We start from the raw sequence: 288,358 nt of genomic DNA, 5'->3' as shown, positions 1-288,358 counted from the left end.
ACGAGCAGGGGAGATCCTTCCATTTTCTGGTATCCTCTTCAATTTCTTTCTTCAAAGACTTAAAGTTCTTGTCAAATAAATCCTTCACTTCCTTGGTTAGAGATACTCCCAGATATCTTATGCTATTTGTGGCTATTGTGAAAGGTGATACTTCTCTGATTTCCCTCTCTGCTTCCTTATCCTTTGTGTATAGGAGGGCGACTGATTTTTTTGGAGTTGATCTTGTAACCTGCCACGTTACTGAAGGAGTTTATCAGCTGTAGGAGTTCTTTGGTGGAGTTTTTGGGGTCGCTTATGTATACTATCATATCATCTGCAAATAATGAAAGTTTAACTTCTTCCTTTCCAAATTGAATCCCCTTGATTCCCTTATGTTGTCTTATTGCTATTGCTAGAACTTCAAGCACTATATTGAAGAGATAAGGAGAGAGTGGACAGCCTTGTCGTGTTCCTGAATTTAGTGGGATAGCCTTGAGTTTCTCTCCGTTTAATTTGATGTTAGCTGTCGGCTTGCTGTAAATAGCTTTTATTATATTTAGGAATGACCCTTGTATCCCTAATCTCTCCAAAACTTTTATCATAAAAGGGTGCTAAATTTTGTCAAATGCTTTTTCAGCATCTAATGAGATGACCATATGGTTTTTTTCCTTCAGTTTATTTATATGATGGATTACATTGATAGATTTTCATATGTTGAACCAGCTTGCAGGCAAATGGATGGAAATAGAAAACACTATTCTGAGTGAGGTAACCCAGACCCAAAAAGATGAATATGGGATGTACTCACTCATAATCGGTTTCTAGCCATAATTAAAGGACATCGAGCCTATAAATTTGGGATCCTTGAGAAGATAATAAGAAGGTGAACTCCCAAAAAAAGATATAGTAATCCTCCTGGATATTGGAAGTAGACACGATCGCCAGGCAAAATTGGGAACTTGAGGGTTGGGCAAGACTGGGCCAAGGGAAGATGGGGAGAGAAAAGTGTGAAGGGGAGAACGGGGGGAGCTCGGAGGAATGCGGTGCTTGGGATATAGGAAGGGTGGATATGGGAGCAGGGAAGCATATATCTTAATTTAAGGAGCTACCTGAGGGTTGTCAAGAGACTTGACCCTAGAGGGGTTCCCAGGTTTCCAGGGAGACGCCCCCAGTTAGTTCCTTGGGCAGCTGAGGAGAGGGAGCCTGAAAAGGCCAGTTCCTATAGACATACTGATGAATTTCTTGCATATCACCATAGAACCTACACCTGACGATGGATGGGGAAAGTGACGGAGCCCCACGTTGGAGCGCCGGACTGGGCTCCCAGGGTCCTGATGAGGAGCAGGGGGAGAGAGAACATGAGAAGGAAGGTCAGGACCATGAGGGAACCTCCAGCTGGCGACAGATGGGGAAGATGACTGGGCCCCACGTTGGAGCGCTGGACTGAGCTCCCAAGGTCCTGATGAGGAGCAGAGGGAGCGAGAGCATGGGGGAGAGGGTCGGAACGAGAGGGGTGCGTTCACTCGTGGAGACGGTGGGACAGAGCTGGTGGGAGATCACCAACTCCAGTTGGAATGGGACTGATGGATCATGCGACTGAGCCCGTCTCTCTGAGTGTGGCCAGCGGTGGGGGCTGACTGAGAGGCAAGGGATGGTGGCGCTGGGCTCTGATTCTTCTGCATGGACGGGCTCTGTGGGAGCCTTCTCAGCTTGGTCGATCACCTTCCTGGACCTGGGGGGAGTTGGGAGGACCTTGGTCTTGGCATAGAGTGGGGAACCCTGATGGCTCCTTGGCCTTGGGAGGGAGGGAGGGGAGGTGTGGGTGGAGGGGAGGGGAGGGAGGGGGGAGAGGGAGGGGAGGGAGGGGGGAGGAGGAGGGAAGGAAGGGGGGAGGAGGAGGGAAGGAGATGGAAATTTTTAAATATAAAAAAAATAAACCATGGGAAAAAAATCATAAATTTTGCAAGGTAAAAAAAAAAAAATTTCCATCTTCTCCCCTCCTCCTCCCCCTTCCCTCCCCTCCCCTCCACCCATACCCCCCTCCCTCCCTCTCCAGGCCAAGGAGCCATCAAGGTTCCCTATTCTATGTTAAGACCAAGGTCCTCCCAACTCCCCCCAGGTCCAGGAAGGTGATCAACCAAGTTGACAAGGCTCCCACAGAGCCCGTCCATGCAGAAGAATCGAAGCCCAACGCCATTGTCCTTGGCTTCTCAGTCAGCCTCCACCGTCGGCCACATTCAGAGAGTCCAGTTTGGTCACATGTTCCATCAGTCCCATTCCAACTGGACTTGGTGATCTCCCATTAGTTCTGTCCCACCGTCTCCATGGGTGAACGCACCCCTCACGGTCCTGACTTTCTTTCTCATGTTCTCCCTCCTTCTACTCCTCATTAGGACCTTGGGAGCTCAGTCCGGTGCTCCAATGTGGGGCTCAGTCATTTTCTTCATCCATCGTCAGGTGGAGGTTCTATGGTGATATGCAAGAAATTCATCAGTATGTCTATAGGAACTGGCCTTTTCAGGCTCCCTCTCCTCAGCTGCCCAAGGAACTAACTGGGGGCGTCTCCCTGGAAACCTGGGAACCCCTCTAGGGTCAAGTCTCTTGACAACCCTCAGATGGCTCCCTTAATTAGCATATATGCTTCCCTGCTCCCATATCCACCCTTCCTGTATCCCAAGCATCCCATTCCTCCGAGTTCTCCCCATTCTCCCCTTCACACTTTTCTCTCCCCATCTTCCCTTGGCCCCGTCTTGCCCCACCCTCAAGTTGAAGCTTTCCTGGAAATGTTTATAGAAACACACACATAGACAGAGAAAGAGAGAGAGGGGGAAGAGAGAGAGAGAAAGAGAGAGAGAGAGATACATAAAGAACATATGTTTATATAAATATTCACCAGCCTTTCTCTGAGAGAGAAAAGATAATGAAATCAAATGTGACAAATGTGATATTAACATTTTTGAAGGATGAAGTTAGGTAAAGTGCAATCAGAAGTTTTCTATATGATTCATGCCACTCTCCTGCAAGTTTGAAATCAATTCAAGATAAAAAAAAAAGTAGAAGAAAATGTTTTAGTGTTGATAGTCATCCTAATTTTGAGTGACATGCAGATCCCCTTTTAGAGCACTTTGGTCATAAAAAGAATTTATTAGAAAATGCCTTTTACTCAAGAACATTTTTTTTACCTTGCTGTAAAGGAATGATGACATGTGGGAAGCAACCAACTTCAAAGCATTTCATTAACATGCTAAAAGGAGGCCAGTTATTGTAGTGCTAACCTAAAATCCTAGCATTCAGAAGGCTGAGGCAAGAGGATTGCCACACGTTTGAGACTGACTTCGTCTGTAGAGTAAGACTTTATCTCAAAAACAACCCAATAGGGGGTACAAGATAGTGTAGGGCTAAAAGCTCTCGTTGCTCCTCCAGAGAGTCTGGAATTTGTTCCCAGCACTCACAGAGCAATATACAACCACCCACAAACCTAGTTCCTAGGAATCTGACACTGATGTCTGACCTCTGTGGGCACCAGGTAGATATCTGGTGCTCAGACACACATGCAGGAAAGACACTCATAGGCATAAAATAAAATAAATAAATCTGAAAGAATAATAACAAAAGCCTAAAAAGGGGGACAAGCACAGCACAGAGAAAATGCACAATTTCATGTCTGTCCATGTGCACATGCACACGCGCACGCACTTGCACACACACACACACACACACACTTTATTTTTATATTAGACTGCTAATATTTTTTTTCTGAAAGTCTCTGGGTTGCCATTGGCTGAGCTATCAGTACTTTACTCTTAGCAAAACAACTAAGTGGTGATTCATATCCATAATCCCAGCACTAGAGAGGAGGATGAGGCACCAGAAAAGCATACACAAGAGTAAACTGGAAGCCTAGAAGACTGGTATTGAAGTCCCAACTCTTACTTATAAAAGAATTTAGCCACCACTTTCCTTTGTACACATGGGGCATAAGGATAGATGAGGAAAACAAACTGTCTGCGTTTGTCATGTATAACTTTCTACATGTCAGTAAGCAGTCATCTTGCTTATGCATGTAAGCCTTGGAGCATACAGTCCTAAAAGGAATTGAACATTAATTTTTCCTTAAAGATGAACATACATTGTATAGCAACTTCCTCAAAGATTAAAAACAAAACAAAACTGTAGACATATTCTAAGCTGAGGTGGAAATCTTCCATTTTGCAGGATATTAAAAGATATGTACAATATTCCTGTTAAGTTAGGAGCGTAGACCCCAGCCCCTTGTATCTATCCCAGCCTCCAGGCCTGAGAGTTTGTATAGGTCTGGACTCCAAATCCCAGGATGCCAGGTCCTGATCCCTCCCTGTGGGGGGGTGTCAAGACCACTCCCACAGAGTATTTAAATGAACTCCCAAAAAAGGAATGCATGGTCTCTTTTCCTTCCTCCCAGTGGTTGCATTCGCGGCCCCTAGGAGCCACCTGAGAGTACAGAACTCCCATTAAACCTGGATATCTCTTAATCTGGCTTGTTTTGATTTGGCTTGATTGGGCATTTTGTGTGGACAGAGAGCTCGTGTTAGGAAATATTCCTAACAGTTCCCTCCTACAAAAAAACCCTGCAAAAAAGAAAAACCCTTAAGGTAGAGGATGATCTAAGGATGTGGTTCACAACCTGTAGATTGTGACACCTTCGTGGATCAGACAACCCTTCCACAGGGATTGCCTAGGACCATTGGAAAAAAAAATATGTTTTCATTATGATCCATGACAGTAGCAAATTACAGTTATGAAAGAAAAAAAGAAATAACTTTATAGTTGGGAGTTACCACAACATGAACTTCATTAAAGGGTCAGAGTATTAAGAAGGTTGCAAACCACTGTTCTAAGGGAGAGAAAACATTAACCAGGACAAGGAAGCCCATTGAGTGAAGGGCATAAACAACTCAAAGGCTTCAGTAAGCCCCTGAAACTGATTAGATTCTCTTGGTACCTTTCTCTCTGAGCTTAAGCAGTAAGGACTGCTGAAAGATACTCTTAGATCAGATAATACCTAGAGTATTATCTAGTAGAGTATATCTAGTAGAGTATTATCTGCAAAAGGCTCAGACCAACTTAGCTACCTGGCAAGACCACACTCTAACATGTTGATCTCCCTGCATATTATGCAGTGTACTCCAGGCTTCCCTCTTTTGTTTTCACCATGCTGTGGTAAGCTTTTGGTAGTACAGCTGTTCTTGGGTTATTTCTGCTCCTTTAAGTAACCCCTCACCCATATTCCTGTAAGTACTCCCAGTAAAACTCATTGGCTCATTAAATTGAATTTTGGTAGATCCATTCTTTGGTCTATTATTGGTTCCCTGTCTGGAGTGAGCAGGCATTTGCTCATGTGTGCCAAAGAACTGAGTCACATAACAGTATGGTGGCCCATGAATGTAATACTAGTACCTGGGAGACTGAGGCAAGATGAAAATGAGTTCAGGGCCCCACAGCTATATGGTGGGTTCCTGGCCAATCTGGGATAGAGAACAAAACAAGATTCTGCCAAAAAAGAATAGAAGAGGCAGAAGAAACAGTAAAAGGATGAGAAGGGAAGGAGGAGGAAAAGAAGAAGAAAGAGATGTTAAGTCAGGGCAAAAACTCAAGGCATGAGCTTAGAGGCAGGAACCAATGAAGAGACCTTGGAGAAACATTGCTTACTGTTTTGTTACTCAGTAGTTGTTCAGCCACCTTTCTTATGAAGCCCAGGACCAATCTCAGGACCTATGTCAATCATTAGCCAAGAAAAAAAATGCCCTACTGACTTGCCTACAGGCAATCTGATGGAGGCAATTTTTCTCAATTGAAGTTTTTTTTTCTCACTGACAAATAAACATAAACATAAACAAAACAAAACAAACAACAAATAAAACAACCAGGACACCCAGTAGATGTTGCATTAGGACCATTTTGCATCATGTGTCTGAACTTTTCTAAGTATTGATTATGTTGGTCCAGAAAGTGACAACACAGGAAACATGTCTCATGTCCCCAGATAAATCTTTCAGGTGTTACTTTCAGACCTTTTTTTTCCATTTACTGACAATTTTTTTCTTCCTGGTAGCCCCATGGAATCACCCTTACTGTGAGAGAGTGAGAACCAAATTGTATTCTACCATCTGCAGCAATGATTTCATCACTTACACTCTGACTGCTGACTCTAATTCCTGGGGAGGTGGTGAGATAAAGCAACAACTTACAGATTGATAATCAGCTATTTTCAGACTTAAAAATTTGTGGCACAACTGATTTGTCAAGAAATGCTTTCCACTTAATACAAAGAAACTGATGCCCTGATACCCAAACAGTTTTTAAAAGTCATTTTGCCTACTGAGTCTTGTGTACATCTTTGTCTACAATAGTTTTGTTTTGCTGTGTTTACAGTCTCAGGGAAGGAAGAAATACGACTCAGAATAATAAATAAGTTAGGAAATGAGGGTTGCTTTTTAATTTCTGACTTCAGTGCTTTCGGCCCCTATGCCTCAGAATGGCCATCTGCAACATGAGACTAAGGTACATGACATACAATTTAAGGTCCAAGAAAATGTTCCATGTGATATAAATTCAAAATAGCAATGTGATTTACATGATTATTTTAATTAAATTCATTTAAACTGATACATAAAATGATACTTGTTAATGTGATACTATGTAAACAATGTTTTGATACATATAGCCATTGTATACTGTTTAAATTAAGATAAACATCTGTCTATTCAAGCATTTGCCGTTTCTTTATGGTGAGAAAATGTTTAAATTGTTCCTTTTAGTTTTTTGAAACATTCAGCATGTCCTAGTTGCTTTTTGTCAACTTGACACAGGCTAGAGTTATTGGGAAGAAGAGCCTCAATTGAAGAATAATGCATCCATCAGACTGCCTTTAAGCAAAAATGTAGGGCATCTTCTTGATTAATGACTAATGTAGGAAGTCCCAGCCTATGTCATGGTGTCACCCCTGAACAGATAGTCCTGAGGAAACCATGGAGGGAAAATCCAGTAAACAATGGTCCTCCATGGTGTTTGCTTCAGCTCCTACCTACAGGTTCCTGGCTTGGCTTTTCTGATGATGGAATGTAACTATGTCTTCTCCAAGTTGCTTTTGGCTATGGCGTTAATCCGAGCAGTACAAACCTAATTAAGACAGAAATTGGAATCAGAAGACAATATGTTGTTATCCATACTGTAGATCTACTATGCAGTAGCACACCATAGATTTGATTCTTCTACCTACCTCGCTCTATCTTAGTACTCATTAATCCACCTTTCCCCATCACTCGCCATCCCTATTGTCTCTGGTCACTGATAAGCATGATTTGTACTTTTTTCTTTCATATATTGCATCCCAAGTACAGTTTTTCCTCCCTCTATTCCTCCCAGTCTCTCCCCCAACATCCTCTCTTCCCCAGATCCACTTCTCCTCCATTTCTCTTTAAAAAAAAAAAGAGCAGGTCTTCCAAGCACATCCACCAAACATGGCATAACAAGATAAAAAGACTAGGCAAAGACCCTCATATCAAGGCTGGACAAAGCATTTTAATTTACATAAAATCAACTTTTAAAAAATATGCATTAATTTTATGTTGATATGTGTGCCTGAGTATGTGTTCTGAGCCCAAAGTAAATAGAAGAAACATTGGATCCCCTAGAATGAAGTTGCAGAAGGTTGTGAGCTGCCATTTAGGTATTGGGAATTGAACCTAGGTCCTCTGTAAGAGTATCAAGTGCTCTTAAACCACGGACCCATCTCTCCAGCCCCAAGATGAACTTTTACAGATGCCATATATGGGAGAAATTACAAGGTAATGATACTTGACTTCTCTATTTGCCTTATTTCACTTAAGAATGATCTCCATGTACATTTATGATGACATAAATAATAGAATCCCATTCTATTTAATTATTTGATAGTATCCATTGCGTGTATGTGTCCCATTTTATCTATTCATCAGCTGAAGGATGATTATGATGTTCCCATTTCTTTGTTTTCAATTACATTGAATGAACATGGTCATGCAGGTATGTCTTTGGTAAACTAATTTGATTAACTAATCTTATTTCCTTTGCATGTATCTCCAGTAAAGGAATTGCTGGGTCTTATTGTTGTTCTGATTTTAGTTTATAATGGAACCTCCTTACTGTTTTTTTCTAAAGTTTATACTCATTTTATATTTCAACAGTTTGCAAGGGTTCTCTTTTCTTTGCCAGCATCTCTTATCTTTAGCTGTTTTGATGATAGTCTTTTCACAGAGGTGAAGTGATGTCTTATTGTGGCTTTTTCAGTTCTCTCATGATGAGTGATGTTGAACATGTTTTCATGTACGTATTGGGCATTTTTCTGTATCCTTTTGAGAAATGTCTGTTTTATCTACTGCCTTTTTACAAACTGGTTTATTTGGCAAGTCCCTAATGAATTGCTGGAGTCCCTTGTGTAATTTAGTTATTAACCTTTTGTTGAATATATACTTTGCAAATATTTTCTCCCATTCTGTAATGGGCAAGCATTTTAATTGTCAATTTGACACAATCTAGAATCACCTTGGAAGAGACTGTCAATGAGCCTGGGTCAAATTATCTATGTGTGTGTATTCAGGGAGTTATCATGATTGGCTTAACTGATGTCTGGAGACACAACCTGAATGTGGTTATCAGCATTCTTCAGTTTGGGGCCTTGAACTGTATATAAAGGCAATACCTCCTTCCTCTGATGACTCTAGCTTGTATCAAATTGTCACATAAAACCAGACAGTATAAACAATCCTTTGTCAACTTGACGCACAAACACATCATTATTAAGCTACAACCCTTCCTTTCTTATTCATCCCCAAGATCTCACATTAAAATCATAAGTAATTTTAAAAGTCTCACTGTCTTTACCAATGCAAACACATTCAAATTTCAGTCTCTTTAAACTATCCAATCTCTTTTAAAAGTTCAAGTCTTTCAGCTGTGGACTCCTTTAAAAATCAAAATTAAATGCCTTCTTGAAGAGGAAAGAACCAGGCACAATCAACCCCAAATAAGCAAAACCAAACTCCAACAGTATAAAGAACTCAATGTCTACTATCTTGGATTCACTAATGATCTTCTGGGCTCCTCCAAAGGGCTTACCTCACTTCTCCAGCTCTGCCCTCTGCAGGGCACACAGCTTGTCTTCTAGGCTCCAGCTGGCTCCACTCCACTGCTGCTACTGTTCTTGGTGATCTTCCCATGCTACTGGCATCTCCAATATGTTGGGGTCCCTTGTTGCAAGTGGGCCACACTTTGGCCAATGACCTCTCTTAGGCTCTCTTCATGGTGTCAAGTTCCAACTTCAGTCCTGGGCCTTCAACTGCCACTGAGGCTGCACCTTCACCAATGGCCTCCCCTGGCCTCTCAGTGTCAAGCTTCAGCTGTTCTCCACAAGCCCTTCATGCCTTCAAACTAGTATCACCCAAGTGACACACATTACCAAGTCCAGCTGCTAGCACGAGGTACATACAACCTTGGCTGCCCCTGAAATATATCTTCTCTTTGCTCTCACAAAACACTTCCCAGAAGATTTCACCTTAGTAATGCTGGTCTCTTCTTAATCACTGCTAATTTCTTAGCTCCAGCCGACTAGCAACAAGCACTCCAGCAAAGCAAAATTTTGCTTTAGTAGTTAATGTTATCTTGTTAATCACAACTTGATGGTGGAAGTTACAAAATAATCCCACACTAGTTCAGAATTACATATAATAAAGGGTTATTGTTTAAGGGAGACTTACAGATCACTGTTCTAGATCATCGTCCTCTGCACGAACAGAGAGCAGGAATAGAGTCTAGCAGCAGGAAGCAAAAGAGCATGTCCAGGCTTTATAACTGCATTTATAGTATAAGACACCATGCCCAAGTGGTCTGGTATCTTAAAAGCTATTGGCTGAAGAAGCAGAAGGAACTCCCACAGCAACGGCTGACTTTTCAATCCCATCTAACCAGAACCTCAGGATTGCTTTCGTAGTTCTGATATCTTGTTAATCACGGCTGGTTCTTCAGCACAGCTAACCAGAACCACAGGATCTTAATTCAAAATAACAAATGGCTCTGATAGAGTCTCTAAACTTCCCTCTATAACATCCATCCTCCACACTTCTCTCAATATTTTTATCTTCCAAGCTCACACATTGAGCTTTCAGAAGTCAATGGTTCTTCTACACCAAAGTTTCAAAGTCCATTCATAGTCTTCCCCAAAACAAATCAGGTCTGTCACAGCAATACCCTACTACACTCATACCAATTTGTCTTAGTTAGGATTTCTATTGCTGCAATGAAACACTGTGACCAAAAGGCAAGTTGGGGAGGACAGGGTTTACTAGGCTTACACTTTAGCATTGGTGTTCATCACAGAGGGAAGTGAAGACAGGAACTCAAACAAGGCAGGACCCAGGAAGCAGGAGCTGATGCAAAGACAATGGAGGGGAGTTGTTTACTAGTTTGCTTTCCATGGCTTGCTCAGCCTTCTTTCCTATAGAACGCAGGACCTCCAGCCCAAGCATAGCACCACTCACCATGGGCTGAGCCCTCCCCCATTGATCATTAAATGCATTAAATGAGAAAAATGCCTTAGAGCTAGATCTCATCCTCCACTGAGGTGCCTTCCTCTCTGATGACTCCAGCTTGTGCCAAATTGACACACAAAACCAGCCAGTACAAGTAAAGAAAAACTAGCTGAATATTAAGCATGCATTCATTCATTTATCTCTGCTATGGACTGTGATGTAAGTGGGTACTTCATATTCTTACCTTGACTTCCCCACAAGGAAGGACTGTAACCTAGAATTGCAAGTCCTTTCTCCCTAAATTCCTTTTTGTCCAGCTATCTTATCACAGCAACACAAGTTAAACTAGGAATTCAGGATGTCTTTTCACTCTGTTCATTGTTTCCTTTGTCATGCTGAAACGTCTTAGTTTGTATAATCTTGTTTTTGTTTCCTATACTTTGAGGTTCTTATAAAAAAAATACTTTAAATTTCTTCCCCAAATCCTTACCATTCCAAATGTCTCAAAGCCTTTTCAATATATTTTCTTATAATAATCTCAATAGTTTCAGATCTTACCTTTAAATCATTAGTACATTTTTAATTGAGGTTTATCTGGTGAGACGTAAAGATCTTGTTTTATTCTTCTTTATAGGGCCAGAGAGTTTATCCAACACTCCTGAAAAGACTACCCTTTCTCCAACATATAGCTCAGCACTTCTACTAAAACCAAGTTGGCTACAAAAGCATTGACATCTAGACTCTACTCTGTCTCACTGGTCTATTTGTCTAAATTTACATCAGCCCCATGATGATTTGAATACTGCAAGACTAGGAACAAAATTGCAGGACTCAAAAAACCCACACCAACCCTGAGCTAATTTGTAGATATGAAGGTGATATGCCTTGAACACACCAAAGGTGTTTAAGCCCAAGGAAAATGTGTAATATGAAACTTGAACACCCTGATGTGAGAAGTAGCTGTATTAGCTTTCTACAAATACTACTGAAAATGCAGCAGCAGCTTAAAACAGGTAACAGAGGCATGGTGAGAAAAGACAGCAGAAGCAGAGGCTGAAGTAATGTCTTTAAAACCTTAGGAAGGGCATCAGGAGGCAAGGAATACAAGTGGTCACTAGAAGTTTCAAAAAGCAATATGTATATACAGTTTTCCCTCAAGGCCTCCAGAAAAGACATAGCTGCAATTCCACCATGTGTTCAGCCTTTAAGATCTGTGCAAGATTTCTGCTACAAATGATAAATCTGTGTTGTTCAAAGCCACTGAATTTGTGGCAATTTATTTAAGTTGGGTAGGGAATGAATTCAAGCAGAATTTATTTCCTTGCTATTTTGTCTTTTGAAATCCAACTATGTTCCCTGGAATCCAGTACCTTCCTCCATTTTCCATTTTCAAAGTCAGCAATACTGAGTCTCTCTCCAGTCCCCTGTCCATCATGCCATCTTTTCATAGGTTCAACTAGAAGAGTTTTTTCTGAACCTAAGAACTAATATTACATTGGTCCCACCCAGATAACCAGTATAAAATCTGATATTAAGCTCTTTGACTATTTCCACATATGCAATATCTCTTTTGACATGAAAAGTAATTTATTCACAGGCTTCTAAAACTAAGACATGAGCTTCTTCCAGGAGCCATTATTCTATTATTCTCCATACGAGAGAAGTTTCAGACTTTATGTATTCCATTAATGTAACAGGAAGGAGATGCTTGTTCATTCCCAGCTGCCCAGTCTCAAAATAATCACACAGAAACCATATTCATTAAAACACTGCTTGGCCCATTAGCTCTAACTTCTTATTGGCTATCTATTACATCTTAATTTAACCCATTTATATTAATCTGAGTATTGCCATGTGGCAGTGGCCTACCTGATATAATTCCCAGTATCTGTCTCTGGTGGCTCCATGGTGTCTCTCTGACTCTACCCTTCTTTCTCCCAGCATTCTGCCTAGCTAAGTTCTGTCCTATCAACAGGCCAAGACAGTATCTTTATTAACCAATGAAAGCAACACACAGACAGAAGGATCTCCTATACCACATTAACTCTCTAGAAATGTTACTTTAGGTGGAAAATGCTTTCATATGGCCTAGACAGATGACTCAGTGGTTAAGAATGCACAATGACCTGAATGACTTGAACATGATAGTGCAGGCCTCTAATCCCAACCCTTAGGAGGTAGAAATCAGGGAATCTATGAGTTGGAGACCAACCTACACAGAAATTTCCAGACCAATCAAGTCTACATAGTCAAACACTTTCTCCACTCCTCCCAAAAAAATGAATGTGTAAAACTCTCATAGAAGATCCAAGTTCAATTCTTTGCACCCATGTCTTATGGCTCACAACTGCTTGTAACCATAATTGTATTGAAACTGATGCCCTCTTCTGGTCTCTAAGGGCACTGCACTCACCCACACAAACACATCACAAACACATATACACATCGTTCTTAAATTTTAAAAATAATTTTAAAAATGCATTCAACTCAATTAGTCCCATCCTGACCATCAGACCCTACAAGATACAAATCCCACCCCATCCCAAAATTTACCTATCCCCCCAACCTCAGTGGAACTCTGAAACACAGCTTGCTGCAACACAGAGAGGACCAAGAGGTGAGTGACCAGCCACCTGGCAGAATACCTCACTCTCTAGGCACCCCATACTGGGTCAAAATCCTGGGCATCTGCCTTGGCTACCCTAGCCAGCCAAAAGAAGAGTTTTCTACAGGTAGGCTGCTCTATTACCCACATCTTGACCACTGGACCCTGCAAGCTACAAGTCCCCTCCCACCCTCAAACTTGCATATCCCCCTGACAAACACCATGGAACTCTGAAACACAGACTGCTATTACAAAGAAAGGACCAAGAGGTGAATGACAAGCCACCAAAAAGGACACCCTACTCTCTAGGTCCTCGTACTGGGGCAAAACACCGGGCCCTTCTCCCACTTGCCTCAGCTTCTATACCCATGCAGCAGGTAAGTTTCCTGCAGGTATACTGCTCTAAACCCCTGAGACACAGACAGTGACAGTACAGAGCTGACCAAGAATAGTTTCCAAGACACAGACAGCCACTGCAAGAATTGGACCAAGAAATGAAGACAAGGCTGGTATCATTTGAAGGAAGAGATGGGTAAGCGCTGATGCAAAAATTCATCCAACAACCTAAAAAGAAAATATATGTCAGAACCCAGTAGTCATACAACAGGAAGACTTGATCATTCTAACTCAGAAGAAGTAGAAGAAAATGATTTTAAACATAACTTTATGAAGATGATGGAGACCTTTGAAGAAGAAATGTAAAGCTCCCTTAAAGAAACAGAGGGAAAAAAACAAATAAAAAATGGGAAGAAATTAATAAATCTATCAAAGAAAACCAAGAGAAAAACAACCAAAGAGGGAAGAAAAGAATTCAAGACTTAAATTCTAAAACAGAAGCAATATGAAACAGAAGCAATAAAGAAAACACAAACTGAGGGAATTCTAGATATGGAAAATCTGGGTAAACAAACAGAAATTATAGAGGCAAAAATAATCGGGTTGAAGATACTATAGAGGAAATATATTCATTGGTCAAAGAAAACATTAAATCCAACAAATTCTTAAGACAAAATATCCAGGAAATCTGGGACACCATGAAAAGACCAAATCTAAGGATAACAGGGATAGAAGAAGGAGAACTCCAGTTCAAAGGCACAGAAAATATATTCAACAAAATTATAGAAGAAAACTTTTCCAACCTAAAGAAGGACATCCCCAGGAAGGCAAAAGAAGCTAGTAGAACACCAAATAAATTGGATCAATAAAAGCCCCCTCGCCATATAATAATCAAAATGCAAAACATACAGAACAAAGAAAGAATATTAAGAGCTGCAAAGGAAAAAGGTCAAATAACATATAAAGGCAGACCTATCAGAATTACACCTGACTTCTCAATGGAAACCATGAAAGCCAGAAGATCCTGGGTAGATGTGCTTCAGATATTAAGAGACCAGGGATGCAAGCCCAGACTACTATACCCAGCAAAGCTTGCATTCATCATCAATGGAGAAAACAAGATATTCCATGACAAAAACAGATTTAAACAATACCTACCTACAATCCAGCCCTACAGAAAGTACTAGAAGGAAAACTCCAACCCAAGGAAGCTAACTGTACCCATAACAACATAGGCAACAGATAACCTCTCAGCAACAAAATGCAAACAAGGTAAATACACACACTAATACTGAAAAATAACAGGAATTAGCAATCACTGGTCATTAATATCTCTTAATATCAATGAACTCAATTCACATATAAAAAGATACAGGCTAAGAGAATGGATACAAAAAGCAGGATACAGCCTTTTTCTGTATACAAGAAACACACCTCAACCTCAAAGACAGACATTACCTCAGAGTAAATGGTTTGGAAAAGATTTTCCAATCAAATGGACCTAAGAAACAAGCAGGTGTAGCTATCCTAATATCTAACAAAATAGACTTCAAATTAGAATTAATCAAAAGAGATGGAGAAGGACCCTTTATACTCATAACAGCAACACTCAATCAAAATGAAGTCTCAATACTGAACATCTATGCTCTAAATACAAAAACACCCACATATGTAAAAGAAACATTACTAAAGCTTAAATCATATATCAAACCCCACACACTAATAGTAGGAGACTTTAATACCCGACTCTCCCCAAAGGACAGGTCAACCAGACAGAAACCTAACAGAGAAATGAGAGAACTAACAGATATCATTACTCAAATAGAATTGACAGACATCTACAGAACACTCAACCCAAACACAAAAGAATATCCCTTCTTCTCAGCATTTCATGGAACCTTCTCTAAAATTGACCACATATTCAGTAACAAAGCAAACCTCAACAGAAAGAAAAAATTGGAGTAAGCCCCTGTATCTTACTAGATTACCAAGGTTTAAAATTAGAATTCAACAACAGTAATTTCAGAAATCCCACAAACACATGTAAATTAAACAGTGCCCTGTTGACCCCCGAGTCAAGGAAGAAATAAAGAAAGAAATTAAATACTTCCAAGAAGGCACATCGTATCCAAACCTATGCGACACTATGAAAGGAGTGCTAAGTGGAAAGTTCATAGCACTAAGTGCCCACATTAAATAAATGGAGAAAGCTCACACTAGTAGCTTAACAGCACACAAGAAAGCTTTAGAACAAAAAAGAAGAAGACTCACCCAGGAGGAGTAGAAGACAGAAAATAATCAAATTGAGGGCTGAAATCAATAAAATGGAAACAAAGAATCAATGAAACAAAGAGCTGGTTCTTTGAGAAAATCAACAAGATAGACAAACCCTTATCCAAACTAATCAAAAAACAGAGAGATAACACCCAAATTAGCAAAATCAGAAAAGTGGGCCATAACAACATGTTGTAGGAAGCTGTTTGTTTGTTCCTGCCTGCACAGTCCTGAAATAACCACACAGAAACTGCTTGGCCCATTACCTCTAGCTTCTTATTGGCTAACTCTTACATCTTAATTTAACCCATTTTTATTCATCTGTGTATCCCCATGAGGATGTGGCTTATTGGGGAATGTTTCAGCATCTGTTTACGGCAGGGTTACATGGCATCTCCTGACTCTGCCTTCTTTCTTCCAGCATTCTGTTTAGTTTTCCCTGCCTAGCTCTACGCTGCCATATAAGGCCAAATCTGTTTCTTTATTAACCAATTGTAGTGAGGAGCTGCGGGCAGGTCTGCTTTTCATCCTGTCCGGCTCCGGGCCGCCTGGCTAGTGTATGCCCCGAAATAACAACACACAAACTGTATTCATTTAAACACTGTCTGGCCCATTAGTTTCAGCCTCTTATTAACTAATTCTCACATCTTGCTTTAACCCATATTTAGTAATGTGTGTAGCACCACAAGGTGGTGTCTTACCGGGAAAGATTCAGCATATCTGACCTGGTGGCTGGCTTCATGGCAACTGTCTCAGAGAGGAGAAGCATGGCGATTGCCTGAGGCATCTGCCTCACTCCCTGTTCTGTCTACTCCACCCACCTAAGGGCTGGCCTATCAAATGGGCCAAGGCAGTTTCTTTATTAACCAATGAAATCAACTAAAAACAGAAGACCCTCCCACATCAACCAATGGTATTCACAGCATACAGAGGGGAATCCCAGATCATCAACAGACACCGAGGAAATCCAGAGAATGATTAGGTCATAGCACAAAAATCTCTACTCCACAAAATTGGAAAATGTAAAAGGAATGGACAATTTTCTGGATAAGTACCACATACCAAAGTTAAATCAAGACCAGGTGGATAATAAAATCAACACACAGCAAGCTGAGAGCCAACATCAAATTAAATGGAGAGAAACTCAGAGACCCCACTAAAGTCAGGTAAAACAAAGGCTGTCCGCTCTCTCCATATCTAGTCATCATCATTCTTGAAGTTCTGGCTAGAGCAATAAGACAACAAAAGGATATCAAGGGGATTCAAATTGGAAAGGAAGAAGTCAAACTTTTGTTATTTGCAGATGATATGATAATATACATAAGTGACCCCAAAATCTTTATTAGGAAATTTCTACAGCTGATAAATACCTTCAGTAATGTGGCAGGATACAAGATCAACTCAAAAAAATCAGTAGCCCTCCTATATACAAATCATAAAGAAGAAGCAGAGAAAGAAATCAGAGAAACATCACCCTTCACAATAGCCAGAAATAACAGAAAATATATTGGGGTAACACTAACCAAAGAAGTGAAAGACCTGTTCAACAAGAACTTTAAGTCCTTGAAGAAAGAAATTGATGAAGACAGTAGAAAATGAAAAGATCTCACATGCTCTTGGATAGGTAGGATCAACATAATAAAAATTGAAATCCTACAAAAAACAATTTATAGATTCAATACAATCCCCTTCAAAATTACAACACACTTCTTCACAGGCCTTGAAAGAACAATACTCAACTTTATATGGAAAAACAAAATACCCAGGATAGCCAAAACAAACCTGTACAATAAAAGAACTTCCAGAGGCATCACCATCCCTGACATCAAGCTATATTACAAAGCTACAGTAATGAGAACAGCTTGGTATGGGTACAAAAACAGAGAGGTTGGCCAATGGAATCAAAGCAAAGACCTGGATATTAATCCACACATCTATGAACACTTGCTTTTTGACAAAGAAATTAAAAATATACAATGGAAATAGACAAGATCGCCTGACAAATTTGGAAACATAGGAGTGGAGGAGAGAAGGGAACGTGGAAGGAAAAGAGGAGGGGAGAAGAGGAAGGGCAAGAAGAACTTGAGGGAATGGGATAGTCAAGATAGAAGGACAGAGATGAGAGCAAGGAAAGAGATATCTTGATTGAGGGTACCATTATGGGGCTAGCAAAAAAAACTGGCTCTAGAGAAATTCCCAGGAATCCACAAGGATGACCCCAGCTAAGACCCTAAGCAATAGAGGAGAAGGTGCCCAAACTGGCCTTGCCCTGTAGTCAGACTGATGAATATCTTAAATATCACAAGAGAACCTTCATCCAGCAACTGATGGAAACAGAGGCAGAGACCTGTAGTGGAGCACTGGCCTGAGATCCCAAAGTCCAGTTGTAGAATGGGAGGAGTGAGAGTATGAGCAAAAGGGTCAAGACCATGATGGGCACACCCACTGAAACAGTTTACCTGAACTAATGGGAGCTCACCAACCCTGGCAAAACAGGAAAAGAAACAGCATAGGTCCAAGCTAGACCCTCTGGATATGGGTGACAGTTATATGGCTGGGGCAGACTGCAGGGCCACTGGCAGTGGCACCAGGATTTATCTCTGCCGTTGTACTGGATTTTTTGGAACCTATTCTCTTGTTCAGCCTAAATATAGTAGGGAGTGCCTTGGACCTTTCCCAAAACAATGCGCCTGGGAGGAATGGATGGGGGTTTGGGGTGGAAGGGGTAGGCTTGAGGGAATGGGAGGAACAGAGGGAGTGAAAACTGGGATTAGTACGTAAAATGAAAAGAGATAGTTTATTTTCTTTAAAAATTTTTAAAAATAAAATAAAAATGCTTTTGACTCTTTGGCCAATGTTGTTATATTTATAATTATGAAAACATTGCTAAAATTGAAGCTCAGCAATACCACCCCATACTATTATTGTAGTTTATAAAAGACTTTATAATGACATAAAACTACCCTATACTCCCTTAAAATACACCTTGGAGGAGTGGTGATTTTTAGGTTATTATTTTGAGAAAGTGCAGCCTGGAACAGAGTTCTTTGAAAATCTTCTCTATTGTAATATGAATTTACATCTACAAAGAATTTTTTGTTAGTAATGATGTCTGTACCAGAAAAAGAGCTGTTCAGAGACAACTTACACCCTTTAACAAAGCAACCTTTATTCATCCAATTTCCCCGATCCATCTTGTCATACTGTGTCTTTTGCACCACCACACTCAGAATGCTGCAAAAGTTTCAATCAACTGGCCATTCATTGAGTTTCATACTTTGTGACATTCCTATGCACAAGCACATAATTAAAATTGTTTTTACATATCTCTTATAGCCAATCCATACATTAAACAAAGAACCTCTGCAAGTACCACAGGTAGAAGGGCGCAATCATACTTTCTCTTGTATCTCAGATTGCTCTCTGCTAAATGAATGGGTGAATCTGAAAGAATGTTGTAAACCATAAAGGCTACATAAAAATAAGGATTGTAGAGGAGTCACAGTAAGTTTCCTATACAGCCCTCAAGCTGAACCAAGTGTTGCTGGAAGCCTCCACGAGTCCTGATGAGCTTGCTAACTGACCTCTTGTTATACTTTTGTGGGCCACTTCCTTGACCTTGTTAAATAAATGCTGGTTAGCAAATTCCTATGACCCAGCTGTTTTATAGTATGATGCCATCCATATCTGTGCCACATTCTAAAGCTGAGCACATTGGTTCCACCAAAGAGATTCTATAACCCCTTCAGCTCCTATTGAGGTGAGGCCATGGTGGACTCGTTTACTTGGACTGATTTCTCTATTTTCTGTCATGTTTGGCCACCTGACCACAATAGCTAAAGCATGAAAGACTGGGGGAAAAATGATGATTTGAACTTTGTTCCAGATTCCGATCCCTTCAGACTATTACCAAATCAACAGTCAAGACTGGAACAGATATACCAATGTAATTAGAAATACACAGCTTGCACTTGCTGCCCAGATTTCTAGTGAAAAATGTCAGAAAGTCAGTGATGAATGTGTCCTATGCAAAGTGAAAGGTCTGTCAACTTAGAACGGTCAGGCACCATGACTTTGCTACCCGTTATACCATTTCAGCGAGGAAGAGGACCTGTTCCAGAAGCATTCTAAAAGCTATGCATCACTGTTTGTGAGATTCTCAGTATACCATAGCTACATACTTCAGTATTCTATTGATTGCTGAATCATTAAGGCAGTTTGAAGTCTGACCATAGCATATGATCTCTTGTGTCTCACAGGTCCTTTATAAGCACAGGTCTTTCTGCTGCTGCCTACAAGGCTTCTATATAAAAAGTAATGGCAGAAGTCCTGACCAGTGGACAGAACTGAACTATCTTCTCTCTGTCTTATTTTTCTGAAATAATTATCCATGCCCCAAATCCTTTCTGACATTTTCCCTCCTTCTCCTCTTCTCCCTCACTCCCCTTATCTTTTCCTTCTGCCAGGCCCCTTCCCAAGTTACTAGACCTTTGTAAATAGATCCTGTGGATCATTACTATCAGCTAACCAGATGCACTCTGATTTGTTTGAATGTCAGTTAGAATCAAGTGAGACACCAGCTAAAATTACGTTTACATGCAATTGCAGGTAATTACAGTCATATAGTAGACACAGTTCATGACTTAAAAATAAAATCCTTACATCCTGAAAACTTAGAATCTAGTAAGAAATGCAAAGAAAGTACCTGGTGAGTATTTATATATATAATATATATAAGGTCAAAGTCAGTGTGGAGAAGCATCCGTTGGAGCTTTGGGCAGAACTGATTAACTGAGATCCTGCTCTACAGCAGCAAAGATGTGGAAAGAAAATCTGTTCCTATCACTAAACAGAACAACAGCTGACCGGTTTGACTAAAACTTTCAGTATGAATGGCTTAGAATGGATGCTTCAGCCACACAGAGAAAACGCTCTGTCAAAGAAACATCCGAAATCTCAATTTCATGGTCTGTGGAAAGAACTACGTGTACATACAAATGTATGAATGCCTTCCAGATCAAATATGAATCTTAAAATTGGCATACTCTTCTGCCCTGGTAAACCCTGCGTATTTTCAGGCTGGAAAACTGTTACAAATGAATACAGAAGGAAAGGCAAACACAAATATCGTTTCTGAATTCTCCTCTAGCTGCCCGGTTTCCATATTTCTTGTTGGGGTATTACCTCAACTACTCTTCCTAGAGGCCCAAGGAAGAGTCATTGAATCACCAGGGTCATGATGAGATGTGGAATGTGACTACTTAACCACTGCAATCTAGTCCTTGGGATGGGGAGTGTCCTGTCGGAGCTGAAGCTAGGAATGTGCTCTGGCTGGGTTCTTACCCACACTGACTCTTTAATCCTGAGGTCATTTCTTTTGAGAAGAAGACAGAAATCCCAAACATTTTGTTTTATTTAATATCATAGCCCAGAAGGGCCCAGTTGTGTTGATTCCATTCAGCCGTATTGAAGGTTCTGGCTGCACTGCAGTGATTAATGAATGCTGTGTGCTGCTTATAACAGAAATTGGAAAAACCAGGAGCAGAGCACATGGTGGCAAGTCTTCTGTTATTGGAAATAAAGTAGAAAGGCATTTGTCCTACTTTGATTGGAGAACCAGGTGTCAATTTACCTGTAGTGGTGGCAATAATTAACTGCTTCCTTCCAGCAGTTGGTCTATGCCTTAGTAAAGTCCCTCAAAAACTCATATGGGTAAAAGTTTGATTCTTTTTGCTCTTCAAAGCTGGCAATGGGCTTTGCACATGAAAGTGTTCTACTACTGAACTAAACTCCAGCTCCAGTTGTGGTTCTTCCTAACAAACTAGTGTAACTATCCCTCTTTAAAGGACGGTCTTCCTTTATAAAATATATTTGCCCCTATTTTTCTAAAATATTGTATATACAATGTACTCTCTATGATCTTGATAATTATCATTAATACTTCATCAAATCTTCTCAACACACCTCAGTTTTGCTTAGACTCCTAAATTACAGAAACTGAATTAGTAATCTATTGTGTTGTTTCCCCACATCTTTCAATTTCAGTTCTGCAGTTGTCTAGGACATAGAGTACCCTGGATATGGCTAAGTAATTGTGAAGTCATAGATGACTCTCTTGCTCTTTGAAAACACATTACATTTTCAATAACTGGAAGAATAATGTGAATCAAAATTATCAGAAATGTAAGATATATTGAACTCATTTATGTACTAAATGTCCTTGTCCCCTACTTAATTAGCAGGTTGAAATCTCTTAGTAACAACTGACTACATATATATTCATATATATATATGTGGAAAAATATATGTATGATGAATAAACCAAAATACTTTTTATCAAAAAGTCCCATTTTAAAAACTGAAGGAAAACTGTGGTCAGAGCAGCAGTCAGTGAGACATTATTTATTAGCTGTTTTCTGTTTTAAAAATAACAGCAAAGAAACATTTAAAGAAACTATTCAAGGCAAGATATCAGTCCTTAAATAAAGTCAGAACTACATTTCCATTGGTAGAGTTCTTTCTACAGCTATTTACAAAGATTTATGTTGTGCAATATTTGTTAAACTATATAAAGATGTATGCTGTACATAATCCTATTGTACATTGTAAAGATTTGTTAGTCATGTAGGCAGAGACTGCTTGTTCTTTTCCCAGACACTCAGACCCAAATAGTTACACAGAAACTATATTAATTACAACACTGTTTAGCCTATTAACTCCAGATTCTTATTAACTAACTCTTACATCTTAAATGAACCCATTTCTATTAATCTGTGTATTGGCACAAGGCTGTGACTTACTGGTAAGGATCCATCATCTGTCTCCTTCAGCACCATGTGGTGATATGGTATCTCTTTGACTCTGCCTACTCTATTTGTTTATCTCTGTTCTGATTTCCTGCCTGGTTTTACTCTGCTAAACCATTGGCCAAAGAAGCTTCTTTATTAACCAATGGTAATAAAACATATTCACAGCATACAGAGGGAATCCCACATCACACTTGAATTGGTTCAATAAAATGCTGATTGGCCAGTAGCCAGGGAAGACACATAGGTGGGGTTATCAAACTAAGGATGGTTGAAATGAAAATGACAGAGTAAGGAGATGCTGGCCAGATGTAGAGAGCAAGATAAGCATGCCATACTGAGAAAAGGTACCACCACATTGCAGAGAGTAAATAATGATTATGAGTTAACTTAAAATGTAAAAGCTAAGCTCCAGGACAGGCTCTAAAGCTGCAGAGAAACCCTGTCTCGAAAAACCAAAAAAAAAAAAAATGTAAAAGCTAGTAACTAATAAGCCTGAGCTATTTGGTTGAGCATTTAAAAGTAATATTAAGCTTCTGTATGATAATTTGGAAAGTTACTGCAGGGTATTTAAGACTGAGTGGTTCTGAAACAAGAAATTTCTGACTCCAGATATGTTGTTTTACCTTGCCTGCCTAAGGCACCTGATTGTTCTAATAAAAACCTGAATAGCTAATAGCAAGGGAGGAGGTATATGCAGGGAGAGTAAGTAGGAGGCAGAATTTAGGCCCAACGGAGAAAAAGAGATGATAGAAAGACATCAGGGTCCAGAGAGATAGACATAGAGGAAGCAGGAAAGTAGGACATACAGAATTATAGAAAGATAAAAATCCCCAAAGCAAAATGTAGATGTATAGAAACAGATTTTATTAAATTAAATTAAAAGAGCCAGTGGGACAACCCTAAGACAAGGTCAAACATTCATGATTAATAAAAAGTCTCCATGTCTTTATTTGGGAGCTGGTTGGCAACACAAAGAAAATGCCAACTACCGAGTAATTTTTGTATGAAAACATGGCTAGCATTCACTATAGACACTGGCTCCTGAAACTATGTCATAAAATAATTGAATGTGCACTGTTATGAGAGATTTTAGAGAGTATAAACATTACATCAATGATTGATTCCAGAAAAAAAGACAATGCATGTAAAGTAGATAGAGAAATGCTTCACACCAGGAAGATGAACCTGAACACCAAAACTTTAAAAAGATTGAAAGTGTTTATTCTGTATGTGAATGCATTATTGATGATCCACCTTATTATTTTGACTTTTCTCAAGACTCCACAAGTAAAACGTCAGCATGGTCATGTGCCATGAAAAGAATGCACGTATATAACTGACTCTCCACAATCTCTCCTGCACTTCTGTGCTAAACACTAGATGAAAATTTTTGGAGATTGAGAAATGAGGGTTAGCAAAAATATGGATAAAATACTTTCAGGGAAAATCTGCACCATGTGATTAACAGAGTTGAAGGCAAAATTGACTGTATTTCTCAATGGAAATATGAAGTAGGTCACATGGAATTATCTAGAAGTTGCTGTTTATTTTCATTGTTGCCATGATAAATATCATAACTGAAAGTAATTTAGGAGCAAAGGTTTTATTTTATCTTATGTTTTACAGTACATTACTGAGAAAAGCCAAAGCAAAAATATGAGTCAGTAGCTTGAAACAGAAACCTCAGTGGATCACTGCTCACTGGCTTGTTCCCCCACTTATTTTCAGTTACCTTTCTTACACGACTTGGGTCCAAGTACTTATGGATGATGCCACCCACAGTTGGAAGCACCATCCTACACCAATTAGCAGTGGAGAAAATGCCCCACAGACATACCTATAGGCCAATCTGATGGAAGCAATTCCATTATTAAGACTTTAAGCAGATGAGTCAAGATGATAACCAGTATTATTAACCATCATAGTTGCCTTGAAACTATTATTGAAGACATATGTTTTATAAAATCAATTAATATTTCTGAATTAGTAACTGTCTAACAAAATGAATAGACTGCTTCTGGGTCTTGCTGTAGTAGTATTTTTTAATTGTTGTAAATAAGATGATTATCTTATTATTAGCCTTTTAGTAAAGACAATACAATGATCATGAACTTCCAAAGGGAAAACAGCAATCTTGCCAAGAGCACACCTACAGAGGTAACATGCCAAGTAGCTCTGAAATTTTTTTGTTTTGTTTTCAGAGAGTTGTAAATTTTGGCAGACATGTGTTTTCAGAGCCCTGATAATAAGCAAATGAACATGTTTAACCTCTAGGCCAGATGAGCTGTATGGAAGAGTCATGTCAGATTTTGTCACATCGAAAGGAAGCTACACAAAATGTCAGTACCAACTAGGATGGTATCCATCAACTATTAGATTTACTAGCTTCTAGAAAATGCACTGCCATCCAATTAAATGTCTTTCTGAAAGGAAAGGGGATATGATAATTCTGTTTCAGTGAATTATGACTTTTGGAAAGAACATTTCATGAAATGCAAAATTATCAAGTTAGGAAAGACTTACTGAGCTAATATATATCAAGCTGTTCAATTTTTATGTGAGTAACAGTTTCAGACAAAAAAGAAGTGGAGGAATTTTCTCAAGGAGCATCCACAGGGAAGCAAAAACATCTCTAGCCACTGCTAAATCTGAATACTGTTCCAACCACGCTTCCTGCATACATTTCCAAGTTTATGTCCAATTACCTCAGGGTTCTTATAATACAAAGTACTCACTCGCATTTCCACTCAAGACATTTCATGAGAAAAGTAGACTTCTAGAGATAAATCCAAGAGTTAGGTCAATGCACTAGCTACTGACAAAGAAAGAAAGAAGAATTTATTATGATTTCAAGTCTGAGAGGATACAGTCCATCATGGACTTGTGACCACAAAATAAATGCTGGTATTCAGCCTGCTTTCTTCTTTTCCTTTTTTTATTCAGTCTGAGATCCTACATGTGCTACTATGTTTAGGGCAGGTCTTACCTTCTTAGTTATACCTATCTGGAAACACCCTTACAGACAGACCAAGTGGTATGTTCCCATAATGCTCAAATCCACACAAGCTGACAAAGAAGTTTGACTATTGCAGTCAATCAAGGGTGATTTGTATTTGCTCATAATCGAAATCCAAACTAACCTCCAATGACCAAGAAGTGTTCTTCCACTTTCAGCATCTGGCTATTTATCATCCCCCTTTTGACTTGCATAAAACATAATTTTCTCAGTAGACCCAAATAGGGACTGGAGAGATGGCTTAGCACTTAAGAGTACAAACTTGCAAAGGACCTAAATTCAGTTCTTAGTACCCACACCAAGTGACTCTCAATCCCCTGTAACTCTAGAGGATCTGATACCTCTGGCCTCCAAGAACACCTGCACTTTAAGTACATATATCCATACACAAACATACACATATACATAATTTAAAATTAAATAAAACATTAAAAACATAAATAAAAGTCCAACAAACAAGTTGTGTGCTAAATCAAAGGAATTTCATTTTCTAATTTTGTTATGAAAGAATGCTACCCCTCCTAATATTTTAAATCCACATGTTCCATTCTACTTTTTAAAATGTTTTCCATTTGTATGATATGTGTGTATGTGTGTGTGTGTGTGTGTGTGTGTGTGTGTGTGTGTGTGTGTGTGCATGCATTGCCACATCATGATCAGTGGAGATCAGACAACAACTTGAAGGAATTGATTTTCTCCTTCCATAGTGTGGATCCCAGAAGTCCAATTCAGGCCATCAGTTTGGCAGCAAGCTCCTTTACCTACTAAGCCAACTTTCTGCCCTTCTATTCTCTTTTTATTTTGCATTCACTATTTCTACACTCGTGGTTGAAGGGAGAGAGTCTTTTAATAGGAAGAACTACTATTACATTCTGCTACTCATTATCTGTACAACTCTGAGGAAGACAATTTTGCTGTTTTAACTTTTTCAGATGTAAAAGCCTGCCCCCCCAAAAACTAATGTAAGATCAGGAGGCAAAAGTACTTGACAAGAAGCAGGTGTTGAATATATGTGAGTTGAATATAAATGTATGGGAAAATGCTTTCTTTTCTGGTACCAATGTGGAATAGATTCATGGAAAACAAAACAAACAAAACAAAAACAGAAAGTGCTTTTTCAGACTTAAGCGTGATTTTAAAGTAATTCAAAAGCATTGGGGTGGCTTTTTGGCTTTTTGTGATGCAGCTTTCTTTGAGTCATTTCTGCTCCTGTAACAAGTAACCCTACCACACTCCTGGGAATAACCCCAGTGAAATTCAGTGGTTCACCAAGTTGTATTTTCGTGGTATCTTTACTTTGGTCTGTCCTTGGTTCCCTATCTGGGGTGATTTGGAGTTTGTTCACATTTTCCCAGGAGTAGCATCACACAACATAAACACTCACATATAAGAGAGTACATACACATACACACCTATGGAAAGACTTATATGGGTAATATTAGTTAAAGACCTCCCAAGGAATCTTGAATAAGAAGGAGTTTAATATAAGGTTAAAAAAGTGATTTCATAATAACCCCTGGAGAATCAGAAAATTTCAGTCAGAACTCAAAGAACTAGATGTTTGTATTAAAAAGCATCTCTGACATTTCAGCCTTGCTTCTTTTATCAGCTTACTTTCTCTTGCATATTTCCCAATTCGACAAAACTGCCATGCAAGTCCATCACTAAATCTCTGTATTGTATTTAATATTCTTGAGGAAGAAAAACTTAGTTTTTTTTTGTCCAAAAGATCAGCATCTTGAGGTAACCATCTTTAATTCAACTGGGTATATTGAAAAGTGGTATAGTTTCCATTGCAACATTGTGAGCAGCATTTGTTAGGCTAATAGACATGGACTAGAGATCAAAGAAACTCAATTTAACATGGAGTCTTTACTGATTTCTAAGCCAGGATATTGTAAATGAAACTAATCTCAAGGCTATTGAGTTTTTCTTATCCTAAGTGAAATACACTTCAAATGGTTATTGGTCTATGGCAACATTGTATGTAAGTAAATAATCTCCCAAATACTGATTATATTCCACCATTATCGATAACATTGTTATGCTAAGCACACTTTAATCTACAAGAAAGACTTGTAGTACACTGCCTAGGCAAACAAAGCAATTGAAAAGAAAGACCATTATAATATTAAATAGGATACTTTCACAAATGTTTCCCAGCAACAGAATACTCAGTAGTTCACTTCTCTCCTTTAACGTTCAAACAGATGTATCATAGAAAACAATTTTTCCAAAATTTTTTTCTACCTTTCAGCATCGTCCTTAAGAATGTGTTTACTTTTTGAATTTTTCAATATCTTTCTTGCATAAGATAGCTTCATATTAATTTCCAACTTGGGTTTTCTTGAAGTAGAAAAAGACCAAAGATATGATGATGGTGGTGATGATGCATTAAAGAAGTAATATGGTGACTGAGACTGGTTTTTAAAAATTATGGCAGAAGCTACAGTAAGGCCTGAATGAAACAACATTGTACACATAGTGAATGTTGAAATTGCGTATTGAGACTATGATGTTTATGCTAGTAGACTTTCTAATTTTAGTTATGCTTCAATTTTCCCAATAAAATAAAAATGTAAACTTAATATAAAAATCTACATTTTTACACTTTGATCCATCTTTTCTTATTCATTCACTAATATCAAGTTTGACATATTTTCAGCATTTTGCTTTTATGGAATCTTCATTCAAGCAACATCTCTCTTTGCATTGACATTTCAATGGTTTACAAAATACTCAATTCAATCTTACAATCAAATTTTATATAAATGTGTAAATAGATTTGGCACAAACTAATTTTTGGTAAGCATCTAACTTAAACAGCTAAAGTAGAAGTATTGGTGAAATGAGAAACTTCTTATCACATCCCTTTTAACCATATTATTAATGATAAGAAATAAGTAGGTCATGTCCATTGGTCATTGGGTCTTTTTGTCAACTCAGTAAGCCAAGTGGGAGTTTACCAAGATTCTATTGTGCACTCTGGTGGGACTTTTATACATTTTCCCCTAATTTTCAGTCTTGAATGGACTCCAATTGTGAAGCCTCTTTTACAGTTTCCAACTTGGATATATTAAACACAATTATGCCGCCTCAAATAATCTTCTGGAGTGTACTGGAAATGATGAAACCACCTGTTTTTCAGTTACTTCTACTTGGCAGTATGGGGCAGAATAGTATTTTCCATATTCTTCTTATGGTGATTTTCTCATTCAGTATGTTCTTCATAAAAAAAAAAAATCAAAGTAGAGTAGCAGTCTGTTTTAGAGACATTGGCTTTGGCAAGAAGCCCGATTACACTCACTAAGCTTCCTCGTAACAGTATCAAGGAAGTCATTACAATGTTGAGAGAAGAACCTACCCAGAGTGACAAAGAAGTGAGCTTGTAGTCATTGACTGAGGGTGATATAAGATGATGTTGCTTAGTACTGATTTTCATGACAAAACTGTAAAGACTAAAACCACCTCTTTTTCTTCCTCCCTCCATAACATGTACCACCGCTTCTACTAAAAAGAACTGGCCATGGTATCCATTGAGTTTCTTTGCTCAAACTCACATCTGTGGTTATTGGAAAGACCTCTTTCCCTTGGGCTAAGCACTTTAGTATGACTAACTCATGAACACACAGGAACAAGGCAATTTGCTCCTCCATTTTTGTTCTTTAGTCCATGGTAGCAGCATGCATTCTGAGTCATGCAGAGTCCACTCTTCAGAATGCATGCTGGAAGCTCAGAGCGGCTAATAATCAAATTAGGCTTCTAACAAATGGCAATTTATAATGCCGAAACTAATGAGAGGTCAAAGAACTAAGCTCTGCACGGAGTTTTAATTATCCTGTCCTTTGTGATTCCGGAAGAACATTTTTAAAGAAATACTGTCACACAGTATTCAACTGGTACTTTTTGTTTCATTAAGAAGATTTACGTAACCTATTACATAAATTGCAAATACGCACTTTATTTCCAAGAAGAGCAGGAACATAAAAGCTCTTCAGGGTTGGAAACCAGGAACTGACTTGGTTTGATGTTCAATTAGAAGACCACTCATCAAATACTTTTCCTCCCACAGCACTGCTGAAGTGGGTGAGTCAGACAGGCAATGCCCATCTCTGAGTAAGGCTGTAGATTGGATGTTGTACTTAAAAAATAAATGAACTAAAATGTTCAACAACAATCAAAGGCTTCTATCTTTGTTTCCCATGCCAGTACTTAGTTTTTCTTATTTCCGCTTCTCAAGGTGATTTGTATGCCCACCAGCTGCCACTACCACCACTACCACCATGTATTCATCATTCCTGTAGGTCAAAATGCTCTTGCCTTTCATTGACTTCTTTGGGGTTTCTCTTAACAAAAAATGGTTTGCTAGATATGGGGTGGGGTAATTTATGTGGGGAAAAGAGACTAACTGAATGGTGGCCAAGGACTGATGCAACTACAGAGCTGGATTACAGTAGGACATCATGTGACTGCATAGCTGGCAGGAAAACACAAGCACTCAGGATCAGCTGCAACCCATATGGCCAACTGCTAATTCTCCTTTGCTTTATTGTAGTGGTATTTCTGCATCATTATCTCTATAAAATTCACTACTCTTATTATGCATCTGACATAACAACACATATGAAAACCTTTTTTAAGGAAAGAAATGGCGAGTAATTCTTTTCCAAGTAAACTCCCACTCATTCTTGTAATCCCTGCCCTTTACTTATAAACAGCCTCCCCTCCATTAAAAGTTTTCCCATAATGCAGTGTGGCGGTTTGAATAGGTATGGCCCCCATATACTAATGTGTTTGAATGCTTGGCCCATAAGGAATGGCACTATTAGGAGGTGTGAGCTTGCTGAAGTAGGGTGCCAGTGTGGAGGTGTGCTTGGATGTTTCCTATATGTTTAACCTACGCCCATTGTCACAGTTGCTTCTACTGTCTGTCAATCAAGAACTCTCAGATCCTTTTCCAGCACCATGTCTGCCTTCACAATACCATGACCTGCCATGATGATAATGGGCTAAACCTCTGAAATTGCAAGCAAACTCAAACTAAATGTTTCCCTTTGTAAGAGCTGCATAGTCATGGTGTCTCTTAATGGTGATAGAAACTCAACTAAGATAGACAGCTATCTGTTGGAAGACATTGTTGGCAGGTTAGAGGTTGCAGCCTCCCCATGGCCTAGCAGTGTATCTCATTAGCTTGGCAGCATAAACTCCCTTCTCCAGCAAAGCTTCCTGCTCTCTACCAAGTTTTATCTAGAAAGTGTCCCTGGGCCAGGAGGACTGACTTTATTTAAAATCTGTGTCTAAACCAGATGCCTGATTCGTCTTTAGCTTGACCCTTGGCACAGATCACTGCTGAGAAGACTTGTGCTAGGGGCTATGCTACAGGACTCTACTACATACTTAGCCTTGTGATAGGAGCAGCCACTGAATGTAAATTAGGCCTTGTCTCCAGGTGCTCTGATCCTATATATTCCTTATAGGCTGGAATAAATTTAAGATGATTCACTGAAATCTGTCTCCCAGAGAACTGTCTCCCTTCATGCTCATGGGCCACCAAAGCTTTCTGTCACCCCTTCTGCTTCTTTCCCCTCTTGACCTGATGACCAATAGGCCCAGAGGCCCACACTATCCAAAGTCACAATCACATGACTGGAACTCTTGAGAAGCATACATTCTCTCTTGAATATGTCCTTTCACCATGCAATAAACTGCTTCACAATACAGTATCTTCCAAAGACAACAACCCTCAGCCTTTACCAGAGGAGACACAGAAAGTAGCGGTAAAATTAGTGAAAATAGCTATGATATTAACAGTTCTTTCAAGCAAAAATAAAATCCAAAAGATACAACTTAAAAGCTAGAGAAATGATTAATTTGGAGGTATTGGAGATTGTAACATCAATAGACTTTAAACATTGTTCTAGAAAGGTTTGCAACTGAAGGAGTTAACTGTCCAAAGGTAATGTCCACTGGTCAAGCCAATTTAAAGCCAAAGAATACATCTGGGCAAAGGGCTTTCTTTTATCAATAACTCTGTCAATAAAACAGCAAATGGAACACAAGAAAATCGAGTATATCCATAACATCAGGGCAGCAAGACAACTTGCCCAGAGCACTGAGGAGACTGGGTGTTGAACTATTTGCCCTTGTTTTTTTCTTTTTTAAAAAAAATAGGAAAGGAGAGAAAAGTCATTAAAGTATAAAGCCAAATACTGAGAATTTGGAAGCAATGCAAGTTTCAGAATTTTCCTTCTAAGACAAAAAGACAAAGGCTGGAAACTCTTCTACTAAACCTGCTATTGCCATGACATTCCAAGTGACATAACTTTATTGTTCTTTTAAATTATTAGCCCATTGTTTTATGAGACAGTATAGCTTAAGGGCTAAAAGCATGTGCCTTAGAGTCAAACTAAATCCTATTTCTGTCACTGATGAGTCATGTAGTCTGAACCAGGTTACTTTTTCCTGTCTAAGACACAGGCTTGTCATTTACAAAACTGTAATGACAGTAAGATGGCTACAGGACAGGATTTAGAGCCCAATATTCTGGATTCAAATCCTCTGTTCTATCACATAGCAGTAGTGTGACCTTGAGCAAATGAAACCGTTCTGGCAGGAACGAAAATATTTTAAAGGCAGACATGTGTGTTTCCTTTTTTGGCCATCAGACTATTGAACAATCATCTTCAAGAATTTAGAATTTCCTCAGTAATCTCATGATAGGAGAGGAAAAAGGCTGAAGCTTGGCACTAGTCAAAGGTGAACTTTATCTTCCAGGAAGAGATTTCACACCATTCTGGCAACTTTCTTCAACACTTTGCTGGACAGACTAAAGTAGAGACAGTGATGTGTCAGTAATGAGTAGAACTACACTTCAACAAGGACTGCTTTGTTATACATACTTCTTGGCTTCCATGTAAAACTTACCTTATATTATGACCCATAAGAGGTAACCGAGGGAGATAACTAAGCATTATGTAGTCATTAATTTCTCTTCCCAGTGGTACCACATTGAAGAAATCTCCTTTCCAGTATTATTTGTCTGTTTAATTAGCCTGTTCAGAATGGGTAACCAAGCTTAGCTTATTAGAACTGTCAAGACACAGGTTCTGATCCTAGCAACTCTAGTAACACAAATTTCCTAACTTGCCTGCAGTTCAATTAAATAGAGGTAATAGTTGTTGTGACTTCATGAAATCAGAATGAAATCATAGAACACACGTGCTGCATGTGGTTAAGGTCCAATGATCTCATCATCAACAAGTACCTCAGAGGTTGTTATAAAGATGAAATGTGATCATGAGTGGTAATCTGTGAGCTCCATACATTAATTGCTGGCTAATAAGAGCTTAAAAATGCTGGTAGGGAGAAAAAATATTTCCTGTTTTGCTTTCTATATATGGGGACATATGAATTAAACTAGCAACAGATACATTAACAAGTAAAAATAGCACATTTTAATCAATATTTATTTGTGTGCTATTTCATAGAAATAGAAATGTTCAAAGAAATGGAACTGGAAGAAATGTTTATTTGAGGGCACTTATATATCATTTTAACAATAACAATAAAAAAGGAGGCTTGGGTTTGGGTTTTAAGGGATAATAAATTCTGAAGAAGTGGCTAGGAAATAAATGGGAGCCTAATGGATGATAAGAGTAATTTTCGTAATGCTTGTAAGGTTTGTTTATACAAACTCATCTCAACAATTTTCCATCTCCAGCAATGAGTGGCTTTTTGCTTCTTGGAATAAGAGAGAAACATATTCACAAAGAGGTTATGTCCTGCTTTTAGGTAGGTAAGGAGTAGTCAGACAATACTTACTATATTCATTGGGACTCAATTACTTTATTTCCGAATGAATGTTTCTTCTTGCTTTTTATCTTCTCAAAGGAAAGAATTCAGATGAAAGATGGTTTGAGCAAAGAATGATTTAGCAAAGTGAAGCAAGGAAATAGTCCACCCCAGAAAGCCTGTGGCAGGCTAATCAAAGGGGAGGAAGCAGTAGGAGATCTGGGGCGTGCTGTTTGTAACAAAGTGAGTGTATTTATGAGGTGAGTGTCCTAATTATGGGGGTAAAGTGGTCCTTTTCTCATCCCAAATCAAGGCTGTTAATCTCAGCAACTGCTTGAGTTAAGATGATGGGAAAGTCAGCCTCGTGGCTGTGGTGGCAGGCAACAACATGGCAGACCAAGTGTTAGAAAAAATGCTTAGGGCACAGAGAAAAAGAAGAGAAGGAAAGTTACACTTTGTAGACTCATGACGCATGGCTGAGACTCCATAAGAGACTGGACTGGGAGTGGGGAATCTGAGGACAAAAAGTCCATATCTCATCCAAGGATAATGATTCTGTCTACCTCTACCTTCCTAGGAGCTGTCTCTTAAACTGGACACTAAACTGCCAAACTCTTAAGGGAAGAGACAATGGCATGTCTTCTCCTAGAGGCAGGCTCCATTTTACTCTGTTAACTATAATACAAATAAACAGTATTACTGATAAAGAGACAACAATTCCATGATAGATTGATGAGAAAAGTTCGGAGATAACAATAGATATTTCCAAAGACAGTTAAAAATAGTAAATTTAAGTGTTATAGGCACAACTTAAAGCAACTTCTGCTCACCAATGAGATTTGTGTGACGCTCTTTTAAATGTCTACGCCACCCAAAACTTCTGCACAATTTTTCCTTTGTATACATGCAAAATTTGCTATTTTTATATCTTTTATTTTTACGTTTACTTAAATTGTTTTTACTTATTTATTTGAATAAGAGAGTTTATCTCATTACAGTAACTGGAAACCAGTAGCACTTGCCATAAATAGAAGACAAATGTAAAAATGAACAAAAGTGTAAAGAAAGCAAAGCAATGCTCTCAAAATCAAGTTAAACAGCCTGTGGCCTTGAAGCCTGCTTTTTCTCTCTTAAAAAGTTTTCATAGGATGTGTTTAAGAAATGATGATGATAAACTTGCAGCAAAGAACTGCAAGAGAATTCAGAAAACAAAGGGTGTTCAGTATGTGATTCTGTGTAAGTAATGTCTAATCATCTGTCTGGCCTCTGTGTGCAACTGTGTTCAGCAGGCAAGCTTACCAGCAAGCTTCTAGGAATTCTCTACTTCTCATCTTGCCATGGGAACACTGAGGTTACAGACACAAGCTGCCAAATCCAGTGGGTTCATGGGATCTGAACTCAAGTTCTCTGTTATCTTTATAGCCTGTTCCAGGGCTCTAAACATGCCCACCTAATTTTTCATGTCCTATTTTCGAGATCTATTGACCAGCTCCCCCTGGAGAGAATCCTTTGCCTAACAGTGACTAATGTCTGTAACCTTAACATCCAAAAGATTGAATCATGAGGACTGCTTGTGAGATCAAATCCAGCCTGGGCTACACAGCAAGTTCTAGTCTTAAAAAGAAAGTGGGAGAGGTAATTGATAAAAGTCACTACTTAATATAAGGATACAAGCCCAGAAAACTATTTTTCTTCCTTCCTTCCTTCCTTCCTTCCTTCCTTCCTTCCTTCCTTCCTTCCTTCCTTCCTTCCTTTTTTCTTTCTTCTTTCCTTTTGTACTCCATTTTTTGCAAACAACACCAGTTGATTTTGATGTAGAAAACAATTTAAGAACTAGACCTATATTGTAGCAAGTGCTGAAGAAAATGGCGCTCACCTTGTAACAGCTCTTTACATACAGAAAAGTTGAAAGAGTGGGGAAATTCCCACTAAAAGAAGTAATATACTCCAGGCCAAAAACAAGGGATACAGCATTGCATTTAGCTGCATCATTTAAATTCATAATGAAATGAAGAGGAAAGGGCATGGGATGAAAATGAGGAGGAGAGGCTTCCAGCAAAAACTGGAAAGAAAGCTCAAGGAAGAAGGGGATTGATTTACAAGAAAAGATGAAAAGAATTTAAAATGTGACTTTGTTAACTAATCACTAAGCAGGGGTGTGATGACAGTTTACAAATGTTTTAGTCCTATACTAAAAAGAGGAGGAGGCATTTGTTAAGTGGAAACAAGAAGAGATAATTAGACATTAAGCAGATTTAATTGATCAAATTCTCATCCCACAGAACTCAACCTAAGCATTCCTGCTCTGCAGTGTATCTGGTTTATAACTTCTGCCCAAAATGATATGCTCTACTGAGCTTCCCCCTAAAGGAAAGGAACACAGGGCTCTCACATTTCTCCCCTGACTTCACCACACACTTCTTGACCCCTAGATGTGGTTCTTCCTCTTCTACTCCCCTTCCATCCATTGTGGGTCTCTCCACTCCCACAGTGCAGAGGCTGCAGATGAAGGAGCATATTAGAAGGGTCTATACTCGATCTTAAGGGACCTTCTTCAACCAGAGAGCTGAAAAATTAGGTGGCAGCTGGACCAGTCACTAACAAAGCTGATGAATTTTGAAATCTCTTGTTCTCTCCCTCTCTTCCTCTCTCTCATTCATGCTTGCTTCCTCCCTCCCCCTTTCCCTCTCCTCCCTCCTTCCTTTTTCTCTCTCCCTCCCTTCTTTAGTCTCTCTGTATCCTCCCTATGCCTCTCCACCCCACTCTCTTCTCCCTCCCCATCCTCACTCAGTGTATGTGAGCACGTGCATTTGTGTGTGTGTGTGTGTGTGTGTGTGTGTGTGTGTGTGTGTGCATATTTATGGATACTGTTATTCTTTGCAAAGACTAATTTTAATTTTCAACTTCACACAATCTAGAATCACTTGGAAGGGAGTTTCAGTAAAGAATTGTCTGGATTGATTTGACCTGTGGATACGTCTGGGGGTAAGGGTTTGTACTGCATTAATTGCTGTAGACAACTCCAGTCTAAAATTGGGCAGCAGCACAGTCTTCTACATTTGGATCCTCAATTTTACTTAGAGGAGAAAGTGAGCTGAACATAAGCATGCATGAATTCATCTCTATGCTCTTGAGTGTGGGTGACATGGCTAACAGTTTTAAATCTCTTGCCATGAAAGAAACTGGAGCTGTAGGCTAAGGTTGTTTTTTTTTTTTTTTCCACCAAGTTGTTTTTCATCGGGGAATCGTATCACAGCAACAAAACAGAGACTAGGACTTGAGCACTTCTCCATCTGATTTCTTGAGTCACTGTCTCTCACTGAGACTGGAGCTCACCACTTCTTTTTGAACAGCTAGCTGAACAGCATGTCACAGTGATCCTCCTGTCTGGGCCTCCTCTGCAACAGCGTTACAGGCCAGCACCCCATAATGCCTTTCTAATATACAGGGGTTGGGAATCAAACTCAGATCCTCATGTATACATGGCAAACTGTTTATCAGTTGAACCACTCCCTTAAATTTTATCTTTTACAATCTCACCCGCTCTAGATTTCAAGAGATCACTGAATACACAAGTCAAAATGCTTCTGCATTAGGAAATAAGAAATGAATTGACATCTTTCATATACAAAGCAACTTACTGTGTTGCTTCTGGAAGCACTATGAAGAAAGGTGTTTCACTAAGTAAACCAATGATAAAGATAAAATTGTAGCCAGAGGGTACCCCCTACACACTACTAACATCATTAACAGTAAAAGAACTCTATCAATAGCTCTTGATTTGATGCTAAACTGCCACCTCCAAATCTCAAAAGGGACCTTTTGAGAGTGCCTAAGAGATGTTGTAGTGATAGCTGAAACTACCCTCTTCTATTTCCTAACGTAACAGACAACAAGTTTCCAAATGCCTTTCGGAACACACTTTTAAAAGTTTTGTATTACAGCATGCAATCTGTAACTTCAAATCATCACAACTATATAAAGATTTCCAAACAACTCCAAATGGATCATTTGAATATTTTTCTGAACCATCATATGGTTTTCAGTGGCTCACCCGGCCACCATGGACATGTGTGACTGTTGAACACTGTTTAATTAACCAAACCTTTGCCGAGTGAGAGAATTAAGTTATGAAATCTGGTGTAAATGGCCTTTTCTTTCTTTTCTTTTCTTTTTTCTTTTGGAGGCTGCAGCTAGACTCAATGAAGAAGAAATGCAGAGTAGGGGCCTGAAATACACCACTTGATGAATGGCCTGAATCATCAGCTTAAATCATTGCTGGGTTTCTCCCACCACTGTTTTATAAAGTAGCACTGTGCCATACAAGGAATTCCCCATTACCAAAAAAAAAATTCTCTTTATTGTGTTTTAATTGGGCTTAATGTAGACTTATTTGAATGCCTTCTTCGTACAAGAGTGCTTCTGAGGTAGTTAAAGCAAAAGATTAATTAAGTCTGGAAATTACTATGTTGGACCTATACTTTTTCTCTTTGTCAATGATGGCCACCCTCTTCCCTTAGGAATGAAACCCTTCCTTCTGATAAGAAAATCAACTCTGTCCCTGGCTATATGGGTGATCTCCTGACACATAAGGACTTATTGTTCCTTATTTATTTATTTATTTATTTATTTTTATTTTTGGAGAATTTGACACATGTATACAATGTATTTTGATCATATTCTTCGGCCACCAACTCTTTTTGGAACTCCCCAACCATGTCCCTCTCCCAACTTCATGTCATCATTTATTTTAACCTACCAAGTCTGATTAGTGCTACACATGACAGAAATATGAGTGATAGCATTTCTCAGAGATCCACCAAAGCATCCCTGAGTCTGTGGTTTTTGTATTCTTGTCTTGCAAATCGAATGTCAGAAAGTCATGGGTGTCTTAGTCATCTATTTCTATGAAAAGACACAGTTGGTTTTGACAGTACTGTAGATTGTTTGCCTCAAGCATGCTACACAAACACTCTAACACTGACCTACTCAGTCATACCCCCCAGAGGTGATTAAGGCAAGATATAAATACAGGAAAACATATACGGACCTTGGAAAGAAAAATTCAGAAAGGAAGGGAGCCCTGTTTCCTGAGATCTGGTCTAGCTTTCACCTGATTAAGGCAAGAAACTTCAGATACCACTGATAAAAGCCAAATTGTCCACTCAAAAAAATATATGATATCCAAAAGACATCATGTCAGTAGATAAAGTGTGCTTACTTAGGGTCAAAATGATATATAATCTTGCATTTTTAGCACTGTTCTGTCAAGACTATGTTTAGGCAATGTTCTTCATAAATGTAACTAGCAACTTTGTGTATAGAAGTCTACCAGTGTTTAAAAGAAAAAGGGTTAGAAGTCCTTAGAAATGTAGCTTAAGAGCCACCAAAATTCTATACTAGCCCTTTACCAAGACATTTTACTGGGACTTTCCCTTGGAAAGCTCACATCTGTACTTGGATATGGTCTATTATTCCCCTGAGTGCCTCTCTTCCCATTAATCCCTATGCTTAATATCTATATTAAAACTGTCCCTTAATAAATCTCTGTGCTGAGTGGTCCTATGTCAATGTGACACGCATACTAGAATTACTTAAAAGTAGGGAACCTCAATTAAGAAGTTGCCTCCACAAGATCTGTCTGTAATAAATTTTCTTAATTAATGATTGATTGGGGAGGGCCCAAGCCATTGGGTATGATACCATCCCTGGGCTGGTGGTCCTAGATTCTGTAAGAAAGCAGGCTGGGCAAGCCATGAGGAGCAAGCCAGTGAGCACTACTCCCCCATGGCCTCTGTAACAGTTCCTGCCTCCAGGATCCTTCCTTGTTTGAATTCCTGTTCTGACTTCCTCCAGTGATGGACTATAATCTGTATAATCTGGAGGTATAAACCAGATAAACCCTTTCTTTCTAAAGTTGCTTTTGGTCATGTTGTTTCATCACAACCATAGTATGTACATTAACTAAGACGATCTTTAACCTGGCTTCATATTGGCTTTTGTTGGAAATTTATAAAAGGTACAGGTGAGTCTTTTCCTTCCTTCTTTTTCTTGTTCCAAGAAAGGAACAAGTAAGGAGAAGTAAATTATGTGTTGACTCCAAGAAGACAAACTCATGCACAGTCAAGCACTCTAGTAAGCTGTAAAGGGACTTAACCAAGCCAAACACGGGCAACTGAGTAGTTCTTTGCTTATTTATACTAACATACAAACACACACACACACACACACACACACACACACACACACCAGGAATTGGGTGATATATTTGTGTTGGGCCATGCAATCACAGTGATAAATGTCCATTACCTTATAGGATTCAAGTGAGGGACTTATACTCTTTTCTTGTTCTGGAATGCCTGAGAAGTTCTTATACCTGGTTTCTATCATTGATTTCAATAAACTCATGTTTATTCAATAAATTCATGGAGTTGTTCTCTTTATACTCCCAGAAAAAAGTCATTTATCAATCTATGCTGCATGAGAGGATTCTGGGTCCAACCAAGTACTTAGTCATTCCTTCTTCAAAATGGGTTCAAAGGCTTCTTGTAAAATGGAGCCTGCAAAAATACAGTTTTACATGCTTTGAAGTAACTCAGTATAGGGCATAACATGATCTTTCAACATTCATGTAGTTCTACATACAATTTCATATGTATAATATCTCATTGGCATCAAAAATCTTCATCCTGTAGTGTGCATTTTTGTATTATAATGAACCATAAGTCACCTTCACTTCACATAAATCACAATTTAAAGATAGGAGTGTCTCTGTGCCTGCATGTCAGTGGCTCCAGACAGTTCTAGTAGACCTTAGCTAGGGTTTTCAACATTTTTCTTTGCCAACAGGTTTTTTTTTCTCATCATATGATAAATTTTCAGCCATTGTATAAAGCCTCTATGTTGCAGGTTTGTTGCTGCTGCCTGTTATGTGATCCTCATTTCCAGGGGGTTATGGGGTGAGAAGATGCAGAAGCAACAACTCAGACTCTAGGAGATTCCAATACAGAAGCTTTTTATTATGGCAGGGTTGAGGGTTTATATGGGGTTAAGGAAATTAACCTGCCACAGTAACGTTTTGGGTTGGTCCTTTTGGACTGGCTGTCACTATTTGCATGTTGTGATTAGCTAGGAGTGCGCATCCTTAGTTACCATGCTTTTGGTCCACTGACAGGTTGTTTTGGTCATTTTTGCTTACTCATTGTGAGTTTGCATGTGCTTGCTTGTGCTTGTGCTATTGCCCTTCCTCATCTCATCCTTTTTATCTTATTGTTATTGGGTGAACTAATGGGAGTTGTAGATTTTTATAAACCCAACTTGAGGACCCCACCCACCCAGCATTTTTGGCTGTGCCTGTCTTAGGTTGGCTTGCCGGACAGGATCGTACCCATCATTGACTACTAGTCCTTGAAGGGTTGGATCTCTGGAAGGTCCCAAGAAGTCAGAAGCAAGGGAAGACTTTTAGGAGAAGTAGGACTTATAAATGGCCTCCTGTATTTGCATTATCCAAGCATGGACCACATCCTTTGGAGCTTTTGGTCCAGTGTGTTCCCTAACCATTAACAACTGGAGTGTTGCCTTGTTCACCTGTTGTTTTCAGGATCTTAGTTGTAGAAGACACTTAAGCAGAAATATTAGAGCCACCACCACCCCTCCCAAAAGGTACCATACAACAAGTTCAGAGGGGTCTAGCAAGGATTTTATGTGATCCCATACTTGGCCAAAGAATGTAGTAGATAGGTCCAATGGATGGACCTGTGTTAAGTTCCATAGGTTCTGATTACATATTTACAGCTAGGCAAGGGTAACCCAGGTAAAAGCTTGTGTGAATTTTTAGGGGACAAACAAAATAGCTGATGAAGGAGCCTAGCCTGTTCTAGCAAAAGCAAGAACACTGTCATCACCCAAAATTAGTTTTCTTGGCATCTGTAAAGCCTATAGCCACCTGGGGTGTGGCATTTTTTTGATGGTGTGGCATAACTTTTTATCTTTAATTTTAAAAGTGGGAGGGCAGAAAGTCTTCTGTCCTGAGGGAAATGATTATCCAGTGTGCCCATACTGGACCTAGCAATCACTTTAAAACAGACTTCCTCTCTAAGTGGTTTGTTGCTTTTTCTGGCTTTGTTTATGACAATGTCTCTGCACTCTATATCTATAACTTTAACTCCTGGGTCAGGGAGTACACCAAGTACCATGAGTGGGTGCTGACTGGCATGAAGGGCAGCAAATGATTAATTTTCATAAGCTTTTTTGGGAACCTGACCGAGCACATAGAGCATGAGCAACAGAAACTCCTGATGCCACCTTGATTCTGGAAGAGGACTTAAAGGTGTTCCACAGAGTTCTCAAGTTAACTCACAGAGACACCAAAATCTTTATTAAGGTTGGTTCTACTGCTGTTCAAGTAACGTGAACAAAGAGAAAAAAAGTATTTGGGCAATCTGTCTTTTTAAGTGACATCTACTGTTACTGAAATCAAAGAGATCTGCCTAGTGGATGAGAACCAGTTCACCTTAGCCATTACAAACCAAGGCATACCACTTACCTTCGTGTACCAGGAGTGTGAAATCATTGTCCAGTCTATTATTCGTATCAGTACCTTGTGAGAGCTTCTACAGTCTCATGCCCAATGATAGCCCTCTTGGCATTAGGGCATTTGGACTTTGGATGAGCCCCTGGACAATCCCTACATGAGTTGCCAGACTGTCCACATCCCCAGCAAGTATGGTCTGGCAGGGTGGAATTATCATCCTTGTCAAGTTTGCCATTGACCAAGGCATTGACGGAAGCTGCAAGGGTGGAAATGAGCTCATTCTGTGTGTCAATATCACAGACAGCCAAGACCCACTTATGAATATTTTCATTTCTAACAGGTGTAAAGATGACATTACAGGTGATGGTGTTGAGCCCCTCCCAGGTTAGCTGTTTAATAAGGATATCCTTGTTAAGGCCAGATGGGACATGCTTTTCAACAGCATTGGTGATATGGGTCAAAATTTCAAGAAATGATTCCGCAGCTTGCTAGACAAAATTGCAGAAATAGCCTACACTGTCCTGGGGCATACAAAGTTTGAGGGCCTTAAAGGTCCTGTCAGACACTTGTTGGAAATTGGCATATAGGCCAGTCATGGATTTTGAGACAGGATCAGTGTATTGCCCATAGTCAGTAAGCATATGAACGGTAATATTAAGTCCACATTTGAAATGTGCATGGGCTTGGGTTTCTGCTGCATCATCATAAGCAGAGTGCCATTGGGGAAAAACTGAGGGGTTAGGGACTGCCTTCAACATGGAGTACCAATTGTAGTTGGTTTGAAGCTGTATGGCCCATTGTCTGAGTACTTGCTGAAAATAAGGAGAATTGGGGTGGCATCAGTCACCCTCACACACCCCTGCATGGCTCCCAGCCTGATACCAACCCTGCTGCCACTGTGACGGCACATAGCTGACAAAGACAACATCACTGGAGCCTTGAGTCCACAGGGATGGGATGCACCTGGAAGTGCTCAAGCACATCAAAAATGGACTGGAACCACAGATGTTGGACCCAGAACTGACCCTCCTCATTCAGTAACAAACGCAGGTGCCTGGCCTTGCTCTGGAAGTTAAGTGAGGACATATTCACCATGTCTTTTCTCACTATGACATACCAGGAAGACACCATGGGAGCCGGTGCCTCCTTCCAGCACTAACTGGGCAGCCTTGAGTTGAGAGAACATGCCATGGAACCAAGGATATTCTGAGAGGGTCTGATCCCCCTCAGAGTCCTCTGACTTTTCCTGGAACAGGAATGACCCTGTGGCTGCTTCTTGAGTAACCCCTGGAGGGTAGGGGCTTGAGAGAGGATGAACTGTTCCTGTTGGGTGCTCTCCTCAATGGGAATATGAGGGTGCAATTCCAGAGGAATCAGTTCCATTGACTCAAAGTGGAAGGCAATAATGGAGGCAGAACTAGGGGAGAAGACTGCTGACTGCCGGTCAGAAAGGCCCTCCTAAGTCCCTTGTGACAGGCCATCCTTACTCATGCTGGGTCCCAGTAGCAGATCCTGGCTGGGCAGATTCTCTGAATGATTCAAGCAGGGCAACTCCAGGCTGCCTTTGTGACGAAGAAGGTCCAGGGGAAGGGTCATGGGACAGGGACTGATAGCAGGGCAGAGTCCTGGGCTTAGGCTCTCTCGGATATCAGATAACCAGGCCTTCACATGAAGTGCATCAGGGGATGGGGCACCATTCACGATGGGCCCCAGGAGGAGCCTGTGAGGAGGGATAGCAAAGACGAAAGCAAGCAAAAGACACTGGGTGGGTGGCAACAACTGCATCTCGGTCCCCACGCTCAGCTCGGGGGTAAAGCTAGTAAATGTAGTGGCCATCTGAGAAGAATGTTCTGATCTTGGAAGGGAAAAGGATTCAACCACAGTCGAACAGCCAAAAGCTTTCCGTGAATTAAGAGACTGGCCACTGCCCATATAGCTCTTAACTGGTGTTTGTTTAGTTGAGAGGAGAAACTAGGAGAGAAAGTCCCACAGTCCACACTCAGAAGAGCCGAAGAGTTGTCGGGACTCTCTGTAAGGCAAGAGAACCTTCAGAAAATCCTGGAGAGTGGCCCTGGGCAAAAGTCACCAGTTGCTCTCGGACCTTGCGTTCCAAGTGTGCTGTTTATAGTGAGGGACTTTTGCGGTTTGTTAGGCCATGTCTGTATGCTCACACGGTGTCTCTGGGTGAAAAGGACCTGTTAGAGGGTCCTTTGTTGGTTCCACCAACTGGGTGGTCAGCCCTTATGTGGAGGTACCAGGATGAACCGAGTCACAATGGAGAGTTCCTAACCAGGAAGCCAAACAGGGGAAAGAAAAGAAAAGATAGGGATAGGAAAGAAAGCCCCAACTCACCAAGAGCTTAGAAAACCAAAACAAGTGTTAACTCACGGAAACAGCTGAAGGGGACAAACTCCAGATGACAGTGAAGAGTCTGGATGGGGACAGCAGCCAGGGCAACAAACAAGAAAGAAAAATGCTCAAATGAAAACATGGAGGACCCAAAAAGAGAGCAAAAGAAGGTCCATCCATGTCGGGCACCAGTTTTAGTTGTTGCGGGTTTGCTGCTGCTGCCTGTTGTGTGATCCTCATTTTCAGGGGGACAAGGGGTGAGAAGGTGGGAGGCAGACTCCAAGAGATTACAGTATAGAAGCTCTTTATTCTGAGAAGGTCAAGGGTTTGTATGGGGTTAGGGAAGTTAAGCTGCCACAGGAACGTTTTTGGTTGGTCCTTCTAAAACTGGCGGTCACTGTTTGCATGTTGTGATTTACTAGGAGTGCACATCATTAGTTACCATACTTTTGGTCCACTGACAGGCTGTTTTGGCCAGTTTTGCTTAATCATTGTGAGTTTGCATGTGCTTGCTTGTGTTTGTGCTACTGCTCTGTTTCACCTCTAGAACTCACTCTCTAACTCATTCTTCTGCCACATGATTCTTATTTCTGTGATACCAATAATATTCCATATTATCTAACTGCCAATAGCCATAGGACTTCTGAAGTTGTTATACACAAATCTGGGTTTAAAAAACATGCATTTTTAAAGATACTTTTAATTTAAAAAATGATAAAAAAATTAAAATTGACTCACCTTTTTGGCTAACAAGGTAACTTAAAAGATGATGAAATTGTAGAATTTCTATCTTCATTCTGTATGTGCTTTAGCTAAAGGCACAGAGATAAATCAAAGTCATTAACCTTTCTTCTTGGGTCACCTTGAATTCCAGAAAGAGCCAAACATAGCAGGACAAATGCTGTGCTAGTTAGTTTCTGTCAACTTGACACAAACTAGAGTCACCTGTGAAGAGGGATTAAGGAATTGCTTCTAGCAGATTGGTCCTTGGGCAAATTTGTGAGGCATTATCTTGATTGATGACTGATGGAGGCACACTATAGGCAGTGCCACCAGTAGGCTGGTGGTTCTGGGCAGTGTAAGAAAGCTGGCTGAATATGAGCATGGGAAACAAGCCTGTAAGCAGCTTTCTTCCACAGTCCCTGCCTCTGTTCCTTTAATGATGGACTGTGATCTGGACAAGTCAGCCAAATCAACCATTTCCTCCCTGTCTTAATTACTTTTCTATTGCTGTGACAAAATACCATGACCAAGGCAGTGCATTTAAAAAATACTTGGTTGGGATTGTGGTTTCAGAGGGTTAGTGTATGATGGCAGAGTGAAGCCATTGAGGAAGAGGGCTAGAGCAGAAGCTCTTCTGCTCTTTAGGGCACAAGTTATATGTATGTACATTCTGAAATTACATACAAAATTATAAAACTTGATGCAAAAGTTTGGATTACCAAATTCTCTTTAAAAACTAGGGTTTTGGACACCTGGGAACCCCAGCTAGTTCCTTGGGCAGCTGAGGAGAGGGTGTCAGAAATGTCCAGATCCTATTGCCATACTCATTAATATCTTGCATATCACCATAGAACCTTCACCTGGCATTGCATGGAGAAAATGACAGAGCCCCACATAGAAGCACCGGATTGAGCTCCCAAGGTCCTGATGAGGAGCAAAAGGAGGGAGATCATGAGCAAGGAAGTCAGGACCGTGAGGAGTGCGTGTACCCATTGAGACGGTGGGACAGATCTAACAGGAGACCGCCAAGTCCAGTTGGAATGGGACTGATGGAACAGGGGACCAAACCGGACTCTCTGAATGTGGCTGACAGTGGAGGAGGACTGAGAAACCAAGGACAATGGCAATGAACATGAACTCTACAGCATGGACGGGCTCACTGTGAGCCTTGTCAGTTTGGTTGCTCACCTTCCTGGACTTAGGGAGAGCTGGGAGGACCTTGGACTTAACATAGTGAAGGGAACCCTGATGGCTCTTTGTCTTGGAGAGGGGCGGAGTGGGGGTATGGGTGGAAGGGAGGGGAGGGAAGGGGGAGGAGGAGGGGAGGAGATGGAAATTTTTAATAAAAAAAATGAGAAAAAAAAACTAGGGTCTTAGGGTTTCTATTGCTGTAAGGCAACACTATGACCACTACACCTCTTATAAAGGAAAACATTTAATTTGGGCTAGCTTGTAGTTTCAGAGGTTTATTCCATTGTTATCACAGCAGGAAGCATGGTGGCATGCAGGCAGATGTTGATACTGGAGAAGTAGCTACATCTGGATCCACAGGCAGCAGGAAGAAAACTGAAACACAAGGCCTGGCTTGAGCATGTGAGATCTCACAGCCTGCTCCCAGTGTCACACTTCCTCCAGCAAGACCACATATAACCCAACAAGGCCACACCTCCTAATAGTGGCACTATGAACAAGGATTCCAACACATGAGTCTATGGGAGCCATTCTATTCTAATCTCCATATTTAGACTAGAACAACTACTGTAACTGTTAGTTTCAATCTTCAGCTTTATAAGATCTAAAATTACCTGGGAAATGAGCCTGTGGTGGCTTAAATAAGAATGGTCTCCATAGGCTCATATATCAGAATGTTTGTTCCCTTGTTAGTGGACCATTTCAGAAAATTATGATGTACAGACTTCTTGGTGGGAGTGTGTCACTAGGGGTAGTAAGCTTTAATATTTCAGAAACCTAAGCCAGAGCCAGCCTCTCTCTACATGTACCTGTGGATCAGGACATAAACTCTCAGTTACTGAGAACTCTCAGCACTATCCCTGCCTTCCACCATGCTCCCCATCATGATGATCACTGACTAACCTTCTGAAACTGTAAGCAAGCCCCAGATTAATTGTTTCCTTTATAAGAGATGTCTAGGTCATGGTGTCTCTTTGCAGTAATAGAAACCCTAACTGAGACAGAAGTTAGTGCCACAGTCTGGAGTATTGCTGTGACAGGCCTGATCATGCTTTTGGAGGAATATGGACTTTGGGAGTTTGGACTAGAAAAATGTATGAACCTTGTAAATGGAGATTAATGGGCCATCTTAGCTGGAGCATGGGAGACAGTAGTATTAAAAGCAATGTGATCTGCGGAGACCTAGCCCAAAAGGTTTCAGAGGGGAAGACTGTTAGAGGTCATTCTTGTAATATTTTCCAAAGAATGTGGCTGCTTTTTACACTTGTCTAAATAAGAAAAAAAAAAGACTGCCAGAGGCTAAATTGAGGGCCTTTAGAATAATATCATTTGTTGATGAAATTTCAAGCCAATCTAGTATTGATGATGTCATTGTTGTTGGTGCCAACTTTGGGCAGGTAGCTCTGGGTGCTATAAGAAATCAAGATGAGTGCATTATGAGGTACCATCCAGTAAGGACTCCTCCATGGCCTCCACTTCAGTCCCTGCTTCCAGATTTCTGTCTTTAGTTTCTGCCTGACTTCCTTGATGGTGGGGAACAAGCCAGTAAATGACATTCCTCCATAGATTCTGTATCAGCACCTGCCTCCAGGTTCCTACCTTCTTTGAGTCCTTGTCCTGACTTCCTTCAGTGATGTACTGTGATGTAGAACTATAAGCTGAAATAAACCCTTTCATCCCCGAGTTGCCTTTGGCCATGGTATTTATACAGAAATAGAAGCCTTAACTGAAACACCTCCCCTCCATGTGTCTTCTTGTTGGGCACATGTTTGACCTTGATGACAACTTAAAGGGACAGACAGGACTTTTCCTTTCCTCCTCCACTCTCCTCGTTGGAGGAAGTACTGAGGTTTTACAGCTTGCCTGTTCTATAATTTTTCTTTTAAACTCTAATAAATCATCCTTGAGCTTCCATTTGACTCCTTTTTTAAATTCTTTGATTAATGAGGCCAAGAACCTAAAAGGTTCTCCTCCAGCCATTCTTCACACGAGGGTAGTTAAAGCGTAAGCTTCATTATCTCTGTGGTAGATGTCCCGCTGCACAGAACTATCATTTGTGTCTAGGATGCAAGGAATAATAAATATACATTAACTGCCTACAATTTTTTATTTATGTTTGTACATGGTTAAAAACTGAGTGTTTGCAGATTTGTTCCTCCAGACAGCTCTAAGTAAGACTACTATACTATCTCAAAGGGTTTAGAGTTTGACTCTTAAAGAAACAATACATGTTCCCAGTGAGAAACTTCTCAACACACTCAGAGATGAACAAAGGAAAAGCTCTTTAATAGCACTTATCTGGCTCTGGCTAATGTTCCAAGAGGAGCCGGCCTCGGATAAAAGATTTTATTAACTTACATACACCCTTAGCTTTCTGTATTCCACATACAATGTCATCCTTCATTTTCTTTCATGTTCCAGCCCCTGGTTACACTTTGAACAGTTTAAACAGACAGGAGACTACAGCTCTTGCCACTTTGACAGATTATAGATTTACACAGGAAAAATATTGACAGAATTATTTAAGTCACCAGTGTTGTTATTTTTGAATAGTTCTTACGTAAGTTCATTTTATCCACTTAGCAAAATTATACTTCTGATAAGAGCATAGAGGACTTCATGGCAAACCAATACTTAATGGTGTGTATGACCCTATACTTTCCCTTTAAGAGTCCCCTTAGAGACATGTTCTTTGACATGGGATGGGCCTAATAGCTAGTTTATAAGTCAGGGTTGTCTCTTTTTATTATAGGAGAGGAGCCCTATTGGAGATCAATCATGGCAAATAAAGATTAGAAGAAACTTTTTCAGCAATCTTAAATTTTAATTGTGGCTCAGAATTTTCTTTCTCGCAGTTTCTAACAAATCTAGTTAGTCATATTGGGAGCTGTATTCCTTTAGCCAAATTTTATTACTTCAAGTTTCTCCTGAATTGTGACTACATAGAGGGCACATTCCTATGACTATCTCCACTTCTGATACCAACTACAATTTCAAGTGGTTCATCAAACCATCATCACTGTGGATGAGCTACAATAAGGGCACATGGAGCTCAGTAACAGCTATTATAGTCGTACATACAGTTCATCAAAAGAGAATTGTACAGATCTAAAGGGACGTGAAGGCTCTATTATGGAAGTATTCCAAGCAAACATCTCGTATCTCAAGACATAGGACCCCCCAAAAACAGATTATGATAATATGCCCAGGGTATAGTCAACCAATGAAAGTTACCTTTGGTTAAGGATCCAGAGTTTTGATGGGAAGTTCATTTTGTACATATAACCTATTGATTAATTCCCATTGTAGATAAACTCAGTTTCTAGAAATATCCCTCTCTTCCTAGAGATTAGGCTGATCCATATTCTAATATGTCCATGGAGGGGGCTATTTCATTAGTTTTAACTATCAGGTGTTGTCCCAGAGATCCACCATGAAAAGCAGTCACTCCTGTTGTGTAACTATTTCTTAACTGAAACATTTCTTCCTGAAAGGTAGCTAGGAGGTTCAAAAGGTATAGAAATCTCTGGAAATGTTTGTGAATAACGAGTCTCTCACTGAACTTATAAAAGCAATATACAGTTTCTAAGATGTCTTGGTTAGGTTTACTATGGCTGTGATGAAACACCATGACCAAAGTAACCTGGAGAAGAAAGGGCTTGTTTGCAGTTCAAGGCGAGTCATATCTGCCTTGTGAGACTCTCTTTCAAAAGTAACCAAACAAAAATAACCTGTCTAAAGATTGTGTATAAGTGTGTGTGTGCATGTGCACATGCACAAAGAAGCATGTGAGGATGTGGGTGAATATGAATAACTAATATACTCTGTATTTTTTACTATACCTCTGATTTTGCTTTATAGCAAAATTATTCATGTATTTTTTAGGTCACCATGGTTGTCCAACTCTGTTTTTCTTGTACGCTTATAAAGTCTTCATTTTTTTTATCATAGTTGCCAGGTTGGAGGAGTGGAGATTTTTTCAATACATTTAGGCCATCTTTACAAACAGTGACAATTTATAACTGTGACAAATGTCAAAACTGACTGAATTGCTTTTATTTTTATATTAAGTACTACAAATAACAGCAACACATTAAAAATAAATTTACACAAAGAAATGAATTGATTCACTGTGTAACTAGGAGATCTTGCCAACTGTACTTTACTAACATATCAGGATTAAGATGGTCAGAAAATATGATCAGGACTCAGTTTCCCCAAATTACTAGGAAATGCTTCTCTCTGGGGAAGGAAAGAGACATAGATGGTCATCTGAAGCTTTATTAGTTGACAGTCTCACAATTTAGCAGGATATAGAAGAAAATATCCAGTGCTAATAGCCCCAGCAAAACTTCCACGGTGACCACATCCTCAAGTCTCATGCAATGTCTGACCTAACCACCTTGATTTTCATCTACCTTGCCCACTGAGAAGAAGATTCCCCAGTCTAAAAATCTGAAAATGGTGTTAAATGGTAGTTACTCAAAGGAAAATGAGGATTTTTTTTTTAATTAAAAGGATAAAAGAGGCTAGAGAAATGACTCAGCAGTTCAGAGCACTTGCTGCTTTTACAGAAGACAGGGTATGATTCTCAGCACACATATAACAGCTCCCCACCATCCACCTGTAAGTCCAGCTTGAGAGAATCTGACACCCTCTTCTGGACTCTGTGGGTAATACATATGTATGTACATGCACACATAAACATACATTCAGGCCAAACACTAATATACCTTATATTAGCCAGAGTTCCTCTAAAGCAGTGGTTCTCAACCTGTAGGTCGCAATTGACTTGGGGATCAAATGACCCTTTCACCGGGGTTGCCTAAGACCATTAGAAAACACAAATATTTACATTACAGTTTATAACAGCAGCACAATTACAGTTTCGAAGAAGTAACGAAATAATTGTGTCATTGGGCATCACCACAACATGAGGTCAGTGCATGAGGGTGAATATCTCAGCATTCTCAGTCTGGTACTGAACTCTGGGACTATTCCTAGAGAGCTTCTGGTCGTCATTCTGTGCAGGAATCCTGAAGATGGTGGTTGTAATATCAGTAAAGGAATGTCTCAGTAACAGGGTAGATGAATTTTCCAGCAAGAGTGAGGGAAGGCAAGCATAAAGCAAAATTTTCTTCTTCCATGTTCTTTTAGGTGAGCTGCCATCAGAAAGTGTGGGTGACCTTAGATGTAAGATGAATCTTTCTGCTTTGAATAATCTAAGAAAATCAGTCAGAGGAGTGGCCTGCTACTTGGGTTTCCAAATGGGGTCAAGTTGACAACCAAGACTGGCCATTATAAACATTTAATTTAATTTAGTTTTAAAACTAAAAAAATAATGAAGGAATTCTGGGCACAAAAACAAAAATACCCTATTAGCAACCCCATTATCAGATGGTCATCTAAACATAGTGTTTCAGTATAAATTTATTCTCATACTTTAGCCAATTTTCTTGGCTATAATGTACATATAATATAATGAAGTAATTTTAAGTATACAACTTTATGAATATTTATGTCTATGCTTCTGTGAAACCACTAATATAGTCACTATATAAAATATTTTCATTATACCAAAAGTTCCCTCTTATAGGTCATTAGCACTTCCACCCCCAAACCCGACAACATTTGACATGTTTTCTGCAAATATAGATTGGTTTGTATTTTCTAGATTTTCAAATAAGTGAAAGAATAAATATATATTTTTGTTGATTCAAGAATACAGATTTAGGTCAGGCAGTGATAGTGTACACCTTTAATCATAGCACTCAGGAGACAGAGACAGATCTCTGTGAGTTCTAGGCCAGCCTGGTCTACAAAGCAAGTTCCAGGACAACCAGGACTGTTACACAGAGAAACCCTGTCTTGAAAAACAAAACAAGAAAAGGAAAGGAAAGGGAAGGGAAGGGAAGGGAAGGGAAGGGAAGGGAAGGGAAGGGAAGGGAAGGGAAGGGAAGGGAAGGAAAGGAAAGGAAAGGAAAGGAAAGGAAAGGAAAGGAAAGGAAAGGAAAGGAAAGGAAAGGAAAGGAAAGGAAAGGAACAGATCTATCCTTAAAACAGACAAAGACACAACATAATTTATTCTGGAGCCAAATATGAGTGCACATGTCTCAGGAAGATGAATTCAGGTTACCCCAATGTCCATGTTCCAACAAGCAACACTTTCATGAAGTGTCTTTAGTAATGGAACAAAGAAAAAACATTAATCAAGGCATTTGTCTTATTTTTTATCAACACTAAATTATTAGTGCTAGCATGGGAATAAGACAGACAGTGCACCTGCCTGAAAGATGCTTCTAGTCAAGAGGGCAAGAAAGGTAATAAGGAAAATATTTATATATAATCAGAAGTCACAGTAAGATCTATAAAATGAAACAATTTTAGAATGGGTAGTCAAAAAAATTCTGGGAGGGATCTGTCAATGCCAAAACACTACTTTTGCCTCAAGCAGAATAGAAGTTCATTCAGGAGGCAAATATGAGTGAACATGGCCCAGGAACATGGATTCAGAATTCCACCATGTTACTGAATGATAACAGGTTCATTATCTTTTATGGTAACAGAAGAAAGAAAATTATAAGTCATGATCTTTGTGAAAAACACCAGTGGGTACATCAAGTAGTAGAGTTACTAAAAAGTAGGGAAATCTCTGCTGTAGGCCTTATATGATGTCTGGAAATATCCTTAGATATTTGGTTGTTAGAAACTAGAGGTTTGGTAAGTTAATACATTCCAAAAAGTTTCAGCAGATAGTCATGAGGGTGTAAAGGTAAAATACAGGGTTGAGTAAGGAATGGCTAATATGACACATTGAAATTAGGTTCTGGGCCTGCAACATCACAACTTCTCCATAATCAAAGAAGTTAATTGGTTTAACCTTGTAAAAGTTTAATGTAATGTGCGACTTTTTCCTAGGAGCTTTCATTCACATACTTTTAAGAATGGTGTGGTGGTTTGAATGAGAATGGCACCCACAGGTTCATGTGTTAGAATGTTTGGTCCCCAGTTTGTGGAACTGTTTAGGAAGGATTAGGTGGTGTGGTCTTGTTGGAATGGGTGTGTTCTTGTTGGAGGCAGTATATCCCTGGGTATGGGCTGTGAGGTTTCAAAAAGCTCACTCCAGGTGCATTCTCTCTCTCTCTCTCTCTCTCTCTCTCTCTCTCTCTCTCTCTCTCTCTCTCTCTCTCTCTCTCCCTCTGACTGTACTTTTCAGGGAGAGTTCTCAGCTACCACTCCAGCACTACCTGCCTACCTATTGCCTTGCTCCCTGCCACGATGATCATGGACTAACCTCTGAAATTGTAAACAAGCCCCCAATTAAATGCTTTTTTCCATAAATTGCCTTGATCATTGTCTCCTCACAGAAATAGAATAGTAACTAGTCAGGCGGTGGTGGCACACACCTTTAATCCCAGCACTTGGGAGACAGAGGCAGGCTGATCTCTGCGAGTTAGAGACCAGCCTAATCTATAAGAGCTATTTCCAGGACAGGCTCCAAAGCTACAGAGAAACCCTTTCTCGAAACCCCACCCACCAACAAAACAAAAACAAAACAAAACAAAAAAAATCAGAAAACAGTAACTAAGACAGTTTCTTTCATTCAGATTGCTATGGAGATTCACTCATATTATTACAGATGTCAGCAGTCAATTCTATTACGACTAAACAGTATAACATTGTACAGATGTGCTGAAATTTGTTCATCAATTCCCAAGTTGAGATGTATTTAAGTTGTTTTCTGATCGTAGCCACAATTAATAAAGCTACTATGCATATTTATAGAGAAGTCTTAATAGGGCCCTGGGTTTTTTTTGTTTTTAGTTTTTTTTCTCTAGGTAAATTACAGATGGTAGATGATGTTTTTACTATAAAGAGATTGGCAAACTGTCAAATACCCTGTGCAATGTTATATTCTTGCAAGCAGTGAGTAGAAATTCTAGGTACTTCTACATTCTCTACTATATTTAGTACTATAATTTTAATTTTTAGTCTTTTATTGGATATACAATCATTTTAATTATCATTTTAATTTCTGTGTCTCTAGTAACTCTGGATTCTGGCTAAATTTTCATGTATTTTTGGCCACTATCATATATTCTTTTGTAAGTTTCCTTTTCAAATATTTTACTCATTTTATACTAAGATGTCTTTTTATTAACTTAGAATATATATGTGCATATTCTAGCACACATGTGTTACACACATAACACATTCATATGTATTATATACTTGTTTATAATATATAATATATCATATAATTATATATAACATATAATATTGTATACTATATACATATATCTATGCATATATTATTCTGGAAGTAGTCATTTATCTGATATAAGTTTTGTGAGCATTTTTCTTACTTTGTGACTTACCTTTCCATTTCTAAATAATGGCTTTGAAAGAATAAAGCTTTTTAAGTTTTAGCCCAGTACAATTTATCTTTTTTTAATGGTTTCTGTTTCTCTTTGTTGTATGAATGCTTTGCCACCTTCAAGGCATTACCTATATTTTCTTGTAGAATCTGTGCACTTTTAACTCATAGTTACACCTATGTTTTGTTTTTATTTTTCTGTATGAAATTAGGTAAAAGTAAAGTTATATTTTTTGATTCATTAGTTTTACTGGTGAGCAGTTGTTTTAGCACAATATGTTGACAAGACTTCCTTTCACATTTTTTACAAATCAATAGACCATATATAGCTAGCTCTATTTCTGGGTACTTTCTAGTCTACTGAGACTATATTTATTTTTTATTATTTACTATACTTTTTTAAATCCTGAGGTAAGGTAGTATAAGCATCCAACTTTGTTCTTTTTCAAAATTTTCCTTCTTCTAAACCATTTGTATCTTAATATACATTTCAAAATTAACTTTTTTGAGACAGAATGTTAAGACTATGGAGCTCAAGATGACTTTGAACTGTAAGGGCCCATTCCAAGTGTTGGAATTATAAGCATGTGCCTCCTTATGCCCAGTTCTGTGACTCAACTCAGGACCACTTTGTGTTTGTGTATTCATTACTTTTCTCTTGCTGTGACAAAGTACCATGATCAAGGGAACTGATGGAATGAAGAATCTATTTGAAATTTTAATTTCAGAGGAATAAAATTCCATCACCATTGTCTTAGGGCTACTGTTACTGTGATGAAACACCATGATCAAAAGCAAACTGGGGACAAAAGGGTTTATTTGGCTTATACTTACACATCATAACCTGAAGGGGAAGCCTAGCCCAAAACCTTGTTTTGTAAGGCGTGTCCCCCTTGGTCTAAAGGCGTGTCCCCCTTGGTCTAAAGGCGTGTCCCTCTTAGGCGTGTCCCTCTTAGGCGTGTCCCCCTTAGGCTAATATTGACTTATAAAATCTTGCGGGCCTGCGGCCTGCCTGCTCTTTGTTTCCTGCCCTCCTCGCTGGAACCTTGGATTTGTAAGTTCCCTTTCCTTTCCTTTATTAAAACTGACTTATATATATTAAAGCTTGTCTGGTGAATCATAACTGCCGATCAACCACGCACCTTCAATAACCCATTATTGAAGGAAGGCAGGACAAGAACTGAAATGGGGAAGGAACCTGGAGGCAGAAACCATGGAGGAAGGTTATTTACTGGTTTGCTCCCCCATCGTCAAGGAAATTTGGGCAGATACTAAATGCAGGACCTGGAGGCAGGAACTCATGCTGAAGCCATGAAGGAGTCCCTCTTACTGGCTTGTTGTCAATGGCTTCCTAAACCTGCTTTCTTATAGAACCCATAGCCACCAGCCCAGGACTGAATCCTCTCAAAATGGGCTGGGCCCTCCCACATCAATCACTGATTTAGAAAATTCCCCTACAGGTTTGCCTATAGCCCAGTCTCACAGAGGCTTTTTCTCAAGTAAGGCTCTTTCCTCTACAGTGATTCTATTCTGTGTCAAGTTGACATAAAACTGGTCAGGACAACCATCATGATGGGGAAAGTATAGCAGAAGGCAGGCATGGTGACTAGAGCAGCAAGCTTAGAGGTCATATTTTAAACTATAAGCAAGAAGCAGAAAGCTAACTCAAAATAGCATGAAGTTTTATTCTCTCAAAGCTTTCCTCCAGTAGCATATTTCCTACAACAATGCCATGCCTCCTAAACTTTCCCAAACAGTTCCACCAGTTAGGGGTCAAATACTCAATTTCCTGACTATGGGGAACTGTTGTGGAGTAGTGTAAGATGTGTTACATTCATTTACAGGGTGGAATATTTGTTTAATGTTGCAAAGATGTGTTACATTTTTTCGTTACAATTGTTTAACTCTGTAAAGCTGTGTTACTATGCCTGCCTAAAACACCTGATTAGTCTAGTAAAGAGCCCAACAGCCAATAGCTAGGCAGGACAAAGGATAGGCGGGGCTGGCATACAGAGAGAATAAATAGGATGAGAGATCCAGAGATGGGGAGGAGAAAGAAAAGGAGAAGGTGCAGAGGACTCGAGGGGCCAGCCACCCAGCCATGCAGCCAGTCACAGAGTAAGAGGGAAAAAAAGATATATAAAAAGAAAGGTAAAAAAGCCCAGAGGCAAACTGTAGTTAAAGAGAAATGGGATAATTTAAGTTAGAAAAACTGGCTAGAAATAAGCCAAGCTAAGGCCAGGCATTCATAAGTAAGAATAAGTCTCTGTGTGTTTATTTGGAAGCTGCTCTCAAAGACCCCAATATGCCTGTGTCAACATCTTGCTGAAGGCTTGACTAGGGCTGGATTGAATCCATAGATCAGTTAGGGGAAATCCATACATAAGTAATACAGAAATTTCCTACATTGTGTTTTCTTTCAAAATAATTTTTTAGTTGTCAGTGGAGAAGTCATATGACCTCGTTAAATTTGTTCCAGAATTTTGTTATGGGTTTGATATGGGTGTGATGCTCTTGTCTAAGGAATTATGTTTAATTTTACTTTCCAAGCATCTTTTTTGCAGAAATATAAAAATACAGCTGATCTTCATGTGTTGACTTTGTACAGTGCTGTCTCAAGAGCCCAAAGCTCCTGCCCTAACAGGAGTAAAGGGAACCTGGCATGGGTGTTTACAGTGTGCCTTTCACAGGATTGCACTTTAATCTAGAGAGTGGCTTAACACCTGGTTGTTGAACTCATGATTGTATTTCCCTTATACGGGAAACTTGTTTGTACTAGCATATACTCCTTGTGTCTCTGTCTGACCTGTGCTCTTCTGCCTCTGAGCACACCTTTGTGCTCTCTAGGCACACAGGCAAAATCTGGCCTGGAGTAGCCCGCAAATCTTTAGATAAAAGGTACAAGTTTAATATACAAGCACAATCATCAACAAGTTCAAAATCATATCACTTAAAGTTTCTGAGCAAGAAGAGATCTATGAGTCAGCAGGAAAGTCTTCTATTGCTGGACACTAAAAAAGAAATAAACAGTAAAGCTGAGGGTGAGGTGGTGGTGAGAGAATGGCAAACAGAAACACATATAAGGGACTCTATTGTGGCTCACATTAATTTTGAGTGGGGATACATGAATGGTCTGTTCAAAGGAAGCAGTGGGAATGCAGAGCCTAGTCGGCTAGGTAGCAAATAATTAGCTACCATTTGGCCTTTTTGGATTTTGTCTAGTGATTGACTTGTGCTTGTGTTTGTATGTGTGTGTGTGTGTGTGTGTATACATGTATGTGAAGATCAGAGAACAAGTCTTTAAAGTTGATTCTTTCCTTTGACCTTCTGGTATCTGGGAAAAGAAATCAGGTCATGTGGCCAGTACACAATATTATTGCACTATTTGAATAAGTTATTTCCCCCATAAGTCTTAGGAATTTGAATACTTGGTCCCCATTTGGTGACTCTTTGGGGAAAAGGCACCAGAGGTGTGGCCTTACTGAAGGAAGTATGTCATTGTAGGATGTGCTTTGAGATTTCCAAGGACTTGCAATTTCAAATGAGCTCTCTCAATTTGTGGTTCAAGGTGTGAGTTGATACTTGTTGATACTCCAACTGCCTACTTTCTGTTACCTTCACTCTGTCATCATGGACTCATTCCTCTAGAAGGGTAAGTCCCACATAAACCCCTTCTATTAGAAGTTTCCTTGGTCATAGTGTTTTCACAGAAATACAAAAGTAACTAAGACGATCCTCTACTAGTTTGGCCACCCTGCTGTCCAGGAGTGTGATTTTATTGTTTTTTGTTTAGCATACAAAGCAGCAATGTTTGTCTCATTCCTAATACACAAATTTGCTTGATTCATTTGCCAGTTCTAGTGGCCTTTTTAGAGCCTTTTTATTAACTTGTTTATCTTTTTAATTAAAAAATACCAGTGTCTATGAATGTAAACAGGTTTTCCTTTTCTAATCCAATGTTTGTTAATTTTACTTTATTGCAGGCTAGTGCCAGTATAAAAATAAATGGATATAAGAACATATTCTTAAATGTATGTGGCAAACGTCAGTCTTTCATGTGCATTATCAACATGTTTTGTATATAAGTCCTTTATCATATTGAGGAAGTTTCCTTCTGTTCTTTGTCTTAGAATTCTTGAGTTCTGTTTTTTTAGCATGACATTTTTATTTATTCTCTAAGAATACATATTTCTTTTATGTGGTGTGGGAGCAACCACAAATCTGTGGCATAGACATACTACTGATTTAAATGATTTTAAATTTATTATTATTATCTTGTGTGTATGAGTATTTTACCTGCAAAAAATGTCTGTTAATTCTGTGAATGCTTGATACCCACAGAGGCCAGGAGAGAGCATCACATCCCTTAGAACTGGAGTTACAGATAGTTGTGAGCCATTGTGTGGTTGCTAGGAATTGAACCTGGGTTCTCAGAAAGAACAGCCAGTGTTGTTAACTGTTGCGTCCTTTCTCCAGCCCCAAGACACTGATTTAGAGGGCAGTTTGCTATTAAGCCCACTTAGCAAAATAATAGTTTTACTCATGAGCTCTTAAGTTCCTCATCCTTAGGTTCTTGGCCAGATGTACTATATTAGATATACATTTTCTCCATTCAAATAGCCTTAATTCCAATCAGAAAATGGTTGGTTATCCTCATAACATTGAACTGATACTACACTCTTGAATTCATTTTAATATTTCTGCAGTTACCAAATGACTTTGATTTTATTCTTCATTCTAGAAGCATATTTAATCATAGTAATAAATTTTTTAAAGTTGAGATATAATTCATTTGCCACAATATATGCCCTTTTAAATATTGGAATTAATAGTTTATACTGTATCCATGAGAAACATAAAATATAACCACTCTCTTATTCTATAATATTATCATATCATCATCTCAAAATAAATCACAGGCATACTAGTAATTATTCTTCATTTCCCAATACCTAGCAAGTACTAATTTACTTTGTCTCTATGGATTCCCTTATTCTACAAATTTTCTGCAAATAAAGTCATACAATATATGACTTTTTTATCTGACTTTCACATAGTATAATGTGTTCCATTTATATAACAAACAATAAATCTGTCCTTCATTTTTTGTGTGTAATAGATAATTTTTATTGAATTTTGTTCCTCCATTAGAAGTATATGGATATTAAGCACTACTGGTTTTGTTTTTTTTTTTTTTTTTTTTTTACTTTTGGCTACTAGGAATTGTTACTGTAAGCATTCATGTGTCAGTTTCATGGGAAATACATTTTCTTCTCATTTCATTTGAACATCAAGCTAGTAGTGCAGTTTCTGTACCACAGAGTAAATCAATTCACCATTGTTGAGAACTGCTAACCCATTTCCAAAGTAAGTACACTTTTTCGTATTCCTCTAGGTCAGCGGTTCTCAACCTGTGGGTCATGACCCCTTTCAAAGGGGTCACATATCTGATATCCTGCATATAAGATATTTACATTATGATTCATAGAAATAGCAAAATTATAGTTATTAAGTAACAACAGAATCATTTTATAGCTGGGGGTCACCATGACATGAGGAACTGTATTAAAGGGTGGCAAACATTAGGAAGGTTGAGAACCACTGTCACAGGCAATGACTGAAAGTTCAAAGTTTACCATACTTCTCAATGTCTATCTTTTTCATTACAATTCACAACAGTTGGTAGCAAAATGAACTATGTCATCACTTGTATTAAACTTTCCTTAATGATAACTATGCTGAGCATCTACTTAGTGGCTAAATTGGCCATTGGTATTTTTCCTTTGGAGAACAGTCTATTCAGGAGCTTTGCCACTGTTTGAATTCACTTGGGGTTTGTGGTTGTTGGTGACTTGGAAGAATTCTTTCTAAATCCTGGATATTTGCAACTCATACCAAATATGCTGTGTGTGTGTGTGTGTGTGTGTGTGTATTTGATGAGTTGAAAATCTATTTGATATGAGTTGCAAACATGCACCCATTTGTGAATTGTTTTTACTTTCTTGCTGGCTTGCTGGCTTGCTGGTTTGCTTTTGCAGCACAGTTTTTAATGAAGTTCAGTTAGTCTATTTTTAATTTTATTGCATGTGTTTTAATAAACCACAGTCTCAACCAAGGCCATGAAGACTTACATTTAAGATTTCTTCTGAAAAGCTTCATAGCTGTGGCTGTGGCACTTGATTGCCGCTCTATTTTGAGTCAGCTTTTGCACATAATATGAGATCTAAATTCTGTTTCACTTATATCTGGCTATCTGATGACTCAGTGCCATTTCTTCTGAATATTCTAGTTGTTTCAGACTTTTCCTATCATAGACTTTCAAAATCCCTTCCCCACAAGTGTGTCAGTTTACTTCTGAGCTCCTAATTCATTCTTCCTGATTTATATTTTTATCTTCATTTCTGTAGCATACAGGTATTCTTTAGGGTTTGGGTTTTTTGTTGGTGTTGGAAATGTCCCCAGAAGCTCACATATTTGAATACTTGGTCTTCAGTTAGTGGCACTGTTTAGGGAGATTATGGAACCTTTAGGAGGTGGAACTTGGCATGACAGAGAAGTACATCACTTGGGATAGGATCGGATGTACCGGATTGTGCCTTCATACAACCTTCCTGTTTCTCTCTCTCTCTCTTCGCTCTTCTCTCTCTCTCTCTCTCTCTCTCTCTCTTCTCTCTCTCTCTCTCTCTCTCTTTCTTCTCTCTCTCTCTCCTTTCCACAGTAACAATGAAAATGTGATTGGGTCAGGCTTTCTGCTCTTGCTTACCATGGCCTTTGCATTACTTACTATGATGGACTATTCCTCTGGAACTATTAGCCAAATTAATTTTGGTCATTGATACTTTATCAAAACACGCCGAAAAGCAACTCATACACACTGGCCTGACACAATCTATTCATTTTTATTTTTCCCAAGTTTCTTGCCATTTGCAAAATTGTTGTTCTGTGTGTGATATTTTGCTTGTGATATAACAAATAAAACTTTCCTGAAGATCAGAGTGTGGAGCTGAACTTCTACCTGAATCCTCAGACCAAATGGACGACCCTGTCTCTAGAATCCTCAGGACTGAATGCCAAAGCTCCTGTTTCTTCCCTCTTATATCCTCTCCATCCAGCTATATCTCTTCCTGTCTCCACCTCCCTAGTGCTGGGATTAAAGGTGTGAACCACCACTGTAGTGATATATCATTTGCATTTTAATAAATAAATCTTGCCTGAAGACCAGAAGCAAAGCTAAGCCACTAGAGGTCAGGCAATGGTGACACACATCTTTAAACCTAGGATTTGGGAACAGAATCAGCTGGATCTCTGTGAATTCAAGGTTACCCTGGGCTACACAAGATCAATGCAGAAACAAATCCAGGTGGTGGGCGGCATATGTATTTAATCACAGTACTTGGTACTAGGGAGTCACGTCTTTTAATCCCAACATTAGATGGGAATATAAAATGGAAGGAAAGAGAGGCTTAGTCTGCTTAGTTTGCGGTCACCCAGGCTTGTTAGAGGTAAAACATCTCTAGTGGCTTGACTACTTTGCTTTTCTAGTTTTCAGGTTGAACCTCAATTTCTGTCTCTGAGTTTTTATTATTGTGCTAGACATCACTGCTTGGTTTCAGTTTCTCTTTTAGACTGATTCAATCTCGTGTACCCAAAGGTGACCTTGAACTCACAGAGATCTGTCTGCCCCTGTCTCTCAATTGCTGTGATTAAGGTGTGTGCCACCACTGCCTGGCCTCTGTGGCTAACTAGTGATTTAGCTCTGCACTCTGATCTCAGGCAAGCTTATTTGTTAGATCACAAACAAAATATCACCACAATGTCTTCTCAAAATACAAATAGTCTTAACTTTCTTCTTAAACCTGAGTATATTTTATTTCTTTCTTATTTAAAACTGAATTTCCAAGGCTGAAACTTCCAGTATGATTCTCTGTAAAAGCTGGGAGTGGACATCTTTCCTTAGTTCCTCATTTTAAGGGATAAGCACTCAGTCTTTCATTGGTGAGTATGATACAAACTGTGAGCTTTTCTTAGATACCCATTATTATTATTAGGTGAAAAAAAAAACTTCGCTTCTATTTCGACATGTTGAGTGTTTTAATTATGAGATTTTGCTGTATTGAGTCAGATGCCTTTCTACTCTTATGAGTTGTTTATGTGGGTTTTCTTTTTTTCCCTGTAGTCTATTAATATGGTGTGTTACATTGGTAGATTTTCCTACTTTTAACCACTTTGTAAGCTATAATAAATGCCATTTGGTCAAAGTGCATAATCCTTTTTATGTAATGTTCATACTCCTTGCTGGTATTTTTAAAAAGGTTTATGTCAACATACATAACAACTGTTGTTCTAAAGCAATAATTTTACTCTGATGGATTTGTCTGGCTTTGATTCAGGCAATATACAACAACAAGAAAGAATTAGAAAATGTTATTTTCCTTTTCTATTTTAAGTAGATTGTCGGGTACGGGTTTAATTCTTCTTACTGACAGAATTCATGAGTGGAGACAATCTGGTCCCAGGCTTTCTTTGTGAAACTAGATGTTGTGTATTAATTTAATGCCGACTACCATCTCTGAAGTCTTCCAGGATGCAGATGGATAATAATTTGAGTACATTCTAGGTCTATATACCAAAATTTATATGCCAACCCGGGCTACATAGCAAAACCCCAGGATGACCCTTGAATTCATAGAGATCTGCCTGCCTCTGGCTCCCACAATGCTGACCTCACAAACTTATCCTCTGAGTGTTTATACATGCACTATGGCATGAAAGACCCATACTCCATACCATCATACATACTTATAATACGATAAATTTTCTTTAAACAATATGTCAAATTCTAAATATGTTTGTACATTTGTCTTTATTTCTACTATTGTAATTTTCAATATTTAGTGTCAATAATATAAAGTTTTTACATACATAAAATTCATATACTTTCTTGACATATTAACATTTCATCAAAAGATATCTTCATCTTAGAAACTAATGCTACTTACATGTTTTATATTAGTATGTATCTTTATGGACAGTCTATAGTTCTTCTTATATCTAGCATCACATTTTCTAGGTTTAATACAACTATTTAATCCATTTATATTTAAATTTGATTAATAATAATAAGTGTGCCACCTTGATATTTGTTTGCAATAATTGTCTACTACTCTTTGTTCTTCTCTTGCTTTCTTCAGTGCTAATTTTTTTCTGTTTCATTTGAATTCTTCCATTGGTTTAAAAGATAAATTTTCTTTGCTCTGTTTACATTAGTTATCTGAGGATTCTGACTCATAAACCTACTTGGAGTGAAAATTATTTCAGTAAAACATAAGAACTTCATAATAAAGTTACAATAATCACTCTACCCTCTTAGTGTTCAATAAACCAAATAGTACATTTTACAGTTTTTATTTCAAATAGGCCTAAGCTTCATGATATATTAAGAAAAGACATGAAAATTATAGTTTTGCATGTAGATCACAGGTTGGAAACACTCTTTCACGGCATTTCTCTCCAAACAGCCTCATTGCGCCATTCTCTCTCCATTGCAGGTGTGCTTCATTTCTGCTGTTCTCAGAGATATATTCACTTTGCTTTCATTTTGAAAGATATTTTTTTTTTTTTTGGTTTTTCGAGACAGGGTTCTTCTCTGCAGCTTTAGAACCTGTCCTGGAGCTAGCTCTTGTAGGACCAGGCCTGGTCTCGAACTACAGAGATCTGCCTGCCTCTGCCTCCCGAGTGCTGGGATTAAAGGCATGCGCCACCACCCCGCCCGGCCTGGAAAGATATTTTTGCTGAAAGATAATTCCTGGTTGACTTTTTTTCCTTTATTTAGTGTGTGTATTTGATTATAATCTTATTTCTCATACTTTGAATATGTTCTAATGCCTCTTCCTCAATGGTTTGAGGAAAAATAAGACTTTAATCACATTTTTGTTCTTCTCGTGTATATCCAACTTACTAAGATTTTTACCTAATCTTGACTCTTGGAGTAATTTGAGCATTGAAATCCCTCATAATAATAATTTTTGTATGTGTTTTCCTTGCTTTGATTGACAAAAGTTTCTGTCCCACCTAGTCCCGCAGCTCTTAAGTCTCAATGAAATTCACAGAGACTTATATTAATTATATTAATTTCCTTCTTTTGAAAGGCTTCTCTGTCCCTTCTGCAGGTAAACATTGGGACACCCATCCTTTCCTTCCTTTGAAAAGCCTCTTGGTTCGTTTGGCAAGTAAGCATTGGGACCCCCATCTTTCCTTTGTGTTTGTCTGCCCATCCTGCTAGTAAGACTTTTTTTTTTTTCTGTTTTGGTTTGCCCAGCATCTCCAAATATGGGCTGACCCCACAGGAGGCAGAACCAAGGCTTGGCTCCCCAATGCCATGCCTTATCTGGAGACACTGTGTGCGCATACAGCTGTGGCCTAAAGAACCACAGAAGTTCCCCACTAATCACAAGGCGTAAGGGTCCAATACAGTTCCCCAACCCTGTTGACTGTTGATCACCAGTTGTCCCTCTCAGAAAGATGCTGACAGGCAGGGTGAAGTGACCTCTCATCTGTGGGAGTGCCATGTTCACCTCAGCAGAGAGAAGTAAGGCTGAGTGAAGGTATGGGAGATGAGGGCCTGAAGGCTGGTGCTGGCCAGGCCTGAGGTGTGTGCGCTGTGATTGGTGTGAGCTTCCTGCTTGACTAAGGTCTCAGGGTGCTGTACAAACCTCAGGTGCAGGTGACACTCTGAGGCATGGGCTGGGAGATAATAGGCTTCCCTAGCCTGGGGTGTAACTTCTGGTGCCTGGCTCCCCTCATGTGATCAGCATTGGCATCCACTCCAGTGCAGAACATAGCACACAGGCCGCAGTGAAGGCTCTAGGTCCCTCTTGAACCTTTGCTATGCTGTGTACCTGTCATTTGAGCCGCCTGTTTCTTCTGGTGTTTCTGTCCTTCAGGTGGTCCTGATAGGTCTGAGGCCCTGTGCAGCTGACCCTACAGGCTTCACAGTAGTGCACAGAGGGCAGCCTGGGGTTTGCCTCGGGCTTCTGCAACCTGTCCAGGAACCATAGCCTGTCGCTTGTAAAGCTGGGGTCCCAGGTCCCACAGCCTGTCTGTCCCAGGTATCTGAGCCCACCAGAGCCTTACGGGATGCCTGCTGCTTCTGCTACAGGCTTGCTGGTACTTCGGTGGATGGTCTGAGCTGTGGGAGCTTGGGCCTGGTCTGCAGAGAGAAGCTGAAGCTAGCTGCTCCAGTGTACCCTCACAGCTCCTGGTTCTCTTGACTCTCGGCAGCTGGTGGGTGGATGCAGTAGTGGCCACAGCTTCATGCTGCTCTGTCAGTGTACACCCTCAGCTACCTGGAGTTGATCTTCAATTGGGTGCTGCTGGCGCTTAGGCTTCTTGCCTGGTGCCACTGGAGCTGCGGCCTCAAGGCCAGCCGCCTGTGCAGTGTACTGGTGCTGTGGCAGGACAAGGGGGTGCAGGCCTGTAATCTGCCCACCTGGGTTCATTTTTCAGACACTGAAAGAGTAGAATGGCTAAATAAGATGGTAGAGCAAGCATGTGGCCCTTTATTTGTCAATTTTTAGGGAAGCTCTTTCGAGAAACCTTAGAATTAACTGTGTGGGCAGCAAATGCCCACCTCAGCACCTTTAGCTTCACAAAAGTGAATATGGGCCAGCAGTTCCTTAGAGTCAATGGTGTTAAGGTTTATACTGAAAAAGTAAACAGAAGAAAAAATATTCTGAACCTCCAGATTAGATTTGTAGAAAATTGTGAGGATGATTTGGAGATCATACGGTATTTTTGAAGAGTTGGTGTGATTTATGGGACAGTGTGGGTGATCCTAGAGCCCTTGATTGGTGACATGCTTTCAGTTGGAGCACTGTCCATCTTCTTCCTAAGGAAACTACTTTTGGGAATTAACTGGACAGGACTGACTAATATCCTGGACATCCCTGGACTGAATGGTTTATCAGATACTAACATTTTGGATACAATATCGAACTAATTGATGATCATTTGTCAAAAACCAAGATCTTAGCAGGGCTCCCTACACTTCTAATAAAGATACAGTCCCATGCAGTCCCCTTCTCCACTCCCATCCCTCATGGCACCCTGGCCTTTTCAGATTCCAATACAATCTCAGAGGACTGAGCGCTGGTACCTGTCACATATAAGATGTCACTACCTAAGCATCTATATCTCTTTACTTCTCAGAAACATTGTAGTCCTGACTCAATTAAAAACCAAAGCTGGCTTTAGAGTTGGAGTGTGGCTCTCTCTCCTTCTCTAAACCCAAGCGCATTGTTAGAAGAAAGAATCAGTTTCTGTGTCATATCAGAAGAGCCACCTGGTGTAGGACAGAAGAAAACCAAAAATCTAGGGACTACTGTTGTTAAAACTGTTATCTCCCCAAAATTCCATTTCTCCCCTTACTTATTTTTGACTCTTTAGTACCTTTTTTGTGGCTAAGAAACTTAAGTATATATTGAAAGACTGATAGGTAAAATAAATAGATCAATAGAAAAATGGATATATGATAAATAGAAGATAGGTAGATAGATGGTAGAAAAATATGTAGATCAATAAATACATAGATGATAGAAGAAGGACAGACAGACAGATAGATAAATAGATGATAGACCGAAGATAATAGATGTGACATATATACTCAGTAAAATATTTTTACATTTTAACATATTTCTCTTATATTTAATTATTTGTAAGTGTATTATGTCTATGTGTCTTCATGTATGGTTCTACCTATCCCTCTCAACAATTCAATGTCTTTCTGGGTTCTTGGAAGATTTCCCATACCACTGGCATACCCTAAAATCCACAAGGACAAGCCATTGTGGAGAGAACCAACAGAGTTATTAAGGAACTGTTGGCAAAGACTATCTTACTCAGAGGCTAGGAGAGATCCTCATCTGGCCTTACAAGGGGCTCAGCCCAACTTACAAGCACTGGGCATCCCTGTCAAGAAACACCCCTGCCTCTGGTGAGATGAAGAGGTCTTGTCTCCCTCCAATGGCAGCCTCCAACCCCACTGCTACTCTGTGGGGGAAGGTTTGCTTGTGTTTTTCCTCAGACTGCCACAACACCAATATGGGTCTCAGTAAGAATGTTTGTCCAGCCATGGATCAGCCTGCTTCCACCAAGGAGGGAATAACCCAGGAAGGGTAAAGTATATACTCCCCATTCTTGCTTTCATTGCTACCTAACAAATTGATTTATTAAAGTCAGAGGTTGTGGCCTTTGACTACTCATTTAAAAAAAGTTTGGCATAATATAAAAAGGCTGTTGGATCCCTCCTGAATGCTCACAATGCATTAATTATTTGGTGGGGTGGTTTTGTTAACTATTATTCTCCTTAAATGTCTCATGCAGCAGAACTGACACCAGTAGACGACAAATAAGGTGACTTCTTCTAACAGTCCTTCACAGGAGGTTATTCATGCCTGGTTATTTGTATTTCAAAAGACTATCATTACGTAGTACTCCCCATCTTGGCAGGTCTCCAGGAATTAATGTTCTTTGAGGGTTGGTAGTCAAAGATCACAGAAGTTTGTATGGCAGGCCAGCCTAAGACAAACACAGTCCAGTTGCTGAGCCTTCCTGAAGTGGGGTCAACAAGGTCTGAGCAAAGTACTCTGGCTCCCACTGAGTGCCCTATGTAATAAATAAAAACAGGTAGATATGAGGAAGTTAAGTCCTACAAGGCCAAAAGGAGCCAACCTAGAGTCTGCCTGGAGCAGTCAAAGATCCTGTCTGTGCCTAGGTAACAAGGAGCAACCAAGCAGTGTTTCTGGGTGCCTAGCAACAGGTACTATCAGAGGTCCTGATCATGCCTAGCCAATGAGAGATGATCATGGAATGTCAACTGTCAACAGATTAGAATGCCTGGGTGCTAAAAGGGTGTATAAGTTTTTCCTCACTGTTAAATAAATATAAGCCTTCTACTTGACTCATGGTGTCTGTGTCCATTGATGTTGTACATTTTCACCCCTCCCCCAAGGAAGACATTAGGACCCAGCAATAATAAGCTGTTTAGTCTATTTATTAACTCAAGTTTATTATTAACTAGCCCTTACAACTTAAATTAACCCACAATTCTTACCTATGTTTAGCCATGTGACTTGATACCCTTTCTCAGTAAGGCATTATCATCTTGCTTCCTCTGCATCTCGCTGCTGACTGACTCTGCCTTTCCTCTTCCCAGAAATCTCTTAGTCTGGTCACCCTTCCTATACTTTCTGCCTGGCTACTGGCCAATCAGAATTTAATTAAACTAATACAAGTGACAAATCTTTGAAGTGTATAAGAGCGTTATCCCACAACATTCCCCTTTTTTCTTTTCAAAACAAGAACTCTGAATTTCCTGACCATTATTCATAGCAATTTGTAACCAACACACTAAGCAAAGACAAACATCCATAATCCATTTTTTGAGAATGTGGGTTTAGTTTTCTAGGCTACTTCCTGCCCATTGGGGGCACTGATAATCTTGTGGGGACTTAAAGTTCAAGTACTGACTGGAGTATTCTGTGAGGCTGAATCATCTCAGGCAGCAGTCTTTAGGCTGTTCAGGATGTAAAACTCACAAGAAACTGCAACTAAGGTGCTCTGAGACATTGGATCAGCTGGACCATCTGCTCCTATCAGATGTTTCGGGGGGCTTTCTTGATCAAACCTGATTTTTCTTGATCTAGAATGAATCCACAGCCTCTCATTTCCTGTGGAAACAAAAGCAAAACCTGTTCTCCAAAGTAACATATTTTTTAAATTAATTGATGTGGGAGAATCTTCTGTTTATGTTGATTTCATTCGTTAATAAAAAAACTGCCTTGGCCCATTTAATAGGCCAGCCCTTAGGTGGGTGGAGTAGACAGAACAGGAAGAAGGAAGTGAGGTAGATGGCTCAGTCAATTGCCCCACCTCTCCTCTCTGGGACAGATGCGATAAAGCTCCAGCCCAAGATGGACGTACACTAGAATCTTCCCGGTAAGACACCACTTCGGGGTGCTACACAGATTATTAGATATGGGTTAGTCAAGATGTGAGTAAGAGGCTGAAACTAATGGGCCAGGCAGTGTTTAAATGAATACAGTTTGTATGTTGTTATTTCGCGTGTAAAGCTAGCCGTGCGGGAGCTGGGTGGCGGGATGCAGCCCGCCGCTAATCACTACAATTAATCCAACCTATATAGTTTGAAAATGCCTTTACTTCCAAAATATATAGGTTGGATTAATTCAGCAGCATTTATAATCAAATGTCTTTTAGCAGCTGTTATTCCTTAACAGTCATACAATTCAAAGACAACACAATAACATACAGTATCTATATTCTCTGTGTATTTTTCATATTTATTTGACTTTTAAAATTTGTATTGGTTTTTGAGACAGGATTTCTCTGTGTATCTTTGGCTGTCCTGGAACTCAGTCTGTAGACCAGGCTGGCCTTGAACTCACAGAGATCTGTCTACCTTGGTCTCCCCACTGCTGGGATTAAAGGCATGCACTGTAGGTGGAGACCACTCATTTGTTTCCTGCCTGGTCAGACCCGAATAATCATATAGAAACTATATTAATTACAACAATTACAACAGTGTTTGGCCAATAATTCAGGCATATTTCTAATTATCACTTATATCTTGAATTAATACACACACACACACACACACACACACACACACATATATATATATATATATATATATATATATATATATATATATATGCACGAGGCTGTGGCTTACTGGTAAGGATCTGGCATTGGTCCTCTTTGACAGCTACATGGCATCTCCTTGACTCTGCTTACTCTCTATACATCCTGTTCGGCCTGGCTATATTCTGCCCTTCCATGGGCCAAAGGAACTTCTTTATTAACCAATGATAATAAAACATATTCATAACATACAGAGAGGAATCCCACATCAGTGTGCAACCATGCGGGACTATTCTACTTCTTTTATTTTTATTTTTATTTTTATCTCATTCTAAGGATTCCTAGAAGTAGGACCACCATTTTGGACTGAGGTAGAGGTAAGAGCCAGTGGCTAGCTGTTTTGCGTTTATGACCTTCAGGTTAAATCCCAATATCTATCTCTGGGTTTTTATTAGTCATGCTAGAGTGACTGTGGTAGTTTTAAGAGGAAATATACCTCCATGGGCTTGAACTTTGAACACTTCATTCTCAGTTGGTGGCAATGTTCAGAGAGAGTATGTCACTGAAAGTGATCTTTGTGATTCTATAGCTTCCTCCTGATTCCAGTTGGCTCTCTTTGGTTTATACTTGCAGTTTGAAGATATGAGCACTCTGTTTATTGCTTCTGCCACCGTGCCTACTCCTTGCTGCTATGTCTCCCCACTACGACAGATTCTTTCTGGAACTATAAGCCATAGAACTATGATCTTCTTCCATGAGTTGCTTTCAGTCATGGCGTTATATCACAACAACAAAAATAACAAATAAACTCACAAAAGAATAACTTTATATTTTTCATCGGAATTTAGTTTCATATATCCATGTTTATTTTTCTTCTTCCCTGTGTTCATTCAGTTTTATTGTTTCTATATACCCATCTTAATTTCACTTTTTTTCAACCTTTAACTAACTCTTCATTTTATGTAATGGATTGTCATTTCTGCTATTGTACTTTTGAAATTTTGTCATTTTTAGAAAATTAGGTTAAATTCTCTGTTCTCTGATTATTTAAATTATTTTCATTTGTGCAACAGCTTAACCTTCTTGCATCCTTGAAATTTTGTCAGCTATACTTAAGATTTATATCTGTTCTGATTTATTTTCTAGTAACTGCCTCCCACCAAGGGTTACGTAAACCCTTTTTTATGTGCATATCCATAATTTTGTTTTATAATTGGATAGTATAGATACCCATTCCAGTGATTCTGAATTGCATTATATTCTGAGAAAAAAATGACCTAGTAGGCAGTTCACTTGTATGGTTTCAAACTCCAAACTATGTGTCCTGTGGTGTATAGCAGCTGATATATTTGTGTAGTCATTACAGCTTCTTGATGCTGCTATTTTTACTTTTACTTCCTGGGAGTTTCACCTGCACCTGAATATGTTGGTGGTCAGCCAAGGGTTTGGGCACAGCTTATCCTCAGATATTGGAAGTTCACCATCACTGTACTCTTGTTTAGGGAATTTTCTCCTAAATTAATCTACTGTCCTTTGACATATCATTTTCCCCCAACAGGAACAGACTAAGCAATACATGCACATTTTGTCAAATTCAATAAACATTCATAAATCTCATCTAATGTAGCTAATTTTCATGGACACATTTTTATCTGCCCTGCCAGTTCTCATCAGAAACTTTGGTATTGCTACCCTCCTCCCACCACCATGTACAGTTTAGCACTCATATACGATTAGGTGGGAGTTCATGATCACAATTTGTGTTTTGCTCTCTTATAGATCTCTTGCTTTCAAAATTCACCTCTTAATTTTTTTTCAGCTTTAGACTTTTCCCTAAAACCATTAAATGGAGATTTTTTTTTCTAATTTAGCCATGAAGGTAGAGAAAAACCTCAGAAAAGGAAGCCAGATACTTGTGCTATACAATGTTGAAAATATATTATCTTTATGCAAATATGAATACATGCACTTCATTTTTAAAAATTTTTCATTGTAATAAGTTTCAACCAGATACTCCACTTTGGCATAACTACTGGAAGTTTAATAGGTATAATCTCCCACTTAACTTTTTGACATAAGAATTTTCTCTTTTCATTGGTGCAAAAACAATACATGTTCAGTAGGAACTATACATGAAACTTGAAGATTTTATCTTTCCCTAGCCTGGCATCGTGCATTACAAAACTCACTTGAGATGCTGGAAGCAGCAACAAGTTATAGTTTCGGTTAGCCAGGTGATTACGTGGATAAACAAACATTACTCTGTTATACCACATTCCTAAGCTAGGATCTTAATTAGTATTGGTGTAGCAAATTAAATGCACTTTTGCCTTAAACAATATTTTCAACTTAATAGTGGTTTTATTGGGATACAACTCTATCAAAAGTCAAGGGCCATCTGTATTTTGAAAAGTCTAAAAGGAACATATGGGTTCAAATGGTCATTTGAAAGTTTGATAGAAAATTGACATTTGAGGTTTTGTTAATGTTTATTTATTGGCATCACATGGACAGAAAATGAAGTCCATCTCTAATATCTTCCCCATATCCATGAAAGAATCAATTGCTAAACCACTGATTAGGTTATCTCAAAAACAATTTCATGCATTAGAAAGGTATAAATACTTTATCTTGTGAGAAAGAGTTAATTATACAAACCCTATTAAAATATGACTTGGTAAAGCACACTGAGCCAACAAAAAAAAATGATGACATGATTGTAGCTTATTTTCCCTTTTGAAAATATTAACTTGTCAGGATTATTTGATAAAGATTACCAAGAAATCCTATTAATTCTTGATCTCCACATAGAGAGGCTTACATGCCAATGCAACATTTTTATTTTATAAAACTAGATTATAAAATGTTCACTTAGAAATTGAGTTCAGCTTTCTGAATTTGATTTTTTCTTATAAACATTTGAATAAATTTAGAAAGCTAATAGAAAAATATTTTGATTTACGAGAAAAATATGTCTCTGAACTCCTACAGATGTATCAACCAAAGTGAAAAATGCTTTGAACAATTATCAATTTTAACATCCATGTCTTTCCAAGTATAAAACACATAACAGTGGGAATCTCCTAATGTTCAGCAATCTTGGTTTTTCAAAAGTCATTGATTCCACTTGTATGTCAAGAGTACCAGGAAATAGTGTTGTGACAATAGGCAACCTTCAGTAAACATATGGCACCTCTCAAGATGGGTAGCAATTTGAACAACATTCTTTAGCATTTCAAAAACACAATATTGAGTGCCTCTTTAGAAAATACAAAGTACCACACTAGTGAAATTTAAGTGCAAAATACGAATAGACCAACAGTGGAAAAGCCATAGTTGTATGGCTTTTCTACTAGGATAAAAAACAGTTGGTGTGACAGTTTGAACTTTGCGTGGTGACCTGAATTGTCATCTATGGCTAAATTATGGGTCATAAAGTAAGAGCATTCAAGCTTGACCTGATTCTTTCTGCAGAATGTCCCAAATAGCTTTCCCTCTCTATGTCTTTCTTTGTTCAGATTTTATAAGAATTCCAATAACAAAGTGATATAAGGAAGAACTGAAGGTGATGGCAGGAGGAGGGGGCAAGTGCGCTGAATGAGAGTGGCTCCCAGAGACTCATATATTTGGATGTTTGGTTCCCAATTGGTGAAACCATTTGAGAAGAATTTGGAGGTGTGACCTTGATGGAGGAGGTAAGTCACTAGGGGTCAGGCTTTGAAGTTTCAAAAGGTCATGCCATTTTAAGTAAGCTCTTTGCTTCATGCTTGTGGATTGATGTAAGCTCTCAACTACTGCTTCAGTGCAGTATCTGCCTGCCTGTTCCCATGCTCCCTACTATGGTAGTCCTGAAGTTTTATCAGCTGCAATTATGAGCTCCAAATTAAGTGCTTTCTTTTATAAGTTGTCTTAATCATGGTGTCTTATCACAGCAATTGAAAAATAACAAAGAAAAGGAAGATAATATTTTATATGAGAAAAATAACTGCATTTTCTACTGCTTTATTTTTAAATAGTGATGGAGGACTCTCATTGGTTAATAAACTGCCTTGGCTTTTTGATAGGGCAGGATTTAGATAGGTGGAGTAGACAGAACAGAATGCTGGGAAGAAAGGAAGTTAGTCAATCGCCATGCCTCTCCCCTCTGAGACAGTTGCCATGAAGCCAGCCACCAGGTCAGACATGCTGAATCTTTCCAGGTAAGCCACTACCTTATGGTGCTACACAGATTACTAAATATGGATTAAAGCAAGGTATGAGAATTAGCCAGTAAGAGGCTGAAACTAATGGGCCAGACAGTGTTTAAAAGAATACAATTTCCGTGTAATTATTTCGGGCATATGCTAGCCATGCGGCCGGGAGCCTAGCAGCAGGAACGCAGCCCATGGCTCTTCACTACAAAATAGTTTTCTTTATTTAAATTTTAAAATGATTTCTTTATTTTTATTTTATGTGCATTAGTGTTTTGCCTGCCTTCATATCTGTGTGAGGGTGTTGGATACCCTGGAACTGGAACTGCAGACAGTTGTGAATCGCCATATGGATACTGGGAATTGGACCCTGGTGCTCCAGAAAAACAGTTAGTGCTCTTAACCACTGAGCATTCTCTTCAGTACCTATGTTTTAATAAAGCTTCATGGAACTTTTTTCCTGGTTTCCCCACAAATTTTACAGAAATGACAAGAGCATTTCTGCATGTATTAATTTTTAGATAAGCATAAAAATAATAAGTTAGGATTCAATGACACTTTATAAAGTGAACTTGCCTGTGGATCCACCACCTTGATGAGTAAATAAAGTATTCCAGAATCATTAATATTCATTATTTCTCTCATATTCCTTCCAAATTTCCTCTTCCCTAAAGGTAAAAACTATCATGAGTTCTATCAGCATAGCTAATGTTTGGCTGGTTTTGATTTTTATAAAAATGAAATAATAAGCTGGGATGAGTGAGGCATGGTTGTAATACCAGCACACAAGTGTCAGAAGCAAGATTACCATAAGTTTGAGGTCAACTTGGTCTACATAGCAAGCCTCCAGTCAGCCTGAAACTCATAACAAAACCCTGGCTCAAAAAAGTAGTAACATTCATGTTCTTTTTATTTATTGTTTCTTCCTCAACAATTTGCTGTTGTGAAACATACCTGCCATAACATATATAAGTAAAGCCCATTGTTACATACTATTCCATTTTGACACTAAGTCAGACTGTATTTCTGTGGATGAACAATTTTGGATGCATTTAATTTTATCTTTTATGAATAGTGTTCCTCAAAATTATTTTTAATATTTTTACCTTAATAATTTTGTTTTATTTTTATGTATGACTGCCCTGCATGTATGTATTTGCACTATGTGCATGCAATGCCCTCAGAGGCCAGAAGAGAGTTTCTTTTCAGATCCCCTGAAACTGGAGATATAGTTGGTTGTGAGTTACCATGTATTGCTGAGAACAGAACTCGGACCCTCTAACTGCTAAGCCAGCTTTTCAGTTCTTTAAAATATTCTTGTACATCTCTTTTGGAACATGAATTTATGTGTGAATCTGTGGTGTACACCTGGATATGAAATTGATTTTAGAGTACACTGGTGCTTATTTTAGCCATTTAAGACTATTTTAAACAGATATTTACATGTTTTAAGACTTTTATTTGAATTATAAGTTGAATTAAAGTTCCTTCAGCAATCCAGCTACATGCAAACACAGAATCAGAGATTAATAGAGAACAGTGAGTGTGATTCCCATTTACTTATATATTTACTTAACAAGCTGTTGACAATCTGTCTGTTTCATTGGTTGCTTGGTTGCTCAGCTAGTTAGTTGGTAAGTGTGAGAAACGGGATTTTACAATGTAGTAAGGTTTGTCTGAATCTTACTATGTAGTCCAACCTCATCTAAAACTCACAGTGATCATTCTGTCTCAGCCTCCTGAGAGCTGAGATTACATGCAGCATGCATGGCTGCTAGTAACCTAGGACAGATAAGTCTGTTCTCAACAAGTAACTCTACAATGTTGTCTATTAAAATCAAGTCCATTTTTGCCTTACATGGTGGTACATGCCTTTAATCCTACCCCTTGAGAGGCAGAGATAGGAGTTTGGGCTCAATGTGTTCAAAGCCAGCCAGGGCAACATAGGAAGACCATGTCTCAAAAAAAAAAAAAGGAAAAGAAAGGAAGGAAGGAAAGAATTAGATGACAAAAAATCATATACATTTAGCAGAAAGTGTTTGTGGTCTTATGTCATTATTTAAATTATGCATTCCCCCAAATCCATATACAGAAAAATCTTAATCCCCAGTATCAAAGAATTTAAATTTATTTAGATAAAAGACCTTTAAATTATAAATTAAGGTAAAAATAAGTTCATATACTTGAACCTAAATCCAATATGGCCAATACCTTTATAAAAGCAATAAGATAGGACTGGAGAGATGCGTCAACGGATAAGAGCACTTGCTCCTCTTGCAGATGAGCAGTTTGTTCCCAACATTCACATGGTAGCTCACAAGCAACTGACATCTCTATCCAGTTGCAGAGGATCTGACACCACTTTCTGGCTTCTGTAGGCTTAAGGCATACATATAGTACACACATATATATGCAGACAAAGCATTCACATACATAAAATAAAAATAAGTAAATTGATTTTTTAAAAAATAACAATAAAGAAAACAAGAAGAGTAAAAAATAGAGGGGTTAAAACTGTAATGATTAATTTGTGTATCAGTGTTACTGGGACCCAAATATATAGCTAAATGTGATTTCTGATTATGTTTCTAGTAAGATTGACATTTGAACTGATGGACTCAGTGAAGCAGATGGTCATCATTAGGCAGGTATCTCTATGGGTAAAGGGCTGAATCGGAGAAAGAGCAGAAGAATGCACTCTGCCTGCTAAGCTAGGACATCATTCCTCTCCTGTGCTTAGACAAAGACATTAAATTCCCTACTTCACAGTGCTTGACTGACTTCATTGCTGTCTTTATTTGTAGACAGCAGGTTATGGTACTTCTTATCATGCATAATTGCATGAACCCATCTCTGATTTGTTGTGCTTCTCCATAACACATGATTAACGCTAGGATATAAGCATGTGCTCACACAAAGAAGAAAGAACACATGTTGTGTGATGAGAAGACAAGCAAAAGACACGAGAGAAGAAACCAGATACACCAACACTTTGATTTTGTATTTCAGCCTCCAAAACTGTGAGAAAACAGATTTTCCTTGTTCTAGCCATTCGGACTGTAGTATTTTCCTATAGTACCCCTGTTCTTTTTATTGATCTCTCTTGCTGTGATAAATACCACTACAAAAACTAACTTGGGAGAGGTAGGGGTTTGTTTCACCTTATACTTCCAAGTCACAGTCAGTCACAGGTAGAAGCCAGGGCAGAAACTAAAGCAGGAACTGAAACTGCATTGACTTGCCTACTACTTGAACAGGGATGTTGCTGTTCAAGTAGTTTTTCACAAGGATGGCCACAGGTCAGGGTGAGCATTGTAAGTCTTAAAATGAGGTCTCCTTTTCCCTGGTTACTTTAGGTTTTGGCAAGTTAACGACAAAAACTAATCAGGATGCATCATGTTAGCCAACAACTATTGGTATTACACTGAGATCATGATGCATAAAGGAAAGAAATTAAACTAAATCAAAATTGTAAACTTTCACTCTGTAAAAAAATAGTTAAGGGAATGGAAAATAAACCACAGAATGAAAGAGAAATATTTGTAATTGTATTTTTTCTCCTTGTTTGTTTTATTGAGACATGGTTCCTCTGTGTAGCTGTGGATCAGGCTGCCCTTGAACTCAGAGATCTGCCTGCCTCTGCCTCTGCCTCCTGAGTGCTGGGATTAAAGGCATGTGCCCCACCACCTGTCTAAATTATCATTTTAACAAAAGAATTATGTTAAGATTATATAAAACTGGACTGGAGAGATGCTCAGCAATTAAGGACACTAGCTAGTCTTGCAGAGGACCTGAGTTCAAGACCCAGCACCCATATGGTGGCTCACAACCATCTAGTTCCAGGGGATCCAGCACTTACTTCAGGCTTTCCCAAACATCAGACACATACATATGTGATACACATATGTACGTGCAGACAGATCATTCATGCATATTGAATAAAATTAAAACTCTCTAAAAAATAGTTTGAAAGACTAGGAAAAGGATTTTCTATACCTAACAATAAGAAAGCTAAAACTCCAATAAAGAAATGGGCCAAGTTTTCAACAGATAGTTCAACAAAGAATCTATGCAAATGCTATACAAGCACATATATAGCAAATGAAGATGCGGTGAATAACGTGCTTGCCACACAAGCATAAGGACCTTGCTTTAGATCCCTGGGACCCTTTTAAAACCAGGTGTGAAAATGCAAGCCTGTATCTCTAGCCATGGGATCAAAGACAGGAGTCTCTCTGGAATTTGCTGCCAGCCAGCTTAGGCAATTGGTAAGCTCTGGGTCCAGTGAGCAACTCTGTATCAAAACCCAGAACAGAGAGTGTTAGAAGAAGAGAACCAAGCTTATTCTCTGGCCTCCACTTGTGTGTGCATGCGCACCCACACATACATGCACGTACGCACGCGCGCGCGCGCGCGCGCGCGCGCGCACACACACACACACAAGTAAAACTGCAGCTGCAGGCTAGAAGAGTTTTACAGTACATATATAGGAAAACATTTGCCACTAAAATACATAAAAGCTCTTAGCACCCAACAATAACCTCTAACACATGTCCTTAAAATAGACAACATATCTGAAAAGTCACTTCACCCAAGATGACATACTTCATAGGTGTCAAATAAGCATTTTTTTAGGGAAAGACACTGTTCAGTTTTTGTGAAACTGAAAGTAAAATCACAGTGACATCCAGCGCCACACATTTTAGAATGATTTACATGAACAGTGCAGACCATATCAAGTGTTGCTGAGGCTCAGGAAGAAATGAAACTCTCATTCATTGCCTGTGGCAGCGCAACACAGTACAGCCATTTTGGAGAATACTTTGGCAGTTTTCTTACAAGAATACATTTAGCCATACCATCCAGAAATTCCACTCCTGGGCTTCTATCCAAGTGGAATGAAAATCCACGTTAACATGTTTAAGAATGTTCATAGCAACTTTATGTGTAATTATCCACAACTGGAAACAACTCAAATTGCAAGGAGAACCCAGAATCTCTGTGACAGTGAAATAAAAAGGTAAAACATAACACAGCCATACAATGGAACACTATTCAGCAATAAAAAGGAACTATCGATTCATGCAAGAACATGAATGAGTCTCGAAGTCATTCCACAATGTGATACATATACATTGTACGATCCCGTTTACATAATATCCTTCAAAAAGGCAAAACTATAAGGATGCAAAACAGATAGGTAATTGGCAGAAAATAATGGTGTAGTGTGCAGGTGATAAACAATACTTTTGAAGTGGGGAGACTATGATAGAGCTGGATATTGATTACACTGGTGATTGTCTTAAGGTTTCCCTAGATGACCAAATGCGGTTTTGTTGGAAAGGGTTTCTTTCCTCTTACATTTTCAAGTAACAGTTATCATAGAGGGAAGTCAGGACAGGAACTCAAGCAGGACAGGAACCTGGAAGCAGGAGCTGACGCACAGGCCTTGGAGGGATGCTGCTTATTGACTTTCTGCTCATGGTTTGCTCAACCTGCTTTCTTAGAGAGCCCAGGATCACAAGCAAGGAATAGTACACGGTGAGCTGGCCCCTCCCTTATCAATCACTAAGAAAATGCCCTGCAGGCTTGACTACAGCCCAGTCTAGGGGAATCTACTGATGTTCTCTCTTCCCAAATGACTATAGCATGTGTCAAATTGACACAATACTAACCAGAACAGTGGTAGATACATAGCAATATATTTGTCATGAAACATTCACCAAACAAGTGGTTTTTCCTGTGTATGAATGGCTTTTTAAATGATAGATGTGATAGACTCAGATATCCAGAAGTCAAATATCAGACTTTTCCTGAAAAAAGGACTATTTACATAGCTTTCTAAACATGATAAGTTCAATGATAAATAATTGCAAAGTAAAATATGCTATGGATTATGCAGAGAGATGGAAACAATTTATGACTGCTAAGCAGGAAGCTAAATATTCAGCTATGAGCAAATTTATGGGGCCTATTCTGTGCCCTGCATGGTGGTGATGAGAGGGGTAGCTACTGATATATCTTGAAAAAGAAGACTGCTCTGGCTAGCTTTACATTTTCTAGAAGCCATTCTGCTTGTGAAATCGAGAACGGATTTGACATGTAGGAAAAGTGAAGGCAGAGAGATCAGTTAGATTTTTGCTACTGTCCAAATGAGATGCAGAAAGCTTGGGCTCAGACAGTTGTTACAGAAATACAGAGTAGGTGAAGGTTTCTGAGCCCTGTGGAGTGTAGGTACATAAGCTCAAGAGAGCTGAAGGAGAAGTAATGACCCGAGCAAAGGATCATTTAACTTTGAAAGGCTTTGCACTCTCTTGGTTTAGTCATAAGGGGGAGAATCAGTACTTTTGGGGTCTATTGAAATTTCCATGATATGAATACACATGAATCCCACACCATCTTTTAAAAACTGACATAGTTTTACATGTTTTTCAGAGGTTTCAATGAAATTCAAATGGCAACCTGATAACTGATAAAATGACCCGTATCTAGGATAGCCATATGTCCCATTTTGCTTATATGTTGTCCTTATTTATTCCAGATCTCAGAGCATAATTATGACTATAGGATACTTTTTTATACATTTTTACTAGTTCTTTCAGAATTTCATGCATGTTTTTATCATATTCAGCATACTCCTCCCACCAACTCTTTCCAGATCCACCCCCCCTTTCCTGTCCACCTAACTTTGTATCTTTTGGTGTTCTTTTCCTGCACCAAGGCCAATTTGTGCTGCCCAAGTATTTTTGGGTGTGTGACTTTCAAGTGGGATACAGTCAACTCATTAGAAACTATACTTTTAGATAGAGCTGATGTTTCCTCCCCCAGCAGTTAAGATTTGCAATAGCTCCTGATTTGGGATGGGACTTTGTGTCCAACTCCATGACCATGGGATATTAATAGCAGCACCTCCAGTCATCTCAAAAGTGCCAGTCTGGATGGTCAATTTTGATGGTTACCCCAACCAACAGATACTTCTCCACATGAATATTCTTCTAGAGAAGACATGTCAATGTATTCATAAACTCAACCTTGGAATAAAAAAATTTCAGATTTGTTTGTATTCGAAAGTCAATAGAAAAGTAAAATAGAATGGAAAACTACAAATGAACAGAAAAGTAAACCATTAAATAACATAAGAATAAATCCAAATGGTCACTGAGTCTTTTTCATTCACTTCCTTCTTCTTCTACTATTTTGTACTGACTGGGTGTAAAATTTAAAGCCTTCCTGTCACTCTGCCTGAAAATTCCAACAGAGTGCCCTTAGGCCTCGAAAGGAATTAGGAGGTTGTGGCTGGTTGCTAGGTCCCTGACTGTTCTCCTTTCAAAGTGTCATCCTTCATTCTGTCTCCTATAATCCTATGAGAAACCAAAGCAAACTCGCTCAGTAGGGCTCCTTGTGAACGATCAAGAATTCTGCACTAAATCATCACCTCACTCATAGGTCCACATAGGGCAGGCAGAAGAGAAAGAAGCATAACAACTTTGTTTTCTGGCACACTGTTCTATCACATCAAGATTGGTTTTTGATGCACCCCAAACTCTTTTTTTCACACTCTGACCATGATGTTAAAACACAATTCTGGCCTGTGTGAGCCAATATAAAAGTGATGGACAAACAGAGTCTTAAGACAAAGAAGACTAAAGAAATTTTTAAAAAAAATTTTATTATTTCTATCCATCCTATCTCTATGAGGGACTTGTAATAACATGTATGATCAGTGGTTGGAATAAATTACATTTAGTAGTAATCAGATGAGAAATAACCCATTAAGTTACTCCCATTTTAAAAGATCTTTTTTGCTTGATCTTTAGTTTTAAAATAAATTCAGAGTCTTGCAAACACTTCTTAGATTCAATACCTTGAATGAAGTACTAACCACTAACCCAAACAATTAATACTTGCCTTTTTATTCTTTTAGAAATACCTGTAACTGTCTGATGCCTTGAGGATTGCTAAAATGAGATATAATTTGCATAAGGCTAGTATTCCTGAGGTCTATATTTCTTCAGTTCTCAAAAGACCCTTCCCCATCCACTTTTTTGTTTCAGGAATCGGTATGGCAGATAACTAAAATCTAATTCTAGGTACAATAAGAAACATACATGTCACCAGTTTCCTTCACAAAGGAGCTGATATACTCTTTTATTTTACTAAAATCTAAAAGGAATCTCTACATAATGCATCCATAAAAGTTGTTCAGACATGAAAAGTATGGGTTCATGCAAAGAAGCCAAGAAAATGGGTCACATTTTCAGTACCCTTACCCCCAACAGGGACCAGAATGAATACTGAATCAGTTGTCACAACCATCTGTTCTGCTATTTATTAGTCTGGACTATAATTTATCTATTTATATATGTCATTCCTCTAAACTCCACTGATCACTTGAGGGCAAACATTGTTTCCTCCTCATCTTTATTTTCCTGACACCTACCATGAAAGGAATTTGGTAACTTGTTGAATGAATGGACAGGATCACCTTTCATTTTTGTTTGAAGCCATATGTAACCCTTGTTCCACTGAGTTTTATATAGTGAATGTTCTGTCAGTGTTAAGTGGTGTAGGAGGTCCTTCTGTTTATGTGTTGCTTTCATTGGTTAATCAATAAAGAAACTGTTTAGCCTGATAGGGCAGAACTTAGGTAGGACAGAAGTGAATTCTGGGAGGAAGGAAGCAGAGTCTGAGAGACACCATGGAGCTTTCAGAGACAAATGTGCCTGCTCTTTCCAGGTAGGCCACTGCCACGTGGTGATACAGATTAAAAGAAATGGGTTAAATCAAGATGTGAGAGTTAGCCAATAAGAGGTTAGAGATAATGGGCCAAGCAGTAATTTAATTAATACAATTTCTATGTGGTTATTTTGGGTGTAAGCTAACCGGGCGGCCAGCTCTCCTTGTAACAGTTAAGTGCTGTGTATTATAATGGAGGTCGGTAGACTCATGCTACAGATTCCTACCGGCTGTTACATGTTTAGGAACATTGAAAGCAAAATAAATTTTAGTAGTTTAAACACAAGGCCATGATTGGAGTGTTTGCACCATGAAAATTGGAAAACATTGTTTCGCACTTTCACCCTAGAGCCCATCATTAAGTAGCTGAGAGCCCACGGGTAGTATGCTTTCCTAGGGCTTCTGTTAGTCAGATTTTCATTGCTGGGACAAACATCTCTTTAAAGAAAGAAGGATTTCTTTTTCCTCAAAGACACAGATATTTTATTCTGCAGTTTCTTGGGCTTTTTCCCTTTTGGAAGAGCATATAAAAGAATTCTGTTTACTTTACAAAAGTCAGGAAGCAAAGACACAAGAGGAAGGTGGGGTCCCAATATCTCTACCAAGAAAGTGCCACTCTCGTAACTTCCTCGCACTAGGCCCTAGCAAATAATTCTTAACTGTTTTGTTAGAGAACATATTTCCTCAACCAACAAGCCTTGAAAAGCAGGACGTAAAGACTAGTATAGGTGGTTCAACTAGGCCATAAGTAGTAGTAGTGCTCAATCGAAATGGACCAGCTCACACATCCAAATCAGAACATAATGAAAAATCAATGGTTAACAAAAATATCTCAGAGTAACTCTAACCAAACAAGTGGAAGACTTGTATGACAAGAACTTTAAATCTTTGAAGAAAGAAATTGAAGAAAACACCAGAAAGCTGAAAGATCTTCCATGCTCTTGGGTAGGTAGAATTAACATAGTAAAAATGGAAATCTTACCAAAAACAATTTACAGATTAATGCAATGCCCATCAAAATCCTAGCAAAATACTTCACAGACCTTAAAAGAACTGTACTCAACTTCATATGGAAAAGCAAAAAACCCAGGATAGCCAAAAACAATCTTGTACAATAAAATAACTTCTGGAGGCATCACAATCCATGACTTCAAACTCTACTAAAGAGCTACAGTACTGAAAACAGCCTGGTATTGGCATAAAAACAAACAGGAGGATGAATGGAACCGAATCAAAGATGTGGATATTAATCCACACACCTACAAACACCTGATTTTTGACAAAAAAGCAAAAAAATATCCAATGGAAAAAAGATAGCATATTTAACAGATGGTGCTGGCATAACTGGATATCAACATGTAGAAGAATAAAAATAGACCCATATCTATCACTATGCATAAAACTCAAGTCCCAATGGATCAAAGACCTCAGCATAAAGTCAGCCACACTGAACCTCATAGAAGAAAAAGTGGGATGTACACTTGAATGCACAGGCACAGAAGACCACTTTCTAAATATAACCCCAGTGTCATAGACACTGAGAGAAACAATTAATAAATGGGACCTCCTGAAACTGAGAAGCTTCTGTAAAGCAAAGGACACAGTCAACAAGAAAAAACAACAGCCTACAGAATGGGAAAAGATCTTCACCAACCCCACATCAGACAGAGGCCTGGTCTCCAAAATATACAAAGAACTCAAGAAATTAGTCATCAAAATAACAATCCAATAAAAAAATGGAGTACAGACCTAAACGGAGAACTCTCAACAGAGGAATATAAAATGGATGAAAGACACTTAAGGAAATGCTCAACATCCTTAGTCATCAGAGAAATACAAATGAAAACAACTCTGAGATTCCATCTTACATCTGTAAGAATAGCCAAGATCAAAAACATTGATGACAATTTATGCTAGAGTGGTTATGGGGTAAAGGGAACACTACTGCATTGCTGGTGGGAGTGCAAGTTGGATGTCAGTGTGGCAATTTCTCAGAAAATTAGGAAACAACCTTCCTCAAGATACAGCAATACCACTTTTGGGGATATATCCAATGGATGCTCAACTAGGACATGTGCTCAATTATGTTTATAGCAGCATGTTTGTCATAGCCAGAACCTGGAAATAACCTAGATGCCCCTCAACCAAAGAATGGATAAGGAAAATGTGGTACATTTACTCGATGGAGTACTACAAAGCAGAAAAAAATATTAAAATTTCAGACAAATGAATGAAGCTAGAGAACACCATATTGAGTGAGGTAACCCAGACCCAGAAAGAGAATTATTGTATGTACATACTCATAAGTGGTTTTTAGACATAAAGCAAAAAAGAACCTAGACAACAATGAGGAACCCAAGAGAGACCTACATGGATCTAATCTACATGGGAAGTAGAAAGAAACAAGATCTCCTGAGTAAATTAGGAGCATGGAGACCATGAGAGAGGGTTGAAGGAAAAGGGAGAGGAAGGGATGGAAGCAGCAAAAAAGAGTAAAGGATAACTAGGAGAAATGATGAGAGGAAAGGTTCTCAGAGGAATCTTGACCCCAGCACAGAGGTGGTTTTTTTCATGTTGCTATGTTTCTACTTAGTATTTTACACAAAACATGTATAAAGTCACACCATCACTATTCATTTATAGCATTTCCTTTGATATGAGGCTCCTAGTCAAGATTTACAACTCTTTATTAACAGTATGCCTGTATTGATGGTGTACTTAACAAACAGTTGGTTGAATATATAAAAAAAGAAAGAAAAATAAGTGGGCTATAGTCCACTACAGCTGTTCCAGCTCCGAGTTTCAGAGACTTCCACTTTAGGGAGCATGTACAGAATGCTACTAACATTGTCCTAGTAAACTTTTCAAATTTATGGTTACTTGAACCCCTCTACATATTTTTGAATCATACACATATACTAACCAATTGAATTCAGAGTAGCTTAAAATGAGTTTCCAGAAAAAGAATACCCCTTTCTTAGAAGCGGCCACCATGGAGGAGACTCAAAAGAGATAACATTGAAAGAAGAAATAGAAGGCTCCATGTTTGCTGTAATCAGAGCCATGATGCTCTGCTCAGCCCACTCTTTTTTTTTTGAGAATAAACAAGTTTATTTGGGTTCAGATGCCATGGCATCAGCAGCCAGTTTTCCCTCTTACATAATTATCACTTCTAAGACATGTCTACAGGTACTCTTTTTCTCAAGAGTATATTTGTGGTTGTTACTTGCGCAATAAACCCTTGCCTGTTTGATCTACTAGCATGTCCTATCTGAATTCTTCTTTCTGGAACATGATAACCAAAACTAATGCTGGGGTAGAGACCAGAAGAAACTAGAGACAGTTTACCACCCCTCACTAATGCCACCATCTGGCACCAAGCCTTTAACACATAAAGCCTATGAGATATAGTCAAGAGTCAAACCTTAAAAGTACTTATATCCCCGCCAGGCGGTGTGGCACACACCTTTAATCCCAGTACTCGGGACGGCGAGGGCAGAGGCAGGCGATCTCTGAGTTCGAGGCCAGCCTGGTCTACAAGAGCTAGTTCCAGGACAGACTCTAGAAATACAGGGAAAAACCTGTCTCGAAAAACCAAAAAAAAAAAAAAAATGAAAAAAGTTATATCCCTCTAATTGTGTAAATGTGCATGATCAAGTGTACATATAATATGTGTTTACTTTAAGAGAGAAAAGAGACCATATGGGGGAGGGTGGCTAGATGATACTTCAAATTGATCTAAAAGCTACAATTCAATACCAACTACTATTGAATTTACAAAAAACTGAATTCATCAGAAAAACTTCACACACTATAACATTGACACTGTAGATGGAGAATGCTCATTTGTTTCCTGGCTGCCCAGACCTAAAATATCACATAGAAACTATATTAATTACAACACTGTTTGGCCAGTGACTCAGGCATGTTTTTAGCTAGCTCTTACAGCTTTAATTAACCCGTGTTTCTATTAATCTGTGTATTGCCACGAGGGTTGTGGCTTACCGAAAATGTTCCTGGTTACCTCTTTCAGGCAGGCTACATGGCGTCTCTCTGACTTCTGCCATACTCTCTTTCTTATTTTTGTTCAGTTTTCCCACCTGGCTTCACTCTGTTAAGCCATTGGCCAAAACGCTTTACTCTTCAACCAATAAAGCAACACATTACAGAAGGGCATGCACATCTTTTCCCCTTCCTGTCTAATTAAAAAGAAAGGCTTTAACTTTAACATAGTAAAATTACATATACAAAACAGTTATCAAGCAAGAATTATAGTTCAATATTTACTCCATTTAGGATTTGACAAATTAAGGAAAATACTCTATCATCTAGCCTATATTTGCAAGTCTAAAGCTTTATATCTAATTTATCCTTTATCATAACTAAAGAAAATTATAACTATCTTCAATTCTTCAAAGACCCCAGAAGGATATAATATTACCTAAGTAAACAAGAAGTACGTTGTAAGCAACTTCAAAAGCTCTAGAATTGACAGAGACATCTCACTACCTGGGCAGTCACCAAAAGATCTTCTGTAATGTTGGAGCATCCATCTTCTGCCTACAGGCCATAGTATCTGGCAGGACTTTCCCATGAAGCAGGAAATTTGAAGATCTGTTCTGCCTTATAATGACAAAGTTCATACTTGCTTTCTTCGGTCTCCTGCGAACATCTGGCAGGAACCCTGAAGGACTGTCTCACCTTCTTAAGTAAGTTCAGCAGCCATTTTTCTGCGGGTCCCTGCATGTCTAGCTTATACAGACATTACCATCAGGTAGTCCAGGGAAGAGCAGTTTCTTGTCCAAATGGCTAGCAAACTCCATAAGTAGTTTCTTCAATGCCTATCATCCGCTTGAAGTAATTGGTACTACCAGAAGCAGACATTTCTCACTGTTGAGAAAAGACTAAGTTCTTAAAAGCTTTTACATGCCATGTTCTGTAAGTCTTTTAAAGGTTTGAAGAATACCTATCCATCTGAAATATATGTCTGTACATCTAGAAAACATAACTATCATGACTACAAGTTTGACTATTATAAATGACTATTATTAATCTGCAATTTTTAATTATATATTACATTTTTAAATAAGCTGTCTAAGCATAATATCTTACACAAGAACAGAAATACATATAACAAAATTGGCCTTAAATTTGTATCAATAGACCAAGATCCATACCAAAGCATTCATCTCTATATCTTCCTCATTTTTCTTTGAAATTGGCTGTGATCATTAATCACTTATAATCAACCCTCTTTAAATGAAAACAAACATTTATAAACAATCATTTTTGGAATTTTGGAATTGTTTTCTCCAAACTGCTCCTCTGCTTTTTGTTGGGCTATGTATTTTTAGGGCTTATGGAGGACTTTCAAGTTGTCTTGTTTCATGAAACCACATTAGCCTGGAAGGAATCTGCAAGTTCTCATCTTCTGTGGAAAGAAAGGCAGAACCTCTTTCCAAAGCAACATATCCTTAGACCCAAATTTTGAAGTCAAGATATCTTTATGTTGGTTTAACTTAGCAGCCCCCAGAATCAAATATCTCTCTGCAGTTAAAAAACAGTAAACATAATTCAGACTCTCTGTGTATATTCCATCTTTATGTGGCTTACTTTTCTTTTCTCTTTTAATCTATGACTATCTGTACTCTTTTACTGTCTCTTTAAAGACTTTGTTTTTTTAAACTATTTCTTTTTTAACTGTTTGTACTCTTTTCGTCTCTCTCAAGCCTATGTACATTTTAAAAAACACACTATGTCTTATTGAGAGGTCTTTTATGTCTGAATCTGTCCTATTGTGTTTCTGAAATACTTTTCTGACAAGTGGCTTTTTAAAATGATAAGGAGTGTGGTTGCAACATCCCTGGATGCCTCTCTTGACCTTTTAATATGGTGGAGGTACATTTACTGCCTCTGCAAGCCATGCTCACTGCCCCTGCTCCAAGGACGCAGCCGATCTATGTTGCCATTAAACAACTTGTAGCATTCTGCTTACAAACCTCATTTAAGTGTTCCATAGCCAGACTTCCTAAAAGAGCCAGAGCTGTTCATGCTACCAGTATGAACCAGGAAGCCTTCCTAAAGGAGCCCTGTCTCTGCTTGCAGACAGCAAACAGAGCTTATCTGGAAAAGAAAAAAGAAAAAAAAAACACAGCTACCAAGAAGCTGGGCTTGGCTCCTGTTTTTGTGGGTTTAGAAGCTCTCTTTTTTTCTTAAGCTTTTTTTGTAGGTCTTATGTGGATCCATGCCCCAGATGGTAGGGGCCATTTTGTAGTGTATATCCCATCTTTGCGTGGCTTATTTTTCTCTCCTCCCTCATTTAATCTATGACTGTCTGTATTCTTTTATATTACTTTTACTGTCTCTTTAAAGACTTCATTTTATTTTTTAAAACCTATATTAAAAGATTTCCTAAACATTAAAGTTATAAGTGATGAAGTAGTTTGCCAGGGGGACTGTGAGTACTCTGTGTGGATTATGAGAGCTCACATGGAAGCTAGATGAAAATCCACATATCAAAGAAAAGAGCATCATGATCCTAGAACATTTGACTATTCAACCTCTCATCTACAGATTTCTCAGAATTCACTCCAGAGCTATTGAATCTGCATCTACATCTTAGAAGCTCCTCCACCCTTAAAATGAAAAGGAGACCCCCCAATATTCACACAAAAACTAACATTTGAGAATTGCTCACTCTTCATGATGACCAGGGTCACAGTTACCTCTAAGATTCTAAGCTACTGTCACTTGCGTAAACCAAGACAAAAACATTCATACCGTATTTTTCAGGAAATAAAATGTCACAATAAAATGTGATTACCTTAAGCATATGTCACACTTTCCAAAATAATCTCTATATACATATATCATAGGTAAAATCAGCAAGATGTAAGTCAAAAGCCAAAGTTGAAATTCTGTATTTGGATAAACTCCTACAAGAGAATCAAGGCAAACCCACCAACCTAAAGCCAGCAAGAGCATCCATGTGCGTGGCACACAGTCCAATCATTCTTCATTTTCTGTCCTATATTCTAAGCTCTTTGCATATGCTGTTGTAGACATACTATTATTTATTCAATGTGTAGGAGTGTTTTCCCACTTTTAGGCAACCATGTGCATGCCCAGTGCCTGTGTCAGAAGAAGGTGTCACATCCCCTAGAACTGGACTTATAGATGATTGTGAGCTAGTATATGGGTGCTGGAAAAGGAAATCAGGTCTTCTGCCTGAACAGCAGTGTTCACAGAGCTGTGACTCTGGCCCCTCATGGGCTTACTTCTTATCATGAGATTTTTTTTTAAATCACTGTAGGAATGGACACCAGCTTTCCAAATAGATTGGCTTAGTAATATCCTTACTTTAGAGCAGTGCCTATTTTTTTAGAGATCTTTTATCAAATTTATTTATTTTTAGCTAGAGTCTCAATTAATAGCCAAGGCTGGCCTAAACTTGTAGAATTCCTCCTGACTCAGCCTCCCAAGAGCTAGGATATAAGTGTGAGCTACCATGCCCAGTTTCTCTTTTCAGATGTCTTCTTCTCTCACTGGGCTTGCCATAGAAGTTTGTTTCAAATAGATATTCCAGTCAATGCTATTGACTGATATCAGTTATGGTTAGTTTTGAGACAGTGTCTTGTTTCTATACCTCACCAGTGACTACACATTCTGTAGAGCAATTCAAATCTATGGCAAAAATTATTTACATTGTTAAAAGTGTATTTGATATCATCTCTAATCAATGAACTTCTGATGTATTGCTGTGCTTTCTCCATAGCATTATACAAGTAAAATTTCCCTTTAAACTGTATGTTATAAACTATAAATGTTGCTAGAAACTCATCAAATCCATTGAGTGCCTCTCAGGAAAGCTGTACGCTTTCTGATCTGTGCTGGGTTGAACAGGATTGCCAATCTTTTTCGTCAAAGCTACAAATTTCAGCTTTGCAGGTCATGCAGGCACTGTCACAAGCACTTAGAAGCAGCCATGAACAATATGTAAATGTTTGACATAAGGGATGTTCCTGTGTTACAATAAAACTTTGTTTACCAACACAGGCAGATAATAATTTGGTGACCCATGAAGTAGAAGTTTCTGTTAGCCAAGATCTCCCTTCTCAGTTTTTCTGAATGAAGATTGAGCCAGTTCACATAGATTTGCCTTCTTTGCAATGCATGAACCCATATGGTTCTACTTTGTCCAATATAAGCCAATGAGTACAATCCAAACATGTATATTGACAACAATATTGAAAATAAGAAAGACAAATTTGCCCAAGTGTGCCTTGTATTTCTATTTCGCTTTTGCTCTGCTATCCTCAAGTAAATGCACAGCTCTCTTCATTGGCTTATCTTTCTAAGTTTCATTCTGGAGGAAAACACACACATAGAAAATTCTTTGGCTCTAGCAATGGAGATGGGCAGGGGCATGAGCCAATTCAGAGTTAAGTTCCGTAAAGAAATCTAGATTGAGAAGTTCAGAGACAGTTTGCTTCTCATCCTCTATCAGTCATACCAAAGGAGGGACCAGCTAGAGTAAGCAGCCCTGCCTTCTCTGGAGAAACTCCTTAATTCTCCCTAAATTTGCTTACTTCCAAGTCCATGAAACTCGTTCCCATGACACCATTTCTACACTGACTTATTTAACCAATTTGAAGAGGATTAAGGGCTGCGTTGACACAGAATGAAAAACATGTTCTGGCAGCTTTGATCCTCCCCGCTATGAGTTCAAATGTCAGATCAAGGAATCTGCAGATTGTTACCCATTTTGAATTCAAGCTGATATCAGAAAGGCCTTAAAGGTTCTGTTTTAATTTGCAAATTGAGATTTGCTGGAAGCCAAGGAAGACAAACAGTCCTCATCAATGCCCCAATTTTGCAAGTTTAATCCACAAGTTCACTGTTTCTTTGACCCTTGTGGAGTTGCAGATTGCTTTGTTTCTCCCTGAACACTGTGTAATTAAAAAAAAAAAGCTGATCAATGAAGAGAGACCTCCCCTGCATGCGAAAAAGACAGCTGTGGGGAATCATAAAATGGCTGGGTTTCATGGCTGAATCTGTCAAATATTTATCCACCTTTTAAAAAAAAAAATCAAAATTTTCATCTGCTGAAAACAAAGCCGGGGTTTGTGGCAGCGGCGGTGGGGGAGGTCATCCTATTTTTACTTGAAAAAGTCAGAAACACTGATTTTTGACTTTGTACCACAAGAGGGTTGGGAGTTAATTTATTCATTTTGCAGGAGAGACAGTACAGAGGCAGCTACTCCAGCTGTTATAATGTCGAAGCAAGCGTAAATATGATTGAGAAGGATATGCACCTTGTTCCTGCCTGCTAGCAGCAGATACTAGTGAAATCATCGACAGAGGCACCAATTGCAGTAGCCTTAATGAACTGCAGCCTGAAAAACCACTAAAAAAATAGCCCCAGCCTCTGCAATACAGAAGGCAAGCAAGGGAGAGAACTGATAAACAGGGGGAAATGGTCTTACTGAATTTAGTCTCTGCCAGGCAAGCCTTGAATATACCCCTTAGCTTCCCTCTTTAAACGTGCAAATGAATATGGGCTGCTTCTCCGTCACCTAAACTGAATGGTGAAGAAAAGTTTCAATCTCATTGACTAATTCAGCTGTTCCTTTAAATTGAATTTTTAAACATATGGGCACACAAACCAATCTATATGCAGAACAATTCTTTGAACAGCATGCAAATGGTTTAGGATTACATGCTAGGTATAACACGAGTGAGTTTTCACAGTACAAAAGAATGAATTCCTTATTGTGACACTTGAGATAACAATACTAAAGAATTTCAGCTCAACTTTAAATTGCTCTCCCCAACTGTTGCAGTTTGCTTAGAGGAAGCTAAGTTGCTGTTTACTTTCTTTTTCCTTCCACCAAACAGGAATTGTTTCTGCCTGTTAAAGAATGAGCTACCAATCATCACAACAGTCATTCAGCGAACATTTATCAAACATCCATTATGTATCTGATAATATGGTAAGGGTTCTGAATAGTGAGAAAAATATACCATAAGCCCTCTAAAAAAAATGCGTTCTTTTAGTTATGACAGGGATATATAGAAAGAAATCAGTCATATCCAAAGAGAGAGAAAGAAAACACATTCCTCACTTGAGATTTTTATTTCAATCCCACAAACCCCACTTTCATCATGGTATGCCATGTTGACCTTGCGCTTTGATTTATTTACACACGTCCCCGATAAGTTGTTCTGCTCAGTCATCGTTCTTGAAAAGAAGTGAATACTACAACATGGCTTACCTTTGTATATTGGGCACTGCTGACCAGAATGGACTGTATAGGAATGGGGAAAGTGCTCTGGTGGAACCTGTTTACTGTGATGCCAACACAAGGAAGAAAGCCTGGGGACAGATTTCTATTGACTATTTATTGGGTATCAGCGACTGATTCTGCCCTGATCAATTGTTCAGACTTTTGCTGATAAGGGGAGCTAGTTAATGAGGGGAAGAGGAGACAGGAAAGGAGAAAACCTTTTTAAATGTTAAGGTATTTTATAAGCTGAACAGGGCTGGTATACAACCATCAGGTGTTGCTATCTGATTGCTCAAATTTTTTAATATCACCTAGAGTTTAGGTAGCACATTTGTTATAGCATCCATAGAAAATTTGAGTTTAGAAACTGTCACTTTAGAAATGTCATCATGGAAGAGGTGCCTCCTGAGACAAGTCTCCAAGGGATGAGTTGGAGGCAGGCTTGGCAGAAGATGCTTAAGCAGGCCAGTAGGAAAGCTCACATTTATAAATAAGAAAGGAGTGTTCGTAAAAGACAAGAGTATCTCTGGGTGGATGATGCATAGGTTGCAAAGAGAGAGAGAGAAGAAATGTACCCTGGACACAAATTACAGCTAATCCTGAAAGCCTCCTTAGTGTTGGGGTTTATCCTAAGAGCCTTGTGGAGCCATTTAAAAGCTTAAGCAAGTCCCTCGAAAGGAGGGGTAGCAGGAGAGTGGTGGGATTTGCATTTGAAAAGGCTGCTGGGTCTGCAAGGTGGAGAATAATGAGAGTGGAGAAACCGGGGAGTGAGGTCCTTCAGAATACCTGAGAGCCTCTGTTTTAAGGGCGGAGCCCGGCTTCAGAAAAAGGTTCTGTGACCTTTGAGAAGCCAGTGTGGGCAAAACACCATAGAAATTAGAGCTGTTAAAGCAATGATTACCGAACGATGCTAAGGCTACAGTGGGACTGAGGAAAGCGTAAGGGTATAATCAGAGACTGAATCCTGGAGTCTGAGATTTCATAAGCAGTGAATTCTTGGTGGTGAAAATGAGGCCTTTCCGCAGAATTTGAGAACAAAAGAGTAGGAGCAGGCACAGTGGGCGACAAATGATTCACTGTTTTTATTGGCCCCGATCATCTCGCAAAAAGAAGTAAGAACCTTACAGAATTCTCTAAGAGATCTCATACTGGGCATAGGACTGACCTGCATCCAGGGCCACAGAAAGCCAACTTCAAAATTTATCACTGTTTTTGTTTTTTGTTTTTTTGTTTTTTTAATACGGTTTATTTTTTTATATTTAAAAATTTCCATCTCTTCCCCTTCTCCTCCCCCTTCCCTTCCCTCCCCTCCACCCATACCCCCCTCCCTCCCTCCGATTTTTGCTGTTGCTTGTTGGGTCTGGGGTCGTACAATGATGGGGAACAGACCACCAAAGTCTATGAAATCTGAAGCAAACTTTATTCTAGAATAATAAAAAAAAATCAATGTGAGGCACAAAATGCCTGTGAGCTACTTGAGATCACAGCCAGAGTTTGGACTTCTTCTGAAATTGTGGCAATGGAAGCATGTTCTGGCCCCTTTTTATAACAAGAATATAGTATTAGACATGGACAAAAGAATTTTTACAATTTCGAAGTTAAAGCTTAGATACATATTGCAGCTTAAGTTTAACAGTTTTCAGTAACAAGGTTTTAGCTAAAATGTTTACAGAGGCAGATCTCCTTCCCAGCTAATAGTATTCAGAAAGAACTTTACAACTTTTCTGGCATAACTGGTTTCTCATAGCAGAGAAGGATACCATAGAAGGGAAGGATATGAATAAGGTGAAGTCAAAAGTCACGTAGGAACATTTGGTTAAAGTTTATGGGACAGGGGTTTCTGCACAAACCTTTATTAAAAGTTAACTTCAGTTTACAACAGCTGTCAGTTGTAAGGGGCAAGAGGGTTGCCATCAAAAGTTAACCCCTGGCTGTTTGCAGAGGTGCTAGCTGTAAGCCAAAAGCCATTGTTAAAGTCAATCCTTTGCTGCTTACTAAGCTAATGAAGGTCTGTTCCCAATTCTTTTAAGTTTAATAATTTTATACTTTTGTGTTTCTATTCCTAGACCCTTCATTGCTGTTTTGTATTTAGCTTGGTTTGATTTGAGATGGGGTTGAACATAGCCCAACTAACCTCCAACTTACCATACAGCTGTGTGCTTTGAGAAACAGAGGCAAACAACTGCTGTCTCTTTCCACATTATCAGAATTTATGTCTATGACTGTGCCCCTCTCTGGCACTGTCTTTTGAGAATACAAGAATTGACTCTGATCCTGAGATTGAAACTGGGGGAAAGTTGGAGAGCTCCCCATAGTAGTGGCAGATCTTTAAGTTTATGCCTTCTTTGTAGATGTTTCTTTCAAATTTCTTCCTGTAAAATACAATTTCTTCCATGAACATGCATGTACATACTATGTATGTATGCTAGTATGTTGGGACATACACAGCTGTGAGCCTGTTCCACCTTGTCTGAAGGTTAGAGCGTTTGAGCTTCTTTTGCTCTTTCAAAGTTGTTGACAACAGGGGAGGGTGACTACAAACAAGAGATCCTGACCTAGGGTGTGCTTACCTGGTATTTTGGACAGCAAGATGGCTCACAGAGGTAGATCTGCTCTACTCTGACCATTCAAGCATACTTCTGCTTATTCTTTTGAAACAGGCGGTTTGACCTCGGGAGCGGCTGCCTGCAGGATATTTGGTCTAGCATATTTTCACTGTCCCAAACATCGTATGTGTTACTCAGTAATTAATGGCTTGATGTGTCAAGTATTGGAGCAAGTAACTGTTCTGGTTATCCTTTGTGTCATGTTAAAGCAGTCTTTTGCCTTCTCTCCCACCCCCCTTATTAGTATTGGGGTATAAAAGTGTATGGAAAACTAAATGCAGACAGATTTCAGTATTTACTAGAACTCCCTCCTGATACTATCCCTTCAGCTCCATTTCAGTCTCAGGTAGAAGTAAGAGCCAGTGGCTGGCTGGTTTGCTTTTCTGAGCTTTAGGTAGAACCCCAATATCTGTCTCTGCATTTTATTATTTGAGCTACAAACATCTCTACCTATTTTCTTCACATTTCTTTTTTCTTGAAATTCTTGTTCTTATGTATAAAGTAATTGATTTTACTGATTTGTTGGTGTTCATCATGTGCTATGGATATAAACTTTTTGTCTATTATCCTTTTAAAATATATTCTCCAAAGACACCTGTCTTTTAAATTTTTAATTTTGATCTAGTTTTGATCAGTATATAATAATTCTTTATATTAATAGTGTACATTGAGATGTTCTAATATACATGTGCATTGTATAATGACCAGAGTAACAAATATAATCATCATCTTAAACATTCATCATTATTTTGTGATGAAAACATTAAAAATCTCTTTTGCTGTTTTTTCTTTTAGAGATGTATAGTACCTAATTATTTAAAGAAAGTTTACCTTATTGTACAATGTCATGCTAAAATTTCTTATCTAAAAACAACTCAGTTCCCATTGATAAATATTCTACCCATCCCTTCTTGCTACTCTTTCAGCCTCTGAATACAACGATGATACTCGCAAGTACCATGCAATCAACTATTTCAGATTCCACAAATGAGTTCAAAGTGTGGTACTTGACTTTCTGTTCCTGGCTTACTTCATTTAACATAATGATCTATAGTTTTAATGCTTTTACCTGCCCACTTAACATTCCCATACTCAAGATTATTTATTTTTTTACAATTTTATGCTTATATGTTTTAGCAGGTTATACATATATTATGTAAGACTCTGGAAAGACATTAGTCTCTGGATGGTTATAGCCACATATTGATGTCATTGGCAGTTATGAAATGAATAAAAAGGAAGTAGGAGTGGCCAGAGGAGAAAGTAGAACTGCCAAGACAGACCAATGACAAATTCAGCCAAGTTCATGGGTAACTTTGGTGCTAAAAAAGCATCTCAAAATTTTTTTGGAGTTAGACAGAGATAGAGTCCTGCATTTGGTTACTCACTGAACCTTTTTTGATGTTTTTGTTTGGTTTGTTTTTGTGTTTGTGTTTTTTTTTCTTTTTGGTGTTTTTGGTTTTTGTTTTGTTTTGTTTTAAATAGGGTCTCTCTGCGTAGCCCTAGCTGTCCTGAAACTCACTCTGTAGAGCAGGCTAGCCTCAAAATCAGTGATCCTGCTGCTTCTGCCTGAGTGCTGGAATTAAAGGTGTGGGCTTCCATGCCCAGCTAGTATTCAAGGTTTTATAGCACCCTAAATCATCAAAACTGGAAGGAGATTTAATGTTTATGTCCCAGTTGGTTCATTTCTCAGATGAGAAAATATGGGCTGAAGATCGGCAGGATTGATCAGAAAACAGCCCTTGATTTTCAGACCAGCATTCTCTCCCATGTGCTAGTTTTGTTGTTTCTGACATAATATTTTATAAGATATGCCTTTAATTAAAACATTTCAGTGAGGGAACATGGATGCAAGCCTAGACTATTATACCCAGCAAAGCTAGCATTCACCATTGATGGAGAAAACAAGATATTCCAGGACAAAAACAGATTTAAACAATACGCAGCCACAAATCCAGCCTTGCAGAAAGTAATAGAAGGAAAATCACAAACCAAGGAGTCCAACAACGCCCACAATAACTCAGGCATCTAGCGACCCTTCGCCAGCACAACTAGAAGAAGGAAAACACACAAACTCTACTACTAAAAATGACTGAAGTTAACAACCACTGGTCATTAATATCACTTAATATCAATGGACTCAATTCACCTATAAAAAGGCACAGGCTAAGAGACTGGATACAAAAACAGAATCCAACATTTTGCTGTTTACAAGAAACACACCTCAACCACAAAGACAGACACCTACTCAGAGTAAAGGGTTGGGAAAAAGGTTTATCATAGCAAATGGGCCCTAAGAAACCAAGCGGAGTGTGGGCACCCATACCGTAATTTCCACAAAGTTGACTTCAAACCTAAATCAATCAGAAGAGATTGGAAAGGGACACTTTATACTTCATACAGGAAAAATCCATCAGAATGAAGGCTCACTCCTGAATATCTATGCCCCCTAATATACGAGCTCCCACTTATGGTAAAAGAAAACACTTCTAGAACTCAAGGCAGCCATCAACGCACACACACTAATAGTTGGAGACTTCAGACACTCCTCTCATCACCAATGACAGGTCAATCAGACAGAAACCTAACAGAGAATTGAAAGACTTAATAGAGGTATGAACCAAATGGACTTAACAGACATCTATAGAACATTCCACCCAAATAGGAAAGAATATACCTTCTTCTTCTGCGGCTCAGTGGAACCTTTTCGAAAATGGACCAGATACTTGGTAACAAAGCAAACTTCCAAAATTACAAAAAAATATTAGTAACCCCTGTGTCTTATCGGATGCACCATGGACTAAAATTAGAATTCAACAACAATGCTACCACCAGAAAGCCCACAAACTCATGGAAAAGTGAACAGTCAAACGACTGACCCACACCTGGGTCAAGAAGAAATAAAGAAGAAATTACAGTCTTTCTTGAATTTAATGAAAAACAAAGACAACACATACTCAACACCTATGGGACACAATGAAAGCATGGCTAAGAGGAAAAGTTCATAGCACTAAGTGCCCACCTTAAAGAAAACGGAGAAAGCACTCATTGTTTGACTTAACAGCACACCTGAAAGCTCTGGAAAAAAAAGAAGGTAGACTCACCTAGGAGAAGTAGAAGACTGGAAATAATCAAACTGAGGGCAAGAAATCACACAAATAGAACACAGGAAACAATCCAAAGAATGAACAAGAAGCTGGTTCTTGGAGAAAATCAACAGATTGACAAACCCTAGGCCAAACTAATCAACGGCAGAGGGAGAACACGCAAATAATAAGATCAGAAATGAAAAGGGGGGACATAACCACAGACACAGAGGAACTCAGAGAATCATTAGATCTTACTACAAAAGCTGTATGCCACAAATTGGGAAAATGTAAAGAAATGGACAGTTTTTTAGATAAATACCATATACCAAAGTTAAACCCAGGACCAGGTAAATGCTCTAAATCGTCCTGTTAGTCGCGAAGAATTAGCAACTTGTATCAGAAACCTCCCTACCAAAAGAGCCCAGGACCAGTGGTTTCAATGCGGAATTCTACCAGAACTTCACAAGAGACCTAATACGGCTATAGCTCCTTGAGGTATTTCATAATATAGAAACACAAGAGTCACTCTGCCAAAGTCCTTTCTATGAAAGCTACAGTTACCCTGAATACCTAAACCACACGAAAGACTCAACCAAGAAAGAGAATTAGCAGCCAATCTCACTCATGAACATTGATCGCAAAAATTCTCAATAAAATACTGTGTCAAACGCGAATCAAGAACACACATTAGAAAAATTATCGCATTACGTACAAGGTAGGCTTCATCCCAGAGATCAGGGCTGGTTCAACATACGAAAATCTATTAATGTAATCCATCATATAAACAAACTGAAGGAAAAAAACATATGGTCATCTCATTAGATGCTGAAAAAGTATTTGACAAATTCAGCACCCTTTTATGATAAGGGTCTTGGAGAGATTATGGATACAGGGTCATTCCTAAATATAATAAAAGCTATTTACAGCAAGCCGACAGCTACATCAATTAAACGGAGAGAAACCAAGGCTATCCCACTAAATTCAGGAACACGACAAGGCTGTCCACTCTCTCCTTATCTCTTCAATATAGTGCTTGAAGTTCTAGCAATAGCAATAAGACAACATAAGGGAATCAAGGGGATTCAATTTGGAAAGGAAGGAAGTTAAACTTTCATTATTTGCAGATGATATGATAGTATACATAAGCGACCCCAAAAACTCCACCAAAGAACTCCTACAAGCTTATAAACTCGTTCAGTAACGTGGCAGGATACAAGATTCAACTCCAAAAAATCAGTCGCCCCTCCTCTACACAAAGGATAAGGAAGCAGAGAGGGAAATCAGAGAAGTATCACCTTTCACAATAGCCACAAATAGCATAAGATATCTGGGAGTATCGCTAACCAAGGAAGTGAAGGATTATTGACAAGAACTTAAGTCTTTGAAGAAAGAAAATTGAAGAGGATACCAGAAAGTGGAAGGATCTCCCCTGCTCGTGATTGGGGAGGATCAACATAGTAAAAATGGGCAATTCTACCAAAAGCAATCTATAGATTCAATGCAATCCCAATCAAGGTCCATTAAATTCTTCACAGAGATTGAGAGGACAATAATCAACTTTATCTGGAAAAAACAAGAAACCCAGGATAGCCAAAAAAATCTTATACAATAAAGGTTCTTCTGGAGGCATTACCATCCCTGACTTCAAACTCTATTACAAAGCTACAGTATTGAAAACGGCTTGTATTGGCAGAAAAAGCAGAGAAGTTGACCCATGGAATCGTATAGACAGAACCGGGATCTTTAAACACAAACCTATGAACACCTGATTTTTGATAAAGGAGCCAAAAGTACACAATGGAAGAAAGAGGGCATCTTCAACAATGGTGGCTGGCAGAACTGGATGTCAACCTGGTAGAAGAATGAAAGTAGATCCATATGCTATCACCATGCACAAAACTCCAGTCCAAATGGATTAAAGACCTCAATATTAATTTGAACACATTGAGCTCGATAGAGAGAAAGTGGGAAGTACTCTACAACAAAATGGCACAGGGGAACCGTGTCCTATGCATAACCCCAGCTGCACAGACTATTAAGGGCAACATTTGAATAAATGTGGACCCCTCCTGAAGTTGAGCAGCTTCTGTAAAGCAAAGGACATTGTCAGCTAAGACACAAAGGCAGCCTACTGACTGGGAAAAGATCTTCACCAACCCTGCAACTGACAAAGGTCTGATCTCTAAATATATAAGGAACTCAAGAGACTAGACGGTAAAATGCCAATTACCCAATAAAAATGGGGCGCTGAACTGAACAGAGAATCTCAACAGAAGAAGTTCGAATGGCCAAAAGACACTTAAGGTCATGCTCAACCCTCCTTAGCTATCAGGGAATGCAAATCAAACAACTTTGAGATATCATCTTACAACCTGTCAGATTGGCTAAAATCCAAAACACCAATAATAACCTTTGCTGGAGAGGGTTGTGGGGTAAGGGGTACACTCATCCATTGCTGGTGGACTGCACACTATGTGCAACCACTTTGGAAAGCAGTGTGGCGGTTTCTCAGGAATTCGGGATCAACCTACCCCAGGACCCAGCAATTCCACTATTGGGAATATACCCAAGAGATGCCCAATCATACAACAAAAGCATATGCTCATCTATGTTCATAGCAGTCATTAGTTGTAATAGCCATATCCTGGAACAACCTAGAATGCCCTTCAGTGGAAGAATGGATGAAGAAACTGTGGAATATATACATGCTAGAATACTACTCAGCGGTAAAAAAACAATGACATCTTGATTTTGGCAGAGCAATGGATGGAAATAGAAACAACTATTCTGCGTGAGGTAACCAGACCCAAAAAGATAAACATGGGAATGTACTCACCTCATATCGGTTTCTAGCCATAATTAAAGGACATCGAGCCTATAATTTGGGATCCTTGAGAAGATAATAAGAAGGTGAACTCCCAAAAAAGATATAGTAATCCATCCTGGATATTGGAAGTAGACACGATCGCCAGGCAAAAATTGGGAACTTGAGGGTTGGGCAAGACTGGCCAAGGGAAAGATGGGAGAGAAAAGTGTGAAGGGGAGAACGGGGGAGCTCGGAGAATGGGGTGGCTTGGGATATAGGAGGGTGGTTATGGGAGCAGGGAAGCATATATCTTAATTAAAGAGCTACCTGAGGGTTGTCAAGAGACTTGACCCTAGAGGGGTTCCCAGTTTCCAGGAGACGCCCCAGTTAGTTCCTTGGGCAGGCTGAGGAGAGGGAAGCCTGAAAAAGGCCATTTCCTATAGCCATACTGATGAATTTCTTGCATATCACCATAGAACCTCCACTGACGATAGATGAAGAAAATGACAGAGCCCCACATTGGAGCACTGGACTGAGCTTCCCAAGGTCCTGAGAGGAGCAGAAGGAGAGAGAACATGAGAAAGAAAGTCAGGACCGTGAGGGAACCTCCAGCTGGCGACAGATGGGGAAGGTGACTGAGCCCCACATTGGAGCACTGGACTGAGCTCTCCAAGGTCCTGATGAGGAGCAGAAGGAGCGAGAACATGAGGGAGAAAGTCAGGAACGAGAGGGGTGCGTTCACTGATGGAGACGGTGGGACAGAACTAATGGGAGATCACCAACTCCAGTTGGAATGGGACTGATGGATCATGCGACCAAACCCGTCTCTCTGAATGTGGCCAACAGCGGGGGCTGACTGAGAAGCAAAGGACAATGGCTCTGGGCTCTGATTGTTCTGCATGGACGGGCTCTTGTGGGAGCCTTCTCAGCTTGGTCGATCACCTTCCTGGACCAGGGGGGAGTTGGGAGGGACCCTGATCTTAGCATAGAGTGGGGAACCCTGATGGCTCCTTGGCCTTGAGAGGGAGGGAGGGGAGGTTTGGGTGGAGAGGAGGGGAGGGAAGGAGGAGAAGGAGGGGAGGGAAGGAGGAGGAGGAGGGAAGGAGATGGAAATTTTTTAAATATAAAAAAAAAATAAACCATGAGGAAAACAAAAATAAATAAAACATTTCAGTGAAATAAAAATGCTTATTTCAAATACTTATTTATGTTCAGTTATTCATTCTGATATGCCTTACTCGAAACTAAGAAAAAAATAACAATTTTTTAGACAACGTTCTCAGAAACAGTCTTTTTTCAAAGTTCAACTGGCCTTTCTTCCCATTCTTCAATTATTCGGAATTAGTCAGAAAAAAATGTATCAACTTTTCACTAATGGAAACCACAGAGTAATTAGCAAATAATAGAACGCACAGCAGAGCCAGACAATACTATATTGGCTTGTAAGGATAATTGTAAGTTTACTGATAAAAATCAATTTTTATCGGCTCACTTACACTCCATAATAAGGCCACAGTGGTACTTCCTGCTCAAGGCACATAAGTGAGACCTAGTGTGTATTTGATTTTAATAAATACTATCTGTGGGAAGCCCGGACAGGAATGAACAGATGTTAGAACCATATGATAATTGTGTGGCAGGGTAAAGAAAAAAAACAACCTTGCATTTATATGGCAACACCTGTGTTTATGATACTTTTGTAATTTCTATAACTACAGCATCTGGCCCTTTGTTGCTGTTCTTTAATTTTCAGATAACTCAAGATCTTCCATCTCTTGCCATGTAGACATGTCCATTGGGGGAAGGGAGAAGAAGCACACTAAAAATATCATGCATCATCCAGGGAAAGACCATTGCCTCCCCACCAGAAACTTGGATAAAATCATTAGTGACATTTGAAAATTTATGAAAACATTTAGATCAACTTTTAGCAGCACTTCTAAAGTATTCACTTAAGGATTCAAGGCTCATTCATCCATGCTGCCAATGTTCTTATTTTGAATTTGCTGTGAAGACAATGCATGGGGGATGTCTAAATTAAATATAGCACTCTGGGCTTTGTTTCTCAAGCATTTTTATTCTCTTGGGTCTAACTGATGTAGGTTGAGCTAGACCGACACTATAATTTGATACAAGTAAACTCAGAACCTTGTGTAGTATTCCCTGAAACTTTGGGGTAGTTGGTGTGTTAAAAGACACCAAAGTACAAAGGCTGGAGAGGTAGTTAAGGCAGTTTAGAGCACTTGATGTCCTTTGGCAGAGGATGTGGGCTTGGTTGCTGAGGCACCCACATGGGGACTCACAAACATCACCTATTTGCTCCAGTTCCAGGGGACCTGGGGCCGCTCCATTCTGACGCATCCATGGGTATCAGGTAAGTACAAAACTATTCTTGGAAGCAAATACACCTATAGACATAAATCAAGGAATGCCCTTTCATAAGAACCAAAATATAAAATGTTTCATCTAAATTTTCAGTATTGTCTAATGAGACAAATCACATTACAGACAAAATGTATCTAAAAGTTATAAAATGCAGCATAGGCTGCAATTGGCAGGCACAGGGATGAACACAAGCAGATTTACACTAAAGTTCATTTAATAATGGTAGTTTCTCTGGAGATTTCTAGATTAAAATTTGGAGAAATAGTTTTCTTTTTATTTAGTTTTTTTTTCTTTTGAGGCAGGGTCTCATGTAGTCCCAGCTGTCCTCAAATAACTCAATGTACACCAAGCTAGAGTAAAAACACTTTTATTTATTTATTTATTTATTTATTTATTATTATGTATACAATAGTCTGTCTTTGTGTATGCCTTCAGGCCAGAAGAGGGCACCAGACCCCATTACAGATGGTTGTGAGCCACCATGTGGTTGCTGGGAATTGAACTCAGGACCTTTGGAAGAGCAGGCAATGCTCTTAACCTCTGAGCCATCTCTCCAGCCCCGAGTAAAACACTTTTAAAAGTTGTTTTATTTGTGTGTATGTGTGTGTGTCTCATGTGTCCAGGTGCTGAGGAGACCTAAGAGGGCATCAGCTCCCCTAGCAGTAGAGTTACAGGTGGCCATTGGTGCTCTTCCAGAGCAAGTCTCCCTTCTATAAGCAGAAGCATCTCAGCAGGCCCATGAACTTGAACTCTAGATCTCCTGACTCTATATCCCAAGTGCTGACACTGCAACTATGCAGACCACCACCTCCAGCTTTGGAAGAAAATCCATAATAGAAAGGAAGATCAAGAGCAGTGCTCCAGGAAGATGACACCAGTTTGAGCATGACATCTTTTTAGAAAACTTATCCTACTTGGATTTTTCAGATGATGAATTTGTCACATTTTGTAAGATGTCAACTTACATTAAAAATGTAAGGCTTGGAATACAATCTCTCAGTGGGCAACTTGAAAACCCTAAGTCAGGGAGGAAAGAAAAACAACTCTGGAGTTAATTTGTAATGGAGTCTTTTCTCACTGCACATAGGTGACTTAGAGTATAGGGCTCATAGATTCCACTACCAGAAACATTTACCAGTGGTTTGTGAGATAAAATGTGCATGTCATCAATGTTCTACAGACTTCATATGCCTTACCTAACTTCATTGTCTGCAATATTTGAAATGCAGCTTTATGTAGTTGGACAAGATTAAGTCCTAGTTCAGAGCCAGGACATAGTCAGGTGGCGATGGCACACGCCTTTAATCCCAGTCCTCAGGAGGCAGAGATACGCAGATCTCTGTGAATTTAGGTCAGCCTAGTCTACCAAGTGAGTTCCAGAACAGGCTCCAAAGTTACACAGGGAAACCCTGTCTTGAAAAACAAAGCAAAACAAAGATAAGTCAATCTGAGTGATTAGATGTCCCATACATGCTTTTACTCTCAGTTGTTATATGCTCTCCTGCCTTTGCTTTGTGTCAAAGATGCCCAGGTTTAGTGTAAGTATAGTCAAAAGTGATAACCACTCCCAATTGGGGTCAAACTGTCACCCAAACTTGCCCACCAAGTTTCCAGCATTGGCAGCAAAAAGATTAACTGAGCCAAGCATTTCTGAGGCAACATGAAGTGACTATCATACAACGTGATTGTCACACAAAATAAACAAAGGTCACACTCTTTGTAAGGGATCCAGGCCACTGCCATCAATCTCTATCTTATTCTGTAAACTACAGGTGATATATACAGTTAAAACTAAACCAATAATAACCATTTTGCTTTAATGAGAAATATAGAAATAAATACGCATTGTATTTGAGCTGTCTCCTTGTTAGCGTTACTTTTATAAGTAAACTTTTACTTTTTAAGAAAAATGTCCAATATGCCAATAACTAGATTTTCCCCCAAAATAGAACCTGAGCTGAGGTTTCTGTGTGAACACTTTGAGTATATGAGAGCAGGGGCATGGAGAGGGAGGGGAGACATGAGACAAGGAAGAACAGCCAATGCACCAATGTGTAATCTCATGGACTCCTACAGAGGGTGCTTACCCACCTGTAGGCCCATTTCATTTGCTGCATTTCCCCCACTGGCTAAGAGTTGCCCCACATGTATGTTTCCCAACCTCCTTCCAGGTTGATTTTGCCTAAATGTCAAATGCCATACATCTAAGGGGTCACAAAAGTCTCAGGGACTGAAGAGAAAGCTATTTGTAGTTGGTCAGTAACAAGGGTAAGGACTGCATTGAAGCTGGTTAAAGCCTCCTCACTGGTCACCCAGGACTGGCTGAGTGGGATATGAAACCACAGGATCTGAAATGATATACAAGTGCTGTCCTCTATGCCTTGGGTATCCAGAGCCTGCCAACAGAAACGCTGCACTGTGTCACATAAAGGTGATGAATAGAACAGTTCATTTTTATGTACCAAAATTTTTTGAGCTCTCCTACATACTTTAGACATGAACTGTAAAGGTTTGTTCCTTTTCAATTAATGTTAATTAAATTATGCTACTGAGAATGGTTATGATAAGCACTGTGGATCTGATGAAAAATGGATGTTTTATTAGTATTTTATCCTTATTAGCAAGGAAATTCCATTATCATGCCATTGTACATGATTTTGAATAAGCAGCTACTCATAATTATGAAATATAGAGTTGTGGAATCTCATTTAAATAATTCTACCTATTCTCTGAGGTTTTTAATCACATCTGTGGTTTTGTTCAAGACCAAAGATGGCAGGTTTACTTTTTGTGAAAGAAGACAATTTATTTATCAACAAAATCTTATTGTGTCATAATTACTAACATGTCTATTTTCCTTTCTGGCAGTGACTTGAAATATTTTGAAATAAAGAAAATGCTATAACTAAACTTTGTGAATATGCTTCATAATCCTTCTGCTTAGCCATTTGGTACAACTTCACAAGTATATAGTGTTATTAATATCCACCATTTACTGAGTTCTCACAATGAGTGCTAGTCGGTGTAATTGATAAATGCCTTTTAAATACCATTTAATACTCACGGTATTAGTGTTTTTATCCCCATTTCCGAGATAAGAAAACTGAGGCCACATATCAGTAATCATTAGAGCCGGAATTCAAACCAGCGTGATTTCAGTATTAAGGCTGTAGTTCAGCGATTTGTTGTTGTTCAGTAATGACCAGGGAGATCCTGTAATTCTTGGTTATCTTGAGTCCTACAGAAATGTATCCTTTGCTACATCTACATAGCTTAGTGTCTTCTGTCACTGTTCCATCATTCTGGCAACTTAAAGTCATGGACATCCTGTTGAATCTCATTGTTAAATAATAGCTTTTCTCCCCCAGCTATAGTCAAAGCAAATGGCTCAGCTCTGTTTTGAAACATGAGCAGCTCATCCCAGGCAGCAAATTCATCCCCAGGCAAGTGCTAAGCTAGAATACTGTTGTAGCCCTCTCTCTAGTCATTAGATTTTCATCACCCTCACCGATCTTCATTCTCTCCCTTTGTTTTGGCTCTTGCTATTGAGCTCAGGCTGACTTTGAACTTCTCAAACTTGGGATCGTCCTGCCTCCACCTCCCAAGTTCTGGGATCACAAACATGTGCAGTTACATCTGGTTCTCATTTTATGAATTTCTAATGGAATTTCTAAACATGATATTCTTAATTATGATAACAATTTGAAAGCCAGATGCCATTTGGGCCTTTTTCACAGAAATAGTCCACATGGCCTCCCTACTCCCTTTAAAGTGCACATCAACCTCATTCATATTTTCAAATGCCAAATGGAACAATATTCATTAGTATTAAATTCATTAAGTTTTTAAAACTTGTCCCAGTAGGTTCGTGGATACTTAATGTAATGAGTAACCTTAATTTCTTATCCAGCAGAAATGACTCAACCCAGGTAAAATGAAGCCGAGGCAATATTTGTAGACCGTGTGTGACTCAATTCAGAAGCAACCACATTAGCTCTGCCCCAGTCTCAGCAAATGTTTCTCTATAATTGGGAAAGCTTGACCAAATTAGCCTGTATGTCATGAACCAGGACTACTGAAAAGGCCTGGGTTTAATTAATTGACAAGGAGAATATCTGTCTCTTCACATCCTGGTTCTTGTCAGAGCAATGTGTGTTCAAATGGTTCAGCACACCAAGACAGAGGTCAAATCTTTCAGCATGTTTTGCTTCAAGTCTTGAATTGACACATGATACAATGTAGTGGTTAGAAGAAAGAATGTCGCAGTATGAAGAGTGTCCACAGCAATAATTAGCTAGCTGTGTAACAGAGGATTTTTTTTTAACCTTACTGGGAAGTTTTTCTGTGAAATCTTTGGAAGCATTTGCTTTGGGCAGGTTGTTAGCAGGCCTCCTGTAACTGAGAAATGGGCATGTAGTCGGGAGAGCTGAAGAACATAAATGCTACACATGGCAATCAAGAGTCTTTGTGACAGGGGGAAATGCTTTAGAGATACTCATGGGTCTGTCTCAAATCTTTATGTGAACATTGGTCATGGGACACGATGGTACTTTGTGTCAAGGCTGCCTAACTATAGCAAAGAATTCTGTTCTATCAGTGTCACAACAGAATTGAAATTTTCTTCCTATTACTTCATTCTCAGGTTAGGTGATCGGTGGGAATCTCCTATACAGAGTCTCTGGGAAATCAAGACTCCTCCTATGATGTGTTCTGCCATCCACTACCCATAAAAGTCTTTCCCTGGGTCCTCTGCTTCTGGCTGAGAGACAGGGGAAGACAGAATAAAACAGCATTCAGCTGAGCACTGACATACCCTGACTCTGCTCATATCCTGCTGGCAAGAGCTAGTTTTGTGGTTCTGCTTAGATGCAACAAGAAAGGGGAACAAATGGGTGTGCACAAGAAAGGCATTCTATAGGAGAGAGGGTGGGGATGTCTCATTTGATGACTGATACTTACAAATGCTATTATTTTATTTGTTGGCTAATGTGCCAGAGTTTTATTTTATTTTATTTTGTTTTATTGGTTTGTTTTGACTTTTGCCTGTCTACCAATAGGAATGTCCTTGCTTTTCACCATTATATTCTCAGGATCTAGCAGGGTACCTGGGACTTCATAGGCATTCAATTAAAGAATGGTTAAATGAGAGAATATCGCTGCTGTGGTAACAAAGATAAAGGAATAACTCTGGCAGTTTCTTGATCCAAAAAGGCTCTATCTAATGAACCACAGCGTTTCAGTGTGGAAGGGGAACATCATCATAATAGACATACATACTGGTGATAATATATTTTAGAAATATTCCTCAGAAAAAAAGAATATCCAAAAAAAGTCACACTGATTCTGTTTGATGGGCTCTGGAATGGTTCACTAAAAATGTGATATTTGAGTTAATGGAAAGATGGCATTGTCAGATTAAAAAAAAAAAACAGCCAAGAAAAGACATCTTGGACCTGGAGAATAACATGCACAAAAGACAGTAGTGCTTTCTCCCTTTGGGAACAGAGAATAATTTGGAACAGTTAGAGTGAAGAGTGCTTGAGGGAACAAGAGATGAGTTTGGGAAGGCAAGCCCTAGCCACGGTGTGTCACTGACAAGTTCTAAGCAAAGAACTGACATTGTCAGATTTGCGTTTTACAAAGTTTATTCTGGCAGCAGTTGGAAGGGTGTTAACGAAGAGGGTCTGGACTGCAGTCAAGGAAAGCAGCTGGGATGCTATAGGAAATGTGAATGGAAGGCTCAGCGATTATTAGGTGCCAGCTCCACAAAATACATTAAATTGTCTCTTCGTTATTCCCAAGGCACAGTATAGAAGCCCTAATGCCACCTTCTTTCCAAAGGATAATTGGCAAACATTTAAAGAATAAGGAAAAAAACATCAATCGCTTGAACTGTGTTGTTGTAAACTATTTTTCATGCTATCACATTTAGTGGGAACCACCCCACAGAAAATAGAATGATTTATTCATATTGCTCAGCACTCCTTAAACTTTCTTCCCTTTCACCTGAGAGATGTTTCTGTGGCCTCAGGTTTATATAATAGGTATACAAATCAAACATTAGCACATGACAAACCATACAGAAGTTTATTTTATAAACAATCCCTTATTATACACAATGCTTTTACCATTTATTAAATGTGAAAACCCAATTTTGCATACTCAGGTGGGTATGTTCATTTATTTTTCTGTAAAGAGTTAAATCTTGACTGAGTGTTTTATACTACTGGACAGAGAGTACCTTCAACAGTTTCAGGTTGACTGCCATTTTGTTTTGTAATCATCAATGCTGAGAATGCTGTGTGGCAGAAATATGTAGTAAAAAATAGCAGAAATATGTTTAGCGCTATTCCAGAAATTGTTGGAAATTCTGCCCTAATCCTAAGCCAAAACACATTTCATCATGGCTAATGAAACTCAAGTAAGACACTCAAATAGCAATTTGTAAAATAAAACATTCTAATGCAATACAGTGCAAAGATGTACTAATTTGATACCCACGCTGAGAAATGATAGCAGGCAATCATTGCAAGTGTCTGTTTTCTCATACTAAGTCATTATACTTCCAAAAGAGTAGAAAGCTTTGCATGTAGAGTAAAATCATGTGATTTAGAACACACAATAGCCTCACAGCAGCTGAGATGTTCCAGGGTTCATTGGTGTTGCATGGCATGTGCAATAGCTTGAATGTAGCTGGCACCCATAAGCTTATAGAGAGGGGCACTACTAGGAGGTGTGGCTTTCTTGGATTGGGTATGGATGGCCTTGTTGGAGGAAGTATGTCACTGTAGCAGTAGGCTTTGTGGTTTCTTTGGCTCAAGCTTCCCTCAGTGTGACCATCAATCAACTTCTCCTTGCCTCTGAGACAAGGCGTAGGCAGGACTCTTAGCTCCAGCACCACATCTGCCTGTACTCCTCCACACTTCCTGCCATGATGTAATGGACTTAACCTCTGAAACCATAAGTGCGTCCCTGAAATTAAACGTTCTCATTTATAAGAGTTGCCATGGTCATGGTCTCTTCACAGCAATAGAAAGCTAAAGAAGATAATATGGTAACATGCAACCAAGGATACAGTGGAGCTACTTATATGGGCAATGCCAAAAGTACATCAGATTCCTTATACCTTTTTTTTCTTCTTGAGAAAAGTTTTGTGTAGACCAGTCTGGCCTCAAACTCACCATGTTAACAGACTGTGCAAATTCACTCTGTAACTAAGGATAACCTTGAACTTCTGTTCTTCCTGCCTCCACCTCTCAGGTTCTGGGGTTATATGTGTATGTCACCCAAGCCTAGTTTATCATTTATGGTATGTTGGGGCTAGAACCCAAGGCCTAATGCATGCTAGGCCAGAACTCTCTCAGTTGAGTGAAATTCCCAGGCCAGAGTTCATTACACTTTTGGTTTTTTAGTTAATTTTTGGTTTTTGGACTTTCAGAACACTTTCATGGTTAACAAATCTACTGTGACTTCTATACGCACTTATGCTACTCTGTATGGGGTTGAACCCACAGTTTAAGAAGCTATGAATAGATCATTTCTTTGTGATTTTTTTTGTTGAAATTCGGTTTTCCTTGCCCTTTTTAACAAAGGACATTCCATGTCTGTCATCTTTTAAACTGTTGTGCATGCAGAGATGGGGCTCTTTGCCCTCTCTGTGGCCTTGCCTCAACCTTTTTTTTCTGTAAAAATAGACATTTGTTAACTGTGTCTCAATGTTGTCTTTATAGATGGGAAACACTCCTAAATTTCTTCTTGCTCTGAGTGATGCTGGCATGGAGGAGCTGAGAAATGAAAACCTTTCGACGACTCCACTGCACTGAATGTGTTGGGAGTTTATCTTCTACTATCTACACAAATCTGAAAAGAAAAGAACGTAAGCTTTCCAGTCAGCTCTGGACTAAGGCTTAGCTTTGCCGCTTATTTCCGGTATAACCTTGGGCAGGTCATTTCACCACTGCTTCGTGGAGGGGATGCAAAATGTAAAAAAAGCTAATGTTGGGACATTGCTTCAGGGCTCAATTAATAGGAATTGTATTTCCCTCTCCAGAGCCCTCATTGGCCCTCAGCCCATTACATGCCCTCGAAGTAACCCATATTGCCCCTTTCATCTTCCTATCAGCATTGCACTTTAACTTACATTCATGTATGATGATTCAAGGATCACCCCCACCACCCGTCATCTTCTTTAGTTTGGTTGATTCAATAGTATTTTTATCTTAATTTTGTTTACAAAGACACAATACTATTATATGGCTCAGCCCAGCCTCCGACTCACAAGCTTCTTGCCTAATACTTCTGAGTACTGACATTTTAAGTGTGCATCACCTTGCCTAGCTTCCTTTTCATATGTGTTTGCCTTTTCTTACGTGTGGGTTTAGGACCACTAATACAGGTGCCTAAGGAGGCCAGAAGATGAAGCTGAAGTCACAGGTGGCTATGAGCTACCTGAAATGAATGCCGGGAACAAAACTCAGGTCTTCTGGAAGTGCACTATGAGTTCTTAGTGCTGAGCCATCTACACAGCCCGGCATATATCTTTTTATGGAATACATTTTATACAATATTCTGTGACATGACATCATAGTCTGGTCAGTTCTCCCAGTTGGCTATTCTCCTCTTAGCTCTCTCTCCATTTCTGTCTCTCGTTACTGTGTGTGTGTGTGTGTGTGTGTGTGTGTGTGTGTGTGTGTGTGACATGTGTGTGCTACGTGTGTACACATGTGATTGGAGGCTAGCTGCAAACTTCAGGTGTTATTCCTCTGGAGCAAGCCAGTGAGTGTTTTCCAGTAGCCCATCAGCCTGTGGCTCACTGATTAGGCTAGGCTGGCCAACTAGCTAGCAAGCTCTGCATCTGTTTCTTCTTCCCCTGAACTAGGATTTCAAGCAAGTGTCACTTTGTGTGTGTGTGTTGGGGGGAGGGGGATTGTCTGTTTTCCCATGGGTTCTGAGGATTGAGCTCATGTCCTTTCAAAATGAGCTTTTACTAACTGAGCTATCTTATCTCCCCACCTATCTCATAGCATTTTTCTGCCTTTTCTTATCTCTTGGAAGTTTATTTCCTAAACCAAGTCTAGAGACATGTACCTGTAGTTCCAATGCTTGGAAGCAGAAAGATCAAGCGTTCACTCAACTCCAGACATGATCATGGCTCTCCTGGATTCAAGACTCTCAAGAAACAAAGAGGGTACATCCTTACCAATAGTAAGTTAGATTAGTTATAAAAGTAAATCATTAAGAACAATTTCTCCATTGTTCCCTTGCACACATGCTTTGTCTTATAAGCTTCCCTAATTAAGTAATCCTACCATGATGTGGTTTGTGATAACTTTTTGTTGATTTTTTAAAAATATATTTTGCTTCATTTTCTGAAAGCCTGGACTCCTGGTTTTCTCCCATCCATGAGACAATTTCAAGGAAATTGTGATTTTCAAGTTTTTCCAGTTCACTACCCACAACTTAACTTTCTTTTTAGTGGGTGTTAATACTTTGGGTTCAATCTGCTTGCCCTGAACTTTGATGGAGGTTTCAACATTTTAAAGCTGTTTTTCAACTCCCACATACCTAGCTATTCTTGGCCCATAATAATTTCATTTGGGGTCTGGCTCTGTTAATTTTTAGTTAACCTTTAAGTAACACTACAAACATCTTTTCTTATTCTTCCTACTCAATTGCTTTGGTACTATGCACTGTGGTGTGTGTGTGTGTGTGTGTGTGTGTGTGTGTTAAAGACTCTTGTTTATTTTAAGTAACTTTTATTTTATTTCTTTATTCTACACATAGAACAGGAACCACCACACTCTGCATTTCTTCCTATATACATTAAATGTAATTTAGGATATTAGTCAGTTTTGAAGTAATTTAGAAACTGGGGATTATTTCAGTGATTGCAACATTCCCATCCTTTGATAATGTGGTTGACAAGTACTTCACAAATACGAGCCCTGATGCCAGCCTTCAACAAAGACCCATTTCCAAAACCAGTGAATTATGCTCAGAGAAAAGAATACAATTTTTTTATTTTATTGAAATTCCCGTGATAATGCCTTTAGCGATTTTGTATTCAGTTCAACAACCCCAAATCAAAAATCTCAACAGATATTTCTGAGTGCCTACTGTTTACTTCTATCATTATGCATAGGCTCTATCTAATTTCCACAGTATATTTTAATATTAATGAAGAAGGTAGAGGGAAATCTGAGCATTACTTTTCTCATTGAGTAAAAACAAAGACTGCTAGAAGTTTTTAAGTCTTCAAACAACTCCAGGGGAAATATTGATGTTAATCTCACATATATCTTTCAACTCAACAGAAAAAAAGTCAACATCTGGTCAGAAGACAGAGAAAAATCAGAAAAGGACTTTGAGTTACTTAGGTAATAACCAAAGGCTGTTAAATGTACTGGTGTTCCTTGACCAACCTTCCTGGTTAACCTATGCCATCAAAATATATGCAGATATGTGGGTTCTATTTCCTGCATCACTGCATGATCCATGAGTTTTGCATTCCAGTCTAGTCATAGGAAATAATTCAGGCATTCAAAGAAATACATACTTTCTACTCACAGACTGTTGTGGTTTAAGATGATTTGTCTCCACTAAATTCATGTTAAGGCTTCAACCCTGATTTAACTGTGTCAAGTCATAATATGATCATTAAGAGATATTTAGGCAATTCAAGTTCAATTCTCATGAATGGATTAATGTATTTCTTGCAAGAGTGGGTTAGTTACCAGAACAGTGGACTGTTATAAAACAAATTTGGCTTCTTTGGTTCTCTCATGCTTCTCTTTCTCAAGTACTCTCTTGCCCTTTCCCCTTAAGGTCCTCTGGTGACATAGGCTAAGAAAATGTTGGTACCATGCTCTTAGACCTCAAGAGCCATGAGACAAAATAAATCACTTTACTTTTTAAATATATTTTTAAATTAACTAGAATTACATCACTTTTTTCCTCCTTCTAGCTCCCTCCCAGGTATACCTCTTCAATCCCTCCCATTCCTCTCAAATTAATAGCCTCTTTATCTTTGAGTCTTATTGTTACATACATATACATCTATATATTATCAGATATCTCACAGTATCACAGTGCTTGTACTCAAGTAACCATTACATAGTAGCCTGATACTCCCACAGTGACGGATTATATAATAATAATGATTAATAACAATAATAAAAGAAGAGCATGACTGCTCCTAGGTATGGTGGAGGAGAAAGTTGATTGTATATAAAAGGGAGAATACAGCCAGATACAAGGACATCTGGAAGAGTTCAGAGTGAACATAACCTTGAGCCAGGACGTATGAAGAGAGGGGGTAGGAGAGAGGAAACAGGAGCTGCCAACCAAGAGAGGGCACGTGGGCCTAGAGACTGGGTTCTTTAAGGGCCAGATGACCTGGAGGAAGGAAAGACCAGCCCAGTACCTGGGGTAGGGAGTCAGGTATGCCACCCAGGAGGGCCCTGTAATAGGTGGAAACACAGAGATGCTGGGAGAACATCGGCTTTGATATGTTAATGAGCACCTCAGTTAGCCATTTGTCCTGGGTTTGAGATTTCAGTGCCAAAGTCATTCAACCACTAAAGCTTGGTATTATCTCACACCATTAAAGAAGGGTGAATAGAGTAGAACTGTGAGGAATTTCTTTATTCTATCAAAGATCATTGGCTATCCAAACACTCATATTTCCTGAACCTTTTCCCTTCCCCAATGTGCCAATTTGCCAGTCACATTAGATTGTCATGTTCAGCTCTCACCAATCAATCACATGAGATGCTGTCACCACTTACAGCAGAGACATGAGATGGATGTCATCTTGGCCAGGTGTGTCTGTTACTCTGGTTTGGGTATTAAAGCACTCCTTTTTACAGAAAGAATTGCCTGTTGAGCTATTGCCCTTCGTGTGTTTCTTTGGGCTATATTGGGATTATTCTTTTTTCTAACACTATAAATTATAAAATATGAGAAACAGACTACAACAATACATTTGCTATAGTCAATTGTAATAGTTGTTCAAGCTTATTGTTGATTATTGTTAATCTCTCCCTGTGCCTGATCCACGAATTAAATGTTAATTAACATAAGCATATATTTTCAGAAATTATAAAGAAAAATAAGGTCATGGGAAAGGAGCTGGCACAAATGAACTTTGCTGGGAGATGGGGCCCTGAAGATGGATAGCCTCTTTCCTGTCCAGAAAAAAAGATGCACTAGGAGAGATGGCTTACATAGCATGACAATGTGTCTGAAAGAAAGAACCTTCAAATCCCCCAAATAAAAGCTTTTGATATTTTGCGGTTTGGAGAGAGGTTGTTTGTTTTTTGATTGTTAGAGGTTTTCAAGAAAGTGGCAGGAAGTTCCAAAATATGAGATTTGGTCTGGCCTAGATGTCAAGGGACAAAAGGCAGGAGGTATATTACAGTTACAAGGGGGAGGTCCTGAGCTTGATTTTCCTGCTAAGACTGGAGGACTGATTCTTCTCAGCAAGTACTGGTCAGTTCTTCATTCTAAGGATGAAATTCAGAAGGTGGGAAACATGACCTGATTTCTTAGAGGGTCAGAAAGGCAGCTAGAGTGTCTGTGATCAAACCCCTATGTATAGGAAAAATATAGAATATATGTGGTTCAATACTATTCAGTTTTACAAATCCAATTGAGACCTTGGAATGTATCCTGAAGATAAAAGAAGGCTTATATCAAGAAACCAGTGACTTGCTGTAAATTCCCACAACTTAGAAGTTGTATATTTAGGGTTCAGTAGGCTCCTTTATATTGGAAAGCCTGAGAACTTCAAAACCATGCACCCACTGCTCCTTCAGTTTTAATTTATTCTTTTACTCATGTGTGTTTGGAGATAGAGTCTTGTGTCTTAGCCTATGCTTTCCTCAAATCAGAATCCTCTTGCCTCAGCCTCCTGAATACAAAGTTCTGGAATTACAGAGATACACCACTTACTCCTAACTGTTATATTTTCCTGGAATTCCATTTTCTTATAGGTGTTTTCTAGAAAATAATTTTCCAGAAGTCACAATAAAGTCTAGATTCTACTTCGTTTTCATATAAAGTCTAAGGATAAATAAAAACTTATTTAAGATATTAGTCAGATTTCTATAACTATAACACAATTAGAGAATCAATTTGTAAAATGGAAAAGTTTATTCTAGCTCATGGTTTGGGAAATTTCAGTTCACGTGGTGAGACAGCACAACACTGCAGGAGTGCCAGCATATTAGTTAGGGTTCTTGAGAGTAACAGAATTTACAGAATGAATGTATGTATATGTATGTATGTATGTATATATATATATATATATATATATATATATATATATACACACACACATGCGTATATATGGAGATTTATTAGAATGACATACAGGCTGCAGTCCAGCTAGTCCAACATCTACCAACAGTTCAGTCCATAGTGATGGATGACTCAGCTGGTCTTCATTATGTGCTGGAATTCTGACAAAGTAGGCTTTAATGCCAGGGAAGGAAAGGACTTGCTAGGGAGAGTACTAGAAAGCAGGCAAAAAAAAGAGCAAGCTCACTCCCCACCATCCTATATATAGGCTACCAGCAGAAGGTGTGGTCCAGATCAAAGGGGGAATCTTCCCATCTCAAAAGATCTGGATTAAAGAGGGGGTCTCCCCACAACAAAGATCCAGATTAGAAGTAAGTCTTTCCACTTCTAATGATTTAATTAAGGAAAAAAAATCCCTCACAGGTATGCCCAGCCATTAGGGTTTTGGTTAATTGCAACTTCCCAACCACCTGGGTTTTAGTTAATTCCAGCTGCCCAACTATTTTGATTTTTGTTAATTCCACATATATTAAGTTGTCAACCAACTAAAGCCGTCATATCCAGAAAGCAATGAAAAGCAAACAAAAGGGCTGAGGAGCCCTTAGGATGCACCAGGGCACGCTCTCAATGATATTAAGACCTCCTACTAGGCCCTACCACTTAAAGCTTCTACTACATTCAAATAGTACAACTCTGGAGGCTAAACCTTTAACATACAGGCCTTTGGAGGTCACTTAAGAGCAGCCTAATTTTCTTTTTGGCTAGGGGGTGATGTTTTGGGGGGTCACCTTCACATAATTACTAATTTATAACTCAGTAGCTATATATTCTGCTAGATTTTGATATATGCTTATTGAGCTACATTTTGAACTAATAAACTTGTGGTAATAGGTGAAAAACTGTCAAAATGTGGTTTTAAAAATCATATCAAAATGGCTAGAAAAGGACGATCATAAAGAAAGTGGTTGTTGTAGGTCTACTTTGTAGTAATGAGGACAGGACCTTGGTGGGTGAGTCAAAATTATGCTGTTTTGTTATTCAGAAGCAGTAGGTTTGGGACCGATCTGCGGGAATTGTACATTTGTAAATAGAAGTAGGTTAAAGTAATTAATCCTATGTCTTGCAGATCCAACATTTTCTCCCTTAAGAGAGATTACCTAAGGTCCAAGGCAACTAACAACAAGGTGTAATGATAAAGTGGTTGCATTTCTCTGATCTTGGAAAAGTTTATGTGTTCCAGTGTGTGTTAGTCTTTTGTGGCAAAATGTACCAAAGAGTAAGTCTGAATTTGGTGAACCCTCATAGTTTTACTGGAGAGGCATTAATGCTTTTAGAAGCATAAGGTCACAATTGTAAAAGCAGTTCACTTGACGGAGCCCAAAAGCAATTAGATACCATACTGAGAGTGTGAGTAGGGGTAAGATCCTGGTTGATATTTCTGTCGACCTGACAGAAGATAGAGCTATCGAAGAAGCAGAATCTCAGTTGAGGAAAGTGCCTCCATAGAATTGACCTGTAAGCAAGCCTGCAGGGCATTTTCTTGATTTATGATTGATGTGGGAGAGCCCATCATACTAGGGGCGGTGCCAACCCTGGGCAGGTGGCACCCTGGGCAGGTGGTCTTGTAAGAAAGCAGGCTGAATTGAGGACAAGGCATGGAAAACAAGTCAGTAAACAGCACACCTCCATGCCCTTGGCTTCATATCCAGTGAGCAACTTCTTTCCTTGAGTCCTGCCTTGGTTTCCGCAGATGATAGACATGACTTGTAAGCCAATTAAACTCTTTCTTCCCCAAGCTGCTTTTGCTCATGGTGTCTGTCACATCAACAGAAATTGGGGAAGGGGAAGCTTCAATAACATGGGTGGGTGATTTCTCTGTTTCTACTTTCATGTATAATGAAATGAACGTATGAAGAAGAAGCCCTGCCCATTACTTTTGGGGGTATCGTTTTTTAAAATTACAGTGTTATTTAAGCCCCTGGATAAATTACCTCATTTAGGAGTCTTACTCTGACCATTTCATTGCAGAAATGTGTCCTTCATCTGTTCATATGAGAGAAAACATTAAAACAACCTTCATAAAATCATTCACAGAACAGCAAAAATATGGCCCTTCAATCTAATGCCTTGCTAGCACAGTAGAATTAATGTTACTTCAGACCAGAGGTAGAGCACTTATTTTTGTGCCAACCATGGTATTGATAGAACAAAGACATTTTTGTTTTAGATATGAAACTAAAGCACAAAGCATGTAAGTGCTTTGTCGAGTTACCATAGAGAAATCCCCAAACCCATGGAACTCCACGTGTCCACCGACACCAGCACACACTTTCCTTTCCATGTGTCATCCATTCAAGTTATCTAAGGAAAGGCACATTGCCAATCTGAGAACATTGTAATGAAAACTCCTGGCCTGATACTCATAAAGAAAATCCCAGGGACAGATGTTGATCAGCTAAACTAAAAGGTACTACACTCACTAGTACAATCACAAATTCAGCAACAGTTTGGGAAATCTTCAGGGCTCTCATTTCTCTAAGCTGTCTATGAGCACAGAGGTGACCTTTAACTACTAATAAGCCACATGAGCCTGAGTCTGCTCCTTGATTTTAGACATGGAAACTTTAGAAACATACTCAGGTAACAAAAACTTTCAACAACCTGGACCCATGCACTTAATATACAAGACACCACTCATTAAGGATTTATGTATATACCTATAAAATAATATGCTAGTTTCTACTGGGATGATGGCTTCATCCCAACTCCATAAAATCAAAAGTGCCTGCACTCAGGACCTTTCCAAACCTCACTCTGAGTATTTCGTCATCTAGCTGTTCATTGATGTGGGATTCCCCTTTGTATGCTGTGAATATTATTGCTTAATTAATAAACAAAACTGGTTTGGCCTGATAAGGCAAAAGAATAGAGATAGGCAGGAAAAGCTAAACTGGATGCTGGGAGAAAGAAGGACGGAGTCCGAGAGATGCCATGTAGCCTTGCCGGAGACAGACGCTGGAACTTTATCTGGTAAGCCACAGCCATGTGGCTACACACAGAACAATAGAAATGGGTTAAATTAATATGTAAGAGTTAGCCAATAAGAAGCTAGAATTAATGGGCCAAGGAGTGATTTAAATAATATAGTTTCTGTGTGGTTATTTCGGGGCTAAGCTACAGGAAATAAACTAGTGGCCTCCTTTTAAAATACTCATTGTAACAAATTAACAATACTGACTAATCTGTTTACCTGGGCTGAGTGAACTACTCCTGAAAATTGAAACTTGAATAGAGATGGGGTATTGACTTTACTGACCTGTCCAGATCTTGTCTGCTGAACCTGGCATCTGAGGACCTGAAAGAATGGGGCAGACTAGAGTCTAATGCTACAGACAACCTTACTTTAGTTCCAGTGTACTTTTATACACTAATGTAACAAAGAAAGCAATGATCCAAGGAAGGTTGAGTTCAGAAAAACATGATCAGAAAAATGTAAACAAATGCTGGTAAACACATACTAAATGTTAACAGAGCAACCCTTTACCAGAGCTTTCTCAGGATAGACCAGTTTAAACACAATTGCCTGGCACATAGTATAGATTATATCTGGGGAAACATGAAAGAAAGGCAGAAAACCATGTCCAGATTCAGGGCATACTGACCAAATTGGGTTTTGCAGCTATGCTCTGACATTAAATAAGAATTAACACATCTTATAAATTGAATGTATATGTTTGTCACAGGAAGCACAAAATCACAACCAAGAACAAAATGCACCTGAGGTAAAAGGCCCCTGCCTTTTTTTCCTGGAGCTTCTCTTATAGTTACTTAAGGCATTGTTCCCCATGAGTCACTCTTTGAGCATGCTCCAAAAGGGGGAAATTGACAATGTTTGTCAGATCATACTAAAATTATAGGTTACCTGAGAAGCTAGTTGGATTGGCTTTTGAAGTATGTGGGGGAGCACCATATAGGACTGAGCACCTATGTGGTCTGCAGTAACTCTGTTAATGTCAGAATTGAATTGAGCTGCAAGGCAACTAACTAGTATCAGAGAATTACTTGGTGTAAAACAAGCAAAGCAGCAACAATGCGAAAAGGAACAACAACAAAAACCAAGAACAACTATTTGGTCTCCAAAATATTCTATGTTGTGTGTTAAGCATATAGATTCAACAACGACAAAAAATCCATTTTTCTCTATATAATGTTCTGTGTAGAAACACAGACCAAAGATTTAGAAACACTATACCCCTTTAGGAAGAAAAAGTCATTTATCAAGTTTTTCTACTGCTAAAAAATGTCGCCTTGATGGATATGGCTAAACAGAGCATTGAAGGAATGGAAAGGTCTGTCGTTTCTAGAAATAAACTTGTTGAGTTTTCCCCGTTTCCAAACTTAGTCAAAGTAATATAGTTTTAATAAATACAGACCTAATGGAATAGCATTATTTGAGCTTATGAATTGTTAAGCCTATTTTTGTAATGATTAATGATGAATCTTTTCATAAAGCTGAGGCGATTCATCATCGGAGCAGCATGGATTTACAAAACAGGTGTGCTGGAAGTCTACAAACTCCATAATACCAAGTTTTCCGCTCTGTAATTTGAGGGTTTCCAAGCCACCTGCAAACAGGAACAGAGCAAGGCAAGTAGGCAGTAGCTGTACTCAGCTCCCCGCCTTCTCACATCTTCACAGGATCTAATACATTCATCTCTAACAAACTTCAAATGACAGGTAGAGTCCAATTTCAAAAGAGGTCCAGCAGTGGTATCTGAAAAGATTGTACAATTTTTATAGCAGTGTTTTTCTTTCAAATATTTTGTCCCTGCTGTGCTATTTTAAAGGATTTAAAAGAAAGAGAAGAGAGACAAAAGGAGAGCAACACAAATGCATCTGCTCCAGGGTTCAGATGTTTTAAAACATGGGGACTGCTTCCCAGAATTATAGACAGACAGATATAAAGTTTATTTTAGATAGAAAATACAAGGTGATGCTGCAAGATGCTGATATCTGCCTCCTGGATTCCACTCCTCTAAACTTGTAAACTCATCCCATGATGGAACAAAAATGATCATGGCCATCTTTGGGGCTCATGAAGTGTTTAGGTTATTCAAAGTAAAATTATATTAATATCAATAACCAAAAATAAAACATACTTGAATTTTGATATACATGTATGATAAACCATAGTTCAGCCATTATAAGGAATGTTTGGAGAGACTATAAAACAAGATAGCATAATGGAAAAAGGGTATGAACTCTATTTAAAATATGGGATTGAAAAAATATGACTGTTAGCAATAGCACAGAGTATCTCTAAGTGATATTTTCAGTATGTATCAAGCATCAGACAAAAACTTATGTTCAGTTTGCTATTAGAAGACAGTAAGACTTAAAGTTATGTCTTCCTCCCCCACTTCTTTGATGAGCTCTCATACTACATAGGGTGACCTTAAACCTGCAATGTAGCCAATGTTGGTCCTGATTCACTTAGCTCCACCTCCCAAAGCCTGGATTACAGACACGTGCCACTATGGCCAACTTAAATCGTTCTTGCTTTCTGACAAATACTGTGTGGCCTTATTTTTTCCATTGTTTTTATATTTCTACAGATGAAACTTACTCTTACATAGTCAGGAATGGCAGAATAATGATGGAGGAGTGTCTATGTGTTACTTTCATTGGTTAATAAAGAAACTGCCTTGGCCCCTTTAATAGAACAGAAAATTAGGTAGGCAGAGTAAACAACAGAATTCTGGGAAAGAGAAGGCAGATACTTCAGGCAGTTGCCATAGTGAGTTGCCATGCCGCTCCTCTCTGAGATGGACGCAGGCTAAGATCTCTCCTGGTAAGCAACCACCTCATGGTGCTACACGGATTACTAAATATGGGTTAATTAGCCAATAAGAGGCTAAAACTAATGGGCCAGGCAGTGTTTAAAAGAATACAGTTTCCATGTAATTATTTCAGGTGTAAAGCTAGCCCGGTGGCGGGACGCAGCCCCGCTGCTCCATCTACAGATTGGCGCCCAACGTGGGCATGGTCTCAGCTACTTTCCTCCCGATCCCAAGCGAGAACACAAGCATCCAGTCCTATAAAAGCCATTGAAATGCTTCAAAGCCAGAGTTTGCACTGGCAGCACAGCCCCTGAAGCTGCATTTTAAAACGCGTAGCTTTTTTCCTGCCTAGGCTGAGTCAGGAAAATTTCTCTGCAGCACACTCTAGCAAACAGCAAAAAGCTGTGTTAAACTCTCTCTCTCTCTCTCTCTCTCTCTCTCTCTCTCTCTCTCTCTCTCTCTCTCTCTCTCTCTCTCTCTCTCTCTCTCTCTCCTTTTTAAGCTCTCTCAGGTTTTTAAGTGGATTTAGTCCATCACATTGACACGCCAATCTGTTGAAGAAGCGGTGGGGCTGCGTCCTGCCACCCAGCTAGCTTTACATCCGAAATAATTACACGGAAACTGTATACTTTTAAACACTGCCTGGCCCATTACTTTCAGCCTCTTATTGGTTAATTCTCCCATCTTTCTTTAACCCATATTTAGTGATCTGTGTAGCACCACGAGGTGGTCGCTCACCAGGAGATCTTAACCTGCATCCATCTCAGAGAGGAGAAGCATGGCGACTGCATATGGCGACTGCCTGAAGCGTCTGCCTCACTGCCTTCTACCGAGCTTTCTGGTCTGTTTACTCCGCCTACCTAATTTTCTGTCCTATTAAAGGGCCGAGGCAGTTTCTTTATTAACCAATGAAATTAACACATAGACACTCCTCCATCAGAATTTTATAGTTTGTTTCTTTTTCTGAAAAGGTTCATGACATTTATCTTTGATCATCCTCTAATCCCAAGCTTCTAGTGTCCATTTTATGTTATATTTGGCTAATTGTTTGTGTTTCTATATATAATAGTCTGTGTAAAAACAAATAACAAAGATCTAAAAGCATTGTATACCTTTAAGAGGAAAATGTCATTTATCAAGTTTTTCTTTGCTAAGACAAAAAATGTCACTTCTAGTTTGGTTTCTTTTACTGTGATAAACATCATGACCAAAAGCAACTTTCAAAAGGAAACAGGTTTTTCTAGATTGCACTTCAACCTCATAGTCTATTGATGTGGGATTCCCCTCTGTATGCTGTGAATATATTTTATTACTATTGGTTAATAAAGAAGCTGCTTTGTCCTATGGCAAGGCGGAATAGAGCAAGGCTGGAAGAGATATATAAAAAGAGTAGGTAGAGTCAAGGAGACACCATGTAACTGCGGAAGGAGACAGATGCCAGAAATTTACCAGTAGGCCATAGCTTTGTAGTGATATACAGTTTAATAGAAATGGGTTAATTCAAGATGTAAGAGCCAGCTAGAAATATGCCTGAGTCATTGGCTAAGCTGTGTTGTAATTAATATAGTTTCTGTGAAATTATTCAGGCCTGGGCAGCCAGGAAAAGAAAGAGCAACCTCTGCTTACAGTCTATCACTGAAGAAAGTCAGGGAAGAACTCAAATGTCACAAACCCACAAGAGTATACAGTAAAAGTACAGCTAACAGATCCATAGACAAACACACAGAAGTATGATCCTGTAGGGAACCCAATTTGCAAAGCTTCAGGAACATCTGTCTTTTGGGTAGTTGCTATCAATTCTGTAGAAATCTTGTAAAGTCATAGTTCTTCTTCCTTCCATATTGGGAATCATCCCAAAATATCCCAAGAATGTATAAATCTTCATTGAGATAACTTCTTCCTGTATGGTTAACTGGATGACTTTTCCCACACTTTGGGGTACTGGTGTAAAAGCATTCACTCAGCCAAACCTTTGTTCTCATATTCAAATCTACAAAAAGCTAGTCCCCCAAAATTATCCTCATTGACAGAACTTTCACAAAGAAAGAAGCCCTGCAAATAAGTAGTCACATAAGAACCCAACAAGGAGATTGAGTAGGGAAAATAGTATATCTGCTCTTACTGACTAAAACTGTCTGCGAGTAAATAAATTAATGCACGTAAGTCATTTTTGTACCATGTTCCATTTATTCTTTCTATACTCTTTCCAATGTTCTCTCAATGTTCCTGATTGTTCTTTGTTGCTCCCTCTTGATGGTCTCTCTTGATGCTCCTCCTAATTCCACAAGGTTTCCAGTTTATATATCCACACAGACATAGTTAGCAATTCCATAGGCAATAAAATTGGTACCAAGCATGTATATCTTAGGGCTAACAAGATGGATGGAGATTGACAAGCCTTATGTCTCAGAAGGGGTCTGGCTGTGAAGATCCCCTGTAGATATGGGAGAATTAGGATAGCAGTTGGTCCCCAGGCTAAGTATCAGGGTGATGTGGGGGAGCTGTATCTGCTGCCACCCAGGTGAGAAGGAATTCCTTTCTCTGGGGCTGGTTTAGCAACCCAAGCTTTTTTCTTATATATTTTATGGATAAAGGTACAAACAGTTAATTTCCTAGACTAAGACCTTGTGTCAAATGAAAGGTGAAGCTAAGTACAGAATATTAATAGCTTGTTAGAGTAAAGCAAAGTTCAATAGATTACACCGTCCTGAGTCTACTGCTAGAGAAAGAAGAGCTACTCAGACCTGTTTATCAGTAAGAGCAAACATAATATCTTTCCTGCTCAGTGCCTATTGCTCAGGGCCCCTTTCTTGTCAATAAGTCCTGTCAATAAGGATAATTGTGGGGGACTAGCTTTACATAGATTTGACTATGAGAACAAAGGTTTGGCTGAGTGAATGCTTTTACATCAGTGCCCCACAGTTTGGGAAAAAGTCATCAAGTTTCCCATACAGGAAGAAGTTATCTCAACAAACAATTTATGCACTGCTGGGGTGTATTGGGATGATTCATACTATGGAAGGTAAATGATCCATGGCTTTACAAGATTTCTACAGAATTGACAGAGACTATCCAAAAGACAGGTGTTCCTGAAGCTCTGCAAATCAGGTTCTCCAGAGAATCATATTTCTGTAGGTTTGTCTATGGATCTGTCAGCTGTATTTTTACTATATAGTGTTGTGGGCTTGTGACACTCAAGCAGAAATCATGGAGGGCTGATGCTTCCTGGATTGCACCCAGATTCACATTCAACTACCTTTCTTATACAGCCTAGGCCAACCTACCTAGGGATAGTATAGCTCACAGTGGGCTCGGCCCTTCTACATAAAGTTGATATCAAGAACTGACTGTAAGAAAGAATGGGTCTCTGACTCTTTTGGCTGCTCTTGGGACTCTTTTCCTTCTTTTGGCTTGCCATGTCCACCTTTGATTTGATTATCTCTTAGATGTCTTTTCTTTTCTAATCAAAAACATAAAGGGAGTGGACTTGGATAGGAGGGAAGTTAAAGAGGAACTAGGAGTAATAGAGGGAGGGGAAACTATAATCAGAATATATTGAATAAGAATAGAATCTGTTTTTAATAAAAGAAAAGAGTGAAAAAGAGAAAAAGGGAAAATAAAATAATAATTTAAAAAGAGCATGCCCTCAAAGTTATAACCACAGACCACTCTTATGAAGATGAAGACAATTCTTCAATTAACTTCCTTCAACCCAGATTATTCTTGATTTGTGTAAAGTTGACAGCTGAAGCTAAGTATGATAGTCACTTTGATGCATGGGGCTAAATAAAGCACTGAGGGAATGAAAATATATGCCATTTTGCAGAATTATTTGCTGGAGTTTCCATATTCAAACATTTTCTTCATCCATTTATATGTTGATAGGTGTCCATTTATATGTTGTAGTTAGGTTTAATTACTATTTTTATGATGAAACATCATATCCAACAACTTGGGGAAGAAAGGGTTTATTTGGTTTACACTTCCTTTATCATCAAAGGAAGCCAGGACAATAACAAGGCAGGAACCCACAAGTCCGAGCTGATGCAGAAGTCAGGGAGGAGTGTTGCTTATTGATTTCCTCTTCATGGCTTGCTCAGTCTGCTTTCTTATAGAACCCAGGACTACCATGCAAGGTATAACCCTACCCACAATGGTCTGAGTCGTCCCTACCAGTCACTAATTAAGAAAAATTACTACAAGCTTCCCTATGACCTGATTTTATGGAAGCATTTTCTTAGTCAAGGTTCTCTCTTCTCAGATTACTTTAGCTGTGTAAAATCTGGATGAGGGAAGAGATGTGATACTGGCCTCAGTCTCAGAATACAAGGATCTAAGTAGCAGAATATCCAGTACATTATAACAAGAATAATGGATGATCTGGAAAATTCACTTTTTTCCCCTGCCATTTTGTGTTATTTGTATCTTTAATGCATGAGATGATCTTGATACATACAATCTCAAGGGTAGATTTTCTTTATTTATTCAACAGATTTAAATACCAAGTTCTTTCACATACCACTTTGAAAACATACCCAGCTACTTAGGAATCCTATAGCCTGTTCACATTGATGTATAAAATTAGCCATCATAGAAAGTGTCGTCACAAAACAAGAAAAAATTACAGACTCCAAATTTAGCTGAATATCAAAGATATTTCTTTTGTCATCATTAAATTTATTTATTAAGACAGGGAGAAAATTCAGATGAAAAATTAATGAAAGAAGACACAAAAGTGATAAAGATGAGTGATGAAATCAATAAAAATTATTCTGACATTGAAAAGTGAAAGAGTTTTTCCAGATTATGCTAAAAGCAGTAATTCATTAAGAGGAAGTGATAAATTTTGAATAGAAGTAATGAATAGCCTTTTGGATTGTTTAAGATTCTGAATAGTGAAATGGATCATATGAATAAAATTGAGAAAAGATTTAAATTACTTCCTGATTTGACACAAAGTAATACCATTGATTAAGATATTTTAAACCACACTACAATAAACACATCGACTCAAAACTCATTGATGAGGATCATAAATTCAAATAGCATTTATTTACTACTAGTCATGCTGTATCAAAATATAGTAGAAAACCTCATGGCTTGCAAATGAAATAAATTTGATAGAAGGTTTTCTGGATTTGTCTAAACTCCTAAAGCTGTACATGGTATTACCAATAATGTGTTGTGAAGCTGAAAGAAATGTGTAAAAAACTGTCAGTAATAAAAAATTGATCAACCATGCTAGAGAGAAAATTGACTTCTCTCAAAGTGTATGCAGGCAAAACTGTAAGAAAAAAAATAGTAGCATTAGAGTCTACTGAAAAACTAATTAGCAGAAGTATTATATTACTTCCTTATATTTTGCTTCACATTTGTGTGATGTGACAGTTTTAGAAGACATAATTGTTTTATGGTGAAATCCTTTCTTATAGAATAAAAGATGCCTCTTCCTGAGTAACAAATCACCCCCAAAAGTTAGTGGCTAAAACAAGTGTCTTATTTTGTAATATCTGTGGAGCAAGGATTCCAAAGTGCCTTAGGTTGAACTTTTCTGAGATATTGGTTGTGGCTGCAGTCACCTGAAGAATTGATTGAGGCTGGAAGATACATTTGTATAATGGCTTAATCTTCTGACTGGCAAATTATGAAGGTTTTTGATGGGAAGTCTCAATTGGTCCTCATATCTTCAATCGGGTCACTTATAACATAATAGCTGACTTGCCCCAGAGTGAGTGATCCAAGAAAGTGCAAAGTAAAAGTCACAAAGTCTTTTACTGTTTAGCCTCAGGATGCCTGCACTATCATTTCTACTTTATTTTACTCATTACTTAGGTCAGCCCTATTTAGCATGTGAAAAAACCACATAAAATTGTAAATACCCAGAAAGAAAAGTCACTAAAGTTCATTTTGGAAGCCTGTTACCACAGCCCTGCCTCTGGCCACCAAAGATTTATGTTCTTTTCATATGAAAAAAATTCACTCATTCTCCTCTATGTCCCCAAAATTTTGATGCCATTTGATCATTAGCTGTGAGACTCTCCATATTTAAATCACATCTTTGTATATATGAGACTCCTCTCTTATAGTGCATTATTATGCATAGTTCCTCATGGTCCACAGACCTATCTACTAAAAAGCTCCTCTTTACTTGCTCCTCTCATACTAAATATACATAATGGTAGTAGTTGCATAAACTTGGTAATCACAATATATATCTGAGACACAGTTTTAGGGGTTTGGAGGGTCTTTTAAAGAAAGATTTCTTTACTTTTATTCATGTATATGAGTGTGTGTCTGTATTACATAAGAAAGCAGGCTGACCAAGTTTTAGGAAGAAAGGCTGTAAGAAGGACCCCCATGGCCTCTACTTCAGTGTCTGCCTCCAAGTTCCTGCTTTGAATTTCTTCCTGGACTTCGTTCATAATGAACTCTAAGATGAAATAAACCATTATTTTCTCAAGTCGCTTTTGATCATATTACAGCCATAGGAAGCAAACTAATATGCTATATAATATGGATCCTCTGTCCTCCAGTTTCCAGTGATAATTCCCATTTCCAAGACCTTTTCTGAAGTGTTGTAAAAGTCCATTAGAATCCTGCTAATAGTCTATTCCATGTTCATTAGGCTTTCATTACCATCTCCTCAAAATCCTTTTACATTATGTTCCTTGCCTGGCATCAAACCTCTATATCTTTGATTTTGACCATTGTTACAGCTTGGAGGTGAAGAATACTCAAATAAACCTCATCTGTTGAATGTTTGGATCTCAGAAGCTTGTGCTACTGAGAGTGGGGGGGTGAGAATCAAATTTGATGATGAGAAGATTATTTGGTAAAGGATTTCAGTGTTGTAGATGAACAATCATTAAATATATTTTTGAGAAAGAGGATTGCAAAAATAAAGGAGAAACAAAAGAAAGAAAGAAAGAAAGAAAGAAGAAAGAAAGAAAGAAAGAAAGAAAGAAAGAAAGAAAGGAAGAAAGGAAGGAAGAAGGGAAGGAAGAAAGAAAGAAGAAAAGAGAGAGCACTGGGGCTAGGGACACTAATATTGGTCAGCCAGTTAAGAGCTTAGTCTTTGGAGTCAGATTTTATGGTTCCAGTACTTTCATGATTTGGTACAAGTTTCCAAAATTTAAGGACAACAGTATTATCTACTACATTATTTACATTTTTGCTGTGATGATAGAATAAGCTAAAAAAAAGTCCCTTAGAGGAGATATAGAATTTATATTGCCTTATAGGTTTAGATAGAATATAATCTATTATGGTGTGTAAGGTACAACAGCAAGAACATGAGGCCTATTTATTAGTCAGGAAGCAGATTAATCACATTTTATTCACACACAGGAAGAAGAGGGAAAAAACAAGAAATGGGGCTAAATTATAAAAGCTCATATTACAGTGTCTATTGTTTCCAGCTCTGCCCTCTACAGATAACATAGCTTTCCCAAATGGCATTACCAACTGTGGATGAGAGTTCAAATACATGATGCTATAGGGGCTATTTCTCATTCAAACTGTAATGACTACCTTACAAAAGTATTTATTCATTTATTTTAGCAGGTGATGTGGGATTTGCCTCTGTATGCTGTGAATACCATTGGTGAATAAAGAAACTGCCTGGGCCTGTTGATATGGCAGAACTTAGGTAGGCAGGGAAAACTAAACTGAATGCTTGGAAAAAGGAGGCAGACTCAGGGAGAAGCCATGTAGCCCCACTGGACACAGACACCAGAACTTTACCCAGTAAGCCACAGCCATGTGGCGATACACAGTTTACTAGAAATAGGTTAAATCAAGATATAAGTGTTTGCCAATAAGAAGCTAGAAATAATATGGTTTCTGTGTGATTATTTCAGGTATGAGCTGCCGGGAAGCCATGAAATAAACAAGCGGCCTCTTTATAACAAACTGGCATGCCAATGTGGCCAATTAAAATCCATTTAAAACCTGAGAAAGCTTGAAAAGGAATTCCAGACACAAAAGAACAAAGTTAAGCATGGTTTGATAGAGGCAAATTCTTGGGTGGGCTCTGTTTGCTAAATCCAGCAGAGGCATGGCTCCTTTAAGAGAGGTTTTCCTGATTCAGTGGTAGCAGAAAAAAAAAGCTGCGCTATTTAAAACTGCAGCTTCCTGGGTTATGCTACGAGTGCGAACTCTAATGTGGTGTAGTTATGGAGCATTTAAATGGAATTTGTGAGCAACATGCTACAATCTGATTAATGGCACAATATAGACCCACTGTATACCTGGAACTGGGGCAATATGCACAGCTTACAGAGGCAGTGAATGAACTTCTACCATGTTGAACTAGGCAGAGGAAGCAGGCAAGGCAATATTTGTCCTAGCAATGCTGCAGCTTAAGTTTTTAAGAAGCACTTAGCATTTTAAGAAGCACTCCTGGATAGTACAGAATTACAGATACACAATAGGACAGATTCAGACAGATAGGCCTCTAAATGAATCACAGTGTTGTATAAATGTACATAGGCTTAGAAGAGAGAAGAAAATGAGTATGGAGAGTTATAAAAGAAAGTAAATGGTTTATAAAAAGACTTTAAAGAGACAGAGTAGAGATAGACATAGTTTAAAGGAATAAAATAAATATTAAAAAGTAATAGAGTAGAAACAGTCAAATAAAGATGAAATATGCAGAGAGAATCTGGATTATGTATATTATTGTGTTTGTGTTTTCTTTGAATTTTTTGACTGTGAAGAAGATAAGTACAGAGAGATATTTCATTGTATGGGCTGCTAAGCTAAACCAACATAGATGTTTTAAAGGTATCTTGGCTTCAGAATTTGGGTCTAAGGATATGTTACTTTGTAAAAGAGGTTCTTCTTTTGTTTCCACAGAATATTAGAACCTGTGAAATACTTCCAGACTAATGTGATTTGATTCACCAAGGCCCCCTGGAAAGTTGCTGTAAACTCCCCCAAAAAGAAAATATTTTGTCCAATAAACAACAGGAAGCAGTTTGGAGAAAACTATGCCCATATTCCCAAATACTGTTTATAAGTATTTGTTTACATTTAAAAGGGGATATGATATAGAGATTTGCATTGGTATGGATCTTGGTTTATTGGTACAAATTTAAGGTCAGTTTTGTTATATGTATATTTCTGGTCTTGATTAAGGTATTCTGTTTGTGCAGCTCATTTAAAAATGTAATGTATAATTAAGAAATATAGGTTAATAGATAGTCATCTATAACAATCAAGCTCGTAAACATGTTAGATTTTCTAGATGTACAGAGATGTATTGCAGATGGATACGCATTCTTCAAACCTTTCAAAGACCTTCAGAATATGTCATTTAAAATGTCTTAATAACTTAGGACTTTTCATGACAATGAGACACATCTGCTCCTGGCAGCATCAATCTACTTCAAGAGGATGATGGGCATAAAAAAAGGCTCCTTATGGAGTTTGCTAGCCATTTGGCAAGAAACTGCTCTTGCCTGGGCTGCTTGATGAACTGCACATGCAGGACCCATAGAAAAATGACTGCTGTACTTGCCTAAAGGTGAGATGGTCCTTCAGGGTTCCTGCTACATGAAAGAGTCTTCCAGACATTCCACAGGACGCAGAAGAAAGAAACTGATTAACTTTACATGGCAAAACAGATCTTCAGATTTCCTGCTTCATAAATCTGCCAGATACTATGGGCCTGTAAGCTGAAGATGGATGTCCCAATGGTACAGATAAACTTTGGGTGACTGTCCAGGCAGCAAGATGTCTCTGTCAATTCTAGAGTTTTGGAAGTTGCTTACAATGCACTTCCTGTTTACTTAGGTAATAATATATCCTAATGGAATCTTTGATCCAGTTGAAGAATAGATAGTAATTATGTAGCTTTCCTTAGTTATGATAAGAGATAAAGTAGATATAAATATTATAACTGTAATTCTTGTTTGATACATGTTTTGTTTTATGTAATTTTACTGTGTTAAAGTTAAGAACTTCCTTTTTATTTAAACAGAAAAGGAAAGGAGATATGGGATTCCCCTCTGTATGTTGTGAATACCATTGGTGAATAAAGAAACTGCCTTGGCCTGTTGACAGGGCAAGAACTTAGGTAAGCAGGGAAAACTAAATGAAATGCTTGGAGAAGGGGGACAAGAGTCAAAGAGAAGTCATGTAGTCCCACTGGAGACAGATGCTAGAACTTTAGCTGGAAAGCCATAGCCATGTGGCAATACACAGATTAATTGAAATGGGTTAAATTAATATGTAAGAGTTAGTCAATAAGAAGCTAGAAATAATTTGGTTGTTGTGTGATTATTTTGGGTCTGAGCTGCTGGGCAGCCAGGAAAAAAAAAAAACAAGTGGCCTCTTTACAACAGGCAGGACTTAGAATTTAATGTTGAGGGTGGTGGTGGTACATATGTTTAATCCCAGCACTTGGGAGGCAGAGGCAGGTATATCTCTGTGAGTTCAAGGCCATCTTGGTCTACAAAACAAGTTCCAGGACAGCCAAGGCTACACAGAGAAATTCTGTCTTGAAAAATCAAAATAATAACAATAACTGAACCTAGAACCTTCACATGCTAGGCAAGCACTTAAACAATTGACTGTTGTCCCCAGCCTAACCTTGTAAGAATGACATAAGGAATAAATAAACAACTCATATACAGAGTGTGAATTTCAAGCCAGTGAGATGTTTCAACTGGTTAATGCCTTTGCTCCTAAGCAAGCCAACTTGAGGCTGATCCCTGGAACCCAAGTTGGGTAAGGAAATTAAGGAAATCCTGCAAATTGTTCTCTGACAACCATATGCAATCAGTCAGTGGTTCTCAATCTGTGGGTTGTAACCCCTTTGAGCTGACTGATCCTTTCACAGGGGCCTGCTAAGACCATTTGCAAACACATTTACATTACAATTCCTAACAGTAACAACATTACAATTATGAAGTAGCAATGAAAATAAATTTTTGTTTGGTGGTAACCACAACATGAAAATCTCTATTAAAGGGTCACAGCATTAGGAAGGTTGAGAACCACTGTAATATGTAATCTTAGTTGTTCTTTTTTTTTAAAAAAATATTTATTTATTTATTTATTATGTATACAATATTCTGTCTGTGTATATGCCTGCACGCCAGAAGAGGGCAACAGACCCCATTAGAGATGGTTGTGAGCCACCATGTGGTTGCTGGGAATCGAACTCAGGACCTTTGGAAGAGCAGGCAATGCTCTTAACCTCTGAGCCATCTCTCCAGCCCCAAACTTAGTTGTTCTTAAAGAACTTTTAATCTCAAACATTTATTTAGTAAGAGATCTTACATTCTCTCATTAACAATAGAGCCTTAAAAGAAATTTCAGAGTTGAGAAAGGCTATATTGTGTTTCATGATTTTTAGTAGATACTAAGATGTGATTATTATTTTTTTAAAAAGATATAATTTTGCTGAATGGGGTAGCACACTGCTTTAGAACTTGTACTCAAGCAGCAGAATCAAGGTGAATCTCTAGAATTCAAGGCCAGCATGGCCCACGAAGCATGTTGTAAGACAGCTAAGGCTATGTAGTGAAACCCTGTTTAAAAATTTTTATTTATAATTATATGTATACATATAGGTCTAGGTGTAGATTTATACACATGAGTGAAGTGCCCAAAGAAGCCAGAAGAAGATATTACATCCCCCCTGAAGCTGGAGTAAAAGACAGTTGTGAGCTTCCAGACATGGTTGCATGGAATGGAACTTGGGTCATCTACAAGAGCAGCACATACTCTTAATTATTAAGCCATCTCTCAAGCCCTATGATTATTCTTAAAATCTAAACAGAATAAGGTAGTGGACAGAAGAGAGTGAAGTAGGAAAAAATGATTAAGTGAAACAGACGTGAGTAATTTTTGATACTCCTAAAAAGAATGTACATGAATGAAAAAGGTTACTTTCTTACCTTGAGGTGGGTAAGGTAGAGAACTGAATGACCAGGATAATTTGAAGAAGAGGAAAAGTTTGCATGGACTTAATAAAACACAAGGAACTACTGGGTGTAGTTCAGTGGTAGAGTTCTTTCCTACCATGCCTGATACCAGTGGTTCAATCTCCAGAACCACAAAGGAGAAAAATAAGTCAGGATGAAACACAAAGAATTAAGACTCCTGTTGAGGAGATAAGGATGTGGGATGCAAAAATGGTACAGAGAACCATTGTTGACTTTGTCTTTGCTTGAAAGACTTAGTCATTTCTGCTAAAGTTTATCTACTTATTGGGTATTTTCTGTTCTCCAGCACTATCAGATGACTGCTTTTTGTGTGTCTTGGCAAGTGAGAAAAGCACTTTTTCAAAAAGATAAAGCCCACGATCTGGTAGAGTTTGTTTGCTTGTTTGCTTTGTTTTTTAAAATGGACATTAACAGTTGTCAATGTGTGTGTGTGTGTGTGTGTGTGTGTGTGTCTTTTCCATCTTTCACTTCCAATTGTCACAAATGGATAGGTAAATCACTGGACAGTTGTACTGTACCAGAAAATAGGGTGATTGTATAGAAAATATTATCTACGTCTTAGGTTTGTAGAAGTCTACCTGTGTTTTGCTGTTGTTTAAAGAAATATATTTCCTCTAAATTGAGATTAGAGGATGGAGACCAGCCTGCTAACTATCTTACCAGAACATTGATGAACTTGCTTTCTAGAACTGTGGAAATGGAGGGTGCTAAAACAAAACAAAACAAAATTTTGACTTATCACTACCTTGTTTTTCCCACTGACATTACTTCACTCCAAGGATGACTAGCTCTGTTTATTGTTTTGAACAAATTGAGGGAGATAGAAAGTGAAGGAAAGAAATGTTGGGTCAGCCTTTACATTTTCGGCCTGATAAATACAATCATCAACTGCAAGTATTTTGAGAGTAGTTCTAAGGTCAGAGGGATGATTTTAAATGTCACTGGTGGCAGATTTATCACAAGAAAGAGAAGGCACCAGTGGAAAATTACAAGACAGCTGATTATCTAGAGCATTTCCTCATGTATTTCCTAAATTCTAAGACATAAAAACATTAATGAAATGTGAAATATACATTTTTTCATGTTGACTTAAGATAGGATAGTTAGAGTTGCATTTTTACATGCTACATACATGCTGTAGAAAGCAAATATGTATTACGTTTCCTGGTTCCAAGATACCCCTTTTTGAGATTGAATACATTGGAAAGTTGCTGGACCCCCAATAGTGATTGTTCCTATGGGAAATATCATTCATGTTATGATCATTAAAATAGTGCAGCAAGCAGTAGGATCAAATAGATTTTGTTTCTCTTACAAAATATATGTGTCCCTTGAATACACACCTTAAAGTTATTTACCCACTGGAGAGTCTTGATTGGAATCAGTTGAAGAATGATAACTTCCCCACAGGCAGGCAGGAGATTCAAATCCTTGGGAAGTACAGACCTATTAAAAATCCGAGTGCTTCCAGACTTTCAGAGAGTATTTCTGGACAGAGGGATGAAGAGGAAAGAGAAGGCTAGAAGTGAGTTTATATTTGAGAAAAATGTCTTTAAAAGAAGAAGCACTTCAAGATATCAGAGAAAGACTATTTGAAACTTTCAAGAAGTTACTGGTCCTTCTGAAATTCAATAAAGCAATGATAAAGCATGTAATACTAATAATCCATGATCATAAGAGAACTTTAAATGACTTAAGAAACATCCCTAAAGTCACTCAGTAAGGTAAAGCGACCCTGGGTGTGTAAGCCACAAGGCAGCTTAAGAAAATATAGCATTTGCCTGATAGGTGAGCCAATCCCAAACCATAAACCTGAAACATGTGTACATATGGAGAAGATCTTCACCAACCCCACATCAGACAAAGGTCTGATCTCCAAAATATATAAAGAACTCAAGAAACTAGACTTTAAAATGCTAATTAACCCAATTAAAAAATGGGGCATTGAACTGAACAGAGAATTCTCAACAGAAGTTCGAATGGACAAAAGACACTTAAGGTCATGCTCAACCTCCTTAGTGATTAGGAAAATGCAAATCAAACCAACTCTAAGATACCATCTTACACCTGTCAGAATGGCTAAAATCAAAAACACCAATGATAGCCTATGCTGGAGAGGATGTGGAGTAAGGGGAACACTCATCCATTGTTGGTAGGAATGCAAACTTGTGCAACCACTTTGGAAATCAGTGTGGAGGTTTCTCAGGAAACTGGGAGTCAACTTACCTCAGGACCCAGCAATTCCACTCTTTGGAATATACCCAAGAGATGCCCAATCATACTACAAAAGCATTTGTTCAATTATGTTCATAGCAGCATTATTTGTAATCGCCAGAACCTGGAAACAACCTAGGTGCCCCTCAATAGAAAAATGGATAAAGAAGGTGTGGCACATATACACTTTAGAGTCCTACTCAGCAGTAAAAAACAATGACATCTTAAATTTTGCATGTGAATGGATGGAAATAAAACACACTTTACTGAGTGAGGTAACCCAGACCCAAAAAGAGGAATAAGGTATGTAACTCACTCATAAGTGTATTCTAGCCATAAATAAAGGACATAGAGCCTATAATTCGTGATCCTAGAGAAGCTAAATAAGAAGGTGAACCCAAAGAAAAACACATTGTTATCTTCCTGGATATTGGAAATTGACAAAATTGCCGAGCAGGGGTCGGGAGCACGGGGATGGGGGTGAGGTGGGGGAGAGAAGGGAGAAGGAGAGGATGGAGGAGGGGTGGAGGTGGGAGCAGGGAAGTATATATCTTAATTACGGGAACCATTTTAGGGTTGGCAAGAGACTTGACTCTAGAGGGGTTCCCAGGTGTTCAAGGAGATGTCCCCAGCTTGTTCCTTGGGCAGCAGAGGAAAGGGTGCCTGGACTGGCCTTGTCCAATAGCCACACTGATGATTATCTTGCATATTACCATAGAACCTTCATCTGGTGATGGATGGAGATAGAGACAGAGACCCACATTAGAGCACTGGATTGAGCTCCCAAGGTCCTAATGAGGAGCAGAAGGAGGGAGAACATGAGCAAGGAAGTCAGGACTGCGAGGGGTACATTCACCCACTGAGACGGTGGGACAGATCTAATGGGAGATCACCAAGGCCAGTTGGAATGGGACTGATGGAGCATGTGATCAAACTGGACTCTTTGAATGTGGCTGACGGTGGAGGCTGACTGAGAAGCCAAGGACCATGGTGCTGGGCTTTGATTCTACTGCATGGATGGGTTCTGTGAGAGCCTTGTCAGTTTGGATGCTCACCTTCCTGGACCTGGGGGGAGTTGGGAGGACCTTGGACTTCCCATAGTATAAAGAACCCTGACTGCTCTTTGGCCTGGAGAGGGAGGGAGTGGGGGTGTGGGTGGAGGGGAGGGGAGGGAAGGAGATGGAAATTTTTATTAAAAAATATAAAAAATAAATATTAATAAAAAAGAATACTAAATGAATTCAATACGTTGTATTTATAGATTTATTTATTTATTTTTGTGTATGTATGAGTCTTTGGCCTACATGAATATTTGTGTATGTGCTTGGTGCCCACAAAGACAAGAGGGCATCAGGTCCCTTGGGACTGGAGTTACAGATGGTTGTGAGCCACCATGTGGGTGCTGAGAATCTAAGAATGGTCCTTTGCACATGCAAATGCTTTTAACCACTGAGCTGTCTCTTCAGCCACTGTATTTATAAATCATATATATTTAAGTATAAAGGGCTATGAAATCAAGGAGCTGGAAAATGTGGGGAGTTGGAAGGAGAAGAGTGAGGAGGAAAATTATGTCAATCCATTACTCATATAAAATTCCCACCACAAAATTCTCAAATTGTTAATAAACTATTATTAAACAAAATTTAAAAAGAAAATGTAACATTTAACTTTTCTTGGCTCTGTATTTAGTTTTGTTTAATTTAATTAGTTGAGGTTCACAAAGTGGATAGGGCTATAAATTGGTACAAACCTTCTAAAGGGCATTTGTTATTAAATTTTCAAGGACTTTAAAAACCTATGTAACCTCTGACTTCATACCACTACTTCAAAATTTCATTTTAAGAAATAATTCACTGTGCATAAGGTTTTATTCACAAGATTAGCTATCCCCATCTCCTGTCCCGCCTACCATTAGAGATGATAATGAACAGACAGAAAGGCATTCTCAAATAGTGAAAGTCATTTATGATGCAACCCAGAGACAAACACTCTGATAACACTTTTTCTGGTATTAGTTTTTTCTAAACTTTTACTTGAGACTATAACACATTATCACAAATTTATAGAATAACACAAAGATCTTAATTGAAATAGAATTATATCACTTTCCTCCTTCTGGCTTCTTCCAGCTACCTGCCCTTGTGCCCCTTCAACCACTCCCAGTGGATAGCCTCTTTTACTTGGAGAATTATACTTACACAAATGTTTTGATCTGTAGTCTTGTAGCACAGAAATATAATGGAGGGTTTATTGGTCTGGAGTCATGGCATTGGTAGTACTGCATTTATGTTAATTGTATAGGTCTAGGGTACAATTCATCTTCTCTTTTTAAGCTCCTCTAGGCAACTGCAATTTCTTAGCTAATGACATCCTTCTCCAAAGCCATACATGTTGCATTTATCCTCACCCTTCTTAGAAGAACACATCTCCTTCTGATGTCTGCAAACTAAGTTTCTACATAAAAATATTTTTAGATTTGTTTATTTCTATGCATGAGTGCTTTGCCTTCATGTATGTTTATGTGCCACTCATGTGCTCAGTTCCTGTCATGGTCAGAAGAGGGTGTCAGATACCCAGAATGTAGAATTCTGTATGGCTGTGAACTTCCAAGGTAGTGCTAGGAACCAAACCCAGGTCTTCTCTCTAAAGCAGGAACAAGTTCTATTAACTGCTGAGCCATCTCTCCAGTCCAAATTTCAACTTTTATGGCCAGTTAAAACTGTCTTTATAGATCAGTCAGACTATTCAAGGTAATCTCCTCATCTCAAGGTAATAACAAATTTTCTTTTTTGCCATGTAAATTAATATACTAACAGTCTTTAGGAGTGACGAAATGGACATCGTTGTGTTGTAATGAGGGTTGTTAGTTGATTCCTGGCTGCACGGCTAGCTTAGACCCAAAATAATCACATAAAAACTGTATTAATTAAATCACTGTTTGTCCCATTATCTCTAGCTTCTTATTGGCTAACTCTTACATCTTAATTTAACCCATCTCCATTAATCTGTATATCACCATGTGGTAGTGGCTTCCTGGCAAAGTTTCAGCATGTCTGACTCTGGCGGCTCCATGGAATCTCTCCACCTTCCTTCTCCCATCATTCAGTCCTATTTTCCCCACCTTCCTAAGTTTTTCCCTATCTACAGTCCAAGGCAGTGTCTTTATTCATTAACCAATAAAAGTAACACATAGACAGATGGACTTCCCATACCATTTCCCCTTTTCTGTTTAAACAAAAAGAAAGGCTTTAACTTTAACATAGTACAATTACATATAACAAAACAGTTATAAAGCAAGAATTACAGTTACAATATTTATATCTACTTCATTTTTATCATAACTAAGGAAAACTATATCTATTCTTCAACTCTATCAAAGACTCCAGAAGGATATAATATTACTTAAGTAAACAGGAAGTGCATTGTAAGCAATTTCCAAAATTCTAGAAATGACAGAGACATCTTGCTGCCTGGACAGTTACCCAAAGTTCTTCTGTACCATTGGGGCATCCATCTTCAGTTTACAGGCCCATAGTATCCAGTAGACTTGTCCATGAAACAGGAAATTTCAAAGACAGTTCTACCTATATTGACAGCTTGTCAATCATTTTCTTCTGTGTCCTGTAGAATGTCTAGCAGACTCGTTCATGAAGCAGGAAACCTAAAGGATTGTCTCACCTTTAGGCAAGTTCAGCAGTCATTTCTCTGCATGTCCAGTTAAACAGTCCAGGCAAGAGCAGTTTCTTGCCCAAATGGCTAACCAACTTCATAAGGAGCCTCTTTTATGCCCATATTCCTCTTGAAGTAGCTTGTGCTGCCATGAGCAGACGTATCTTACTGTAGTATGAGTGGCGGGTTGCTTCCTGCCACCTGGCTAGCTTTACCCGAAATAATTACATGGAAACTGTATTCATTTAAACACTGCCTGGCCCATTAGTTTCAGCCTCTTATTGGCTAACTCTCACATCTTGCTTAACCCATTTCTATTAATGTGTGTAGCACCACAGGGTGGTAGCTTATCAGGAGAGATCTTTACCTGCGTCTGTCTTGGAGAGGAGAGGCATGGCGACTGCCTAAGGCATCTGCCTGACTCGGCTTTCTTTCTCCCACAATTCTGTTCTGTCTACTCTGCCTACCTAATTTTCTGTCCTATTAAAGGGCCAAGGCAGTTTCTTTATTAACCAATGAAAGTAACACATAGACAGATGTCCCTCCTCCATCAATCTTACTATCATGAAAAGTCTTAAGTTCTTAAACATTTTAAACGCCATATTCTGAAGGTCTCTGAAAGAGTTGAAGAATAGCTAAGTGAACTATATTTCTATATATCTAGAAAACCTAACATGACTATAAACTTGACTATTATAGATGATTATCTATTAACCTATATTTCTTAATTATACATTAGATTTTTAAATTAACTACACAATCACAATACCTTAATCAAGAGCAGAAATATACACATAACAAAATTGACCTTAAATTTGTACCAATATACCAAGATCTATACCAATGCAAATTATTCATTTTTATAGCATATTCCCCTTTAAATGTAAGAAAAAATTTCAAACAATATTTGGGAATATGGGCATAGTTTTGTCCCAACTTTTTCTTGCTGTTTGGGGGTGCTGTTAATCAGGTCTTTCATGGTGTATCCTGTGTGTCAGGCTCATCTCAGTCAACAGAATAGTGCCCATGTGGACAATTGGATCCTTCTCAAGCTGAGAGAACTTGGGGAATAATTCTAGACAGAAAAGAACAGATTTAAGCTTTGCTTATTGATAGCAGCACTTTCTCAGGTGGGCTTTGCTTGCTAAACACAAGTGCTTTCATTTAAGAGAGGCTTCCTGACTCAGCTTTAGCTACAAAACCTTGCAGCTCTTTCAAGAGGTTCTGCCATGAAACACTTAAATGGTGTTGAGGAAAAGCTGACCACATGCTTTCTAGTAGTGACAGGGGCCTTAAAATGTCATAGAGCTGTGGCAATAAACATGGCTCCAGTTTTTACCTCTGCCATGAGACTGAAATCTTATAAAGCTAGGGAATGGGCTGGATCCAGCCATCAAAGTCACGGCTTTAATCCTAGCCATATTGTTTAGCAAATTAAGGACTCATGTGGTCAGAAAAAGAGAGATACACTTAAGATAATTTCAGAAGCAAAAAACCTCTAAACAGTTTACAGTGTATTTAAAAATACATGTAAACTTGGGAGAGAAAAGAAAAAATGCTAAAGTTCTTAAAATAAAAGAGAAAGAGAGTAGTTGGGTGTGGTGACACATACTTTTAATCCCAACACTTGGGATACAGAAGCAGGCAGATCTCTGTGAGTTCCAGGTGTAGTGGCACAGACTTTTAATCCCAATACTTGGGAAGCAGAGAAAGGTAGATCTCTGTGAGTTCAAAGTGTGGTGGCACACACCTTTAATCCCAGCACTTGGGGAGCAGAGATAGACAGATCTCTGTGAGTTTAAGGACAGCCTGGTTTATAGAGTGAGTTCCAGGACAAAGATACATAGAGAAACCCTGTATCAAAAAGCCAAAAATTAAAAATAAAATCAAATAAATAGATTGTAAAATAAAGCCATGTATAAATGGAAAACACACAGAGACACTGGATACTGTATATTGTTATGTTCTCTTTGAATTGCTTGAGAGCTGAGGAAGGAGCAACAGCTGCTAAAAGACATTTAAATATAAATGCTGTTGGATTCATAAAACATAAATATCTTGCAAATGCCTTGACTTCAAAATTGAAGTCAAAATATGTATTACTTTGGAGAAGAGATTTTGCTTTTGCTTCTTGTACTTGTTTAATAAAATGTTGATTGGCCAGTATCCAGACAGGAAGTATAGGAGGGAGGTGGGACAACAATGCAGGAAGTACAGGTGGGGCGATGAGAACAGAAGAATTCTGGGAAAAGAAAAGCAGTCTGCAGTTGTGACCCAGCCTCAGAGGAAGTAAGATCTGACTGCCTTGCCAAAAAATGTACTGAACCATGTGGCTAACATAGATAAGAATAATGGCCTATTATAAGTTATAAGAGTTAATAAGAAGTCTGAGCTACTAGACCAACCAGTTCATAAATAATGTAGACTTCTGTGTGATTTCTTTGGGGCTAAATGGCTGTGGTATCTGGTGTGACAGAAAACCTCAGTCAACATCTTTGGATATAAGCACACAAAACAAATATCTTCATATATATCCCAAAGTCTATTTTCTCTAAAGCTGGGAACAAGTGATTGCTTTATTTTGCTATTTTTCTACTCATATTTTAAGAATTTATCTGTGTCACTGCATGTTTTTGAAAGCATGATTTAACCCATGTTGCATAATGCTTAACTTTAGGGCACTACCATAATTTAATTAAAAATTTCTCTACTCTTAGACCTGTAGGTTACTTTCAATATTTCTTAAAACCTAATTTAAAATTGTTTATGAATATCTTCCACATAAATCTTCATGGATGATTCTAATTAACCTGAGGATAAAATCCTGGGAGTAGAATTATTTGATGAATGTTTTAGAGAAATATCCCTTGAGATTCAGCCTTTCAATAAATATTTTGTTAATTCGTGATTTTTTTCTGTTATGGAAAAAGTTTGTTTTCTCATGCAATTTTACTTTTTAAAAAATATGTGTATGTGTGGAACACATTTGTGAGCATATGTAGTGATATTTCATTTGTATTTTAATAAATAAATCTCTCCTGAATATCAAAACACAAAGCAGTCACACCAGTCAGCCATACAGGCCAGGCCAGGCAGTGGTGGCACACACCTTCAATCCCAGCAGCTATACTTATTAGCCATAGAGGCTGGGTGGTGGTGGTGCATGCCTTTAATTTTAGCACTAGAGAAGAATGTGAGGCGGGATTAGATGGGAACTCGCTATCTTTCAATCTGAAGATTTCATAGAGGTAAGAGCTCTCTAGTGGCTTGACTGGATTGCTTTTCTGATCTTCAGGTTAATCCCCAAATATCTGTCTTTCAGTTTTTATTATTCATGCTACAAGCATGCCTACAGAGGACAAAATAGAGGACATTAGATCCCCTAAAGCTGGAGTTACAGGTAGTTTTAAGCCACCTGATGAGTGTTGAAAACTAAATATCAATCCCTGCAAGAGTAGCAAGCCCTTTTAATTGCTGAGTCATCCCTCTAGCCCCCGTAGTCTTACTTTTTATTAGCATGAATCCATTGTACATATTGTTGGGTTTCATAAGGACAGCTTGTTTCAACTATGTCATATACTTCAACTCCATGCCTCTCCATTTCTCCTCTCACTCTCTTCATCAAAGAGTTTGCTTCCTTTTATCAGTATCCTTCTCCTTTCATGATTTTCATTCATGTGTGTATGTATTGTTCAATTTTTAAAATTATTTTATGTATATGAATGTTTTGCCATACATGTATGTCTGTGCACCACTTTCATGAAGTGTCTGTGGAGGCTAGAAGAAGACAGCAGATCCTCTGGAACTTGAGTCACAGCCAATTTTGAGCCACCATGTGGGTTCTTGGAATCCAAACAGGGTCCTCTGGAATAACAGTCAATGCCCTTATTTGCTGAGCCTTCTCTCCATTGGCTGTGTTTCAACTTTATTTATGATAGAAAAGGTGTGTTGAAGTTTTCCATTTCAGTTGTTTTTTTCTCTTTTTCTTGGAGGCAGAACATGTGATGGTTTTCAGATATTTACATGTATAAAAATCAGCTGGAGTTCTTGTTTAAAACACAAATTTCAAAACTCTACAGTATACCTGTGATGATGCCAACAGTGTGCATTTTTTCCAATAGTAATATAGGTAATTCTTTCTCTTTAATTTTTAAAAATTAGAATATAATTACATCATTTTCTTTATCCAACTCATCCCACACTCCCTCATTCCCTCTTAAATGCATGGGCTCTCTTTAGTTGTTATTGTTACACACACACACACACACACACACACACACACACACACACACACACACAAACGCACCTACATACACATACGCATAAAATATAATGCTGAATCTGTTTAGTGTTGCTTATGTATACATAATTTCAGGGCTTACTACTTCGTATCAGACAACAAATTAAAGGGTTAATCCCTGAGGAAGACTAATTCTGCCCCTGCTTTCAAATATAGTGATATTTTGTTTGTGCTTTAACAAATAACGCTTGCCTGAAGATCAAAGAAGCAGAGCAGTCAGCCACTAGTTCTTTCCTCTATGAAATCCTCAGACCAAATGGGGTTTCCTGTATCTACAAGTCCTCAGACTGAATGTCAATACTCCTGTCTCCTCCCTCCTTACAATCCTCTCTCAGCCCAGTCCTATCACTTCCCATCTCCACCTCCCTTGTGCTTGGATTAAAGGTGTGTGATCTCAAGTGGTGGGATCACTTTTGTGTGACCTCTGTTTCTCTTTTAGAAAGATTCAATCTCATGTGAGCCAGGGTGGCCTTCAACTCACAGAGATCCATTTCCTCTGCCTCCTGAGTCCCGGGATTAAAGGTATGTGTCACCACTGCCTGGTCTTTATGGCTAACTAGTGTGGCTAGCTTTGCACTCTGATCTTCAGGCAAACTTTATTTGTTACAGCACAAACAAAATATCACCACACTCAAGTATTCTTTAGATCACTATAGGTAATTCTGATGCAGGACTAATCTGTTATGTAGTAGAATAATGTATAGCATTGCTTCTTCGCCTTCCTAATGCTCAACCCTTTAATATAATTCCTCTTGTTGTGGTAACACCCAATTATAAAATTAATTTTGTTGCTACTATGTAACTGTAATTTTGTTACTGTTATGAATTGTAATCAAAATATCTGATATGCAAGATGATGTTAGGTGACCCCTGTGAAAGGGTCATTTGACATGATCCACAAGTTGAAAACCACTATTAGAGAGTTTCTCAAGTTAGAAAGAAAAAAAAGCAAAGCTCAATTCCCAGGCTTTTCTTCAAGAATGAGAACCTTGAATTATTTAATCTTTTTATGCCTGATTGCTTTTATCTATAACATAGAAATAATGACCTTGTCTACCATGAAGTAGTATTCTGCACATTAAACTACTAAATGCAGATGAAAATGGCAACAAAGTACCTGACCACATTTTTCACTTTTATGTAAAGGCCTATGCTTTGTATTTCTATTGGACACATTTAAACATTTCCTAACTACTAAATCATTTTATTTTTGATGTTTCTCCCAAGAAACAAGTAGTTGTATCTTTTCCCAATTCAGTCTGAAACTCTCCAATGAAGGGTTTGTCTTTTTCTTATAAACCATGTTATATGTTTTCATATTGTTTGTTATATATCTCTATGTTATTCTGTTTAAATATTAGGAAAAATAAACATGATTTTTTTCTTTTGATTTAAAAAATATTTGATCTGTTTTAGATAACCAATATCACATAAAGTTAAATCTATCTTTATCTCACCCCATTTTTATTTTTACAATAAGTAAAAATATATCAACAATACATTTCTAATTAAGATCTATAAAAAATTTTAAAAATAGATCACTTCTTGACTTCTTCTTCCATGGTACACCATCTTTAGGGAATGGAGAATAAAGAGAAACATATCCAGATGTTCACAGCAATCTTTTATTTGTTTTGTGTTGCTGAAGATTAAAACCAGTTTATTAACCCATGCTAAGTAAGGGCTCAACCACTTAGCTACATTCCCCAGAGCAGACTCACATTCATTCTTTTTTTTTTTAAGTTTACAAATTTTAAAAATTTTATTTTTTTTTCAGTTTTTTTTTCTCTCTCATGGTTTATTTTTTTATATTTAAAAATTTCCATCTCCTTCCCTCCTCCTCCCCCCCTCCCTCACCCTCCTCCTCCCCCCTTCCCTCCCCTCCTCCTCCCCCCCTCCCCTCCCCTCCTCCTCCCCCTTCCCTCCCCTCCCTCCTCCCCCCTCCCTCCCCTCCTCCTCCCCCTTCCCTCCCCTCCTTCTCCCCCTTTCCTCCCTCCTCCTCCCCCTTCCCTCCCCTCCTCCTCCCCCCTTCCCTCCCCTCCTCCTCCCCCTTCCCTCCCCTCCCCTCCACCCATACCTCCCCTCCCTCCCTCTCAAGGCCAAGGAGCCATCAGGGTTCCCCACTCTATGCTAAGACCAAGGTCCTCCCAACTCCCCCCAGGTCCAGGAAAGTGATCGACCAAGCTGAGAAGGCTCCCACAGAGCCCGTCCATGCAGAACAATCAGAGCCCAGAGCCATTGTCCTTTGCTTCTCAGTCAGCCCCCGCTGTTGGCCACATTCAGAGAGACGAGTTTGGTCGCATGATCCATCAGTCCCATTCCAACTGGAGTTGTGATCTCCCATTAGTTCTGTCCCACCGTCTCCATGAGTGAACGCACCCCTCACATTCCTGACTTTCTTTCTCATGTTCTCTCTCCTTCTGCTCCTCATCAGGACCTTGGGAGCTCAGTCCAGTGCTCCAATGTGGGGCTCAGTCACCTTCCCCATCTGTCGCCAGCTGGAGGTTCCCTCACGGTCCTGACTTTCTTTCTCATGTTCTCTCTCCTTCTGCTCCTCATCAGGACCTTGGGAGCTCAGTCCGGTGCTCCAAGGTGGGGCTCTGCCATTTTCTTCATCTATCGTCAGGTGGAGGTTCTATGGTGATATGCAAGAAATTCATCAGTATGGCTATAGGACCTGGCTTTTTCAGGCTCCCTCTCCTCAGCTGCCCAAGGAACTAACTGGGGGCGTCTCCCTGGAAACCTGGGAACCCCTCTAGGGTCAAGTCTCTTGACAATCCTCAGGTAGCTCCTTAAATTAAGATATATGCTTCCCTGCTCCCATATCCACCCTTCCTATATCCCAAGCACCCCATTCCTCCGAGCTCCCCCCGTTCTCCCCTTCACACTTTTCTCTCCCCATCTTCCCTTGGCCCAGTCTTGCCCAACCCTCAAGTTCCCAATTTTGCCTGGCGATCGTGTCTACTTCCAATATCCAGGAGGATTACTATATCTTTTTTTTGGGAGTTCACCTTCTTATTATCTTCTCAAGGAACCCAAATTTATAGGCTCGATGTCCTTTAATTATGGCTAGAAACCGATTATGAGTGAGTACATCCCATGTTTATCTTTTTGGGTCTGGGTTACCTCACTCAGAATAGTGTTTTCTATTTCCATCCATTTGCCTGCAAAATTCAAGATGTCATTGTTTTTTACCGCTGAGTAGTATTCTAGCATGTATATATTCCACAGTTTCTTCATCCATTCTTCCACTGAAGGGCATCTAGGTTGTTTCCAGGATCTGGCTATTACAAATAATGCTGCTATGAACATAGATGAGCATATGCTTTTGTTGTATGATTGGGCATCTCTTGGGTAGATTCCCAATAGTGGAATTGCTGGGTCCTGGGGTAGGTTGATCCCGAATTTCCTGAGAAACCGCCACACTGCTTTCCAAAGTGGTTGCACAAGTTTGCATTCCCACCAGCAATGGATGAGTGTACCCCTTACCCCACAACCTCTCCAGCAAAGGTTATTATTGGTGTTTTGGATTTTAGCCAACCTGACAGGTGTAAGATGATATCTCAAAGTTGTTTTGATTTGCATTTCCCTGATAGCTAGGGAGGTTGAGCATGACCTTAAGTGTCTTTTGGCCATTCGAACTTCTTCTGTTGAGAATTCTCTGTTCAGTTCAGCGCCCCATTTTTTAATTGGGTTAATTGGCATTTTACTGTCTAGTCTCTTGAGTTCCTTATATATTTTAGAGATCAGACCTTTGTCAGTTGCAGGGTTGGTGAAGATCTTTTCCCAGTCAGTAGGCTGCCTTTGTGTCTTAGTGACAATGTCCTTTGCTTTACAGAAGCTGCTCAACTTCAGGAGGTCCCATTTATTCAATGTTGCCCTTAAAGTCTGTGCAGCTGGGGTTATGCGTAGGAAACCGTTCCCTGTGCCCATTTGTTGTAGAGTACTTCCCACTTTCTCCTCTATCAAGCTCAATGTGTTCAAATTAATATTGAGGTCTTTAATCCATTTGGGCTTGAGTTTTGTGCATGGTGATAGATATGGATCTACTTTCATTCTTCTACAGGTTGACATCCAGTTATGCCAGCACCATTTGTTGAAGATGCCCTCTTTCTTCCATTGTGTACTTTTGGCTCCTTTATCAAAAATCAGGTGTTCATAGGTTTGTGGTTTAAGATCCGGGTCTTCTATACGATTCCATTGGTCAACTTCTCTGTTTTTATGCCAGTACCAAGCTGTTTTCAATACTGTAGCTTTGTAATAGAGTTTGAAGTCAGGGATGGTAATGCCTCCAGAAGAGCCTTTATTGTATAAGATTGTTTTGGCTATCCTGGGTTTCTTCCATATAAAGTTGGTTATTGTCCTCTCAATCTCTGTGAAGAATTTTAATGGGACCTTGATTGGGATTGCATTGAATCTATAGATTGCTTTTGGTAGAATTGCCATTTTTACTATGTTGATCCTCCCAATCCACGAGCAGGGGAGATCCTTCCATTTTCTGGTATCCTCTTCAATTTCTTTCTTCAAAGACTTAAAGTTCTTGTCAAATAAATCCTTCACTTCCTTGGTTAGAGATACTCCCAGATATCTTATGCTATTTGTGGCTATTGTGAAAGGTGATACTTCTCTGATTTCCCTCTCTGCTTCCTTATCCTTTGTGTAGAGGAGGGCGACTGATTTTTTGGAGTTGATCTTGTAACCTGCCATGTTACTGAAGGAGTTTATCAGCTGTAGGAGTTCTTTGGTGGAGTTTTTGGGGTCGCTTATGTATACTATCATATCATCTGCAAATAATGAAAGTTTAACTTCTTCCTTTCCAAATTGAATCCCCTTGATTCCCTTATGTTGTCTTATTGCTATTGCTAGAACTTCAAGCACTATATTGAAGAGATAAGGAGAGAGTGGACAGCCTTGTCGTGTTCCTGAATTTAGTGGGATAGCCTTGAGTTTCTCTCCATTTAATTTGATGTTAGCTGTCGGCTTGCTGTAAATAGCTTTTATTATATTTAGGAATGACCCTTGTATCCCTAATCTCTCCAAGACCTTTATCATAAAAGGGTGCTGAATTTTGTCAAATGCTTTTTCAGCATCTAAAAATTTTGAATTAAAACATTTTCATCAGGCACTATCTCATCTTACACCTCATTTATTTTGCATACTATTAAGTTTTTCAGTTGACCTTTCTGAAATTTGGGTTCTGCATCTATGCACATGGTTGGAAAGTCTGGAAAACATGGACCTATTTTCAATAGCTCATTACATTCTGGAATAAATGTCTAAGTCTTTTAGTACTTGATTCTGATTCTGATCCCAAAAGTTAGACTAGAATCAAGGTTTCTAATGGTTTGGTGGTGGTGGTGGTCATGGTGGTGGTGGTGGTTTTTGTATTCTATTCTTTCCTGTACTCAAAAAATTTCCTCTGCCCTCAAAAACAGATGTAACTTTTTTGTTCTATGGAATATATGTGATAAAATTGAACCAACTAAATCACAGAAAAAAAGTGCTGATAAATATTTAAGGCTTAATAGATTATGCTATGATATTTATAAGAATGAAGTTCCAAAATAGACTTTTTGCTTGTTTGTTTTGTTGTTGATGTTCCCCAACCCCCTTATTGTCTGCTTTTTTTGGGGAAAAATGTTTTTGTACAGGTAGCTTTCCTTATCAACTACTGTGTGTTTTATACTCACTATTTTATCTCATCAAATGAGCTCAGTTAGTACTTTTGATTCTAAGTAATGGAAAACCATTTGAAGTAGTTAGTTTTAATTGTCAACTTAACTCAAGCTATAATCTCTGGGAAGAGGTTTTGAATGAGGGATTTTTGACTCATGATCAGGTCTCGGGAGTGGGGATAGGAGCGTGGGGAGTGGGAGGGTGCTGTTTTGATTATGTTAAATGATGTGGGAAGACATGTTCATTGTAGATGGTACCATTCTTTGGATTTGGATCCTGGACTGAATAAAAATAGGGGAAAAGAGAGTTGAGCATAGGAATATATGCATCCATTTCTCTCTGCTCTTTTCTATGGATGTAGTGTGAATACTTAGTTGTCTTTAGTGCCTGCCTCTCTGACTTTCCTGAAACAAGAATTATAACCTGGAATTGTGAACTAAAATAAACCCTTCATCTTGTAAGTTGCTTTTTCTTGATTGGGATATTTTACTGGAGAAAAAGAAATGAAATTAGGAACCATGGTTTAAAACAAACCAAAATAATGAGGGGAGGCCGCACGGTGGTGGTGCACGCCTTTAATCCCAGCACTCGGGAGGCAGAGGCAGGTGGATCTCTGTGAATTCGAGGCCAGCTGGGTCTACAAGAGCTAGTTCCAGGACAGGCTCCAACACTACAGAGAAACCCTGTCTCGAAAAACCAAAGAGAGGGGGTGCATTCATTACCTCCAAACCAAGGGCCCAAAATACAGTAGGCTATTAGTCTGTTGGCAATCACTAGCTACTTAAGAAGTATCAAGTGCCTCAAGTTTTACCAATTTGGTGCTAAGCTCTCTACAATTTATCTTCATATTAAAGCTACCACTCTTCTACATAGCATCTTTTGGAAAGTTCATCAGTCACTTTTTGTGGGTCCTGCATGACCAGTTTATATAGCATACTATCAAGCAGTCCAGGAAAGAGCAGCTTCTTGCCCAAATGGCTGGCCTTGTCATATTCTAGGCAAATTCCATAATGTGTTTCTTCAATGCCCATCAACCTCTCTGAAGTAACTGCTGTTGCCAGAATCAAACATGCCACTGTTGACAAAAGCTAAATTCTTAAAACCTTTTAAATGCAATATTCTGTTCGCCTTTGAAGTATTGAAGACTATCTAACTCAAATATATTTCTGTATGTCTAGAAAATATAACTAACATGACTAAAAGTTTGGTTTATTGATAAAAATTTTAAGTCAATTTTGTTATATGTATATTTCTACTCTTGTTCAAGGTATTATGTTTATATAGCTTATTTAAAAATGCAAAGTATAATTAAAAATACAAATTAGTAGTTACCTATAATAATCAAAGTCCTTACAAAGTAAAGTATTTTCTATACCATATATCCACGTTAAATGAAAATAAACAATTATAAATAATTATTTTGGGAATTTGGGCATTGTTTTCTCCAAATTGCTTTCTGCTGTTTGTTGGGCAAAGTAATTTTAGGGTTCATGGAGATCTTTCAGGGGGTCTTATTCCTTCATTAACCTGGAAGGAATCCACAGGTTTCCATCCTCCGTAGAAACAAAATCAAAACCTCTTTTCCAAAGTCCCACAACACCAAGGGCCATTCTACATCACCTATTATATATTAGGCCTTGTTTGATGAGAATTGCTGTATTTGGAACTTGATTCAGAATTAAGTACCTAATTGCAAATAGTAGGGATATAATAATCCTATTAGTAACCATAGTGTATATAACAAGTGGAGATTGAGAGAATGCCTGAGATAGGAATATATGGAGATACTCATGTGATTTACAAGAGTGAGTGGTAAATGTTTAGCAGTATTCTCATACCCCATTGTCATTGACATCTATCTATCACTATAGCAAACTTTAGGAGTCCTATTACTATTCAGGCTAATGCAATTTTTTTCTGTTTTATGTAGTAGTTCTGTAGTAGTATCTGCATAGGTGGGTTTCAGTGTCTTCTGTCATCAAACTAACTTAGCATCGTTCAACTACACATCATTTATATCCAACAGTTACATCACTATGTTACAACAACAGAAAACTTAGAAACCTGTGTTGATGGCTAAGGGTCTTGTGCACATCTTATTATTTTTCCAATTGGGTGTACTTGTTAAAAACAGAAGACCATATCTTACACCACTTTGTATGTTTCTCTTAGAGGAAGACTAAGTATAGGATGCTCAGTAAATGTTTGTGAACATAGAATAAAAGCAAAAGAGTAGCTGGACAATCTAGGGTGATTGACTATTTTCTTTAATTATTTGTTTTAAAGAGAGGATAAAAGGCAGAACACTGAGAACATTTTCTACTTCCAATAATTTTATGAGTTCTGTCATATAAAAAGATGTAAGTAAAATTGTAATGAACCCCACATAAGTGAAACTCAAATAGCATATTTGCTGTAAAAAAGCACGCATAAAAACTGTTAAAGTCGACTATATTCTTGATCAGTAATCATAGTCGTATTCATAAAAGGCTCAGAACTTAAGAATGTTTGAGCTGCCCCAGACTAATAAGGCAACTCTGAATTCCATTTCTTGCAAATGGCATTTTTTTATAAAGTCAGTGACTGTCATTATGAGAAAAAGACAGCCTTTTCATAAATACAAAAACACTTAGAACCAAAGGTGAATTGTGATTTCAAGCTACAAGATTGGTTCATGAAAGGTAGGAAAATTAACAGAATGTTGGCTATATGATTGAATATTGAATCCTGGTTCCAGGGTCATTTGAAAAGAGAGAAAGACAAAAAAAATATACTCACTCATTCTTTCTTCCTACCACAGCCTAGACATTCTTCAAGGCACTGGTTATAAAATGAATAATACAAATAAGGTCTCTGTTCTCAGAAAGTCTATATTCTTAGAAGGCAAGAAATAATGCGAGCAGACCATTGTAATTAAAACAATTGAAAGGTTTTAAAGCAATTAAAAATTTTAGATCAGGCAAAGAAGTATGTACCGTACACAGACTTAAGTGAAAAACACTTAATACAGAGTGAAGACACCAGCATGCCCTCTGTGACAGATCATGCTAGTACTTACAGGATAGGTGAAGTTAATCCAGCAATGAAAGAGGCAAAAATGTGGTAGAAAAATGATAATAATAGGGAATGGGAACAAAGTTTCTGATGTTGAAATTGTGAACAAAAAGTGGAATTTTAGATGGAATGGATGACTTGCTATGAAAATGTGTCCATATGAAAAAATTTTCAAAATGTAGAAAGAATGTTACTTGAATTTATATTCAAGAAGTAGTCTTGGTGACATCATAAATATCTTTTGTTGATTGTGCTCAATCAAGACTTTTTATTTTTGGAAACAAGGTTTTTCTATGTAGTCCTCGATATCCTGAAACTCATTATGTAGATCAGGCTGGATTCAAATTTACAGAAATCCTCTTGCCTCTTCCTCCCAATTACTAAGGTTATAGGCTTGTGCTACCATGTCTGGCCTGAATTTTTGTGTTTGTTTGTTTAGTATCTTTGTTTTTCAAGACAGTTTTTCTGTAGGCAAAATTTTACTTCAGTACTGCTACCTCCCCTAATAAACAACATGGAGACTTATTATTAATTATAAATGCTCAGTCAATAGCTTAGGATGGTTAGTAACTAGCTCTTATATCTTAAATTAACCCATAATTCTTACCTATGTACTACCATGTTGTTCCATATCTTTTTTCAACACAGAAAGTTCATATTGCTCATCTCTACATTTCCTAGTAACTCCTTTTCACCCTTCTGTTCTCTTTTTCCCTATACACAAGTTCAACCTGGCCACTTCCTGCCTAGCTATTGGCCATTAGCCCTTTATTAAACAAATGAGAACAGCACATCTTCACAGTGTGCAAAAGACTATTCCATAGCATTTCCCCCTTTTGTCTAATTAAAAGGGAAGATTTTAACTTTAACATTTTAAAGTTATATACAACAAAAACAATTATCAAGTAAGAACTACAGTTATACTATCCAGTCCACTTTTACTTGGCAAATTTAGAGAAAATACTCTAATGTCTATTTTATTTTTGTAGTTTTAAAGGTTTATGCTTAATTTGCTTTTTATCATAATTAAGGACAACTATAAATTTATTTATTTTTAACTCTATCAAAGACCCCAAAATGATGAAATATTACCTAATGACAGGGACATATGGCTGCTTGGACAGTCACCCAAAGTTCTTCTATAACTTTGGGCCATCTATCTTTGGCCTACAGGCCTAGAATATCTGACAGACATTTCTGAGAAGCAGGGAATTTTGAAGAGCTGTCATATTTCGACTTGGAAAAAATTTGCCAGTCACTTTCTTTTGAGTTCTGCTAGTCCAATTGGGACAGCGTACGGTCAGCAGTTGAAGTAAGGACAGTTTCTTGCCCAAATGAATAGCTTGTGCTATTCATGTGGAGTTTCTTCAATGCCAATCATCTCTTCTAAAATAGATTCATGCTGCCAAGAGCAGACATGTCTCACTGTCATGAAAAGCCTTAGGTTATTAAACGTATTAAATGCTATATTCTGTAGTGTTTTGAAGTGTTTATACCATCTATCTAAATATCTCTGTATATGACCTTGAAAACATACCTAACATGACTATAAGCTTGATTATTATAGATGATTATTAATCTGTATTTCTTAATTACACATTACATTTTTAAATGAGCTGTATAAGTACAATACCCCAAACATGGGTAAAAACATAAATACAGTATAGCAAAAATAACTTTAAATTTGTATATAATAAACCAAAATCCATACCAGTACAAAATATTTTGAGATTAATAGTTGTTTTTAGATTAAAGTAGATTTAATAATCTTCCTTTAATCTCATTTCTATTATATCCCCCTTTTTTCTTTAGAAAGAGATCCTTGAATCTACCCTTTGTTTCATTTTTTCATTTTTTCCATGACCATGACCGATAACAACTTGTAACTCATCCCCCACAAATCATCACAAATGTTTATAATTGATTTCTTGGGAATGTGGGTGTCATTTTTTCTAGACTGCTTCCTGTTGTCTGGGTCACTGGCATCTTTAGAGGCACCTGAAAAAGTTCAGGAAAGTGGTTAAGTCTTTGCTGGAGTAGTCTGTGAGGCTGGACCATCTTAGCCAGCAGGCTTGAAGCTGTTCTGGATGTAGAACTCTGAGAAAACTGCAATAGAATCATTCTGAGATGCTGGATCCTCCGGACCATCCATTCATTTTCATTCCTGTATGGTCTCCTTGCTCTGAAAACAAAATTTCAAAATTAACATATATTTATTAATACAAGTATAGATTATGCTTTATATACAAGTCAGCCAAAGATGAGTTTTTGTTTTATGTCTGAGCAGGTAAAATATATGTTATTTGTCCTGCAGTTAGATTTTTAGGCATTAGACATTTAAAAAATACAAATACAAATGCTAATGAGACAGAATTTTACATCCACTTGGATGGCTAGTCTTTGGAAACAAAAACATATATAGAAAGTATCAAGTGATGTTAAAGATGTAGAGGAATCAGATCCCTCACTCATTGCCAATTGGGACATAAAATTGTGTGGCTTTTAAGGTTATTCACTAAGTTAATGTTAGAATTACTGCATGACACAGAAATTTTGTTCCTAAGTTTATGCTCCAAAGAAAATAAAAAAGACATATATGGACATTGAAGCATTACTTACTCATAAAAGAAGTAACGTGCTGATACATGCTACGTGGTGCATTGGTCTTGAACACGTTCTATGTCAAAGAAGTCAGACAAAAGGTAACACATAGTATTAACCAATTTATTTGAAATACTTAGAATAAATAAATCCATAATACATGGAAATCAGTTTGGTATTACCAGAGTCAGGGGAAGAGGAGAATTGGGAAACAACTGTTGAATTGATAAGGATTCACTGTGGTGTGATGAAAATGCTTTGACATTAGGAAGAGTTTGTGACTACACAGCATTTGGATTGAGCTCATTACTTTAGATTATTCACTTTAGATGTTTAAATTGATATTATATTAATTTTACCACAATAAAAAATGTTTATGCTAAGCCCTAATAACAACCACAATGCTCTGTCATGAGGGAAGATACAGGACACTTTGAAATGCTTACTTAATATGAAGCATATGTTTGTAGGTAATGTGATTTGGGACTTTGTCTTCTGTAGTATGCATTGAACCTCAGACCTTGCTCAGGCTAGGCAACTATGCTACCTCTGAGCCAAACCCTTAACCTGTAAAATGAGCCTTTGAGACTTATTTTCTTTAATATAATCTGCATCTTCATTTTTAGTTTTTCTGTCTCATAGGACAGAACCATATATCTTCATATTTTTTAAATCTTTAAATTTCTGTCCACAAAGGTCATAAGCAGCAAGAAACATTTAATCAAATACATTCTTTCTGAAGCGTGGTTTGCCATGGCAACAACAGCTCTGTCTTTTTGTACATAAGTTAGACATGCCTAAAATTCTAATTTCTGTTCATTTGTTTGTGCGTATGTTTAGAGACAGAATCTTGCTATAGAGGCCAGGTTGGCCTAGAACTTAAGATCCTTGTGCCTCAGCTCCATACCTCCTTCCCAACCCCATACGCATAGCTCAAATGCTGTGACTGCAGGCATGTAGGCTACAATCAGAAAATAAAGTGGCTGTTTTAGCTGAATATTTCTTATATTTCTTAGGCAGAACCAGTTTTTAAAAGAGATAAGAATTATCAGAACCTCAGAAGTCTGGTCAAAAGTGCTTATTCTGTAGTTTTAGTGATATATTGGCTAGGTGGGGAAAAAAGCTATCAAAGTAGGTGAGAAATAAAGAAGGTTACATATGCCCGCTACTGAAAGGAGTACAGGCCATTATAATCTCTGGCTACAGAGAGTTCATGTATTAAGAAAATCTTAATTTGCCTGCTGATTAAGAGCATATTGATAAAAATCTTAGCATTTTAAGGTCACTCAAGATAATATTACCTGCCTGGACATTGATGATGTGGTCTAGTTATGAAATTCAAATTTTTCTATTTGCAAAATGAAATGAATTCCATTTAAATAGACAGAACATGTCAAAATAATGTGTCTAATGGTTTCCCTAAAAATTACTGTCCTTTTTAATCTAAGTTGACACTGCTGACCATGGTGTTTTCTCTATCATATTTCTCTACTTCAGCAAAGAAGAAAGAAGATATTTGAGTGGACTGGCCTATACAGTCTCTACACTGTTCTTTATTACCAGTCCCTTGCAAAGCTGTATGGGTTTTATAAAGCAATGAGTCCAAAAGTATGTTTCTTTTAAGTACAGGACACTACAGGCATGAGATAGATGAGAACAAGCTATGACATAATCAGAAAAGGGAAGAAAGTGAAAAGTAACCTAGTAAGGCTAAGTGCTAAGAGATTTTTAAAAATGTTTATTTTGTTTTATTTTAGTTCTGCAACTCCAGAGATAAAATCTGAGAACTCATGTGTGGTAGACAAGCTCTCTGCTAGTAAGCCTACTTCCTCAGCACCTAAACTTTAGAAAAATTTTAAATAGTACTCATTAGATTGTTTGTTTCTCATTACTGTACAAGAACATCTGAGGCAGATTAATTTTTCAAAATAAATGAATAAATTTATTGAATTCATACTTGTGAACATTGAAGCATAAACAACATTACACAAACTCTGGTAATCCCCCAACCACATACACATATACTGCCTGATTTCATAGTTTTGTGATGGAGATAATGGAAGCATATATGGGAGGAATACTTCACTCCATTTAATAGGAAGCCAGGGAGTGATGATTCAAGGCCCAAGATTGCTCTTACAACAACTCATTCTATGACAAGCTCAAGGATCCCATGAGAGATACCTTAATCTGTTCCAGATGTCCCAATATTCTAAGGGCATCCATCTAAACACTGCTCTTACAGGCTCCATTACCTTCCACATCACTATATTACGGACCAAGCTTCCAAAACTTGAAATTTTGAGGTCATACCCTCAAAACATATCCAACCACAACATAATACAAGTCCTAGTTCTGCTACCTGCTAGTTGTGTGATGTCAGATTTTACATGTCTGCACCTCTGTTTCTTCATTGACATTACAGAGGTATTATGATAAATAAGTGAACTCCTTATATGTAAAATGCTTTCAGGTTCTCACATATTCTCATGCACTGGAACAGTCTGCTGAGTCTCACCCCTAGAGTTTTGGATTCATTAGATCTAGGTTGCATCTCTAGAAGCATCTTAGCAAGTTCCAGATGCTGCTAATGCTGCTTGTCTGGCGATCACTTTGCAAAACACTAGGTGAAGATGCTGCTTGATGTATATATAGTAAGTTAGGAACTAATATTCTGTAGAATGATAACTACAAGAAAAGATCTTCTGTGGGCTCTACAGTTTATTTTATGTGCAGTGCCTCATGTAAGTATCACAACAGTGATTTAAGTAAAGTGTCATGACCAGCCCATGACCACAGATGAAGAAATTCACACCAAAAGGGCCTGGGGAAATTGGCCCAGCCCCATGGTTTGCAAGAGCCAAAGATGCAAATTAACTCAATGAGCCAGACTCCTGAGTCTATGCCAGTCACTGTTTAAATCTGTTCTTGCCTGCCATCTCAATGTAGCCTTGTCCTCATTGACCTGGTTACCTTCATACTATCCTCTGGCAGCCAGCAATTGCTTTCCCTGCTGTCATGGGCTAGGCTTTCAAATAGTTCTTCATTATTCTATTCCTTACCTTTTTTACCTGCTCATCTCAAGCAGAGAATACGGGGTTCAGTGTATCCCCACCTATGTGTGGAATACCCCTCGTTCCTTTCTAGCACAAATGTTTTCTGTTATTAATCTCTAACTCAGCTATCACCTTCAGAAACTTCTTCCTACTCATCATTCTCTTGTAACCTGAGATTCATTGCACTCTTACTCTGATAATGTGATAACACTCAGGTCTAATAGCATAGTGCTAAATTTTCACACCCACACTCACTCTACTTATTAGCATATGAACTTGAACTAGGTACTTAACCCTCTCCGAGCTTCATCTGTAAAGCATCAATAAGGGTACCTACCTAAGAATGGTAAAAAATTTGAGTGGGTTTATTCATGTAAAAATATAATTATCATAATATAAAATGTCTAAATTGGAGTGTAAATAAAATACTTAAAAACAAATTTTTCATCAAAAGAAAACAAACATATCAAAATGATACAAATTTTATCAAAAGTCTTTGTCAAAAGCCTCACTGGCTGTGCCATCTGATCCCTTACTTGTAATGTTTATTAAGCTAGGAGCTCCCTGAGGATCTCATGGTCTCTGTAGTCTCCCCACCAGTGGTTTTTAAAGCTACAAGGCCCTGCTTGTAGTTTTTTTTGTTTGTTTCCAGTTTATTTATTTTTTATTAAAAATTGCCATCTCCTCCCCTCCTACTCCCCCTTCCCTCCCCTCCCCTCCACCCATACCCCCACTCCCTCCCTCTCCAGGCCAAAGAGCCATCAGGGTTCTCTACACTATGTTGAGTCCAAGGTCCTCCCAACTCCCTCCAGGTCCAGGAAGGTGAGCAACCAAACTGACAAGGCTCACACAGAGCCCGTCCATGTCGTAGAGACCAAGCCCATCGCCATTGTCCTTGGCTTCTCGGTCAGCCTCCAACATCAGCCACTTTCAGAGAGTCCGATTTGGTCGCATGTTCCATCAGTCCCATTCCAAGTGGACTTGGTGGTCTCCCAATAGTTCTGTCCTGCCGTCTCAGTGGGTGAACGCATCCCTCATGGTTCTGACTTTCTTTCTCATGATCTCTCTCCTTCTGCTCCTCATCAGAACTTTGGGAGCTCAGTCCCGTGCTCCAATGTGGGGCTCTGTCTCTATCTCCATCCATCGCCAGGTGAAGGTTAAGGCTCATCACAGTGAGCCCGTCCATGCTGTAGAGTTCACATTCATTGCCGTTGTCCTTGGTTTCTCAGTCCTCCTCCACTGTCAGCCACATTCAGAGAGCCCGGTTTGGTCACCTGTTCCATCAGTTCCATTCCAACTGGACTTGGTGGTCTCCCGTTAGATCTGTCCCACCGTCTCAATGGGTAAACGCACTCCTCACGGTCCTGACTTCCTTGCTCATGATCTCCCTCCTTTTGCTCCTCATCGGGACCTTGGGAGCTCAGTCCGGTGCTCCTATGAGGGGCTCTGTCATTTTCTCCATCCAATGCCAGGTGAAGGTTCAATGGTGATATGCAAGATATTCATGAGTATGGCAATAGGATCTGGACATTTCTGGCACCCTCTCCTCAGCTGCCCAAGGACCTAGCTGGGGGCGTCTTCCTGGACACCTGGGAACCCCTCTAGAGTCAAGTCTCTGCCAACCCTAGAATGGCTCCCTTAAGTAAGATATATAATTCCTTGTTCCCATATCCACCCTTCCTATATCCCAACCATCCTATTCCCCCAAGCTCTTCCCATCCTCCACTTCACACTTTTCTCGCCCCATCCCCCCTGCCCCCATCCCACCCCACCCCTATGTTCCCATTTTTTGTCCGGCAATCTTGTCTAATTCCAGTATCCAGGAGGATAACTATATGTTTTTCTTTGGGTTCACCTTCTTATATAGCTTCTCTAGGATTTTTACGAATTATAGGCTCGATGTCCTTTATTTATGGCTAGAACCCAATTATGAGTGAGTACATCCCATGTTCATCTTTTTGGGCCTGGGTTACCTCACTCAGGATGGTGTTTGCTATTTCCCTCCATTTGCATGCAAAATTCAAGATGTCATTGTTTTTTACCTCTGAGTAGTACTCTAATATGTATATATTCCACACTTTCTTCATCCATTCTTCCACTGAAGGGCATCTAGGTTTTTTCCAGGTTCTGGCTATTACAAATAATGCTGCTATAAACAAAGTTGCACAGATGCTTTTGTAATATGATTGGGCATCTCTTGGGTAAATTCCCAAGAGTGGAATTGCTGGGTCCTGGGGTAGGTGGATCCCAAATTTCCTGAGAAACCTCCACACTGCTTTCCAAAGCGGTTGCACAAGTTTGCATTCCCACCAGCAATGGATGAGTGTACCCCTTACTCCACATCCTCTCCAGCAAAGGCTATCATTGGTGTTTTTGATTTTAGCCATTCTCACGGGTGTAAGATGGTATCTTAACGTTGTTTTGATTTGCATTTCCCTGATTGCTAAGGAGGTTGAGCATGCCCTTAAGTGTCTTTTGGCCATTCGAACTTCTTCTGTTGAGAATTCTCTGTTCAGTTCAGTGCCCCATTTTTTAATTGGGTTCATTAGCATTTTAAAGTCTAGTCTCTTGAGTTCCTTATATATTTTGGAGATCAGACCTTTGTCTGTTGTGGGGTTGGTGAAGATCTTTTCCCAGTCAGTAGGCTGCCTTTTTGTCTTAGTGACAGTGTCCTTTGCTTTACAGAAGCTGCTCAGCTTCAGGAGGTCCCATTTATTCAATGTTGCCCTTAATGTCTGTGCTGCTGGGGCTATACGTAGGAAGCAGTCTCCTGCGCCCAAATGTTGTAGAGTACTTCCCACTTTCTCCTCTAACAGGTTCGGTGTGTTCAGATTGATATTGAGGTCTTTAATCCATTTGGACTTGAGTTTTGTGCATGGTGATAGACACGGATCTACTTTCATTCTTCTACAGGTTGACATCCAGTTATGCCAGCACCATTTGTTGAAGATGCTTTCTTTCTTCCATTGTGTGCTTTTAGCTCCTTTATCAAAAATCAGGTGTTCATAGGTTTGTGGGTTAAGATCTGGGTCTTCTATTCGATTCCATTGGTCGACTTCTCTATTTTTATGCCAATACCAAGCTGTTTTCAATACTGTAGCTCTGTAATAGAGTTTGAAGTCAGGGATGGTAATGCCTCCAGAAGTTCCTTTATTGTATAAGATTGTTTTGGCTATCCTGGGTTTCTTGTTCTTCCATATAAAGTTGATTATTGTCCTCTCAAGATCTGTGAAGAATTTTGATGGGATCTTTAAGGGGATTGCATTAAATCTATAGATTGCCTTTGGTAGTATTGCCATTTTTACTATGTTGATCCTCCCAATCCAAGAGCAAGGGAGATCCTTCCATTTTCTGGAATCCTCTTCAATTTCTTTCTTCAAAGACTTAAAGTTCTTGTCAAATAGGTCTTTCACTTCCTTGGTTAGAGTTACCCCAAGATATTTTATGCTATTTGTGGCTATCGTGAAAGGTGAAGCTTCTCTGATTTCTTTCTCTGCTTCCTTATCCTTTGTATATAGGAGGGTGACTGATTTTTTGGAGTTGATCTTGTATCCTGCCACGATACTAAAGGAGTTTATCATCTGTAGGAGTTCTTTGGTGGAGTTTTTGGGGTCGCTTATGTACACTATCATATCATCTGCAAATAATGAAAGTTTAACTTCTTCCTTTCCAATTCGAATCTCTTGATCCCCTTGTTTTGTCTTATTGCTATTGCTAGAACTTCAAGTACTATATTGAAGAGATAAGGAGAGAGTGGACAGCCTTGTCGTGTTCCTGAATTTAGTGGGATGGCCTTGAGTTTCTCTCCATTTAATTTGATGTTAGCTGTCGGCTTGCTGTAAATATCCTTTATTATATTTAGGAATGACCCCTGTATCCCTAATCTCTCCAAGACCTTTATCATAAAGGGGTGCTGAATTTTGTCAAATGCTTTTTCTGCATCTAATGAGATGATCATATGGTTTTTATCCTTCAGTTTATTTATATGATGGATTACATTGATAGATTTTCGTATGTTGAACCAGCCCTGCATCTCTGGGATGAAGCCTACTTGATCATAGTGGATAATTTTTCTAATGTGTTCTTGGATTCTGTTTGCCAGTATTTTATTGAGAATTTTTGCATCGATGTTCATGAGTGAGATTGGCCTGTAATTCTCTTTCTTGGTTAAGTCTTTGTGTGGTTTAGGTATCAGGGTAACTGTAGCTTCATAAAAGGAATTTGGCAATGACTGTTCTGTTTCTATATTATGAAATACCTTAAGGAGTATAGGTATTAGGTCTTCTTGGAAGTTCTGGTAGAATTCCGCATTGAACCCATCAGGTCCTGGGCTCTTTTTGGTAGGGAGGTTTCTGATAACAGTTTCCAATTCTTCGCGACTAACAGGACTATTTAGAGCATTTACCTGGTCCTGGTTTAACTTTGGTACATGGTACTTATCTAAAAAAGTGTCCATTTCTTTTACATTTTCCAATTTTGTGGCATACAGGCTTTTGTAGTAAGATCTAATGATTCTTTGAATTTCCTTTGTATCTGTGGTTATGTCCCCTTTTTCATTTCTGATCTTATTAATTTGTGTGTTCTCTCTCTGCCGTTTGATTAGTTTGGCTAAGGGTTTGTCAATCTTGTTGATTTTCTCCAAGAACCAGCTTTTTGTTTCATTGATTCTTTGGATTGTTTTCTGTGTTTCTATTTTGTTGATTTCTGCCCTCAGTTTGATAATTTCTAGTCTTCTACTCCTCCTAGGTGAGTCTGCTTCTTTCTTTTCTAAAGCTTTCAGGTGTGCTGTTAAGTCTCCAATGTGTGCTTTCTCCGTTTTTTTTTAAGTGGGCACTTAGTGCTATGAATTTTCCTCTTAGCACTGCTTTCATAGTGTCCCATAAGTTTGAGTATGTTGTGTCTTTATTTTCATTAAATTCAAGAAAGACTTTAATTTCTTTCTTTATTTCTTCCTTGACCCAGCTGTGGTTCAGTAGTTGACTGTTCAGTTTCCATGAGTTTGTAGGCTTTCTGGGGGTAGCATTGTTGTTGAATTCTAATTTTAATCCATGGTGATCCGATAAGATGCAGGTGGTTACTAATATGTTTTTGTAACTGTGGAAGTTTGCTTTGTTACCGAGTATGTGGTCAATTTTCAAAAAGGTTCCATGAGCCGCAGAGAAGAAGGTATATTATTTCCTGTTTGGGTGGAATGTTCTATAGATGTCTGTTAAGTCCATTTGGTTCATTACCTCTATTAAGTCTCTTAATTCTCTGTTAGGTTTCTGTCGAATTGACCTGTCCATTGGTGAAAGAGGAGTGTTGAAGTCTCCCACTATCAGTGTGTTTGGTTTGATGGCTGTCTTGAGTTCTAGTAATGTTTCTTTTATATAAGTTGGTGCTTTTGTATTAGGGGCATAGATATTCAGGATTGAGACTTCATTCTGATAGATTTTTCCTGTGATGAGTATAAAGTGTCCCTTTCCATCTCTTCTGATTGATTTTAGTTTGAAGTCAACTTTGTTAGAAATTAGTATGGCCACACTGGCTTGTTTCTTAGGTCCATTTGCTTGATAAACCTTTTCCCAACCCTTTACTCTGAGTAGATGTCTGTCTTTGTGTTTGAGGTGTGTTTCTTGTAAACAGCAGAATGTTGGATCCTGTTTTCGTATCCGATCTCTTAGCCTGTGCCTTTTTATAGGTGAATTGAGTCCATTGATATTAAGTGATATTAATGACCAGTGGATGTTAACTCCAGTTGTCATTTTTTATTTGGTAGTAGAGATTGTGTGTTTCCTTTCTTTGCGATGTGCTGGTGAAGGGTCGCTAGATGTCTGAGTTATTTTGGGCAATGCTGGACTCCTTTGTTTGTGAATTTCCTTCTATTACTTTCTGTAAGGCTGGATTTGTGGCTATGTATTGTTTAAATTTGTTTTTATCCTGGAATATTTTGTTTTCTCCATTTATAGTGAATGAAAGCTTGGCTGGGTATAGTAATCTGGGCTTGCATCCATGGTCTCTTAGTTTCTGCAAAACATCTATCCAGGACCTTCTGGCTTTCATGGTTTCCATAGAGAAGTCAGGTGTTAGTCTGATAGGTTTACCTTTATATGTTACTTGACCTTTTTCCTTTGCAGCTCTTAATATTCTTTCTTTATTCTGTATGTTTTGTGTTTTGATTATAATATGGCGAGGGGATGTTTTTTTTTTTTTTGATCCATTCTATTTGGTGTTCTGTAAGCTTCTTGAACCTTAATAGGAATATCTTTTTTTAGGTTTGGGAAGTTTTCTTCTATAATTTTATTAAATATATTTTCTGAACCATTGATCTGTATTTCTTCTCCTTCTTCTATGCCTATTATTCTTAGGTTTGTTTTTTTATTGTGTCCCAGATTTCCTGAATGTTTTGTGATGAGGATTTGTTGGATTTGCTGTTTTCTTTGATCAGTGCGTTTATTTTCTCTATGGTATCTTCAGAATCTGAGATTCTTTCTTCTATCTCTTGTATTCTGTTGGTTATGCTTGTTTCTGTAGTCTCTGTTCGTTTACATAGATTTTCCATATCCGGCTGGCCCTCGGGTTGTGTTTTATTCCTTGCCTCCATTTCAGTTTTCAAGTCTTGCATTGTTTCCATTATCTGTTTGATTGTTTTTTCTTGGTTTCCTAGGATATCGTTTACGGATTTACTCAATTCTTCAAACTTTTTATTACTCTTCTCGTCCATTTCCTTAAGGGAGTTTTTCACCTCCTGTTTAAGGGACTCTATTACTTTCATAAAGTCAATTTTTTCTACTTCTTCTTGATTAGTGTGTTCAAGTCCTCCTGTTATAAGTTCGCTGGGTTCTGGTGCTTTCATGTTGTTTTTCAAATTGTTGGAGGAATTCTTGCATTGGCGCCTGCCCATTTGTTCCTCTGAATAATCCCCTTTGGGTCTTCTTTTAGAAGTTCAATTCACCCCAATGAATTCAATTCACTCACCCCAATGAATGATGGATCCTCTGGCAGACTGTCAGGTCTCCTTGCAGGCCAAACAGCTCACTGACAAAGGGCCTACCTTGCGCAGGCAGTCTAATGAAGGAGGGGACCTCCCACCGGCCTGGGTGCACTCAATTCCAGGTCCCCAGTGCCCAAACAGGCTGAGCTGTGGGATTTTGTGGCCCCAAAGATGGGAGGATGAGGCGGGGGTGGGGGGAGGATTCTGGGTGCAAGCTGGGAAGGGACAGGAAGAGAGAGGCAGTATCTGGGGAGAATAACCCCTGCAGGAAGAGCAGGAAGTGTGCGGGTGGCGGGGGTTGTGGAATGTAGGTGGTCCCTCTCTGGGCAGCTGCGTAGGTTGGGGCACTCACTCCTCACTCACCCCAAAGAATGATGGATCCTCTGGCAGACTGTCAGGTCCCCTTGCAGGCCAAACAGCTCTCTGACAAAGGCCTACCTTGCCGCAGGCAGGCTAATGTAGGAGGGGACCTCCCACCGGCCTGGGTGCACTCAATTCCAGGTCCCCAGCGCCCAAACAGGCTGAGCTGTGGGATTTTGTGGCCCCAAAGACCTGCTTGTAGTTTATTGCTTGAGTTTGTGATCTAGGTCATGGACGTGAAAAACTGCATATTAAAACCCAGTTATTTTTGACTCTAGACTATGTTCTTCCATCAGCTCTCCCAGCACAATGTTATTCACTAGGTACTCTCTAAAAGTTAAGGTCTTTGGAAACATATATTCAAATGTGCCACATCGTTGGTTCCTAAAGTATGATCCTTGGGACCAGCAGAATCAGTCACTTAGGGACTTGTTAGATCGGAAACTGTGTAGGACTATCCCAGTAATCTGTGTTTTAATAAGCCCTAGCCAGGCTAAAGTTTGAGAAGCATTACTTTCTGCACCCAGCTTAATAAATGCTTTAATTCACAAGGGCCTACCCTCTATTAGCTTTCTTCTCTTTTTGTTCACAAGGCATATTGTTTGGAGATTTTTCTAGGGTCATAGTCCAATAACATCACAGTGAAACAGAAATTACTGAACTCAGAGTTCATCTCAAGGTTATGATGAGAAGAAAATGTAGATCTCAATATTGTGTATAATATTGTTAAACTTAGTGAATGTTGAACAAGCTAAAATTTTCTAAGACTATGCTATTCCTATGAGGAAAGTGCTAGTTTAAATCTTCCTTATCACAATTAATAAGCATCAAAGACTAAGGAAAAAGAAGCCTCTCTCCACCACCACAACAAAACCCACTCTTTATGCTAAGCTAAGACAATTTCCCATTGATTGTAAGATATCTCTTAATCACATATTTAACTCCTCTATTGAATTGTACTGCCTATTTATGCATATATACAATTACTGAGAACTGTGGAGAATTTTAACTCATTAAGAGAGTTTCAGAGGCAAATACTTAATGGAAAAACAAAACTGGCAACTTTATCAAAACAGTCTACACTTCATTTGCACCATGCAATATGTTTCAGGGCTTTATTATGGAGTAGACCTGAGCCAGGACCTCTGCAGGTCCAGCATGTGTGTGGGACCTCTGAGGGAGTAATTTTGAGCCAGGACCACTACTTAGCATTGGTCTGGGACCGGACCTCTGAGGGTGTAGGCCTGAGCCAGGTCCTCTGCGGGGCTGGACACATTAAAGCCTGGGACCTCCAAGGAGGTAGATTGGAGCCAAAGACTTCTACAGGGCCAACCCCAAGCCAGGGATCTCTGCAGGAGTGGATACAGATCACAGATATTTACAGAAATGGGTCTGAGCTGGCAACCTAGGCCACAATAGGCCTGAGACAATGAACTCCACAAGAGTGGAGCAAAGCCCGGGAGCTCTGAGTGACCTTCAGGAACACAGAGTGACCATCAGGGTAACTGGAACCGTTGGACTGACTGTACCATGAGAAACAACCATCTGAGCCATGGATCCACTGGCACCTAGAAGATTAATTGCCAGAGTTGCAAACAGCCCCAGCTATACAAATTAGGGGAAAAGATGAGTAGACAAGGTATGAACACATGCAACACCACAAAGAACAACATGACACCAATAAAACCTAAAGACCCTACAACAGCAAGACTTGGTCAACCAAATATAGATGAAGCAGAAGAAAATGACCTTAAAGAATAAGGAGAATGTTATAGACTTTTAAAGAAGAAATGAGAAATTCTCTCAAAGAAATAGAGGAAAAGACAAATAAAATATTGGAAGACATAAACAAATCCCTTTTTTAAAAAAACCAAGAAAAAGCAATCAAACATATGAAAGAAACTATTCAAGACTTGAAAACTGAAATAGAGACAATAAACAAAACACAAACCAAGGGAATTATAGAAACAGGAATCATGAGAAAATGATCAGGAAACACAAATGCAAGCATAAGCAGCAGAATATAGGAGATAAAAGAGAGAATCTCAAGTGCTGAAAATACGATAGATGAAATAGACGCATCACTCAAAGAAAACATTAAATCTAACAAAAACTTAACCAAAAATATCCAGAAAATATGGGACACCAATGAAAGGCCAAACCTAAGAATAATAGGTATAGAAGAAGTTCAACTCAAAAGAACAGAAAATATATTTAACAAAATAATAGAAGATGACTTTCCCAACCTAAAAAAAGATATACCTGTGATGATACAAAAAGCTTACAGAGCCGGGCGATGGTGGCTTTAATCCCAGCACTTGGGAGGCAGAGGCAAGCGGATCTCTGTGAGTTCGAGACCAGCCTGGTCTACAAGAGCTAGTTCCAGGACAGGCTCCAAAGCCACAGAGAAACCCTGTCTCGAAAAACCAAAAAAAAAAAAAAAAAAAAAAGCTTATAGAACACCAAATCAAAAAAAGTCCCCTCTTCTCATGAAATCAAAACACTAAACATACAGAGTAAAGAAAGAATATTAAAAGCTGCAAAGGAAAAAGGCCAAGTAACATATAAAGGCAGACCTATCAGAATTACACTTGACTTCTCAATGGAGACAATGAAAGCCAGAAGGTCATAGTCAAGCGTTATGCAGACCTTAAAAGACCTCGGCTGCCAGCCCAGACTTCTATACCAAGCAAAACTTTTAATCACCATAGAAGGACAAAACAAGATATTCCATGACAAAACCAGATTTAACCAATAACTAGCCATGAACCCAGCCCTACACAAAGTACTGGAAAGAAAACTCCAACCCAAGGAAGTTGGCTACATCATCAAAAGCACATACAATTGATGGTCTCATAGCAGCAAATCCCAGAGAAGGGGAAAATGCACAAATTAACATCACCAACAATAAAACTAAATTATCAGGAGATAGCAATTACTGGTCATTAATATCTTTTATTATAAATGGCCTCAACTCACCCATAAAAATGCACAGGCTAACAGATTGGATGTGAAAACAGAATCCATTCTTTTGCATACAAGAAACATACCTCAACCTCAAAGACAGACATCATCTCAGAGTAAAGCATTGGAAAAAATTACTCCAATCAAATGGACCTAAGAAACAGGCTGGTGTAGCTATACTAATATCTAACAAAATAGACTTCAAACTAAAATCAATCAAAAGAGACAAAGAAGGACATTTCATATTAGTCACAGGAAAAAATCCATCAAGAGAAAATCTCAATACTGAACATCTATGCCCCAAATACAAGGCCACTCTCATATGTAAAAGAAATACTTCTAAAGCTTAAATCATACATTAAAACACACACACTAATAGTGGGAGACCTCAACCCTCCTCTCTCACCACTGGACAGGTCAGTCAAGCAAAAAATGAACAAAGAAATAAGGGAACTAACAGATGTAATGACTCAAACAGACTTAACAGACATCTATAAAATATTCCATCCAAACATAAAAGGACATACCTTCTTCTCAGCACCTCATGGAACCTTCTCAAAAATTGACCACATACTTAGTAACAAAACAAACTTCTACAAATATAATAAAAATTGGAATAAACCCATGTATCTTATCAGAGCAACATGGTTTAAAACTAGAAGTCAATAGCAATACTAATTCCAGAAAGCTCTCAAACACATGGAAATTAAACAATGCTCACCCAAATTGTCAATTGGTCAAGAAAGAAATAAAGGGAGAAATTAAAGACTTCCTAAAATTCAATGAAAATGATCACACAAAATATCCAAATTTATGGGACACAATGAAAGCAGTGTTAATAGGAAAGTTCATAGCACTAAATTCCTACATAAAGAAGCTAGAAAAATCCCACACTAGTGAATTAACAGAACATTTGAACACTTCAGAACAAAAAGAAGCAAACTCACCCAAGAGAACTAGACAGAAGGAAATAATAAAATTGAGAGTTGAAATCAACAAAATAGAAACAAAGAAAACAATACAAAGAATCAATGAGACAAATAGTTGGTTCTTTGAGAAATTCAACAAAATAGACAAACCTTTATCCAAATTAATCAAAAGGCAGAGAGAATAAAGGTAACATAACAACAGACACAGAGGAAAGGCAGAAAATCATCAGGTCATATTTTGAAAACCTATACTTCACAAAATTGGAAAACTTAAAGGAAATGGACAAGTTTTGGGATAAATATCACTTACCCAAATTAAATCAAGACCAGATAAGCAAGTTAAACAGACCTAGAACTGCTGAAGAAATTGAAACAGTCATCAAATATCTCCTAACCAAAAAAAAACCAAAGGACCAGATGGTTTCAGCTCAGAATTCTATAAGACTTTCAAAGAAGAACTAATACCAATACTCCTCAAATCATTCCACACAATAGAAACAGAAGGAACATTGCCAAACTCTTTTTATGAGGCTACAATTACCCTGATACCCAAACCAAAGAAAAACATTACTAAGAGAATTACATACCAATCTCACTCATGAAAAAATACTAAATAAAATACCAGCAAATTGAATTCAAGAACACATCAGAACCATCATCCACCATAATCAAGTCAGCTTCATCCCAGAGATGCAGGGATGGTTCAAAATAAGAAAATCTATTGACATAATCCACCACATAAATAAACTGAAAAATAAAAACCACATGATCATCTCATTAGCTTTTGACAAAATACAACATCCCTTCATGAAAAAGGTCCTGGAGAGAGTAGGGATACAAGGAACATACCTAAGCATAATAAAGGCAATATACAAGTCAACAGCCAGCATCAAACTAAAAGGAGAGAAACTCCCAGCAATTCAACTGAAATCAGCAACAAGACAAGGTTGTCCACTCTCTCCATATCTATTCAATATAGTTCTTGAGGTCCTTGCCAGAGCAATAAGACAACAAACGGAGATTAAGGGGGATACAACTCTGAAAAGAAGAAATCAAACTCTCACTATTTACTGATAATATGGTATTTAATATAAGCGACCCCAAAAATTCTACCAAGGAACTTTACAACTCATAACCACTTTCAGTAATGTAGCAGGATACAAGATTAACTCAAAAAAAAAAAAAAACCCAGTAGCTCTCTTTTACACAGATGGTAAATGGGCCGATAAGGAAATCAGAGAAACATGGCCCTTCACAATAGCCACAAATAGCACAAAATATCTTGGAGTAACTCTAACAAAACACGTAGAAGACTTGTGTGACAAGAACTTTAAATCTTTGAAGAAAGAAATCGAGGAAGATACCAGAAAGGAAAGATCTTTCATGCTCTTGGGTAGGTAGAATTAACACAGTAAAAATGGCAATGTTACCAAAAGCAATCTACAGATTCAGTGCAATACCCATCAAAATCCCAGCAAAATTCATCACATATCTCGAAAGAATAATACTCAACTTAATATGGAAAAGCAAAAAAAACCCAGGATAGCCAAAACAATCCTGTACAATAAAAAAAAACTCCTGGAGGCATCACAATCCCTCACTTCAAACTCTACTGCAGAGCTACAGTACTGAAACTATCCTGGTATTGGCATTCAAACAGATTGGAGGACCAATGGAACCGAACTGAAGATCCAGATATTAATCCACACACCTTTGAACACCTGATTTTTGACAAAGAAACAAAAAAATATAAAATGGAAAAAAGAGAGCATATTTAACAAATGGTGCTCACATAACTGGATATCAACATGTAGAAGAATGAAAATAGATTCATATTTATCACCATGCATAAAACTCAAGTTCAAATGAATCAAAGACTTCAACATAGAGCCAAGCCACACTGAACCTTGTAGAAGAGAAAGTGGGAAGTACACATGAACACATTGGCACAGAAGACCACTTCTTAAATATAACCCAAGTAGCACAGACACTGAGAGAAACAATTAATAAATGGGACATCCAGAAACTGACAAGCTTCTGTAAAGCAAAGGACATGGTCAACAAGAGAAAATGACAACCTACAGAACGGGAAAGGATCTTCACCGAACCCACATCAGAGGTTTGGTCTCCAAAATATATAAAGAACTCAAGAAATTGGTCATCAAAAGAACAAATAATCCAATAAAAAATGGAGTACAGACCTAAACAGAGAACTCTCAACAGAGGAATATAAAATGGCTTAAAGACACTTAGACACTTAAGGAAATGTTCAACATTAGCCATCAGAGAAATGCAAATCAAAACAACTCTGAGATTCCATCTTACACCTGTAAGAATGGCCAAGATCACAAACACTGATGACAACTTATGCTGAAGAGGTTGTGGGGTAAAGGGAATATCCTGCATTCATGGTGGCAGTGCAAGCTGGTACAGCTCCTTTGGATATCAGTATGGCAATTTCTCAGAGAATTAGGAAACAACCTTCCTCAAGACCCAGCAATACCACTTTTGGGTATATATCCAAAGGATGCTTAATTGTGCAATAAGGACATGTGTTCAACTGTGTTCATAGTAGCATTGTTTGTCATACGAGAACCTGGAAACAACCTAAATGCCCCTCAACCAAAGAATGGATAAGGAAAATGTGGTACATTTATACAATGGGGTACTACACAGAAAAAAAATATAATGACATTCAGAAATTTGCAGGCAAATGGATGGAGCTAGAAAGCATTATTTTGGGTGAGGTAACCCAGACACAAAAAGAGAATTATCACATGTACTCACTCATATGTGGTTTTCAAACATAAAGCAAAGAAAACCAACCTGCAAATCACAATCCCAGAGAACCTAGACAATAAACAACAATAAGGACCCTAAGAAAGACATACGTGGATCTAATCTACATGAGAAGTAGAAAAAAAACAAGATTTCCTGAGTAAATTGGGAGATGGGAACCATGCCAGAGAGTTGAAGGGGAGTGGAGAGGCAGGGATGGGAGCAGAGAATAAATAAAAATAAATTTAAAAAAACACTTGCTTTGTCTTGTGTGACTATAAAAGACCACATTAGGAGGAACTCCAAAACAAAACAAAACAAAAAACCTGGGAGTTAGGGCACCTTGATCTGAGCCCCTCTATTCTATAGTTGCGTGATCTTAAGCAAATCACAGCCTGTTTCTTTGCTGCCGTTCTTCATCTATAAAATAAAAAAGTGTGAGATTTAATGTTTAAAACAAACAGATTTTCTGAAACTTCTGCATACCTTGATGGTCAAGATCACTTTCTTACAAATATAATGGCAACATGACTATAGAAAGCCATTTAGAAAGCACTGGAGATGGGCATAGACATTAGCAGACTGAGGGTAAAAGGCCACACTCCTTCAGACAACATGCTTCTTGAGATCATGATGGATAAACACTGGACCCTGGGCCTTGTAATTTCATTTTATGTATAAAATTCCACTTGTTTGTTTTCTTTAATATCTGAGCCATTGTCAGTAAATCCTGTTCATGTGGCAAAGTCTAATTTTTAACACATCTGTTTCCAATGACAGTAACTGTATAGGCAGAAAGAAACAGGTCCTGGGGTGCTATACAGGACTTCTAACTTTCTCTGCACCGCTCAGCCCATTCTACCTAGAATTTACTTCCACCTCAGTTCCTTGGGGGACACTTCATATTCAAACTTCAACATTTAGTTTTTAAAGTGAAATGTTACATTGCTAAACCATTGATTTATTTCTCTTACTTATAATATTTATACTTAAAATGGTTTTTCATAAGCAATAACCAAAATGAGAAAAGTCTTATGATTTATCCCAAGAAAGTAGTGATACATTAACTCAGTGACCTTACAAACATTAACTCAGTGGTCTTACAATTTAATACCTATATATGCAATCTATAGTGGGTGTCATTTATCTGAATTTTTTGGGATCAGAAGTGCCATGGATTTTATGTTTTCTCAGATTTTGGAATACCATATGTCTAATCAGGTATCTTAGGGATGGGACTCAAATCTAAACACAAAATTCACATATGTTTCATACATACCTTAGACAAGTAGCCTGATGCTAAGCTTATACCGGGTCTATGCTTTGCCTACAGTCTATAGAATGAACTCATGTGGCATTTTCTACTTGTAACACCATGTTGATATTCAAAAACTTGCAGCTTTGGAGCATTTTAGATATCCAATTTTTGGATTAAGGAGGCTCAACCTGCATTGGTAATGCTAATTAATTTATATTAGAGCCATGTCAATAATTTCCTGTCCATAACATTTCTTGGCTCATTCTATTTCACTTGTATTGTCTCTTACTACTGTAACAGCTCAATGATTGTTTTGGTACACAATTATACATTGGATTTTCCTGATTTTGCATGTCTGATTTTGGATCATTACCCTTCTTTTACTGTTAGTTTTTATATTTAAATTCCAATGATTTTTTTAAAGCTAGTAAATACAAAAACAGCTTCAAAACATAAGCATCTGAGTGCCCCAGGATCTGGCAGGTAGACAAACAAATAACAGTCTAAGCAGATGCTTTAACAGCCAGGGGAGGCCTTCGGCAAATCAGAGTACTCAGCCTCCAGGAAAGGCTGGTAAAGCCCAGAGCCCATCATTTCCTAGCTTGTAAGTAGCCTAATCCTGCGGTGTTATGCCTCCTACTTAGGGTTTATTTCAGGTCTCAAAGTACTTCTCTAAACTTCTAACTGAAATGCCCTGTTCCCTAGAAACCTTTACCAAAAGAACCAAGTAAGGAATCACGAACTTGAAACATGGACAAAAAACTCAAAACTTTAAAAACATTTCCATAAATTTCAGAAAAGTTAACATTTGTGGGATTCTGGGCTGAGGACATTGTATAGATTATCTAATGAAATCCACACAAGAATCTGAGAAGCTGCTGTTTCTTCCTATGTTGTTAGTAAGGGAACTAGGAAAAAATCATACAACTTTTTCATGGTCATAGAATTAATAAGACGCAGAGCTAGAATTTGGATTCAAACTATCAGGCACTGTTATAAGGAGCATGGGCCCTTTGTTCTGTCCTGGCTGCCCAGCTAGCTTACAACCAAAATAATCACACAGAAACTGTATTCATTTAAACACTGCCTGGCCCATTAGCTCTAGCTTCTTATTGGCTAACTCTTATGTCTTGATTTAACCCATTTCTATTAAATCTGTGTATTGCCACATGACTGTGGCTTACTGGCAAGATTCTAACCAGTGTCTGTCTCAGGCAGGAGCTTTATGGCATCTGCCTGTCTGCCCTTCTTCCTAGCATTCAGTTCTGTCTTTTCCATGCCTACCTAAGTTCTGCCCTATCAAAAGGCCAAGGCAGTTTCTTTATTCAACCAATGAAAGCAACACATAAACAAAAAGACCTCCTACACCAAGGCACAAAAGCCTACAGATCTAGCCCCTATGCTGCACCATCATGTGAGTAAGCTATGATAATGGTAGCTGCTTTGCTGCTAATGGTGAAGACTTCACTGGGCATGCTTCACAACCCTTGAGCTGACTGTGCCCATTGCTTGTGGATCATACTCAAGACCAGGACTTTGATCCTACAATCTATTTCATAAATGGTTATGTCATTATCTGTAGAGAAGAACTGTTCTGGGAATAGTAATTCTGCCAAGCACAGCTCTGCAGATAAAAACTTTTGCAATCAAAAGTTGGCCTGACAGGATACCAGGTGACAAGAAATAAGGAAGGAACCAATAAAGGCCTAGATGATTTGGGGAGAGCCTAGGGTGTTCATGGAAAACAGAGAATAAATAGCTTCCACACATGCTTTGCCAAATGCACCTAGGGAATGTATCATTAAAAAAATCTAGCCAATACACCAATGAGCAGGTAAATAAAAGATTACTAGCAGGTGAACAACGCCATTTAAAAAAAAAACACAACTCCAGATTTTCCTCCATAGTCCTATCCCTGATAGCTATTTTCACTGAATCTCTCATAGTATCCCAAGATTACTTCAGTGCCTGCCCTTTGAAACGTAATTATCCTCCTCGGAGGAGTCCAGGGACTCCGGATCAGTGAGAAGTCCACGGGTCATCAAGCTATTCTCCCCATGGCCAAGGAAGCACTGTAAATAGAAGTGTCTTCTAGAGGTTGGAAGAAAATGCATCAGAAGGAAAGAATGAGTCAAATGGGAAAAGAATTCTCAAGGGTCTTCAAGGTGATAGTGGTTCCTCAAGAAGCTTGGCTTGCTTTTGTTTTCTATATAACACACTGAATTTGATCCTGTGAGCACCAAATAGTTTCTTTGGCCATGAACACATGCATTAGCAGGCATTGTCATCTTATAATTGCATTTTTATCTTCAGGTTCAATCCATTTTGACCCACTACAGTATTTCCCCAGCACAGCTTATGCCCCTGAGTCCTCCATTCTTAGGTCCTTGAGAACACAGATAACAGAAAGTATGGAAGACTGTGACTCTCTGCATCATGCACAGTGACCAAATTGGTCACTTGTTCAGTGCCAGGCAGAGCAGTGAGGTACTGGTAAGGCTGCAAAAAGTAACTATGCTTAGCTCCTATCCTCAAGAAAGACAGAAACTTCCAAATTTCATGTTCTTCCATGCTTCAGAACTGTAAGCATAAACTATGCCTCAATGTCAAAAGCACAAATCTCTGTTTTTTACTTGTACCTTACCCATCCACCCCCAACCTCCCAAGAGCTTCAGGTCTGTGCCAATGTATGTATTAGTTTAGAGTCTAAAACATCTTTAACTACTTATTTCTTAGTCCCTGCTGTCCATGGGACTTAGACATGAGCTAAATGGGAAGATGCACTTGGAAGCTAAATCCAAGTTGCACACAGTAGATTGGGGATTACTTGGTTTGAAGACCTAAACTCTTATATGTTCTACTGTTATTATTTCACCCATTTAGAATGTATTTGTGGCTGAATTTCTCCAGTGGGAATTTTTTGTCTTTCTACCTACATGTTCCAAACTTGAGCTGAAAGTATAAGTATAGGAGAAACCATAGGAGAAGGTGACAAAAAAAGAATAGACTAAAGTGCATGCCCCTAAAGCAAGTTGAGAGTCTGTACTGTGAAAACTTAGAATTGGGTTCTGTCAGGGATCAGCTTCCATAAGTATACCACTTGTCAGGGAAAGGGCATGAGGATTAAAAAGTGTTAAGTAGGAGGAACAGAGATAAGAAAGAATCACTAAGACATAGGATAGCAACAAGAAGGCAACACAATGAATATTGAATGTTGAATTCACCTGTGTTCATTTTCCATACACTTTTATACCCTAATACAAAAAGGTAAAGAAGACAAAAGCCTGCTTTAACATGCTGCAAAGGAAAACTAGAACAGTTATTTGTTTCAATACTTTGAGCCATCAAGCTATTAATCCCTGAGAAAAGTATTCTGTTGTTTAGGCACTGAACCCTCCTTAGACTGAGAATCCTGAAGGCAGCCAACCCCTAGGTAAAATCTCTTAATTTAAAAGAAGGAGCAGAAGTAGGCTTTAATTCTCTGACCTTGGCCAGGGTGGAGTGAATCTACCTGTATGGACCACATTAATATCAAAAACACCAAGTAACCATGTCCTGGGTTAGGGTGTGTAGTCACACTTGTCAACAAGTTTGAATAAGCTAAAACTCTCTGACCTTCAGTCAGGTAGAAATAGGCTCACATTTTTGGGCCTCCACAGGGTTTTTTTTACAAAGTACTTCCTGATTCAGAAGGTGGAGAACTCCCAGCATTTGCAAACAAAAGCGCTAGACACTGAAAAGCCAGGCTGCACACTACTCAGTACAAAGTCCCCCATAGCTTGTGTGCTACTTTTATTTTTAGACTCTTTTCTGCATAATAGTGGTAGCTCTGGCTGCCTGCAATCCCTTCTTGGAATACATTCTGTCCTATTTTTCTCCCCTAAGACTGTGGTTTCAAATTCATCTAATTACTTCCCTGTGCAGCATTAAATCAAGATGGCTTCAAAATGGAGATGACCCAGTGAGTTTAATTATTTTCTAATGTGTCTCACTGTGGCAAAGGTGTGTTTACCACATAAATAACTATTCTAGAGGACAGCAAGTGCTTTTTGCATGTTGTTAGCTGGTTTTGTTTTAGAAATACAGAGTATGCAATTTATATGTTTTCAACCTTATGTTGCCATTTTTTCTAAGCAACTATAGCAAAGCCATTCATACTAACTCATTTGAGACTTTTTTTAACCAATTTTTTAAAAAGCAAGTCAGACTTTTAGGGAAAAAGAAAACATTCAGTAACAACCTTTATCAAGCTATCTCACCCTAGTGGCTCTTGTTTTCTTCTAAAAAATCATTTCGTGGAAAATATTGGTGCTGTTTACTATGGGCTTCAGCTAGAATAAGCAATGCATGTGTTCAAATGAGAGCAAGATAAAGAATATGAAAGGAAAGCCTGTCAGCACTTGATTCATGGCTCTTTGAAACATCAAACGTTCACAGCTCTTTGAGTCTTTATGGCCAATTTCTCTTCCTTTTAGTTTCCTGCTAAAGCATAATATAGCATAGTTTCACAGAGAAAAGTTAAAATTCTCTCTAAAACAAAATGGTCATCTCTTCATTTGCAGGTATTATTATTGCCCCACATACAGAAATGAATCCACAGATGGAAGCCATAAGGGCTTGGTTTGGATGACTTTTCTTATTCATGATTTTCTCTTTATAGATGTCAGACTTTCTGGAACTGTTTTTGCATACCTGTTTTACAAGGCAGTACGCCTAGTTGCTTCAAGTCTTCTTTGAGTCCTGAATGAACATAGGGCTTTAAATGGATCCCATTTCACCAGCCAGCCCACTCAGTCCTCCATGAAGGAGCACAGTAAAGCATAGGGATGGAATAGCGGTCTCTGGAAAATGAACCTCACTATTTAACAGGAATTCATTCATTACACATAGATACACACACACATACACACACACACACACAGAGAGAGAGAGAGAGAGAGAGAGAGAGAGAGAGAGACATACACTCAGAGACACAGAAACACACACAAACACATATGCACACACATACACGTGGATGCCTGTGCATGCACACACGCCTATGTATGTGTGAATGTATGTATGTATGTACATATTTTCCCCATCCAAGTCTTTTATCCCAGATAAAAATTATCATCTCCTCATACCAAAATCAAGACAGTTATGTCTAATTGAATCCATCAAAAGCAATAGGATGCTGCAGAGATCAAAGAGGTAAGTGGAGTTAGGAAAAGATAGGGCAGTTGGGGTGTGTCACATTTGTGCTATGCTACACTCTGTGTCCCACACATTATAGGGCCTGCCTATTTCTACCACTTAATGGCTCTTTCACTGTTAGGATGCTACAGCTTCATCAAAAGGAACAATGAATATTATGAGGGTGCTGGGGGAAAGAGTGTCAATATAGATTAAGAAATCTCCCAAGACTGATTATAACCACCAAACAGCAATGTCCTACTAAATGAAAGCCCATGCTCTAGGCAAAGATTTGTTCATCTCTAACCTGTTCTTTCTGAGCCTCATCTTCTTCCTTAAAATAAGGTTAAATAAAAGATGGTCCCTGTGGTGGCAGTCAGCTTTAGCATCATTATTCCTTTTGTCTCCTTTCCTTGGTTTGAAGCAAAGCTTTGAGCTCAGGGGACTGTCTGGTTAGTGCCTTTACCAAAAGACATCTGGGCTACATGAAGCAGTGGGGCTCTGCACATATGACCTGAACAGCTGCATGTCCATATCCATCTTTTCTTCCTGGGCAGTGAACTGCTATGTTGGCCATGCAAATATTTCAACGTGTAGGGCCATGGTCTGTAAGTCAGGTTAGGTCACTCTTCCAATCTGCTCTGTGATCTCCTCTCCTTTTTATTCTCAGCATTCTATGTCCTACGTAAATAATAGTTGTAGTCACTTTTCTTTTTCATATACCTTCAATTTAACAGACAACTATCTGCTACATTTACATTCCTGAATATGCAGGTCATGGTAAATTGAAGATCTATATCTCTACCTGTCTACTATCTATCTATCTATCTATCTATCTATCTATCTATCTATCTATCATCTAGAAAGAGATTCCTCTTAACTCTAGGCAATATGTTCCATTTCAAAATTCCCAGTGAGTGTTTGAGTTCTGCATAGAACTAAACTCTGTCTATACTATGGTTATCATATATATAAACATATATATATACACACATACACTCATATATGTGTATCCATGATAAAATTTAATCTGCAAATTAGATATAGAAAGAGATTAATAAACAGTAAAGGAAAACATTCATATTAATTTACTATATAGTGAAAAATAAAGTAACACAAACATAACATGCTTTAATAAACATTATTTTAAAATTAAGACTTTTTATTTTTGGCATTTTCCATTTAATATGATCCATCATTGGCAAGTAGATTACCTCTAAGAGAATTAAACAACATGTTATGCAATAGAGCCTTTATGTACCACATATCATCAATAGGGAGAGGAAGGAGTTATAACAATTTCAAGAAGACCTCATAGAAGAAATGTGGTTATAATTAACTCTTGATGATAAGTAGGATTAGAATAGGGACGTCTAAGATAGATTTACAACCTTATAAATGTACTGTATTAGCTAAAGTTTTTTGGCTTTAACATTCAAAATCTCTCAGAGTTTTGAAACTCAAACATAATCCCTAGTAGGTGTAGGACCCAGTAATGACAAGCTCAATAGAGGTTTGAGTCTCAGTAGTTTGCCCTAAGGCAATACTTGGTTCTGATAAAGACCACAAACTGAGATTACCCAAGCACCACCCAGGAATAGACCACCCAAAGGAAATTCCTAATGTTCCAACTTTTGTAGATAGGATCACCTGCCAGCATATACTTATCACTTTCACCAGGACACCCCTAGACAAATGTTGCACAGGACACCGGGACCAGATTCCTTACATCGTGACCTGGCAGGGTCTCATCAACCGACTCAATGACCTCCCCACTCCTGTGGGTTAAGCCTTTCCTTTTTGCCTAATCCAAATGCACCCCCTTTGCCTTTGCAGGTTTTTCCCTTAAAACTCTGAGAAAAGGCCAAGTCTGTCCTCCAGGGAGGATCAGATGAGTCAGAGATCTTCCCTCTATAGATTAGTCCGTAATAAATATTTCTATTCTGGTTTAAAATATTGTAGCCATACAAAATATTATATACTACTGAGAGGGACCATAAGAAAGACTTTGGTAAGAGTTTTTATGTTGTCTGAGAAGGAAGAAAGACTTTGATATGTTGTCTGGAAAGCGAGGAAGAAAGCAGGAAACTGAAAGAATGAAGAGAGGAAAAATGGATTGAAGGTATATGAAACGTTATAAAAGGTCAGAAGGGGATGTGAACTATGCTTGCTGTGGTTTCGCATACCTGCAAATACTGAACGTGCTTGTTTTGTTGAAAAGTTTGTCTATGTAAGTTGTCTTGCAAGCATGGAGCCGAGACAAAAATGGTTTGGATATTTTTGCTGTCTGCCACCCATCACTGCTATGGCAACATTTACGGACCTGACTTCAGAATTTATCTCTTAGCTCTGGTTACTGGATTTGGGTTAGCAGAAATTCAGATGACTTTTTGGTATAAATAATGTTAAAACAGTTTTATGCTTTTTTTATTGAAAAGTGGCTCTAGAGTTGGATTATGTCTCTACCTCTTGGACCCATGTTTATTTAAAAGTATCCTCTGTCACTCTGCCAGTCTGAGTCCCTGACACAATGGCAAGGAGAAGAAAACAAAGCAGAACAGTCAAAAAATAAATAAATAAATTGGACTGGGTTTATGTGAACATTCTGTAGCTTCATATTTATAAGTTTAATTTGTTAGATACGGTCAAAAATATGTTAAAATTAAAATAAAACTAATTAAAAGTTAATTAGTAACACTGAGAATCGATAACTTAAAATATGTGTGTAATGGTTTTGGTCCCTGGTCCCTTTAAGAGACAAGACACGCCCACTCCCTCTCCCATCCTCTTCAGCTTCAGGCCTGAGCTTGCTCTCTTTTCCATCTTCCTCTCAGAGAGGCAGTTTCGCTTCTGCCTCTCTCCCTACTTCTCTGCTTCCCTCCTGTCTCCCTCCCTTCCTCCCTTCCTCCCTCCCTCCCTCTCTCCCTCCCTCCCTCCCTCCCTCTCCCTCTCCCTTTCCTCTTCATAAGCCCCCTGAATAAATATTCAACCTCACTCTGTAAGTCATGTCTACCCATGTTTCTGTCTTCTATCTACCCACCATGTGTCTCCCTGCCTGGGACCAGCCACTGCTCTGGGACCAGCAGCCCTCTCTGCCTGGGACTGGCTGCTCGCAGGGCCCGCTGTCTGCCGCCACATGGCCCACTACCACCATTTGGAACCTACAGCATTTCTGCTGCCTACTGCAGCTGGGGATCTTGCAGCATTTTTTTTTAAAGAACAACAATGTGTTTGGGTAATTTTAAAGAAACCATAAGGCATAATTCCATTATGGATTTTGGATTACCATTTTGCTAGAAAAAAAATGGATGTCACGTGATTTCACTGCCATCTTGACTAAAGGTGATTACCTGGAGTGGGCATAACAGCAGATCTCCAAGATAGTTTGAATTGGGATAGATTTCTGCATGATGATTCATGTCCCATTCTAAAAACAAGGATATATATTATCAAAGCTGCACTTCAATGTTTTTATCCTCAAAAATGTACCTTCCTTTGCCAGCTAGACTTTGTTAATTTAAGAGTCACACAGGTGAAAATGGTTATAAAGACATAAAGGTATCATAGGAAACGGCTGAGGTTTACAAATGTATGGCAGGACTAGAGTCCCAAAGAATGTTCAGTTGTAAGAATGAACCTTAACAGTTTTAGAAATACTAGTGTCAGGTGACAGTCACCAGAAGTACCAGCTACAGTGAAATAGAACAGGCTGAGATCTAAAAGACAGGCTATGTATACACCATTGAAAATAGAGCAAAAGAGGTACTTTATTTTTATTATTGCAGGAAGACATTTAAGAGATGTTTTTAAAAAAATCAGTTCAAACTGTGGGACATTTGTGCTTATAAACTGTTTTATACTGTTAATGTTTGGACTTAATAAAAGGATAAAAATTAGGGTCAGAGCCATAAGCACCAAATGCTAAATAGAAACTGGGATGTTCATTTCTTGTAATGCAGCAAGACAATGACTTAAGCAGTTTGGAAAAGGGCTTGAACAGTTTCTCAGCCCATCGAGTCTTGACCCTTTGGTGGTTAAAAAAAAGTTTTGCAGGGGAGACCTACGACCACCTGCATGTCACATGCTTGCATTAAGATTCATAACAATGACAAAACTGCAGTTGTAAAATAACAACAGGAAAAATGTTGTAATAGGGGATCACCACAACATGGGAAACTATATTAACAGGTCAAACCATTAAAAAGTTGAAAATCAGTGACTTAAAAAATATATCTCCTTGCTCAAGGTCTATTCAAGCTTAAAAAATGTATGTTTAGCCTTTTGTCTTTGCTAACTTTGTTTTGTTTAAGCTATTTGAATAAACTGAGCCATAATTTTTTTGTATTGATACTAAGGGAAACTTCAGTTGAAAAAATGTTTTTTTAAGGCTCAGACTTAACAGAGATAAAACTACAAAGTCCTTTTCCCAAGGTCAGGCATTTGAATAAAGCTCCCAGTCTCTCAGGTTCCTTGGAGAAAGATCTTACTCCCTAAAAAGGGTGTTGCCCTCCTTATCTCTTGGCAAAAGGGAACTTGTGGCCCTTCCCTAACTCACAACTGTAGTTCCTTATAACTTTTCAAGGGCTGCTTCCTGTTTCCATTTTGCCCTGGGACCTTTTCCTTGCATTCCCAGGAGACTGCATTAACAGCTGGACACAGACTTGTACTGTTTTAAACCTCGGAATGACTCCTTATTAGCTTCAATTCAAAATCATTTTTTAATAGGATAAACCTGACAGAATATAAAGTTCTGGTATTATAAAAGCTGCTAACTTATTATAAACTGTTAGGAAATACAAGTTAGTCAGTCATCCTTAAAGTACTGATATAATTAATTACTGGGAAAAGCCTTATTTAGGTCCCTGTATATGTTTTCAAAGTCAAACTTAAAACAAGTAATGAGAAACAAAATTTGTTCAATCAGATATACCTATGCAGTCTGCATACTTCAGAGATCTGCAGAATATGGCATTTAAAATAATAATTTAAAAGCTTATATTAGACAGAGACTCTGAGATCCTAGCAGTAGCCCAAGGTCTACAAAGAAGATTATGGGACACCATGATGTCTCCACCTGGATTATAATGAAGCTGACTACTGGATGAGATGCTCCAGTGCAAGACCTGCTGCCAGGACCTGGTCTAGAATGTGGAGAAACAGCAGGACATTGGATAATTGATTGCACCACTTTTGCCTAGACAAAACAAGGTCAGTCTTTCACATGTCCCTCTTCAACAAGGAAAAACAGTCACCTTATGGGCCTGGCCAAGACTATAAGACTGCTATTCTGGATACTTCTGCCTCCAATACTATGGAGACCTGGGTATGGCTAACTGTATATGGACTCTGGGCCCAGTCATTTTTAATAGATTTGGAAGCTGCTTGGTCTGTACTCAGGTATAATTTATTATTCCTCTGGGATCTCTGATAGTATTGATGGCTAGGCAAGCTATAATGTTGTCAGTTCAGCAACAACAGGTATCCAGATCCTTCCATGAAGCTTGTTAGCTCATTTTATACATATAAAAATCAAGCCTTATTTTTTCTAAAGCTACTAGGTCTCTTGATTTAAAAAAAGTTTTAAGATATATAAAGGTGTTATTCTTTTGGCCCTTTAAGGGGCAAGCCACGCCCACTCCCGGCAACCCCTGACCTCTTCCCACCATATTGGATCTCTCTCTTCCTGTCCTTTCTTGGCGTGTGCATGTGTGTCTTTCTGTCTCTCTGTCCCTCTCTCCTTTCTCTTCCCCCCCTCTCTTTCTCTTCTCTAAGTAATAAATGCCCACTTCTATATCTGCCTACTGTGTTTATGTGCCTTTTACCGGCCGCATGTCCACACCTGCCCACTGGGGTGGCTCTCCCAAACCCGCCGTGAGCTGTCTCTCCCAGCTCACCACATGGCCGGACCAGCTCGCCCAGGATGAACCACCGCTTGTGAACCACCCAGGAATCTTGGGCGACCCGCTCAGGACCTACCGTGACCTGCCTTGCTCCTGCTTCCCGCTGCTCTGTGAGCTTGCCACCTGCTCACATGGCCCCCAGGGATCTTGCAGGGACCCACAGTCATCTCTGCCTTGGGACTAGCTGCTCCCAGAGTCCACTGCCTGCCTACAGCTGCCGCCTGGGACTTTATAGCATTTTTTAAAAAACAACAAAAGGTCTTAGGTTATAAAAGCTCATAAGCTTTGAGGGTCTAAAAAATTCTTAAGATGTAAATATAAGTTAAATATGAAAAATGTTTCTTATTTCCTTCCCCTTTTATGATGTAGTTCTGATAAGCTAATAGAGCAATGACCACTTACTGTTTGGAGCACAAGCTCAAGATTTTAGATTTATTCTAGTTGCCATTTAAATATGAACTTAAAGGTGTTTCTTATCAGGCCAAAGACATCTCTGTCCAATCCACACATGGCTTTATGGACAGCAGGAAAATATACATGCTTCTAACCAAAATCTGTACTTTTTGTAGGACTCAAAGATATGAGTCTATGTCTGCTGTTTACAGATATTTTAACTTCTGTTCCTAGTTTAAACTTATCTCAATAGGTTTCTGCTTGTCTGGTAGATAGATCTAAGCATCAGCTGCTGACTACAACCTGCTCTAGGTTTCTGCTTGTCTGGTAGATAGATCTAAGCATCAGTTGCTGACTATAACCTGCTCTGAATGACTGCAAGCCCTGGACTTGCTGAAAGTTGATGTGGACCAGTCCAGCTGATGTGAATGCTCCCTGACTCTTCAACAGTCTGAGAACTAGATGCTTCTGATGAGTGCCACATTTGCCTGAATTCCCTCCTTACCTTTGGCTAACCTTTCAGCTTTCTTGGGCCCTGACAACAATGACCCAATGTCAGCTCGAAGTAGTTACAGAAAAGAACACATCGTCCCATACTCCCTTCCCAGAATAGGTTAAAATGCTGAGAGACAAGGGGGAGCTCCCTGGCATGGGGGAACAAAATGACTATTTATTGTACCTGTTCATATACTAGAAAAATAAGCCCAGAGTTTTCCGTTAATTTTAGCTAATGAATTTATTAGCTAAAATGGTCCTACAATAAAAAAATTTTGGTTCTTTACGCAGAACCACAGAATCAAAGAGGACATTCAGGATTATAATTACAATTTGGTTGTACTTAAAAGATCAGAGCTACAGGGCCTGGTAGGCTGGCCACTGCCCTGAAAAAAATCTGTTAACTAATGGTTCTAAGGTCCCAATACTATCTCCTTAAACCCATGGGCAAGCAGGAAACACGATGGGTCCTGTCATTGGTACTTGTGAAAGGGGACATGTAGAAGCCAGCCATGACAAGCTCAATAGAGGCCTGAGTCTCAGTAGTTTACCCTGAGGTGATACCTGGTTCCAATAAAGACTACAAACTGAGAATACCCAGGTACCACCCAGGAACAGACCATCCAAAGGAAATTCATAATGTTACAACTGTTGTAGATAGGATCACCTGCCAGCAATACCCATGGCTTTTCACCAGGACACTGTGGGGGCCAGCCATGAAAGCTAAGTCTGGGCTGGTAACCCAAAGTGTTAGGACTGCACATTCTATGTGCAGTGCATTCGACTGGGGACCCAGGGTCTTTAGTTTCTTACCTTTTTTTCAACTGGAATTGTGTTTGGACTGATCCCGGGGGTCAGTCCGCCCATGCGTTAGCACTGTACATTCCACGTACAGTGCATTCGACTGGGGACCCAGGGTCCTTAGTTTCTTTATCTTTTTTTTTTCATTTTTTCATCTCTTCTCTTTCCTTTTCTCTTCTCTCGTCATAATCGCTGCTCAGAGCGCCCCCCCCCCCCAGCCTCCCTGGTTTCTGGGTCATCTGACCAGATCCAGCTCGGCCATAGCACCCCACCTGTGGACAGAGGATGCTCTTCCGTGTGGTCTTGGGTGTTCGTGCTGTTTCATGGGTTTTCACAATTTTGGCTCTGGATAGCAACTGGCTCCCCAGCTCTTTTAAATTCCAGCTGGCTTTTTCAATTCCAGCCATGGCATGGTACAGTTTTTTCAGTTCCAGCCTTTTGCCCCCCCCCCCTGCAGCTTATGGTATGGCATAGCAGCTCAGCAACTGAGCAGATCATGCCTTTAGGTCCCTCTTATTAAGCTTAAATCCTTACAGCTCAAAAATTGTGACTTTTTTCATACAACACGTGGGTGCCGCCATTTTGATTGGGGTCAGGTGACTTTGTCGCCATCTTGGCTGAGGGCCAGGTCAGGTGACCAAGTTCCGCCATCTTTACTGAGGTATTACCTGCCTGGTTCTCCAGTATTAACTTTATTGCATGGGTGACCTTATTGCCATCTTGGCTGAGAGCCAGGTCAAGTGACAAAGCTCACCCATTCTTTCTTAAGTATACCCTGACTTTTCCCCTGGTTATCACTAAAATCCTCTTGTTAACTGTGTTACATGTGTTTTGCTCAGTGGCATGCCTTTGAGAGGGACCATGAAAAGCATCCATGTTGCTCAATTCCTTTTCACTCTTATGTATAATAATTGTTCCTTACATCTCGTTTCAGACTACAAAATCATAAGTCTCATATTTTAAACTAGTATGTACTTCTAAGTCTCTTAAAAATATATTAAGCTGTTCTCTACCATTGTCAGTTCTGTCATTAACCTTATATTACAAGCAGTTTTTTCTTCTTTCTGTCTTTTTACTAGTGTAAATCTTACTTGTTGAGAGCCAGTGCGTTCAAGCTCAGACCCAGCTCTCCAGGCAGATTCTATACTGTAGTTATACCTGATAAACAGCCCTCAACTGCTCAGAGATCTGGGGAATGTAATATTTAAATATTTAATTATTAAAAAATTTTCATAACAAAAAGAGACAGGTTGGCTCCTAGCAGCAATACTCTATTTCCTCCAAAGAAGACAGAAGACAAATGGGCACAGAACAACATCCTTCTGCAGTTCGCTTCGACTGCCAAGTGCTGACCATTGGGCGAAACTACCTTTCATCTAAACTAAAGACCTCCAGACAGACATGGACAGAATAGCTGAAATCGATAGCCTAGCTGTTCAGGTAAAGTTAGGCCTGTCTTCCTACAGATTTCTTAGCCCACAGGGTCTTCTGGAGCCTGGCAGGTCCTGAGCTAAACAGCAAAGGTCAAGTGCAACCTTCAGCAACCATGGAGGACCCAAAAAGAGTAGCTCTGGGTGCCAACCAAATAAGTTCTCTATCATTTTTTAATCAGTAACTCAAGTAAAATCTTATCCTTCTCAAAGATCTCTGACAGTATGATAGCTGAGAGGTTTTCCCAGATTACCTCACCAAACAAATTTCAAATCAAATTTCTCTTTTATACTGCCTTCCATAGTCTTAAAAATAATTTTCATTATACAAAAATATGCCATAGTCATTATGTGTCTAAAACTTCTGTTTTCACAAATTCAAGGAGTTCTTGTGAGTTTCAGGGAGCTGAATTAAAGAATCCACCTTAAACAGGTTGGTTACATCTCCCTCAATTCCCTAGTCCTAATTTTTTTTCTTAATTTAACTTTGTTCTTTGTTCTGCCATACCTTAAACAGGATAAGAGACACCAGACATTTCCATGCCACAAACACCAGTCAAAAGCAAAGAGACCAGCTATGCCAGGATGTGGCCAGCAGCCAGCCTTCTCTCAGGTTCCCCCCCACACAAGATGACACCCACAAATCAGCAAGAAGCAGTTTTGAGAATTTGCCGCCCCAATTCCTTCAAACTGTGGTGTCTAATCTCCTGCTTTTTATTATAAGGAAGACCTGGGAATGTTATGGTTTTGGTCCCTGGTCCCTTTAAGAGGCAAGCCACGCTCACTCACTCCCCCATCCACTGAGGCAGGCTGATCTTCAGCTTCCGACCTGAGTTCGCTCTCTTTTCCATCTTCCCCACTTTTCTGCTTCCCCCATCTCTCTCTCCTCTCTCCTCTTCACCTCTCTCTCTCCACTTCCCCCTTCCCCCTTCATAACCCCCTGAATAAATATTCAAACTCACTCTCTTCTGCCTCTCTCCCCACTTCTCCGCTTCCCCCCCCCCGTTTGTTTCTCTCTCCTCTCTCCTCTTCTCCTCTCTCTCTCACCCCCTTTCCCTTTCCTCCTTCATAACTCCCTGAATAAATATTCAACCTCACTCTGCATGTCATGTCTATCCATGTCTCTGTCTCCCACCCACCTGCCACATGTCTCCCTGCCTGGGACCAGCCACCGCTCTGGGACCAGCAGCCATCTCTGCCTGGGACTGGCTACTCCCAGGGTCCGCTGTCTGCCGCCACATGGCCCACTACCACCATTTGGGACCTACAGCATTTCTGCTGCCTACTGCCACTGGGGATCTTGTAGAATTTTTTAAAAACACAAATGAAGGGTTTTTTTTTCTTTTAACCATTATTACCTGGGACTCTGGCCATCAATAAAGTTAAATGGAGTCTGGAGTCTAAGTAGTTTACCCAATCCCCACCCAAGTGCAGACCATTCAAAAGAAATGCCTAGAATTCCAACCACTGTAGATAGGATCACCTGCCCGTGCACCTCAGCAGGACACCCCTAGACAAATGTCAGCCAATCAGGGGTCCTGAATCTCAGAGACCCCTCACCCCCACCTTTACTACCATAAAAACCCAGTTCTAATTGAGCACGGGGCTCTCCGGATATTCCAATATGGTGGACATGCAGAGAGACCGAGTTTGCAAACTTGATTAAAATAAAGGCTTTTTGCTTTTACATATGGGACTCAGTCTCCTTTGCTGGCTTTTGTGGGGACTCACAGATTTGGGCATAATAGACACCCCTAGACAGGGGTTCTAAACCTTAGATATCCACCATTCCACATCTTGCTAATGTAACTGCTCTGATTACCTTGGAAATTGTTTGAAACAAAGTATCATTGACTCTTCCACAGATCTCTTGAACCAGAAGCTGCATTTTAATACAGTCTTTGTTTTCGCTTATGTAATCCTGCATTCAGGTAACCGTTTTAACCTTGAATGTTCAAGGCAGGTATTGTTAAGAATATTTCTTTGTTAAAGAAATTGATCTTTACAAAGTTAATCTGATAATGGGTAGCTCAGTGTGATGACAATCTTCCCGTATTATCTACTTGCAGTTAAATAGCAGATTCTACTAGTAAGTCTGGCCTTGAGACATTCTGGTAGGCTGAGAACCATGTATATTTGAGGACAGAAAACCATTTCATACTCTGAAGATCAGAATAAGGTTCACAATCCCTTTCTCAGACTTTTCCAGAGGTATGTACAAATCAATTTAATGGTCTCTAGAAAGAAAACATCATGATAACAGAATCAGTAATAATGTATGCAGTGGATACAAAGCAACTTCATTAGGTTAACTGAATAATAAGCAATGCTCCTTCATTAAAACGCACACTCTCTGGTGAAGCCCTAACCTATTTTTGCTTATCCCAGTGCATTTTTAATCTAATGGAGTTAGAAAAAAATTAATTCACATGTGCTAAAATCATTACATTTTTATATTCAACAGTGCCTGATATATAGAATCTATAAAACTTGTGTTATTACAAACTGAAAGGTTGTGATGTTGCATAATAAAGCTAAACTAATGTTCTCAGAGACGATTCACAATCTTAGGGTATAAAAAAGCAAATTTCTTAGTGAAATAAATTGCTCAAGAAGGGAAGGCTAAACATGCTCTTTCCGTACCTACCAAAGAGCCAGTCTCAATATTCCCCTCAGAACACCAGGATCTGAATCTAGTGGGGAGTCTGTCTTCATTCACTTCTTCAGCAAAAAGACCAGAAGGAAACTTAGCCCCTAGTCAATATTAGGTCAAAAGACAGCCACAGCAGGGTTAGAGGCCATTAAGAATGAACCCCTCTTTTGAAGTCAGAAGTTGGACCTTACTTGCTGTTCCCTTGGTAACATACACACAAAGGAAAGCATCACAATAGCCTCTCAAGATTTAAAATATATTATGAAAGGAAAAGGGTAGAGGTACCATGGCTTTGTTGAGGCTCAAGGAAGAAAGCTACTTTCTCCTAGTGAAAAGCACAAAATCTGAATTCTATTTCTTACACTGGGCTGAGGGCATATCTTTCAGAACTGCCCAAAGCATTGCATGCTATTGTCCCCTCCCTTAAATGATAGTCTAATTAGACTGTCAGTCACCTGGACAGGAGACCACCCCTCAGAGTACATTTAAGGAAATGGTAAGAAGATGAATATAAGCAAGGATGCTGAGAAACCACTGAACTAAACTGCCCCGTGTATAGAAAGACAGGTTTATTGGGGATCACACTGCCAAAACTATCTCTCAGGGGTAGGGGATGGTAGCAGAAACAAGAGCAAAATGGTGGAAAAACAAATGTCCTTTATATGACAATCAGCAGGATGGGAGTCTTTGAACAGATATGAGCTATTCACATTGACCAGTAACTAGATGTTCTTGCTTGAGCTAGTTGACCTTCGTGCACAGATTAAGGGAGGTTCCTGGTAAACAGAAACTCACTTTTAGGCTTTTGTTTTCCCAATAAAAATCCTTCTGTTTACCCTTCTGAACATCTTCTGTTTAGGATATTGTTACCAGCACTGCCATTTTGGGGGAGGGTGCTTTGTACATAACTAAGGGCAGAATGATTTTTCCTTAAAGAGATAATGTACATATATACCCCAGAAACTACCCTTCACTACAGTTGCTTACAGATCTTTTCTATTAAGTTTCACTGCTTTCCTGAACTACAACTCAAAGAAATATCTTTCATTCTCTCCTTTTAATCTTGGGACCCGTCCCCCATATATGCTCTCTTGATCCCTGCCGTTTTTTACTCTTTTTCCATCACCCACATTCCAAATGCTGTGAGATTTAAAGTGCACCTGCCCTGTTGTTTCCCTCCCTTATGCTAATGAAATGGCCTGACTCCACAAAAGAGAGACCTGGATTCCTCCACTTCCACAGTAACTCCAAACAAAGCCAGAGACCAAAGTGGCTTTAGGCCTCAATTTAGGTACACTCCATAGAGCAAAGAGATTTTTGTTATTCAATTTAATGATAACACACACTTTAACAATGCTAGCATTAGTTTTAGGATATACATATATATATATATATATATATATATATATTATACTAATTTAATACAGCAGTTTTACAAGAATGAGTACTTTATATTAGTTGTATCTGCTGCAATAACAAAGTATCACAAGTAGTAGTATTAGTTATTCAGGGTGCCACCACAAAATGTCACAAACTGGGTGGCTTAAACAACAGAAATTTATTTCTCATAGTTTGGGACAGAAGCAGAAATTTCAAGGTGCCAGAGAGATGGATTTCCACCGAGGTCTTTCTTCTAGGCTTGCAGAACAGTGTCATTTCCCGAGCTCTTCATAGGGCCTTTCATTTGTGTACTCCTGCACCAGTGTATTTTCCAGTTCTCAAAACTACAGTTCTATTGGATTAGGACTCCAAGCTGATGGGATCATTTAATTGAATTGTCTCTTAAAGGACCATATCTTTAAATGAGTTTACATTCTGAGTTATGAGGAAGCGGTACTTCAACATATGAATTCAATATGAATGTTGGGTGGACAGGTCAGTCGCACAACCTATTATTATTTGCTTAATGAGGAAAGTACAGGCATAAAGCAATTCAATAATTTGTCCTAGGGAAGTTAAAATGGAGCTAAGCTTTGAAGGCCACCTACTTAGTTTCTGAGCTGACACACTATTCCTCAGTATACTAGAGTACATTTATGCCAGGACCCAGAAGATTACCTGTCTCCTCCTTGAATAGCATTTAGTATGTTGAATTCTCTGGACAGTTTCTCATTCTATGTTGGATGAAGAAAAAGCTATAATGGTAATTATTGAATAAATCTTGTTATTGATTTGACTATAGAAAATAAACCAATAAGGATACCAACTACTTACTTGAGAATTTGAACTAGGCAAGCATTCCTTGATATGTCTGAGAGACAGTTCTATCTTTCTTTCTACTAGCACAGTATCTCAATCTGTGGAGAGGTCTGTACACACAGACAGGAAGTGATATGGCTGGGTAGAAAGAGGAATATAAGGCAGGAGGAGACAGGAGCTCTGCTTTTTTACAGGCTGAGGAGTAAAGAAGGTAAGAATTGGCTGTGACTTGCTCCTTTTTCTTTCTTATCTCTCAGCATTTACCCCAATAATCTGACTTTGGGTTTGTACTATTAAGACCAATTAAAACCAGTGCAATGCATCACAGTGACTTGTATACTTGATAATAGTGCCACTTGGTATTCTCAGAGATAGCAAACCTTTTCAGAGCAGAAGATAAAGGCTGCTCAAATCCTTACAAAACTGCTTTCAAGATTAACTTCATAGAGATCTGTGTGATTTCACAATAGGTCACCTTATGCCTGGGTTGGTCAGTTACTTGAGATAATTGTTATCAATTTTGGTTGCATCCATCCTTTCTAAAGAACTATTTTAAATAGTCTTTCCCTTTTTGTCCAAACAGAAGCAAGAGGTTAGTTGCCTCTCAAGATGAAATCTGCACAAGTATGATCAGAGTGTTAAAAAAATAGCTATAACCTTCCAGGTTATATATTTGCAAGTTTGTGTAATAATGCCATAATTATGAAATACATTGAAATGACAAGGTTCTCTTAAATTTCTAAATGTCATTTCCAAAAAGATTTTAAAATGATCCAAATTCCAAATTGACATTTTTGGATGGGGATGTTTAGAAATTAAGAAAATACTCTTTCTCATGATCTCTCTCCTTCTGCTCCTCATCAGAACTTTGCGATTGGCTTGGTCTCTACGACATGGACGGGCTCTGTGTGAGCCTTGTCAGTTTGGTTGCTCACCTTCCTGGACCTGGAGGGAGTTGGGAGGACCTTGGACTCAACATAGTGTAGAGAACCCTGATGGCTCTTTGGCCTGGAGAGGGAGGGAGTGGGGGTATGGGTGGAGGGGAGGGGAGGGAAGGGGGAGGAGGAGGGGAGGAGATGGCAATTTTTAATAAAAAATAAATAAACTGGAAAAAAAAGAAAATACTCTTTTTAGATGTTATGTCAGGACAAATAGGTGAGATGTCTATTTAACATATCAAAGCAGATCTAGTTGCAAAGTTCTCCCAACATTCCTCAGTCCCTCTGGGTTACAGGATATGGCCATACCCTTCCCTCTACCCTGAACTCTCCAGCCCAGGGACTAGGCTGCCCTTCCCTATATAATTCAACCATTTTTTTTGTCACCATCATCTTTGGGCCTCCTGGCTGCTGCACCTGGTTTCCCTCTCCCCCTTCTCTCTTCCCCTCCCCCTGTCTTCTCAAATGGCTCATGGTTTTCACTGCTCTGGACTCTTCACAGATGTCTCTGCCTCTGACTATGCACTCCCCCTTATCTACAATAAACTTTCAACTCTACCATATCTAGGAGCAGTCATGGCCTTTCGTTTTTATGTCTTTTTGTCATTCACTAGAGACAGTCTTCCTTGTGTGTTGTTGATTCTTCAGAGCCTAGAACCATGTTTGTCCTATCTATGGTAGGTATATTTTAAATAAAAGAGATTCTTTCCAGAGTTGGCAGGTGTCTGATAAGTGATTTCAAATGGGTAAATAATTAGGGACTCCTATTACTACCAGATACTTTATCAAAGTTTGATTAAAAACAGTACCGCTGGCAATATGCAAATTTCAATAATTGTGGGGAGGAGGGAGATTGAGAAGATGAAGATAGAAAACCAGGCCAGAATGTTCAGTAATGGAGGTCAGCAGGGTGTGGGAGGAGCTTCTAAGGAAACCCAGAACATAAGGGAAAACATTCCCAGTCTTTGGCCATTATCCAAAGGAAAAAGTGATAGAAAAGGAGGAAAAGGAAAAGTGATCGTTTTCTGATAGAGAACTCAGAAAACCAAGCAGACCACGTTGACAAAGGCTATGCAAGCTGATGTCCCATAGGTCGAGCTTCCTCCTGGCAAGGAAAAGTTTATTATCTCATTAAGGCGATAACTATTTCTTATATCTCCTTGGCATGGCTTTAGGTGAATCAGCCTTCTCCAGGAGTGCTTTCTGCACCTAATGATTGACAGGCCCAGGTGGATTAACTCTTGGCAAAGACACGAGGGTCTGTAGAGTTCTAATCTTTGCAGCAGATCAGAATGTCACATCTCCACCCAGGGCCAGAGGTGGGTTCCATTCTTTTGGCCGGGAGGAATATCCTTAATGACCTCTAAGACTAGAAATACCTCAAGAGTTCCCCAAATCATTCAGAAAACAAGCTGAAACTAGGGACTAGATATAACCCATTTCCATAATGAAAATCCAATTCCAAAGATCCAATTCCAAAGAAGTTCACTAGGAGGAATTAGTTTCTGGACTGGAGTTTTCATCACACCCTAAGGTATAACCTTCAGGTAGGTGTGTATATTTAGGAGAGAAATAAGAAAGCAGAGCTAGCTCACTTCTTTCCTGCTCTATGAACCAAGGACATTTCCTGCCTCTGGCTAGGGAGAAGAGCAGACCCTGTTCATTTTCGGAGTGCCCTGTCCTGTACTCTTCTCTGTGACCAGAAAAGACCTTAAGAGAGGTCATATGATCAATTTATATTTTTTGAAGCCATATTAAGTCCTCAACTTAATACACATTTATCCTGTTGCCGAAGGCTATCAAAGAAGAAAATTTTATAACCTCTGCAGTAAAGCATTCTGAACACTAATGACTCCCACTGATCAGAAATCTCCCTTTGAGAGAGCTTCTAGCCCTCATTTATTCTATTCCCAAATGGATGGTTTCTTTGAAGGCCAGTGTTCACCTGCCCCTCTATCATCTTTGTCACTAATCTGAATAGGTTTTACCATTTTGACTTTCTAGTCCTCTCCTTCTTCCTCCTTTGGGACCTCCAAGTTTCTTGTATTAAAATTACTCTGAAAGTTTTGGCAGTCAAATATTAAAATGATTACAAAAAATGTAAATGAGACTTACATGAAAATTTATTTCAAATACAAACACACACAAATGATACAGATAAGCCTCTTTCTCTTTTATAAGTACTTTGAATAGAAAGCTAGGTTTGGTGCTAAGGGGAAAGTGAAGAGGAGATTCATGACTCTTCTTTTAAAGTATGTCTTTAGTTTCCCACATGAATTTTTCTCAGTCCCCATTACAGTTTATGCCTGACAATTCTCCAGGAAGCTGCTATTTCAAATGTGTTGTGCCTGTTAGCTGAACTGCAAATTGTCACCTCTCTTGAGAGTATTCCTACCTAGTAAGGCTGGGGGAAAATCAGGGAAAGCTTTTCTAATTACTACAGAACTGAAACTGACCAGAAATGTCTTGAATCCAACCTTCTTTCTCACTGGAGTGAAGAGCCTTGAAGTTTCTGTCTGCTTTCTTGATTAGCAATGATAGCTGATTTTTATAAAAATATGTTGGAGAAAATAATAAGGGAATTTCATACCTTAATGATAACGATTATGGGGTTTTGTTTATTTATGCAGCTTGAATACTTCAGAAAACTGAATCTTTTTAGTTTTGGTTTTGTGCTGCTACTGCCTAAGTTTTAACCCTTTCCTATTGGAAAGGAATTATTTCTTAAAGCACAATTCACTACTAAATGGGCTTCTAGGTTGCTATTTCATCCAAATTGAAGTACTCCCTTCTAGAGTTGGAAGTGGGGCTCATAAATCCCAGGAAATAAAGGAAGCTTACAGGGAGCAGCAGGAAATTCCTGAAAGCCAATTCACAAGTACTCCTTGAGGGAAAAAAAAAAACAGCAAAGAATTGCTGAAGAGGGGAGACTCTGACCAGCCAAGAGCACCATTTTACTGTCAAGAGAGCTCCATGGATGCAGCTTTCATGAGTTGTTACTGATAACAAGGTGGGATTTGGGGGTTGCAGTTGCCTTTGCTTAGCCATGCTATTGTAAGTAATCCCTCACCAGGGTTCCTATAAGTGACCCTCCAATAAACTCACTGCACTGGTTCTTTTTTCTTTTCTTTTTCTTTTTCTTTTTCTGTTTTGGGTTTTCTTTTTTTTGTTGTTTTTTTTTTTCTCATGGTTTATTTTTTTTATATTTAAAAATTTCCATCTCCTTCCCTCCTCCTCCCCCCTCCCTCCCCTCCTTCTCCCCCTTCCCTCCCCTCCTTCTCCCCCTTCCCTCCCCTCCCCTCCACCCATACCTCCCCTCCCTCCCTCTCAAGGCCAAGGAGCCATCAGGGTTCCCCACTCTATGCTAAGACCAAGGTCCTCCCAACTCCCCCCAGGTCCAGGAAGGTGATCGACCAAGCTGAGAAGGCTCCCACAGAGCCCGTCCATGAAGAACAATCAGAGCCCAGAGCCATTGTCCTTTGCTTCTCAGTCAGCCCCCGCTGTTGGCCACACTCAGAGAGACGGGTTTGGTCGCATGATCCATCAGTCCCATTCCAACTGGAGTTGGTGATCTCCCATTAGTTCTGTCCCACCGTTTCCATGAGTGAACGCACCCCTCTCGTTCCTGACTTTCTCTCTCATGTTCTCGCTCCTTCTGCTCCTCATCGGGACCTTGGGAGCTCAGTCCAGTGCTCCAATGTGGGGCTCAGTCACCTTCCCCATCTGTCGCCAGCTGGAGGTTCCCTCACGGTCCTGACTTTCTTTCTCATGTTCTCTCTCCTTCTGCTCCTCATCAGGACCTTGGGAGCTCAGTCCGGTGCTCCAAGGTGGGGCTCTGCCATTTTCTTCATCTATCGTCAGGTGGAGGTTCTATGGTGATATGCAAGAAATTCATCAGTATGGCTATAGGAACTGGCCTTTTCAGGCTCCCTCTCCTCAGCTGCCCAAGGAACTAACTGGGGGCGTCTCCCTGGAAACCTGGGAACCCCTCTAGGGTCAAGTCTCTTGACAACCCTCAGGTAGCTCCTTAAATTAAGATATATGCTTCCCTGCTCTCATATCCACTCTTCCTATATCCCAAGCACCCCATTCCTCCGAGCTCCCCCCGCTCTCCCCTTCACACTTTTCTCTCCCCATCTTCCCTTGGCCCAGTCTTGCCCAACCCTCAAGTTCCCAATTTTGCCTGGCGATCGTGTCTACTTCCAATATCCAGGAGGATTACTATATCTTTTTTGGGAGTTCACCTTCTTATTATCTTCTCAAGGATCCCAAACTTATAGGCTCGATGTCCTTTAATTATGGCTAGAAACCGAATATGAGTGAGTACATCCCATGTTCATCTTTATGGGTCTGGGTTACCTCACTCAGAATAGTGTTTTCTATTTCCATCCATTTGCCTGCAAAATTCAAGATGTCATTGTTTTTTACCGCTGAGTAGTATTCTAGTATGTATATATTCCACAGTTTCTTCATCCATTCTTCCACTGAAGGGCATCTAGGCTGTCTCCAGGTTCTGGCTATTACAAATAATGCTGCTATGAACATAGATGAGCATATGCTTTTGTTGTATGATTGGGCATCTCTTGGGTAGATTCCCAATAGTGGAATTGCTGGGTCCTGGGGTAGGTTGATCCCGAATTTCCTGAGAAACCGCCACACTGCTTTCCAAAGTGGTTGCACAACTTTGCATTCCCACCAGCAATGGATGAGTGTGCCCCTTACCCCACAACCTCTCCAGCAAAGGTTATTATTGGTGTTTTGGATTTTAGCCAATCTGACAGGTGTAAGATGATATCTCAAAGTTGTTTTGATTTGCATTTCCCTGATAGCTAGGGAGGTTGAGCATGACCTTAAGTGTCTTTTGGCCATTCGAACTTCTTCTGTTGAGAATTCTCTGTTCAGTTCAGCGCCCCATTTTTTAATTGGGTTAATTGGCATTTTACCGTCTAGTCTCTTGAGTTCCTTATATATTTTAGAGATCAGACCTTTGTCAGTTGCAGGGTTGGTGAAGATCTTTTCCCAGTCAGTAGGCTGCCTTTGTGTCTTAGTGACAATGTCCTTTGCTTTACAGAAGCTGCTCAACTTCAGGAGGTCCCATTTATTCAATGTTGCCCTTAAAGTCTGTGCAGCTGGGGTTATGCATAGGAAACGGTTCCCTGTGCCCATTTGTTGTAGAGTTCTTCCCACTTTCTCCTCTATCAAGCTCAATGTGTTCAAATTAATATTGAGGTCTTTAATCCATTTGGACTTGAGTTTTGTGCATGGTGATAGATATGGATCTACTTTCATTCTTCTACAGGTTGACATCCAGTTATGCCAGCACCATTTGTTGAAGATGCCCTCTTTCTTCCATTGTGTACTTTTGGCTCCTTTATCAAAAATCAGGTGTTCATAGGTTTGTGGTTTAAGATCCGGGTCTTCTATAAGATTCCATTGGTCAACTTCTCTGTTTTTATGCCAATACCAAGCCGTTTTCAATACTGTAGCTTTGTAATAGAGTTTGAAGTCAGGGATGGTAATGTCTCCAGAAGTACCTTTATTGTATAAGATTTTTTTGGCTATCCTGGGTTTCTTGTTTTTCCATATAAAGTTGATTATTGTCCTCTCAATCTCTGTGAAGAATTTTAATGGGACCTTGATAGGGATTGCATTGAATCTATAGATTGCTTTTGGTAGAATTGCCATTTTTACTATGTTGATCCTCCCAATCCACGAGCAGGGGAGATCCTTCCATTTTCTGGTATCCTCTTCAATTTCTTTCTTCAAAGACTTAAAGTTCTTGTCAAATAAATCCTTCACTTCCTTAGTTAGAGATACTCCCAGATATCTTATGCTATTTGTGGCTATTGTGAAAGGTGATACTTCTCTGATTTCCCTCTCTGCTTCCTTATCCTTTGTGTATAGGAGGGCGACTGATTTTTTGGAGTTGATCTTGTAACCTGCCACGTTACTGAAAGAGTTTATCAGCTGTAGGAGTTCTTTGGTGGAGTTTTTGGGGTCGCTTATGTATACTATCATATCATCTGCAAATAATGAAAGTTTAACTTCTTCCTTTCCAAATTGAATCCCCTTGATTCCCTTATGTTGTCTTATTGCTATTGCTAGAACTTCAAGCACTATATTGAAGAGATAAGGAGAGAGTGGACAGCCTTGTCGTGTTCCTGAATTTAGTGGGATGGCCTTGAGTTTCTCTCCGTTTAATTTGATGTTAGCTGTCGGCTTGCTGTAAATAGCTTTTATTATATTTAGGAATGACCCTTGTATCCCTAATCTCTCCAAGACCTTTATCATAAAAGGGTGCTGAATTTTGTCAAATGCTTTTTCAGCATCTAATGAGATGACCATATGTTTTTTTTCCTTCAGTTTGTTTATATGATGGATTACATTAATAGATTTTCGTATGTTGAACCAGCCCTGCATCTCTGGGATGAAGCCTACTTGATCGTAATGGATAATTTTTCTATGTGTTCTTGGATTCGGTTTGCCAGTATTTTATTGAGAATTTTTGTGTCAATGTTCATGAGTGAGATTGGCCTGTAATTCTCTTTCTTGGTTGAGTCTTTGTGTGGTTTAGGTATCAGGGTAACTGTAGCTTCATAGAAGGAATTTGGCAGTGACTCTTGTGTTTCTATATTATGAAATACCTTAAGGAGTATAGGTATTAGGTCTTCTTGGAAGTTCTGGTAGAATTCTGCATTGAAACCATCTGGTCCTGGGCTCTTTTTGGTAGGGAGGTTTCTGATAACAGTTTCTAATTCTTCGCGACTAACAGGACGATTTAGAGCATTTACCTGGTCCTGGTTTAACTTTGGTATATGGTATTTATCTAAAACACTGTCCATTTCTTTTACATTTTCCAATTTTGTGGCATACAGGCTTTTGTAGTAAGATCTAATGATTTTCTGAATTTCCTCTGTGTCTGTGGTTATGTCCCCCTTTTCATTTCTGATCTTGTTAATTTGCTTGTTCTCCCTCTGCCGTTTGATTAGTTTGGCTAAGGGTTTGTCAATCTTGTTGATTTTCTCCAAGAACCAGCTTCTTGTTTCATTGATTCTTTGGATTGTTTTCTGTGTTTCTATTTTGTTGATTTCTGCCCTCAATTTGATTATTTCCAGTCTTCTACTTCTCCTAGGTGAGTCTGCTTCTTTTTTTTCCAGAGCTTTCAGGTGTGCTGTTAAGTCACCAGTGAGCGCTTTCTCTGTTTTCTTTAAGTGGGCACCTAGTGCTATGAACATTCCTCTTAGCAGTGCTTTCATTGTGTCCCATAGGTTTGACTATGTTGTGTCTTTGTTTTCATTAAATTCAAGAAAGACTTTAATTTCTTTCTTTATTTCTTCCTTGACCCAGGTGTAGGTCAGTAGTTGACTGTTCAGTTTCCATGAGTTTGTGGGTTTTCTGGGGGTAGCATTGTTGTTGAATTCTAATTTTAATCCATGGTGATCCGATAAGACACAGGTGGTTACTAATATTTTTTTGTAACTGTGGAAGTTTGCTTTGTTACCAAGTATATGGTCAATTTTCGAAAAGGTTCCATGAGCCGCAGAGAAGAAGGTATATTCTTTCCTATTTGGGTGGAATGTTCTATAGATGTCTGTTAAGTCCATTTGGTTCATTACCTCCATTAAGTCTTTCAATTCTCTGTTAGGTTTCTGTCTGATTGACCTGTCCATTGGTGAGAGAGGAGTGTTGAAGTCTCCAAATATTAGTGTGTGTGGTTTGATGGCTGCCTTGAGTTCTAGAAGTGTTTCTTTTACATAAGTGGGAGCTTTTATATTAGGGGCATAGATATTCAGGATTGAGACTTCATTCTGATGGATTTTTCCTGTTATGAGTATAAAGTGTCCCTTTCCATCTCTTCTGATTGATTTTAGTTTGAAGTCAACTTTGTTGGAAATTAGTATGGCCACACCCGCTTGTTTCTTAGGGCCATTTGCTTGATAAACCTTTTCCCAACCCTTTACTCTGAGTAGATGTCTGTCTTTGTGGTTGAGGTGTGTTTCTTGTAAACAGCAAAATGTTGGATTCTGTTTTTGTATCCAGTCTCTTAGCCTGTGCCTTTTTATAGGTGAATTGAGTCCATTGATATTAAGTGATATTAATGACCAGTGGTTGTTAACTTCAGTCATTTTTAGTAGTAGAGTTTGTGTGTTTCCCTTCTTCTAGTTGTGCTGGTGAAGGGTCGCTAGATGCCTGAGTTATTGTAGGCGTTGTTGGACTCCTTGGTTTGTGATTTTCCTTCTATTACTTTCTGCAAGGCTGGATTTGTGGCAGCGTATTGTTTAAATCTGTTTTTGTCCTGGAATATCTTGTTTTCTCCATCAATGGTGAATGCAAGCTTTGCTGGGTATAATAGTCTAGGCTTGCATCCATGTTCCCTCAGTGTCTGTAGCACATCTATCCAAGCTCTTCTGGCTTTCATGGTTTTCATTGAGATATCAGGTGTAATTCTGATAGGTTTCCCTTTATATGTTACTTGACCTTTTTCCTTTGCAGCTCTTAATATCTGTTCTTTATTCTGTATGTTTTGTGTTTTGATTATTATATGGCGTGGGGATGCTTTCTTTTGATCCAGTCTATTTGGTGTTCTGTAGGCTTCTTGTACCTTCATAGGAACATCCTTCTTTAGGTTGGGGAAGTTTTCTTCTATAATTTTGTTGAATATGTTTTCTGGGCCTTTGAGTTGTAATTCTTCTCCTTCTTCTACCCCAATTATTCTTAGGTTTGGTCTTTTCATGGTGTCCCAGATTTCCTGAATGTTTTGTGTTAAGAATTTGTTAGATTTGTTTAGTTCTTTAATCTGTGAGTTTATTTCCTCTATAGTATCTTCAGAGTCCGAGATTCTTTCTTCCATCTCTTGTATTCGGTTGGAAATACTTGTCTCTGAAGTTTCTGTTCGTTTACTCAGAGTTTCCATTTCCAGTCGTCCCTCAGATTGTGTTTTCTTCAATACCTCCATTTCATTTATCAGGTCTTGTACTGTTTCCCTTACCTGTTTGATTGCTTTTTCTTGTTTTTCTTGTTTTTCTTGGGTATCTTTGAGAGATTTATTTATTTCGTCTACCTTTTTGTTTGTCATCTCCATTTCTTTATGGCAGTTTTTTACCTCCTGTTTAAGGTCCTCTATTATTTTCATAAAGTACTGTTTAATGTCGGTTTCTTCTATATCTTCTGGGGTAGGGTGTTCAATTCTTGTTGTTTCGGGATGTCTGGCTTGTGGTGATGTCATGTTGCCTTTCATGTTGTTGGAGGAGCTCCTGCATTGGCGCCTGCCCATGTCTTCCTTCAAAAGGAGCGCGGAGGTGTTTGGTGTCCTAGACCAATAATTGCTGTGACTGAAACTGGTTGGATCTCCCCAGTGCCAGAGGAGGACCTATTCTTTGCGTCACAATCTGAAGAAGCCCACACTCCCTTGCAGGAATCCTCAGACCTGCCTGGAGGCCAGGGTCTGACTCCTCTGGGTGGATGGCCTTAGAACAGGAGCAGGACACCTGAGAACACTAGGGAAAGCTTGGGAGACACACAGGGAAGGGAGAAACCAACACAAGCCTGCAGAGGGAAGTGGGGGTAGGGGGTCTGTGCTCTCTTCCAGGGCAGGTTGCCCCAGGGTCCGCATTCACTCACCAGTTCAGATGGAATGTCAGGGCACAGGATCAGGGATTCCAGGCAGCCCAGGGTCGCAGCCCAGACAAAAGGGCCAAGGTGGGGGCAGGGCGGGATGGAATACCACACAGCGAACCTGGCAGCACAATCTGAAGGAGCCCGCACCCCTCCACAGGAATCCTCAGACCTGCCTGGAAGCCAGAGTCTGACCCCTTTGGGTGGATGGCCTTAGAACTGGAGCAGGACACCCCAAAGAATGATGGATCCTCTGGCAGACTGTCAGGTCCCCTTGCAGGCCAAGCAGCTCTCAGACAAAGGCCTACCTTGCCCCAGGCAGTCAAATGAAGGAGGGGACCTCCCACAGGCCTGGGTGCACTCAGTTCCGGGTCCCCAGAGCCCAAACAGGCTGAGCTGTGGGATTTTGTGGCGCCAAAGACGGGAGGATGAGGAAAGGGGAGGGGGGGAGGATTCTGGGTGCAAGCTGGGAAGGGACAGGGAGAGAGAGGCAGTATCCGGGGAGAATAACCCCTGCAGGAAGAGCAGGAAGTATGCTGGTGGCAGGGGGAGTTGTGGAGAGTTGGAGGTCCCTCTCCGGGCAGCTGCCGCGGTTCGGGCACTCACTCCTCACTCACCCCAAAGAATGATGGATCCTCCTGCAGACTGTCAGGTCCCCTTGCAGGCCAAGCAGCTCTCATACAAAGGCCTACCTTGCTCTGGGCAGTCAAATGAAGGAGGGGACCTCCCACCGGCCTGGGTGCACTCAATTCCAGGTCCCCAGTGCCCAAACAGGCTGAGCTGTGGGATTTTGTGGCGCCAAAGACGGGAGGATGAGGCAGGGGGAGGGGTGGAGGATTCTGGGTGCAAGCTGGGAAGGGACAGGGAGAGAGAGGCAGTATCCGGGGAGAATAACCCCTGCAGGAAGAGCAGGAAGTATGCTGGTGGCAGGGGGAGTTGTGGAGAGTCGGTGGTCCCTCTCCGGGCAGCTGCCGCGGTTCGGGCACTCACTCCTCACTCACCCCAAAGAATGATGGATCCTCCTGCAGACTGTCAGGTCCCCTTGCAGGCCAAGCAGCTCTCAGACCTGTTTTGGGTTTTCAAGACAGGGTCTCTGTGTAACAACTCTGGCTGTCCTGGAATTCACCTTGTAGACCAGGCTGCCCTCAAATTCACCTGCCTCTGCCCCCCCCCACCCCAGTGCTGGGATTAAAGGCATGCAGCACCACGATCCATCCAAGTCACTGGTTCTTTAATCTAGACTTGAATGGCATCATTTCTTTGGCCTATCATCAGTACCCTAACTAGGGCGAATAGGTAGGTGCTTTGTTACTTCTCCCTGGGAGATGTCACAGGACTGAAATGGCAGAGTAGAAACATCTGTAGGTACTAGTGATTCTCTTCACAATTAGTTCTTCAGTAAACATTATTTCTGGTCATTCACTCCCTTCACATTAACTGTAAAGAAAAACAGATATAGCTGTACAAAGTGCTAAGAACATTAAGAAATTGATTTTTTGCTCCTTTACAAATTTTTATCAAAATTATATATACATAAGCTTAGAGTCAAATAATAATAACAATGATAATTTGTAGATTTTTCTTTGGGCCACCAGCTCACAAGTAACCACACGGAGACTTATTAACCATGAAAGCTTGGCCTTAGCTTAAGCTTCTTTGTAACTAGCTCTTATAACTTAAATTAACCCATTTCTATCCTACATTCTGTCACGTACTATCTATCCTGCTTCTTCCATGTCTCTTCACATCTCTCATGTGCCGAGATATCTCCTCCTCTTCCTTTCTCTTCCTAGAAATTCTGCTTAGCCTCCTGTATAATGATTGGTCATTCAGATTTTTATTACACCAAAACACCAATATATCTTCACACGGAGTACAAATATCCCACAACAATAATTGTGTTGTCTAGTACAAAGCAGTTCTATAATAACATGAGCATAGTTGTCTCTTGATCTCTTCCATAGTCTGTTTCTTTTCCTAGAACAGTTTCTTTTCTCTACCTTCTTAACGCTGCAACCCTTAAATACAGTCGCTCATGCCTCATGTTGTGGTAACCCCAGCCACAAAAATTATTTCATTACTACCTCATAACTGTAATTTTGCTACTGCTATGAATGGTAATGCAAATATCTATATTTTTGATGGTCTTTAGGTAACCCCTGTGAAAATGTCCTGTGGTCCCCCCAAAAAAGTCACAACCCACACATTGAGAACCACTGTCCTAGAAGCAGCTTTCTTCTATTTTAATGATTCTTCAGGCATTTGATGTTATACCATTAGTCTAAATCAGCATTGTCCTGTAGATTCATAAGAAGTACTCATGTTGAATTATACGTGTCCCAGCGGGAACACTGTAAAATCATAAAAAGGGTACAACATTTCCTTTAAGTCAACATGTCACTATTATTTCAAAGATATTTTCAATACAAAAATTGAGTTTCTTACATGTTTTTAAAGTAATAAGTTTAATACTCTTATGTGCAGTATATATATATATATATATATATATATATATATATATACTCACATATATAGTATGCCTCAATTTAGATATCACTTTTGTTTTTGCTTTTGTTTTTTCAAGACAGGGTCTCATATATCTCTGGCTATCCTGGAACTCACTATGTAGACCAGGCTAGCCTTGAACTCAAAGAGCTCAGCCTGCCTCTGCCTCAGGAGTACCATGTTAAAGGCATACACCATTACAGCCAGGTAAGATACCACATTTTTTTCAACAGAAATGTTTGAAGTGTGTTTAGGTTCCCTCAATTTGAAAAAGAAAATTCATATACCCAAGTTGTTCTACATATTCTTTCAGGCTTTCTAATAACCAAATTATGTATAAGAATCTTTATATTTAAACTGAATAAAATTAAGTGAATACAAAAATTCATCAGTTATACTGTTTTTCAAGTGCTCCATAGCCCTGTGTCACAGAAACAATTGTTTTAAATAATTCAGCTTTTAAAAAGATACTTATAGTGCCATGTTCTTAGCTTGTTAGGTTTAGATATAACCAATCAACATCTTACTGTCAAAAATAAAATGCTTTCCCCAGTCTCACACATATGGATGTACACACTGTTTTCCTATTTTCCCTTCCTTCCATATTAACATTAACTTTAGTTTTATTTTCCTTTTGTCTGTGTTTTCTATGTAATTGCTGTGTTCTATGGAAAAATTCCTTTGAAATACATCCACCTCAAATATTCTATCAACTTCAGGTCTAGGAAAATACATAAATAAAAGTACAGTGAGCCAAGACTACCTTCTGTTGTCATTCTGTGACTGTCCTTTGCCGTTCTTCTGAGGTGGATCCCATATGACTTGTATGACAATAAGTATGACATATAGCGTTTTTGGTCCACTCCTCTATTTTGGTGGAAAGTATACACTAATGGTTTTCTGAAAAGGGATGCTTAGGAGAAGCAAACAAAATTTTGAGATTGTTCAAGTCTGAAGGTACATTTATTTTCCCTTAAGAAGTGATTAGTTGTTAGCTAGGCATAGCACTTTGGGTGAAAAATAATTTTCTTGGCATTTTGAGGTTTGTCGCACTGCCTATAAGCTTGTAATAGAGTGGTTCTCAAACTTCCTAATGCTGTGACCTTTTAATATAGTTCCTCATGTTGTGATGACTCCCCAAACCATAAAATTATTTTTGTTGGACTTCATAACTGTAATTTTGCTACTGTTATGAATCATAGTGTATATACATGCAGCCTATTTGATATTCAACCCCTGTGAAAGGGTCATTCAGCCTCCACCCACAGTTTGAGAACAGAACTTTACAGAAAATACATTTTTTCTCTTCTGCCAAGATGTAGGGAAGCTGGTCTTTATTGTTAAGGAAAATAGATTTGCAACTATGTTAATTTAGTGCAAAGTATTAGTTCTCAAAGTGAGTCAGGATGTAGGAAGTCATTCAAAAGTTTAAAAGTGTATCCAGGTTCATATTCACCTGCTGTAGTGACAACAGGAGTTAGAAGCTGGAGGTTAGCTTTGGTGGAATGTGTTTAGGGCACTGGGAAGAGAGTAGAGGCCTCTTAGCACAGAACAATTCCACCTTCATTATTGAACTGCACCATTTATCTTCTTTTCAACAAGTTCCTACGGAGTCTTCAAAGATTTCAGTTCATGAGGTTTGGACTAACAGGAATATATAAACACATTTTTGAAAACTGAATATAAAACACCACCCTATAATACCGCCTGATCACAGAAACAAAGGAGTAATGTTTAAAAGTTGGTGGTTGAAAAATTGTGGTTCATGTAAAAAATTCGACAATTGATTTTTCCAAGGTACAGTTGCCTTTGGTATAACTGTCAGAGCTCAAAAGACAGAAAATTCCATTTTTAAGCTCTAGATAGCACCTGTCACCTGGCTCAACAATTCATTCTGAATGTTGTGTATATACTTTAAAATAAAATAAAACCTCCGTGATACTGTCTCTTGCAGGACTGCCCTTGAAGAACAGATGAATGCCCACATAGGGAAAGCCACTGCTATGGGATGAACTGTCCATGGAATGACCATGAAGTTCAGATCAATCCCTGAACATGTCTTGCTAGTGACTTTGCTATGGCACATTGAAAGGTAACCTTTGTAACCAACACCATTTCAGGTAATGGGGTTCTTGTACAGAAATTGCCTGAATGAGGCACACGGAAAATAGCTAGATAAAAATGCAGAGCCATTTGATTCCCTCCCAAGTGGGCCAAATTCAGAGTTCTGAATGCACCAGTATACATTGTATTAAACACTATGACTACTGGGTCTGGAGTAGTCACCCACTGGTTATGAGCACTGGTGTTCTTCCGGAGGACTGGGCTTTGACTTCTAGTACCCAGACAGCTGTAAGTCCAGTTCTAGAGATCCAACTTTCCCTTCAGGTCCCCACAGGCAACAGGGATGGATCTGGAGCACTTACATAAATTCAGGCAAAACACTCATACACATAAAAGAAAATAAATCTTAAAAAAAAAAAAGGAAATGTGATTCTTTGGTTAGCCTTTGGAAATCTTCATGGCCTCTTGGTCATTCCACAGATACTTGTAGTAAAAACACACAGCCTAAAGCCTGAGGCAAGAAGAATAGTGTGTGAGAAGGCACTGGGAATAACTTACCTCTAGGGAACTTTTAACTGCTAAGAAATAAATGAGAATGCTTGACGGTGATGATGACAATGATGATGACAACTTTAAGGACCATTTTATTCTCATATAATCCAACTAGAATTTTAGGTTATATTATAGCTTCATTACATTTTTTCTATCAAGTCTTTTACTTAATACAGAATGTTCTGTGTTATTCATAAAATAAAACAGTTCAAAATTCCATTTTGACAACATACTGACCACACTCTCAGCTAAATATTACAAAGTGGTATACTAAGGAAATCAGCCCCCTCCAATAAAATATTAAGAGCTCCAAAGTTTTAATCAAAGTAGGTAAATGCTCTTTCAGAGAGATGAAAGTATTATTTTATTAATTCTAAATATATATATATATATATATATATATATATATATATATATATATATATATATATTTGCACGTTTCTGGGTTAATACCAAAAAGAGCATATTAAGAAACCGACATTCCCTTTAATGAAACTTGTTGAAGAAATGTGAAAACCACAAGATATTGTTCTACATAGGAAGATTTTTTTCCCCAACTTTTTCTTTGTATTTTGAGAATCCACGCTTCTATAAGCCAGCAAGTCAGAAGTTAAGTTGAATGCCTACAAAAACGAAAGAGGAGACCTATGTGGAAGAGAAGTACTCTGATAATTTTGACCTCCAGTTAAGTATCAGGATGCTGAGGACAAGGCTTTTGAATAGAAGTTATAATTCAAAGTTACATCATAAAATTTAAGATGAGTATAAGTGATACCAAGTTGTATATGTGCATGTACTTCTCTGAGAAAACAAGTCTGAGTCCAGAAGTAGAGGTTATGCCTTTAATTCCAGCACTGGAGAGGCAAAGGCAAGTGGATCTCTGTGAGTTTGAGGAGTTTGAGGCCAGTCTAGTCTACAGAGAGTTCCAGAACAACCAGGACTGTTACACAGAGAAACCCAGCCTCGAAAAACAAAACTAAGACAAAACTGAAGCAAATCAATTTTTTTTTTTTTGGTTTTTCAAGCCACAGTTTCTCTGTGTATCTCTGTGTATCTCTGGCTGTCCTGGAACTCACTCTGTAGTCCAGGTTTGCCTCTCACTCACAGAAATCCACCTGTTTCTGCCTCCCTGAGTGCTGGCATTAATGGTGTGCACCGCCACTGCCTGGCTTACAAATCAAAATTTTATAAAGCTACACACAAATCTTCTTCTTACAGGTTTAGCCAAAACTTTGAGTTATAATTTCTTTTAAGTGGAAGTTTGGAATAGTGTCTCCCTTAACCCACGTGTTTCAGGGTGGACCTTTATTGTTTAGACTATGACTGGGTTAGGAAACCACCACCTGGTGGCAGCATGCCTAATTTGAGAACGTTCAAGATTGTTTTTCATTCACATAGTAGCAATGACAATATTCCCTTGAAGGTCAGAAAGTAAAACTAGAAGATGAACGAATGATGGCAGATATCACAATATTTATCCAGGTCTTAGAACTCATTTGTTGTTATTTATTAGTCCATCGTCCTATAAAAATAAACTATTTTGATCCCTTTCTGCAGATTACATTTATTTCTTTGCTTACTTATTAACTTACATAGTTTTATTTGAGGTAATTTAGCGTGGCACATGCATTGGACTATCATTTTGTCAGGTGTTCGACAGATCGCCAAGTAAAGGAGATTAGCTTGTCAGTTTCCACATATGGCTCATGATTAGCTCGTTAATAAAACAGACACAAACTCATTCCGCATAAGTTTGTCCAAATGAAAACAAATTAAGTATCATAGTTTTGCCTGTCAACTGGATGCAACCCTTGAGTCACTTGGGAAGAGGGAACCTCAATTGGATCTATCAGGTTGGCCTATGGGTATGGCCATGAATCATTTTCTTAATTACTAATTGATGTAGGAAGGCCCTACTTACTGTGGGTGGTGTCCTCCCTAGCCAGGTGTAGCTGGGCTATAGAAGAAAGCAGACAGAGCAAACCCGAGTAAACAGCATTCCTCTAGGATCTCTAGTTTAGTACCTGCCTCAAGGTCCCTACCTTGAGTTCCCACCTTGGCTTCCCTCAGTTATAGATTGTATAATGTAAATCAGATAAACCCTTTCCTCCCTTAAGTTACTTTTGGTCAATGTTTTTATTGTAGGTAGAGAAAAGCAAATGAGAACATTGAGGAGCACAAATATAGCCATGTTCTCATTTGTTTTGAGCACAGTTCTCAAAGCACATATGAGGCTTTTGTTGCTTGGCCTGCCTTCTGTCCATTCCCTTGGATCTCTTTCAGCAACTTTCTCCCTGGGGATGCACTCTGGCTCTTTCTTCCCTATCCAGGATGTACCTTTTCACCCACACCTCCCCTAGAGCCTGCCCAGAGTCTCACACAGTACATTTCTCTAAGCTGTACAATCGAATTGAAATTGATCTGCCCATATCTTCCTTTAAGCTCTCTATGGTTCTAAAAGCAGAGGATGTCAACCTTATTTCTGTTGTGATGCATATTTCTAAAGATACTACATACATGGCACAGCTCAGAGAATGCACCAGGGTTTGTGCAAGCCCTCAAACACAGTCTGCAATGCTTATCTACTCAAGAAACTTACATATGAGAACCAACAGCAGAGTTGTTGATGTTACAGGACTCTAACTTTATTTTATTTCTGAAGTAGACCTTTGAATCTTCAGAATGCTGGTATATACAACATTATTTGTTCTATCTCTCAGGTACCCATGAAAAGCCAATATTTCAGAAAATGTAAGTCCTGGGCTGATGCATTATATCTGCCAATTTTTCTGAAGATGAAATTTTGCTTTTAAAATATATGAAGCTGACTTTCCTTTAGCTTCCATAATAACTATGGGAACATGAGAAAGAAGAAAGCAATGTTTTAATAGTCTAGTTAGTAGAAGAGATGCTTGGGCCTCAAGGGCCATTTACTGACTGCTATCAATAGTGAATTCCTTGTTCTGCTTACGTGTGAGGTCATGTCTTCACACATTTTTCAGTCTTGCTGCAGTAGCCATCTTTTGGATCAGTTCAGGACAAGTTTTCTTAGGCTTAAGCCCTTTTAGATTAATGACAATCACAGCTGAAGCTGTCAGAGTTTACACTGTCTTGAAGTACTAGACACACTTGTGGAATGACTGGCAAGTTGAACTAGTTTGAATACAATAGGAACATGACAAATAACACAATCTTACTCTGAGTGACTGCAGTAAACCCTATGGTTGTCATGGTGTTTTGTTGTTGTTGTTGTTGTTGGTTTGTATGGTTTATGATGTGATGAAATGAAGCAGAAAAGTTTGAATTGAGAGAGCAATGAAGAAATCAAAGAAGGGGCTGGAGAGATGGCTCAGTGGTTAAGAGCATTGACTGCTCTTCCAAAGGTTCTGAGTTCAATTCTCAGCAACTACATGGTGGCTCACAACTATCTGAAATGAAATCTGATGCCCTCTTCTGGTCTGCAGGCAGACCCACAAATAGAATATTGTATACATAATAAATAAATAAATATTTTAAAAAAAGAAATCAAAGATAACAGCTGAGTTCCTGCTCCAGTTTTTTTCGGAAAGCCCAGTGACATTTGACCCTCAGAGACATTCCTCTATCCTCATTAGAACTCTGCCCCACCTCCAACACAGAGTTTTATTTTTCTCAAGCTACGTTGAGTATTCTACTGTTTTGAAAGAGTCCTATTGTGAAATAACTAGTAATATAAAACAGACAATCCCTTTTTTTGTTTTGTTTTGATTTCATTTTTGTTTTCTTTAGACAGGGTGTCTCTGTGTAAACCTCGCTGTCCTGAAACTGATTCTGTAGACCAGGCCGGCCTTGAACTCAGAGATCTGCCTGCCTCTGCCTCTGAGAGCCTAGGATTAAAGGCATATGCCATCACTGCTTGGCTCACAGTCTCTTTCTTAAAAGGAAGGCTCATTGGGAGTATGATTTTAAGAACAAAATAAATTAATTTTATTATTCTTTCACATTTCATTTAGTCAGAAATGAGAGCATGAATTTTGATGATGAAGATGTCAGGCATGGTTGGTTGTATACATTTGTAATCTCAACATTGGAGAGGTTGAGGCTAGAAGAGCATATGTTTGAAGACATCCTGGATTACATAGCCATTTATGGCCAGCATGGTTGCAGAGTGAGAACCTATTCCTTCTCTCATCCCCCCAAAATTGATATTACTTATTTGCTTGCATTCCTTTCATTTGAACATAATCTCTCAGAAGGAAGTGGCCATAGTATTTTTAGTATCAAGCTTAAAATGTTCTAGAACAGTCCAATATATATGATAGGGCCTATTTAAAACTCCTTCAAGATATATTTGCTTATGAAAATAAACCATGAAGCAAGGACATAGAAAAGAACAAAGAAACAGAAAAACTACAATCAAAGAAGTATGGCAGAATATATTTCTCCAAAAATGGCTGCTGTAGAAGGAATGGCAGGCTGTGTTCCCACCCAGCTCCCACACAGCTAGCTTAGCGCCAGAAATAACAACACACAAACTGTATTCATTTAAACACTGCTTGGCCCATTAGTTTCAGCCTCTTATTGGTTAACTCTCACATCTTGACTAAGCCATATTTAGTAATCTGTGTAGCACCACGAGGTGGTGGCTTACCAGGAGAGATCTTAACCTGCAACCTGCGCCTGTCTCAGAGAGGAGAGTCATGGCGACTGACTAAGGCATCTTCTTCCCAGCATTCTGTTCTGTTTACTCCACCTACCTAATTTTCTGTCTTATCAAAGGGCCAAGGCAGTTTCTTTATTAACCAATGAATGTAACACATAGAGAGATGACCCTCCTCCATCAGGCTGCAATGGTATGTCCTAACCCACATGGTTCCTAGAAGGTTGCCATTCCTGCATCAAGATACACAACCCAACCCTTCCTCCCTGTTCCTCTTAAATCTGTCAGGCCTTGTGTCTTCTTTGCAACCAATAAGCAATGAGATAAAAATAACACTATGTTTTTAAGGCTAGATATTAAAGAGCAAATTCTGTTTCTTCTTTGCTTGCTGGATAATCACACTTAAAGCCTTCTTATAGACCCAAAACTGCCACTCTCTGAGATTGCTCTCCGACCTCCATACACACATGCACATCCACTCTCACACATATGAACATGCATAAACACAACTGCATACACCACACACACACACACACACACACACACACACACACATATCATACATACACACACATATACAAAAAATTATCTCATATGTAGTTGAGAAAATCAGTTCAAGTATTATAATAGTTAGGGTTGGTAACTTTGCTTTCATTTCAAAATAATCATCAGGAAGGGATAGAGAGATGGTTTAGCAGTTAAGAACACTAGCTGCTGTTCCAGACAACCCTGGTTTAATACCCAATACTCACATGGTGGTTCACAACTGTCTGTGACTCCAAGATCTGACACCCTCTTGATGTGGGATTCCTCTCTGTATGCTATGAATACCATTGATAATAAAGAAACTGCCTTGGCCCGTGATAGGGCGAAAGAGTAGAGTTAAGTGGGTAAAACTAAACTGAATGCTGGGAGAAAGAAGGCATAGTCAAAAGAAGCCATGGAGCTGCTGCCAGAGACATGCCAAAACTTTGCTGGTAAGCCACAGCCATGTGGCGATACAAAGAGTAATAGATATGGGTTAGTTTAGGATATAAGAGTTAACCAGAAATACATTTAAGCTATTAGCCAAATAGTATCGCAAATAATATAGTTTCTGTGTGGTTATTTCAGGAGTCTAGACAGATAGGAATACACAAGTGGCCTCCTACAACATCCTCTCACAGACATACCTGCAGGCAAAACATCAATGCACAGAAAGTAAAAATAAGTTATTTTTCAAAAGAATCTTTAGGGGGCTGGAGAGATGGCTGGGCTGAGAGATGGCTCAGCGGTTAAGAGCATTGCCTGCTCTTCCAAAGGTCCTGAGTTCAATCCCCAGCAACCACATGGTGGCTCACAACCATCTGTAATGATATCTGGCGCCCTCTTCTGGCCTGCAAACATACAGACAGACTATTGTATAATAAATAAATAAATAAATAAATAAATAAATAAATAAATAAATAAATAAATAAATTTATTTTTTATGTATACAATAGTCTGTCTGTATGCCTACAGGCCAGAAGAGGGCACCAGACCCCATTACAAATAGTTGTGAGCCACCATGTGGTTGCTGGGAATGGAACTCAGGACCTTTGGAAGAGCAGGCAGTGCTCTTAGCCTCTGAGCCATCTCTCCAGCCATAATTTCTTTTTTTAAAAAAGAATCCTTAGTTAATACTATTTTTTCTTTTTACAGTGGGAAGACCACACAGAAGTCCTTCCAAGAAGTGTACAATGTGACAACATAGATAAGCCCCTAAATTGAATGGAAAGAGAGATGGGTGAGAGCTACCTCTCCTACAGACTACCAGTATCCAGCTTTAGTGGCTCTTTGTCTAAGGTTTTAGGGAAAGCCCACATTTCAGATGAAACATCCATGACTTCCTAACCCTCAAAACTTTTAAAAGTGTGAAAATGGTCCTTGTATCTTCATGTTTTAGTGAGACTCATTAGCAGGAGAAAGGAATTGGAATAGAAATGATCATTTCAGCCGTTCTTGGCACTAATCTTCAACACCTGCATTATTGATAGATAACCAAGTAAACAAAAACATCTGAGCATCAAAACATGAAAACAAATGGAGATGGAAAAATATATTGTTCTTTGCTACATATTTTTCCTTTAAATAGTTTTTTAAAAATTATTTTGTGAATCAACATATTTATTTTTTATTCATAATGTTGTATGCACATGTGGCAGATACACATGTCTGCATGTATGAGTACATGTGTGTGCTTGTATGTGGGTACATGGATGTGAAAGTCAGAGGTTGTCTTTGTTAGGATTTCGATTGCTGTGAAGAGACATCATGACCATGGCAACTCTTGTAAAGAAAACATTTAATTGGGGTGGCTGGCTTACAGTTCATTATAATAATGATGGGGATCATGGCAACATATGGGCAGACATGGTAGAAAGGTATCTGAGAGTCCTACATCTTGCAGGCAACAGAAAGTTGACTAAAAGTCACACTGAGGGATGTTTGAACAAAAGAGACCTCAAAGCCCACCCTCACAGTAACACACTTCCTCCAATAAGGCCATTACTCCTAACAGTGCCTCTCCCTTTGGAGGCAATTTTCTTTCAAACCATCACAGAGGCCAATCTCTGGTGTGATTGCTTATCTTTTAGAAAAGGTATATTAATATGACTTAAATTCACCAATTTGGTAGCTTATCCAGCAAGTTACAGGGATCTGCATGACACTGTTTCTCCAACACAGGATTACACGTGCATATCATCATGTCAAGCTGTTTTTTCATTATTAATTATTTCATTTATTTTCATCCTGACAGCAGTTTTTCCTCCTCCTTTTCCCATGTCCCCACTCCCATCCATCCCTATTCCACCTCTGTTCAGAAAGGTTCAGGCCTCCCATGGATGCCAACAAAGCATGACCTATCAAGTTGAGATAGGACTAAGTGCCTCTCCTTGTATTAAGGCTGGGCAAGGCAACCCAGCATTTGGAACAGGTTCCCCAAAACCAGCCAGAGCATTAGGGACAGCCCCTGCTCCCACTGCCAAAAGTTCCACAAGAAGACCAAGCCACACAACTGTCACACATATGCAGAGGCCTAGGCAGGTCCCATTCAGGCTCCCTAGCCATCAGTCCATAGTCTGTGAGCTCCCATGCGCAGGCCAATTACTTCTCTGGATTCCCCTGACTCCCGTGGCTGGTACATCCCTTCCTTTCCTGTGGAGGTCCGAACATGTGAGCCTATTTCCATGTTGACCAAAGGTTGGAGAGTTAGAACTTACCTCTAGTTCCTTCAAGGTTATTGTGTTTCAACCGCAAACAAAGGTCCTACCTCCAGGACCTCAAACAAAAGTCTAAGGATCCAACTAAGTTCCAGTTCCCTTAAGGAGATAACTTTGGATTCCACCCAGGGTGTGGTTTGCCTACAGAATGTTTTGGTCTAGGGTATAAATGTGACTTGTTTTGTTCTAGCAACAGAATGTTTAGCTAGGAATTTAGCCTGAGATCTTCAGTTGGTATGTTCATTTCCTTGTATCATGTTACTGCAGTCTTGTCTTACTCCTACCTTTTTGAAGTCAGTGGTATTTTAAGCAGTTGAAGTTAAATGCAGGCAAATTTCAGTACTCACTGGAATTCCCTCCTAATGCTATCCTATATGTTTCTCTGTTTTATTATTTTTATTCATGTTTTCATATTCTTTACTATATTTCTAAACCCCGATGCCTCTACCCTGGCAAGAGGTATTTCTGTCAAGGCTGGTCCCTGACACTTTCCTCCACAGGATTCCCTGGGCTTGGCCCAGTGCTTGGCTGTGGATCTCTGCATCTGTTTTTAACTGTTACTGGACAAAGACTCACCAATGAGAGTTGGGGTAGTTACCAATCTGATTACAGCAGATGGTCAGTTTAAGCTACCTATTCACTATTGCCAGGAGTCTTAACTGGGGTAATCCTTGTAGATTCGTGGCCGTTTCCCTTGTATCAGGTTTCTACCTAACCTGGAATCCCCCATCCTCACCCCATAAAATCATCTTTTTCATTAGTCTCCCCCTCCATCCACCCCTCAAACTGATCCCTCATATTTCCATCCCTACCTGCCCCTAGTCGACCCAGGAGATCTCTTCTATTTCCCCTTTCCAGGGAATGCCTGGCTGTTTTTATAAGGGCATTAGAATTTAAACTCAGGTTCTTTTGCTTAAGTGACAAGCTCTTTACCAACTGAGCTATCTACTTAGACCCCCATTTTTTCTTAAAAACAAATGTAATCTTCCTTCCTCCTCCCCTCCCTCCTTCCTCTCTAACTACATCCTCCCTTGATTCCTTCTTTCAAACTGGAGATGTAGCTTTGCTATTGAGTAACACCGTTTCCTTCAGTGCTTCTGTTATGCGCTGCTCCCGTATGTGAAACATGGATGATAATGAGGCAGATGATAGATTTGGTGGTGAAATTGTTCTGGTTACTCAATGATTGTCAGTCTGTAGTGATGTATAATCACAAAGAATATGCTTATAGACAATTGAAGGGAAGGAAAAGGAAGAAGAGAAAATCAATTTAGATATAATGGCTTAGCCTGCTAATTTACTGACTGACTTAATAGTTACTGTAAATTCTTCTGCTACTCATACATCCTTTACAAAATGATTGACTTAGATAGCAAATTGCCCATGCAGTTAATTGCCATCTTTTTTTCCCTATCTTACCAGTGTAATGTGCTCTGCATAAGCAGAGGAAGATGAAGATCTGGAGGCACATCCACAATGAGATTTGTGAATGAAAGGTGGCTTTGTAGCAGGAGATGCTCAGCAATACTTGGAAGAATGTGTAAATGATCTTCCCACTTTAGGAAGAAAAAATGGTGTTTCCTAATGATTTTTAGAAGTGAAAGCACAATTACATATCCTAACTATAATGTTGGAATAGATTTTACCATCTACATAGGAGACATAGTTTTGCATGTGTGTATATACCACCTGGGTGTTTTGTGTATGCAGGCATGTTCATACATGTTTATTGTGGGAATATGAATGTGCACATGTGTATGAAGATCAGAGGACAATCTGAGGTTCCAGTCTTCACCTTCCACCTTGTTTGAAATAGGGTCTGTTTGTTGTTTGCCATGGCATTATGATGGCCTGCAAACTTTAGGAACTCTCTTGCCTGCAAACCTCATCTCTCAGTAAGAGTAGTGGCATTACAGAAGCATTCTATGCCATGCCCATCTTTTCTGTGGATTCTGGTGAGTCAAATTTGGGTTCTCCTACTTGTATGCCAAGTGACTTATGCATGGATCCATCTCCACAGTCCCCCAAAGTACTTTGATAGTCAGGAAAACAATATTAACTTTCTGTAAATTCTCAGAATATGGTGCTGCAATTTGCCAAGCGGTTTGCTCAAAATATGCACATTGATGCAGATTCTCCAAGAGCCTAACTCATCCCTAGAGAAGAGAAGAAGCCTTTGGAGAATTAGATTCATTTACAATGAGAGAGATGTGAGTTTTTCTCCAGGGCTGCGGAGCAGAAGTAAAACTTGGCTGTTTTGAGGTGAGTAGGATATTGCCTATGGAACAATCCCTTGTCATAGCTTTCTGACAGACTACTGGATCCAGGAAAAAAAAATACACCAAGTGAGTGAAAGTCTGTGTGGCAAACATTAATGAATACTAAGTTAGTTTTGCACTGCATGGAAATTGAAAATGCAATGGTTCTAGTCAAAATTGATTTCTTCCAGAAAATAAGAATTGGTTCCATTCCAAGGAGGACGTAATGGAGAAAATGGCCTGATTTACCAACTATATATTTAAGTGATAAATACACTTATCCATGAATTCTGATGTTGGCTGACATTTCATTATAATTGTTATTATTCTACTTAATTGGCATGGTTTTAAGAGAAGTCTAGATAAAAAAACATGTGCTTTGACTCAGATAAAGCACAGTTACCATCATCCTAAACCAGCATGACTGCGTTTCAGCTTCAGCTTCAGCTTCATTTATTCTGTCAAGTGACAGAGAAAACTATGTTTGCTATCCCCACCAGCCAGGGGATTAAGGTAAACCCACACAACACAAGATTGACCATTTCTAAGTTTAAAATAAAGTTTTATGTAGTACATCCATACTGTAATGTGACCAGGACTTCCGTTTAGTATTGAAAGTTTCATTACCTGCAAAGAAAACCCTATAAGCACCCATGAAACAGTTCTATATCATTATCCTCCTTCCTGCTAACCTGTAGCAACTTGGATTATCTACTTTCAGTCTCTGAGTTTACTGTGATTGTCTTGATTGCCAACTTGAATCACTGGAGAAACTAGAAAAGCAAGACGCTGGGTTCTACAGTGAAAGCATTTTCCTAGATGAATTCAGGTGGTAAGACCCACTGTATTACTTAACTTTCTGTTGTTAAGAGAAAAACACCTGACATACACTTAAGGGAGGTAAGATTTATTTTGGTTAATGGCTCCACAACATTCAATCAATATTTCCTTGGCCCTATACTCTTGGCCAGAATAACGAGGTGGGCAGAGCATGTGGCAGAGGTCATCTGTTCATGTAATGATAGATCAGAAAGCAGACACGAGAGAATATACTTCCAAGGATGCATCCTTAGTAATCTACTCCCTCTTCTTATCTTCCAGTTCTTACAATTTCCAGAACCTCTCCCAAATACTGCTACCAGCCAAGATAACACCTTTCAAAACATGTCTTTTGAAATTCAAACCGTATTACCTTCCCTGAATGTGCATGGCACGATTCCTAATCTGAGGACCTGGCTAGAATAAAGGGTGGAAAAGGAGAGAGGAAATGAGCAGCAGAAGATAAGCCACTCTGCTGCATGCACCGCACCCACTGCTGTCATGATCCACTGAAATCTACGACATAGTGAACCCAAAAAAACCTTTCCCACTCATGGTTGTTGTTTGTTTGTTGTGCTTTCAATTTCATGTATTATGTCATAGCAACATTAAATCTAATTGATAGAGAATATACTAATTCCTTATAAAAGACTTTTTTATAAATGAAATCATAAACATGTGGTCATTTGTGTCTAGCATTTTTATTGAGCAAGGGTTATACATTGCTTTTTATAGCTAATATAAATATATATAGTAAGTATATTTCTATAGCTAATATATATTCATTTCTATATCTGATATATATAGCAAATATACATATTTACTATACTTTGCATATATAGTCAACTGCTGTAGAAAATTTGAGCTCTTTCAAACCTTTGACTCTTGGGATCAGTGTGGGTATTTGTGAATATATGCAAGCATTTGCTTGAGTATGTGTTTACAGTTATTTTGGGTATGTATCTAACAATAGAATTGCTGGGTCAGTCATATGACAGTTTTATATATAAACTTTAGAGCAATAGCCAAATGGCTGACAGTAGTTCGTCTTACATTCCCTCCAGTCGTACATGCACAGTATGACACAATCTCTCCATATCCTCACTAAAATTCTTCATTGTTTTATGTATTTTATGACAATGAATGTGAGTTGCATTATGTAGGAATGGATGATGTTGACTGTCTTTTCATGTGCTTGTTCGTCCCTTGTATGTTAGTTTCAGAAGTGCCAATTCAAGGTCTTTGCCCATTTATAATGATTTGTCTTTTCCTTGTCAGATTGTAAGAGCACTGTATATATATATATTCTCTCTGATATTTTTTATTTCTTTATAAATAATAGGAATCAAAATTTCCACTTCCTCCTACTTCCCTCCCTCACTCCCTCTTCCCCTCCCCCTCCAGTCCTAAGAGAGGGCAGGGTACCCTGCACTGTTATGCACTTTTTATATATTCCAAATCCCAAACCCTGACACATTGAGTAGATTTTATTAATGTATTGTACTAGCTATAATATTATGCATTCTTATTAACTGAGTGATAGTAATTTTCCTCTGGGAACTCTTATTGAGACCCATCAAAAGAGTGGCATTTAGGTCAGTGGCTTGGCCTTCTAAGCATGCGGAGCTATGTAAAATGACAGTGTAGTATAAGTCTCATACACTAAACACATGCTGTTGTAGCCAGTTGAATCTATACATACTGGTTCAGTTCAAACATAAATGATAATAAACTCTTTTGCCCTGGCTATAATGCAATATATTTGGGGCATGAACTGAATTATGCTTATCCTAGGTTAGTGCAATATAACAATCTAGAAGAAAGGCATTTTTCCCCACTCACAAGAGAAATTATTGTAGGAACCAGAAATGTCTAGCTTAGAGAAGAGAAAACTCAGGGGATATGATAACTGTCCACAAATATTTTAAGGGCTGTCATGTGGAAGAGCAATTAGAATTATTTTATAAGTTCCCAAGAGGTGAAACTAAGACCAGTGAGTGGGGAAAAAAAACTTCAGGGAGACAGGTTTCCAATTCTGTAAAGGATAAGACATTCTAATCTTCAAGGCAATCCAAGGTAGTGGGGCTGCCTAGCAGGAAGTAAGCTTCTTATCCTTGGCAAAGGAATGCACACTTTCTGAATCAGGCAGAGATGTTCAAATCCTAGTTTTACACACATCCTAATAGTGTCACCTGGGTAAGACTTAGTCATTTAAGTCTCAATTTGCTGATACTTAAGTGGAGCAAATAGGGTACCTAATAGAGCTACAATAGTTAAATGTGCATTTTGAAGTATGTCTGTATTTAGTGTACAGGTAAATAAAATAAAATCAGTAGTTTTGTCTGAGCCAGCACTCTGATCTGAGTGGGAAATCCCCACATGTTCACGTTTGAGTGCTTATTCTAGTGTTGCTGGTTTGAACGTGCGGAACATTTAGGAGGTAAGCTTGGCTAATGGAGGTAGTTCATCAGGGAGTGGGGCTTTTAAAGATTCAAACCAAGCACCTGGTTGACTCACTACACTCTACCTTCTGGTCCACTATAATGCAATAATACTGTTCTTTATGCTCTCATCATAACAAATGGACCGGCTATTCCTTCACTGTTGCACTGGATTAAAAACCTCGGAATCTGTGGGGGCAAAACTAAGTCTTTTCTTCCTTAAATTGTGTGGGTCAGGTATTTTGTCTCCAGCAATGTGAATGTAGCTAATTTCCTTCTCTTCCTCTTCACCTCCTCTCTACAACTTTCTCCTATCTGTCCTCATTTTATTCTTCCTTCTGTCTCTTCTTCTTTCTCTGGCTTAAGTGTTTATGGTTAATCTTGTCTGTGCTGAAAATTCATATAATGTGTGTGTTTCAATACCTCCAAGAAGCATGACGGTACTGAAACAGGATGAATAAGGTAACCACTCTACTGGTGACCAGTTGTAGAGTACAAAAGCAAAATTAGTGAAGGGGAGGGAGACCCTTATAGCAACTCACAGTATGGTGGTTAGAATAGGTATTGTCCCCATAGACTCGAGTGTAAATGCTTGGCACATAGGTTTTGGCACTATTTAGATGTGTAGCTTTATTGGAGTAGGTGTGGCCTTGACGGAGGAAGTATTCAACTATGGAGGTCGGCTTTGAGGTCTCATATGCTCAAGCTAGGCCTAGGGACACAGTCTCCTTCTGCTGTCTGTGGATCAAGATATAGAACTCTCAGCTCCTTCTCCAGAACCATGTCTCACCATGGCAACAGTAGACAAAACCTCTGAACTGTAAGTCAGTCCCAATCAAATGTTTTCCTTTATAAAAGTTGCCATGGTTATGCTGTCTCATCACAGCAATGAAAATCCTAAGACAACCAACCAAAAGTAGCCTCTCCATGGGATGATAAACTAAAGTACATACAGCAGCAGGTTGCCAAGTTTTATGGGCGAGTAAACAACATTAGAAAGAATCCATAGTACATAGCCATGGCACAAGCCTGACTTGGTGTTCAGAGTTCAGACAAGACAAGGAGAATGTGTACTCAGAGAAGGTAACAGCAGTGTGAGGTTTGAAAAGTTTCTCAAAGAACAATGGGAGCAAGATCTTTCAATGTCCAAGAATTCTGATTATAAGCTGTAAGATGAAATAAGCCTCTCTTTCATGAAAGTTCCTTATGATCATGTTGTCTTCATCACAGTAGAAACTTGAGTAAGACAATCAATAAAAAAGAGTATGCTCAATATCCTTATTATATAAAAATGAAGACTAGCACACTTAATAAGAAGGAACAAGGATTTTATTCATTACAGTGTTGTTTTGTTCATCTAATTATTATTATTATTATTATTATTATTATTATTACTAGTTTTTCGAGACAAGGATTCTCTCTAGCTTTGGAGCCCATCCTGGAACTAGCTCTTGTAGCCTAGGCTGGTTTTGAGCTCACAGAGATCCTCTTGCCTCTGCCTCCAGAGTGCTGGGATTAAAGGCATGCGCCACCACTGCCCCGCTCATCTAATTATTAAATATGAATGTTACCTTCTTATTTTGCTGATACTTAGGGTGACTGTTGAATCATCTGACTTCTATTATGATGTACTTGGTTTTATAGTACTTGATTTTATAGTGTATTAAGAAATATTTGTCATGGATTCATCAATAGCTTACTGATTAATTGGTTCCAAAATCTTAATGTTTTCAAATAACAAAGTTGGAGCCTCAGAAAAATGGGTCAAACTCTTTTTGAGCTGTGATATTATATATTTAGTATTTAAAAAGTAAGTGTGAGAATTTTGAGTTTTCAAATGCCATGATCCTGGAGGTAGAAAATGTTAATAAAATTTACAAGTTTAAAACTATTAGAGTCAATTAAAGAATTCAGTAATGTTCCAAAATATAATATCTGCACAGACAAATTTTGCTCTACGTGAGAACAAGGAATAATCTACAAACAAGTTTAAGAAAACAATTCCATTTATAATACTGTTCCAAAAAATAAAATACTGAAGGATAATTTTAACCAAGCACACAATAGTCTTATATATCAAAAACTGTGCAACATGGTTGAACAATTAAATGGTGTTTAAATAAATTGAAGATGTAAACAAATGAAAAGACATCATCCCATTCCAAGTCTTAATATTTTGAAGACTGTAATATCATGCAAAGCAGTTTGTAGGTTCAATAGATTCACTATGAAATCTCTAAAAACATGTTCTTCTTAAACTGAAAAACCTATCTCAATATTCACATTGATTTTACAGGAGTCCCAAATGTTAACAAAATAAAACAAATTCGCCAAGATCCCCAAGATCCACCAATTGGGGAAAGATGTTTGTTTTAAACACACAGAGAGAAACAGAGACAGAGAGGGAGAACATAAAGTTGGTTGGGTCATAGACTCTGGGAAGAACTGAAGGAATGAAAAACACGATGAAAATATATTGTATGAAAAAATTAAAACAAAAAACTCAGCCTCTCCAATCAATGTCAAGGGGACACTGGATATACATATGAAGAAGCATGAGGTTAAACAGCTACTTCATGTAGTCATAGGAGTTAACCACAACTGGATCAGCAATCTAAATAAAAAAAATCAAGCACTAAAATGATGTAGGTGTGTCTTCTATCTATCTGATGATTTCATTGGTTAATTAATAAAGAAACTGCTTGGCCTAATAGGTTAGAACATAGGTGGGTGGAGTAGACAGAACAGAATTCTGGGAAGAGGGAAGTGAGGCAGATGCCTCGGGCAATCGCCATGCCTCTCCTTTCTGAGCCAGTCACCATGAAGCCAGCCACCAGGTCAGACATGCTGAATCTTTCCCGGGAAGACACCACTTCGTGGTGCTACACAGAGTATTAGAAATGGGTTAGTCAAGATGTGAGTAAGAGGATGAACCTAATGGGCCAGGCAGTCTTTAAAAAAATACAGTTTCCATGTAATTATTTCGGGGCATATGCTAGCCAGGCAGCCGAGAGCTGGGCGGTGAGAACACAACCTGCTCTCATCACTACAGAATGGCGCCCACATGGATAACTGCATCCATAGAAAGCCTGAGAAAGCTTGGGAGAAAATAAAGTATGATGTCTTGGTAGCAGCAGTTTCTTGGGTCTGCTCTACTTGCTAGAGGCAAGCAAACGCTCTCATCTAAGAGAGGCTTCCTGACTCAGCTTTAGCTGCAAAACCCTGCAGCTCTTTTAAGAGGTCCTGCCACGAAACACTAAAATGGTGTTGATGAAAAGCTGAACACGTGTTTTTCTGTTTTCAGCCATAGCAGGAAAAAAGCTGTGCCATTTTTAAATGCCAGCTTTCTGGGCTGTCCTGCCAGGGCAAACTCTGACTCAAGCAGGTGGTCCTGAGTATGGAGCTTTTGACTGTTGTTTAACACTGTTGCAGCTTGCTTGCTGGCAGGGACCTTGAAACACTGTAGAGTTGTTGCAATGAACAGGGCTCTGGCCGGTATCTCAGCCACAAGGCTGGAATCGCAGAAAGCTAAGGAATGGGCTGGATCTAGCTGTCAAAGCCACGGTTTTAGTCCTACTGATATTATTTGGTAAATTAGAGACTCATGTGGTCACAAAAAGAGAGATATACAGTAAAAGAGAGATTCAAAGTTGAGGAAAGTGTCAAGATGGTTTACAATGTGTTAAAAATATATGCAGGCTAAAGGTTAAAGTTCTTAAAAGTAAAAAAAAAGAAGTAGTTGGGTGTGGTAGTACACACCTTTAATCCCAACACTTGGGAGGCAAGGTAGATTAACCTCTGAGACTTCTAGGGGTAGAGGTAGATTGACCACTGTGACCTCAAGGTGTGGCAGCACACACCTTTAATCCCAATGCCTGGGAGGCAGAGACAGAGGGATCTCTGAATTCAAGGACAGCCTGGTGTACAGAGTTAATCCAGGACAAAGATATACAGAAAACCTGTCTCAAAAAAATAAAAGTAAAAATAAACGAAATAGAGGTTAAAATAAAGCTGCATAAAGATGGAAAATACACAGATAATCTTGATACTGTATGCTATTATGCTCTCTTTGAAGTGTTTGAATGCTGAGGAAGGAGCAACAGCTGCTAAAAGATATTTGTTTATAAATGCTGCTGAACTAATCCAAGATAGACATTTTGACAATACCTTGACTTCAGAATTTGGATTTAATGATATGATACTTTGGAAAAGAGATTCTTCTTTTGTTTTCACAGAGGATGATGAGACCCTATGGATTGCTTCTATCCCAATATGGTATGATAGACCACGCCCTCCTGAAAGGTTGCTGTGAACACCCTCAAAAAACTACTTCACCCAACTGATGACTGAGATGAATCTTGCACACAGGTTACACCATGAAAGATCTGATTAACAATGTCCCCATTCAGCAAGAAGCAGTTTGGAGAGAAATAACTACGTCCATACTCCCAAATATTGCTTATAAATGTTCTTTTACATTTAAATGGGGATATGATATAGATATGAATAATTGTGTTGGTTTGGATTTTAAGGTCAATTTTGTTATATGTATATGTATTTCTGATCTTGATTAAGGTATTGTGATTGTGTAGTTCATTTAAAAATGTAATGTTTAATTAGGAAATACAGGTTGCTAATGGATATCATTGATAATAGTCAAACTTGTAGTCATGTTAGATTTTCTAGATATGCAGAGATATATTTCAGTTAAATAGACATTTTTTATCTTTCAAAGACTACAGAGTATGGAATTTCAAATGTTTTAATAATTTAGGGCTTTTCATGACAATGAGACACATGTGCTTCTGACAGCACTAGCTACTTCAAGAGGAAGATGGGCATCAAAGAGGCTCCTTATGGAGTTTGATAGCCATTTGGGCAAGAAACTGCTCTTGCCTGGACTATTGCATAAACAGGACACAGAGAGCTTTTTAGGTCAATAAATTCCTAGGTCAATAAATAAGGATAATATTTGGTTTTGATGCCTTTTTGTCCAGGCGGTGTCGCTGGGCTGCCTGGAATCCCTGATCCTGTGCATTGACATTCCATCTGAACTGGTGAGTGAAGGCGAACCCTGGGGCAACCTGCCCTGGAAGAGAGCACAAACCCCCTCCCCCAGCTCCCTCTGCAGGCTTGTCTCTGTTTCTCCCTTACCTGCCTCTCCCAAGCCTTCCCTAGTGTTCTCAGGTGTCCTGCTCCTGTTCTAAGGCCATCCACCCAAAGGGGTCAGAATCAGGCCTCCAGGCAGGTCTGAGGATTCCTGCAAGGGAGTGTGGGCTTCTTCAGATTGTGACGCAAGGAATAATAGGTCATCCTCTGTCACTGGGGAGATCCAACCAGTTTCAGTCACAGCAAAGATTGGTCTAGGACACCAAGCGCCTCCCGGCTACTCTTGAAGGAAGAGATGGGCAGGCGCCAATGCAGGAGCTCCTCCAACAACATGAAAGGCAATATGACATCACCACAATTCAGACATCCCGAAACAACAAGAATTGAACACCCTACCCCAGAAGATATAGAAGAAACCGACCTTAAACAGTACTTTATGAAAATAATAGAGGACCTTAAACAGGAGGTAAAAAACTGCCATAAAGAAATGGAGATGACAAACAAAAAGGTAGACGAAATAAATAAATCTCTCAAAGATACCCAAGAAAAACAAGAAAAAGCAATCAAACAGGTAAGGGAAACAGTACAAGACCTGATAAATGAAATGGAGTTATTGAAGAAAACACAATCTGAGGGAAGACTGGAAATGGAAACTCTGAGTAAAAACGAACAGAAACTTCTGAGACAAGTATTTCCAACTGAATACAAGAGATGGAAGAAAGAATCTCGGACTCTGAAGATACTATAGAGGAAATAAATTCACAGATTAAAGAACTAAACAAATCTAACAAATTCTTAACACAAAACATTCAGGAAATCTGGGACACCATGAAAAGACCAAACCTAAGAATAATTGGAGTAGAAGAAGGAGAAGAATTACAACTCAAAGGCCCAGAAAACATATTCAACAAAATTATAGAAGAAAACTTCCCCAACCTAAAGAAGGATGTTCCTATGAAGGTACAAGAAACCTACAGAACACCAAATAGACTGGATCAAAAGAAAGCATCCCCATGCCATATAATAATCAAAACACAAAACATACAGAATAAAGAACAGATATTAAGAGCTGCAAAGGAAAAAGGGCAAGTAACATATAAAGGGAAACCTATCAGAATTACACCTGATTTCTCAATGGAAACCATGAAAGCCAGAAGAGCTTGGATAGATGTGCTACAGACACTAAGGGACCATGGATGCAAGCCTAGACTACTATACCCAGCAAAGCTTGCATTCACCATTGATGGAGAAAACAAGATATTCCAGGACAAAAACAGATTTAAACAATACGTAGCCACAAATCCAGCCTTGCAGAAAGTAATAGAAGGAAAATCACAAACCAAGGAGTCCAACAACGCCCACAATAACTCAGGCATCTAGCGACCCTTCGCCAGCACAACTTGAAGAAGGGAAACACACAAACTCTACTACAAAAAATGACCGAAGTTAACAACCACTGGTCATTAATATCACTTAATATCAATGGACTCAATTCACCTATAAAAAGGCACAGGCTAAGAGACTGGATACAAAAACAGGATCCAACATTTTGCTGTTTACAAGAAACACACCTCAACCACAAAGACAGACACCTACTCAGAGTAAAGGGTTGGGAAAAGGTTTATCAAGCAAATGGCCCTAAGAAACAAGCGGGTGTGGCCATACTAATTTCCAACAAAGTTGACTTCAAACTAAAATCAATCAGAAGAGATGGAAAGGGACACTTTATACTCATAACAGGAAAAATCCATCAGAATGAAGTCTCAATCCTGAATATCTATGCCCCTAATATAAAAGCTCCCACTTATGTAAAAGAAACACTTCTAGAACTCAAGGCAGCCATCAAACCACACACACTAATATTTGGAGACTTCAACACTCCTCTCTCACCAATGGACAGGTCAATCAGACAGAAACCTAACAGAGAATTGAAAGACTTAATGGAGGTAATGAACCAAATGGACTTAACAGACATCTATAGAACATTCCACCCAAATAGGAAAGAATATACCTTCTTCTCTGCAGCTCATGGAAACTTTTCGAAAATAGACCATATACTTGGTAACAAAGCAAACTTCCACAGTTACAAAAAAATATTAGTAACCACCTATGTCTTATCGGATCACCATGGATTAAAATTAGAATTCAACAACATTGCTACCCCCAGAAAGCCCACAAACTCATGGAACCTGAACAGTCTACTGAACCACACCTGGGTCAAGGAAGAAATAAAGAAAGAAATTAAAGTCTTTCTTGAATTTAATGAAAACAAAGACACAACATAGTCAAACCTATGGGACACAATGAAAGCAGTGCTAAGAGGAAAGTTCATAGCACTAAGTGCCCACTTAAAGAAAACGGAGAAAGCACTCATTGGTGACTTAACAGCACACCTGAAAGCTCTGGAAAAAAAAGAAGCAGACTCACCTAGGAGAAGTAGAAGACTGGAAATAATCAAACTGAGGTCAGAAATCAACAAAATAGAAACACAGAAAACAATCCAAAGAATCAATGAAACAAGAAGCTGGTTCTTGGAGAAAATCAACAAGATTGATAAACCCTTAGCCAAACTAATCAATCGGCAGAGGGAGAACACACAAATTAATAAGATCAGAAATGAAAAGGGGGACATAACCACAGACACAGAGGAAATTCAGAGAATCATTAGATCTTACTACAAAAGACTGTATGCCACAAAATTGGAAAATGTAAAAGAAATGGACAGTTTTTTAGATAAATACCATATACCAAAGTTAAACCAGGACCAGGTAAATGCTCTAAATCGTCCTGTTAGTCGCGAAGAATTAGAAACTGTTATCAGAAACCTCCCTACCAAAAAGAGCCCAGGACCAGATGGTTTCAATGCGGAATTCTACCAGAACTTCCAAGAAGACCTAATACCTATACTCCTTAAGGTATTTCATAATATAGAAACACAAGAGTCACTGCCAAATTCCTTCTATGAAGCTACAGTTACCCTGATACCTAAACCACACAAAGACTCAACCAAGAAAGAGAATTACAGGCCAATCTCACTCATGAACATTGACGCAAAAATTCTCAATAAAATACTGGCAAACCGAATCCAAGAACACATTAGAAAAATTATCCATTACGATCAAGTAGGCTTCATCCCAGAGATGCAGGGCTGGTTCAACATACGAAAATCTATCAATGTAATCCATCATATAAATAAACTGAAGGAAAAAAAAACCATATGGTCATCTCATTAGATGCTGAAAAAGCATTTGACAAAATTCAGCACCCTTTTATGATAAAGGTCTTGGAGAGATTAGGGATACAAGGGTCATTCCTAAATATAATAAAAGCTATTTACAGCAAGCGGACAGCTAACATCAAATTAAACGGAGAGAAACTCGAGGCTATCCCACTAAATTCAGGAACACGACAAGGCTGTCCACTCTCTCCTTATCTCTTCAATATAGTGCTTGAAGTTCTAGCAATAGCAATAAGACAACATAAGGGAATCAAGGGGATTCGATTTGGAAAGGAAGAAGTTAAACTTTCATTATTTGCAGATGATATGATAGTATACATAAGCGACCCCAAAAACTCCACCAAAGAACTCCTACAGCTGATAAACTCCTTCAGTAACGTGGCAGGTTACAAGATCAACTCCAAAAAATCAGTTGCCCTCCTATACACAAAGGATAAGGAAGCAGAGAGGGAAATCAGAGAAGTATCACCTTTCACAATAGCCACAAATAGCATAAGGTATCTGGGAGTATCTCTAACCAAGGAAGTGAAGGATTTATTTGACAAGAACTTTAAGTCTTTGAAGAAAGAAATTGAAGAGGATACCAGAAAATGGAAGGATCTCCCCTGCTCGTGGATTGGGAGGCTCAACATAGTAAAAATGGCAATTCTACCAAAAGCAATCTATAGATTCAATGCAATCCCAATCATGGTCCCATTAAAATTCTTCACAGAGATTGAGAGGACAATAACCAACTTTATATGGAAAAACAAGAAACCCAGGATAGCCAAAAAAATCTTATACAATAAAGGTACTTCTGGAGGCATTACCATCCCTGACTTCAAACTCTATTACAGAGCTACAGTATTGAAAACAGCTTGGTATTGGCATAAAAACAGAGAAGTCGACCAATGGAATCGTATAGAAGAGCCGGATCTTAAACCACAAACCTATGAACACCTGATTTTTGATAAAGGAGCCAAAAGTACACAATGGAAGAAAGAGGGCATCTTTAACAAATGGTGCTGGCATAACTGGATGTCAACCTGTAGAAGAATGAAAGTAGATCCATATCTATCACCATGCACAAAACTCAAGTCCAAATGGATTAAAGACCTCGATATTAATCTGAACACATTGAGCTAGATAGAGGAGAAAGTGGGAAGTACTCTACAACAAATGGGCACAGGGAACCGTTTCCTACGCATAACCCCAGCTGCACAGACATTTAGGGCAACATTGAATAAATGGGACCTCCTGAAGCTGAGCAGCTTCTGTAAAGCAAAGGACATTGTCACTAAGACACAAAGGCATCCTACTGACTGGGAAAAGATCTTCACCAACCCTGCAACTGACAAAGGTCTGATCTCTAAAATATATAAGGAACTCAAGAGACTAGACAGTAAAATGCCAATTAACCCAATTAAAAATGGGGCGCTGTACTGAACAGAGAATTCTCAACAGAAGAAGTTCAAATGGCCAAAAGACACTTAAGGTCATGCTCAACCTCCCTAGCTATCAGGGAAATGCAAATCAAAACAACTTTGAGATATCATCTTACACCTGTCAGATTGGCTAAAATCCAAAACACCAATAATAACCTTTGCTGGAGAGGTTGTGGGGTAAGGGGTACACTCATCCATTGCTGGTGGGAATGCACACTTGTGTAACCACTTTGGAAAGCAGTGTGGCGGTTTCTCAGGAAATTCAGGATCAACCTACCCCAGGACCCAGCAATTCCACTATTGGGAATCTACCCAAGAGATGCCCAATTGTAGTGAGAAACGGCGGGCTGTGTCCCGCCACCCGGCTAGCTTTACCCAAAATAATTACACGGAAACTGTATTCTTTTAAAACACTGCCTGGCCCATAGTTTCAGCCTCTTATTGGCTAATTCTCACATCTTCCTTTAACCCATATTTAGTAATCTGGGTAGCACCACGAGGTGTGGCTTACCAGGAGAGATCTTAACCTGCGTCCATCTCGGAGAGGAGCAGCATGGAGACTCACTATCGTGACTGCCTGAAGCGTCTCTCCAACTCTACTTCCTTGTTCCCACAATTCTGTTCTGTCTACTCCACCTACCTAATTTTCTGTTCTTAAAGGGCCAAGGCAGTTTTCTTTATTAATTAACCAATGAAAGAAACATAGACAGATAACTCTCCTCCATCATTTCCCCTTTTTCTGTTTAAACAAAAAAGAAAGGCTTCAACTTTAACATAGCAAAATTACATATAACAAAACAGTTATCAAGCAAGTATTACAGTTACAATATTTAAATCTATTTTATCTTTTATCATAACTAAGGAAAGCTATAACTATCTATTTATTCTTCAACTCCATCAAAGACTCCAGAAGGATATAATGCTACCTAAGTAAACAAGAAATAAGTAACTTATAAAACTCTAGAAATGACAGAGATAACTCGCTGCCTGGACAGTCACCCAAAGTTCCTCTGTACCGTTGGGGCATCCATCTTCGGGCTTCAGGCCCACAGTATCCAGCAGACATTTCCATGAAGCAGAAAAATTCCAAAGACAGTTCAGTCACTTTCTGCTGTGTCCTGCAGAACGTCTCGCAGACTCTTTAATGAATCAGGAACCCCAAAAGACCATCTCACCTTTAGGCAAGTTCAGCAGTCCTCTTTCTGTGGGTTCCTTGTGTCCAGTTTATGCAACAGTCCAGGCAAGAGCAGTTTCTTGCCCAAATGGCTAACAAACTCCATAAGTAGCCTCTTCGATGCCCATCTTCCTCTTGAAGTAGATTGGTGCTGCCAGGAGCAGACGTGTCTCATTGTCATGAAAAACCCTAAGTTATTAAAACATTAAATGCCATATTCTGCAGTCTTTGAAAGATATGAAGAATGTCTATCTAACTGAAATATATCTCTACATATCTAGAAAATCTAATAACATGACTACAAGCTTAACTATTATCAATGATTATCCATTAACAACCTATATTTCCTAATTATACATTACAGTTTTTAAAATGAACTACACAATCAAAATAGCTTAATCAAGATCAGAAATACATATACATATAACAAATTGTCCTTAAAATCTATACCAATGCAAATTATTCATATCTATATCATCTCCCCCTTTAAATGTAAAAGAACATTTATAAACAATATTTGGGAAAATGGGCGCAGTTTTTTCTCTCCAAACTGCTTCCTGCTGAATGGGGGCGCTGTTATTTAGGTCTTTTATGGTGTAACCTGTGTGCTAGGTTCCTCTCAGTTGGCAGTTGAGTGAAGTAATTTTTTGAATATGTTCATAGCAACCTTTCAGGAGGGCGTGGTCTATCATACCATATTGGGATAGAAGCAATCCACAGAGTCTCGTCCTCTGTGAAAACAAAAGAAGAAACTCTTTTCCAAAGCATCATGTTCTTAGATCCAAATCCTGAAGTCATACCATTAAAATGTCCATTCTGGTCTAGCCTGGCAGCCCATATAATGAAATGTCTCTCTGTACTTAGCTCCTTTACAGTCAAAAAAATCAAAGAAAACACAACAAAATACATAATCCAGACTCTCTGTGAATTTTCCATTTTTATGCGGCTTATTTTCATTCTATCACGTTACTTTATTCTGTCTCTTTAAAGACTTTAGCCTTTTTTTTAGGCATTAACTTTATTTTTTATATTTTCTTCTTCTCTCTCTCAAGCCTACGTGAGCCATTTAAAGGCCTTCTATGTCTGAATCTTTTCTATTGTGAATCTGTAATTTTTTACTATCCAGGAGCATTTCTTAAAAGGTTAACCACTTCTTAAAATAATACGGTACTGCCTGTTTACAGCCAAGTCTAAACCTTAACTGCACTGTTATTATGGTAATTGCGATAGACCTGTCTGAGCTCAGCACAATTCAGCATGGCGGAGCAGAGCCAGAGCTGCTACTGCCTCAGTCATTTGGTGTCCCTGAGCTGCACACAGTTACAGGTACACAGCAGTCCACATTGGAGCTGCACTCAGCAGTTTAATTTTGATACTGAGCGTGCAGCACAGAAACTCTTTTAGTCCAAGTCACAGCCGAATCTGACGCGCAGAGCACCGCGCAGTCTGAAAACACCTCTCTCTCTATGGCGGCAGGAATCCGCAAATGCTGTCCCGCTCGCCTAAGCCTGATTCCGCCATCTGCCCAGGTGCAGGAAGGGAGCAGTGAGCCATTGGCATGGTCTCAGAGAACTTTCTTTCTGATCCCAAGCGGGCAAGGTTTTTAAGTGGATTTTGTCACCACGTTGGAGCGCCAATCTGTAGTGAGAAACGGCGGGCTGTGTCCCGCCACCCGGCTAGCTTTACCCAAAATAATTACACGGAAACTGTATTCTTTTAAAACACTGCCTGGCCCATAGTTTCAGCCTCTTATTGGCTAATTCTCACATCTTCCTTTAACCCATATTTAGTAATCTGGGTAGCACCACGAGGTGTGGCTTACCAGGAGAGATCTTAACCTGCGTCCATCTCGGAGAGGAGCAGCATGGAGACTCACTATCATGACTGCCTGAAGCGTCTCTCCAACTCTACTTCCTTGTTCCCACAATTCTGTTCTGTCTACTCCACCTACCTAATTTTCTGTTCTTAAAGGGCCAAGGCAGTTTTCTTTATTAATTAACCAATGAAAGAAACATAGACAGATAACTCTCCTCCATCACCCAATCATACTACAAAAGCATTTGCTCATCTATGTTCATAGCAGCATTATTTGTAATAGCCAGATCCTGGAAACAACCTAGATGCCCTTCAGTGGAAGAATGGATGAAGAAACTGTGGAATATATACATGCTAGAATACTACTCAGTGGTAAAAAACAATGACATCTTGAATTTTGCATGCAAATGGATGGAAATAGAAAACACTATTCTGAGTGAGGTAACCCAGACCAAAAAAGATGAACATGGGATGTACTCACTCATAATCGGTTTCTAGCCATAATTAAAGGAAATCGAGCCTATAATTTAGGATCCTTGAGAAGATAATAAGAAGGTGAACTCCCAAAAGAAGATATAGTAATCCTCCTGGATATTGGAAATAGACATGATCGCCAGGCAAAAATTGGGAACTTGAGGGTTGGGCGAGACGCGGCCAAGGGAAGATGGGGAGAGAAAAGCGTGAAGGGGAGAATGGGGGGAGCTCGGAGGAATGAGATGCTTGGGATATAGGAAGGGTGGATATGGGAGCAGGGAAGCATATATCTTAATCTAGGGAGCCACCTGAGGGTTGTCAAGAGACTTGACCCTAGAGGGGTTCCCAGGTTTCCCAGGAGACGCCCCCCAGTTAGCTCCTTGGGCAGCTGAGGAGAGGGAGCCTGAAAAGGCCAGTTCCTATAGCCATACTGATGAATTTCTTGCATATCACCATAGAACCTCCACCTGGCGATAGATGAAGAAAATGACAGAGCCCCACATTGGAGCACCGGACTGAGCTCCCAAGGTCCTGATGAGGAGCAGAAGGAGAGAGAACATGAGAAAGAAAGTCAGGACCGTGAGGGAACCTCCACCTGGCGATACATGAAGAAAATGACTGAGCCCCACATTGGAGCACTGGACTGAGCTCCCACGGTCCTGATGAGGAGCAGAAGGAGAGAGAACATGAGAAAGAAAGTCAGGAATGTGAGGGGTGCGTTCACTCATGGAGATGGTGGGACAGAACTAATGGGAGATCACAACTCCAGTTGGAATGGGACTGATGGATCATGCGACCAAACCTGTCTCTTGGAATGTGGCCAAAAGTGGGGGCTGACTGAGAAGCAAAGGACAATGGCGCTGGGCTCTGATTCTTCTGCATGGACGGGCTCTGTGGGAGCCTTCTCAGCTTGGTCGATCACCTTCCTGGACCTGGGGGGAGTTGGGAGGACCTTGGTCTTAGCCTAGAGTAGGGAACCCTGATGGCTCCTTGGCCTTGAGAGGGAGGGAGGGGAGGTATGGATGGAGGGGAGGGGAGGGAAGGGGAGGAAGGACGGGAGGGAAGGGGGCGGAGGAAGGGAGGAGATGGAAATTTTTAAATATAAAAAAATAAACCATGAAAAAAAAAATATTTGGTTTTGACAATCAATTCTTCCATGAAAAACCAAGTTAGTAAAAACTAAAAGACAAAAAAATGGCTAAATAGAACTTCATCAAAATTAAAATTGTTTCAAAGGCTATCAAGTTGAAAATATGACATATAAAGGAAGGAAAATGTTTAAATCATACATTCTCTATGTCTGACAACATACAAAGAATTCTTTGAGTACTCTTAGAAATACAATGTATATATACATAGATGTAAATAAATAAATAAATAAATAAATATCTTTGCAGTTGATAAATTTACAATATAACTGCTGCACCAATAGGTTAGGAAACATCAGGGAAGCGAGGCATGGGGGCAATGGGGGGCAGGAAGCTTAAAGACTGTAAGATTCAAGTATAGTAGGACTTTGCTTGTTCGGTTCCCGGCAACCCAGACTCCCGAAGTAACCACACAGAAACTGTATTAATTAAGTCACTGCTTAGCTCTAACTTCTTCTTGGCTAGCTTTTACATCTTAATTTAACCCATTTCCATCATTTTATATTTTACCATGAGGCTTGGGGCTACTGACAAGATTCCTGCATGTCTGTCTCCAGTGGCAGCTCTATGGCTTCTCCCTGACTCCATGTCTTTTCTTCCAGCATTCAGTTTAGTTTTCTTCACGTAGCTCTACTCTACCCTATCACAAGCCTAAGACAATTTCTTTATTAACCAATGGTATTCACAGCATAAAGAGGGGAATCCCACATCAATTGTAAGATCCAGGAGACCAAGAAAGCTGCCATGAGAGTGTTGCCTAGAAATGACAAGGAAGCTTGACCTATTATAGCTTAATATTGCTGCCCAAAGAAAACCTGAGGAAGTACAACAGTGACAGACATGCTAACATGGAAAGGGAAATCTCACAGGGTACCACTCATAAATAAAGAACTACAGACATTCAAGGAATGCTAAGAAAAGAAGAATTAGTCCTTCCTAAGCCCTCAATACCAAGTGGTCACCTCTGTGAACATAGTGAGACCCTGTCTTTAAGAGAGAAGGAGAAAAAGGCAGAAGAAGAGGAGGAGGAGAGAGAAAAACAGAGACAGAGACAGAAAGATACACACACGCATGTGCATGCACACACACGCACACACACAAAGAGAGACTGTTGATGAAATACATAGCAATACATAGAGATATATGTGTCTGGTGAGAGTGAAAAATGATGCAGCCACTTAAGATCAAAACTGGCCGCTATGGCAGTGGAGAGATGGCTCAGTGATTTAAGGTATGTGTCATTATTCTTGTGGAGGAGCTGAGTTCAATTCTCATAAGCCATGTAAGGCAGTTCATAACCACCTATGACTCCAGGTCCAAGAGATCTGATACATCTGGTTTCTTTGGGGACTCACACACTATGCATATGATTAAAAATAAGCTCTTTAAATCATAAAGTAGGACGTTCCTTTAAAAGTTAATTATAGAAATAATGTATAACCCTGTAATTTCACTTCTATGTAAATACTTCCCATAATTGAAGAAGGCATTCAAATTTTTTTCTTTTTTAATTTCAAGAGCAGTTGTTTTTCTGGCACCAATGTGATTTAATTATAGTTGAGATAAAAATGCCCCTGTCAAATATTTTACCTAAACACTTTTGGTTCAGATAAGGTCACTATGTTTTAGATCTTGTTTCTATCAAAAGACTTCAAAATTATCTACCTAGTTTGCTACTGGTAAAATAGCAATATAAAGATTGATTTAGATAAGCATGAAGTAAAGCCCATTCATGAGTTAAAAGTATTAACTTAAGCTGTGTCACTATGTAGGAATAGTTTACTAGCATAAACACAGGTCTTTATCTCTGTATAAAGTCTTTATCTCTGCTTGACCATGGTAGGCACACCTTTAATCCCAGCTCAGTAGGCTGAGGCAGGTGGATCTCTGTGAGTTCAAGGTCAACCTGGCCTACAAAGAGAATTCCAGGCTACACAGCAAAACTGTCTCAAGAAGGAAAAAAAGAGAGATGAAATGTTTAAGGTTCAATGATATATGGGAGTATTTTTCACTAGTAGATGATGTCTAAAAGTCAAACAAGATGCCTCTGAAATTGTTCCTAATTAATATTTTGTTTATTCATTGCTGAAAATAGATTTTTGTAGGGGCTATGAAACTGGTTCCTGCTGCTACCCAGGGTTTCAAAGGTGGGTGTTGAAGAGGGTAAAAGATTTCTATAGTGACCTCACACACAATCTGAGGGTCATGCTCTTCATTTCAGGTGCTCTTTATTTTTCTCTTGCTAGTCTAATCATCCATTCCTACTTCTAACTTCACCACGCTTGTTCTTCTCTTCTAAAATCTCTTCTCCTACAGGATTCTTAAAGGGATAAGGATCTGAGCCACTTACCACAGCAACGCAAATGTCCAAAGCCATAGAAGCAAACCCTCGACCAGACAGAGGCGTACTGTGTCCAATGACAACTTTGAGACATAAATCCATAGTTAGTAGACTGACAAGTAAAGAATTGGCATGCTTTTTCTCAGTAACCTTAGTAGGACATCTATGGCTCCGCCCTTGTACATAGCTATAAGGTTTCAAATTTATGATCTGTTTAAAAAGGGCTTTTAGTCTAGTTCAAACTTTCTCTGAGGTGAAAGTGAGCTAACTGTGTGTAGTTAGTCTGAGCAAGAGAACAAGGCAGGCTGTTAAGAGTCCACAGTCCTTGTGGGACAAATAGATCTAGTTATGAAGCATGTCCCAGTATATATTCTATGTATCAAAATTATATAGCTAAATGAGAAATCATCTTCTAGATCATTCACAGATATATGTGCCCAGTAAACAATTAACACACTGTAGTGCTGTGGGAAAAATCCCCAAGCAGCAAAGTGAATTTAAGAGCTCTTCACACAAGAAATCTGTGATGAGGACAGATTACACCTTCAAAAGGCAATATACCCTATCACATTTCTAGTAAGGATAATGAGATGTGCATCTCTGGTGACAATATTCCTCATTGTCTTGCTAAATGAGGTTTATTCTCTATAAGATATGCATCTCTGATGAGTTGACCCTTAAGTACATGCTGAAGTCTCACTACAGAATTCCGCAGTTAAAGCAGACTTTTCCCATACTGTGGTGGTTTGAATAAAAATGGCCCACATAGGCCCATAGGGAGTGGCACTATTAGAAGGTGTGGCCATGATGGAGTAGGTGTGGCCTTGTTGGAGAAAATGTATCACTGTGGGGTGGGCTTTGAGATTTTAAAAGCTCAAGATTATCAAGTGTTTCATTGTCACAGATCTGGACATATAACTCTCAGTTACCTCTCTATAACCATGTCTGCCTGCATGATGCCATGTGTCTAGCCATGATGATAATGGACAACTGTAGATGGAATGGCGGGCTGCATCCCGCCACCCATCTAGCTTTACCCAAAATAATTACACGAAAACTGTATTCTTTTAAGCACTGCCTGGCCTATTAGTTTCAGCCTCTTATTGGATAATTCTCACATCTTGCTTTAACCCATATTTAGTAATCTGTGTAGCACCACGAGGTGGTCTCTTACCAGGAGAGATCTTAACCTGCATTTATCTCGGAGAGGAGAGGCATGGCGACTGCCTATGGCAACTGCCTGAAGCATCTGCCTTCTCTCTCCCAGAATTCTGTTCTATCTACTCCGCCTACCTAATTTTCTGTACTATTAAAGGGTCAGGCAGTTTCTTTATTAACCAATGAAAGTAATACATAGACAGATGACTCTCCTCCATCACTAAACCTCTGAACTCTAGGTCAGCCCCAAGTAAATGTTTTCCTTCATAAGAGTTGCCATGGCCATAGTGTTTCTTCACAGCAATAAAACCCTAAGAAACATACAATATATTCTGATCACATCTCCTCCCAGATCCTTCCCACCTCCCACCCTTCCAACTTAATGCTTTCTTTCTCTCTCTTTTTAGAAAATAGTCAAAAATAAAACCCCCCAAAATAGAACTTTAAAAAAGAAAGAGAATGCTTAAGAAACACACACAGACACAGACACACACACACAAACCATGAAAATAATCAGAAACCATAATATATAAGCAAAAGACTGGTAAAGCAAAAATAGCCAGACAAAGCATCATAAGACAAAAAAAACCTTCAAAAACACCTTTGAATTTATTTCAGTTGACCATCAACTGCTCTTAACAAGGAACCTGCCCTTAAGTGTGGCTTGTATCCCCAAGTGAGGCTCCACTGAAGAAAACTGGTTTTTCCTTTGTGAGCAGTTGTCAGCTTGGAATAGCTTCTGGGTTAGGGATGGAGCTCATGTTCATGTCTCACTCTCAGTGTTGGGACCACCTCAGGCTGATCCTGTGCTGACTCTATGCATGCTGCCACTGTCTCTGTGAGTTCATATGTGTGTCAGTTTTGTTGTATCTGGAATGCATTGTTTTCTTGGTGATTGCCATTCCCACTGGTTCTTAGAATATTTCTGCCTCCTCCTCCACAGAGTTCTCTGAGCCCTCAGGGAAGGTCTTGATGGATACGTTCTATTTGGTCTCTGTATTTACTTCCATCTACTTCAGGAAGAAGCTTCTTTGATGATGGCTAACCAAGACGCTGATCTACGGGTATAGCAGAAAGTTGTTAGGAGTCATTATATTTCTATATTTTTTTAGCAGTTCAATAGTATTTTGTTTCCCCGTAGGCCCACAGCCTATCTAGTTCCAGTTTCTTGGCCATTTGAGCAGTTTTAGCTATAGGTTTTATCTCATGAAATGGGCCTTAAATCCAGTCAGATAGTAGTTGGTTAATCCCACAAGCTTTATGCCACTGTTTTGTCAATGTATCATGCAAGCAGGCTACCATTGTAGATCAAGGGGTTGATAACTTGGTTGGTGTGTACCTTTCTTCTACAGAAGTATGCAGAGTATCATCCAGTACCATGAACACTAAGCAGTAGGGGTGAAGGCTCTAGGTGGGGACCAGCTCAACTTCTCTGTGTTCCTAAGTATTTTCTTAGTGAGCCATGGACATAGCCCGGGTTTCTCAGGCATTTTATTGGGGACCCTTTCATCAACAACTCAATTAGAAGTAGCCACAGCTGGCACTGGAGGTTTCAGTAACCAGAGATGTCTATTTGGAGCTATGTCTCCCTATTATTTGGTGACTCTATTACAGTTTCTTTCATTTATGTATATATATTATGAAGTTTTTATTCTAGTAGGGTTCTGTGTGAACTCTCAGATAACCTCGAGTTTAAGTTGTCACTCCATATATTCTCTCCATTACCCACTTCTCCCTTCTCCTTCTCTGTTTAATCCTCTTGTTCCAGTCTCTCCCTCCCATCTCGCTGTAGCTAAACCTTCTATTCCCCTTTCTTGGGGAATCCTTCCTTCTGCCTAGTCCCTTACTCTATATATAACCTCTGTGGTTACATGGGTATGGTATGCCTATTGAAGGCCAATACATACCATATTTTTTTTTGTTTTTGAGAGTCTCAGTTACCACATTCAGGATGTTTATTTTACTTGTTTTTGTTTTTTGTTCTATTCATTTACCTGAGAATTTCATTCCTTTTTAAAATGTTGTGTAAATGGACCAAATTTTCATTATCCATTCATCTGTTGATGGACATCTCGGTTGTATCCTGTACCAGGCTTTTATTTTTGGGTCACCAACCAGCTCCCAAATCATGACACAAAGACTTATTATTAGTTTTGAATGCTCGGCCTAGCTTAGGCTCATTTCTGGCTGCTTTTCTTTATCTGCCTTTTGCCTTGGGACTATTTACTTTTCTTTTCTTTTGTATATTTTACTTTTACTGCTTCTTGTATCTAGCTGGTGGCTGTCTGACTTCTGACCCGGGGTGTGTCCCCTCTTTGTCCTCTTTCTCGTCTCCCTTTCTCTCACTCTTTTTCTGAGCCTAGATTCCTCCTCCTATTTACTCTCTCTGCATCCCTCCAGCCCTGCCTATACTTTCTCTGCCCAGCTACTGGCCATTCAACATTTTTAGACCAATTAGGTGCCTTAGGCAGACAAAGTGAAACAAATACAACACATCACTACATAATTAAACACATATTCTTACATTGTTAAAAAATGCAGTACAAGCCGGGGGGTGGTGTCGCACGCCTTTAATCCTAGCACTCGGGAGGCAGAGGCAGGCGGATCTCTGTGAGTTCGAGACCAGCCTGGTCTACAAGAGCTAGTTCCAGGACAGGCTCCAAAACCACAGAGAACCCCTGTCTCGAAAAATCAAAAAAAATGCAGTACAAACAAATGTAGCACACTTTTACACAGTTAAAGTAATATTCCACAACATAAACAAATGTACCACATCTTTGTGGAGTTAAAATAATATTCTACAACTGTATCCTATTTCTGGCTATTAGGAGTAGAGGAGCAAAGAATATGGTTAAGTGTCTCTGTAGAAGGATGAAGCAACTTTTGGGTATATGCCCAAGAGTGGTATAATGGATGTTGAGGTAGATCTATTCCTGTATAACTGGATGTTAAGGTAGGTCTTACTTATGCCAGTTTCCTGTAGAACAACCACACTGATTTCCATAGTGGCTCTACAAATTTGTACTCCCACTGGCAACAAATGAATAAGTGTTTTTCTTAACCTATGTCCTTGCCAGCATGAGCCGTCATTTCTTTTATTGACCTTGATCATTCGGACAGGTGTAAGATTAAACTCTCAAAGTAGTTTTGATTTTCATTTCCCTGATGACTAGCGACATTGAACATTTCCTTAAGTGCTTCTCAGCCATATGAGTTTCCTCTTTTGAGAATTATTTGTTTAGATATATAACCCACTTTTAATTTGTTTTCTTTATGTCCATGTTCTTGAGCTATTTAAATATTTTAGATATTATTATTCATTTGGATGTGTAGTTGGTAAAAATATTTTTCCATTCTGTAGGCTGCTGCTTTGTCCAATGATAGTGTTCTTTGCTAAACAGAAGTTTCACAATTTCATGAGGTCTCATTTATTAATTGTTCATCTTAGTGCCTGGGCTATTGGTGTTCTGTTAAGAAAGTCTTATTCACCCATAAAAGGACTGAAATACTTCTTACAGAGGTAAGAAGAATGTAAAGTAACTGCGTAATGAGCACAAGATTGTTTTTCTGGAGGGGGTCATAAAATATTGTAGAACTAGACTGATGTATGGATTCACATCACTATGAATACACTGTCTCTGAACTGTTCACTTAAAATAGTCTATTTTATGTGAATTCCATATGAATTAAAAATTGTTGCAGATAGAATGGATAATTATTGTGGTAGTAAACACAACTCCACAATCTATAACTGTTTTAATGAATATAGTGATAGCATAGTGTATCCTGTCCCCCCCCCAAGTTATTCTTATGCTCATAGAAGATGCTTATATTGGGGAAAAGCTGGTCATGCTTTTTATGATATTTTCTCTCTAAGATATTTGGAGTAAGTTTTAAATTATTTAAAAATAAAAAAGTATAAGATTTGATAAAGAGGTAGAGATTAAATTTATAATCAGCCTGCCCTGCATACATGGGTCATATGGTCAAAGTGAACATTAACAGTGGCAGAATAAATTGAAATCCCACTCTGTGAAAAAATACCATAGGAACTCCTCATCACTTCACAGGAGAATAACAAATCGTGAAAGCCAAACACAGCATATGACTGTCCTGGAGTGTAGTCTTTTGCTATCAAAGTTATCATAGAGTCTTTTGCTGTCAAATCCATTATAGAGACCACTGGCAAAAATCAAACAGGATTTTGGAGTGAGGTGGTAATAATGGGGGAAAATGTTATTTATACTGTACTTATGTTTTCCATAAGTTTGAGGTTATTAAACACAAAAGATCAAGAAACCTAAAGCTAATTTACTAAAGATGCTATTCCCCATGAGAACCAATTTTCATTATGGAACCCCTGACTTAGGAGAATCACATTGCAGTGACTGTTCAGAGAGTGACCTTCTGGGAATGTTACTCCGGCCATTGCTCTATTCCAAGGGGCTCTGGGTGAACGGAGAAGAAGCCTAAGGAAGCAGGAACTTTTTAAATTTTTTTTATTGAAATTTATTGAGCTCTACATTTTCTCTGCTCCCTTCAATGCCTCTCCCCTCCCCCTTCAGCCTTCCCCCAAGGTCCCCATGTTCCCAAGTTACTCAGGAGATCTTGTCTTTTTCTACTTCCTACTTCCCATGTAGATTATATCTATGTAAGTCTCTCTTAGTGTCCTCATTGTTGTCTACGTTCTCTGGTATTGTGGTTTGTAGGCTGGCTTTCTTTGCTTTATGTTTAAAAACCACTTATGAGTGAGTACATGTGATAATTGTCTTTCTATGTCTGGGTTACCTCACTCAAAATAATGTTTTCTAGCCCCATCCATTTTCCTGCAAAATTCAAGATGTCATTTTTTTTCAGAAGCAGGACCTCTTAACTGTAGCTTTGAAGAGGGACCATTAGTGACTAGAGCTTACCACTGCTCCCTTAATCGCCTTCTCTGCCCAGCCCTTGGTCAGTTTTGCTATACCTTGAGGACAGAGCTGGATAACAGCATTTAATTAATGTGTTGCCTCAATTGCTACCTTGCTATTTTACTGGCAAATCCATCCATTTTAAAGGCCCCGATACTATTCAGAGTCGACTCATTCTGGTTTTAATTGAGAAAGTGAGAGCTTGGAATCTTTTATTAGGGTATGGGGTAAGAACAGGGGTCTTTAAGTCAGAAAGGTAACACAATGACCAGGCAGCACAAAAGAGTTCATAGCCACAACATAAAAGTAATGTCTATCAAGTGTGCAGTTAGGCATTACCTAAATATAATAAACTGCAGGCAACAGCATCCACCCAGCAACACACGGCAAGATTATTCCCTTATCCTTTTATATTACAGTATGACAAAACCACTTTCAGAGAGAAATTGGGGCTTCTTCACAGCACTCCTGAAGTTATTACAAGCTTAGCCCCAGCCACATGGGCTGCATTTCCAAACACCATCTCTTTAAAATAAAACTACATTTAAAAACACTACTGTTCTACTTGACAAACAGTCCATGCCCTCAGCAGTGACATGTGTTGGTTCCACTTCCTATCCTTTTCTGTACCCTTATTTCATCTCTCACACTATATTAAACTTTACAAGTGAGAGAGAAACTCCACCAACTATCTCTCCTCCCCTCAAAAACCTGCAGCATTAAGAGGTGGGTGGAATTGTTGGCAGGAGGGTGAGAAGGGGAGGAAAGAGTTGCTTCTAAGAAATGTTTTTCTAAAGTTGAGTCATTACCATCCTAGTGGTCTGGAGTATAGTCTCTGTAGTTTTATTCTGATTGAAATCTCCATTATTTGAAACTATTTTTGTATGTGTGTGGGGGGTGTGTGTTTATGGAGCATGTTTTTGTGTTGCATAAAATGTCTTCGTACAACTAGATACTGTATTGTGGATGGATTTTTCCCTCCCCCGCCTTCCTCCCATTAGTCCCCTAAACTGTTTCCTGTCTACTTTCATGTCTTACACACACAGGATTTTATATATCTATGTAAACTGTGAGAAGCACAAATGACCACTGCCCATTTCATCTGCTCAGATAAATAAAACCCCGTTGGTTCTTGAAGCTCACTCTTTGTGACAGGGCCTGTGATTTGCATTTTCTTTTCAACAGGGCAGTCTGCATCCTACAGCTAGGTCATTGTAATTCACTGAAGATTTAAAAAGAGAAAAAAAAATAAGTGAAAGCAAGATAACATTGTCAGTCTGGAGAAGCAGCCGCCAGGTTGAAGATAATATGGACAAGTGTCTGATTTCCTGATAAGGCCTTTATCGTAGAACAGGGATCTGCAGGGTACATCCCTCAGGCCAAATCTAGTCTTCTGTCTATTTCTATGTTTTTCCACTGTTTTGACATTTTTATGCTGTCTTGGAATGCCACTCTTTACCTATTGTCTGTGTCTGCATTTGCTCTATAGTTAAGTAGTTGCTGGCACAGACTCTCTGGCTCACTAAACCTACAATATTTCCCATCTGGTGCTTTCCAGAAGGAATGTGGACCTATGTTCTAGAAGCCTCTAGCAGATCCCATCTACCACTCTGGGGGCTCTGGATACTTACCTATATCATTGATAGATCTGGCATATCTACCTTGCCTTACAGAGTCTCTTAAAGAAATCTGACCCCTTCACTGGTTGGAAAGGATTGCTCCTGTGGCTCCCCTCCCCATCACATCTAATGAAGACAACCTGGCCCAACTGCCAACAGCAATTAACAAAATAAGCAGGGTTTTATCTGGTAGCTATTGAGACTGGAGACACAGTTGGTATGCTAGCAAACCAAATGAATGTGCAGTTTCATATGTACAGGGTAAAGGAGCCATAAACATTGCTGTGAAAAACAGCATTTGCAGATACAGCAAAGAAAAAGAGCAAGTCGGAATCAGGCATGGTGTCTTAAATGTTATGTGCTTCCTCTGTGGTGTGGCTCCATTTCCTGTCACTAGAGGCTTGTGTGGTTTTTGTGTTTCTTAGCTTAAAGCCTCATTTGTCTAACTCAGTTGAGTGAGTTTATCAGCTCTATCAATAAGTGACTTTAGACCGAAGTACTGTTTCTTTGATGTATGATAATTAAAGGGGACTGGGAAGATGGCTCACTAGGTAAGGTGCTTGTCATACAAGCTGTGTGTGGTCCTGAGTTCAGATCTCTGTACCCATGTAAAAAGCCAAGCACGGGAATGTGCTCTTGGAATCCTGCCACTGGGAGGGTGAGTAGGTGGGGGTGGGATGGGAGAGGGCGGGTTCCAGAGCTTGCTGGCCAGTCCTTTTAGTGGAATTGATGAGATCCAGGTTCAGTGAGACTCCACATTTAAAGAAAATAAGGTGGAAAGTGACTGAGGAGCACAATGGATGCTTATATATGACACACACACACACACATACACACACAAATAGGCATATATACATAAACTACACGGATATACATGCACACCAAAAAGTAAAAATAAAAACTATAAGAAACACAGCTTTGGTCCCAGGCTTGGTGAGTGAAGGCATTTGACGACCTGAGTCTTAGTCCCAGAATCCACATGGTAGAAGGAAAAGACTGACTCTGGCAAGTTGTTCTCTGATCTCCATATCCATGCCATGGGAACAGCCACACACAGCACACACACAAACACACACAATGTAAAATTATTACTTCTTATTGGTAGGAAAAATATTGTGCTATATTAACAATTATTTGTTTTACAAGTAATTGATCCACACACAAAAACTATTTTATAAGTAATTGATTCTAGGGGAAAAAAAAACCCTGCTTTAGATAGAAGTCCTATTTTTTTTACACATAACTATCCTTTTTATTATATGCTTAGTGTGTACAAATGCAATCAAGGTGCCCAAATTATTGTTGCAAAAGAAACAAAAAAATATATGCTTGTGGAGCTCCTATTTTCTTTTTGGGGGGCGCAGTGGCATTTAAAGCAGGGTCTCACTAGGTAGCTTTGGCTGTCCTGGAACTCAATATGTAGACTGGGCTCACCTCGAACTCAGAGATCTACCTGCCTCTACCTCCATGGTGCTGGGATGAAGGTGTGTACTATTATGCCTGGTTGTGGGGCATCTATTTTCATGGTGTGTGTGCTTGGCTAAATTGCTTTTCTCTGTGTGCCTCGTCATTTTCATCGTGAAGTGGTACACAACTCATCTGGGTGGTGTAAAGACTACAAGCAAAATGTAGCTACTATTGGCACGCACACTCACACCTGAAACAAAGCACCAGCTTAGTGCAAGGTGGGAGAAACTGGTGGGAAGGTGGGGAATAACTGCAGCCAGAGGGAGACTTGAGTAAGAGAAAAACATAGTACTGGGGGATGAGCTGCAGACACAGTCCTCTGCAGCTTTTTATTGCCTTTTGTAATTTACCAAGTTATTGTCATTCATTACATTCAGTCAACCTCACGTTATTTGTCTTTTCAACCTTGTGCCTCTATTTCAGATTTCTTCTACTTGTTGCTTTCACTCAATCCACAAACAGAAGGAAACACAGATAGGACAAAATCCTTGCCCTTCTCTGACTGTGACTTTGTGTAATCATGGTGCATGGACTCAAAATATTCTCTTAATGCTTTTTCACTTGTAGCTGAGCCAGTTTTTCATTACTCTAACACAACAGCTGAGAAATGAAATTAAAAGGAAGAATTTTTATTGTGGTTGACAGTTTCAGACATTTCTAGAGCAGGGTCAGTCATTTGTGTTGTAGGTGAGGCTGCGGATCATGGTGCAGCTGTGGGCTCAGGGGACTCAGACTTGGGGACACATACTAGTAAGCTAAAGAAGATGAGGTGGAAGAACATTTGATACCGGCATGTGTTACATGTGTTATATCTTGGAGTGAGGAAAGAGAGAGACAGATACAGAGAGAAGAAAAAAAGAGGAGGGAAGGAAGGAAGGAAGGAAGGAAGGAAGGAAGGAAGGAAGGAAGGAAGGAAGGAAGGAAGGAGAAACACTATAGTTTCCATTTTGCAGAGTGCTCCAGAGCACTACAGACCAAAATGTTCTGTGCAGCAGCTGCACAGGAGGTGATGGGAGGCCAGAGCAAATTAAAAGCAGTTTTCTTATCAAGGTGCAAGTAAGGAGTACCTGTAGAATCACCTGATCATAAGGCTGAGTCAGGTGATCGTTTGAACATGGAGGTCTCAGGATAGCTAAGGAAACATAGCAAGACCCTATCTCACAAAATAAAAAGATATCTGGGCTCCCCTTCATAGACAGAATCAATCTGCCAAAGCTTGTGAGCTATTGACCTGAAAGGCAACCCAAAGAACCTTTTCTTTTAAGCTTTGGCCCTTTGAAAAATATAAACAGTTCTAGAGAAGTGAGCATACTTAGATGTAAAATTAATGAGGATTATATAATTTAGAACCAATTGGCTTATCCAATACTAGGCCTCACAGAAGACCGAAGCATAACAGAGAGAAGAAGCAATCAGGAAGGTACCAGTGTTTAATGAGACCAGGCACATTCAGAGGGATATTATAGCATTGGATTCTGGTAGAGACATCACAAAGGCAAATGGGGACAGAAGGTATATGCTGTATTTTCCCCATGTCTGTTCAGCAGACTGTGTTATTTGAAAGTTCTTGGATATGTGGTGTCGATTCATCAGAAGTTGCACTTGGACTTAAGCTGAACCTACCTGACTGGTAGCCACACAGCTAAGCATGACTGCAAAGGGGCTTTTCGATTAAGAGCTGGGATAGCTGGCGCTTGGCAGCAATCCAGCCCATCTGTAAGTAACAGAGTGGCTGAAATCCTCAATGCTCCCCTCTGCAGGCATTTGGCAGGTAGTAAAGCTCAGAGCTATCCTTCACTGAACAGAAAGGTGACCATAAACGGGGGGGGGGGGCTATTATCGTTCCTATCTGTGCTTTTGCTGAATTCAACAAAAATCATTAGGTTTGTGAGGAGCAAGTTTCTTTTCTTGTTAAATACTATAAAGCCAAGCCTTGTGGGCAGCTCTTGCTGATTATCAGGATTTTCCAATTGACTCTTCTACTTCGTAGAAGGAACTTAATTCTGTATCTAATTTTAATCTGCATCCTATGGTCAGGCGTGTTGTGTTAAAGCATTTGTTAACATTTAAAGAGGGGGAGCTGATTATATTGATCCTTCTTGTGTAAATTGGCCAGGGTGATCAATTTTGGGTTGTAAACTTTTGATGTTTAAATGCATTACCTTAATACTATTTAAGCACAGTCAATTGTCAACCTCATTAACCCCTAGTGTACGGTCAGAATTTGGATGCATGCTGACATGGGGAGGGGAGTCTGTCAATTTGCAAGCAGAATTACACCCGCTATCCTCTTACAAGTTATTTCAGGTGTGTAGTACCGAAATTGGCACTCAGGAGGTCTTCGGCATCGTTATAGACTGCATTGCTGGGGTCCCACTTTTCCTTCCTTGTGGCATCTTGACTGCCATTCTCATAGAATGGCTAGATTAGTATGGTATTAGCAGGCAGAGAAGTTCACAGGCAGGTTAAAAAGCCTTAATGATGACATCTGCTGTTGCTAATCAACACGAGATACAGGCCAAAGGCTGTGAAGCCACTGACACAAAGAAGCTAAGTGCCCCCATTATTTCCCCAGCCAGGGAGATGTTTCACAGGCACAGGGCTGCTTTGACATCTTAGCAACAAAATCACCAGCAAATACTAATCTCATCTTTAGACAACGCCTCTCTGCTCTTTGTCCAGGCCATGGACTCTTTCTAGAAGAAAAGGACTTGGTTAAATAGTGTATCTGTTATGATTGGGTACAGCTGGACATGGAAGAAAATCCAAATCACCAGCAGAATAAACCCATAAAGTATCATCCTTTCACACAAGAAATCTAGGACGGTACAATCCAGGCCTTACTTGAAAGTTCTTTGTAGGTGTCAGGAACACTAGAATCATCATATCCAGATTTATGACCCATGATAATTGCTTCAACTCTAGCATCCTTTTCCTTTAAGGATACTTCACTCATTAGGTGACACTTGTCCTTATATATCAGTGGTAGAACTTAGCCATGTGACCACACTGAAGGAGAAAGGCCCCATGGGAAATGTGCTAGTCTGTGTGAATTTCAGTAAGACTCAAGATTCTATTAGAAATGTGGAGAATTGGTACTGTATGTCAAAAGGCTGCCACTGTCCCCAAGTACTGTGCTTGAGGTGAGGAGAACACAACTGGATCAAACTTTTTGTAGTTCACACCTGAAATCATATATCAATAATTCTTTGCTTTCCCGTTTCTTAGTCTATCTGAAATTTTTCTGAAAGCATACACAAAATGGAAAATCATCCAAAAGAGACCTGAAAGGAAGGAGAGGATCATATATAACATCCTTGGCTCTCCCATGAATGGTATCAAAGCATTTCTTTTCATTTGTTCAAGGCACAGGGTTTAATGTGAACATCAGCTCTGGCTCCCTTTATTCTGGTAAATGGAGAATGTGACCTTTCATTGAATGCATACTAGCTGAGCTGGTAATATTCTGAAATAAAGACAACTTATTTATGATTTTTGGATACTTCAAAAGGCCTCTTCCTTCCTATCCTAGCTACCATCCCAGATATTCCACATTGCTCATGAGGAATATCATAGAAATGTGAAGTTCATTTGCTCAGGGTTAATGTCCAATGTCCGCATCACTGGGTTCCCCTGGGGATGAAAGATAGTCATTCCCTCAGGAAATCTATATAACGAATAGAGAATTCCCATTTGTTTGGGAAGGTTTGCTGAACCTATCTTTAGAAATGAAGAAATTTCCAATAAGGATGATTCTCAACCTGAGGATGAGTTGTGCTTAATGATTCATTCCAGACAGGCTTTGCACAGCTCTCTATTTTATGCTTCTTGGCTGTGTCTTTGACTGCCCATTTATGTGTGCTGAGGGAATGCAAATATAAGTTTAACAGGAGCCCAAGGAAAATATAATTGAGAAGGTAACTTTCCCCCAAATAATATACAAGGTAAAATGGAAATGTCTTAAAAATTATTGGTGTCACATTCATTGATGTGGATAATCATGAAATGACTCTACAGTAAAGCCTCATTATTTTGGGCTCCAGTAATTCAGAATTTGTGATTAAATTTCTGCCCAGTTCCTGTTCAAATTACCATTACACTATCTGTGAATGAATGGTTAGCTAAGCAAAGTAATAGTGTAAACAAGATTGCAAAGGGACATGTTTAACTGAGGAAGGATAGATCTCTTTTTAAAAGCTTTGACACATTAATTATTTGCATGCAAATGAGCACTGCTCATTACAAATAAGTCTTATCTAGTCATTAAAAGTCTTCAGACAGGACTTCAAGTGGAAGCTTTCTCCTGCCAGTTTGTTACTGTGGATTCTTGAAAATATTTTAATTATATATAATATTTAAAAATGTATAGCTTAGGCCCTTGACAAACTGACTAAACTTGCCCTCACTTGACCTATATCACTGAAGTTTCCTCGTATGCATGAAGATCTACTTAACTCTTCACAAATTGAAACTAACCCATTTATAGAGTAGAGCATTTCTGCCAGTGAGCCAACCAGCCCTGTCCATACACAAAAATGCATTCAGGAAAGGCTCAATGGGGGCACCAGTTAGTCCAGTTTTGATTCTAGTCCAATTATATTGCTATAGCTAATGGTCTTAAAAATATTAAAATGGCACTAAAAGGTTTTCTGTTTATGGCTTTGTTTCCATAGATTTGTTCAGCTCAGTAACTGTAGTCACCACATGTGTTTCAAAGAACTAAACAATAATAGTATTTATGGAACACTTAGTGTCAATGGCCTCCTGGTAAAGTGGTTCATATAATTCAGTTAATTGCTTTATTTTAAAAGTCCAAGACTTACTCTCCTGACTTACCAAATAGACTCAAGGAAATCAATATTTCATTTTGGTTAAGAGCACATGATAATATGGTTGAGACTCTAGTATGCTCACTTTTACCTTGAGTATTCCTGATTTCAGTTTCCTCAGTTACAAAAAGAAACAAACACTTCCGACCTCAGAGAGTAGTCAGCAAAGTACCTGGGAAATATTATCATCATTACGATGTTTATTAATACCAGTGATAATATTTCATGAATGCATGTAGCAAGAAAACAAAACTAAACAACTCTTACAAAGGAAAGATACATTGTTTGCAAACAGCTGCAAGTTAGGGCAGCCAGGTTCTTCTGCCATTGGCCTTCATCAAGTGGCACAGTGTTTAAAGCCTGGTTACCCTTTTTTATGCATTGACACTACTTGAAAACCTATTATGAACTGTGTGTGAGTGTAACTGAAAAGGTCACTGTGGGATCAATAGTACCTTCCAAAGTAAGCACATGTGAAATCTGCCCCCTGATTAGTGAATGTGGCCACTATCCAAATTGCCTGCCACCTAGACTCTTCTCCATATGCCACGACATATTGTGCACACATAAGAAATTCCCAGGCTCAGGGCATTTCATGGTTTTAAAGACATTCTCATAGATCACATAAAAGCCAGGAAAATGCACAACAATGTAATAGAAATTAATATGAAAACAGGTAACACCAGCTAGAGTCAGCCAGCAAGGCACATTTGTGTGTCTTATAGAGGGCAAGTCTTTCAAAAAGAGCCATTTTTATTCCTTGTTGACATTTTAATCTGAAGGTACTGAATCAACTTCAACAGTGTCTCCCTTTTCAGAATGAGCCATTTTCTTACTGCCTATGGGGTATGGCACAGTTTTATGGAAGAAGTTAAAAGAACGACAGACCTAAGCATCCAGAGTCAGGAGTTTGCAAATGACAATGGTAGCACAACTGGAAACTGCCTTAACTAGTGCATCTACATATAAGTCATTAGAGATGTCATAAGGGATTAAGGAAAACAATAAAAAGTAACATTTGGGTATCATCATTATGATGTTCATTAATTAATAATTTTTAAAGAGTTGACATGAAAGTTATCATTTTTCAAAAAAATGGGGTGTGGGCAGTGCTGGTGATCCAACCCAGGACCTTACAAACACTAGGCAATCCTGTATCACTGAGTTACATTGCACATCCCTTAGAGTTATGCTTCTATGAATGGGTACCACTTTCACTCTCCCGCATTGTGGGAAGGTTTTTTTGAGTAGTGGAGCAAGAATCAGTTGTGGACAGTAAACAGAATCATTGTGCCTAACTCTGGGCATAGTAAAGATAAGTAACTAGAAATAAATGTTCCCTATCTTTTATATTGCAACTGGGAAAATAAATTTTATCAACCATTGACTATCATATAAGGCAACTACTATAAAGGCTTTGCCTTGACAAAGACTTCATTTCAGTTTGCTTTTTCACCCTCCCATTCACAGTTATCACCAACTCCTTTCAGATCTAGAAACCCTGTACCTTGCCTTTGTTTTTACAGTTTTTTTTTTATTGGCAATCAAAGCAGGTTTTAAAATGTCATTTTAGGGACTGAAGAGATGTCTCAGTAGTTACGAACCTTTGTTGCTCTTGCCGAGGACATAGGTTCCATCAAAACACCTACATGTTGGCTCACAACCATCTGTAACTCTAAGTCTAGGGGATTCAGTTCCCTCTTTTGGCCTCTGAGAATATATCTGCACATATGAGGTGTGCATTCACTAGTAGTAGAAGCAAGCACTCAAACACATAAAAATAATAGGTCTTTGTTAAAATGCCATTTTAATTTCCTTTTCTGTATGTGACCACATGTTCATAGAATGTTTCTGACCCTGTAATGAGATGTCAAAATTATTTCACTTTCAGCTGACAAATTTAGTCATATTAAGATAAAAAAGTTAGATACAAAAATTTTAAGGATCTGTCTCAGGTAAATGAAGTCAGAGCACAGGTATATGGAGGGGCATTCCCCACTTCTCCAGGAAGGCCGTGCAATTACTACCAATGGGAATCTAAATCCCTCCATTTATAATATCGGCTGGATAACAGTGATTGCCCTTTTTACTGATGCATTCTGAAGACTATTAAGTTAGTGAATTTTAAAGAAGGTTAAAGAAATGCTAAGTAGTAGTAGTATAGACAAATTTACTAAAGTAATGAATAATGGAATCTGTGTTTCATTTATCATTTCTGGCAAAGGGAGTATATCAGAAGAACCCAGTCATTTTTTCAACTTCCATGGCATATTTGCAATTCAGAAATAATTCTTTTGGTTTTTTTTATGCCTGCCTGCTCAATTTATCATTGACTGTTGAGATTGGTGCCTGCTTGCTGATTTTATGTTCATTCTCAGCAGTTTGTTGAGAACTACTAGTAAATAAATGCATACCTTGATGAAATAGTGTGGACATGAAAGCAGGTTGAGGATCAGACACAGGAATAAGTGTCTTAAGAACAGGCTGGAAAGGCAATTAGGAGGTCTGTGGTGTTTTAGACAAGAATGGCCCCCATAGGCTCATAAATCTGAAAGCTTGATTCCTAGTTGGTAGAACTGTTTGGGAAAGACTAGAGGGTAGGGCCTTGTTGGAGGAAGTTTTGAGGTCTCAAAAGCTCATGCCATTCCAAATTGGGGGTCTCTCTCTCTCTCTCTCTCTCTCTCTCTCTCTCTCTCTCTCTCTCTCTCTCTCTCTCTCTCACTGGTGGACCAGAATGTAAGCTATTATTATGCCCCCACATTATGCCTGCCAGTTTGCTGCCATGCTCCTTGCCATGATGGCCATAAGCTAAGCCTCTGGAACTGTAAGTTCAATAAACACTTTTTTTCTCCAAGATGCCGCGATGATGGTGTCTTATCACAACAGTAGAAGAGTAACTCTTTCTTTCTTTCTTTCTTTCTTTCTTTCTTTCTTTCTTTCTTTCTTTCTTTCTTTTTGTTTTTTGAGACAGGTTTTCTCTGTAGCCTTGGAGCCTGTCCTGGAACTAGTTCTTGTAGACCAGGCTGGTCTGGAACTCACAAAGATCCACCTGCCTCTGCCTCCCGAGTGCTGGGATTAAAGGTGTGTGCCACCAATGCCCAGCTATTACTTTTCAAAAGATACAATTAATCTTCTACTTGTACAATGATGCTGAAGGCTACGGAATTTATGCACTAATCATAACCTACCTTATGTTTTTCCCATTAGGTAGATCCAACTGAGTGAAAATACATTCTCCACTCTTGAATATTATAATTAGGTTCTTTTATTACAGAATAATGTAGCATTTCTAAGTAAGAAGGGTAGCTCAGCATCACAAAGTCTTGTTTAAGATATTTTGGCTTATGAGAATTTATAAAGGTTTTTTTTTTTACCATTATCACTCCTCCACCTTAAAATATATGTATATTTTATGTTTGTGTAGAAACGTGTGTGTGTAAATGCCAGAGAATAAAAATAGTTATAAAATATTACAAAATAGCCATTATAAAATATGCACAAATAATGCTAAAATGAGCATGTTTCTATTACCACTCAATTTAAAATATCCACTATTAATATTAACTTCCAAGTCACCTGATTGCCCTTCTCTGACCCATCTGTCTCCCTCAAAAGTTATTACTACTTTGAATCATGTATTTTTCATTCTCTGCAGTTCTTCATAGTTTTCCTGCATCTATTTATATTTCTATATAACATTTTCCTAGTTTTATATAATTCCAATGCTGACTTTTTTAAAAGAACAAATATGATCTTTTCCCACTTCTTTTTTTCATAGAACATTCTAAGAATCACCTACATGGTTTTGTGAATCTGCATTTCCCACTTCCATTTAGTATAATAATGAATGTACATTTGGTTACCTAGTTTGAGGATACCAATGACAGCAGCTATAAACATTCTTACACACATCCTACAGTGTGTTTTACTCTCTTTCCAATCAGTTTACTTCAGTTCTTGATGATTTATGGAATATATGTGATTATAGAAATTTAGATCCTAATCCATTATGCAGCAAATATATTGTGAATTATCTTCTAAATTATCATCTGTCATAGTTCTTCAGACTAGTAAGTCCAAAATCAAAGGGTCACATCCTGGCAAGGAGCTCTTGTTTTGTTTTCAAACAGGATCTCACTATGTAGCCCTGATTGACTTGAAACTATGTAGACCAGTCTCAAAGCCACAGAGATTCATCTATCTCTGCCTCCTGAGTGCTGGGATTAAAGGCATGTGCTGCCACATCTATTGTTACATTAAAAAATGATAACAGGTTTCATATGAGTGGAGCGAGTTCATTGTTGATGAAGACCCTGCTCTTAGAATAATGAACACAGTCTCATGGAACTAAAATTGACACATCCATGAAGACAAAGCCAAATCACTCTTAAAAGTCTCAGGATTTAGCACTGATGCTTTCAGGATTAAGTTTCCAATGTGTGAAGTTTAGGGTGCACATTCAAACCTCAGCACTTGGGGTTGCATCTCAATCAACCTTTTAGCTGCAGCTTATGCTTTCTAGTTCTTATTCTTTCTGTTTCCAACTTTGGGTGACACATATTTTCCTGTAAATGCATTTGAAACTATATCTTTCCCTTCTACATTTTCTTTAGTCTACTGATGAGGATATTCAGTACAGAAGGCAGAATTCTGTCTATGCTATCTCAGCACCAAACCTAGTAAACGATAGCAACAGTTTAGTGTCTCTCCTGACTTTGGTGTTTGGCTAGGTCATCACATATATTCTCATTTAAAGTTTGCCTACAGTTACTATGAGATAGTGAATAAGTCTGCAGACATCTGAAGGTTTGTCCATTTATGCATCTCAGGCCTGGACTAGACTCACACCCTATGCTCCATATTTCATCTCCATTTTACTACCTGTGTTTTACTAGAGAAAAGCAATCTTACAGTCAGATGTCTTACTTGATGTCTAGGTTACCCCAGGGCAAACTTTCTATGAAACAGAAAGTGGAAGCTACCTGTTTTTATGTTCTGTTTTTCCAAAAATACTCATCTATGAATTTTAGGGTGAGGAGTGATGAACCCTAACTCTCATTGAGGAAGTTTTAAAGCATTGAAGCTATCTTTAGGGAACCACAGAATGCAAAATTATCATCTACTATATGGGTAAAAAATGACCATTGCAATCTATATAAGGTCACTTTTCATCAGTTCCATTTTTCAGATGAGATTTCTGCCTGTATCCAATAGTTAGTACAAAGAGAGACAATTTTCAGCTGGGCAGTGGTGGCGCACGCCTTTAATCCCAGCACTCGGGAGGCAGAGGCAGGCGGATCTCTGTGAGTTCGAGACCAGCCTGGTCTACAAGAGCTAGTTCCAGGACAGACTCTAAAAAAGCTGCAGAGAAACCCTGTCTCGAAAAACCAAAAAAAAAAAAAAAAACAAGAGAGAGAGAGAGACCGTTTTCTATGTTACCCTTTAGCGTGTGAAAGGGGAGTGTCTTTCTGCTTGTATTCTTACACTGGAGAACTAGGTTTAAGGGATCCTGACTTTATTTGAGAATACTATTCTTATATTCAATTTTCCATCTCATCAGCCAAGATCTTTAGCTCTACTTTTCCACACTCACAAAGCTATAAAAATCAAAATGAAATCAACCTCACCCCCCAAACCCCAACAAAATCCAAACCTCCAAAACAAGAAATACTACCCTGAAATTTGGCATTCTCTAGTGGCTACTATCAATATAAATTCGAGCTTTATTCTCTGGGGCCATAGCTTTCATTTTCTTTCCTTCTTTCTTCTGAAGGCATTTATTCATTAAGTCCACATATAGACACTGTACTCACAATATTGTTCAGCTAAAACAGAATGGAAAGCAGTAGTGTTTTGAAAATGAAAGAAGAAAATGAGTGAGTAACCATAGAAAGAGAAAAATTGGTTGAAGTTGTCATGGCGTCTTTACCATTGCAAGAGCCAGACTCTCTTTGCTTTGATATAACATGTGTCCCATTGTATTTAGAAAAAGTGATATTTCCATATTTTAGGTTTGAAGAACATACTCAGCTCTTTAGGAATACAGCTGATACACAATGAACCATGACTCTCTAGATGTGAGTCTACATTGGTTTTTTGCTAATCACTTAATGCTTTAATGAAGATCATTTCTGTAAGTTTATCAGCATGGTCAGGTAAATACAGAGACTTCACTTTGAGAAAGGGAAAACTAAAAGGTCATTCACAGTAAGTTGAGAATGCAATGATTTATATTGTATTTATGTTTTTTTTTAAAATTTTGATGACACTTTTCCTAAAAAGAAAACTATTGATTGTATGTTTCAAAAAAACATCTTATCAGCAAGTAATACTTAAAATATAACTCTGTGCCTTATCCCATGCCTGAGTCTGGGATGAGATAATATAGTAAGTAGTTAGAAGCAAATTCCCTGAAGTCATTTCTTATCTCTGCCATTTCCTAGGTATATAATTATCGTCAACTTTATTTAGCCCATCTGCAAATGGATACAAATGAGTATTATGTGAGATAAAACATGTCAAGGATAACTTAGCTTGTCTGCCTGGCACTTACACATAAATGCTAGCTGCCTTTGTTGCTCTTATATTAGTTATAATATTGTGAAATCAGCCACAGAAATGATAGATAGGGTAAGATGAAGGATACTTAGTGAATACATTCTACAAAAATTACTGGGACAAAACCAGTAGCTTATTTTTTATGTTACAAAGATTTCTTAAAACAACTGTACCAAATGACTATGGCAAATTCTCTGCATCATTCAATATACACCACAATAAGCCCTTCACCTCTTAAAGAAAATGGTCCAGTCTTCTGTGAACAGTGTTTGTGTAGTAGGATGATATTAAGCTCTTTGGATTCTTTTGGGGGGCCTGCCACCCAGTTCCCAAATAAATCACAAGGACGCTTATTCTTAGTTATAAACGTATAGCCTTAGCTTGCCTTGTTTCTTGCCAGCTTTTCTTAACATATATTATCCTGTTTACCTTTTGCCTCTGGTCTTTTTCCATTCTCTTACTTCTGTAATCTTATTTTTATACTGTGCATTTCTGTGTAGTTGGATGGCTGGCCTTTGATGTCCTCCTCCTCCTCTGGTTACTTCTCTGAACCCCATCTCCCAGCTTTCTCCTTCTATTTAGTCTCTCTACCTGCCAGCCCTGCCTATCCTTTCTCCTGCTTCGCTACTGGCCATTCAGATTTTTAATAGACCATCAGATGTTCAAGACAGGCAAAGTATCACAACTTCACAGTTAAGGAAATGCAACATAAACAAACATAACACACCTTAAAATAATATTCCCAACATGTTTGTAAACAAGAAACATTTCCAAGTTTTCTTTGAAATACATTTGTATTCCACCTAAAGTTGAACAGCAATAGTCACAGTAAGGCAAAATCATAGGAATAACAGTGACTCCAGTATGTTTATTAGTTTGTGGTATTACTTATTCAATCAAGATAATGTTGACTGGACTGGCTTTGTCAGAGTGCCACTGTAGATACAATTTTATTTATTAATGAACACAGAGCCTCCATAATTTGGAGGTAAGGGTCAAACAATTACATATTTCATTTGAACTAAAAAAAGAAGGAAGTCATTTAATTGCTAGTAATTTTTACTCATTATATAAAAGGTCTTCTTTACTCCTCAGTACAATAATAATAACAGCCAGATAAAACAGTTTTTTGGCACTCTATAACTCATTTCCCTTCTTAATAGCCAAACTATCAGTCCCAAATGGCTTCATATAGTATGTGTGTTGTCTGGCTGAGAAGAATATATTTTCAATGTTTTTAAAGAATTTAAAAGAGGTTCTCAGAAAGAGTTTAGCTCATTGCTTATTTTTACTAATGTAGTCTGACAGACAATCATAAAACAATTCTGCAACTTACATATCCCTTCCACTGGCCTTTCTCCCCCTTTCCACACATAAACACAGCCCTATACACAATCTTCTTACTGTATTCTTGGAAATGTCTCTCTGTAATGACAGATTTGGGGTAAATAAATCTGTCTCTTTGGGGTGAAAGTGAAAGAGGAGCATACAACATGCATTAATCATGTTCTGCAGTTTGCCTCCCACCTCCCACAGTGCAGCTCACACAGGGTGACCATGGGTCTAAACGAGAAATGTGGGCTAGCACGAAGGTCACACATTTTCTGGTCACTTTCCTGTAAACCAAATTCAAGTAATTTATTCAAGATTCTATCTATTTCAGTCGTGCCGAGACAGAATGAAGAAAATGTACTTTTGAACAGTGATATGAGGGTAACAGAAATTCTTGGGCTTTTCTCTCAGCCTTAATGTCAACCGCCTTTATAGTCTTGGTGCATACCGGAAGGTACTCCAAGGATTAATTAACTTCTTAAATGCTTTGAATGTGAAAATGTGATAAATAAACATATGACAGATTGAATTAATGAGAGGATAAAAAGAGCCCTAATCTTGGGGGAAAAGAAATGGGAATATTGATGGAATGATAGATTATTTACATTTACTCATTCTTACTTTGGAACAATAGACAGAAAAATCTCCCTACGGGATGTATTGCTTGATCTATTCTGAAATAGGGAGAGAAAGAGGTTAAAGCGGCACCAGAAGCTAATAGAATACTTTGATCCATAACAAGTGACTAGAAGTGGGAGGCAGACTGAAGAAGAGGATGACTGCATAATAATGCAATGCAGGACCTTGTAACTAAAATAAAACAGCTAATCTTTCTAGAAAGGAAATAGGACACTGATCTTGGGAGACAATGAACATTGTGGAACAAAAAGCAGGAGGCAAGACCGCATAATTAGATGGACTTGTCCCACAGGAAATAAGTCAAGAGGGCAAGGAGTTTGATAATATTAATACTGTAGGTAGATGGATACTATAATAGTACACTAATGTTGCCAAACCAAAATCCAGGAGCTGCACCATGATGCAGTGGAAAATATAAGAAGCAACTCCAAAGGAGATAATTTACAGCTGGAAGATAATAAGGTAGTCATGGAGGGTTACTTGTCTGGTTGCAAGAAGAGTGGAGAAAGATCAGAGGAGAACCACACAATGTGGTTCAAAACATTGTTGCAGTAAGGTATTAAACTATAAAGAAAGAAATGGGATCCTAGCCAAAAAAAAAAAAAAAAAAAAAAAAAAAAAAAAAAAAAAGGAAGAAGCACAGAAATAAGTGGATATTAAGTTGAGGGCAGGATCTTATGGGAAGAGACAGTAGAGTAATAAGACCAAGCCTGGCACTTTGACACACACACTATCTAGGACTAAGCAGAGAGTTCAAAAGAAGAATAAAAGTATTATAACGAATGGTTTGCACACTGAAACCAGTATTGTAGTCTCAAGTATCTTCCATGTGCAATTTGAATTTGCTTCCTCAGAAGGAATGTAGACACTTACCTAAATCACACGATAACTATATCAATTTATTATCTAAGAAAATCCCAATGGAGTTTCTAACCCCAGGTAAGAGGTTTCAATGCAGCGCTGCACTATCATTTCTTCCAGGGCCAGGATTCCACTCAGCAAATTTGCTAGTGCTGTCAGCAATTCATACCTTTGGGCAATCCACCTCGTGGGTATGGGCAAAAGTCAGTAGCCTTAAATTTTTGACAGGAGGTTTTCAAGTTGAAACCGTTCTGAGGTTTTCTTTACTTCACATTCTTTTACACTAAGTCGCACCCTGAACTGCTTACAAAACAGTCTCAAAACTCACACTAGAAAATGGTGATTTAACTAGCTACCTCTTCTGAAGTGGTCAGATAAAAACCATAAGGCTTAATTACAAAATAAAGCTTCCTTCCTAATATCAAAATCCCTAAGAAGACAATGATTTGCCATGCCCACACCAAGATATTGTGTTTGAGATCACCAAGAATCTTACGTGAGGCTTAGGGCACTGACAGTTCCTACTTCACATCTCTGTCATTTTCTTCATCCTCTCCCATCTTGTTTTATATCACTCAGCTAATTAATCTGCCAGAGGGGCCTTGTTTTACAGCAGTGTTGCCCCTGTGTGTGTCAACTCAAGTGTTCTTGAATTGTTAAATCATAAATTGGGACAGTAGCCCCACTCAGGTGCCATGCTAGATTGGTCCACTTACCTACAATGCTTTTCTTATGTTAATTTATTATTATTAGTAGTAGCCTCTTCACTTTGAAATAGTCAGTGCTCATCACACACACATACACACACACACACACACACACACACACACACTGGGTCTGAAAAGAGTGAACCATCTACAATCCAGGGCCTGAACTATTGGTTGCAGATAGATTGTGTGTCATTAGAAGTCATTGTTTTCCATTGTCTACCCACTAGTGAGCCCACCAGACTTCAATGAATAATTACAAATTGATGGTCACATAGGTGGTCATAGTTAAACAAAGTAGTTTAAAAGGGTGTGAATCTGGAAGAGGGACTTGTGGGGCAGGGGCTTATTGGTTTGGAAGGGCATTAAGAGAAGGTGTCAGGACAGAGTGATCAGACTGTAATGTATACATATAAGAAATTGTCCAGGAAAAATCCTTAATTTATATTTTTTAAAAGCTAAATAAACAGTTAAAGAACAACAAAAAACAAAAAAATACAGCAATGATGGAGGACTCCCATTGGCTAATAAAGAAACTGCCTGGCCCATTTGATTGGCCAGCCCTTGGGTGGGTGGAGTAGACAGAACAGGAAGAAGGAAGTGAGGTAGATGGCTCAGTCAGATGCTACGCCTCTCCTAAGTTAGACAGACTGCCATGCCTCTCCTGAGAGAGACAGATGCAATGGAGCCAGCCGCCAGTTCAGACATGCTGAATCTTTCCTGGTAAGACACCATTCGTGGTGTTACAAAGATTATTAGATATGGGTTAATCAAGATGTGAGTAAGAGACTGAAACTAATAGGCCAGGCAGTACTTAAAAGAATGCAGTTTCCGTGTAATTATTTCCGGTAAAGCTAGCAGGGCGGCCAGGAGCCGGGCGGCAGGAAGCAGCCCGCAGCCTCCTCACTACAGAATGGCGCCCACGTGGATAACTGAATCCACAGAAAGCTTGAGAAAGCTTGGGAAAGAATAGAGTAAAGCATGGCTTCTTGGTAGCAGCAATTTCTCGGGTCTGAACATGTGTTTTTCGGTTGTCAGCAGTAGCAGGAAAAAAGTTGTGCTGTTTTAAAATGCTGGCGTTCTGGTCTGTACTGCCAGGACAAACTCTCTTTCAAGCAGGCGGTCCTGACTATGGAGCTTTTGATTGTTGTTTAACACTGTTGCAGCTTGCTTGCTGGCAGGGACCTTGAACGGCCACAGAATTGTGGTGATAAACACGGCTACAGCTGGTAACTCTGCCATGAGGCTGGAAAACTAATGAATGGGCTGTACCCAGCTGCCAAAGCCACGGCTTTAGTCCTACAGATACTGCTCAGTAAATTAAAGACTCATGTGACCACATGAGAAAAAGAGAGATATACAAGAGAGATTCAAAAACAAAGAAAACCTCTAAATGATTTATAGTGTGTTAGAAATATATGTAGGCTGAAGGTTAAAGTTCTTAAAAGTAAAGAAAGAGAGTAGTTGGGTGTGGTGGTACACACCTTTAATTCCAACACTTGGGAGGCAGAGGTAGATTGACCTCTGTGACCTCAAGGTGTGGCAGAACACACCTTTAATCCCAATGCCTGGGAGGCAGAGACAGACAGATCTCTGTAAATTCAAGGTGTTGTAGCACACACCTTTAATCCCTGCACTGGGGAGGCAGAGGCAGATGGATCTCTGTTGAGTTCAAGGACAGCCTGGTCTACAGAGTTATTCCAGGACAAAGATATGCAGAGAACCTGTCTCAAAAAGTAAAAGTAAAAATAAAAGAAATAGAGGTTAAAATAAAGCCACACAAAGATGGAAAATACACAGAGAATCTTGATACTGTATACTATTATGCTCTCTTTGAATTGTTTGAATGCTGAGGAAGAAGCAACAGCTGCTAAAAGATATTTGTTTATAAATGCTGCTGAACTAATCCAAGATATATACCTTGAAAATACCTTGACTTCAGGATTTGGATCTAAGGATATGATACTTTGGAAAAGAGATTCTTCTTTTGTTTTTACAGAAAATGAGACCCTATGGATTGCTTATATCCCAATATGGTGTGATAGACCACGCCCTCCTGAAGGTTGCTGTGAACACCCTCAAAAAATTACTTTACGCAACTGATGACTGAGATGAAAATGGCACACAGTTTACACCATAGAAGATCAGATTAACAGCGCCCCCATTCAGCAGGAAGCAGTTTGGAGAGAAATAACTGCTCCCATATTCCCAAATATTGTTTATAAATGTTCTTTTACATTTAAAGGGGGAGATGATATAGATATAAGTAAGTTGGATTGTTGTGAATCTTGGTTAATGATATTAAGGTTAATCTTGTTATATGTATTTCTGATCTTGATTAAGGTATTGTGATTGTGTAGTTCTTTTAAAAATGTAATGTATAATTAGGAAATATAGGTTGTTAATGGATAATCGTCGATAATAGTAAAGCTTTTAGTCATGTTAGTTAGATTTTCTAGATATATAGAGATATATTTTAGTTAGATAGGCATTCCTAATATCTTTCAAAGACTACAGAATATTCCACTTAAATGTTTTAATAACTTAAGGCTTTTCATGACAATGAGACATATCTGCTCCTGGCAGCACTAGCTACTTCAAGAGGAAAATGGGCATCGAAGAGGCTCCTTATGGAGTTTGATAGCCATTTGGACAAGAAACTGCTCTTGCCTGGACTGATGCATAGACTGGACACAGAGAACCCTAAGAGAGAGGACTGATGAACTTGCCTATAGGTGAGATGATCTTTCGGGGTTCCTGATTCATGAAAGAGTCTCCAAGACATTCTGCAGGACACAGCAGATACTGACTGAACTGCCTTTGAAATTTCCTGCATCATGGAAATGTCTCCTGGAAACTATGGGCCTGTGGGCCGAAGATGGATGCCCCAACAGTACAAAAGAACTTTAGGTGACTGTCCAGGCAGTGAGATGTCTCTGTCATTTCTAGAGTTTGGAAGTCCCTTATTTCTTGTTTACTTAGGTAATATTATATCCTTCTGGAGTCTTTGATGGAGTTGAAGAATAGATAGATAGTTATAGTTTTCCTTAGTTATAATAAAAGATAAAGTAGATATAAATATTGTAACTGTAATTCTTACTTGATAACTGTTTTGTTATATGTAATTTTACTATGTTAAAGTTAAAGCCTTTCTTTTTTTGTTTAAACAGAAAAAGGGGAAATGATGGAGGACTCCCATTGGCTAATAAAGAAACTGCCTGGCCCATTTGATTGGCCAGCCCTTAGGTGGGTGGAGTAGACAGAACAGGAAGAAGGAAGTGAGGTAGATGGCTCAGTCAGATGCTACGCCTCTCCTAAGTTAGACAGACTGCCATGCCTCTCCTGAGAGAGACAGATGCGATGGAGCCAGCCGCCAGTTCAGACATGCTGAATCTTTCCCGGTAAGACACCATTCGTGGTGTTACAAAGATTATTAGATATGGGTTAATCAAGATGTGAGTAAGAGGCTGAAACTAATGAGCCAGGCAGTATTTAAAAGAATACAATTCATGTGTTGTTATTTCAGGTGTTAAGCTAACCATGCGGGAGCCGGGCAGAACGAAAAGCAGGCCTGCCCGCAGCTCAACACTACACAGCAAAACAGAGGCAAGCTTGAAAAATGATTTCTTGAGAGAAGATATTCAAATGGTTCAACAATCATATGCTCAACATAATTTCTTATTAGTAAAATGCAAATCAAAACTGCAGTTGTATTCCCTTATTAGGATGGGTACTAATGGTTCAATAATGTCTGATCAAAAACCAAAGTAGGAACTGAAAACTTGGCTCAGAGCACACATAAAGCCCCAGGTTTAATTCCTAGCACTAAACATACAGTGAGAATGCTAGAGTGAGAACAGCGCATGCGGGAGAAACACCAGTATCACCCAGGACATGTCAAACACAGAAACCTGATGCACTGTTGTTGGGCATGAAAATGGTGTAGTCACTGTGGAAAACAATACAGAGATTCTTTTAGAAGTTAAAAATAGAATTACCAGTCGGGCATGGTGGTGCACTCCTTTAATTCCAGCACTTGGGAGACAGAAGGGGTGGATCTCTGTGAGTTTGAGACCAGCCTGGTCTACAGAGCAAGTTCTAGGACAGGGTTCCAAAGCTATAGAGAAACTCTGTCTCATAAAAAGAAAAATAAATAAATAAATAAATAAATAAATAAATAAATAAATAGGATTACATATGTCTTAGTCAGGGTTTCTATTACTGTGAAGAGACTTCATGAACACTGCTACTCTTCTAAAAGAAAACATTTATTGGGCTACCTTACAGTTTCAGAGCTTTAGTCCAATATCATTGTAGCGGGACATGGCAGTGTGCAGGCAGACATGGTGCTAGATAAGGAACTGAGAGTGCTACATCTTGATCCACAGGCAGCAGAATGAGACTGTGTGTCACACTGGGCATATCATGAGCATCTGAGACCTCAAAACCCAGCCCCACAGTGACACTCTTTCTCCAACAAGGCCAAACCTAATCCAACAAGGCCACACCTCCTAATAGTAGCATTCACTGTGGGTCAAGCATTCAAACACATGAGTTTATGCGTGCCATCCCTACTCAAATCACCACACCATATGATAAAGCAATATTTTATCTGGGTGTATATATAGAACAAAACATCAAAACATGGTCTCACAGACACCTAGGGTGATTCACAAGAGCCAAGGACGATGGCAGCTTGACTGCCCACTCACAGATGAACAGGTAAAGACAACGTGGTGATATTAAGCTTTTTAAAAAGGAAATAAGTCTCACCACATGCAGCATGCATGAACTTTGAGGCTGTTACACTACATGAAATAAGCCAGTAAGAAGCAGATAAATACATTTTTACTCCATTTACATCAAGTATCTAAGCAAAGAAAACATAGAGAATGTCAGTTGTCTGGGGCTGGAAGAAGGAAAAAGGACAAATGTGATGTTTAAAAGACAGGTGTTTTCACTTTTGGAAATGGAAGTATTCTACTGATTTTTTTGCACAAAGATCTAGCACATGTTTTCTCACCTACAAAGAATCTAACTCTTTATCTATCTGACATGAAAGTAGAATCAGGGCTATTTTAGGGGAAAGAGGGATCTAATATAATGGGAATGAATGAACAAGATAAAGAGAAAAAAGACATGTATTACGTATATATATGGAGAGAGAGAGAGAGAGAGAGAGAGAGAGAGAGAGAGAGAGAGTGATGGTGGGTCATTAGAAGTCATTGTTTTCCATTGTCTACCCACTAGTGAGCCCATCAGACTTCAATGAATAATTACAAATTGATGGTCACATAGGTGGTCATGGTTAAACAAAGTAGTTTAAAAGGGTGTGAATCTGGAAGAGGGACTTGTGGGGCAGGGGCTTATTGGTTTGGAAGGGCATTAAGAGAAGGTGTCAGGGACAGAGTTTTATTAGAACATTTTCATAAATGTTCATCATTGTGGTTTGCTTTTATTTTCCCCAATGACCCTTTCTTGCCTCCCTTTCCCCTCCCACTGGTCCTCTTCCACCCCACAAATAGTTCTGTTTTCCTATCATATATATACAACTATGTATGTATATATGTATATATGCTCTACATATCAGAGAAAACATGTAATACATGTTTTTAAAAGCATGAACTGAATATCCTTTCAAATGAAGGGTAGGGGATGAATTTTCTGTTCACATCCAGTCATTAGGTCCTGCTTTATTTTTAATCTAGCATTGTTTCACTATAAACCATGGAATAACCACCTCAGTGAGCAAGCTTAGAGAGATGTTTATAAGAAATGAGAATAGAAACTAGTGGGTAAGTTCTTCTTATAGATGAATAACACAGTAATAATTCAAATAGACAAACATATCTACTACTGTAGTTCCAATGTCTGCCTGGTCTATACAATGCAGTTTTTTAGCATAGCATATGGTTGAGAAAGAAAGTAGACACTAAACACTTTATGTGTTAGTATTGCTATATAAGAACAAAGAACTACTAAATTACATGTGCATAAATGCCTTCAAAATTATACTAAGGTATGTATATTGTTCATCTTCGTCTATTTTCAGTGACAGCAAGTCTATGAATGGTACATATCAGAAGGCTATTCAGCTGAAGTCAATCATTTAAATGGTCTAATCAACATCCTTTTATTAAGGAAGGCTGCATCATAGCTACACAGTTTGGATTTCAAATAAAGAAACTTGTTCTTTTCAACTAAAGAGGAAATAGATGTTTGGTCTCTTTTAACTCATACAATGCAAGTATGACTTACATATTACACATGTCCATGGGTGGGGCGAAAATACTGCATTTCCCTAACTACACTAGAGTTCTTAGCATTATGCCTAACATGATCAGTATAAATCAGAGCATCTGGATAATGTGCAAGAATCAGTGATAATGGGTGATGAATATTTGGAGGTGTCTACCACAAGTATATAGAGTTTAGATGTCACCAGTAATACTAATGGAGTTTTGACAGTTTATGGCAAAATTCTATAAATATTCCTTTGAGGAATTGTGGAGCTTTGAATCAGTGTGTGTGTGACCAATAACTAGACCCCTTGATCAATCTCTGGGGACTGCATGAGAAGTAGCTATCTACTGAGATAGATAAACTTGGAAAGAAACTGTATAATCCTCGCTCCTGGTTCCTGAAATATGTTCTGGAGAAAAGATCAACGTGTCCAGCTAACAGAGCATCTCTAATAGTATTGTATAGCAGGAGGAAGAGGGGTCCCCTGAAACTCAAAGAAACAATTTCTGCTGCTGCTCTTCGAACTTTACACACAGAGAAACTGGCTGGAGAGCATCTTGCAGGGCTCTTACAATGGAAATAAGTCAATGAGAAATTGAGCAGAGTCCAATTTAAGATGACACTCTCACTTTTTTTGGTAAAATAATTTTATCTGTCTTGATAGTGACCAGTGGGATCAGAAGCTGACTTTCCCCCACTGCTACCCTCACCACATCTGCCCACTGGAAGCACTAGGAAGAGTGGTTTGATGACCATAAAAATCAGAACATTCTTTTATTTGTAGAGCCATACATGAATTTCATAGACAGCACTGATGAGAGGACCACACTCTTACTCATGCTAGATTCAAGCAATTCCTCCTACATTCTATTTTAGTTAAAAAAAAAACTTTCAAGAGACATGGTTTTAGCATTTATTTCTCAACTATGGTATTTAGCAAGACACAGACCTCTCTTCTTTAATCTCTCTCCTCCCCCTACCTCAGATTCTGGACAAAAATGAGTTCAAAAGCTTTCCTGGGTTCTAGCCTAGTTAGGGTACATTTAGGCTATTCCAAATCTAGGAAGTATGGTTGCATTCCATCTCCACTGCCAACAAACATGAATCAGATGTTAGCTTTTTTAATCAAAGACTTTCTTTTGTCTTTGAATTTCTTACTTGAGAGACTTAGAATCAGACATCCTAAGATATATTATTTGTAGAATCAAAAAGCAGAAAGGATTGTGGACAAGCAAACCTTTCAAGCACGTAAATGGAAGCGAGAGGCAGATAGCACGGTAATTAACACAGATGAAAATAGTTTGCATTCTTCTCTCAAATTCATGCGGGTGATAAATTGCCTTAGCTGCAAACTTTATTTTCAAGTTGTAAATCTTCATATGACTAATGACTTCCTCATACCTTGTAATGAAATTAGAGAACAAATATTAAGATGTAGTCTTTATTTATCTGGAAAATTATACCAGAACAACAGCATGAAATAAGGGCTACAAGTTGTTACTTAATAGGCATTTTCCCACTCAGGTACATCATTATTATAGGTAGACAGAAATGCAGGATAACTATAGTTCTTAAGCTCATATCTTATCGGGGAAGGTTAAAGATATCTAGCTTATGCTGGGAATATTTATTTTCATTTGAATTGCATTACAATAATAAATGTTCAGTTGATTTGACAGGAAGATGAGAGAGATCTGGAAAACATCTTTAAAAGTGCATTTGCCATACCTAAATATGCTTGCTGTAGAATGCTTTTTGTCAGTGACCACCTCTGTGATCTCTAATGTCACAAAACACTACAGCCCCTGTTAAATCGAAAGAGCACAGCACAGAAGCGTGTCTGTTGCCCTTTCTGAGCATTCAGTCTAGGCTGATTTCTGCTTACAGAGTTTACCTAGAGGGGCTTAGCTCAGATCTTAGAGCAACTTTCAAACATGAGCTTTTATTTCTGAATACCCTTTTCTTTAAAAAGGATGTCCTAAAGCAGAGGTATTTTCATTCTCAAAAGCTAGAACATAGCCAGTTTTAAGCAGAAGTATGAGAAACCTGGTTTGGCTTTGATGCTCAGCTCTGCAATTCCTAAATCTTAAGTCTAATCACACTGGCCAATGCATAATGTGAGAGACACATTTAGGAAAAAAAACCCACTGATATAGAAAACTGTAAAAATCGCCTTGTGGTGGTGGCACATGCCTTTAATATGAACATTTTGGAAGCAGAAGCAGGTTCACCTCTGAGTTTGAGGCCAGCCTGGTCTACAAATTGAGTTCTGGGACAAGGGCAACACAGAGAACCCCTGTCTTGAAAAAACAAACACAAAAACCCTGTTAAATTATGAACTTTATTAACCTTATAAATTCATTGCAATCTGAATGTCCACTCCTCAAGGATGTTATGAGACATACATATCCTCTGAAATCTAATCTATTTGTGACCTTGTTCATTAATGAATTTGATAGTTTTCTTGCTGCTTCATTAGGTAAGGTGTCTTACCTAGTGTTGCAATTGCTGAGACAAACACCATGACTAAAACCTACTTGGGGAGGAAATAATATATTTCTTCTTGCATAACTTGGGTTGCACTCCATCACTGAGGGAAGTCGATGCCAGAACTCAAACAGGGCAAGATTCCAGGGGCTAGAACTGAAGTAGGAGCCATGGAGGAATGCACTTACTGGTTTTGCTTCCTCCGGTTATTCTGCCTGCTTTCTTATACAATTCAGGTCCCGCTCAGGGATGGCACTATCCTTCATGGACTGCGTCCATTCATAGCAACCATTAATCAAAAAAAAAAAAAAAGGCTCTGCTCTTAAAAGCTGAGCCATCTCTCCAGCAAATGTAACAAACAAACAAAGCAAGCTCTGAAATCTGAATGGAGTGATTTTTTTCAATTGTGCTTCCTCTTCCTAGGGAACTCTAGTTTGTGTCAACAAATTAATGACAACAACAATAACAACAACAAAAATAAAAAAGACAAATTCAGTACTGAAATACCTAGGAGAACAAAATGAGTTCCCTCACTATTCTTTCACTCCTTATGTATAAATTTTTAGTCTACTTAATAAAAAAAATGATTCTGTCAAGTTCTGGAATAATAATGATTGCAAACCCTCAAAAATATATAAACTTAATTACCATTTGAAAGAACTGAATACAAAAAACAAAGGTGGTCAGAAAATTGAAGGAGTTTTGGCCTTTGAAAGAAGAAAACCAGACTGTTGAGAGTCACTGTTTTAGTTACAGTTTTTATTGCTGTGAAGAGACACCATGACCATGGCAGCTCTTATAAACTGAATGCTGGGAGAAAGAAGGCAGAGTTGCAAGATACCATGTAGCTGCCACCAGGGACAGAAAAACTGGAAACTTGCCAGTAAGCCACAGCTATGTGGTGATACACAGATTAATGGAGATGGGATAAATTAAGATGTTAGGAGCTAGCCAATAAGAAGCTAGAGCTGATAGTCTAAGCAGTGATTTGATTGGTGCAATTTCTATGTGGTTGTTTCAGATCTGGGTGGCTGGGAATGAACAAGTGGTCTCATACAACAAATTGGTGCACCAACATGGGTAACTACATCCTCATAAAAACCTGAGAGAGCTTGAAAAGGAATTCTAGACACACAGAGAAAACCAGAGTTTAACACATCTTCTTGCTCTGTTTACTGGACACGTGCCACAGCTACTTTAAGAGAGGTCTTCTTGATTTAGTGGTAGTAGAAAAACAACCCTGCACAGTTTCAAAACAGTGGTTTCCTGAGCCATACCTCTAGTATGATCTCTGACTCTTCTGGTAGGTCTGGCTGTGGAGTATTTAGATGGGGTTTATGAACAGAGTGCTACAACTTGTTTAATGGCAACAAAAACATGCTGTGACCCAACCCTGGATCTGGGACAGAGAGAATGGCTCTCAGAGGCAATATAAGGATCTCCTCTTACATGTTGGACTGGGCAGAGCCAAAGGCAAAGCAGCCTTAGTCCTAGTAATGCTGCTTAGCATTTTAAGAAGTGCTCCTGGACAGAAAAGGATTTCAGATATACAATAGGACAGAGTCAGACATAAAAGACCTCTAAACAAGACAAACTATGTTTGAAAAATGTACACAGGCTTGGGAGAGAGAAGAAAAAGCAAAGAGACAGTAAATGTAATATAAAAGAGCACAGATAGTCATAGATTAAAGGAGTAAAGATAATAAAATAAATATTAAAATGTAATAGAGTAAAAACAAATAACCCACGTAAAGGTGAACTATACACAGAGAGTCTAGATAATGTATAATATGGTGTTTTCTTTAAATATTTTGACTGTGAAGGAGCTAAGTACAGAAAGACATTTTATTGTATGGGCTGCTAAGATAAACCAGCATGCCTATTTTAAAGGTATCTTGACTTCAGAATTTGGGTCTAAGGATTTGTTGCTTTGGAAAGAAGTTCTTCTTTTATTTCCACAGAGGATGAGAACCTGTGGATTTCTTCCAGAGTGATGTGGTTTGATGGACCAAGACCCTCTGAAAGGCCACCATAAACATCCCCCCAAATTACTTTGACCAACAAAAAGCAGGAAGCAGTTTGGAGAGAACTATACCCAAATTCCTTAAATGATTGTTTATAAATGTTTGTTTAAATTTAAAGTGGGGATATGCTATAGAGATTAGCATTGGTATGGATCTTGGTCTATTGATACAAATTTTAGGTCAATCATATATATATATATATATATATATATATATATATTTCTGCTTTTGATTAAGGTATTGTGTTTGTATAGTTCATTTAAAAATGCAATGTATAATTAAAAATACAAGTTAATAGATAGTCATTTATAATGGTCAAAGTTGTAGTCATGTTAGTTAGGGTTTCTGGATGTACAGAGATAAGTTTCAGATGGATATATAGTCTTCAGATCTTTCAAAGACTACAGAATATGGCATTTAAAATGTTTTAAGAACTTTGTACTTTTCATAGCAGGAATACACATCTGTTCCTGGTAGTAACAATCTACTTCAAGAGGATGATGGCATTGAAGAGGCTCCTTCTGGAGTTGGTTAGCCATTTGTGCAAGAAACTGCTCTTGCCTGGACTGCTTGATGTTATGCTGTATGAACTGGACACGCAGCGTCCACAGAGAAATGACTGCTAAAGTTTCCTAAGGAAGGGGATACAGTCCTTTAAGGTTCCTGCTTTATGAAAGATACTGCCAGACATTCTGCAGGACACAGAAGAAGATGATTGCAAACTGCCAGTTTTGGCAGAACTGTGTTTGAAATTTCCTGCTTCATAGAAAAGTCTGCCAGATACTATAGGCATGTGGGCTGAAGATTGGATACTCCAATGATACAGAATAACTTTGGGTGACTCTCCAGGCAGTGAGATGTCTTTGTCATTTTTAGAGTTTTGGAAGTTGCCTACAATGCACTTCCTGTTTACTTAGGTAATATTATATTCTTCTGGAGTCTTTGATGGAGTTGAAGAATAGTTATAATTATAGTTTCCCTTAGTTATGATAAGAAATAAAGTAGATATAAATATTATAGCTGCAATTCTTGCTTGAAACCTATTTTTTATATGTAATATTACTATGTTAAAGTTAAAAACATTTCTTTTTATTTAAACAGAAAAGGGTAAATAGTGTGGAAAGTCCTTCTGTATATGTGTTGCTTAATGAATCAAGAAGCTGTTCTGGCTTAACAGAACGTAGCCAGGCTGGAAGATACACACACACACACACACACACACACACACGAAGAATAGATGTAATCAAAGAGATGCCATGTAACTGCCAGAGGAGAAAGATGTGAGCTTCCAGCTGGAACCCTGCTGGTAGGCCACGAGCCTTATGGTAAAATATAAAATAGTAGAAATGGGTTAATACTAGATGTAAGAGCTAGCTACCAATACGTTTAAGTGATTGGACAAGCAGTAGTTTAAATAATATAGTTTCTGTCTGTCTGTCTGTCTCTCTCTCTCTCTCTCTCTCTCCCCTCTCCCTCTCTCTCTCTCTCTCCCCCCCCCCCTCTCTCTCGTGTGTGTGTGTGTGTGTGTGTGTGTGTGTGTGTGTGTGTGTGTACCCCTGGTTCCCCAAGGAAGATTTATTAGCCCTTACTGCAGTAAGGTAGTGATCATAATATTTATGAGCGATTAAATGCAAGAAAAGACAAGACCGTGAGGTCTGAACCTATACATAAAATTATTTGAGGGCTTGTCTGGTTTTTTCTCTGTGTCCGGTAGGCACCTGGTGCCAGCTGGGTCCTGAGGCTATGGCTGAACAAGATAGTGAATTCTGCTGTCCTCCTGTGGGAGCTTTCCTGCTGGTAGCAAAAGGAGGCACCTTGGGCAGATGGCAGGGTGCCCTCGGGCTGGAGACTAGAGCCAGAGGAACAGAGAGAGCCCAGGACCAGCTGGGTGAGGGAGAGAGTGGGAGAAAGAGAGAGAGAGAGAGAGAGAGAGAGAGAGAGAGAGAGAGAGAGAGAGAGAGAGAGCATGTTTCTGTTTTCTGAGACAGGGATGTGTTTTCTCAAATGCTTTGTCCTGAAATAATGTGACATTTGAACCTTCCAAAACAGACTCAGAACCCAAAGAACTCTTTATGACATCAGATCAACTGATTCACATTCAGAACTGTGGTGGTCAGTTTTATATCTGAGCTGTGATATCACAGCCCTTGTGTTGTTTTGGTAGTTGTAAATATGTCTTCTACACTGACTATAAAAGGCTTTCAGTGAATCCTCTCTCTAGGTTTGGTCTGCCCTTCACAATAGCCTCCAACCCTGGGTGGCCAAGTCAAGCTAATTCAACATCAAGGGCAATCAGGTTGCGATGCTACCAATTTCCTCTTTCTTCTGTTTTTTTTTCATCTTTTAGCCAAGGCATAATTGAAAATAGTTATTACTGTTAATTAGTATCTTTTGTTTTCATTTTTTAATTGTTTTTTGTATTTCAAGATGGGGTTTCTCTGTGTAGCCCTGGCTGTCCTGGAGCTTGCTCTGTAGACCAGGCTGGCCAGAACACAGAGATCAGCCTGCCTCTGCCTCCAGAGTGCTGGGATTAAAGGCGTGGCCACCACAGTCTGGCCATTAGTATTATTTTTATTATTAGATACAAAGCAGCTAGATCAGCAGTTGCAGAGCTGGCATAGCAGAGAGGGAGGGTACCAAGAGGCCCAAGAGACACTGAAGGATGCAGAAGTTGCTGCAGGTCTTGACTATGGTAGTGTTGGCCTGTGTTGTACAGATGCTAATAATTATCGGTCTATCCCCAAGATGTGATGGCATTTTATGTTATAGATTAATATGTTAAAAAATGAGTTCAAATGTTATATACCTTAATACATTAAAATGAGTTCAAATGTTATACGTTGATACATAAAAATAAGTGTTCATAAAAAGTCACAAATACATCTAGAAAACACTTATTGTTTTTGTGGGGGTTACCTTCTCTCAGTGTGTGCATAAACATTTAAAATCTCTTTAAATTAGATTCAGAAGACCAAATCAGAGTTCACCAAAATCTTCTTCTCAGGTAGTTCCTGTTTGCGAACAAACCAGGACCCTAAGTAATTTTGGCAATTATCATGCATTCTGTTATTAACAGCCAAAGAAAAACACGTGATGTCTTTTAGAAATTTAGGATTTTTAGAATCTTTGAAATCAGATATTTATTCAACAAGCATTTTCTGGGTTTGTAATATGTTCCAAGGGCCATACTTGGTGCAAATAATTTACTGACTGGCCAGGCATGGTAGCACATGTCTATAATCCCAGCACTTGGGAGACAGAGGCAGGCTGATCTCTGTGAGTTCAAGGCCAGCCTGGTGTACATAGCAAGCTCAGGCCAACCAGGGTTAAACAGTGAGACCTTGATCTAAAAATTAGTTAGTTAACAGGACTATTCAGAGTATCTGCCCCCAGGGAGTTAATAGTATAATTTGTCATTTTAAAAATAACAACACTCCCAGGCCTGGTGAGCCTGACATAAAATCTGTTTATCTGTATTATTTATTGTCCCTGGAAGTTTGTTTGTTTGTTTTATTTTCTAGCACTTTGAGATTCACTTTTAGTTACTTACTTTTCCACATGAGGAGCTGACTACTCTCATCTAACGAGAGCATAGCAGTGATTCACTAAGCATATTTCTATTATGGGTCTTAACAACTCAGATTTTCACATGAATTCAATATGATCTGACTCCCAACAGACCACCACCCGACTGAGTTCCCCTCTCCGGTGATGTGGGATTCCCCTCTGTATGCTGTGAACATCATTGGTTAATAAAGGAACTGCTTTGGGCCTATAGCAGAGCTATAGGGGGACAGAGCTCGGGGGAGGGGAACTAAACTGAATGTTGGGAGAAAGGAGGCGGAGTCAGGGAGAAGCCATGTAGCCCTGCCAAAGACAAATGCTGGATAGAATCTTGCAGGTAAGCCACAGCCACGTAGTGATACACAGATTACTAGAAATGGGTTAAATTAAGATGTAAGAGTTAACCAAGAAGTTAGAGCTAATGGGCCAAGCAGTGACTTAATTAATACAGTTTCTGTGTGATTATTTCGGGGCTGAGCAGTTGGGAACGAAACAAGCAACACTCTGGTACATTGTACTGCCTGGCATCTGTGTTTTTGTTAGTTGAATATGGAACGTTCTCAAAGGTGTATGTGGCTTGGTCCCTGAGGGATACTGTTTTGGAAACTTTAAGTAGGACCTAGGTGGAGGAAGTGAGAGTGTATTGTCCCTGGCCCCTTCCTATGTCCATGTTGCTCCCTGTCCACCATGAAGTGAAGAAGCCATCACCACATCCTTCTGCTGCTGTGATGGTCCGCCCAAACACACAGGGCCAAGCATGTGACGGTCTGCCCAAACACACAGGGCCAAGCATGTGACGGTCCGCCCAAACACACAGGGCCAAGCATGTGATGGTCCGCCCAAATACACAAAGCCAAACAGCCATGGCCTGACCCTCTGGGACTGTGAGACAAAATAAATCTTTCTTCCCTTAAAAAAAATATAGTTTCTGTATGATTGTTTTGGGGTCTGAGCAGCTGGGAAATGAACAAACAGCCTCCTTACAACAGAAAACAATTAAATGGGATGGATTGCTTAGAGTTTCGGAGGTTCGGTCACCATGACAGGGAGCATGGCAAATATGTATGCAGGCAGATATAGCTGAGATCCCTACATCTTGCAGGCAACAGGAAGTGGACTGAGACACTAATCAGTATCTTGACCATAGGAAATCTCAAAGCCCACCCCCACAGTGACACACTTCCTCCAACAAAACAATATCTACTCAAACAAAGCCACATCACCTGATAGTGCCACTCCCTGAGATTATGGGAGCCAAATACATTCAAACTACTACAATCACCTTTAGACACCTTTTTCCTAATCTCAGGATCATGAAGGAAGAGGGAGTTTATAAAGTGATGCTTTTGTTTGTACTACCATTGGCTCTCTCTTTTCTAGAAAGTTCCCTTTTAATATTCTGCACTCTATATCAGCCAAAATTCCAATTTCTAAAAAAGAAAACTTGTGTGGGACAATTCTGTATTATGCCAATTATATTTGAAATAAACGCTGATTCGCCAGTAACCAGGCAGGAAGTATAGGTGGGAAAACCAGACAGGAAATAGAGGTGGGACAATGAGAACAGGAGTATTCTGGGAAGAAGGAAGCTTTTTCCGTAGTTCTGTCCAGACACTGAAGAAGCAGGATGTGACCTGCCTCGCTGAAAAAGGTACTGAGCCATGTGGCTCACATATACTAGAATAATGGGCTAATATATAAGAACTAATACAAAGCCTGAGCTAATGGGCCAATCAGTTTATAACTTATTTAGACCTCTGTGTGATTTTCTTTGGGGAATTTACTGGCTATGGGAACTGGGTAGGACAGAAACCCCAACAAGCAGGCCCTCATGCTACAGAAAACTAGGTTTCTATATGAAGAACTAAAGAATGAATATTTCAGATTTTGTAGTCCACATGAAATCTCTGTTGTGTATTTCTCTTGTTTGCCTATGTTTTTGTTTTGTTTTTATACTATTTTAAAATTGAGAAAACAACTGTAGCTTGAGGGCCCTGCAAAACCATGCCAGATTTGACCTTCAGGCAATAATTTGTTTATCTCTGAACTCACCACCTCAAGCAAATAAGACTATCACATTTCACATACAAGTATTTGGATTCCCAGAAGGAAAGAATGGGAAATAAACTACATACAGGTGATAATTGTGCAGTTCTACAAATAAGCTAAAGTCACATACAAGTACAAATTACAAAGCCTACAACAGATTTAAATGATGCACTGGTAGCAGAGTATTCTGTTTAGTAAACAGTGCTGAGAAATGTATACACCTGTGCTCAATAGGAGACTAGATCCCCATTTTCTACTATATATAAAAAGGAACTACAAAATGGATTAAAGGCTTAAATATGAAATGTGAAATTGATATTACAAGAAGAAAATGGGTTAAATGCTTCTAGGCATTAGAATGAGCAAGGATTTTCTGGATAACAGCCTGAAAGATTAGAATCAAAAGCAAAATTAATCAACTATTATTGTACCAAATCAAAATTTTGGTACAGCAAAGGAAACAACTACTTATACATTGTAGTTAACTTTATAAGACCTTCAGAGGATTGAGTTCATTAATATTTACTCAATCATTGATGGAGGAGGGTACTATGAGGTCCCATCATTTCCAAAGGGATTCTTGCCAAAGACTAGTCTTTGGCAGGGAGGTGTCAATTTATTCAGTAGGGTAACCACTGACAAGTTGCATTTGCTCACTAAATAACGTTCCATCCAACTTGGGCAAGTAACTTTTTTTAAAAAAAATAAATTTCTGGGGCAAATGTTCGAGAACTTTATTTTTTTCCGTTCCTTGTTTTTTTTTCTCATTTTTTATTAAAGAATTCCATCTTCTCCCCTCCTCCTCCCCCTTCCCTCCCCTCCCTTCCACCCATACCCCCACTCCCTCCCTCTCCAGGCCAAACAGCCTGATGAAGAGCAAAAGGAGGGAGATCATGAGCAAGGAAGTCAGGACCGTGAGGGGTGCGTTCACCCACTGAGATGGTGGGACAGAACTAACGGGAGACCACCAAGTCCAGTTGGAATGGAACTGATGGAACAGGCGACCAAACCGGACTCTCTGAATGTGGCTGACGGTGGAGGAGGACTGAGAAACCAAAGACAACGGCAATGGGCTTGGACTCTTCAGCATGGATGGGCTCACTGTGAGCCTTGTCAGTTTGGTTGCTCACCTTCCTGGACTTAGGGGGAGTTGGGAGGACCTTGGACTTAACATAGTGAAGAGAACTTTATTTTTATTTTTTAATTTTTTATTGTGTTTATATTTTTCTCTGCTCCCCCTTCCTTCACCTCCCCTTTTACCATCTCCCATGGTCTCCATGCTTCCAATTTCCTTAGGAGATATTGTCTTTTTCTACTTCCCATGTAGATTAGATCCATGTATGTCTCTCTTAGGGCCCTCTTTGCTGTCTAAATTCTCTGTGATTGTGAATTGTAGTCTGGTTTTTCTTTGCTTTATGACTACTCACTTATGAGTGAATACATATTATATTTGTCTTTCTGGGTCTGGCTTACCTCACTCAATATGATGTTTTCTAGTTCCATCCATTTGCCTGCAAATTTCAAGATGCCATTAATTTTTTTCTGCTGTGTAGTACACCACTGTGTAAATGTACCACATCTTTTTTATCCATTCTTTGGTTGAGGAGTATTTAGGTTGTTTCCATGTTCTGGCTATGACAAATAATGCTACAATGAACATAGTTAAGCATATTACCTTCTGGTATGATTGAACATCCTTTGGGTATATACCCAAAAGTGCTATTTCTAGGTCTTAAGGTAGGTTTTTTCTGAGAAATCATCATACTGATTTCCAAAGCAGCTATTCCAGTTTGCACTCCCACCAGCAATGGAAGAGTGTTCCCTTTACCCCATATCTTCTCCAGCATAAACTGTCATCAGTGTTTTTGATCTTAGTCATTCTTACAGGTGTAAGATGAAATCTCAGAAATGTTTTGATTTGCATTTCTCTGATGGCTAAGGATGGGGAGCATTTAGTTAAGTGTTTTTCAGCCATTTTGGTTTCCTCTGTTGAGAGTTCTCTGTTTAGGTCTGTACCCCATTTTTTATTGGATTATTTGTTCTTTTGATGACAAATATCTTGAGTTCTTTGTATATTTTGGAGATCAGTCCTCTGTTGAAGAAGGATGCTAAAAAAGAAATGCCACACTAGCTCAGAATTGAGTATAATAAAAGGTTATTTATTTAGGGGTAGACTCACAGATCACAATCCTCTGCTGGAACAGGGAACAGCAACCAAATCCCACAGCCAGAAAAGAGTCTGGACACATGTTTCACATACTATAAGAGGCCAAGTCCAAGTGGATGGGTAACTTAAAGGCTACTGGCAGTAGGAATTCCTACAACACTCTGTTTGATGTGGGGGTTGGTGAAGATCTTTCCCCATTCTGTAGGCTGATGTTTTGTCTTGTTAACTTTGTCATTTGCTTTACAGAAGTGTTTCAGTTTCAGGGGGTCCCATTTGTTAATTGCATCTCTCAGTGTCTATACCACTGGGATTATATTTAGGAAGTGATCTTCTGTGCCAATGCATTCAAGTGTACTTCCCACTTTCTCTTCTATGAGGTTCAGTGTATTTGGTTTTATGTTGAGGTCTTTGATCTATTTGTACTTGAGTTTTGTGAATGATGATAGCTATGGATGTATTTTAATTCTTCTACATGTTGATATTCAGTTATGTTAGCACCATTTGTTGAATATGCTTTCTTTTTCCTGTTTATATTTGTTGCTTTTTTGTCAAAAACCAGGTGTTCATTGGTGTGTCTATTGATATCCTGGTCTTTGACTTGGTTCTATTTGCCTTCCTGCCTTTCCAATGCCAATACCAGGCTATTTTCAGTACTGCAGCTCTGTAGTAGAGTTTGAAGTCAAGAACTGTGATTCCTCCAGAAGTTCCTTTATTTTATAGGATTGTTTTGGATATCCTGGGTTTTTTGTTCTTCCATATGAAGTTGAGTATTTTTCTTTTAAGGTTTGTGAAGAATTTTGCTGAACATTGAATTGTAATTGAATCTGTATATTGTTTTTCATAAGATTGTTGAGCAAGTAACTCTTATTAAACTCAGTGAGCTACACATCAAAATAAGACATACAGGGGGGTTGTTATAGAGAAGAAGGGTTCTAGTGGAAGAGATATGGTAATAAAGGATCAGAATGGTGAGTGACACCAACCAATTCATGACATGCAACCTGACATGGGTGCTAGGTACCAAACTCAGGTCCTCTGGAAAAGCTCAAGCACTCTTAACTGCGGAGCCATCTTTCCACCACAATGCAACTGATATACTTTAAATTACAGTTTCTTGAATTTATAGAATCAGTTCTAGTCATTTTCACTCTCCATTTAGTTTATTTAATTATGCCCTCTTGTGGCCACCTCAGGCACCTACATTCACAAGCACCACATACAGAAGTACACACCTGAAGAAGGACACTTAAATGAAATCCCACACTAGCTCAGAATTGAGTATAATAAAGGATTATTTATTTAGAGGTGACTCATACCACAATCCTCTGCTGGAACATGAAACAGCAATAAATCCTGCAGCCAGAAAAGAGAGACCAGATTACAACAGCATATATAGTATAAGCGGCCATGCCCAAGTGGGCTAGTAACTTAAAGGCTATTGGCAGTAGGAATTACTACAGCATACACACACAAACATATACACATATATACACGCACAGATGTTAGTATGTGTGCATTACATATGTATAATATATTATACATATATACATGTGTGTGTGTGTGTATACACATACATACATAATGTCAAAGCACAAACAAGTATTTTAATCAATGAGCACATTATAAGTGGTTATTTTGGGGCTAAGCTAGCTGGCGGCCGGGACAAACAAGCAGCCCTCCTTGCAACAGCACATTAATAATTTTCAAATGAAAAAATAAATTTTACCAATAGCTATATAAAAAAGAAATGATTAACAGCCCTATCCATCAGAAAAAATGCATATCAAAGCTACTGAGATTCCATCTCTCCCTGTTAAAAATGACGATCGAGCTGGGCAGTTGTGGTGCATGCCTTGCCTTTAATCCAGGAAGCAGAGGCAGGTGGATCTCTGTGAGTTTGAGGCCAGCCTGGCCTATAAGAGTTAGTACCAGGACAGGCTCAAAAACAAAAGAAAGAAGAGTCTATCAAGAAAACAAAGAAAAAGTGTGGCAATGATTGGGGTGGGAGTTGATACATTTTTAGTCAGAATGCAAATTAGTACATCCAGTATGGAAATTATAGGATGCTGCAGGGGAAGGCCCACTTATTTGTCCCTGCTGCCTGGCTAGCTTAGCCCCTGAAATAACCACACAGAAACTGTATTAGTTAAATCACTGCTTGGCCCATTATTGGCTAACTCTCACATCTTCATTTAACCCATTTCTATTAATCTGTATATCGCCACATGGCAGTGACTTACTGGGAAAGATTCAGCTTGTCTGTCTCTGGCGGCTCCATGGTGTCTCTCCCCTACTCTGCCTCTCTTCCACCCAGCATTCAGTTCTGTCTACCCCGCCTACCTAAGTTCTGCCCTATGAACTAGACAAAGGCAATTTATTTATTTATTAACTAATGAAAGCAACACCCAAACAGAAGGAACTCCTATACCAATAGAACATGAAGAAACACTTTTCCAAGGAAGGAGCACATATAAGTGGACAGAAAATATACAGTAAAATTCTTGGAGAAGGAGAGATGGCTCAGCAGCTAAGAGCTCTTGCTGCTCTTGTAGAAGACTTAAGCTTTGTTCTCAGCACGTGTGTTAGGTGGCTCACAAGCACCTGTAATTAGAGCTTTGAGGGATACAATGCCCTCTTCTGACCTCCACACATATGCACAAACCCACATGCAGACACACATGCATATACATAATTACAAATGAAAAAATAATAAATAATAATAAATAAAAATGACTTTTAAAATTTGTTTTAAAAAATTCCTGTGGTCGCCTGATCATCAAAGAAAAACATAATGAGAAACCATACCACTCTACTTAAAATGGATATTATCAGAAAGAATAAGTTCTGGTAAAGATGTGGGGAAAAAGAGTAACCTTGTTCACTATTAGTGGGGTTGTAATTAGTACAACCATATGAACAACGGGATGGAAATTTCCGAAAATATTAAAGCAGAAGTGCCATATGATGAGTAACTCCACTGCTGAGTATATGTTCAAAGAAATTAAATCAATATGTCAAAAAGATATCTGTTTCCATGGTAGTTTCAGCACTATTCACAATAGCCAGTAAATGGGGTCAATCTAAGTATCTGTTGATATATGACTCGATAAAAAAAAATGTGGTTAATCTACAAAGACCATTCAGCCTTACAAAAGAATCCATGCCAATTTGTAACAAACACTGATGGATCTGAAAAGAAAGAAAGAAAGAAACGTGAAAGAAGCCAGACACAGATATTACATGATATAACCTGCAAGTGAACTCTAAAATGTTGAACACATAAATCTAGAGCTTAAGGGTATTTACCAATGATTAAGGAGTAGGGAAGTGGACAGAACTTATTTAAAGTGTACAAACTTTCAGTTTTAAAATGAGTATGTGTCATAGATAAAATGAATAGCATAGCATAGTGACTATGGTTAATTGTATTTTCTCATCCTAAGTACTAAGAGAAGTCTTTAAGTGTTCTGACCATGTACATGTACATACACAAAGATAACTGTGGAGTAACGGATATGTGAATCAATGTGAGATGAGGCAAGCATTTCAATATATATGTCACATATATATAATCATTTTTTGAATATATATGAATACATATTGAAATGTATTTTTAAAAGCACAAATCATGGCTTTTTTGTGGTATCTTCTAGGTGGTCAGATGTGGAAAGATAAAGCTGAATAGGTCCTTCCCAGTCACTGGAATATCAGAAACTCATTGAAGTGGATTATGAATGCAAACTTCATGCCTCCTCCTCCTCCTCCTCCTCCTCCTCCTCCTCCTCCTTCTTGTTTTTTTTAAGACAAAGTTTCTCTGAATATCATTGGCTGTCCTGGAACTTACTCTATTGACCAGGCTGGCCGCAAACTCAGAGATCCACCTGCCTTTGGCTCCTAATTATTGGGAGGAAATTAAAGGAGTGTGCCACTACTACCCAGCAAATTTCATACTTTCTATAAGAATCACATGGTCACAAAAGTAGCTGACAATATTCTGGGTAAAGAGTGGAAGTGTTTATGGTGCGAATCACTTGTGGGAATAACAGACTTTTTTTCATGAAGTAAGGTGTTTTGATTCACAGTGTAGTGAACCTGCAGTTGAATAAAGAGGACAAAGCAAGGAGAACTAGAGAGAAGAATCCTAAGTCTGTTCATGGATACATTGTGGCTGTCAATCTGAATATTCTCTACTTGCTTATTTGGGAGAAAAAGGGGGGAGCAACACTCCTGGACAGACAGATACTACTGTGCCTTGGTGATTTGGGCAGAAAGCTAGGAGAATTCAAAAGCTTTTTCATCTCTCCAAAGATGATGTCCACCAATATATTGTGAGAAAGCCCTTAAACAATAAAGTCAAGGTCCAAAGCACCCACGATTCAGTATATTGCTATTCTACATGTTCTATAGCACAAACACTTAAGAAACACTGTACTAAGAAAAACAAGGAGGAGGCAGCTAAACTTTTGGTCAAGAGGATGAAGCAAGCCAAAGATAAACATCAGGAACAGATTGCCAAGAGACGTAGGCTGTTCCTGCTGAAAGCTTCTACTTCTGAGTCCAGTCAAAAATAAGTCCTTGAGAGTGACAAATTAATGATCAAACCTTGAAAAAAAACTGTTATATACCTTGAATGCATACAATTTTTGTTTTTCTTTTAACCTCAGTAAAACCCGAAAAGAAAAAAATGGTAGGGTTTAATTCTGTCTTTTAACATCAGTGTTTTTATTCAACTCCATCAAACTAGAAAACCAAAACAGGAAAAGCTGTACAAATAAAAATATTTTTTACCATGTCTTTGGTGAAAAAACAAAATTTTGTTTTTAGATTTAAAGAACTTGGCAGAGCATATCATTTAGGAACAAACACTGTTCCTCATTATGAAGATTACATGCCACAATGTGCAAAAATCAAACCTTGTGTATATAGAGTTCATAGGAAAGCTCAGGTGGGGCCCTTGAAAAACCCACCATTTGCTCCCTCAAATGCACATAATTTGTGTTTTGTAAAAATTTGTCATGCTTACATGGTTACATTCAGCCAGATTTGTAGTAGTTCTGCAAAGGGCTCAGGTCCTTGCTGCTGCTACTACGTAGATGGTTTCCTTAAAAATAGAACTCCTGGTCAATACATTTCTGCTTCAATAGTTGCTAAGGGTTCATTTCAGACTCTCACTGTGTAGAATTCTGTCCAAGGGTTTCCAGGGAGAGGATGGCTGGTGCTTCTGTGTTTCTGGTTTTTGCAGAGTTAGATGATTTCCATGGCAAACATGTAATTCGCTCAGCGGGTAACATCATTTCACTTTCTCCAAGAAGGTCCTCATTATACGATCTGAAAAGAGTGGATGCATATTTTATCAGTGTTTTTCATCATATTTCCTAAGCATGCCTTTTCAATAACAGGGTTTCCAGAAGGGTCAAGTATTGTCAAACACATTTTCCTAAAATTCTATTCACCAATATCCCTTTAAGTAGACGTTTTTGTTTTAATTTCAGAAATCTTAAAGTGTAGACATCATTCACTCTATCAGTATGCACTGAGCAGCAGCTGTATGCAAGTCCCAGGGTGAGGAGTAAAACAGCAACGGTTTTTCTCAAAAGCTCACAATCCAGTAAGAAGATTTTTTTTAACCCATCAGGCCCAGGTTGAAAAGTATGATACCAAAATTTCAGTAAATCAGGAACAATAGATGAGTGGCAAA

At 39.0% G+C, this 288,358-nt stretch overlaps 2 pseudogenes; one reads left to right on the top strand and one right to left on the bottom strand.

Annotated features, from left to right (window-relative positions):
* Positions 1–40,975: 40,975 nt before the first annotated feature.
* On the bottom strand, positions 40,976–43,819 carry LOC119804346 (annotated as a pseudogene).
* A 49,556-nt stretch (positions 43,820–93,375) lies between these two features.
* On the top strand, positions 93,376–287,231 carry LOC119804345 (annotated as a pseudogene).
* The last annotated feature ends 1,127 nt before the right edge of the window (positions 287,232–288,358 follow it).

The sequence above is a fragment of the Arvicola amphibius genome, chromosome X (assembly GCF_903992535.2).
Source record: "Arvicola amphibius chromosome X, mArvAmp1.2, whole genome shotgun sequence".
Taxonomy (NCBI): Eukaryota; Metazoa; Chordata; class Mammalia; order Rodentia; family Cricetidae; genus Arvicola; species Arvicola amphibius.
Note: the sequence above shows the minus strand (reverse complement) of the source record. Positions and strands in the feature narration are given on the sequence as shown.